At 39.8% G+C, this 209,629-nt stretch overlaps 3 protein-coding genes across 3 annotated transcripts; all 3 read left to right on the top strand.

Moving 5' to 3' along the window:
- Positions 1 to 52,244: 52,244 nt before the first annotated feature.
- Positions 52,245 to 55,323, top strand: LOC135717616 (uncharacterized). The gene is made up of 2 exons (XM_065239742.1): positions 52,245 to 55,120; positions 55,254 to 55,323. The coding sequence occupies exons 1-2, from the start codon at positions 52,245 to 52,247 to the stop codon at positions 55,321 to 55,323; spliced, it is 2,946 nt and encodes a 981-aa protein (XP_065095814.1).
- Positions 55,324 to 55,437: 114 nt separating this feature from the next.
- LOC135717615 (uncharacterized) lies at positions 55,438 to 57,714 on the top strand. The gene has a single exon (XM_065239741.1). It carries the CDS (start codon positions 55,438 to 55,440, stop codon positions 57,712 to 57,714), a length of 2,277 nt encoding a protein of 758 aa, XP_065095813.1.
- Positions 57,715 to 80,447: 22,733 nt separating this feature from the next.
- Elovl7 (ELOVL fatty acid elongase 7) lies at positions 80,448 to 209,353 on the top strand. The gene is made up of 8 exons (XM_065216400.1): positions 80,448 to 80,878; positions 178,234 to 178,374; positions 200,062 to 200,169; positions 200,306 to 200,386; positions 200,464 to 200,626; positions 201,017 to 201,153; positions 201,224 to 201,379; positions 208,756 to 209,353. The coding sequence occupies exons 2-8, from the start codon at positions 178,234 to 178,236 to the stop codon at positions 208,963 to 208,965; spliced, it is 996 nt and encodes a 331-aa protein (XP_065072472.1). The 5' UTR covers positions 80,448 to 80,878; the 3' UTR covers positions 208,966 to 209,353.
- The last annotated feature ends 276 nt before the right edge of the window (positions 209,354 to 209,629 follow it).

Raw genomic sequence — 209,629 nt, 5'->3', positions numbered from 1 at the left:
TTACTCCAGGTTGGACTGTCTGGGAAAACAGTCTCCGCACTTACGTGTCAGGATCGGGGAGGAAATGTGAAAGGGAAAGTTCCTCCAGTGATGATAAATGTGAGTGGGGTTGTTGTGTTACGGTAGAACGACAGTTAGCATCAACTTTCGCTTAGTACCGTTTGTGAGGATCTCAATCCTTCATGCGTTTTCAGTCTGCTGAATCGCTCAAACTAAATTTCGGTTTCTTCCATTCATAAACCCGCCTGAGGTTGGGTTTCTTGCCGGGCAAATCAAACCTTGACGAGTGGTTCTCTCTTAAGCCACTCGTTTTAGAGACAGGAAGCGTATTCGGTGGTCGAGATCTCGCAGGCTGCGAGTCGTGCGTTACAAATGTTGAACGTTCGGTAAAAAAATTGTTTGATAAAAAATGCCGAACGGTTCGGTAATTTTTACCGAAAGATTCGGTGATTTTTAAGGAGCTTATCATTATTAACTTACGGAAAATTTCCTTGTTGCGTTCATCCTGGTCTTGACTTAGCTTCCATGATAAAAATTATACTTTTTAACTTGCACTGCTACAAGCCACGGTTGCACTTTTTCCAGGTTACGGTTATTTTGACGTAGAACTACGTCTTTGGCGACTATACTGGGGTGCAAATCAAAAAATATGTTTGGTGAAATAGTGTTAGGTTTTGAACGCTTGTAACTTTGTCATTTATAGATGAAAATAAAATCCAAATACGCCAATCGATAGGATATTACATTACAAATCTGCTAAAATAAATATTTTTTTCAATTTTCCACAACAAAAATTGGAAAAAATTATAAATGACAATTTTATCTCTGTTTTCATGATATACACGATTTTCCCTAACCCAGTTTTCATAATCGAGTACCATTTGGTTGTACATCGTTCTGCTTGAATCTGAAAAGATATTAAACAGCGCTGCTGTCATGTCTCTGCTCATTACCGCTTCGGACGGCGTGGCACTTGGTCCTGCAGCAAGCACGAGCAAGTCAGTGGATGAAGGTGGATCATGGCGTGACCACCTACCACAATGCGGAAAAGAAGAACTTGGAAATTTTTTTAATGCAAAACACCAAAACATTGAAAAAAAATTAAGATAAAGTATAATAGTCAAAAATGCATGACATACATCAATTTTGCGTGGTTCTACGTCATACTGCGGTCGTGTATAGGGCACAACCCTTTATTTTTTTTATTAATTTATTTGATAAGGCTCATTCGAATTAATTCGATATTCTTGTTCACTATACAACACATCGTAAAACCACAGACAAACAGACATAACACTCGTAAGTTGTTCATCGAACAAGCATTTAACGAACAATTTAAAAGTATCGTAGTTGGTAGTACCGCCACCTGTGTCGCGCATAGTCAATTCCCTTGCGTTTGACGTTTACACACTACCGCCATCTGTTCAACGTAGTGCCCACCACTGTGTACTCAATAGATGGCGGTAATGTTTTAGTGACGATGTTTTACAGTGAGAAATATTCAATGTGTTATGTCTGTTTGTCTGTGGTAAAACCATAATCAAAAGGTACATTAATTTAAACACTTTATCTGCCGCTATCCAATAAGCCTCCTTCACCAGAACGGGAGCCGCTTCCAGTGGTTTCATTGTATGGCAGTATCGCCAACAGGGGGCAAGGCGCTTCCATTGCAGCAATGGACGCAAAACGTGGTTATCACTCACACACTCATCACGAAACGGTTGACTTTCAAAGTCGACGATGGATCGACCGAAAGAATTGCTGATAAAGAACAATGAGGGGGCCACACAATGGTTGCTGCCGAGTAAACAGACGATCGCGTGACACACATCGAGAGTGGCCTGATTCGGTCGACAGCCGAGTGAACACTGAGGCAGTGATGCCACATTTTTCGAATTTAGATCTGTATTTTCATCGCAAAAAATCTTTTTAATCTGTATCTTGCTGACAAAAACCTGTAAAAAAAAATCTGTATAATTTCCGTTTTATGGTCTCAGTGCGGATTTACGTAAATCTCCATTGAGCAAATTCATAGTTCAAAATAGCTCAGTTTGTTCTAAGTTTAGAATCATAAAAAATTACTAAAGTTTCATTGGCGTAGCTAATGAGGGTGACAAGGGGGCTAGGCCTCTTCAGAAATATCTTGCCCCCCTGAGAATGTTTGGTGTTATTTTTGACACACCGGTATTTTGTCAAGTTCAATGTTACTATTTAACAGCGATTAATAAAATTGGACCATAAACACCGATTTTTTTAAAGTCCTTTATGTTGACCAGTTTTCTTACATTCTGGACTAGAAGAAACCATTTTGAGAAACTATATTATATCGATGGTAAAATAAAACGTCTTCAAGCTCTACAAATTGGCCATGACTCCAGGAATTTTTCTTTAACTTCGTAAAACTTCAAGGACTTCTAAAAAGTTCAGGTAACATTGTAGACATTGAGGAAATTTAGTAATAATTATGGGAACATCATAGATCTTCAGAAAAAATCGTTGAAAGAAGGAACTTGGAAAAGTTCTGAAAACTGCGTAGAAGTGGAAAATTCGTAGAAGTTAAAGGAACATTATTTTATTTCAGGGAAGCTCATTATTGATCAGGAATCTCTTATAATTTCAGGGAACTTTTTTGAAGGCTAGTGGACTTGGAATAGTTGTGGAAGTTACGTACAAATTCAAGAAATTTCGTTCGTGAAACGTACAAGTGCGGCAAACTTTATAGAAGTTTTGTGAATTTTGTAGCATTTTAATGAAGTTTGCTTTCTAAAGAATTTGTCTATTTTAAAAATCTTGAAATCCTACAATCTTGATGTGTTTTGTATCTCTTCTACAGTCTGAAAATACAAAACATCAAGTACCAGTTATGAGAGACAAACCTGTTTTCGGCTGAAAATTTCCGTAATGAATTAACCAAGGGAAATGTCGGCTTCGGCAATACCTTAACGTATTATCGTCAGCACTCAAATTTGGCCAATATATGCTCTAAAACACAATGTATCCACATGCCAAAATTAAGCTCTCAAGGACCTGACGAGGTTAACGTATTATTAAAGCAAACATTTCCCCTATCAAAAATCCCTAGAATTTGATTTTTTTTTGTCTGAGATTACGAAAACCTTTATCTGGACATTGGACATAACACAGAACTTTTACTGGAAGTTTAGTCGAATGGAATGCAATAATCTTTATTTCTATAAGTATGCTTTTCAAATATAGAAATATCAAGTTGACTCTTCGACTCACAAACTTTAATCAACCCCTCTGATGGTTTTCTAAAATGGCTTGTTTATCGATTTGACGAAAAATATATTTAATTAACCTTCATATCTGTAACCATGTGATATGATTAATTAAACAATTAGAAAGGGAAACTAAAATCCCTTATAACGAGAAATCAGAGCATCTGAACATCAGAAGTCCATTCGAAAGATTCCAAGGCAATTCGCAGCTAAAATAATAATATTCATTTAGTGAAAAATCGATTTGGATTTGATGATCAGATTGAATTCAAGTTGCTTAGAAGGGAAAAAATGGTTATTTATCGTAAATAATAAATATAAAAAAATATATGCAATTAGTTTATGCATTTATTTGAAAAATCTGAAAAATCTGTATATTTTTCAAAAATCTGTAATCTGCATATACAGATATCTGTATCAAAATATTGAAAAAAAATCTGTATCATTACAGATAAATCTGTATATGTGGCATCACTGCACTGAGGCTACGGTTACGATTTAACTATCTTTTTGAACTGAAGTTCGATAAACTGATTTTCGATTTACAGTGTACTCGGTTTAAAAACTTTTTACCGAATTCGGCGTAAGCCACATTTTACACTTTGTATTGTAATTTTTTTATAGTTTTCGGCAATTAAATATTCAGATTACCGAATCATCGTTTAAACTTTGCCGAATATTAGTAAAAATAATGCTAAAAATACCTAAAAATCTGTTATATTCTCCTTATACAGAGTTGTTGCGGTAAAAAATACCGAACACGCAAATCATCGCTGAGTGTGCTTCAAGTGATCTTCGCAAGCGCCACATTTCATTCAGGCTCTTTGGAACTACATATGGTGAAATTTAAAACGCACATTTAAAAGTGAAATGCACATAACAATGACCAGTGTCATCACAATAGGGCGCGACTCCGGCACAGTGGTTAGCATCCATACCGATGAAATCTACCTCAACCAACCTGGCAGAACGCGACCCTGCATCAAAGAGCAGGGTTTTTTAAAATAGTTCCAGTGTACCAAAATATCAGAAATGTTTGATTTCGGTTTGAAGTATTGCATGTAAACAAGAACTATAGGGCTTTTTGAATGGTAATCTTCTTTCTCTATCTAGCACACGGTGATGAATGAATTCGTTGTTTTCCCACTAATAGCTTTCTCTCTTGCTCCCACTTCTTCGCTTTAGATGGTGCAGTAGTGTGCGTCGCTTAAGGTTAGCTTGATACATGACAGATACCTGTATTATAGTTAGGGCATAACCCAACTAGTGTACACTCATCTAAAAAGCACCTCAACGTGCGAAATATAGGTGTAATTACAGACCGCTTTCAAATCTGTGAAAGAACCTGTGGATTACCGATTGAGAATAGCTTAAAAGGGGACGCATATTCACTACGATAAAAGCTATTAGGAATTTGTGTTGCCTTTTTACAAACCTTAGCTGTCGAAAGTAGAAACGCAAACGTAAATCCCACGAGCAGGTGGTGTCGGTCAAAAGTTCACATACCGTCGTTGAGGGCTTCTTTGGACACTTTTCTGGTGTAAGCGAACTTGAACAAGTATATAATGCAGTAGTTAATAGTAGGATGGTATGTATATCGAATAGGGATAATGGGAACGTAAAAAGGAGTCAGAATCAAGCTGTCACGATATGTTATTGGGAGCCAAGCAGTTTGATGTTTTTGAACAAGACTACACAAGGTGGTATTGGAATCTTACGTAATGAAATTTATGACAAGCAGTCGTTTCCAGCTATCTTATTCAATGTGACATCGTTTTTTGAATTCGTTGTTTTAAATATACTCAAATCAATATTGAGAGATACCATAAACCAAGGTTTTTGGCAAAATATTAAGTGGCATAATAAAATACACTTACTGTACACTGGACAATCTCATACAATAACTACACGCTCAAAGCAAAACAGGTTATTTTGCTACGCCTATTTTGATTAGATTTCAATGGTACACATTTTCATGACAAGAAGAATAAGCTATACAATAAATTCCGTGTGTGCTATCTGCTTCTCCCTCCCAGTGGGGATGCATTTATTGTTTGTAATGGGAAGTATATAAACGACCAAGATCAATGTTTTTATTAATTTCAACAATATTTTTTTAGCGGCGCCGGTGGTGTAGTGGTAAGCGTGATTACCTCTCACCCCAGCAGGCCTGGGTTCAATCCCAGTCGGCGCCGCCGGGATGTTCTGAGGCATAACATCTCTGATCACGCCTTCCTTCGGAAGGGAAGTAAAGCCGTTGGTCCCGGTTCATGAGTTGATGGGTCGATAGGTAGGGTCCAGGTGTGGGAGCTGCCTTCCTGGCGTCGGTAGCATTGGTGCTCAGCACGGAAAACAAGATCGACGAAAAACAAATCAAGGAAAAAAAAAATAAACAATGATTTTGAATAACTTTTTGGGAAGGTACACTTTTTATAGAACTCGTTGGTAACCTTTTCTGCTTAATTCTGGGAAGTGCTAATGATATTTATGTTACGCGATCGAGTAGATTGTAGTCCCGGTAACATTTTGTGGATAAACATATAATTTATTCTTTAAATCTATTTCTTTTGATTCAACAAGTTTGATAGTGCCCAAAGTAGCCCGGCACGACGGTAACGATTTTCCTTTTAACGAGCAATACGTACCTGTTTCTCCGGAATGGACAATTTAACCCGGTAATCCCCAATCATCGCTCTTTGCTTAAGAATTTCAGTTACTTTCTAACAATAGCGATGGTGTGGTACATGAAGAAAAAGGTTTTTTTTTTATTAAGGATGGGGCTGGAGTCAATTGATCATTTATCACAACAAAACCTGAATATATTTTGCAGTAATATGTTTGGTACACCAATACTGAGCGATAAACCAGAAATTACAAATTGCCTGAAATCGGACCAGTGTAGTTCGATGCTGAGATCAGTTCAGAAAGACAAAATCTGAAATTCATCCGTGCACGGACGATGACACCAACTCAAAATTGAGTTTAAGTCGACTTAATTTTGTTAAAAGTGGATTTTCTGATAAAGTAACATTTTCCGAACGTTTCCTCACTTTGTTAGCTACCTAATCCACTTTTTGACAAAATTGAGTCTAATTCAACTCAATTTTGAGTCGGTCTCATCGTCCGTATAATAAATAACTACTAAATCACCACACGCATTTGGCCACCGTCGATAGACAACTAGAAGTTTTGCCTATCTATAGTGTAAAATGGAAAAGCTATTTTCAAGTGCCTATTTACAAAAGTGGCAAAACATCTGACATACATAATTACCGAGGAATTGCTATTACATATTTCCTGTATCCCAAAGCTTTTCGAAACGATCTTCAATGAATAAATAATCTATCAGATTCAAAACAGAATCAGTAACATGCAACATGGTTTCTTCAAAGGACGATCAACTAATACAAATTTACTTGAATTCTTCATCTTGCAATGGATAATGGAAACCATGTAGAAGCACTCTACACCGATTTTAGCAAAGCATTTGATCGTATTGATATACCGATTGTAGCCTGAACTTCATGTTGTAAATATTAAATTAGCCACAAATAAAATACGCCAAAAACTATGCCAGTAGCGAAAAGACACTGGCCGATTTACTGTAAAAATAGAATGCCTCGCCAGTAACGCCACTCGAACTTGTGCAATTTCTCCCAAGGCCGAGTCCAGGGAAATCTTCGGGAAAGTTGGAAAAAGAGAGAGTTGTGGCTACATCCGACTTTGAACGAAGGCCAGCGATTAGAATAATCTCTCGCATTGCCGATCTAGTTCGAAGAACTAAATTGCTAAAACTAAGTAATAAAGTATTTAAGAAAAAATAGTTTGAAGTACGCGGGAAAACCGAACTTCCGTTGAGTTCGGCCGAGGTCACCTTTCCTAATCTGAGATGATGCAGCAAATCGGTTGCTACAGAGCAACCAATTCTCGGTGCTCGAAGTAGAAAATGGCGGCGGTAACCCCGCTGAAATTGTCAAAAAAGAGCGGATTCCCCCGCTGTTTACCCCGATGAAGGACGTCGCCCAGCTTAAGGATGAGCTGGCAAAACGTTAATTGTTCCCGCGATTCAAGATCTGTAGCGTCGGAACAAATATCATGTGCTCCAGCCTACAGCAGTACAAGTCGGTTGGTGACCTGCTGAAGAACAGCACAGTGCAGTTTTACACCCACGATTTGCCTTCGATGAAACTATTGAAGGTTGTTTTTTTTTATTTATTTATGTCGTCAATCAATCGTAGACCAATTACAATGAATGCTTATTAACTATGTCTTAAATATTATTGCCTGGCTAACCTTGAAAAGAATGCTTTTTTTAGTGTTATTTTATTCATTGTTACATCAATTGATTGGGAATATGCGTTATAGCAGGTCATAATTCTATTCAAAGGCCCATTTTTAGCATAGTTTGTTCTTTGATTGTTAATGTAAAACAAATTCCTAATCCTCAGAGAGCGAGTGGGAGCATAAAAATTTATATTTTCTAAAATTTCCGGAACATTAACTCGTTGAGCAATAACATCGTTTATAAATGTTACCATGGCAAAGTCTCTTCGTTTTTTCAGTCCATCTAAACTTATTAACAAACATCGCGATTCATAAGATGGAAGTGGTAATCTCGTCCAACCTAATTTTCGAAGGGCAAACCACAAAAACTGTTTTTGAACAGACTCAATGCGGTTTATATATGTATCCTGATACGGAGCCCACACTACGCTACAGTATTCAAGAAGAGGTCTCACATAGGCCACATACAATGTTTTAATAGTGTAAGGATCATTGAAGTGCAGACTAAATCTTTTGATAAACCCTAGCATGTTACTTGCTTTATATATAATGTTATTGTAGTGATCAACAAATGACAACTTAGAGTCGAGAATAATGCCTAAGTCCCTTACTTGATTACACCTTTCAACTGTTTTCTCACCAAGGGAAATTGTGTCATTTACTATGGCATGCTTTCTTGTAAACGATATAGAATTACATTTACTAACGTTAATCTCTAACAAATTCTTCTTGCTGAAATAGCTGCATATCAGATGCTTTAGACATTTCCATGAAAAGTTTCATGTCGTCTGCATATATTGAAACATGAAGCAGCTTCAAAATGTATTCTATATCATTGACAAATAAGATGAATAGTAGTGGACCAAGATGCGAACCTTGTGGCACACCAGATGTTACATGAACGACAGACGACAATTTTCCTTCAAGTCTTATTCTTTGCGTTCTCCTTGACAAGTATGACTCGATCCATTGCAGTAGCCTGGTATTAAAACCTAACTTGGACAACTTGAAAATCAACAGTGGTATATCCACTCTATCGAATGCTTTACTAAAATCAGTATATAATGTTTCTACGTACTTTCCCTTATCCATTACATTTAAAGCATATGTTACAAAATGTATCAAATTAGTGGATGTAGATCGACCTTTAACAAATCCATGTTGTTTACTAGTAATGAGAGATTTAACTTGGGAAAATATGTTGGCATTAATGATGGACTCGAAAAGTTTAGGAATAGTAGATAATATAGCAATCCCGCGATAGTTTGTGATATCCGATTTTTTCCCGTTTTTAAAAATAGGGTTTAAAAAAGATTCCTTCCAAATTGGAGGCAGCATACTGGCGTTTAACGATGAATTAAACAACCAAAATAAAGGCTTTACTAATTCATTTGAAAGTGTTTTTAGAAGAATAGGTGGTAAACCATCTGGACCAGCGCCTTTTGACGTATCCAAGGACTCAAGAGCATGCAAGATTTCTTTGGGGGATAAATTGTTAACTGTAATATCCGTCATTGGCTCCGGAAGGTATGAAAAATATTCATAATCGTCATGAGTTGTGTAAATGTTCTGAAAAAAGTCCGCAAATAAATTACTGATCTCACCAGATGTGTTCTCGGTTCTGTTATCTAACTGCATTTTAGAAGGAAAGTTCTTCGATTTTTGTCTCTCTTTAACATAGTTAAAAAATGATTTTGGATCTGTTTTAATATTATTTTCTACCTTGGTATTATGTTCTTCATATGCATTTTTCATTTCTTTATTCAGTTGATCGCAGACTTCTAGATAAAATGTAAGATTTTCTTCACTATGATTTCTTTTATAAATCTTATGTGCTTTCTGTTTCCTATTTTTAAGATTGATAACCTTTTTATTGTACCAAACTGGTGTCTTGGACTTTGTGGGTTTCCTCTGCTTCAAGGGTACCGTCTGTTGCAGAATTTTATAAATAATTTGATAAAATGTGTCCACTGCCTGTTCTATGTCAAGATTACGTATTGTAGTTTGCCAGTCAATACAGGCTAATTTTTCTTTGAGAAGTACATAGTTTGCTTTATGAAAGTCGAAGTATGTTTCAGATAAATTGTTATCCAACGTTACCGTTTTTTCATGTATGAATATAGAGTATTCAATAGCAGTGTGGAACACTTCGTTTTTCCAAAGAGGGGTGGGTGACTCTGATACCCAGAAATCATCAGTCATATTAGTGAATAACAAATCTAAGTAGCAGTTATTTTGATTTTTTATGTGATTTATTTGGTTGAGTCCAATTTCTGCACTTTTGTCGAACAGAGTACGAAGTGTTTCATTTTCTCCTATAATCGGTATCAACAAAGATTCGTTGTCGTCATCAACAATAAAATTCACTGAGCGTTGGTTAAAATCTCCGTATATGTGAACATTTGCTTCCGCCTCACATTTCGAAATAATATTTTCAGCTAGTTTAAAATTTTTTTCGTATGAATCTTGCTTTGCATATTCTGGAGGAAAATATACTGTCGCAAAAATATGAACTTGATCTCCAATGAAACATTTGACCCAAATGTGATCAAACTCCTTACACTTACAAGATGATATTTGTTCAGATTCATAGTCAACACTAACTGCTACTATGACACCACCACCACTTTTTTTGTTGGATAACTTTTTATCACGATCATCCCTAAAAACATTGAATCGATCACCGAAAACTTCTTCGTTCTTTACTCCAGCATTCCAGCTGGTTTCCGTTGCTAGAATTGCATGAAAATTGCATGCTGATACTTGTTTATAAATTTCGTTCACTTTGAAAGCACTTTTCATTCTGTTTCATTCTGTCTGGATTCCAAAATAGCGTCTGGAATGTATATATGACCTTTACACGTCGTACCTTTTCGGAAATTCCCACATTGTAGGATGTTTGACAGTTTTTCTTAAAACCGATTACCGCCATCTTGGATTCCAAAATGGCGTCTGACATCGATTTCCGGTTCCTGTTCTCACATTGCATAGCAACATCTTATATGGACAAGTTTTTGAGTCATAACATATTAAGGAAGTTCATGTGCACACTAGCGCCACGTAGTGTGAGGGTTCTGAACTAATATGACCATCATCTGAAAGGACTTAGTGACCTGAACAACTTTTCTCAAGACAGTAACCTTCTATATGGCCAGGTTCTCGAGATACAGCTTATACAGGAAATTTACTTGCACACGAGCGCCGCGTAGTGAGCGTGTTCTGAACTAATATGAACATCATCCGAAAGGACTTGCTCACCTGCACAACTTTGCTGAAAACAGCAACTTTCTATATGGCCAGGCTCTCGAGATACAGTTTATATAGGAATTGCACATGCACACTAGCGCTGCGTAGTGAGAGAGTTCTGAACTAATATGGCCACCATCCGAAAGGACTTGGTCACCTGAACAACTTTGCTCAAGACAGTAACTTTCTATATGGTCAGGATCACGAAATATTCTATGTTGGAAATATGATCCATATATTATAGCGCCCGTCATAAGTAACATAAAAGTGTAGCGCCTCTAGCGGAGTAGTTCCCAATTTAACCTGAATCCAATGGCACAGGCTTGTTGGTCTAACCCAGTACAGCAACTTTGTCCAAGACAGTATAGCTTTATGTATTGAAACAAATGAGATAATCCACTACAGCCCCCATTAGTGAAAATCCCATAAGCTGTGGGTATCCTTATTCGCGGTTCCTTATTCACGCCCCCGTTACCCCGGCAATAAGGATTCCTGACTGTAGTATGATTACGGGGATTGCCGTCGTACGAAGCGGCTGCCGTAAAAGATGAACTGGTGAGGCTCGGATTAAAACCAGAGGCAGTACACCCAATGAATCGACGACTTATGACCAATGCCAACTATCGTGACCAACTGTTTCTGGTCCTTGCTGCGTTGAAGAGCAACATACGTGACCTGTTTCAGGTCATTATCGACTGGCCCACTCGACAGCGACCTGTGTTCAAGCTGATGACACCGAGCCAAAGTGCGTGAATTGCGGCGGTACTCACCGTGCCACTTCTCTGGACTGCCCCAAGCGAACGGAATTCATCAACATCAGGAAGAAGGTGGCAACTAGCGACCAGCCATGCCGACATCGAAACAAACGAACACCACCAGCCATCACGGATGAACAATACCCGGCAATCCAGCCTCGTCGCCTGGTCCCAAATCTCCCACCGCTACCCATCAACAATCAACGAACCGCTCCCTCAGCTCAGCATCGCCTCACTGCCGCAGCGGCCCTGTCAGATCATGTTTCTGCCTCGGCGCCCAGACTATCGTATGTCCATGTTGCCTCAAGCGATTCAGTTTTCGAATCTCCTTTCACATCGGAAGAACTCGTAAAGCTGGTTGCAGAGGTGATCGTCATCCTGCGAAGCTGCAAGACTCGATCTGAACAGCTTCATTCCCGACTTCCGGCTCGTCAGACTTGACCGCACATGCTCTGGGGGTGGGGGAGTGGCCATCGCTGCAAGACGGAACATCAGTTGCCGGCTACTGCCAAGCTTCCATCTGAAAACAATTGAAGCCATAGGAGTGGAGGTGAGCACATCACTTGGCCCAATTACCATTATCGTAGCCTACTGCCCCAAGCAAACCAACATCAGGGACGAGTCGTCAGTGGCCCTCCGGAAAGACATCATCAAACTCACCCGGAGGAGCAAGGAATCAAAAATATCTCCAAATGACAAAATAACAAGCGATCAACGAACCGAATAATAACGCTATGTCAGAAGTGGAAAACAATAGTGATATAATCTTCACCGTTCTTTTTCAAGACAAGCAGCTCGTGTGACCCAACTCATTCGGGGCGGTAGAAGGAAACGAGCAAATTGTTGGCAAGCTGCTTCACGAAGTAAAGCCGAAGATGATACACGTGTGTTAATGGGAATTTTTTTGTTATGTCTTTTCCCGATTCATATCAATCTATGTCCTCATCCGTGTATATTGCAACAAAGCAGGCAAGCAATATATCATTATCCTTCTACCACTCGGATCGAGCTTTGTTACAGAGCGAGTTTGTCATGGTAGTCGTAGCAACCGTTTTGTCTGTATCGTTGGTTGCTTTATGTGTTTGGATTCGCTGCGGAGGAGCGAAAACTTCATCATCGCTGCCGACTTAAACGCAAAACACCTAGCTTGGGGCAACGGTCGGAGCAATCGAAACGGCACCATCCTGAATGAAGACCTGCAAGAGGGCCACTATACCATCTTGGCCCCGGATACTCCCACCCGGTTGAGTCGGTCTGGGTTCATTTATTTAATTAAATCTTCAACATAATGTTGTACAGATATTTTCTAGGCGAATTCTATGTCTGTAAGTAGACTTACTAATGTTAAAATCATATATGTACATCAATCGTTTCATTAAACACACGACAGCACAAAGTCCACGGTTCGTTGAATCCATAGTTGGTCCGATGGGTAGGTTGCCACAGAAGCGTGTAACTGCGTAGAACTCTTTGATGCGACCATCGACATCTTCGTAAGCAACATGGGACACAACATCTCGCAACCTGTGACATTCCAGGAGCTGAGCTCGGACCACTACCCGGTGGTAGCCGAAGTAGGCTTCTTGGCTTATAGATTTAAATCATCCCGGTGAAACTACCATCGTGTTGAATGGAATCGGTTCCAAACCTGTGTCGACACCACCGTCGACTACGAAGTACATCCGGACGCCCCCGAAGACGTTGACCGATGCGAACTTGTGAACTTTAGGCAAACTTCAGGATTTTTAAAGTGGTTCCAAAAGCTTCAGGGAACTGCAGGAACTTTTAAGGTAATTTGAGAAATTCAGGGATATCCAGAGAACGTTAGGGAAGTCAGAATGATTTCAAAGATGTGGAGATAGCTTTAGGAAAAAGAACTTCCAAGTACCTCAAAGAAGTTAAACTAGAGAGCTTTAGGGAATTTCAGAGATATTAACGGCACTTCCAGTAACTTCATAACTTCGAGAAATTCAAGAAATTCTAGACTTTCAGGGAAGTTCGAAGATGTGTATGCGTAAGCTCCGATAAATTACGACCAATTCAAAAAAATCAGAAAAACTTCGAGAATTTTATTGAAAGTTCTATTTAGTTCATGGTAGTACCAAGAACTTCAAGAGCATTGAGAGTACTTCAGGAATGGAAAAAATAAATAAATAAATAAATGAATAAATAAACTTATTTCATGGAAATTGAAGAATGTTTAAGAAGTAACAAGAAACTCAGGGAATTTCCGAAATTTCATCAAAGGACCAAGACCTTTATTTAAATTTCATGAGCATAAGGAAAATGTGAGATCATTTTAAGGAAGTTCCATGGTATTCAATGCTGTTTAAAGAACTCAAAAAAAACTGCAGGAACTTCAGTGACGATCAGATTATGTGCAAGAAAATCGCGACATCTTTTAATATGTTCTGAAATCTTCAAGAACGTCTAGAAGACGTTCAGAGAAGTATATAGATTTTCTGGTAGTTTCATTATATTTTGGGAAGTTCCCGGAACTTCGTTGAGGATTAGAGATCTTCATATCAGTTCTAGGGGAAGTACAACTTGATCTGAAGTAAAATTTGGTATACAATTTGCTCAAAATGGTAATTATTATAATTTTAGTATAACAATTAATGATATTAACTGTCAAGCGGACAGCTTCAAAGTAAAAAAAACAGTGTAACTTTAACGCATACACTCAATGACGTTTCACCGTTGTTGTTTATGTTTACTGCAGCTTTAATTTTTGCCTAGATTTTCGTTTTCGATAGCTCTGATCGATTTCGACTTCGACTTTTCATGATAAAAACGGTTCTGGACGTTCCCCCAGCAGCAAATTTTGCCAGTTGCAGGCTCATGGCAAATCGAGTGTAATACGACCACGGAACCATCACTCTGGGACTCCGTTTACAGGGGAGGCGTAATAAGTCGATTCCCGTTCCATCGGAGGACAGCACATTGGTTCGGAGACGATGAAAAATTCGTGGAAATTAATGACTATTTTCTGGGACAGAAGTGCGTCCGATTATGTGCACTGAGATCAACTAACAAATAATGCCGAATTTTTTATAACAAGGAGCGGATTTTGGTGGCGGTGGCCAGAAAGATCACCAAAAAATGAATTGCCTCTGGTGTGAAATCCATTTTTTATTAAACGAATGTCAAATGTACACTTCAAACCAAATATAGTCAAAAACAAAAAAAAAATATCACACATATTAAAATATTTAATATTTCCACCACTGTCTTTCCATCGATATTGATGCTGATACTTGGACCTGTCCTTCCCCTAGTATCAGTTTCATTTATTTAAGGAAAATTGCAGGATATTTTAAAGAATTCAAAGGAATTATTCAAAGGATATTTCAATAATTTCATGAATTTTGCGATGCTTCAGAAACAATGCGAAGTCTTCAGAAAATTTTATAAATATGATTTAAATTTCCGGAACAGTAGAATAATTAATGAACTTCAGGAAAGATTCAAAATCTCAGCGAAGTCCAAATAAAACTAGGATTTTTACGCGAATTGACTACTACCGTATGCGTGATAATGTTTGCACCATTGAGCAAAGTCCAAATTAAAAAAAAAATCTCAAAAATTTCGTTTTCGAGTTGTTTTTATTTACTCAAAGCCTTAAACCATGTTAATCATCGATCGAGTTTCCACTTGCTGCAATTACGGCCTCCACACGATTCCGGAATGCACGGCAGGTTCTAATAATGTAGTCTGGATCCATTTCGCTCCAGGTACGGGTCAATGTTTGGCTGAGGCTTACTGTACTCGGGTGGCGTTTAGAACAGGCCTTGGCATTCATGACGCGCCATATTGAGTAATCCAGCGGATTAAGATCGGGGCTGGATGGCGGCCACATATCCTTCGCCCAGAACGGAAGATGTTCCTGCAACCACTTCTGAGTGCGGTTCGAGGTGTGGCACGGAGCCCCATCTTGTTGAAATACAACATTTGGCTTCGGACCGTACTGTACTTTGATCCACGGAAGAACATACTTAAAATCCTGATGTAGACCTCCGTGTTGACCTTGTCCCCTTCTGGAATGAACACCGGGTCTATTTTTGCCATCAGAAGCCACCAATACAAACACCATAACGCTAGCAGAATGGTTGGTCAGATACACGTTCTTGTGCTCGTCGGCCACGTCTTTTACCGGAAGAGAACTAATATACCGGTCGGTTCTGGAATTTAAAACGGGATCGACGGTAAACATGCTCTCGTCGGTGAACAGGATTACCGGATTTTTTCGCTTAAGAAAATTCAAGATTTTCTTGCATCGTTCGACTCGTAGCTCCCGGATGCGGTTGGTAATCATGTGCCATTTTCCCTATTGAACGCACTGGATTCACCCGAATCTTCCTTTTGATAGCAGCGATAACCCTCGGAACCCGAGCTGACCTCGGACAACCTGTGGCCACGGATAGTTGTCCTTTCTTTTCTCGGTCTAAAACCCTTTTGACGGTCCACTGAGACACTCCCACGGCGATTGAAATGTCTTTTTGCGACATTTGCGCGTGGGCAAATCACGAATACGCTGCCACTTCGTCATGGTGCTACTGTCAAACTAAGTAAATCATTTTGTTTTATACACAGCCTACTACGGTATGAGCTATAGGTTACGTGCATGCAAAGAAAACCAAGGCATTATATGCACAGGTGAAACGGGAACTTTATTTGTACGATGGTGCAAACATTATCACGCATACGGTATTGTGGATATTCAAAATCTTCCACAGAACCACTCCGCTACCTGATTGCATATGCTAGTTCTAGATCCTAATTCATACATGTTCAGATTACGCATGGACCGGGTTGTGGCCAGCAGAGTTCGCAAGCTCTAGCATCTTTTCTACGAATTGGCCCCCTTTACGGATGTTCCGGATCTTTTGAAGGACCGTTTTATGGCCACCAGAGTGCACATACTGGTTTCAAATCCAAATTCATTCATGCAGCATAACAACAAGTTGATTAAAAAAAATTCTAGATCCTTTTATACTAATTTTCCACATTTACGGATGTTCCGGGTCTTCCAGAGGAATGCTTTGTTGTCTCTTGGGTCCACATTTTTGTCCTAAATCCAAATTTATTCATTTATCACAATGTTCAAATAAAAAACAAAACATATCATAGATAACAACGCTTGGGTCGGTTGCTATCGCGCTGCTATATTTGTCAACTCGCTGTTCACCGAGAGACAGATTGTTATTTCCAGCACTTGAATAGCAACCCCCAGTGCGGTTACTGCGTTATGGTGGAGGTTGCTGAAATAGCTTTACCAACGCATTGGTGCGGGTGCTCTTATAAAGTTGTCTTCTACGAAATCTGTTATTAAAGTTTACACCATCACAGAATAATTTTTAAAAGTCTCTAATTAATTTCCATTTTTCCAAGATAAATTTATTAAAACTCTTTTTTTTTTGTAATTGGAAAGACGCAAATCTGTTAAGTTACCCCCTCCCCATGGACATGGAGGTTGACGGTACTGAAGCAAAGGGTTATGTTTAATTTCTTTACATTTGCAACGATGATGATTTCCTATAGTGACACATATCACCTTCTTAATGCTTCAGTATACCTCAAACGATTAATTCTTGGTTGTTAATAGAACTTCCTTGATGAAATCGGCTGCTTCATGCAGACTGAGCAATTCTGATTATAGTATCAGATTTGTTCTGTATATAGAGGAACTGGGAGGCCTTATTAGAAACTTCTCACCAATAAAGTAATGATCTTCTAGTAAATTTTGCATATCATTTTATTAAAATTTTATTTTATTTTAGCATATTATTTTTGTTACAGCCAATTGGCATTAGTATACGATACAAAAGATTTAATATTACTTGCTCGTTTTTGCGTAAAATAATCAATATTTATTTTACTTGTAATTACCTATGAAAGTTTTTTTCAAGTTTTTTTTTGTGATCTGAAAATTTACCCAGTTTGGTTAGAAGTTTCGAAGCTAACGCATGTCCACAGGCCTAATAGAAAGATAGGCAGAAAAAGTGTATCATGAAGAATGGTTGCATGCAGGGTTGCTTCCACTCACTTGCTATAGATGAGTGATTTTCGGAGTTTTGAATTCGTTAGATGTTGTAATGGAGATTTGTGCTGTTGGATGCGGGAGAAGATTGGAGGGCGGGTGTTTGACGCATAGAGCCTGTCAATTTCGCTTTCAGATTGTCGCAGTCAGCGGTTTTATGATTCGTGAGCGCTTACGATTCGTAGAATCGTTGATTGTGACTGCAAGTGGATTTTACGGGTTTTGTGTGTCGGACGCTTGCTTTTTGGCCTCTTCTTGTGTCTAACATGTGCAGAGTATCATTATAACGTCTAATGGTTTTGAGATTCCTGGTGGCGTGAAATATATTTGTGAGAATATCTTTTTGAGATTTTTAGCAAACACGTTTTGTTTGTAGTTTATATTTTATTTATTTCATTTAATTATCGTAAATATTAGTTATTCAATAATAGATAGTTCATGCATATATTCGTACTTCGACGCGAAGCGCTGTGGATTATAAGATGCTCGATGACCCTCGAGGGATCGATTTTGCTTACTGAGCAGAAAATCATGGATTTAACCCCAAGCTCTTCCACAGCACAATAAATCGTCCACCATTTGTATATTTGATATTGAACATTAACCTCGGAAACTATTTGCATATCAAGCGAAAACGTAGTCCAGTATTGTCGCGAAGCGTTATGGTTCTGAGATGCTCGATGACCCTGGAGGGATCGGTTTTGCTTACTGAGCAGAAAATCATGGGTTTAATCCCAAGCTCTCCGTCATGACTCTTAAAATTCATTATCACTAAACAAAATTAATATGTTCTTTCGATAGCCGGCTATCGAGAGATTAAATAAACAACAAATAAACAATACATACTTTTGGTTGCATCGCCAACTTGAGGTGAATCCTAACCGAATACCCTACCCAACCCTCCAACTCCGTAGCACTTATGAGGGTGTCGCTAAGTCGGTGGCCTCTCGTTAAGTAAGTACTACATCAACATTTCCTTCCCTATCCCTAGTTATGGTAAAGATGGGCGTGGCCGGGAATAGCGACAGTCATGCTTCTGTTACTCTTGTTTAGATTGGAACCAATGTTTACTCCTCAGCATTATTCCTGAAAGTAGTCTAACTGAGAATTTCAGAAGAGACGTGAGTGTCGCTAGTATCCAATCTACGGAGTATATCATAACAACGCTAACGCTAACGCTAACGCTAACGCTAACGCTAGACGCAAATCTGTTAAGTTACCTATTTTGCGCGGAACTGCTCTCTTGGATTTCATTTTTTGTGACGTAAATACCGAACCCTATCGAGCAAAAAAAATCGTCATCAATCTAACTTCTGACAGCGTCGGGTCCTTTTGTGGGAGCATTAATGACCCATTTAGAGGAGTATTTGTGGAAATATGTTCTCATCATTGGGTATGATAATCATCATTACCACAAAGCTTCAAGTGATGCTTGTTTGTGCGTACTTGTGGTTGTAAATTCCGGTTCGAGTACACTCCATACTCACATCATCGGATCATCATAATACGACGCTCAAAGCTTACCAAGGTAATCTTGTTCGTTCCAGGGATGTCAGTAATTCAATTAAATAAAAACAGCATATCACAAACTACCAGAAACCGAAAATTTCAAACTGAACGTTGATCAACAGAGGAGCATGATTTCATTTAGGCAGTTTTTGTTGCAAGTCAGAAAGCCTAGGAACAAGATTACAAACAACCATCAAACTTCATCCAGTTGGCTGGTATGCCGGCATATGAAACGAAAATTACTCTTTCATCTTTCAAATGAGATATCTTAATAGTAACATGGATCTATCATGTCAAAAGTAGCCGACTTAGCAGTACTTGCCTTTGCGAAAGAAAATTTAAAAGAATCTAGCCAATGCAATCAGGCACCATGATAAGGCAACAAGAATCGATTTAGCAGGTCCAAACAATCAAATCCGATGACCGAATAAATAAAACCACACACACGCGAGAAAAACGCGTGTGTGCAATTTGAGTTATTCTTATGGCTTGAGCCCAAAGCGAAATTGATTCTTGACCGCCTCAACAAAAATTACTCCATGCATTATTGTTTGAATCACGTACTACTTCGATTTATCGATTGAGCTTCGGCGAATTGCGGAAAACAGTGCGCGAGGTGATCTACCTTTACCGTAGACCAGTTTTGTGCCTGTGAGAACCCTGTTGAAATTATACCTTAAATTTCCGCAAAAACAATAATACTATTGAATATCGAAGCAAGCGCGTCGTCGCACTATTCAGAGCAAGTGTCAGGAGGTAATTTGCTGATCACACCAAGCGACGAACCCCACGTTTGCTTACTTTGCATACAGGCCGATCGAAGCGGGCGTGTGTGTTGAATTGTAGGAATAATAATTACTCTTTGGGTCGATATTTGTGTTTGCACTTTCATTTGGTATGGTATTGCTTCTCTAGAATACTGCCGCTGGAGGGGAAGAGAGACGCGGCAGATTGGAATAAGTTCCACAATGCGTGTTGCTACTGCTTGATCGGAGGAGGTAACCGGTAATTATGATTTACAGAGGTGCGTTTCGGTCGAGTGTAGTCAGCAACGCCATTGCACTCTTTGTTTTTGTTATTGCGTTTCCATGATGGCTTATATGAAGGATGATGAGAGATATCTGATAGACCAGAATTATGTGCTTAAGGCTAACTTATGTACATCTCTGTATTTACAAGAATTCATGATTTTGGTGCCTTGAAGCATTTGGAAAAATCGCCTCAATGGTCTTTTCCGTCTATTGAAAACGCAGAATTTAAATGTAGAATCCAGCCCCAGGTAAAGCATAATTTACAAAGTATCGCTTCAGATTGCCAAGAAGATTGCTTATAGGCGTAATTATTTTCAGCATGAGTTTTAAAAAAGGTCCAAGGCAATTCATAAAACATAAGCATTTTCAACTGTACTGCCTCATAGCAGAGGAGAACAAGGCAATTAAGTGTAGAGAAAAATGTTACCAATGAGTATCAATTCAAACAATATAAACAAAGCATTGATAAGAATGCCATGAAACTTCAGTTTGTGGAATGGCGTTAGGGAATGCAGATCGAAAATAACAGAAGAACGAACAATTAAACGCTGAACACAATGGTGCAAACAATAAAGTATCCAAATTGTATCTGGAATCGGATGAGAGCGGAAAATGACCATCTTTCAAGGATTGATCTTCTAGTAAGACGATGTATGCCTTGAACAGCAAGTCCATTGCGATCCTTTGTACGGGGCAACATGGCTCATGTGTGAGGGTATGGATGCTGCCCAATACAATCCTTCGTGTGTGATTTCTTGATTCCTTCATGAGGTGTTGGGTGCCTTGAATTACAGGTCTGCTACGATTCCTTTCAAAAGACATCGTGAATCCATATGACTCTATGGATGCCTTTTGCGACAGATCAATGACTAGTTCTCTCTTTAGTTCTGACAATTCTGTCAAAATTTTATTTCATTTTGATGCGAACTCATGAGAATAACTATGATAAAAGTGAACTTTTTGTTCACATCGTTCTAGCCCTTCGCTGTAATGATCTAAGGAAAAGATTGCAATATTTGCTTATGGAGAGTTTTATCAGCTACGACTTCTCTCAAGACCACATTTTGATTAGACTTTAAGGTAGTTAGTTATTTATTGATTTAAAAGCCACTAACTTTCTATATGATTAATCGACTGCTTTCAGGGCAACACTTCATCTCGCACTTTTGACAAAGCAGACTGGATTTTTTTTTATTATTCTTCGCGCAAAATACACAAATGTTGCCAATTGAGCAGTTGATGGAGCATGTCAGAAGAATATCAGCTTCTTATTAATTATTTGGATTTCAGCGCAACACCCACTCAAATTCATTGCATTCTGCCGAGGAACGGACGAGAAGTTTGTGACAATCCTTCCTCAACAGCTTCCGAGCTACGCATTTACTATCAGAATGCACGAGGACTTCGGACAAAGATAGATTCTTTCTTCTTGGCTACAACTGACTCGGAATATGATGTTATCGTGCTAACTGAGACTTGCCTGAACGATGGAATCTTGTCTACTCAATTATTCAACGACTCTTACACTGTGTTCAGGACAGATCGTAGCTCTTTGAACAGTCGAAAAACTCGTGGTGGAGGTGTATTGATAGCCGTCTTTTCTAAATTGTGTTGCTGTATTGATCCAGCTCCGATAAGTAATGCTCTCGAGCAGCTTTGGATCAAAATCAAACTGCAGAACTATGATGTCAGCATTGGAGTGCTTTATCTACCACCTGATTGCAGAGACGACCTGTCGCTCATACAGCAGCATAGTGACTCCATTGATTCAATCCTTTCCAGCTTGAGGCCTCATGACCTTGTTTTCCAGTTTGGAGACTATAATCATCCTGAAATGCACTGGGTACCATCAGAGGATGGTGGCCTCACAATAGATTCCCATACATCGAGATTAACGAATGTTAGTTGGGCATTGTACGATGCCTTCTGTTTCCAGGGTCTGACACAAATCAATACTGTGAAGAACTCTAGTTCACGGATTCTCGATTTAGTACTCGTGAATGACTCAGCGTTATCAAGCTGTTGCGTATCCGAAGCGGCTGAATCGCTCGTAGAAATCGATACTCCACATCCTGCTATTGACGTCACCGTTTCTATTTCGGTACCAGAGTCATTTGAACCATCTCTAGACGACTGCTGGTTCGATTTTCGTCGGGCTGATTATAGTTCGATGAATGATGCGCTATTATCAATCGATTGGCAATTTTTGGATTCTGTTCAGGATCTGGACGATATTGTATGTATTTTCAACACGGAGATACGTCAAGTCATCGAGGCTCACGTGCCTCTTCAGCGCCCTCCACTGAAGCCTCCTTGGACGAACAGGAGCCTCCGCCAGTTGAAGCGCCAGGCGATCTGCACTTTCGAACGTATAGTCGGAGTCGTTCGCAGCACTCCAAACATCGCTTTGTAATGGCCAGTAACAAGTACACATGGTATAACCGTCTATTGTATGCTCGATACGTTGATCGTACGCAGAGAAATTTACGGCTACATCCCAAACAGTTCTGGTCTTTTGTTCGTACTAAACGCAAGGAAGATGGATTACCAACGTCCATGTATCTCGGCGACCAATTTGCTAGCACAGCCTCTAGTAAATGTGAGATCTTTGCTGAACACTTCAAGAATGTCTTCTCAAATACGCCTGCTACGCCATCGCAGATAGAGGCTGCTGTTCGTGATACGCCGCTAGACAGCATCGACTTTGGAATTTTCCAGATCAGCGAGGAGCATGTCGAAAATGCATTACGTAAGCTCAAACATTCCGTGTCACCCGGTCCTGATGGGATTCCTTCATCTGTGTTGAAAAACTGCTCGAGTTCTCTGATGACACCGTTAGTAAAACTGTTCAATCTCTCGTTCCAACAGCAAAAATTTCCTGCTGGATGAAAAACTTCGTTTCTGTCACCGATTCACAAAAAGGGTGTCAAATGTAACGTCGTCAACTACCGTGGAATAACGTCCTTTAGCGCTTGCTCTGAGGTTTTTGAAATAATTGTTAACAATGCTCAGATCATTGAACATTTGATTGAAGCAGAGAGAAAGACAATAAGGCATAAGTATGATTTATTTTTTTCGCACAGACCGTCTATAGTTCACTGTCATGATAAAGAGTTAGATTCGTCTGAGTCGAAGGATGCTTTAAGCGGTCGATAAGACCTGATCAAGTGTGAAATTAGAAATACCGTGGATTTCCGGTAATCGAACCGCTTTTAATCTTAACACTTTTTAATTGAAGCCCCGTGCGAACTAAAAATTGTTCAATCTCTTGGGATGAGGTTCCAGTGAAATGAAAGGCCAAGAGTTTTATGTAAAACAGTAAATTAGATTTATTTTCTTTAACGATGCGCTTACAACGAGTACACTTTCTTGATTGAATAAAATGGCGCATCTCGCTCAGTGGCTGGTAGACTAGACTGGTACACATATTACACTGGTACGTTATTAGAACGATCTTAAAGGTGCAACGATCGTCCTAATAACGTACCAGTGTAATATGTGTACCAGTCTAGTCTACCAGCCACCTCAACGAACATGTTCTGCTCACGATGATAGACCTAGCATTCCAACCAGCTTGTGATGCTTGATGGTACCCAATGGCTTAGTCAAAATATCAGCCACCATATTTTCCGTTGAACAGTACTCTAGATCCAGCACCTTGTCTTCGAACGCTGCTTTACGTAGTATTGCCTTGTTTCGATATGCTTGGATCGACGAGTAGACCTTTCTGCACTGACAAACTTGATACAACTTCCCATTTTCATGTCCAATCTCCAGACCCAGGAAATAATTCACTTCACCAAGGTTGGTAATCGCGAACTGTTTCTTCAGTGCTTTGTACACTAACTCAATCTGGAATTCATCTTCGCAGCCAACCATTATGTCATCTACATACACTAGCAGATACACCCATTTGCCGTTCACTACTTTTGTGTATAAGCAGGGATCAGCTGCACTTGGACGAAAGCCCATTTCCTGTAGAACACCATCCAGTCGTTGATTCCAGCATCTGGCCGACTGCTTGAGGCCATAAATGCTTTTCTTCAACAGACACACCTTGTGCTCCTTTCCCGCCACCTCGTATCCAGGCGGCTGCTTCATGAACAACTTCTGATCTTAAGCGGTTTTAACGTCAAAATGTTTCAATGTCAATTTCCCACTACTCGCCAAAGCTAGAAGAGCTCGCAGAGTCGTGTACTGGTTACTGGAGCAAATACTTCATCAAAATCTTCACCGTACTTTTGGGAGTATCCCTGAGCCACAAGACGAGCCTTGTATTTCGTCACTTCACCAGCTGCATTTTTCTTCGCTTTGAAGACCCAACGGGATCCTACCGCTTTCCGATCGGGTGGCAAATCAACAAGTTCCCACGTATCGTTGTCCGAATGTGACTTCAATTCGTGCAAAATAGCTGCTCTCCATTCCTTCTTCTGTCCACAGGTAAGGGCTTCGTGCAAGTTCCTGGGTTCGGACTCCTTCTCAAGAACGGTTTCAGCAACGAAAATTTCCTCTATCAACCTACATGGTGGTTTTCCCTTCGTATACCGCATCGAACGCCGCGCTACTTCATCCAAAGGAAAACCGTGGAATGAACGATCACCTTCAGAAGCACAATCGTACCGAGAATCATTGACGTCATCAGGCTCCGCATCAGACTCAAATTCCTGACTCGGTGCTTCAACCAGCTGCTCCTCCTCTTTCGAGGGCAACGCTAACGGAACTTTAACCACTCCTGTTACTGTAACTACAGGTTCCCAATGGACAGCCTCCTTCACGGTACACAGCTCAAGAAACTTTGCGTCTCTGCTGATTGTGACATAGTTCGTCTCGAGATTTAGGAATCGGTACGCCTTCCGTCCTTCTTCATAGCCAACAAACACCAGCTTTTCGGCCTTCATGTCAAGCTTACGCCGCTTTTCCTTCGGAACGTGAACATACGCTTCTGAACCAAAAATCCTGAGATGCGCATACGATGGTTTCTTCCCGCACCACAATTCATACGGGGTTCGATCGATCGAAGACGACGGTAAACGATTCTGCAAATAATTTGCAGTGCAAATCGCTTCACCCCAGAACCGCTTATCAAGTTCCGCTTCCGATAACATACATCGCATCATCTCTACAAGGTATCTGTTCTTGCGCTCTACCACATCGTTCTGTTGTGGTGAATACGGTGCCGTTCGCTGTACCGCGATCCCTTTCTCGGCGAGAAACTTCATCAACGAAGCCCCAGAAAATTCGCCACCCCCATCAGAACGAATACATTTTGGGTATCACCCAAACTGATTTTCTAATAATGCGCAATACTCACGGATTTTCTCCTCAGCATCGGACTTCCTCTGGAGCGGGTATACGATGGAGTATCGGCTGTAGTCATCCACCAATGCAATGTAAAAACGATTGCCTCTTGGTGTTGCTACTTCCATTGGACCTCCCAGGTCGACATGAATCAGGTCTCCAACAGCAGTCGAACTTGTCGTAGACGCCTTCGGAAAAGAACCTCTCGACATCTTCCCCTCACAGCAGCAACCACAAATCGATTGCTCTTCACAAGAGCCTATCTTCAACCCATGTCCCAGGTCCTCACACACTATCTTCAGCACCGCTTGTGCATCTCTGTGTCCGAACCTACGATGCCACAAGTGCTGGCACAGTTCACCGTGCTTTGGGTCTGCCAAGAACGCCCGTTCTGACAATTGCTTCAGATGGTACAGACCACCTTTCCGTTGACCCACCAAAACAGCTTCTTCTCCATTCAACACTTTGCACTCCGACTTGTCAAACAACACTCGAAACCCTAAGTCGGTTATTCTGCTCACCGATAGCAGATTTCCCGCAAGCGACGGTACGTGGAACACATTCTCCAGCTTCACGTTTATTCGACCGCCTTTTCCATTCACAGAAACAAGCCGCCCAGAACCAACACCAACCGACATGATTGATTTACCATCGGCCAGACTAATGGTCGTCGCTTTCGAATCATCCAGCTCTTCCAGAATGTCAGAGTTGTTCGTCATGTGGGAAGTGGCACCTGAGTCAAGGTACCACACACCAGCTTCTCCAGCTACTCCAGCAGCAAGACACAACTCTCCTCCAGACTCCGATTTAACAGCGATATTTGCTTGCTGAGAATTCTCCTTCTGCGCACGATCCTGTGCCATCTTTCGACAATCACGCCGGAAGTGCCCCTCCTTCTTGCAATAATGGCATACTTTCTCTTTCTTCACCAATTGCTTCTCCGCAGGTTTCTTCTTCCAGGAAATGGTCGCTAGCGCTTTCTCACTAAGTGAAGCGTTCTCCACACGACGTCTACCTTCGTCCAGCAACTTTCCCTTCACAAAATCGACCGTCAGATCCGCATCTGGTCGACTTTTGAGCGCCATTATCAATCCGTCGTATGATTCCGGGAGACTGGACAGCATCAAAGCCACGAACCAGTGGTCCTTCACTTCCTCTCAAAGCGCAGACAAACGAATGCGCAACACGGTCATCTGCTTGAGGTGTTCCGCCATTTCACCGTTATCTGGCATCCGCATCGTAATTAGCTGACGCACAACATGAATTCTAGACTAACATTTGAAAATGGCGGAACTCCAAAATAACCATATCGAGAAAATCGCTTCCGAATTTTGATGACCTAAAAATTAATCCTATTTCACGACTTTCCATTTTCTGGATGATTTTATAAGCTTGACATATAGTTAATAGTGTAATCTATCATCATGCATCACTTAAAACCCAAAAAAAGGTTTCTTTGTCGTGAAATTGAGAAGAAAACATCATACGCCCTGATAATTTCTTACATGTTGTTACCCCCCAGATCTTCCATCCTTTGAACTGCCAACACTGGTGATACGCCGTGGAAGTACACCATCGGGATTTTTTGTTTGTTGTTCCACCTTGGTTTTTCGTTCGCAAATTTTGTGAGAGTGGAATTACGCCCGGAGATTTTTTTGGTCTTCTTTTTGTTCGTTGTTTACACGTGAAATATCAATCGGATGCGTTTCAATGAATCGGGCGTGACTAGATACTACAGAATCAATACGTTTGGCATATTAAAACAATATAATTCGTTGTTCTGGTGCAAGGCGTAACAACCAGTTGCATCATCGAGTTGAAAGTTGGAAATACGCCATGTAAAAAGAAACGTTTTTGATGATATGAAGTGATATTTTCTTCTACTTTTTCGTGTTTATCGAGTAGTTTGTGAACTGTTCTCTCTATATGTGCCAAAATATGGTTTGTTTACATTTTGGCTCTTCCGCCCCTTTCAAATGTTAGTCTAGAATTATGCTCGAAAGGGAGGAACGCTCGTGGTATTCCTTAAGCACATCCCACATCCCTTTCGCGGTCGTCTTCTGCATCACGTGAATCAGCTGACTGTCTTCCAGTGCCAAACCGATCAACGCCTGCGCCTTACCATCTTTAATGACTCAGGCCGCATCAGCGTTTTCTGGTTTCGGTTTTGTCACAACATCCAACACACTTTCACGCGTCAACAGAAGCCGCATCTTGAACTTCCATATTGCGTAGTTCTGGTCGTTCACCTTGTCCATCGGTACTTTCGTGTCCGCCATCTTGTCTTTCCAACACAATTTCACACGATTACCGAACTAAAAAAAAAATCTCAAAACTCACGCACTTTCTGCGAAAACTGGGCCCATAACCTCTTGGGATGAGGTTCCAGTGAAATGAAAGGCCAAGAATTTTATGTAAAACAGTAAATTAGATTTATTCTCTTTAACGATGCGCTTACAACGAGTACACTTTCTTGATTGAATAAAATGGCGCATCTCGCTCAGTGGCTGGTAGACTAGACTCTCGGCGCCTAAAACATAGGTGCCACAGTCGGCAGAAGTGTTAGTTTGTTTACTAAAATGAACCATGCCCATTTTGTTATGGCATGTTTGCTATAAGAAATGCGCCTCGTGTTTATTAGCGAATTTCACATCAAAGATTGATTAATTGAGTAGGAAATCAGTTTGGCACGGCATTTGTGACCAGCATACACCTTTCGGTAGTATGAAACATGTCAAAAACTGTTCAAATCCGCAGATACAAATTTTTGTTTTGAATTTTGCACCGTCGGGGTTAACCTCAATCTGATGACAGTTTAGTGGTACTGTTTACGTGGACTTAGTTGATTTTTTCTTGGGTGGATTTTCTCGATAATTTTTCAGACTGCAGTGAGATGTAAACCACATTTCTGCAATGTTCACGAGCAAAATCCTTGCAACGCGACAATTTTCAAGTTAAAATTCGGAAATTTTAGAATTTTTTTTTTCGAAAAAACGACTAAGTGCTTGTAAACAGTACCACTGAACTGTCAAAAAGGTTCAGCCGATTAACACTGAGTTCATTCGTGACGTCACGCTGCAGAACCTAATAGCAAAATAGTGAACTTTTCGTGAACATTAACGGCAAAGAACTCACCAACACTGGGAGACCTGAGTTCCTGTCCAAATGTCATAAAACCGTCTTGGACTAGACTGGTACACATATTACACTGGTACGTTATTAGGTCGATCGTTGCACCTTTAACACAATCGTCATTGAGCACATGGAATGGAGTAAAGAGAAACGGAACGGCGCAAAACGAAACGCAGAATCAAATCAATAGAGATCTCCAAGCGCAATCTCACGAACACTAAAATCCAACATCCATACGTAAAAACGAAGAAGAAGAAGAAACAAAAAGGTATCGCGATATCACAACTACTTAAAAAGGTAGCGCGCGGTCTCACGCACACTTTTGTGCATCTGGAGAACTCTATACAAAACAGCTAATAACTAATAACAGAGTCCATCAGATCAGTAATTATCTGATTTACAAACAATTCGACACCATGAAAAAATTTACATTATTAATTATTCATGAACATTTAGTGTTCATGATTAGTAAACATTGCCCGCAGCTTGTGTAACTTTTTCTCGCGTGAGCGAACTCAAATCCATCGGTGTACTTGTCCATGGGGAGCTGCACCATCGAATTAACCACACTTTTTTTTACTTCTAGTGATAGATTTTGAAAAAAAAATGTTTTTTTTTCCAAATGTTTTTTTTTAACTTGAATTCACTTGAATCGACTAACAGGCAATGGTAAACAAACCACCAGTGGATGTCAAGTTGATGAACGCGGGTTTATCGCACCAACCACTACCAGAAAAAAGGAGGTTTACCCGACGATGCAGCTTCCTATGTCATGTTTCGTCGGGAAGCACGCTATTTCAAAACTACCCAAATTTGGGTAGGATCCACTCAGATCGACATGAACCCGATCGACTTTGTTCATTTGTCAACTTGTCCTCCCTACACAGTTTACCCATTTTTGAGTAGGTTCAGTTTTGTCCGATTTGGGTGGATTCTACCTAAATTTGGGTTTCAAAAAATGTTTACGCAGGGGAAAGACATCATAAATCGATTTCTTACATTTTCTGCATGTTTTCTAACAACAAGTACATTTGGGGAAACAAACTTTGTTAGAAAATATAACTAACATAAAAATATCAAAATAATTTTAAAAACCTCCCGACGACCACATTTCAGAATCTGTTCATTCGGTGAAACACAACAAAGTCTGCATAATTTTTATGCAAATCTGCAGTAGAGTCTTTGATTTCCCGGTTGGGTGTGGGCTGGGGTTGGGGCTGATCCAAACTAAGTCCAACGAACTAGTTTGACCTCTTTCTGCTCATCTTTGATTTTCTTCGGGCACTGAACGTTGTGAAAATCTCGGGATCACATGATTTCAAACCGGTAGGGTAAATTATTTCCACTCAACCGGTTTCTACTCTGCTACTTTGTTTGCCCATCTGCAAACTGCAAAAAAACCAGATTGTTTTAAAAATACTTTCGCATCGAGTTGAAGAAACATCTTTCAGAGTTGGTTGGAAATGCTATAGTAGCATGCATACTATTCTAAGAAACATGTTTCCAAAGCAAAACGACACACCCCTCTTCAGGTACCGTAAAACGGGGTATCTTTGATAATGCGGGTAATTTTGATAGTAGAATATAATGACTATATTTACTCTCTGCGCTTTTTCCGAATCGGAAACATTGGTTCCATATTGTAGCTTAGGGTATTTCCGCTGATACCGTATATAGTTTTAATATAGTATGTATTACATATTTTACAAATATATTAACCGTTATGTGATCAACAGGGTACCCGGGTACCTTTTTAGATTTCAAGTTAAGAAATTATAAAGTTATTTTCACGACAGGAAACCATATTTAGAACTCATGTAGAGACAACTTTTCATGAAGAAAGATTTCATATTGCAGCAAGGGGCTTCAAAAGGGGGGGAGCTCGACAAGACTACCCGGATACCCACAAAATTGAAATGCTTGCTACTGCGGATTTTGAATCGTTTGGCACCATTGGATTCAGAAACTTATCCTCTTTCTGGACATTGCCGACAATGTCCATCCGGAATCGTCTGGTTCCCGGAAATCTGGATTTCCTGTATAATGTTCCAGAACTAAGCATTTTCATGCCACTGCGAGGACAATCCATCAAATGGCCACATAATTATGATAGACAGTCTCCTGCTGGTATCATGAATTTTGATACCCATATTGTAGGGGTTTGTTCCCAAACACTTCTATGGCCACTAGAGGCCCTGCAAGAACCTGCTCCGGAATGTCCGTTCAGGCGAAAATGTTGTCGTCAAAATTCATGAATTTTGATACCTATATTGTAGGAGTCTCTACCCAAACACTTCTATGGCCTCAAGAGGTCCTACGGGAGCCTGCTCCGGAATGACCGTTTCGGGAACAATCCATCGGATGATCACAAAATTATGATAAACTGTCTCCTGTCTTCATGAATTTAGATACCCCTTTTGTAGGAGATTCTTCCCAAACTTTTCTATGGCCACTAGAGGTCCTACGGGAACCTGCTCCGGAATGGCCATTCTGGGGATAAACCTTACAATTGTTCTCAAGAGAGATGAAATTGTTTCTTGAAGTAGATTCTGATATTCTGATATCCATTCCTACAAAATTCGAGCGGCGAGCTGGCAAGAAAATGCTTAATTCTGGAACATTACACCGGAAACCCATGTTTCCGGGAACCAGACGATGCTTGGGACTAGCAATCATCCTCAATGGGTAAAAACTGGAGATCTCAAACTAGGCAACACCAGCGCCGGCCGCGCCGGAACGCAGGTTAAGAAAGGAATGGGTAGGAATGTGTTGACGTTACACTCGCTTTGATGGAAGCCGAGAACACCACTGCACTTCCACGAGGAATCACTGGGATATTGGGTAAGAGGGTTGGAATTGCAGCAGAGTTCGTTTTGGTAAACGATAAGCTGAATTGATGTCCTAACGATCATATAACGCGATGGATCTTAGGATTGAACCCACGATATTCGAGCTCCTATTACAACACATAACACGATTTGTTGTTATTCCAATGTATTCACATTAACAAATAAAGTGATTAACGAATCTTGCATGTGCAGGGGCTTGAGATTAAACCATTGATGTTCTTCTCAGTAAGCAAAAATGGTCGCTCTAAGGCCACCAAGCCCCTCATATCACATCATACAAGCTACGATCGCGTTGTTATTGCATCCATTCAAAACCGGCCCAGGCGGTAACGCTGATAACGATGTTAAGTTTCACAAAACACACGATAATCAAGCAATGTTACTCTCTCTATTATGATAGGACCTGGAATTTATTCAAACTCAAACACGACGGATAAGCCTCTACGACGGATGATCTTTTAAACATGGAGACAAAAAAGCTACGAAAAAGCACTCATGCCTTCATTAAATTCTACTTTTACGTGACGTTCGTTGTTTCGATTTGGTCCTTACGTAAGACGGGAACAGAATCCATAAAACTTTTACATTTTTTTAAGCTACCGTGCCTCTTACTTGACAAAGAAAACTACGACTGACGCGATGATTTTTCCAGCGTACAAATATTGCACATATTTTAAGCTATCTCGATCGAACTCTATTATATTGCACCGGACCGCCTCGATTATGCGTCAAACTACCGCATCAAAACCACCAAGCCCCACAATCAAACACGACCCGCCTTGACTACCATTAGTCTTCATCCAAGGCCCTCATGATCATGTTAAGGACACACCTAAAAACACATCAAATAAATAATCGGTCATGTGCCAAGCTTACATGTTGGATCGCGACATTTATTTTCTTAACGAATCAGGCTTTAACATGAATAAAAAATCATAATGCATTAATCGTAGGCACCTAACCGTGAAAACCGTGGAACATGCATCACGCGATCGAGGTCATCTCTCTGGCCCTCTGGGAAACGATGAAAATAAATCTGGATTACTCCCTCGAAGGGAAGCATCCAGCAAACAATGCATCCGATCCCATCCAGCGCAACCGGCATCCCGCCCACGCATGCCAACACCCCCATCAGATAGGGAAAAGTTTCCTCTACCTGATAGCCCGTTGGCAAGCCACCAGCCACACCAAACCGACCATCAAACGCACTGCCCACAAAAGCAGACACGTCCCCTCGAAAATGCAATCGAGAAATGTATAAGAACAACCTTCAACTGGAACGTACTCACCAAATCAATATATCCGGGAGTGCATTCCCGATGCTGCCACGCATATTTTCCTCTATTCATTTTTAAACAATTCCTCCTCGAGCGATTGCAACCCGGGGTACTTCCACTCACTTGCTATAAAAAGATGTTTTTTTTTCGGAATTATGAAATCGTGAAATAGTATAATCATAGAGGTAACTCTAAGACCACTGGGTCCCGAAGAAAATCATTATTATTTTTGGCTCACTCAGTACCAGAACAACGGTCCCAAGCAGTCCCAAGCTATTTCACTCACCCCTGCATGTTCTGCATGAATCCACACACCCCTGATGTTATCTGTCAAACTTTCATAGCGAATCAAAACAAACATAGTGTAGTAATAGAATTTCAACTAGAATAGGGTACGTTAATCGTTTGCTTGGGACCAATAGGCTACTAAAGTGGTGAGCCAATTTAAAATCGTTAGTTTCGTATTGATTGTTGGTATAATGCTAATAAGTACTTGTAAGTTACAAGAAGAGGTCATGAAGTATATGTTTGACACATAAAATCTGTCAATATTGCTTTCAGTGCGTCACAATAAGCGATTTTACGACTCGTGAGCACTCTCTCAGAGTGAACGCTCACGAATCATAAGATCGCTGATTGTGACGCTCTGAAAGCGAAATTGACAGGTTTTATGAGTCAAACACATATTTACACCCTCTTCCTGTTACTTTAAAGTAGAACATACCATTATAACATCTAATGATTGCATAATTCCGAAAAATATTTTTTTTTATAGCAAGTGAGTGGAAGCAACCCTGATTGCAACCACACAATAACTAATAATCACTTTTCTTTTCCAAATTACTCTGAGCATAAAAAAAATGCACATCGCAAAAACCTAACAATAGATCAGCGCGATCGAGTCACACCGGCAACAAAGGGAAACGAGAGCACACTGAGCACCTAAGTAACAGGGGGAAGACATCAGCACAAACCCTTCCAAATTATCGCACCCCGGGTACAAAACTAATCAAATGCGAATGAGGAAAAACTCCACACCAGCACAAAGACAGCCCGTACTCAAAGAAATAAAATAAAATAAAAGCCCGTTGCGGAGAAAAAACACACAACCGTTCTCGAACGATTCTCAAAGCTAACTCCCTAACAACGTTACCCCGTTTTACGGTACACAAAATGGGATCCACATCTACTCGCCACGGCACGGCACGGCACATGGAAAGCTAATCTGCAAGTCATTGTGCATTCATCCGCATTCGGTATCCTTTATAGCCCCACTCAACCACAATGGCAGACAGGACAAAAATAAACATCGCCGGGTGGACAATTAAGACTAGCACCCCGAACCATTTAGGTCAAGTTCGACCAGCTGTCAATGCTCGAGGAAAATGCAGTAAGTTTCATCTCTCCCATCGTCAACATCATCATTCGTCATGATTACTAAATGTCAAGTGTATGACACTCTCTGACCCTTATCATCATCATCATTGAGGGAGGCTGGGGTGAAAAGCTTTTGTTCGTGTACATATGGCTAGCATAGATTACGCGTGTCAATTTAGTTGTATTATAATGGCTCGAAATTCAAGTTGACAATTCCGGACCCTTTTAAAAGTTGGTTATTACTGCCTACACAATCACCGACTTCGGTAATTCATGTACGGAATTCTCAACATCAGAACGGTTGGTAATGTTTTCGGTAATCGAGAACATAACCGAAAAATCTGTAAACTGGATCCGCAAAATTAGCTGTCAAATTTACCGAACGATCGGTAACGTTCATCGATTGGCTTTGCTTGATTTGTAGTCGACTTAACCGGAGACCTGTAATTTTGAGGACGATAAATCGAAAATTACCGAGAGATCTTTGATTTTTTAAAAAGGTTACCGACTCAACTGTAATTTGCTTTATTATTGTTTCAAGGTGGCGGTCACTGCAACCTATGCAAAAAATTGGCTGCAGTCGTGATCAATGTGTTAGTGTTGCAAATTGCTCCACCAATGAACAAAAACAAGTTTTTGTCGGAAGGATTCGGCGCTACAGCATTGGATGAAGATTCCAAATGCTATTTTCAGATCGTCGTCAACGGGAATGGAACTTGGACCGACAGAAGAAAAAAAAAACAAGCAACAACATCGGCCATCTGTAATTGGTATTTATTTAGATAACGAAATTAATTTACTCACGGAAAATATCTACGATTCGCTCATCTTGGAGTTCCATACCAGCCTTCATAATTTCACCTATTTATTTTTCACAAACACAAACGTTTTTAAAGTCGATCGAAAATCACAATATGGTAGATTTGACGTTTGCCGAGACCGTTACCGAACTCAGTAATGGAACGCTTTGTTTACCGAAACTGCAGTAAAATATTTCACCGAAGTCAGTGATGAAGCTGATTGAAAAATGTTTACCGTTTTCGTTAAATTAAAATGAAATTACCGGAATTCGGTCATTTCATTTACAGTTTTCAGCAATAAAGCAAGAAAATATCGAATCGAACAGCGATGAAATAAGGAATATTATTCAGTTTGCATGCAACGGAAAATCAGCAGGATCAGATCAAGTTTTTATGGAGTATATCAAAGGCGCGGACGAGGACTCACTAGAAACACTGGTAAAGATAATGCAAAAGATCTACATAGATAATGAGATGCCTCAAGAATGGTACAGGACAACACAAATCCCTATACCAACGGAGGCAGGAGCAACGGAGGCAGATCATTTCAGAAGAATATCGTTGTGTAATGTTGCATATAAAATTTATGCAAAATGGATTGCAAAGCAGCTCATAAAATTTGCTGGAGAGCCAGGAATGCATCAAGCTGCCTTCACAACGAAAATATCAACTGATGATCACATTTTTGTGGCGAGAAGAGTAATGGAAGAGCATTGGAATAGTGGTAATGACCTGATAGTGTTAGCACTAGATATAAGAAAGGCTTTCGATACAGTTAAGGTTCAGACTCTTAAGGATATTCTTCTATGCTTAGATGTTCCTTCAAGATTAGTGGATAGAATTCTGATGTGCGTTAAATATGAAATGACTAGGGTATTTTGGGAATTTCAATACTCAGAAGAAGTTAAACGTGGTAAAGGCATTAAGCAAGGTTGCCCTCTTTCACCATTGTTATTTAATTATTTGATGCAGGAAGTTTTGAACAATGTCTCGAAATAAATTCCAGAATTAAAACTTTAAGACTTTGACTGTTTAGTACTTCCTCTAATTCTGGCGTTTGCTGATGACTTATTGATCATTGCAAGGAGCATGAGAGAGATGGAGAAAGTAGTGAAAATCCTCACACAAGAGTTGGAGAAAGTAGGCTTAAGTATACATTATGATAAAAGCCAGATTATGTTTAGATATCCCAACAATAAAGCAAAACAACCAGAAGAGATTAATTTAAATGGAAAAATATTTAAGGTTAGTGATCGCATTTAATACTTGGGAGTATGTCTAACAGCAGCACTGAATAGAAAATTAACCAACAGAGAAAGGTGTAGGAATTATTTGAAAACTAGCAGAATGATAGTAGATTTTTGTAAACAGTTTCATCCAAGTTGGGAATTAGGTAAGACTAAATATAAAACAGTATTAGCTCCAGCACTTATCTATGGCACTAAAGTAGCCGTTCTTACGAAAAAGAGCAGGATTTCTATAGCTAATTATGAAAAGCTAATTTTACGTAATATTACAGTCAATGTAAGCGAAATGGAAAATCGAAATTTAACGCTAAGAAATTGCTCGACGGTAAAACTATCAACAGAAGAGTTAGGGTAGGTAGGATCAGTTATTACGGTCACAATTTGAGGAGAGAACATAATCATCCCATCAGACTAGCATTCAATATGAATTTCAAAAGGAAAAAGGAAGGACGTCCTAGCTTAACTTGGAAAAATTCTCTAGATCAGGACTTTAGTAGATATTCATGTACAGTATGACCCATAAAAAAATGCGACATTGATTAGAGCTTATTTTTGGGTTTATTTTAAAACTGTTTTTACCACTATTTTATATGCGTGTATTCGTTAGAATCTCTACTGTCAAGTGATGTAAACAAAACAGTGATTTTCGTTTTAAAAGTTTGCAAAAATGTACGCAAAAGAAATTGTTACCAGTTTGCTTCTCGCCCAAAAGTCAGTGAAAGAGATAACAAAGATCGTAGGATGCCACCGGTCCACTGTTCATCGAATTAAACGTTCTCTCCTTGCTGGACCACATCCACGGAAGCCAGGAAGGGGACGTCCGCGATCGGCACGCACTCCAGGGGTCATCAGATCGGTCAAAAGAAAAATAACGGTGAATCCGGTAAGATCGATCCGGAAATTGGCAAAACAAGCCAATATCTCCAACACCTCGATGCAACGGTTGGTCAAAGATGACTTGAAGGCTTCGTCTAGGGCTAGAGTGAAGCGCCACCTGATAACGAACCGGATTAAGGGACTGCGGCTTGAGAGATCTAAGCGGCTTCTCTCCATCTTGAAGAAGAAAAAACCAATAATCGTGTTCTCTGACGAAAAACTTTTCAACATCGATCCGGTGTCCAACACGCGCACTGACCGGTTTATTTCGCCGAAGAAGATCGAGGAGGTTCCTGAGAACATAAAATTTAAGTTTACCACCAAGCATCCTGCAGGAGTTATGGTTTTCGGAGCAGTCGCGTCCAACGGCTTGAAAATGCCTCCGGTATTCATCAAAGAGGGTCTAAAAGTGAATACGGAGGTCTACATCGGCATTTTGAAGGACCATCTGATGCCATGGATTAAGGTCAACTTTGGAGAAGACCAATTAGTCGTTTTCCAGCAGGATGTAGCGCCCTGCCATACTTCTAACAGGACCCAAGCTTGGCTCACCGAGAACCTGAATTTTTGGTCGAAGGAGCTTTGGCCCCCCAGCAGCCCGGACTTGAATCCATTGGATTATTCAATATGGGCCTATGTTCAGGCTAAGGCCTGTGAAACCCCCCATCCCAGTGTGGATTCGCTCAAGTCATCCATTCGCAAGGCATGGAACTCGATGCCAGCGTCATATATTACGACCGTGTGTTCCAGATTTCGACCCCGCCTGGAGCAGGTGATCGAGAACCAGGGAGGACACATTGAATAAATGTATTCAAAACATGTCAAATAAACATGGGAAAGCAAAAATATATTTGTTTCAATCAGCAGTTTAGAAGGAATCACATTTAATTGGAAAAAATGTCCCATGTCGCATTTTTTTATGGGTCATACTGTATAAATCTTAATGAATGGGTACTAGACTGATGCAAAATTTGACTTTTTCGCTCCACAGTACTTAAATGGTTTCAAATCGGGTCCTGATTAGCCTCCCAAAGTTACAACTCATTTGGTTAGAAACAGACTTCGCACAAGCCATTTGAAGTTTACATGTAAATTACTATGGGAAATCTCAACTTTTTGTTCATTGCCTTCTAGTCTTTTTCCATATTGAGCTACGAAACAGTTCGATAGCCATTAACAATTTTCTCAGCTACAACTTTGCTGAAGATCGTTTCTATGTAAAACGAGACAGGAAAAAGTTATTAATTATTTAAGAGATTGATAAATTATGACATGATCAAGCAGCTGCTCTGTAGGCAACACTGTATTTTGCTGTGTGACATAGTAGCCATGATTTTTGTGTCCTATTCAACGCCCCAGAAACACCAATGTTGCCTGCTGAGCAGTTGATTGAGCATGATCATAAAACATCAGCGCATTGAACCATTGATAACATTCGATCCTTGTATTTAATCAAAATGTGGTCATCAGCAAAGTTGTAGCTGGGAAAATTTCCTACAAGTACAGTTGAAATTTGTTGAAGCAGACTAAAATGGTGAATTATTAGATAGACATGAACAAAAATCTTGGTTTTACCATAGTAATTCCCATACAAACTTCAAATGGTTTGTGCCATCTCAGTTTCTCACCAAATGGGTTCAAATTTTGAGAGGTTAGTTAGGATCCGATTTGGAATCGTTTAAGTATTGTGGAGTGAAAATTTCAAAATTTGCATCACTCTAATGGGTACCATTGGCGCAAGACAGGGAAAAAATAAAAGTTCAAGCTGAAGCGATTTATAAAGAAGAGAATAGTGAAATTTCAGATGGGGAATCTACAGAGGACGAAGGCAAGAGTGATAGAAAATATAGACACTGGAAATGAAAAAAAGTATTTACTCAAGGATGCAGTAGGGATCACTTATCGGTTTTCAATACATTGTGCAATAAGCTTCATCTTCAAAAATTAAAAAAAGAAGGCAATAAAAACTTGAGGAACTGTCGAAAGGGATAGTAATGCAGATTTTTCTACATTTTTTGTGTTTAAATCTGCGTTGCAGTATTTATCAAAAAGTTTGTTTGAGAGGGCATTTCAAAAATGATTCCATGTATGTAACAAATATACAAGAAGAGAGAAAAAGAAAAGAAAATAAAATAAAATAAATATGGTTATTACATAGGTAAGTTACTTCATCATCAAGGGTAAGTCTCCTTATATACTTTTCCAAAATTATAACATTTGCATAAAAATATTCTATTTTTAAATGAATCAATAAATGCTGGGAAGGCAAGGGACCACCAGGGCACCCAATTGAAACGAAATGGATGGGGAGAGTGGGAATGCCAACTCCCTGTCGTTAACATTTCGTGAATAAAGGGCGGGCTCTTATCCCCACTCATTTGGGTATCCTCGTGTTGGATGCCTTGCTTTTTGACCGGTTGTATGATTCTGCTGTTGGAAGGAGATTCTCATTCATCCCGTAGATGCACGTGGATCTACCCTATCTGTTTTTGGCCCTTCAGACAATGGCAGATTGAGTACAATTAGAGGTTATTAAGCTTGATCAAGTTGAACAACGAGGACAATCCACAGCTACTGACAGGCGTCTTGCTACAATGAGTGGTAGTTACATATCATCATCATCATCATCATCATCATCATCATAAAGCAAGAAAATATCGAAACATCTGTAATGTTTAGCATTAACGATCTAAGACGGTAATTTTTTTTACCGAACTCATGGTCTCTGTTTAAGTGTGTACTATGCTCAAAATAGCATGTGGGTCATTCCGCGCCAAGTGGTCACAAATAATTGCAAAAGTGAAATTGACCTCTTCCGGATTGGAAAAAATTTGGAGGGCATGTTCATTTAAGTTCAAATTCTAAAAATCCAAAGTTTTATGCTGATCGGAGCACCCCTCGATCAAGGTGTGCATTTTTCATTTTTCGTTATATTTTAGAAAGCACTACTTTCCTTCGGTCATATCTCCGGAACAAATGAAGCTACAAATTGCATTAGGTATTGTTTTAATAAATAAATTAGACAAGAAATATAAATCTGTAACTTTGTGTGACAAACATGTTTTATTTACGATTGAAAACTTTAAATGCAGTTTTCTTATAATACATACATGTATTTCAATTTTCAATTTTAGGACACCGTTTCGTTGCCACAAATCTTAAACCTGAACCAGTTGTGGCACTAGAAACTGTTTTCATAATAATGGTATCAATACCAGATGGAGTAGCTGCATGCATTGAACGAATACCAGGATTAGATGCAGCTGATTCAAAACGGTGTGACAGTCTTTGTTTTTCTTCGGAATACATCTCAGATGACCCAAATATAACGTTTAAAGGGTGTCCCACACCAAATTTCATCACGAAAAAAAATCTTCAAAAAATATCGTCAAGCCTATTTTGCATGCGCACTAGCACCATCTATCATCCACATTCCCAAGCATTGTTTTTCAACCGGCGCATCCCTCGTTCATGCAATTTTTTTCACTAGTTGCTTTTCCCTCGTTCTGTCAACGCGTCAGCTGTGTTGAATAAAAACAAAACAGATGGAAGTCAGTGATGTCGGTTTTACGAAATTTTCCGTAGATCTAAAGAATTGATTGAATTCTGCAGAAATACGGAGCCGTTGAAAAAAAATTCACAGAAGCTAAGACTTTTTTTAGGGATTTGTTTTGTTTGTTTATTGTGCTTTTTCTTTTGCTGGAAACAAGTTTTAAACGAGGTAATGCATCACTTATTAGTGAACTTTCTACCACCGCTCATCAAAAAAAATGTAATATATATATATCAATCAATTATATTCATGGTGAAGTATTGAACATCAATAACTGGTAAAAGTTGATAGAATATTATAGTCATCAACATGATTTGTTCTCGAATTCTGTGTACATAGTACAATGTAATATTAGGAACGGAATGCCTAATGTGCAGCAGTTTTGATGTAATTTTCAATAACTTTTTTTTTGTATTCATCAGATGTGGTATGTGTCTCCATTTTCAAGAGCTGACATCCACTAACTAGACGTGAAAGATAACTGGCATCACTGATAAGTTCGAAATTTGGTGGCTTGCTCAATGCTTCAGTGGCGCCACCATGACAAATGCAAGCACATTCCAAACTAAAACATTATTTGCGATTAATGTGATTGTGAGTGTTATGTCTGTTTGTATGTGGTTTAATCGTAACGTGATTAAACGTTACTACGAAACTCTGATCATCGAACGAAAGGAGAAATGCGGTTAGAATGGATGTTCTATTAGTGATCAGGATCACAAGCGTGCCGTGAAAGCGTTTAAGCGGAATCCCAATGCCTCGGTCAGGAATGTGGCTAAAAAGTTGAATCTGTCCAAGTCTTTCGTTCAGACAGCCAAGGACCGGGAGGGACTGCATACGTACAAAGTGCAGAAGGCTTCATATCATGACGAACGGTAAAATACTTTTGGAAAGTCACGGACTCGGGAACTATACACTCAGATGCTGCCTTCCCTAATAAAAAATAACCATAAACGAACGACAACCCAAATCATTGAACTATTCCACAAATGGTTTGGATGATACCCAGAACACGTCGTTAAGCAAATTAACCATACAATTTTTATTAGGGTTACGTCAAGGCGGACTTTCCGCAGCTTCCGGGGCTACTCTTCTTTACCGCCCAGCATAATTTTGATGTTCCGGAGGAAGTAAGGAAGCAGAAACTTTCAGAGTTTGCCAACACATACATGATTTGGCAAGCGATCTGTTCATGTGGCAAACGAAGTGCGCCGTTCGTGACTACCGGGACTGTAAACGGGGAGATCTACCTCAAGGAGTGTATACAGAAGCGTCTGCTTTCTCTGTTGAAGCAGCACGAGGGCCCTCCGATCTTCTGGCCGGATCTAGCTTCGTGCCACTATTCAAATGTTGTCATGGAGTGGTGCGATGCCAACGGGGTCACTTTCGTACCCAAGGACCCATGAACACCCCCAACGCACCGGAACTAATGCCCATCGAAAAATATTGGGCTATTATGAAGTCAAAGTAGTGTCACTCAGCGGGCACCCCTAAATCGCTTTCGTGGAAAACCAGGTTTATAATAATAAATCGGTTTTATATTGTGATACCGCACCATCAGAGAAGTACGAGATTTTGGATAACTGTGCTACCTCGGATTAGAGATCGATTTTAAATTGGCTCACTACTTGACTAGCCTATTGGTCCCAAGCAAACGATTAATGTACCACATTCTAGTCAAAATTCTAGTACTACACAATGTTTGTTTTGATTTGCTATGAAAGTTTGACAGATAAAATGAGGGGTTCGTGGATTTTCCTATGTTTCGAGGGGTGCATCGATTAGCTTGGGACCGAAGACAGTACCAGAGCTGAGCCAAAAAGTTGAGCACGTTTCTTCGGGACCTACTAGTCTTAGAGTTACCTCTATGATAGTACCATAGAGGTAACTCTAAGACTAGTAGGTCCCGAAGAAACGTGCTCAACTTTTTGGCTCAGCTCTGGTACTATCTTCGGTCCCAAGCTAATCGATGCACCCCTCAAAACATAGGAAAATTCACTAACCCCTCATTTTATCTGTCAAACTTTCATAGCGAATCAAAACCAACATTGTATAGCACTAGAATTTCGACTAGAATGGGGTACATTAATCGTTTGCTTGGGACCAATAGGCTAGTCAAGTAGTGAGCTAATTTAAAATCGATAGTTTCGTATTGATTGTTGATAGTACTGCTTCCACCTCTCAATCACCTCACACTCGTTTGTGAGAAGGTTACCACGTAGGCACGTAGCCTTTGCGCGAACTATTTAGCTTCTCGTAGAACTTCCGTGTGTCGTTTACGCGGTACAGATTTTCCATCGCCTCGCGATCTCGGTCTTCCTGCTGACACTTCTTCCTTTGGAAAACTGAGCTTTGTCTGTTCCGCGCTTTTCTGTATCGCTCCACATTCAGCCTCGTGCGGTGTTGCAGAATTCTCGCCCGTGCTGCATTCTTCTCCTCTACTAACAGTTTGCATTCGCCGTCAAATCAGTCATTTCTTCAGTTCGGGATCGCAGCATCTAGTGCCGCTGCAGCAGTACTACCTTTTTTTTTTTTTTTTTATACAGGGGGGAATGTACTCACAGACACCTGAGAAGGAACTCAGGGTGTGGGGATGGGAGAATTTCACTCCCGACCCACTAAACCTTACCCTGTGCGCTTGGCCCTTGGCCTCCCCGGAACCGCCCGAAGGCATTACTTCGTGGGAGGGGCCGCTGTAGCGCTATGGCGCCTCTCTAGCAATACTCTAACGATCTGGTCGGGCAGTAGGTAACTGCTGCTCGGCTCGCCACTGTCGTTGTAATACCGAAACTATGTGGGTGACCGCAGTCACCACCGCGCTCCAGTTCTCGGTGGTACCACACATCCTATGAACGATGTTGTCCGGACTGGTATCCGCTCCGCATATCGCTAGCATAGCGCTCGATACTGGCTCGAAACGTGGACAGGCAAACACGACGTGTTCGGCGGTCTCCTCGACACCAGCACATGTGGGGCAGGTGGGAGTACTTGCATGTCCGAACCTATGCAGGTAGCTCCTAAAGCAGCCATGGCCTGACAGGAACTGTGTCAGGTGGAAGTTTACTTCCCCATGGCGCCTGTTGACCCAGCTTGATACGGAAGGTATCAAGCGGTAAGTCCACCTCCCCTTTGTGGAGTTTTCCCACTCCAATTGCCATCTCGCGGTCGACACAACTCGCGCGTTGTTGCGCACCCCTCGAACGGTCCTCGCGTCATAACACGCCACATCCTCCTTAATGATAAGGCTGATTGGCATCATCCCTGCTATGACACAGACGGCCTCTCTCGAGATAGTGCGGTATACACTGGCCACCCTTAAGCACATTAGCCTGTGTGTACTCTCTAATTTCTGCCTGTGGCAGTCAATATGCAGTACCGCAGCCCACGCGGGGCCGCCGTATCTGAGGATAGATACTACGACCCCAGCGAGGAGCCTGCGCTTACTGGCATTCACTACCGAGCTGTTTGACATCATACGGGATAATGCCCCCACAGCCATAGACGCTCTCTTGCAGGCGTACTCGACGTGGCAGCCGAAGCTGAGCTTATCGTCGAGCATGACCCCCAAGAGTTTTAGAGAGCGCACAGACCTAATTGTGCTTCCGCCGACTGTCAACGTTGCATGCTGTACTGACATGCGATTGTTGACTACGACCACTTCCGTCTTGTGATGGGCGAGCTCCAGTTTCCTGGTTCTCATCCATTCCTCCACAAGCCTGACGCAGTGGGCCGCTGTCAGCTCTACCTCCTCGAGGGATTCCCCGCAGACTACCAGCGTGACATCGTCGGCAAAACCTACAATTTTCACGCCTACCGGGAATTTTATCCTCAACAGTCCATCGTACATGACGTTCCATAACACCGGGCCCAGGATGGAGCCTTGTGGCACACCTGCGGTGACTCTAACGCATTTTTCGCCATCTTCTGTGTCGTACGTCAACACACGATTCTGGAAGTAGCTTTCCAGAATCTTATACAGCCCTCCGGGAATTTGGAGCTGGTGTAGCGAGCGGGCTATCGCCCCCCAGCACACGCTGTTGAACGCGTTCTTCACGTCTAAGGTTAGCACCGCGCAGTAGCGAATGCCCCTTCGTTTCCGATGGACCACCTCTGCCGTCTGGATGACGTCGCGGATGGCGTCCACCGTGGATCTGCCCTTTCGGAACCCGTACTGGCTGCTTGACAGGCCGTCTACACCTTCGGTGTAGGCCGACAGCCTGTTGAGGATGACCCTCTCAAGCAGTTTCCCAGTGGTGTCCAGCAAACAGATGGGTCTGTATGCTGACGGGTCCCCAGGGGGTTTTCCTGGCTTCGGAAGCAGCACCAGCTTCTGCCGCTTCCACGCGTCTGGGAAGACGCCTACGTCCAGACAAGTCTGAAAAACAGAACGGAACATGTCTGGATTTTCCGCAACGGCCGCCCTCAGAGCCACAACCGGGATCCCATCTGGGCCCGGGGCCTTGCCCACCACCAGCGACCTGGCAATACCGCCAAGTTCACTGTTCGTCACTCTAGACACTTCTCCCTGATCCGCGCCTGGGATCCGCGGCCAGGAGTCTACGTCCCTACGCGGGAACAGGAACCCAACGATCGGAGCCAGTACCGCTGGTGATCTCTCCGGGGGTGCCGTCACGCCGCGGGTCTTTGCCATGACCACTTTGTAAGCATCCCCCCATGGGTTCGTGTTGGCGCTTTGGCATAGGCTGTCAAAGCACACGCGCTTGCGTCTGGCGATCTCTTTATTGAGGGCTGCCTTAGCCGCTCGGAGAGCGACGCGGCGTTCCTCGCGAGATTCAGTCGTACGAGCTCGTTGCATCCTCCTTCTCGCCTGGAGGCAAGACGCCCTGAGGATAGCAATCGACTCGCTCCACCAGTACACCGGTCTGTGGCCATGCCTGGGATAGGCTCTCCTAGGCATGGTTGTATCGCACGCCCTTGTCAGTGCTGCTACCAGTTCTTCCCCCGTCAGATCCGGGGTTATTCGCTCCCGCCTCAGTGCTTCGCCGAAGACCTCCTCCTCGAAGAACGACGTCCGCCAGCCTCGAGCGCAGGAAGAATTTCCTCCTGCCACTCGCCTCTCACCTGGCCCCACACTGTACCGAATCGCCTGATGGTCACTATGGGTGTAACCCTCATCGACCCTCCAGTGTAGGTTGCCCTCCAAACTCGGGCTGCAGTATGTCACGTCGATGACGGATTCTGCACCATTCCTTCTGTAGGTACTGACCGAGCCGGTGTTGGATAGTACAACGTCCAGCTTGGCCATTGCCTCCAGTAGAATGCATCCTCTCTGGTTGGTGTGGTGGCTACCCCACTCTACCGCCCATGCGTTAAAGTCGCCCGCAATGACCACCGGTCTTAGGCCGACAAGTACCGCAGTCAGTCTGTCCACCATCTGCGAGAATTGCTCGATAGACCACCTGGGCGGAGCATAGCAGCTACTTAAGTATACTCCGTTAACCCTGGCGATCACGAATCCCTCGCTCGAGTTGGACACGACTACCTCCTGAATGGGGAAGCTCCCCATCGTGCATATCGCCGCCATCCCCGACGCGTCCGTGACCCAATTCCCGTTGCCGGTTGGGACGCGGTACGGGTCAGAGATGATTGCGACATCCGCTCCCCATTCCACTGCCGATTGCCACAGCAGTTGCTGGGCAGCCGAACAGTGGTTCAGGTTCAACTGCGCTACCTCGAACATGGCTGAGCATTGCTCTTTGCCTTAGCAGCATTGCTCTTGGACCCCGGGCAGCGGGGGCCACCTGCCATGTGGTTGGTAGGGGTATTCCCCTTCTCCGCGCATATAGTGCACCTCAGCGGCTTTTGGCAACCTCGCGCCTTATGGCCCTCCAAGCCGCACCACCTGCAAAGCTTGCTCCTGTCGGTGTTCTTACAGTCACGGGCCACATGGCCCTGACCGAAGCACCTAAAGCAAGCCGTCACCGGTCGGGGAATACTGACGGGGCAGACCGACCAGCCCACTCGCACCCTCCCTGCGGCTACCGCCTTTCTGGCCTCAGCTGCAGAGAGCCTGATGGTAGCCACTTGGGTGAAGAACAGTCCCTTCCTCAAGGTAATCGCTGATTGCGGTACCTCGACTTGGCACTGTTCCCGGAGCGCCGTGACTATCTCTGTCGCCTCCGTCACTTCGTCCAGGTCCTTGACCTGGATGGTGATAGTCGAGCCTAGCGACTTCACCTGCACCCCAGAACCAACAACCTCCTTTGCCAGTTTCTGGTAGGTTGGTCCCTGGTCCTTAGCACCACGTTTGAGCACCAGGAGCATCTCGCCTGTACGAGTGCGCCTGATGCTCCTCACGTTACTGCCCATCTCCACAAGGCGCTCGTCCGTTCTCATTTTCTTCAAGACTTCCGCGTATTTCGACGCGTCCGTCTTGAAGATGAGAGCTTTGCCCTTGTTCCTGGTCCGGGCAGCACTGCTCTTGGGGGCAGTTTTGTCCGGGGGTTTCGGGGGGGTACCCTTCTTACCGCCCTGCTTCCCGCCCTTGGAGCCGCTAGGTTTCTCAGTATTTCTATTGGCTATTCCAGCCCTCTTCTTCGGTACGTCCACTGAAGCATTGGACTGATGGGCAACCGCCGCACTCTCCACCTGCACAGAGACTTTCCGTCTCTTAGGGCGTGCTGCGCCCTTTACTGGCGAAGGTGAGGGCCGATTTCGCTTCTGTCCCTGCGTAACGGCAAAGTGGAGGGCCTCGCTGGACATCGTATTGTTGCCCGCGAAGTTGAAGGCGTCCGTCTGGGTAGACTTCGGTTCCTTCTGTTCCGCCCTCTCTGCGACCTCTAGTCGCTTCCTGAGCCGCTCGTGGTCGTCCTGGGCCTCGTTCACGGTTGCACGGAGCTGTCGCAAGGCCTGCTTTAGGTCCTTCGCGATGTTGCTCTTCGTACTCGTGAACTCTATTATGGCGTCGAGTTGACCCGCGATTGCCAGCAGCCTAGGGACCCAAAGCTATTCATAGTTCTGATTAGCCCGGGCCAGTCCTTCGGCTGCTCTTCCGGCTGTCCACCGATCCCGGCCGTTGTCTCTGCATCGCGCGGAGATTTCGACCGTTTGTTCGGCTCTCTGTGTTCAGGAGATCTGGGTAGACCTCCCTTCGCGAACGGGTTCGCGGTCGCCTCCTCGGCGACTTGTTCAACTGGGGTTTGGGGTTTTTGGTTTTGTTGATGATTGTTTGAAATCATCCCGACTGTTGGGTCCCCCTTAGACCGCTATCCTACCGTGCAAATGGAATAGTCGCTGATTGATCCCCATGGGTGCCTATGCGAGCAGTGAGGTCCATGGCGAGGGTTGACATAGGCCTTCATGCGGGAATAACTCAACCGAACCTATTCCCACCGCAGCCCCAACTGGGTGGCACGGGAGGAACGTATTCTAAGGCCTGCCAGGGTTTTATGGGACGGAGACAAACAAGGCATTAGCTCAAACGTCGTTTCGGCCGGTTCCACCCGACTCTACTAAGAGAATGAAATACCTTGAGTGCCAGCCCGTAGCGTGGTTTATGGTAAGTTTCCACTCAGTGTCCTACATAATGCCAGTGTGTCAGTATACATACTTGCGATCTTACTGACATCGATCGCAAGGCACCTTCCGGCGCTTCCCCTCGTTTGTTGTTCGATTAGCCGACTGGATCAGTACCGCAGCACTGGTGGTCCATCGTTTCCAGGGTGCACCACGGGGAGGCGAACAACTTCACACCCCAGCAGTACTACCTATGGCGGAACGGATGTCCCTCCAGCCACCTTCAAGAGAAGCTGTGCCAAGCTGCTCTTCCGTAGGTAGTGCAACTTCCAGCTGCTGCGCGTAGTCCTGAGCAACTCCGGCGTCCCGTAATTACTAAATGTTGGGTCGCGGCGTTCGACTTCGACGGGTGTTATGCACCGTCGAGAGTTTTGAGCGCATGCATACTGCAACTAGGTAGTGGTCCGAATCTATGTTCGCACTGCGGTACGTGCGGACGTTGATAATGTCGGAGAAGAATTTCCCGTCGATTAGAACGTGATCGATTTGGTTTTCTGTGTGTTGGTCAGGTGATCTCCAGGTGGATTTGTAGATATCCTTGCGAGGGAAAAAGGTACTTCGAACTACCATACCCTGAGAGGCTGTAAAGTTCACGCATCGTTGGCCGTTGTCGTTCGATGCGGCATGCAGGCTGTTTGGCCCAATTGCCTACCTATGCATTGCCTCCCGTCCTACCTGTGCATTCATTTAAACCGTTGCGAACAGCCGTCGTACACCTGCTCCATCTGCGCATAGAACGCTTCTTTATCGTCGTCGAGTCTTCCTTCGTGTGGGCAGTGCACGTTGATGATGCGGTAGTTGAAGAAACTCGCGTTGATCGGCTGCCAACCAGTCACGCGTTGGTGCATCTTACCCAGCACTACAAAGCCGGTTCCCAGCTCGTTGGTGGTGCCACAGCTCTGGTAGAAAGTAGCCACTCGATGCCCGCTTTTCCATACCTTTTGTCCCGCCATCAGAGTTCCTGCAGTGCTACGACTTCGAAGTTGCGTGGTTGTAGTTCGTCATAGATTAACCTATCGCAGCCCGGGAAGCCGAGCGATTTGCAGTTCCATGTTCCGAGTTTCCAAGCGTAGTCCTTATTTCGTCGCGTAGGTCTGTACCGATTGTTCCGATCCGTATTTCTTTCTTCAGTAATTGTAACTTTGTTTTTTTTTCAGGGCGGCTTATTGGGCCTACCCCAACCCCCTGTCTCGCCGGGGGACCATCGTGCACAGCTCTGTTTAGAGTCCCACGCTGGCACTAGGACGGTGCGGTTAAAGCTGTAAAAATTGCATGCCTTTTATTAGTTAAATGCGCTTCCTCTAATTCATTTAAATTAACGCAGTAACGTGTAAAATTAAATTTGGATGTAAAAATAATGGAGGTCGCCTGAAGTACTATAGCTCACGCAAAATTAAATTGAGCTATAATTGTACATGCTTAAATTTTCAAGTCATATTAATTTAAAAACTGAAGTAATTTTAAAGTAACTCGCATGCTCTTTTTATGAGCATAAAAATTAATACATTGGCAAAAATCCCCATCTTAGCGCCCCTCGGTGGGACTTTGTATGGGAGCGAGCAGTCAATTCGTTAGTTTAGTGTCACACAGTAAAGTTAATATTTTTCTTGAAATCCTAATATAAAAATCGAAATCAAAGGTTCGAAAAAAATATCGCTGTGCTCATAAAATGAAGCTATTTCAGATGATTTTTTTTTTTTTTTTCTTGGATTTGTTTTCCGTCGATCTTGTTTTCCGTGCTGCGCACCAATGCTACCGACGCCAGGAAGGCAGCTCCCACACCTGGACCCTACCTATCGACCCATCAACTCATGAACCGGGGACCAACGGCTTTACTTCCCTTCCGAAGGAAGGCGTGATCAGAGATGTTATGCCTCAGAACATCCCGGCGGCGCCGACTGGGATTGAACCCAGGCCTGCTGGGGTGAGAGGTAATCACGCAGATGATGTACACCGATTTTTTTTGTTTTCAATCTCAAAGCACCAAATTGGTAGCATCACGTCACTTGTGTCCACTCTGGGCGCACGCTACAGCTTATCACACACGATCACATGCTTCAAGAGGCATGCTCTCCCACTTGTTACTCATTGTTGATTTCGAACAAAAAAAGGGGAAAAACTAGTGTCGGATGTGGATGTGAAGTCACAAGAGAGGGAAAACCTTGATCATCATCAACGCAACTGCATTCACCGGACATAATGGCTAAGATCAAGGTCACACAGTAAAACTTACAAGTATTGACAATAATATTGATGATGTGAATACATAAAAATTACCAATATCGATGTATTCACGTCAATATAGAATGAATTGACAATACGATTATTGTCAATAAATATTGTCGTGTGGGATGCACTTAACAATCGACGTCAATGCTTGTCTGTATGCATCTGACGGCGGTTTATCCGCTCGCAATGATAAATATTCGCAAAAAAACAAAAAACTGATGAAGAGCATTAATCATGCTTATGTCACGATGACAAGGCAATATTATTATATTTTTTAAAAACTCAATTCGTTTGCTTTCTTAAGCAGTCATAATTTGAAGTCCACCAACCGTTGTAGGTTAGCGTTAGCGTTGTTATGATTGGATACTAGCGACATTCACAACTCTTTTGGAATTCTCAGTCCGACTACTTTGATTCTAATCTAAATTTGGATATCAGAAGCATGTCTGTCACTATTCCCGGCTACGTCCATCTTTACCATAACTAGGGATAGGGAAGGAGATGTTGATGTAGTACTTACTTAACGAGAGGCCACCGACTTAGCGACACGCTCATAAGTGCTACGGATTTAGAGGGTTGGGTAGGGTATTCGGTTAGAATTCGCCGCAAGTTGGCGATTCAACCAAAAGCATATATTGCTTATGTGTTGCTCATTTAATCTCTCGATAGGCGACTATCGAAATAAAATATTCATTTTGTTTAGTGATCATGCATTTTAAGAGTCATGATGGAGAGCTTGGTTAATCTTAAATATACAAATTACGATGGCGATTTACTGTGCTGTGGAAGAGCTTGGGGTTAAATCCATGATTTTCTGCTCAGTAAGCAAAAACAATCCCTCTGGGGTCATCGGGCATCTCACAATCCACAGCGCTTCGCGTCAAAGTACGATTAAGTTCTTGTTGGCACAAAATAAGATGTTGGTCACCCTACACTAAATTGTTATACAGCTACACACTATCTCTGTTATCACCACTCTTATCACACACTTCACACAGCAATAGGCACTCACTCTCTATTTCGCACATCCCATGTACACGATCGCAAGCAACATATAGGAGAAGATTACCGATCAGTATTCAGTAGTTATAATCATCCACGCGCGCAGGAACACTCTGTCCGTCAATCGATCGAAAGGCAAACAAATAAACAGTGTCCGAACAGTTGGGTATTTATTTGACCACAATAAAGGTGTTTTTATATTTATAATCGTCTCGTGTGCATTCCATAAAAGTACCGAAATCCGTCCGGTGATACAGTCCACCCCAGTGTCGAACATTTTTGGTCCTTCGAACCGGATTTCGGGGACTTTTGGACTGAAAAAGTGACCAGTGATATGGACAATAAGACTCCCTGTGAAAAGACTCAGTGAAAAGTAGCCATCGAAGCGGCTTAGTGCAGTGACCTGTAGCCATCGTTCGCCGACCTCGATCACCACCATCGCTGGAGGCAGACAGCTGATTTGTTCCAGTCCAGCCATCTCTAAATCAGCTGATCGTAGCAGCAGCAAAGGAACAGCGGAAAGGACCGGGGAAGTAATTGCATGTGTGAAAGGTTTGTTGGTGAACTCTTTGCATGTGAGTCAAATGGAATTGGTGAATCAGTGCAGTAAAAATTTGATGGTGCAAACTGAATAAATTGAATTTCTAAATGCATGCGAGTATTTTTCATCCCATACGGGAATTGTAGATATCCATTTAGCCTCTGTGTTTTCTATTACGGTTGGTCATAAAATTCTGCTGGTTTCTTTTCTCTGGTCTGTTTGGTTGGATCTTTGCTGTTGATGGTTTTGCTTTGCTCCCCCTGTCTCTGTCAACCGCGGGGTCGCGTGGGACGTCGAGTCGATAATTCGATTACGGGTACGGGTGCGCAGTGGAGTGAATTACAGTGCAGTGTTAAATATTTCTGTGTGTGAACAGTTTGAACTTTTTGTGACATTGTAAGTGAACATTAACTATCAGTGGAAATGGCTAATGAATTGCGTGACTTGGTGAAACAAGAACGAAACATCTTGAAGACGTTTGATTCAGTGAAATTGTTTGTTGAAGGATTCGATGTTGAAGTGCATAGTGTGCAAGTGGATATTCGGTTGGAGCGACTGGAAATTGCCTTCAAGGAATTCCACAACGTCCGTAGGAAGATCGAACTACTGACGGATGATGTTGACGACGATGAAGAAGATGTTGCAATGGATCCCAAGAAAGATGCAGAAAATGCGAGGATTATCATGGATGCTGAAGACAAGTACTGTACCCTCAAGGCCATTCTGATGAGTCTTCGACCGAAGCTGGTAGATCCTACGGCTAACACTCAACCAGTCGCGCACGGTGCCGGTGCAGGATTATCACGTGTTAAGCTTCCCGAGATTCGCTTGCCAACCTTTAGTGGACCGCTCAAGGAATGGGTAACGTTCCGAGATACATTCCGTAGCTTGATCCATAATAATCCACAGCTAACGGATATGGACAAGTTTACGTACCTTCGATCGTCGTTGAATGGAGAAGCGTTACAGGAAATCAACTCGGTGGAAATGTCTGACGTAAATTACGCAATTGCCTGGGAAACGCTGGAGAAACGGTACGAAAACAAAAAGCTGATCGTCAAGGCCCATCTCGATGCACTTTTTGCTGTGGAGCCAACCAGGAGGGAGAGTTACGAGTCGCTTAATCGTCTTATCAGCGAATTCGACAAAAACCTGCTGATGTTGGAGAAGGTAGGAGAAAAGACCAATGACTGGAGCACCATTCTGGTTCACATGGTGTGTTCTCGTTTGGACTCAGCAACGCTTCGGAACTGGGAAGCACATCATAATTCGAAGGAGGTGCCGAAGTATGAAAACCTCATCCACTTCCTACGAGATCATTGCTCCATGTTGCAGTCAGTCGCTCCTGCCAAATCTACGCCGATACCAGAGAAACGATCGAAGCCGTCCGTCAGCAACTCAGCAGTCAAGTCATCGAACAAGTGTCCGTTTTGTGGGGACGGATTTCATTCCGCTTTTCGCTGCGTGAAATTTTTGAAGCTGAAGGTACATGAACGCAGTGATGCTGTGAAAAGAGGCAGACTCTGCTTGAACTGTCTATCGCCAGGACATCAGGCACGATTTTGCAGCAAGGGCGTGTGCCACCACTGTAATCAGAAGCATCACTCCCTGTTGCACCCAGAATCACAGCAGTCAAGCGCTATTAGAAATACATCCTCCGTCCCACAAGAGCAAAGTAGACCTCCAGCTGGTAATCAGCAACAACCACAGACACAAATACCAAACCAGAACCAACAAACACACGCTCACAGCGCTCACCAGTCTACAAGTTCTCTTCCCGTATTACACTCGCATAACACTGTACCACTGTCCACCACAAACCAACCATGCACAACCCAGAACACTATCGCGCTTCCAACCAATACACTATCCACACAAGATATTCTACTGTCCACCGCCATTGTGTGTGTTAAGGATAGTTACGGTAACTCACGACTAGCTCGAGCGTTACTAGATTCGTGCTCCCAATTCTGCTTCATGACGACAAACTTCTCCAGTAAACTGAAGCTTCGAGCTTCACCTGAACACCTATCAGTCCAAGGAATCGGTGGTTCAGTCGTCGTAGCGCGGAAGGTAGTTAAGGCAGCTGTTCTACCTCGCTCTCAGGAAATATCATCGTACCGTGAGGAGATGAATTTCTACGTTTTGCCGGAGTTAACGGCAACCTTGCCTGCACGAAGAATCAACGTGAACCACTGGACGCTCCCGACTAACATCAGCTTCGCGGATCCCCAGTTCCACGAACCTGGTTGCATCGATCTGATAATCGGAGCAGAACACTACTTCAATCTGCTCTCTGACGGTCGTGAGAAGGTTGGAGATGAAGGCCCTACACTGCAAAATACAGTCTTTGGATGGGTGGTTTCCGGTCGAGCAGCCGATCAACCAGGCACGATGCATCGCACATTGTCGTATTCGTGCACACTTGCAAACCTGCAAGAACAGTTGACGAAGTTCTGGGAGATAGAAACCTGTCGTTCCAGTAGTAGTCAATCGGTAGAGGAGACGGCGTGTGAAGTATTCTTCGATCAAACAACCACTCGTGATGATGCAGGCAGATTTATCGTCGCACTTCCTAAGCGTGAATTCATCATCAATCAGCTCGGCGAGTCCAGAAACATAGCGACAAGGAGATTTTTGGGCTTGGAGAGGCGGTTCCAGTTGAAGGCAGCGTACGCAGATTTCATCCACGAGTACGAGCGACTTGGTCACATGGTGCAAGTTCCGGACGTCGAAGATCAGTTTCCCGTGTACTATCTTCCCCACCATGCAGTTTTCAAACTGGATAGTACAACAACGAAGCTACGTGTCGTTTTCGACGCGTCCTGTAAGTCCAGCAGCGGTGTATCGCTCAACGATGCGCTAATGGTTGGACCTGTAGTTCAGGAGGATTTGATCGCCATCACACTCCGATTCCGTTTGTTCCGCATTGCCATTGTAGCGGATGTGGAAAAAATGTATCGGATGATACACATCTATCTACTCGACCGATGCCTACAGCGGATCGTCTACCGAGATTCCCCTGACGAACCGATCCGAACGTACGAGTTAGCAACTGTCACTTACGGGACTGCATCTGCACCATACTTGGCGACAAAGTGCTTACAGCGACTGGCAGAAGAAGGAGCTCTCGCTTATCCTCGCGCAGCTAAGGTGTTGAAGGAAGATTTTTACGTCGATGACATGCTGACTGGAGCGGACAACGTCGACGAAGCGAAGCAGCTGGCAAAGGAAATGATCACGCTAACTTCATCAGGTGGATTCAACCTGCGAAAGTGGAACTCCAACTGCAAGGAATTGTTAGCCGAATTGCCATCCGATCTCCTCGATAATCGTGCCACTTTAGAGCTTGATTCCTCAACTTCACCAGTGAAAACTTTGGGGTTACTGTGGGAGCCGCATTCAGACAATTTCCGATACCATTCTCCTAAGTGGGAAAACGAAGCAGTGCTCACAAAACGCGTCGTTCTCGCAGAAGCAGCTCGCCTGTTTGACCCGTTAGGCTTGATCCCAACAAACAATTTTAGCTGCAGATTAGCTTATACTGCCAAAATTTGCCTTATGCAGCTAATTTTTGCCTGTATAAGCTGAGTTGCAGTTAAAATTGTTAGTTGGGATGGGTCCAGTTGTCGTCATTGCCAAGATATTTCTCCAAGAATTGTGGAAGCAGCAGTGCGGTTGGGATGATCCACTACCCGAAGCGATGCAGAACTTTTGGCAGGAGTATAGGATGAATTTGACAGCCCTCTCGTCGTTTTCAATTCCTCGGTGGATAGGATACACATCTGATGCAATTTCGGTCGAGTTGCACGGTTTCTGTGACGCATCAGACAAGGCATACGGTGCATGCCTCTACATGCGTTGTACGCTGTCGGTTGGCTCAGTAGAAGTTCGCCTGCTGATTTCCAAATCGAGAGTAGCACCACTGGAGGATCTCAAGCGCAACAAGAAGAAGTTAACCACCCCTCGCCTCGAGTTGTCATCCGCACTGCTCTTCAGTCATCTGTACGAGAAGGTCAAGCACAGTATTCGTATTCCGCACACCGCAAGCTTCTGGACAGACTCGACAATCGTAATGCATTGGTTATCTTCGCTGCTATCGAGGTGGCAGATGTTCGTAGCGAATCGCGTGTCCGAGATTCAGCACATTACGAAGGGTTTCGATTGGAATCATGTCGCTGGCTTGGAGAACCCAGCTGACATCGTGTCACGAGGGATGATACCGGCTCAGCTTCAGTACAGCACGATTTGGTTTGAAGGTCCACCATGGCTGCGTCGAGACCGCAGCACCTGGCCGGTGGGAAGTCCTGAGGAAGATTTCGAGCAATCACTGCTAGAAGAACGAAGTGCAGTCGCAATTCCAGCACAGTCCAAGCCACACAGCGACATCTTTTCACTTCATTCCTCTCTATCTACGCTGATCCGTAAAGTTGCATGGATTCGTCGCTTCATCCACAACTGTCACCATCGCGAAGAAAGACGCAATGGGTATCTCAGTCACGCTGAATTCCAAGAAGCTATGCTATCACTAATCCGTTTGTCTCAGAGGGAATCGTTTCCGGAGGAGATTTCTGCACTCCAGAGCGGAAATCAAGTCAAGCCGTCGCCATCGATCAACAGACTCACACCAATTCTCGTTGATGGGGTACTGTACGTAGGTGGTCGACTATCTAAGGCACCTATTCCAGCGAGTCGCAAGCATCCAGCGATTCTCAGCTATCATCATCCCCTGAGCAAACTAGTAGTCATACACTACCACCAGAAATTGTTCCACGCTGGGCAACAGCTTCTCATAAGTAGAGTACGGAAGAAGTACTGGCCCACGCAGATCAGAAGATTAGCCAACACCGTAATCAACGAATGCGTGCCGTGCTTCCGATGCAGACCGAAAGTGTTGGATCAGCTGATGGCAGATTTGCCGTCGGAACGAGTTACACCCGCGCCACCGTTCCTGAAAGTTGGTGTCGATTACTGTGGACCTTTTCTGGTTGCCTATCCCAATCGTCGTACAACTCCGCGTAAATATTTCGTCGCAATCTTCGTCTGCTTGGTCACGAAGGCTGTTCATCTGGAGCTGGTGGGAGATTTAACAAGCGAAGCCTTCCTCGCAGCATTCAAGCGTTTCGTCGCACGAAGAGGCAAACCAACCCTGGTAATGTGTGACAACGCTCTCAACTTCGTCGGAGCAAGGCGCAAACTCGACGAACTACACGAACTATTCCGTAACCAGCAGTTCCAGCAGTCGATCGTAAATGAAGCTGAAGAAGACGAGATAGAATTTCGATTCATCCCAGCACGTTCGCCCAATTTCGGTGGCCTTTGGGAAGCTGCCGTAAAATCCTTCAAAAGCCACTTCAAACGCACCATCGGATCCAGAACGTTATTGCACGATGAAATGCAAACGGTGATAGTTCAAGTGGAAGCGATCCTCAACTCCCGTCCGTTGACGCCGATCAGCAATGACCCAACGGATTTCGAAGCATTGACGCCTGGTCATTTTCTGGTTCAGCGACCGCTAACAGCTGTTCCAGAACCGGACCTCAGTTATATCCCGGAGAATCGTCTTTCACTGTGGCAAAAATCGCAAGACTTCGTGCAGCAGATATGGAAGAAATGGTCCTCGCAATACCTGTCCGATCTCCATAACCGAACCAAGTGGACTCGTCGACGCAATAACATCTCCGTTGATACAATGGTTCTCGTGAAAGAGGACAATCTTCCACCGATGAAATGGAAGTTGGGACGAGTAGTAGAGGTTCACGCGGGTTCCGATGGGAATATCCGTGTAGTGACCGTGAGAACGAAGGACGGTCTTTTCCGGAGAGCTATCTCGAAGATTTGCGTCCTTCCCATTCGGGACAATCAAGCTGTGTCCACTTCTGAGGAGAATTGAAACTCCTTCGCTTCAGCGCTTCGGCGCGCTTCCGTTCACTATTCGAACAACTCGGGATCCACAAACCAGTTCAACCAGTCCAGTTATCAGTAATGTCGTCCAGTCAGTCAAGCATGTTAAACGTCCATAATGATGTCCTGTCCAGTCCTGAAATAAATATCAGTATTGTCCTGTAAAGCCTGGCACAACCGTGTCAGCATCTGTCAGTATGTCAAAACCAGTTACTGTCCAAAATCATTCTGTCGTCGTAGAAGTAGAGAATCGGTGTGTACAACCAATCCAACAAAGGGAGCAATCCATGGCACTCTCCTTCTCAGCGCAACATCCAATACCATCAACGGGTTTGGCCAATCCGTACCGGTGGTTCTTCAACGCTGAAGTTGATGTCGTCACACCATTCTGCTAACCATTCTAATGGCATAGAGTATCACGATGATCAAAGAGGATCGTCGTCACCGGCGCTGTAGGCCTCGGTTATCGTGCCAGTGTTCGCGCCGCACCTCCTCAATTGATATTGCCGCATTGATAGCATTGCCCAGGCTACGCCACCGTCGCCACCCAGCTGTGTCCATGTTACAGTCGTTTGTAATCATATGACTCGTGGAGGCGTGAGGTAGGGACTTGTGAGGACCGAGCTAGGTACCACGCTCCTTTCAGGTTGTCAACTCATCATTTTGTAGTACGGAAACTAAGCCCGATAGCATTGTTTTTTAATAACCTCTGATTGTCTTCAACATGTCGCTGCATGAAGGGCCAAAAACGGATTGGGTGGATCAATAGGCAAAGTCGCTTATACGCAGCATTACTTGTAATTAATTTAATTTGTTCGATAAGGCTCAAACGAATTAACTTTACAGAGCCGAGGATTCTTGGTCACTATACAAGACATCTTAAAAATATAGTCAAAAGGTACAACACAATAAACACTTTATCTTCCGCTATCCAAAAAGCCTCGTCCATCAGAACTGGAGTCGCTTCCAGTGGTTTCATTGTATGGCAGTTACGCCATCGAGGGGCAGCGCGCTTCCATTGCAGCAATGGATGCAAAACGTGGTCAGCACTCACACACTCATCACGAAACGGTTGCTTTCCAAAGTCGACGACGCATCGACCGAAAGAACTGTTGATGAAGAACAATGAGGAGGATCACACAATGGTTGCTGCCGAGAAAACAGACGATCGCGTGGCACACATCGAGAGTGGTCTGCTTTTGTTGACAGCCGTGTGAACATTACTTGTGTTTTGTACAGTTAGTATGCTCTGTCATATCGTATCTTCGTAATCTACTGCAAAATTCTTTGTTACTTTCTTTAAAGTCATCGGTTAAGGATTTCCCTGGAAGGAAGTCCAAAAAAATGTGTTCTTGTTAGTGTCTAGTGTGGAAACAATGCCGGTGTTTAATTGTTTCTGCTAATGCGTTCTGGTGATTACCCTGCGATTCCGTCGAAAAACAGCAATTCACTGACTCGGCTAATCGATGAAAGTGTTTATTGTTTGGGATCCGGTGTGGTGGTGGGAATCTGTTAATTTATGAAGCGGGTCGCGTTATTACTAACTCCTCCCCCTTTAAGCATCTTTGTCCCCAAAGTTACATATGGAGGGTGTTCGCGAGCCATTCCTACCCCTCGATTGAGAGTGCTGAACCCCAGTTTCAAGAAAGTTTTTTGAAATGCACGACTTCCGCTGTGCGAGCGAGCATCGAGAGTAAAGAAGAACATAAAATCCATTCAGTACACGTGTAACCGTCAACCAGTAAAGAATAAAATTACAGTCCGCTTGCTATACAAATTCGATTCCATTATTTTCAGTCCGGATTTCGATCTCCCGTCTCCGCCAGTGTTTAATTTCCCTTCGTTTGTCCTCTGTGCGTACAGAGGGTTTTTAGTGGCGCGGGTATATCAACAAATGCTTGTAGTTTCGTTTCCCCTTCTTTTGATAGTTCTTTTGGATTGCTACTAAGCGACTTTCTTTCTGTTGATATTGATAATGCCTGCAGCTCCTTTAGCGTGATGGTTTCTGGTTCCTTGTTGAATTTGACTGTTATGGTAGACTTCGATTTTGTCTGAAAAAGTACCAAAAGATTACTATTGAGCTAGTGTTCATAATTACCGTTGAGAGTTCAAAGGTTCTGTCCGAAGATTCGGGATCCAGAAACGCTGACGGAGTTCATTAACCACAGTCTCCGCATTCGCGTGCGCCGCTTGCTGGTGATGGTATTCCAACAGAGATTGCTGTTCGTTTCGGGCTAGATAAAGCGAAGCAGTCGAAGTACCCTTTGGATGTTGGGTACTGGAAGCAGAACAGCGAGGCATTGCCTGACAATGAACAATACCTCCTGTATGTGTCAACAAATACAACACCTGACACATCTCGGTGGTGGTGTCAATTTTAAGCAGGAAGAGTAGCTGTCCCACTCAGATGGATTGGGTTGAACTGAAGAGGGTGGTACGGTACTTAATCGGAACGGAGGACTACGAACTGAGACTGAATGGTGGAAAAGCTAAAGAATAGACACTCAGCGGATTCAGCGACGCGGATTGGGCGGGAGATTCGCGATATAGGAAGTCTACCAGCGGGTTCATGTTTCAAGTCGGTCATGCGACGGTTAGTTGGGCGAGCCGCAAACAGAATTGCGTGGCGACATCTACGATGGAAGCTGAGTACATCGCCCTTTCCGAAGCGGCGTCGGAAGCGGTTTGGTTACGCAGGTTGCTGGATGCACTCGGTGAGAAACAGCAGGCAGCTACAGTTATCTATGAGGATAATCGAAACTGCATCGACTTTGTTTCATTGGAGCGGCAGAACAAGCGCGGTAAGCACATTGACATTAAGTTACATCCTGCTAAGGATCTGTGTGCTAGATAAGTTATTCAGCTGAAACACTGCCCCACTGAAAACATCGTTGCCAACATTTTCACGAAGCCTTTGGGTCCAATGAAGATTGGTCAGTTCACGAAGAGTCTCGGGTTCATCAGAAAGCAGTAAGAGCAGGTAGTTCAGTGTTCAGCGAGGAGAAGTGTTGGTGGCTGTTACGTCAGAGGCGCTAGCACACTGAACATAAGCAAAGAGAGAAATTATCAACACCTTGAAATGTATTAACTTTGCTTTCTTGTTTACCTAGTTCCTTAGCGGCGCCTGTGGTGTAGTGGTAAGCGTGATTGCCTCTCACCCCAGCAGACCTGGGTTCAATCCCAGTTGGTGCCACCAGGATGTTTTGAGGCATAACATCTCTGATCACGCCTTCCTTCGGAAGGGAAGTAAAGCCGTTGGTCCCCGGTTCATGAGTTGATGGGTTGATAAGTAGGGTCCAGGTGTAGGAGCTGCCTCCCTGGCGTCGGTAGCAATGGTGCTCAGCACGAAAAACAAGATCGACGGAAAACAAATCAAGGAAAATACTTAGTTCCTTATTCGCTACTACGTAATAATAAACACGTTTTGTAAATCAAACGCGGTCGAAAGTCCCCTGCAGTCATTTCTCTGCTTTGGCCATTCCTTAACCAACACATACTTGCACTTCAAACAATTCAAACAGCTTCCTGAGTAGGAGTTTCATACGGCAACCGGATGGGGCAAGCATAGGAAACGGTCGAAGTTCTCTAAGAAATATATGGTTTGGCAGGCTATCTGTACCTGTGGTGGCTTGAAAAGCGACATTTTCATTGCAACCGAAACCGTCAACTAGGAAAGTTACGTGAACGAGTGTCTGCAAAAACGTCTGCTGCCTTTCCTGAAGCAACACGATTGTTCCGTGTTGTTTTGGTTGGATTTGGCATCCTGTCATTACGGAAAAAAGGCCATGGAGTGGTATGCTGCCAACAACGTGCAGGTGGTACCCAAGGGCAGGAACCCTCACAACCGCCCAATCGAAAAATATATATGGGTCATCGTCAATCGTCATCGCACCTGAAGAAGACCCAAAAAACTGTTGGAAGCGGGATCAGTTTAAGGCAAACTGGCACAGCATGGCATTGCATGAATTAAACGGCAATTCGGATTCGGTCAACCGGAAGCTTAGCTGAATATTTTTCTATATTTTATAGTAATTGAACTTAAAAAGAAAAATAACTTAAAACAGCAAAAGGGTTTATCTTCCATTTAATTCCACTTAATTAATTTTGGTATCCATGACAGATACGCGTATTTCGTCTACAATGTGCAGACTTCTTCAGTGTCTTGCACTAATACTCGACTACTAGTCTAAGACGTGTATTAGTATAAGACACTGAAGAAGTCTGCACATTGTAGACGAAATATGCGTATCTGTCAAGGATAAGCAAATAAGGTAGTGGCATTAATTGGAAATGACTAATCCTTCTCTCTCTCATTATACGGGTATTCCACTAAGACGCCCACATTCATCAGGATTCCTTGCTTACTAATTTTCACGCCGATCGGTTGGGCAGTTTCCGAGTCTATAAGGGTCAGACAGACAGACAGACAGAAATTCATATAGATTTAACACATGCATACCACACATCTTGTTATATTTCTAACATGTACATTTTTTTAACAGTAAATAGTAAGATGGGTTAATAGTAAAATTGGTGTCCTCCCTGCCTTGATCGCTTGTCTTCCATGTCTTGGTTTGGATCCGGCTTGGCTATACAGGTTAAGATCAGTTCTGTAGGCCGTAGGCCCAAAAATCTAGGTAAATATAAGCCTAATGATATTTTCTCCCATTCTGCCTTTATCGAGATGAACTCAAAGATAAGAATCGATGTTTGTGATGATGTGGTGGTGCTTGAACTCGTAATCCTTGCTCGTAATCAAACTATATTTAATTCTGTGCTCGTGTTTCTCAGTTCCTTCATGACACACTCGTTTGGCATCATTGAACCAAGCGGAATGAATGAACTCACCACACGCGTGTTATTTATGCTCGTTTTACTTTCAACATGACACTTGTATACCATAATTAATATGAACCATCCATGAGATCTTGAAGTTGTAAACAAACAATCTCAAAAGTCATACCTGCAGGGTTGCCAAACTCATGGTATACTAAGACTAACACCTTGACTACGGCATTTCGGCACGTTCGGCACAACGCTTGGCACAGATTAAGTACTCGGCACAGATTAATATGTGCAGAGTTGAATACCCCTTGTTTATTTTAATAAAAAATTTAATCAATGTACATGCAGTTTTGTTTGACAAATTTTGATAGTAACACCCTTTATTTGAATAAATAAGCACTTAATGTCGATAATTGATCAATTCATCCCGTATGCTAGTTTTATCCCTACTTCCCCTAATATTAAAATTTCAGTGAAGGGCGAAAAGTTTGAGAATTTGTGTTTAAAAACCTGAAAAATTAAGTGAAATCTACTGGCTGACAAAATCGGGAATAAACTTTATATTAATTTAGACTTATTGCTCCGCGCATACCTACAGGCGCGTGTATGAGGTTGTAGGTACATTTGAAATGCTTAGTTTAAAATGAAAGATCAAAATAACAAAGTTGTTTTGTAATGTAGTCTCAATCCTTAAGTCCGAGATCGTGAAATTTAAGCAAAATTTGGATTTTTCGTAAGTAAAAGAATAAGATCGTTCCGTTTCCCATACATTTGCCAAACAAAATTTAAAAATTTCCCGCAATTCCAGACTATAACGGGTTTTGAGGACCTCAATTCGAATTTAAAGAGCAGTTGGAAACACATTTGACCCTCCTTAATATACATATCGCCCACAAAACGCACGATGATTGTCATTTAATCGTTTTTCTGAGGTATGGCCAAAATAGGAAACCATGACTAAAACAGGTGCACTTACCCTAGGTATGAAAGCAGCCCCAAAGCAATGAAGCTTCGCCAAAAGCTACGGCAGCCATTGGAAAATGATAACGAAACAGACGAGACGCACTTCGCGAGATAAGTCTAATTTATCAATGTTTCTGCAGCTCAAACCTCAAAGTGGTCGACTTCCTGACTTTAAATCTACGCATTGTATTGCATAAACAAACCTATACAATACAATGCGTGTTGTATTGTGGCGTGTGGCGTGATGATGTGTGGATATCTACTCTTTAAAAGCAACTGAAGCAATTCGAAGATCACGGTCAGCTTGATTTGAACGTTTCGGCTTTATTGTTTTCTGAGGGTGCGTTCCGCCAGCAGCTCTATTATCACTTTCGTTGAGGTCTCCATAAAGGCCACCTTACAACCTTGGGTGAGGTGGTACATTCGGTTCCAGGTTAATGCACCGCAAAAGGTGTTAACAAAATAATATTGTGCTATAAAGGTTAAGTGTCCTTTTAATTAGGTTGTCTCAATGTTATATTTATAACAATTCAGATAAATTGGTGTCATAAAAGGTGGTTTAGTTTAGTTTTTTATCATTTTTCATAGCCATAACATTGTTCTTAAATCCGGGAAGAAACAGCATCGAGTTAGTGACATGACATAAAATGTTTGGTTGATGTTGATGTGGTTGGGATTGGAGATTCTGGATAAAGGAATGGTTGACGCAGAATCCATTTTACACTAAAGATCAAATTCACCTATCATTCAAGAGGATGCAAGCATAGATTTTTACATTGGGGTTTATTGCATATATTTGAGTAATGTTCATCAGCTTTGTTTCAAAAACAGAGGATTGTTTTTAAATTGAAGATTTTATCTACAGAAAATACCAGGAATATAAGAAGTGGTTGGTTGGTTGGTTGTCTTTATTGAGGAGATTTTCAGTCAGACATCAAGCAGTTTTTTTTATAGCATTCTAGTGGACACTTTATGTAAATGAGGTTACAAATTACAGCCTTTTTAGGGAGATATAAGTAAAATCCCATTTTTTCGAGTTTCTAGAAGCACAAATTTAGAAATTTCGATCCACATTAAAGTTCGAGTGGCAGAAAACTGTAATTTTAAACTGCTTGGATGATGTTATCTGGTAATGAATGTACGCACCAAAATCTGGTTGAAAACATCAATCTCCCGCATGTTTTTCCCTAGCGAAAAAAAAACTTTCATGTTAGCTTAGACTGACTGCACATATCAATGGTTGCTACTACGTGATTGATCAGAATCAGTGACATTGCTCAATGAATCAACTAAATGGGACTGTGAGTGACCGTCCATAATTAAGGTGAAAGTGGATCGGTTCAGAATAACTCACTTCATCGATTAAAAAAAAAACGTAACGCTCAATCGAAAAAACTCTTCCGTGTAAAATTAAAGAACTTAAATTGCTATCTCTTGCAACTTTTACAACATTGATTTATTGTTTAAATTTTCTGAAAACCATTTTCTAAATTTAATTTTAGGACCACAATCATAGTCGTCGCTAAGAAGATCGAAGTAGGCTGCGCTGAAGAAGTGACGTGTTTGAATTTTGCTCCCGTGTTTAACAAATTGTGAAGTTTCTTGCGAACATGTTTTTTTGCGTATTGGAATGTTTGAATCTGAGAGTGGAACAGTTGGAGCTGATCGGAACGGGGATCGTGAGCCAACATTTGGAGGATCATCGACAATGCTGCAATGACGGATCAAGGAGATGGAGCTCCATTTGCTAGAATAATTGATCTTAAGAATCACTAATTACAGATCATTCGGGTGAGATCCTTCCTTTTTATTTCATTTGTTTGCATTATAATTCTATTAGTATTCATAAAAACATAACCAAATTATGTCACAGGGTTTAAATTGAGGAGCTTGGCTAGCTTGGTGACTGCCGTTTTTGCTTACGGAGTAGAAGATGCAATATCCTTGCTTTCCTCGTAACGGAGAAGATAGGGCTGGCTGGCCGTTATATTTCAAATAAAAAATATTGTTTATGTTCATAGATTTCACATAATCCTTTCCCTTTGTACTTCTCCTTTTCCTTTCCCTCTTCTCTTTTCAGAAAGCGAGTAATGGCGTTATAGCCATAAGTCATAAAAGGCTAGGACAAGAGTTAGTGCTCATGCCCCAACCGTCAGAAGAAAATAGAGCATCACTTAATTTTTCTAGCTTTGATGCTTCCAACGACCAACCAATCATATAATTACCGAAATCGGAACGTACGGTACGAGATGTCCACGTTTCATCCATTTATTGGATTCTTATGCATCGTGTTTAAATCTTCGATTTAAACGGCCTGTAGGTGTCTTCTGTTTTTTTCTGTTAATGTTTTCTGAATCATCTTGCCCCTTAAATGCTGCACAGTAGGCCTGGCCTAGACAATAATAGTGGTCGCTAACTTTGCTCATCAATTACAAAATATTGTTAGGAACACATTTCCTCTGAAGACAATATACCTTTTTTTCCTTTATTTAACGTCGGTCTCTGTTCCACAATCTAGTGCCAATCACCGACGGACATCGATTGCCATCCATTGACGGCAATCGAATGTGCAGGAAGGCAGCTTCCACACCTGCGTAGGACATCGCACCCATTCAACACACATGGGCCGGGACCAACAGCTTTACTTCCCTTCCGAAAAAAGGCGTGCTCAGAGATTGTATGCCTAAGAAAATACCAACGGCGCGGACTGGGATTGAACCCCGGCCCTTTGGAGTAAGTGACAATTACACTTACTACTACACCATCGGTGCCACTACAGCCGGTTATTTGTCAGTACTGTTCATCACTTCATGTCTCTGATTCTATATCCGCAATGTGACGTACTGTTGCAATTGATGTACCTACGTCAATTGAAAAGGAGCGGAATATCTATATGTACGAGAAGTTTACATAGGGGAATTTACGTATTCTCGGCAACCTAAGCAGCGACCTTCTTTCTATAGCCTTTTTCTCTATGGAACGCACACATATGCAGTATTGGTTTGTTTACAATCTTTTGCTGCCAGCTGCTCTAACAATTTCAGTCGAAAGAATTGTTAAAAACTGTTTTGAAACGCTTTTACAAAGCTCCAATTTTCTCTAGTGAGAGCGAGTATTGTCGGCAACCAGTTTTTCTTCGGCAACCGTTTCATTTGAACTGCATGTAAATCTGCTGTTCTATTATCGGCAACTCGAAATCAGCTACAATTTGTAGTGCGTGTGTTTCATTTCAAGAAAACCCTGCTAGATTGCTTTTTCTCAGTGGTAAAAATATAGTCAAATTGAAGCTGAAAGCATAAAGAATCGTTTGCATGCATTCAGCGAAGTGTTTTTGTAAGAAAATCCAGTGAAAATAGTGTTTCAATTTGGGTTGCCGAAAATAGTCTGTCATGCCGAAGCCGTCATTTCCCCTACATATGAAGAGTAATTATAACTTAGAATGTCCGTCATCTAATTTGTTTATACAACACAGATAGCGCTTAGGATTTGGTCCTTTCGATACAGTCAAGTGTGTTGAAGCCAATGAGGAGTACTTTCCTTCTGGGAGTACTCGTAAGCAACGAATTCCGTAAACGTATGTATCCCCACGGCCATGTAAAGGCATTCCCAGGCAGGCATGGAAAATCATTTGCATTCATTTCGAGCATTCAGTAGTAGAACTATTCCACAAATGGTTTGGATGATAGACCACGTCGTTAAGAAAAATAACCATAACAATTATATTAGGGAAACACAACAAGAAACGGTTATTTTTTTCCTTGGTTTGTTTTCCGTGCTGAGCACCAATGCTACCGTTGCCAGGGAGGCAGCTCCCACACCTGGACCCTACCCAAGTAACCAAAAGTTCCGTATTCAACGATTAAAATCATTTCCATGTTCCGTAAAGTTCAAATAAAGGTCCAACCAAACCTTCAAGTTCCATAAAGTTCAAATAAAGTTCCGACAGAACTTTCAAGCCACATGAAGCAATCCGCACAAGTCTTTTTTAGTAACAAAATGTACGTAAATATGAAATGATCAGTGGCCCGAATAAATCATAGTTCTTATATTTATGCAGTGCATCAACATTCTATCCAAACATAAAAAAATAATTAAAAAGTAATTTCCTGGATTCGAACCCGTGTATTCGGCATGCGATCAACAAACGCTAACCACTGCTCCACAAATGTGTTGGAATACCATGCGGGCAAACACCAATTTAAAATTCATTAAGGTGTTGTGTTTCGTATTCAAGTCAGTCAGCTGGCACTGAAAACTCCAACAGTAGGCGGGACTATAACTCACTTTAATATATCTCAGATGACGTAGCGGTTCGTGCTGGGCCTCTCACGCAGAAGGACTGGGTTTAATTCTTTAAACAGCTCCAATTCTACTACTAATGCTGATAAATCAATACACATTAATACCTGTCTTTAGATATAACTTTTATAAAAGTGCGAACTTAAATATAGAATTGGTGTAGAGGACAAAAACCTTTTTTAATTTATTTTATAAAAGTTCCGCTCAAGTTCCGCCAGAAGCTGCATAGAATGCTCTTCAATTGTGATACCGGAACTTTCAAGCTCTTATAACGACTTAAAAATGAGGCTGCTTAGAATTCTATGGACCACACCCAACCAAGCTGATTAAGCCACAAATAGCCTTCTATCAGAACTTTTGATTACTTGGGTACCTAACGACCCTACAACTCATGAACCGGGGACCAACGCCTCCTTTACTTCCCTTCCGAAGGAAGGCGTGATCAGAGATGTTATGCGTCAGAACATCCCGGCGACGCCGACTGGGATTGAACCCGATTATGTGCTCAAGTTACTAACGAAAGAGAAAGTCGATGTTTCGGATTGGGAGAGAAACGCGTCCCGATAGCAGGTTGGACGCAGCTTCAAAGGATTTCGTGTTCTCCTCTAATCTAACCCGAAACTATTTTCCGATTCTTATTTTAGACAAAACGTCACCCAGTGCAAAGCTGAAGTAATTACCACCAAGTCTTTTTGCTCTTACTGGATCGTAAATTTATCTGATTAGCCTGATTAGTATAATTGAGCGTTACTTTAAAGAAATTAACTTTAATTTTCCTTGTGTTTATTCGTTTTTCCACGGTTGTGCTTCTTTTGTGTTAAACGTTTTTTATGCTGCCTGTGACCAGGGGTTGAAACTGTTGACGGTTTTTACGACACTCGCTTCGTTGTCATGCGCGACAGTCTGTTTTTATCCGTACTCTCATGCTCTACCGTCGTCTCTCTCACACAACACAACCGGTAGAATAACATTCGAGCAAAAAGAAAATTATCAAATAACTATCAAATGAAATGAGTGATTTCGTTCAAATTCCTCAGTTTGATGTACATTAAACCATTTCTGATCAGAAATGTTATTCCTAGGACACCATTGCTTGCTATTTCCAGAATTCACACAAGCACAACATCAGCAGCTCTTATTATGAGAAAAACTAAAATACATACATTCGTGACGGTCTTCGGCGACAGTGTCGTACGACAGAGCCTGTCAAATGACATTTTAATTTGGTACTGTACTATGATAGCTTGTTTTGCAAGTGTCGGAGGCAAAGGCAGTCGATTATCACAGAAAATGTGTCGACTACTGTGACCGCTTACAAGACTGCCTGTGACGTTTGAGAACCACGTCAGCCGTTCTCTTCCTGACGTTTTCGCAGACATGTCTTGGGTGATACGGAACTCACCCAGCTACCAAACGAGACTGCCCTGTGGTTCCTTTACAGTCGACGAAGAGAATCGATCAATGTTACTTAGGACCTAATGCAATGTTCAGCTTGATATAGGTTCCTGCTTCGGTATGTCAACCGGTGAAAACTAATGATTTTAAATTGGCTCACTGCTTGACTAGCCTATTGGTCAAAAGCAAATCGATTAACGTATCCTATTCTAGTCAAAATTCTAGTACTACACTATGTTTGTTTTGAGTTGCTATGAAAGTTTGACAGATAAAATGGGGGGTTCGTGGATTTTCCTATGTTTTGAGGGGTGCATCGATTAGCTTGGGACCGAAGATAGTACCAGAGCTGAGCCAAAAAGTTGAGCACGTTTCTTCGGGACCTGCTGGTCTTAGAGTTACCTCTATGGTTTGATCCTCTCTTGGTGCTTACCGAATCGAGGATTTCCAAAATCCGGATTAAATCGCGTATTATCCTCGATGGAGCTTACCACCATAAGTGGAAGAACTATGTGATTTCGAACGATCGCAAAAAACAGAGAAGCGAAAAAAAAAACCACGTGACGCACGTGGGCGTATTTGATAAATCTAGCTGGCCAAAACTATGTTTACGTTGTAACTATTTCAGATGTCATTTTAATACCTCTATAACGGTACTATGACCATATACATGGAATATGTTCAGACTTAAAACATAAAGGTAACTCTAATGGCGGTAAGCTCCAACTCGGATTAACTTTTAATACCGTCCCTGTTTGTATGATCTGAAAAATGTTTGCTCAGAATTATGTTGATTAACTCTGATGTCGACATCAAACCAGCCGGACATTCTTGATCGGGATTTAATCCGAGGATAATACCGGTTGGAGCTTACCACCATAAGACTAGTAGGTCCCGAAGAAACGAGCTCTACTTTTTGGCTCAGCTCTGGTACTATCTTCGGTCCCAAGCTAATCGGTTCACCCCTCGAAACATAGGAAATTCCACTAACCCATCATTTTATCTGTCAAACTTTCATAGCGAATCAAAACAAACATTGTGTAGTACTAGAATTTTGACTGGAATGGGGTACGTTAATCGATGTGCTTGGGACCAATATGCTAATCAAGTAGTGAGCCAATTTCAAATCGATAGTTTCGTATTGATTGTTGCTAAAAACTAATTACCTTTACAGTACATGGGTGTAACTTTAGATAATGAGCGTAACTTTCCACCACTTTTTTTCACCTTTTTGTTACACCGGAAAATAGTTCTAAAACTGCTACAAGAGATGTTTTATCGCTTCTAAAACGGTGCTATGACCATACGCATGATTTATTTTAAGATTTAAATCAGTTAACAGGACCGTAAATGGGTGTTACTTTGGTTTACTAGGGTAACTGTCCATCACTTTTCCCCTTTTTTATACACTAAAAAATAATGTTAAAACTGCTACCAAACATGTTTTAACCTTCATAATGGTACCAAGACCATGGCATATTTTCATTCAAAAAACCAAATACCAGTACTGTACATGGGTGTAACTTTGGATATTTAGGGTAACTTTTCACAACTTTTTACTCCTTTTTGTTGCACCTGAAAAAAAAAGTCCTAAAACTGCTACTAATTATATTATGCCACCTATAGTACTATGACCACATGTTTGATATATTTTCAGACTCAAAACGAAATACCAGTACCATACATTGGTTTATTTTTGGTATACGAAGGTAATTTCCACACCTTATACTCGCGATTAAAAGTAACTGGCAAGCAACGTGTTCCTCAAACTAATAATAATAAGAAAAACTTTTAGGCCAAGAGTAACCAGCATATACAATAATCCCAAACTATAAACAAGCACAACCAAACTATGAACAGATAATCTAATCTGAACATGATGAATACCACGGTTCTCTTTCAGATAAAGTTTCCGTGCTATCCGACAATTTATCTGAATTAGAGACCAAAACTCGAGGCTCTGCAGGTAACAACATTTTCAAAGACTCTTCTAGGAATGTGATTCCTAGTGAAAAACGGAAATTTACATGATTATCATACTATTACAACTCGTAGAAAGCAGCATACCTGAAAGTAGAAGATCCGAGTTAAGAGCCTATTGAGCACGTTTCTGTTTCACGATTCTCTAGAAAATTTCCTGGCAAAATTCTCACGGTATGATCGAATGTGATTATTCCTGGCCTCTACTGCTTCTTCTGAAGGCTGCCCTATGGGAAGCAGTGCTTTTCTAATAACATTCCCATCGTGTATCAATATTTTATGAATCGTGAACGTCATCGGGTGCCATGAATATAGTTCCACTTACAGTTTAGCGGTGTCTTTTGTAAAAATAGAAAATTTGATAATGTCAATTTTATGGCCGCTCTTGGTTATCAATCCCAGTTATATCGACTGAAATAGCGAAAAACCGTCGACTGGTATTACCATCATTCGTATTTCCACATCATGGCCTGGGTACCTCCAGAAGAAGGCCTAGTTTTTGTTTAAATTCATCTTGTATTCTAATTTTGCTTTGCTTCACAGTATCTTTATCTTGCAACTGCAGCCTCAATTTTTATAAAGGTAGTTTATACGAAAGATGCAACATACTTTCAATGATGCGGATCCTTGCATGTCACACCGAGAAACCAAAGTTTAATGCAGCTGGATTAATTTCTTTTATAATTTCTAGATTATTAAAATCTTTAGATGTTATTCTTCTTACTCTTTCATTAAAATTTAACCTGATGATTTAGTGACCTTCAATGTGCCAAGAATTGAAAACCATTTGCGTGACCCCTAAATTTTCATCAATCTTTACCATTTCTTGTTTGCACAAGCCCATAGTTATCAATTGAACTGGAAGATGGAAGCCATGTGTGCAAATATTTAAGCACCCGAGGGCTCAATCTGTACAACCTATAGTTGAAGCCGGTCTCAAATGTCTATTTTAAAACTTGCTCATGGGGTCAATTACTATCCGCCTTCCGACTTATTATCTGTACCAAACAATGTTCCTTACCGCAATAGGCGTTGTCAAACGAGCTTTATTGCAAAACTATATTTAGATAGATTCATCGATTCTTCCTAAGCAACCGCTTATTTTAGACATCGAATTTAAACTGGATAGTGAGGTACAACTTGACATGTTGCTCGTCAAATTATCTAGCCACGCAATAATGAGAAGCACGATGTTTATCTAAGTATGTGAAGCAAGGAAGTGGCAAGAAGGATTGCTTCAGCTCGTCATCAGACTCGTTTTATAGAATCCGTGGAAAAGAAGATTTCGATTCCATTACCGAGTTGCGGGCTGTCGACGAGCTTATTCATAACCTTCCGGAGGAGATTGATGAATTAACTATCATTCACAATATGCGCCAGTGTGGAAAGGTTATAGCACAGACAAGCAGACCTAACACTGGAAATTTGTTCACGGAACACGCATTTAACGGTCAATTTAAATGTGTTTAGTTGGTAGCCCGAGTGAAGTCTAAGATCAAGTTGAAATCTAAATTTGATGTTGTGATTTCGCTGATAACGATAACACAGGTTGCTGTCGTTTTGGTCGTTTTAACGGTTAAAATATCGAAATGGAGAGCAAACAAATCTTCCTGCGACATCACATTGAAAACTAATTCTGCTATCAGTGAGAGCAAACTGAAAACTGAATTTGATATCAATTTTTCCTGTTGATAACAAAACAAGTATTCAATTTGATGTTATGCTAAGGCAATGAAAACAATCCCGCAACAACATATTTTTGAAGAGCAAATGTACAGCAAAATGAACACAAAATTTGGTATCAAATTTGTCAATTGCGTAAACTGAAATCAAACTATGATTTCAGTTTGATGTTGACATTAAAACTTGATTTAAATTTGCTGACATTTTGATGCTGGACTTTGCTCGGCAGTACCGCCACCTGTTACGCGCATAGTCAATAACCCTTGCGTTTGACGTTTACACACTACCGCCATCAGTTCAGCGTACTACCAACAGTATACTCAACAGATGGTGGTAGTGTTTTACCGACGATGTTTTATATTGAAAAATATTCAATGTGTTATGTCTGTTTGTCTGTGGTTATAGTGCTTAGAACGGGGGTATAGAAAGGTTATTTTCTTGGATTCAGCATTGGAATACGCATTGTTAGAATAACTCATGCGGCTTCACCAGCGAAGCCGAAGCTAAGGGGAAATGGTGTAAAATGCCCCGGTAATACGCGTTATATTTTGATCATTTTTTTTTATTATTTTAACAGGGTTTTAGTTCACTTCTCAATTAACAGTTGACCATTTTAACTCCCATAAAAACTATAAAAATTAAAAATTTATTTCAGTGCTTTTCGATGTAAGAGTTGTTCGATGCTTTGATAGAGTTGTCAAAGGCAAAAATAAAAGCATTCACAACTCATCAATGTGAATCAACTTACCAGCTTCTTGATCTATGAAAAAAAAAAACAGAATATTTTTCGATCATAAGTAAGCGATTTTGCATGTTGGTGGGGCAATGTGCGCCATGTGACATCAAATTGAAATCTAAATTTGATGGTGTGATTTCGCTGATAATAATTGTTATCGTTTTGGTCATTTTAAAAGTTAAAATATCACAACTGAGAGCAAACAAATCTTCCTGTGACATAACATTGAAAACTATTTCTGCTATCAGTGAGAGCAAACTGAAAACTAAATTTGATATTCATTTTTCCTTTTGATAACAAAACAAGTATTCAATTTGATGTTATGCTAAGGCAATGAAAACAAACCCGCAACAACATATTTCTGAAGAGCAAATGTACAGTAAAATGAAAACAATATTAGGTATCAAATTTGTCAATTGCGTAAACTGAAATCAAATTATGATATCAAAACTTGATTTCAATTTGCTGTCATTTTGATGCTGGACTTTGCTTGGGTTGGTAGTTGGTACTTTTTTTTTCAATTTTCTATCTCTGTGGTAAACTTAGAAGAAAAATGTATAAACGATTTTTTTCTTTGAACTTTTCTAATTTTTTGGAGCCAATTGCAGCAAGCTTGGATTAAATTTGGTTTCGTAGGAGGAAAAATGCGACCGTGTTACCGGAGTTAGGTGCACACATTTTGAAGGTCAGAGAGATAAGCAGCAAAATTGTGCAACAAGTTTCTCGGTTTTTACATTAAGGGTCGTGTTATTTAAAAAAAAACGCGTTATTTCAAAATTCGACGTAAAAAACTGAGCAGTATGCTTGAAAGTGTTATCTGTACTTCTCACCTGTCTCACTGTGTCTGTCTCACATAGAAAATTTTCGTTCGTTTGACCCAAAATTAGCACTATTTCCTAGGCCAACAGCTCGAAGTTGGGCAAAATTGGGCAAACCAGGCTAATTACATTTGAAGGTATATTTAAAATGCTACCCAATGTATACCAAATCATTAGTCTTCTTATGTGTTCTCTGTCGATCTGCTTATTACCAAACTATAGCAAACCGTGTACAGATAATCGTTTTCTTGCATTTATACATAGAGCAGCTCCTTCATCCGTCACTTTCTCTTGGTGTTGAACGAAGAAAATTCGAATTCGGTTAAATCAAAGTAGGCAGAGTAAGCGTTGCAAAGCAGTGTGCGGTAAAATTTTTGATTAAAAATTTATAAATTGTAGTGACCGGTTGACTGGAAAAAATGGATGATAGATAAACTCGGGTTTTATCCCATGATCTTCTACGTATTAAGCATAAACGGTTGCTCTATAGCCACCGTGCCCCTTACATTACCACAATCTACGACCGACTTAACAAAAAGCTGTTCAAATGAAGCGACCTCACCAGCAACCGTCCGTCCAGTCTTGGGCGTATCCAGCGAGGCATCCTTCAGCTTGCTCACAATCTCCGACATGGCGAGAGACCAGCAGACGAGCACTTTTGCAAGCCGTAAACTTACTAATTTACGGCAACGTCGGCCACCGAAACAACCCCAAAACTCGCGACGGACACATAATTAGCACTTTCCCCGGCTAATTTACCAACCGGACCGTGTTCAAACTCGCACACGGTGACGTGACTCTCGATAGAACTACACGCCGAAAGCGCGACATCCGAACACGGTGAAGCGGTCTCCTGAGAGGTAATGAAAATCACAACCACACTTACACACCGCTGGTTACAAAAAAACAAACCCGTCGTTGTCGAACGGCAAAAAAAAGGAACTCGGTGAGCAATTTTGTGATACGGAATTTCCACTGAAAATCAACCGGAAATGCATGAATTTCATCACACCCAACTGCGAAACACGTCAATTGATATCAAACGTGCGATATCAAGTTCGGTCGAAAACACTTAATTTTTTGCAAAAATAGTTGCGAGCGAACCAAAATCAACATCGACCGTGCCGAGCTCTTTCACATACCTTCACTGCTGCTACTTATTTAACCGGTGTTAAAAACAGCACTCCCGGCATCATCAAAATCAACTGCTGAAACCGAAAAACGACAAGACACGAGAAAATTCTATGCAACAATTTTTAAATAACGCTTATTTTCGATAATCTGTATTACGTAATTTGCACCAAGGCAGACTCCTGTGCTAAAAGTAATCCCTCAGAATTTTGATTAGCTCAGTCCAATAAATAGTAATATTTGCCATTTCAATGTAAGAAAGTGCTACATTTCACAATAGCCCAACGAGTGAAATCCGACTGTTCCTGTGGTCTGAGACGAAACTCGTGGAGACAGTTTTCGTTTTTCCTGTTTTTCGTTTTTGACGTAGGACTACTTCTGTGTTTTCTATATGGGGGAAGCTCTAATGGCAGTTTAATATTTCAAATTAAAGCTTTATTTTGAAATTTTAAAACTTTCCAACTGTAAATAATTCAAACAACATCACCTCACTAACAACTGTACGGACAAGTGGATATTAAATGTTTACACTAAAACAATTTTCGATTAAAAAACTGCATATAGTAAGCCTACAAATTCTCAAAATCAATTGAACATTTTTGATGGAAATGAGAAAAGCAGCTATCCGCTATCAAAGGGGACCTCCTTCGAATGGGTGATATCAGTTGCTTAGTCATTTGTCGAAGGCATGGATCATTCTCATTTGAGAAACGCTTGATATCATTCAATTGAGTGTAACCCACACTTAAACGGAGCTCTGGTCGATATTACGGCGAAAAAGCTAAGCCAACCCGACATCAACCTGACTTCTACCAAACCCCAACCCGATGTTGACCCGATATTGACCCGAAATAAACCCAGAATTGACCCGATAACAACACGACATTGGATCGACATCGACCCGAAATTTACCTTGCGTTGATCCGACATCGGGTCGACTTGTCTATTCGGGGCCATCTTGCTGGGTTTCTTCCATACTCCACTGTCGTATATCAAATGATAGCGGGTGACTCAAATGACAGTGATGATGAGCTTCGAATGAGAAAGGGGCTCTTCAAATTATGGTCATGTGAGAATTCGTTTTCGCAGAATTGATTCAATGGTTGCATTGGTTCATCTTTAATCGAATGATATGAAAATTTACAGCACTGCCTCCCTCTCTATCTACGCTTATGAGATTGAGCAACTGTATTTGTATAGTTCATCTGAACATATCAAATCGATAAAATAAGAAACTCCGAAGTTGTATCAGTTTGTAATCTGACTTCCATTGGTACACCGGCAGTGTTGGCAGAAAAAGTGATTTATGGCATTTAATTCAAACCATAAATATTTGAATAGTTATAACTTTTTTTTAGAAATATTCTAGCACTGTACTTTCTTTGGCAAAGTTGTTATTTGGACATGGTTAGATGCATTTAAACAAAATTGTGGTCTCTGAAGGCGAAGAAAGCTCCCGGCCCGGATGCAGTTCCCAACGTGGCGTTGAAGGCGGCGATCCAGACGTTCCCGGACATGTTCAGGATGGTGTTGCAGAAAAGTCTGGAAGAGGGTCAGTTCCCTGATAGGTAGAAGGTACAAAAGCTTGTGCTGCTGCCGAAGCCCGGAAAACCGCTGGGGGATGCATCGTATAGGTCAATATGCTTGCTGGATACTATCGGAAAGCTCTTGGAGAGGATCATCCTGAACAGGCTGACGAAATGAACGGAGAGTGAACACGGGTTGTCGGAGAGGCAGTTCGGATTCCGGTAAGGGACATCAACGGTGGATGCTATTCGAAAAGTGATTGACAGAGCTTAGAAAGCTTCCAAACAGAAGCGGAGAGAAGATCGATACTGCGCCGTGATTACGATTGATGTGAAGAATGCATTCAATAGCGCTAGCTGGGTGCTCCTTAGAATGAGGGTTCCAGACTACCTAAACAGGATTCTAAGTAGTTACTTCCAGAACCGAGTCCTGGTCTACGAGACAGACACGGGGCAGAAATTGCTTAGGATCACGGCGGGAGTTCCACAAGGCTCCATTCTAGGTCCAACGCTGTGGAACGGAATGTACAATGGTGTACTGACGCCTAAGCTGATAGCTCACTACAAAACAGAACTGATGTTGGTCAGTAACTGTAAAGCAGTGCAGCGGGCAGAAATCACCGTTGGAGAGCACGCAACAGCCACATCGAATATGCGTGCGAGAAGGCGGCGAAGGCCATCAATGCAATAGCCAAAATATTTCTGGTCCAAGCAGCAGCTGTCATCATCGATACTAAGGTACGGAGGTCCAGTCTGGAATGAAGCACTGAAAACGAAGCAAAACCAAAGGAAATTGAGCAGTACATTCCGGCCCATGGCCATGCGAGTCGTGAGTGCGTACAGAACCATTTCGACGGAGGCAGTATGCGTTATGGCCGGTATGATCGCAATCGGCATCACCTTGGCGGAGGACTTCGAGTGCTATATGAGGAGAGAAACCAGAGGAGTACAAAAAATGGTGAGAACGGTGTCGATGGATGATTGGCAGCATGAGTGGGATGCAGCCGATGCAGCAGAGAACGGTAGATGGACACACAGGCTAATACCGGTTCTTTCGACCTGGGTGAACAGGCAGCATGGAGAAGTCAACTTCCACTTGACGCAGTTCTTGTCTGGTCATAACTGCTTCAAGAAGTACCTGCATCGGTTCGGACACACAACGTCACGTCACGTCTGTGTGGAGTCTGGGAATGTGGAAGAATCACCAGAGCACGTGGTCTTCGAATGTCCTCGATGTGATGCTGTGCGAGAGGAGATGCTCGCCCTTAGCGCGGAGAATGTCGTCAAATAAATCTACGATTATGATGAAACTTTGCACAGTTGTTTGTTATTGCCCAACATGCCATTTACAGATATGGTTCCCTAGTTTTGCACACGACTAACACTTGAAAAGGGCTTATGCAAAAATGATACGCATCAATAAAAAAATATATATCTCGTGAAAGATTTGTTTGATCGAGATGGTGTCTTGGGCGAAGTTGCGGACGAATATTGTGCCTTCCTAGAAAAAATATACACTGTAAAAAATAATATTTTTTTTAACAAAAAAAAATCAAAATTATAAAAAAAAAAATTAAAATTACTCAAATTGCATATTTTTTTTTAAATTATTTTTTTTTATATTTATTTTGAAATGGAACTGCTGAGCTAGAAAGTAGTAATGTGCTCACACAAGTGCGAAGTGAAAGACGAAGCCGGGAGAACTCTCCGTCGGAGTAGGCTGAATCCACCGCCAGGGGTTAGCCGAGTAGAACGCGACTACGCTGGGACCTAAATGGCTCACAAATTGGAGAGACGATCAGCGAACTGGAAGCGCCAGTTACCTGAGGTAAAGTGAGGTGCGTAATGTATAGCCCACTCCGAAGTAATACCATAGAGGTAACTCTAAGACTCAAGACGTGCTCAATTTTTTGGCTCACCTCTAGTACTCTCTTCGATCCCAAGCTAATCGATGCACCCCTCGAAACATAGGAAAATCCACGAACCCCTCATTTTACCTGTCATGCACTTTGATTTCTAAACTTGTATTGCCATGTTCCGAATGTTGGATGAACATGTTTACTAATCCTTCTCTCTCTCATTATATGTTTGGAATTTAATTTTGAATAATAAAGGAACTGATTTACTAATTGCAAAAATTGAATTTTAGGATTTATTCAACAACCACCTAACTTAAAAAAAATAAATGTTTTTTTTTTTTTTAATTTTGGAGGTAAATATGTGTACCATTTACTTTGTTATTAATGAATAATATTTTTATATCGAATCTATAACAAAAGGTTGAGATTTAAAGAGCACAAAAGGTCAATTTAAAAACATTCCTTTGTCTGACAAGAAATTGGATGCACCAACATGTATGGCTTCACGTCGTAGCTTTATCTTTACTGGATGAGCTATGTAACGCCCCCACCAGAGCATCTAGACAAACATAAGCGAGATTTGAAAGTTTCATTCTCATCACCTGAAAACGGTGGATGTTCAATGATGGAGAACAAGTTTGACATTTACTTCGACAACATTGTTTTAAAATATATAATTTTGACTTGTCGGTCAAATACTCGGAGATTTAGAACAACGCTAAAATAAGCCAAAATAAATCATAGTTTGAACTCTTCTCCATTATTATTGTGTTTAGGCATAAATTGAAATAATGACATTCATTTAATATTTGATTCATTGCAGCTCGTTTAACGTTCGGTGACAGGAAGAATTATGAATTGAAATGTAGTGAAAGGAAACGCACTTTAATGAATTGAAGTCACATGGAAATTTATAATCGCTAACGCACAAAACAGGTATGCGCCATCCCTATAGCAGTTTAAATACAAATACAAATACTTGCAGCAGCTCGATCAAGATCATGCTGCAGCATCAACAACCACCCAACCGACGGCGGCGACAACAACAACGCCGACGATACATCCTACATACCGGACCGGCACAAAACAACCCTCCCCGAACGTGTTTCGCCGGTTGTCGTGCAACATTTCCGTGTAGCACTCGCCAGTTGCTGCGGAAGCCGACGCGTCGCGTCACTACACCCACCGACCGACTGACTGGGGGCATCATATGGCGATATAAAACTACCGCGCGACAACGGGCCCAAATTCACTTCTCGTTTATCGTTCGGCCTAGTCGTGTCTCGGTGTGGTCTACTAGGACCTCCTTCTCCCACCCCCATAATTTAGTAGCAAGAGTGTTTATATGTATCTCAGTAATTAGTGGTGCCCCCTAAACAGACGGCATCAGGATTGTTGGTGCAGTAACGCAGTCTACCACGCGGCAAGGATTCTGCAAAAAAAAAACTTTTTTTTTTGAGAATTCTGGTTTTTTGAAAAAAAATTAGAAGGGGAAAAACCGAAGTGCTCGCAGCGGTTGCAGTTGCATTAGCGGATAAGAACGAATTGTTTTCATTGTGAGTGTACAAGCTTTACCGATCTACTCCTCTCAGAACAGAACGGGAATAATCGTATTTCACTGGAACGAAGGAGGAAAGTTCGAAGACAGAAGAAGTTTGAAGATTCACAAACAGCTGCGGTAGGATTAGACGTTTGTGGGTTTCCCAGATCTATATGGTGGCTTAGTTAAAAACTCTGAATCGATTTCGCTGAAAAAAAAACACGTATTGCTTCGAACGGATCCCCACACAAGTCAGACAGTGTGGTAAAAGTGTCAGAGTGTGCTGAGTGGAAACCAGTTTTTTCGGCTGTTTTTCAAAAAAGTGCCAATCGTGACTCGGAAAAAGCTGCACGGTGTGATTAGTGTGATCTACATTTTAGCAGTTTCAGCGAGACGTTCTGCAAACGAGTCGGAGCAAAAGCTTTGTAAAATTTCCGAAAGGTGAGTCGTCGTTCGCTGAATTGGTCCTCCTAGGAGTTACAACATCGATTGTTGATTGTTTTGTGCTTTTAGGGATAATGTTTGGCCGTTGGTGGTAAAAAAAACGGGTTTCTTATTTCAGCGCGAGTATTTTTTATTTTGGGGTTCGGTGATGAAATTTTATCGATGTAACACTGCTGACGACGATGATGATGGTGAATGGGGATTGTCAATGATTGCTACGGTTTACTGAATGGTGACGGGAATTGTGCCGTAAACCTGTCGGTGATAAAAATTTGGCATCCTACGCAGACTGCAAAATATTCGATGGCGACCTTGAAAACATGTTTCATTTTTCCTCCAAAATAAATTATGTCATATTGTGAATTTAATCGAGTGATGCATCGGTTAAGCGGGTTGAAATTGAATATGGAATTGTGGAATTTTTTACGTTCTAAATTTGCCTGAGCTATCAAAATCTTAGATGAATTATGATTTTAATACGGTAGATGTACTAATTTTCGATCTAAAGAGGGTAAACAAAATCTTTTTTCATGCAATTAACACACAATTCTCTATTAAAATAGGCCCTATATTCATTTGACAATAAAAAATTCTTGAATCGCTTTCTACCGCGGGTATAATAAATGGACATAGGTCCTATTAAAAAAAAAAAAAAAACCGTCAATTTCTTCTAATTTGAATGCATCTAAAGTTTTGATAAAGAAAAATCGCTTTTTGCGTAAATCTCGAAGTTTTAATTTTTAAATGTGTATGGAAGGATCTAAAACTAGTTCGATCAATTGTGGTACCGATCATGTTTTCAGCCGGAATCCTTTTAGGAACGGAACTATAACCTCATTTTGAGTCCTTCATAAATGGGAAGCGTATTTTTATACGTATTGATTTTTATAAAAAATATTGGAAAATATATCGAAAATTTAACTCTAAGGTAAATTTTCCAGTAAACAAATTTTTTTTCGATGTCATCATGGCAAAAATTTTGACTTAAAAACCCGTAAAAGTTTACTTTTCAGTTTTGTTTTGAGTCCAGTTTCATGCTGAGGCAGAAAACATGTACATGTATAATGAGAGAGAGAGAAGGATTAGTAATTTCCATTTAAATCCACTACCTTATTTGCTTATCCTTGACAGATACGCGTATTTCGTCTACTATGTGCAGAATTCTTCAGTGTCTTGTACTAATACTCGAGTATCTGTCAAGGATAAGCAAATAAGGTAGTGGAATTAAATGGAAATTACTAATCCTTCTCTCTCTCATTATACAGGTATTCCACTAAGATGACCACATTCATCAGGAAGTACATTCTGTTTTTTTTTTTCAATAATCTACGATTTTCCTAGAATACTTTTAGAAAAATCAAAACGTGCTAGTAAAAACATAATTTTTTTTTTGGCGGTAAGCTTCACGCTTAGAGAGTATGAGGCAACAAATTACGTTCTGCAGCGTGATGTCACGAATGAGTTCAGTGTTAATCGGCTGAACCTTTTTGACAGTTCAGTGGTACTTCTTCAAAAAAAAAAAATATTCTAAAATTTTCGAATTTTAACTTGAAAATTGTCGAGGAACAGCGCGGTGAAAGGATGTTGCTCGTGGACAATGCAGAAGTGTGGTTTACATCTCACTGCAGTCTGAAAAATTATCGAGAAAATCTACTCAAGAGAAAATCGACTAAGTCCACGTAAACATTGCCACTGAACTGTCATTCGATTGAAGTTAACCCCGACGGTGCAAAACCTAATTGAAAAATAGAGCGACAGGGAAAGAGCAAAGTGCGATAAGTGTTGGTGGATGGGTTCAGAGCACTTTTTTGTTGTGGATGGAAACATGCGCAGTCATTGCAATACAATGTTTTAAAAAAAAAAAATCAAGACACAACATTAAGGATCTACAGCACACGTTTAACGCAAGGTAAACAAAAAGTTATCACTGTGCAAGCACGCTTTTCTAAGTACCGTTGAAAAAAGATGCTTGCCCGCCACATGTGTACGTGCTAGTGTTATTACAACTTGAGCATGTAGACTAACGGTAGGTGATTGGTTTTGAAAATGCAAAATATGTCAAGCTCTGCATGTCATAGAATTAATGTTTGTCGATATGCACGGTAAGTAAAAAGTACCCAAATTTAAGTTCGTTTCACTCATCACGTGGCTTCCGTGGGGCTAGGTAAAATTAAGTTAAAGAAGAAAACTCAATTTTGAGTAATCCTGATCATGAATCCACGTTGACCAAGTTGACAAAAAAAATAATAAAACGAAGCAGATTGGAACCGAACCGTGGACGTTGAGATTATGCGGCCCGTGTGTTGACCACTCGTCTATCAACGCTTGTGAAAAAGAAATGGTTAAAGGCGCATAACAGCAACCTCAATGAAAATAAACTTATATTTGAGTTCATTTATTATTACTCAATAGTAGAGTAAATTTTAACCAACGCCGCTTTTCTGATTCACTCAACGGCGGACCTCAAATGATAGAACCCAACGTTGAGTTTTTTTTTACTTAATTTTGAGTATATTTTCTTACCGTGTGTATTATAGTACACGGTAAGAAGAAAGTACGCAACAGTCAGCTATTTTTGACTAGTTTGTCTCCTTTTCTCCTTCTAATGTTGTCAAAAACGGAGGAGCCAAACCACCCAACAGGGGTAGTAAAGTGTGGGAACTCAACATTGAATATAATCCTTTACCTACTTTTGGGTTCCTGCACTATAGTGCCGAGATGAGTGAAAATAACATACTTTTGAGTACTTTTTTCTTACCGTGTAGGGTGCCAATGAATGTATGGGAATAAATGATCATCGATTTTCCCAAACCGACCATATACAAAAATTTTATTCCCTCGAGAAAAAAAAAACGTTGCGCAAAATATATGCTCAATCGTAAATAATTTAGTGGTGCAACAAACCTGCCAAGCTTTGAATTTTATTACACCCAACCGGGGGATGTAAGGTTTGCTTACAATTATGTGGGATTCATCATCGCAGGATGTTAGTGGAGACCGCATGAACAGAGCTGCGGTCCAATGTAAAAATATTGGAGAACGTAAAATGTGGAGTGTATTATTAAGAGAAGTTGATTATGACGAAAAATATAAAAAATTAACGTCGACTGGACTCGAACCACGAACGTTGCAATTATCAGACCTGCGCTTTATCTCCTGCTCTCTCCATGCTTAGGAAGATGGATAGGCTAAAAACGAATAAGAAGCGCTCATAGTACGATAATTTGACTTCGCATGATTTTTCTGCTGAACGGAAATTAACCACTTCATTCGAGCAGTTAAAATGACGTTAAAATACCATTCAAACTTTGAAATAAAACATTATTTTGAGATTTTTTCTTCTAGAACCACGAGAAAAGTAGCCAACATTTGCGCGTTTCATTAAAAAAAATAGAAATTAGTTGGTCCAGTTTTGTGAAATCGCTGGTAGAAAGTCACGCCAAAACTGCTTGACAAAGTGGTCAATTAGCTGAAAATCAAGGCAACCTTGAAAGATAAACCAACTACCTGCATGAATTTGAATTTTGGCAAAATTCTCTTGATCAAGGCAACCGCTGAGTTTCGAACAGGATGGCCAGATTATTTTTTTCATTATAGGTAGCTTCTCGAAACTTTTATCGGTAGTTATCGGTAGGCCGTCTTAAGAAGGCTTCACGAAACTTAAAACCTTTGTGAGCGGGGCAAGGATGAAAACAAATCACGCGCAATTTTGAACTTTCGAACCGAGCCATCAGTCCTTTAACCTCACACATTGGATTGTCTAATCTAGAGTCGGTGTATAATGAATCACGCCAAGAGTGAAGTCAAGTCTACCTATTGAACTGTCAAACCGGCTACCTATCGTGCAAAGTAAACAAACATTACGATGCTATGATAGGAAACACAGCAAAAAATTTATGTTCATATCACATCAAAGTGGATGCACTTCAATCGTGTCAAAAATATGGTGTAATATTACTTGCCAGAAGGACAAAATTATCATTAATACAGTGCATGAACTGACATTACGCTGCTTTTACTGCATTTGTTTATTCTATGTGGCCATAAAAATTACATGAGATTTTCGACATGATTGAAGTGCATGTAATGTAATGATGTAATACTAAAATTTATGTTTTGCTGTGAAGGTATTGCAATAAAATATAAAATATTATCTATGAAATGATCATAAACACGCAGTGAGCATTATATTGTCATGGCATACGTTTGGTTATGATCAGTAATGAGAATTTCTACTATTTTTTGTTAAGATAATTTGACAAAATCCAAGGGGTAAGTCACTCAGCACATTGTGCCAAAATTAGATTCGGCACAGCTTGGGCAAAATCTCGTAGGCATTAGATTGTTGTAAATAAAATGGAAGCACTGCTGGACAACTGTCATTGAAGTTGTTATGTTGTGAACGTGATGTTTGACTGCATATTCAGGAACATTCTCTATTTGAATATACTAGAGAAACTTAGACCAGCGGTTCACTTATAGATCTAAATACGAAATGTAGGTTCTAGAGTGAGCTCAAGAGGAAGAGACAGTTAATCAGACCCCATTAGTAGTCTTAATTCAAATAATGCTGCAACTCACACAAAACAAACTACAGAAGTCTATTCATCATCCTCTATAGACGGTCTCCAACAATGTTCCCCACTTGTTCCGGCCGCTGATAGACCGTTACTTTCACATCACAAAAGGCTAGGTTTCTGGTCTACCTTTGAGGACATTATAATACCCTAAAACACAGGACTTTTATTATCCTATGAACACAACACAAACAAATTTCGCACACCCGCCACTTCCCGCGTCATCCTCAATCCGATTTATCCTTGCGATTTCAAACCAAAACTCCAGGTATCATGACCGGCACAATTGGCACACCTGCGGCAAACTGTCAAAAAATATGACCCAAGATTGGTTTGCGCAGTGACCTACCTCTTGACAAAATCATTGATATAATGATATACTACAACCACTATTTTTTTTTCTCGCTGGAAGTCATTTGAAGTTGATGTAGAAGTCCTCTGTTGCCAAGTGAAAAGAAAGGGAATCTTTCGAAAACCGTGATACGAGTTCAACTTTTTTTTCTCTTGGCGTGACTCATTATACACCGACTCTAGTCTAATCATAACAAGTAAGTGTGAGTAGGACGAACGGAATACGGAACCAAAAAAGGGAGTAACAAAAAATAGCATCTCCGCTAGGAGACAGACAAAGAAAGTTGATTAAACGTTAAAAAAAAAACTCATCCGTTTGGATTGAAGTTGCAAAACGCATCGCGTTCGATCAAATTGGCTACATGGAAAACAAAACATAGGTATTAATTTTTTTTCAAGATTACTTAAAATCTGTGATTCTCGGTAGGAAAAGTGAAAAATCGGTAGTTTTGAACCTTTCGTCTGTGAATCGGTAGGCATCCCGAAAATCGGTAGGTACCCAAGTAACAATTTTGGTTTTATGAGGGTTCTGTATACCATGATTCAGACTTATAGAATGCTATAAAATCTCGATAAAACCTGTAATGTTACTTGGCTATGGCCACCCTGGTTTCTAACTCAACATTTCAAGCTGAACATTGCATTAGGTCCTCAGTAACATTGGCAGGTTCTCTTCGTCGATTTTCTTTTTATATCCCCACGGCCATGTAAACACATTCCCGGGTATTTTCAGCAAACAGATCGATAAAAGAAGCTTTTACACATCTAATTCGTCAGTAAAAATTGAACCATTATACGAATCACATCCAGTGTTCACTCGGCTGTCGACAAAAGCAGGCCACTCTCGATGTGTGCTACGCGATCGTCTGTTTTCTCGGCAGCAACCATTGTGTGGTCCTCCTCATTGTTCTTCATCAGCAGTTCTTTCGGTCGATGCGTCGTCGACTTTGGAAAGCAACCGTTTCGTGATGAGTGTGTGAGTGCTGACCACGTTTTGCGTCCATTGCTGCAATGGACGCGCTCTGACCCTCGTTGGCGTACAACAATTTGCCATACAATGAAACTATTGGAAGCGGCTCCAGTTCTGATGGAGGAGGTTTTTTGGATAGCGGAAGATAAAGTGTTTATTGTGTTGTACCTTTTGACTATAGTTTTAAGATGCATTGTATAGTGACCAAGAATCCTCGGCTCTGTAAAGTTAATTCGGTTGAGCCTTATCAAATAAATAAATTAATAAACATCTAATTCGACAAACACGATATGAAACAGTTCTGTTAACTTAGTAAGCGTAAACATTTCCCACCCTGCTTACATTTGGGCCCACATAATTTATCCAAAGGTCACCTAGCTTTATTCCAGGGGGCGGTCAGATTCGAATTTCGGTCTTGCCGAGGATCTTCTGGGATGGAAATTTTCATATTTTCCCCAGCGTTTTTTCTCGGATATTCTTGCCAGCCATGAGTCTCAATTGGTATGGCCTTCATTGGGATATTCACAGAACTTTATAGGGATTGTCATCTGTGTGGAGCTGAGTGTATTGTGCGGAAATTTCATGAATTCTATACAGACCTACAGGCACCGGATAAAGCACTTCCGCTGAAATCTGTCGTGGCCGTAAATACTATTTTTGAAGCATGACAGATCTTAAAGAGGAGATGTTTGATAGTTTTCTTCGGTGGTACATTGCGGTGTGTAATTAGGAGGTGGTAGAAGGTATCATAATCAGCGATACAATAGTCTTGGGTGATATCTTTGAGGACACGCAGAGTCGATCAGGTGATTTAAAACTGGTTCGACGATGTTGCTGCTCACCTGTCCGAATCTTGGGTTTACTTTAGTCAAAGGGATTTAATAGGCAGGCATATCATTCATCATCGATCAGGTTTCTCCTTTGCTTCTGTACACCTGTAAGAAATCAACAGTTCAAAGGGACATCGAGACCGAATCTTGTCATCACCATGGATGGGATGAATTTGCTTGAACACCGTATAGGATTTATGGCTTCCAGTTCCTCTTCCATCTTCCGGCCCGGTGACTTTATAATGATGATCAGACTTTTTTTTAAATTATAGTCACTTTAACGCTCTTGGGTCATTCGTGACTTGTTCGGAGTGAGATTTGAACTCGTGACTTTGGTGTGAGTGCTATGGATGCTAACCACTACGCCGGGGTCGCTCCTGCTCAGAATTATTTCTAGACCAACAATTGAAATAGGCGGACCAACCAAACGTAAACAATGGCTTTTAAGGCAAATTCCTCGAGAATCAAAGCACATCCAAGCAATCTAACACCATCATCTGATAGAGCAAACTTCCTTTATCGAATGGCATTGTTAGTTTGCGTAAGAGTGTTTCGATTCTCGAGAATTTTGTGTTTAAAGCCATTGTTTACGTTTGGTTCTTCCATCTATTTCAATTGATTTGCACAGTGTCAGGCATTTGGAATGGGTGGAGTAAAATTACTTCCAATTTCGTTGAAATCGCATCTTTTGGTAGATACTCTTATTTTATCTACTGCATGTAGACTTCCGCTCGGTCCCAAGCTAATTGGGTACTTTAATTTTAATATGAATAATATGAAAGAGCTTCGTTTTTTGAGCACAACGATATTTTTTTCGACCCCATTTACATCCATGTCGTTTTTTAAATCAAGATTTAAACCAAAATAATCGCTTCACTGTTTGACACAAACCTAACAAAATGACAGCTAGCTCCCATACAAAGTACTACCAACCGGTGGTAACTAACGATTTGACTAGCCTATTGGTCCCAAGCAAATTGATTAACGTATCCCATTCTAGTCAAAATTCTAGTACTACACAATGTTTGTTTTGATTCGCTATGAAAGTTTGACAGATAAAATGAGGGGTTCGTGGATTTTCCTATGTTTTGAGGGGTGTATCGATTAGCTTGGGACCGAAGAGAGTACCAGAGCTGAGCCAAAAAGTTGAACATGTTATTTCGGGACCTTCTAGGGGGCTAAGGTAGTGATTTTTCCTACTGTAATCACACTTATTTAAAATAGCTTGAATTTTGAATTTTCCACTTGTACAGCAGATTACGAAAATGCAATAACCTCAATACTACCAAAGAACCCAATTGAAGCATCCCCAAAACTAAGGAACATCTACGAACCCCTAGTTAAACTCTGTCAAATTTATAAGGCGAACCAAAACAAACACACATTTTGACATATTCTAGTACGACTATGGGGTACGCTTACAGATCTAAAAGGAAGAGAAGACAATACGGGGGCGAAAACGAACCTCTTTTCTGTCAAACGCGAACCAGCTCGTGATTGGCCGATTTGAAGTGCGTAAAATAGATCTAGATATAGATATGGATAGAGATAGAGATTTAAGAGTAAGAAGCCAGTTGTCTCCTCTTCCTCTTAGTTACAGATGGACGAGTGCAATTTGAGTAGGATTGGGCAATCTTGGATCGATCTTTTTCATCCCGATTTTCGATTTTTCGGATCGATTCTTTGTTCATGAAAAGATCGAAAAAATGTCAATGTCTTCTACGATCACTTCGATCTCTAAAAAAATTATGTGTTATTTTTTTTAAATGTATTTACATCGAAAAAACGATTTACTCTCACCCCAGACTGCGTGGTAAATTTAACGAACATAACGTCAACCTCAGCATCGCTCCCTAAAATGACATCACTATTTGCGTTTATGATATTTACGAATACAGCAACATTTGAAGGTTTGCACTACATCTCTCCTGTGCTCATTGCTCCTAACCGTCCCGACAACATTTAATTGAATATTATAAAAGAAAGAAATTCTTGGGGTACCAACGTAAACAAGCGATTCTTTCGTACCGATTTAATCAGTGGATCGATTCTAGAGACAAATATAAGATCGAACCGTCAAGATCGATATTTCTCTGAAGATTGCCAAATCATAAATGTGAGTTCATGCACTGACGAAAATTTGACAGGAGAGCGGGGCAATGTTTACTAAAAATGAACACTAAATGTTCATTATTAATGAACATTGCCCCGCTCTCATGTCAAATTTCCACCAGTGCATGAACTCAAATTTATCGAAGCAGTCGTCTATGGGCTAGTTTCGTATTGATTGTTGCTATAGACCTTTTTGACGTTTAATCATCTTTCTCTATCTAGCACACATGGATGAATGGACGGTTTGTTTTCCCACTAATCTGTTTCCCTCTTGTTCGCACTCTTGCGCTTTAAATCAACGGGTGGAAACTAACGATTTTAAATTGGCTCACTACTTGACTAGCCTATTGGTCCCAAGTAAATCGATTAACGCACCCCATTTTAGTCAAAATTCTAGTACTGCACAATGTTTGTTTTGATTCGCTATGAAAATTTGACAGATAAAATGAGGGATAAGTGGATTTTCCTATGTTCCGAAGGGTGAATCGATTAGCTTGGGACCGAAGATAGTACCAGAGCTAAGCCAAAAAGTTGAGCACGTTTCTTCGGGACCTACTAGTCTTAGAGTTACCTCTATGTTTAAATGGTACAGTAGTGTGCGCCGATTAAACGGCAAAAAGCTCTATGGGTTTGGATTTGCAATCCACTGCGACATGTGAAATTTGATATAGATTATCACGGCATGATTTTATTACATTGCATTGAAGATCTGACTTCACTTAGTTCATTCAATGGCTCAGGAATGTTCTCTTGGTCAACCAATAGGGGATGAAATAGGATTGTATAAAAAAAAACCTTCTCAACGAAAAAGCAGTTTGTTTTCTTAACCTGATCGTGATTTCAAATGCTCATCTGCAGGAACATTACGGAGCCATTACAAAAATTATTTAAAGCAACGCCCAGTAGAAGTTGTTTACTCGATGTTAGAAGGATAAAGTAGATTGCTTATGAACTAATCTTATCTTTCAGAAAAACGTTACTTTAAGAAGTATTTCGGTGGGTTAAATTTGTATAGTGGATCACAACCCCCTGCTCCCCACAGCTCTTTCGAACTTAACTGACGTCTCACGTGTGCAAAATTTTAACGATCGGGATTTGCAGGAGAACTTAATAGTTTGTATAGTTTTAGTCGAAACAAATTGCTATCGTTAACAAAGTAGCTTTGCATAGTTAATCCAATCAAAGTCTCTCATTCATTTTTCCATACAAACTTAAAAGTGGGGACCTTAACATCGATCAATAAAGTAATGGGAAGCACGATGTTGTTAATGTTACCCACTCCAATGCTCATGCTCATGTTGAAGTTATTTGTAATTTTTATAAGGTTGTATGGGCTTGATAAAGCAAAGATTCTCCCATACAAACACGTTGATAACTCGAGATCTATTTATAAGATCCATTATCATCGTGTATACCATATCAACAGCCTTCCCTAATAAAAATTGTATGGTTAATTTGCTTAACGACGTGTTCTGGGTATCATCCAAACCATTTGTGGAATAGTTCAAGGATTTGGGTTATCGTTCGTTTATGGTTATTTTTATTAGGGTTTCTCAGATGTTCATTTAAAAAAAACCTAAGAATTAAAACGCAAAGATTGGACAACCGTTTGGATATAGTGAAAAAGCGGTATTTTGTCGCATAAATATATCATAATATTTATAATTACCGTTTAATTTTAAGTATATCCACTGCTTTTGAAGTCAGTCATTAGTTACAAACATGTTATTTTCTATTGAGTGACAGTTTTTTTTAACTTGGTCTGAATCCTAGGTTAATTAAAAGGCGAGCTTCAGCTACAGTATGATACCCAAGTAACAATTTTGGTTTTATGAGGGTTCTAGAGACCATGATTTAGACTTCTAGCATGTTTTAAAACCTCGATAAAACTTGCAATGTTACTTGGGTATGCCCCACATCCAAAGAATAGGTAAAGGCTGAAAATTCTCCAGGCTTCCAAAACAATAAGTTCTCAGAATGCTCAAAGATCTTGGCAAGGTAGTTTGAAATATTAATAGCTACAAACACGATAAATGCAAATGTTAATCTGGACTCCATAAAACACATAACTGAAAGTAATTGCAACTCTACATTAGTTTTTTTGTTTAATTTTAAAAAGCCACGTTTTGCATTTAAATTAATCCTAGTTTAAAAAAATAAAAACCTTGTGCACTGGCACTTGCCAACCAAAACTTGCAAGGAGGGCAGTCAAATTACATCCATTTAAAAATTGGAAAGATCGTTGATTGGTCTTTTCAAAGTTAAAAGTCAAATGATTTAGTTTACAATTATTAAAACAGTTGTGTACTAAGATGTGACCCTCCATGGTCAATCAAAAAACGTCAAAATAACCATCAAATGGCATTGAAAACATCAAAAGGGCTTTAAAAACGATGAATTACTATAGATATAAACAAAATCGTTAAAACTTCGTTAACAATACCAACTGGGGTTCAAAAAGGCTGAATGCTAAAATGGCAACGCCAAAATGGCCTTAAATTGCCAGAACGCAAAATCATGAACAAAATTAATACACCTTTTTCTTCTTATTATTATTTGCCTTCGTTACGTAATTACTGGAGTTGTAGGAAAAAAGGTCGAAGGGTAAAAGGTCGACGGAAAAAAGATCGAAAGACAAAAGGTCAATTACAAAAGGTTGAAGATATAAAAGGTCAAATTGAACTTAGAGGGACAAAAGGTCGAAATGGACCAAAGGTCAAATAGACAAACGACCTAAGTGGACAAAAGATCGAAATGGAAAAAGGATGAAAAAGACAAAAGGTCTAATGGAAAAATGGTCGAAACGAACAAATGGTCGAAATTGATAAACTGGTCAAATTGTTGGGGATAGAATAGGTGGCTAATCCTCAAAAATGTTTCCTTCTTTAAATCATGAGCAGTTCTTTGGAAAATTATGATAAAAAGTAGTTACTGTGTGTGTCACGGCAATTTATGAGAAAAAAAAACTGCCTTTCCCTAGAAGCTATTCCCTCATTAAAATTAAAAGCATAGTATTTGCACAGACAAACAGACATATCACTCGCAAGTTCTTCATCGAACAAGCATTTAACGGTCAATTTAAAAGTATCGTAGTTGGTAGTACCGCCACCAGTGGCGCGCATAGTCAATTCCCTTGCGTTTGACGTTTACACACTACCGCCATCTGTTCAGCATACTACCCACCACAGTGTACTCAACAGATGGCGGTAATGTTTTAGCGACGATGTTTGACAGTGGGAAATATTCAATGTGTTATGTCTGTTTGTCTGTGGTATTTGCATGGTATTTTTTTTTAAAGTTCGTTTAAACTCTGAGCGAAAATGTTCTAAACAATATTGGAACCTTAGTCTATTTCGACATTTTGTCCTTTTCGACCTTTTGTCGATTCGACCATTAATCCCTCTGAATTAAATTTATCTATTCGTCCTTTTGTCCCTTTAAGTTTAATTCTGTCTTTTGTCCATTCATCCTTATGTCATGTCCCTTCCACTTGTTGTCCCGCTAAATTAAACTCAACCATTTGTAAATTCGACCATTTGTCCATTCAAACTATTTTTTTCATTCGACCTCTTCTCGGTTCGACCTCTTGACCTTCTAAGTTCAATACGACCTTTTGTCCATTAGACTTTTTATCCCTTCGACCTTAAGTCCCTCTAGGTTCAATTTGGCCTTTTGTACATTTAACCTTTTGTCCCTTTAAGTTTAATTTGACCTTTTGTCCATTGTGCTGCACTACTACTGGCTGAACTAAGGGAAGCCCCTAAATATGCCACCATAGGCTCCAAAACGCAGAATGCAAGGATAATTTTTCAAGAGGACGTATCTTACGTGATCTTAAACACAACCAATTCACCTTAAATATTGTTGACAAGGCATTACAATTAATAAAGACGATCTAAAACACCAAAATGACCTGGGTGTTAAAACTTCAAAATAGCCTTTAAATTTTGATTTGATTTAAAATTACTTTAAATCGCCATAACCGTCTTTAGAAGTTAAAATTACCATAAAAGGTCAAACTGGCATTGAAACGTAAAACTTGGTTGAGAAAAATGCCAAGATCCCGCATACATCACAACCATATGATAACCACATTGAAAATGGTTTATCTTTCTCTGAAAACCATAATGAGAATGGTTCAGTCAACTTTAATCGAACCATACCTAGTTAAAGTTTTAACCATATTGATTAAGGTTTTCGAAGACCCAACCATGCGATCAATGGGTGGTTAAGAATGTTCACTAGACTGATGCAAAATTTGACTTTTTCGCTCCACAGTTTGATAGCGAAACAGTTTGATAGCCATTCTTATAGAAAATATTCTCAGCTACAACTTTGCTGAAGATTGTTTCTATGTAAAACGAGACAGGAAAAAGTTATTAATTTTTTAAGAGATTGGTAAACTTATGACATGATCAAGCAGTTGCTCTGTAGGCAACACTGTATTTTGCAGTGTGACATAGTAGTCATGATTTGTGTGTCCTATTCAACGCCGCAGAAACGCCAATGTTGCCTGCTGAGCAGTTGATTGAGCATGATCATAAGACAGCAGCGCATTGAACCATTGATAACTTTCGATCCTTGCATTTAATCAAAAAAAGTGGTCTCGAGCAAAGTTATAGCTGGGAAAATTTCCTACAAGTACAGTTGAAAACTTTTGAAGCAGATCAATATGGTTAATTATTAGATAGACATGAACAAAAATCTTGTTTTTATCATAGTAATTCACATACAAACTTCAAATGGTTTGTGCCATCTCAGTTTCTCACCAAATGGGTTCAAATTTTGAGAGGCTGGTCAGGATCCGATTTGGAATCGTTTAAGTATTGTGGAGCGAAAATTTCAAATTTTGCATCACTCTAATGTTCACCATACGAAATCCAACTTTTTCACATACATTTTTTGCAAAGGAAAAGGTTCTAGTTGGATATGTTAAACCTATTTCCATTAACGTTTGAATAACGTAGTACGGCTTAGAACCAGCCATTGTTATTAACTTTATGATATACTAAGAACTGGTATAAATTACCATCCCTTTTGAAGTTATAATACTGTCGTAGCTTATGCGGAATACCGCAGAAATGGGTTGTTTTTTTATTTTAATGTGACGATCTTAATATAAAAGGAATTTATAAATGAAAGCACCCGGCTAAAAAACTTCCATTCGATTTCTGGAAGATAAAAATACCTCGCAAAATGAACCTGTTTCGATTTCTTTTTTGGTTGATATCAGCTAGCAGAATCGAAATCTCCGTCACATGTAGACCGCTGTTAGTCATGATGGCTGGGATTGTCAAAGGCCCCCACAATATTTGTGTAAAAAATGCATGCGAAAATGCAAAGCGTTTTCTTCTGTTTGTACCAATTGTAAAAACATAAAGCAACCATAATCGAACGTTTTGTAACAGTTCAGTATAGTTGATCAACCGTAGCAGCTAATTTTGACATTGATCTACCCTGGCCTCTCATTTGTAAATAGCGCTTCCCAAATGGATGTTCTCCAACCTAGGAAAAAATCTGAGTACGACGGCTATGACTGGAATATATGTTGGTACCTAGACGACGGAAAGCCTATCTCCATAATCACATCACCGCATCACATCTTACAATACCGCACCAACGCACCACGAGAGATTGCTCGTTTGAGATTTTTTCGTGGTCATATATCGTCCATCAGTAAACAGCAAAATGGGCACAAAAAATGTAGCGTTTTCGATCGCCGCAAATATAGTAATCCGTTAGATAAAAATTGATTCACATAAATTAAACCTACTAACCTTTGCCCATTCGTTGATGTCTCAACAACTTTTGCCACACCGTTTAAAAATTCCGTATTGTTTACCGCGTAACCTTGAAGATTCAGCATCAATGCACACAATCCACTAGCTGCCACAACGCACCAATTCGCCGGCTGTGTCTCGTTTAATTTTTGTCATCCGGATCGCACCAACCATCCACTGAATGACTGGGTGGTGCTGCTGTGCTTGAGTCTTGGATGTTCAAAACGATTCCTCGCCGTCGGATGATGTCTCTTTGGACAGAATTAGATAATCGAAAGATTTATTCACCCTGAACTGGGCATTGCTTGAATGGTTGTGTGTATTTCAATTTTGCATCACGAAGAAAAAAACACACACACAAAATATACAGATCGTGTGAGATCTTCCCATTCCCCCCAATTTACCTTGTTTTCGAACAGTCTACCATATCACCCCTTGTTGCCGTGGTCGTCCCTGACTCGTGTTGGTCGCTCGCCATCATAGTAGCCAATTTTAACGATCTCGCGACCCAAAATCGTACCAGTGGGTTGTTCATCGCAGCAGGCTAGAGGATTGTACTGCTTTTTTTGTTATTGTTTTTTTTTTATTGTGCTATGCTGTAATAGTCAAATTTCCTGGCTAACTACCAACACTCCTGAGAAGCTGGCAAAAACGAGTTAAATCCACAGTTTATTTGAACTCGGCGGGTTAACCGCTAAATTGCACCGTCGTATCCACACAAATAACATAGGGGTGCGATGTTGTTTACCTTTTTTTTATCGTTACTCGCCAATTAATCAAACATTATTTAGGCATCCGATTTTACGATCGTTTGGTGGGATTCGATTTAGATGATGCTGCATTGTGTAAACGAAGAGAGTGCTTGCTTTTCTACCACAACGACCCATCTCGGACCGTCATGAAACACTACTCGCCATCAACAATTGGGCAATGCACTTTTATTGTGGCATGTTTCTTCATCCCATCATTGCCATCGTCATGGCTCTTGACAGCCGAGGAGAGCAAGAAGCTGACTGCCCCTTTCTGTTAAATGTTAAGTAGGTTTCTAATGTGTGGAATTTTTCCAATTTGGCGCTAGCCAAGTTCCTTCGAACGTGTATCGATCAGGCGTGGCAGCAGTTGCAAGGTGACTGAGAGTGAAATGATGCGTATATACGTATGCTTGAAAATGTGGGGGAAGCGAAAGAAACGGTTAATCGGTTTTAAATAACCCGTTTCGGTTCGTGTAAAATGCGACACGGCCTTGAACGTTAGCTTCGACCGGATTTTGTCAACATAATGTTTACAAAACAGTCAATTGGACATATGAATCCGCGAGATGATACCATTAATGACTAAAAACGTATAGATATTTTCTGTAGCCTGCCTGAAGACCTTTGTCAGACGTGTTTACTTCTTATTTACGCAACACCGATGCCAGAATTCGTATAGTGCCTGGTAATGGCCACGATACTCTATGCCCAGGGAAGTCGAGAGAATTTCCAACGCGAAAGATTTTCTAGATCGAACGGGGAATTGATTTTACCACTATCTGAGGCCCACGTGACACATCCTTTATTTTAAAGATGACATCTGCTACGTGTAAAATTAGTTATTGCAAAGTGTGCAAGCAGAAAGAACTTTGAAATTAAAGTTCATGCTTGCGTTGATCACAACACCAGTGGCAAAAGCGAAAATTTCGATAGCCTGTTCCGCGATGCTCTCATTTTGAGGTACGATGGTCAAATTCCACTCCGGCCAACTGTGACCACCACACCACCACCACCGCTAACTGGCGACGATGTCAATGACAGCAATTTTGAACGCGACAGCGTAATTAGCAAACTGTAAAATGTAAACAGAAAAACTGCTGTCCACCGGCGATGTGTGACCGATAAATAAAGATATTTAGCAAAACTGCATGATACAAAAATCCACCTCTATTGGCAGAACACCGCAAATGATGGGCACAGCAGTTCCTAGAAAGCTGAGACCTCGATGGCTCATCAAAAATCGTCATCAATTGACACACATATGATTTTTTTTTTGTTTTTGTTTATTTATCGACAGATCATGCTTGAATTCCCATCAGACGCTTGTTTCCATGAACTTTGATGTTACCATCAGCGTTGCCAGCTTGTTCTCAAGCTTATCGATATGCAAGGTTTAAAAAAATCGGTATCTTACTATTTCAACCGATTTAATTTTTTTGAATTGAAGGTAACAAAAGAACTTGACGAGAAAAGCATCTTTACTTGGAGACCATCATTGAAATTCGTGATAAAACAACGTTCTACAAAACTTTTCAAATTTTCAGAATCTTATTTAATGATGGTGACGACTGGGACTTGAGGGAAATTGCTTGGTTTCTCGGCTTTCTCAGACTTGTTAATCGTATCAGCTCAGAAAACAAACATTTCTACATTTTTGGCACACAACATATGTGGAACTCGTTCATAAAAAGTCGATTCCATCTCAGTGATTTCAAGCGGTATAGAAAGACATCGATCTGTCAAATTGATTATACCAGCTGTAAATAAGAAAGGGATTCAAGGGGGTAGTAAATTTTACTAAAATAATTTTATCGTGGTTTATAATTCTATGTCTTCTAAGCACTTCTGAACTTATGTTTTTGTTTATCCTTAACTATATAGCTGGATTTAACAAATTCATCACCTTGCTTCACACAGCAAAAAATATATTAATTTTTATTTAAATTAATTTTTTAATTTTTTATTTAAAAAGTAGATATTTTTCGTAATTTTTTTATGCAATGATCTGCCACTCAACGATTAATTCTGAAATGTCATTATAAGCTACCATATGTTAACTATTTAAGACCAATTTTGAAAGTGATATGTACTGTTTTTACGCGAATACTTCAAGCATAACTTTTCAAAAGGACGTATGTAACATTGGATAGGAAATTAGAAACATTGGATAGCAATGTCTATATGAGATTATTAAATGCTATTTAAAAGTTAATGCTATTTTTTTTAATCTGTTTGTGCTATTAGTTGCATAAAGGGATTTCGTTTAAGAGAATTGAGAAAAATGTCGAGTTTTGCAAACACGGACAAGACTTCTGATAAAACAAAATCATACACCTTTTACTTGTGTACTACTCACATACACCCTGATTGATTCGTCGGTATAGCATCTTGATTGTTACATACACCCTGCATGATTCGTCTATTTGACAGAAGGGTTTTCACATACGTCAAATCAGATACACCGGTTTTTGTTTTGCAGTGAAGATACGTCGGCAGCTCGAAAAACATTGAGGAATTGTCGGTTGGTTGGTTTATTCACCCAGAGTTGTGAAATAATCGATGTTAAAAGCAGAGATGAGAGGGTCACCGAATTATCTGCCGTCAGATGTTATACGTTTTGTGTTTTTCGTATTCAGAAAGCGCTGGTCAGATTGGTATGTGAAGTTCAATATTACAGTCAAGATTAAAGTGCAATTTCATTAGAATACTTTTGAAATAATAAACATCTTGCTCCTGGAAATACAAAAACAAACATACAAACTTGACGCATTTGCAGATTGATAGTGGTTGCTTTGTTTTTTCACATACGACGCTTCACTGTGAGTGTATCTGCAGTTTTTGTGTTATCATCAAATTTTAACAGTTAAGTCATGTTGACAATAAAAGGGTGTATCAAAACCATTTTAAAAACAATTAAAGAACGTTACATAGGGCGTTTATTAAATATATTTTCCATAATGTATTACAATTTCAAACCTTGTTTTTCATTAACTCGTAGGAAAAGCATGTATTTTATATTAGGTTAGATGCAAAATATAGATTTGTTTATTTTTGCGACTTACGTCCTTTTGAAAAGTTATGCTTGACTTGTCTAATTCTTCCAACTCTAAATTTGAGTGGTTATATTTTTTAAAATTTTCTTTCAGTAAACTTAGAAGGAAATGTATGTTCAATTTTTTTCGTTAAACCTTTTCTTATTATATGGAACCAATTGCATCAACCTTTGATTGCATTTGGATTCGCTGGAGGAAAAATACGGCCGCGCAAATTAGGAGTTTACTCCATACATTTTGAAGTACGACGACATTTTGCTACTGATCATAGGGAAGACCCTGAAGGCCATGAGGATAAAGCTCCAAGCTGCGGTCTCCGCTGTTGGCCGATGGGTCGCTAGGACCGGCTTTGAGATATCTGTTGAAAAGAGCTCAATCTCCCACGTCTGCCGCCTTGGCCACCGACCACTTCCGACACCAATTAAAATTTACAGCCACACTATCCCTAGAAAGAAGACGGTTCGGCACTCACCTTAATGATGTCAGGACTAATTGTCGAACACGATTGAATATTCTCCGCTCCCTCTCCGGGCAGCATAAAACGAGAAACAGGGCCATCGTACTCAATACCGCCAGAGTCATTGTTCATAGCCGACTAACCTACGAAATTGAGCTCCTCTGTGCGTCCAGCGATTCGGTCGTCACCCGACTAGCACCGATATATAACCAGGCAACACGAATTGCGGCTGGACTTCTGCCCTCAACACCAGCCGATACCGCCTGTATTGAAATCGGAGTGCTCCCTTTCCGATATTACATTGCGGAAACAATCTGTACCAGAGCCGTGGGCCTCGACGAAAAATTAAGCGGAGACGGAGAATTCTATCTGCTCACAGAAGGGAAACGAATCCTTCAGGAAATCGCTCACCAGGAGCTCCCCCCGGTGGCCCAGCTCCACTGGAACGGAGCCAGAGAGTGGGATTCTTCCCCCATCCAAGTGGACAAATCCATGGCCAAGCAGTTCCGAGCAGGAGACAACTCTACGGCAATGAGATCCTGCCTCACCGAATTATTACAAACACGGTACCACAACTACGAACTCCGTTTCACCGACGGCTCCAAGGCAGGAGGCAGGGTCGGCTTTGGAGTAACTGATGGACAGACCTCACACTTCTGGAGACTCCCCGATCAATGCTCGGTCTTCTCGGCCGAGACTGCAGCCCTCCATTACGCAGCTTCCCTACCATCCTCCTCTCCGCTATGTGTGCTAACCGACTCTGCTAGCGCCCTCGCGGCACTGGAATCCGCCACCGCCCGCCACCCCTGGATTCAGGCCATACAAAACCACAACCCCCCCTCCTGGCACCACTTTCATGTGGATACCGGGACACTGCGGAATTGCCGGAAACATAGAAGCAGACCTCCTCGCAGCCATTGGACGAAATGGCCGACTCGCCAACACTTCGGTCCCCAGACAGGACCTGGAAATTTGGATCAAGTCAACCCTCAGGACGGCATGGGACCGTGAATGGTTCGCCAGGAGAGACCTCTTGATCCGGAAGACCAAAGGGGTAACCCTTCCCCGGACGGATGTCCCAAGGTTTAACGACCAGAGATTCCTGTCCCGGTTAAGAACCAGCAGGAAAGTATCGTTTGTGCAGAATATGTAAAAAAGGAGGGACTTCGAGAGATTGAACTCGTGAGAGCTAATTTTCTCACAAATTTGATTTTATTGGCTTTCTGGGGACTGAATATACACCCAAAGCGAATTATTCCCACTTCCCTCAAATTCTATATGGATTTTTAAAACTTCCTACCAGCGTGTTCTGGAAAATGGTCGGACGATGATTAATCTCACCAATACATTCGGGCCTACAATTCCACACCTTATATAGAGATCAGGTTGAGCCTTGATAGCTAGCTGCTTGCGGGAACTGATGACCTTGACAAATGTCCAAATAATACTCTTAACAAATTTATGGTGGTCCTGAAAAGGACCATTTTGTAGTGATGGTTGAGTAATTCTGAGCTGGGTGTTCAACACGGATAAGGCTGTCGAGCTGTATGTCGTTTGGAGCGAGGGTGACACGCTTGGCATAGATGACCGACCCGCAGCGACTCACGAAGAGCTACTGATTCCGATCCATAGCATAGCGGTGCAGCTTCTTCCTCCTTTGATGGTTGCCTATGTGGGCTCTGCAGCTCGCTGCTTGCAGGCAGCCTTTCGTTGTTACTGGAGAACAATTTTCAACGCCGCACGCCGAAAGCACTGCTACTGCTGCTACTAATTTCGACGACCGAACACCACCGTTGTGTGGTCATTGGGAGCGTGTGGTTCTGAGAATGGCGATGAGTGTGCAAAATATCACGCAATTCCATCCTCCCTATTCGCACGCGCCCGAGGATCGGAGGCGAATGCCACTTCGACTAGTTTCGTCTACTTACTACTCTCTGACGACTGTGCTGGGGAAGCAGCATATGCATGTAGGTAATTGGTGGATTTGTTAGTTAATTCGACGCTTTTGGACAATGCTGGACATTTACCAGTTTTTCAATAGTTTCTTGTTGAAAATCAACATTCGAAAACATTGTTATCGATGCTAGCCATATTTTTGATCGATTGGTGAAAAAATTATTGAAATTGGACCAGGGGCAGCTGAGTTATTAACGTTCAAAATCTTTCTTAATTTGTTACATGTTCCATTTTCGGTTTTCACAAAGTGTACCCCCATATATAAATCAAAGACGTAGTCCTACACAAAAAAAAAAAAATAAGTCAAGGGAGAAGCAGCAAAATGTTGCAAAAAGTACGCCGGTTTATGCGGAAACTATGCAGTGTTTTGAGCTAACCATCGTTCTATTCAAAATCTAGTGCTTCGATACCTATAATTAATTGTTTGTTTATTTGGGTTTAGTCCTAATGATGGATTAAGCAATACTAGGAAATACAATATATTCAAGAAGTAACAAGCTGCAAAGGTCGTGAAGTCCAACTTAATTCCTAATTCTTAAAAATATATCACGGAATCTCTGATGCAGCGTCTCGCGTGCCAAGTGAAAATCAAATAAGGATTGAAACACGATTGAAAACCCTTTGTAGCCCATTGATTGCACTATACGAATTATAGTTTGTACGACGAAAAGGTATCCTCAATATTGCGTTGATACGGAGTGCTCGTGGTTGAACGATAACGTCGATTTGTTGTAGAATAGAAGGACAATCGATTCTGCCCTGCAGAATGTCTGCCACAAACATGGCCCTTGTCGTATCTCTTCGACTCCACAAAGGATCCAGGTGAATTAACTGGCACCGACTTTCGTAGCTTGGAAGGCGATGAGGATCCCTCCAAGGCAATTGTCGAAGGGCACACCAGATGAATCGTCGTTGAATAGACTCTGGGACGAGGGAGCAGTAAAGCGACTTCAAACAGTAGATGTCCGTGAATCTTTTAGCTATCCTGAAAATGCAGCCGAGCGTACGAGATATGCTGGCTGTATGTGAGTTGACAATCTAAGATGACTCCCAGATCCTTAATGTGATTCACACGATGTACGTCAACGCCTTCTAGGATGAATGTAATTGGATGTTTCTTCCGTGAGAACGTGATTATTGAACATTTTGTTGGATTTACAACCATGCGGTTGAGTTGGCACCAATTAGCAAAAGCGTTGAGTTGGAGTTGGAGAAGGTGGCAGTCACTAATGGCTTGGATTCGGAGGACGAGGACGAAATTGACGTCGTTGAAATACACAAGAAATATCAACGGGCCGAGGTGGCTACCTTGCAGAATACCCGAAGTGGCAGGGAACGAAGGAGATCGGCAGTCGTCGATTGCAACTTCCAACTGACGATCAGATAAATAGGATGCGAACCATCATAGGAGACTTTACAATCGCTATTGGAAAATCAAAGTTGGCGCTCGTGGAGAATAGAAGAACTATAAAAGTGATCATGGTTTCAAAATTTTCCACGGGGAAGTATACGAGTGCAATCTTAAAATGCTTTTATTTTGCAAATGGAACATTTTATTTAAATCTGGTTGCTGCTACAGTGGTAGAAAAGCTCAAATCTATGTGTACACCTAAAAATCTGAAAAGAAATGAATTTTTCTATATTATTTGTCTATTGAGTAGTCCTTAAGTTTTCTACTAACATAGCACCAACCAGATTTAAATAAAATGTTCCATTTGCAAAATAAAAGCATTTTAAGATTGCACTCGTATACTTCCCCGTGGAAAATTTTGAAACCATCATCACTTTTATAGTTCTTCTATTCTCCACGAGTACCAACTTTGATTTGCCAATAGGATGGTTCAACTTGTCGAAGGTGGCTGATAGGTCAGTGTAGATGACATCTGTTTGCATATGGTCTGTCATACCCTCCGTAATGTACGAGGTGAGACACAATCGCATAATTGATTTGTTAACTCTGAAATCATGGATTTATTTGAAGTTTTCTGCTCGATAGGATCAAAATGAGCGATTAGGTTGAAGTAGTTCTCTACCCTATGTGTTTATATATTCCCTGAGTGTTTAAACAATATCCGACTGAAAATGAATTTTTGGTGATCATTTTTGTCTGTTGCATTTTTTTTTTCGAGTACAATCTTTATGTTATGTGCAAATACGGAGTGCAAAATATGTCATAGGTATTTTCCGAAAATAGGTTTTAAGTACCTCGGATTCCCTTTTATGCTAAGCAAATTGCTGTAGAGTTCTGATAAACCAAAACTTGTTGATTCATTTTCACCACATCTAAAGACTAAAGCATTCAAGCCTGACCTGTTGGTCCTGTTAGCAGAATATTATTCAAGGAGAACGGGAGAGCGTTGCTCTAAATTGAATTTTTTAATTTATTTATTGGAATCAAAAATTGTTATTAATTGATTTTATACAATACCAAAAATAAATATTCTGAGCATTTTTTATTGGTATATCGCTAACGAACTTTGAAAGCGGTATGAGTTCCCAGAAAAATCGGTACATCTGGTTACCTTGACTAATTTGTCTAACGACGACGTGGCTACCGAAGCGAGGCCTGCTTTAGTGAAGCATCCTCCGATGACCGACGAGCGACGAAACATGAAGGTCGTCGCAGTCCCTTATTTTACCGTTGCTTCTATTGCCACTTGAAATCAATCTGATAGCAGCTCTTGACATCGTCGTGTAAACCACTGGGTAATTATTGTTATTGCCTATTATTTATTACGACAGCCTTAAGTACTGCGGCGCGCGGTGGTGCATTGCGTCGTTGACTTTTGATGCGATTTAGCGAACCATCAACCACAGGGATGGGAAGCGATGCTTTTGCCGTCGCCGCGATTGAAATCGAATCGTTAGGTTTCTCATCAGCTTGACAGTTTCGTGAGTCTTCTCCGGTATTGCGAAACCTGACGGACGACGACTGTGTGGATCCGATGGCAATGAAATTGCGTGGAAACGATCCGTTTGACAGAGTGACATCACGGTTCAACATTTTGATCGTTCACACCGTAGATATCATCCAATCCAATTCATACGTGTTAATTAATAACTTGACAATACATACATATACCTAGATAGCCGTTGGGCGAAAGCAACATAGCAATCGCGGCCTGACGAGTAATTGGACGGCATGTGTTCATCGAATTTTAACGTGCACGACCCTGGCTTGCTTTGAAATCACGTGCCCGACGCGGGGCACGTTCTTGAGCGAGGTCCATGATGTATAAAACAACTTTCCAAACATCGGCTCGGGTCATCGTAATTTTCTGTGAATCAATCAAAGTCGAACAAAAAAAAAATGCCAAAAAATTTGGCTTCCATTCCGAAGGACGTAAAATTTTCCAACTCGATACGCCTCAGACAGTTCGAGAAAAAAAAAATAGCAGTAAGATCAAGTCGAATTGAATTTTCCGCGCCTCGTCAAATGACGGGCGCATGATCTTCACGGTGTTTTATGACGCAGTATTGTGGATTTCGCACCAACAAGATTTGGTTTTTGGATTCTCCAGAAACCGATTAATTGGTTTCGTGCTTTTATTCAACTTGAAATGTTCAGAGCAGCGTCGTGGTGAGGGTTGCTGCCGGCATGGAAAATCCAAGGGCAAGTATTGAAAATGACGCACATTTTCTACACTCTAACATAACACCAGATTCTTTTTTTTTGCACGGTTACATTTCCTCGATTTTCATGGTCTATGGTGCAGTTTGAAACTTTTAATTTGTTCCACATTTGTATTTGAGTGGATTCTGATCTTTTAGGATCAGTTGCATTGAATTTTGGTGTCATTTGACGACAGTAGGAGTACAGTATTTTTTTCTAAGTGTCAAATTTGAGCGCGAATTCACCAAATGGAACACAGCTTTAGTGTACTCCAGCTTTCTTGATTCCCTAGTCTTTATTTTAGTTTATTCAGCAACGAGATTTAAATTTAATAATCACAGTTTTGGTGTAGCTTGCTTAAAAGTTACACTGTCTAGAAGCCTTTGCTCTGATGCAACTTCGAATTGTCTGGAATATAAATATTAGACTGGCCCACATTTGGCGATAGAGTGTAGGAGTGTCATGTATTTTATCCAAAATCCCCATACAAAATTCAAACTAAAAACGCCAGCTCATCTTATTTAGAACCAAATGAGCTGAAACTTTTGGATAATGGTTTTCTCACCTAAAGGTAAAAATCTAAGGGTTGGCCCATGGAAAATTAGAAAATTTTGTGGACCAGTCTAATAAATATCAACTACCAGAAATCATACTAGAAAATGGTGTTTTACAATACTAAAACGATTAAATGCTCCTAAAACCTTGGAAAATACTATTCAACTGCGAAGCTACTCAGATTTACGGTCCTGTCTGTGTTTTTTTTTTAATCAGAAGAGCGATACTGGGTATTACTTCCTTTTCCTTTACATTTTGTGTGGATAGCTGTCGTAACGACTTTTTAATAATTTTTGAAGCACTGCAACTACTATTGTGTTCGCCACGATGGTGATTTTAATAATTGTAGAAGAAAAAATTAGTAGCCTACCAAAGTTTGAGCCTCTCGTGCGTATTACGAATACAGAGAACTGAATTTAACATTTGATAATCAAAACAAAATCGAACATTGAAGCTTATTTGGAAGATGTCTTGAATTAGTAGTATGATTTCTGGCTGAATATCGTGGGTTAGTGATCATACCTGATGTTGCTGAAAATTCCGATTGCATCAGATTACAATCTCAGATTTTATGGATCTCAAACTTAGGAAAATTCTCATTTTAGATTATTCTCAGAGTTAGATAATTCCATGAATTATGTACCGAGATTTTTTTAGACCTTCACCATCAATTAAATCTCAGACATAGGTACCAACATTAAACTCTAGTACTTTGAATTTATAATTTTCAAAATTTCTGACTTTAAAATATCACAATTGGCACATAGAATAAATTTCATACATTTAGGACTTTGGAAAATATTCAAAATAATTGTCAATGAACAATTCCTAAAATTCTGAATAATAAAATAAAAATAGTTTTGAGATCCCAAGCCTATATGTTTTCAAGATGTTGTAGCTCTGATACACATTGTTAGTATAAATTCTTCGAATACAAATGTAAATAAAAAAATGTGAAATTTGATCAATTATCATAATTTTAAGGCTAAGATAAAATTGCAGACCCTTCCTAGACTGTAATTGTAGTACATGAATTTTAATAATTATACTATGTGTCACCTATTCAAACATTCAAGTTTCATAAAAACTCCAGAAAATAAATATGCCTGAAAATATATGATCATTTTTTTAAGATTGAAAAATATCATATAACCAACCAAATCGCCCGGACTCCAACATAAAATCGTTATTAATTATTATTGGAAGCTTTGCTAGATTCTGAAATTTACATCACTTTTCTAGAAAAAAAAAATTCTTCGAGATAATGACTATAAAATAAAAATTTTAAAACTACGAAAAATCAGGAATTGCATTCATAGAAAAATTCTTTAGATTTTCAAGACATCTAGCGGATTTTGCAATTCCAGATTCTAATAATTGATGAAAGAAGATAATTATAAAGCATTTATCCAGATTTTTTTTACGAGTAAAACACACGGTGTTAGGAGACTTCACATTCAATTTCGAAAGAGACAGTAAGCTGGTTTAATATTTAAGAGCAGCACGCAGTGTATAAACTGGTGGAATAACCAGCTTACTATACTGAGGCAAAATTTCATATAAGAATAGCTATAGAACGTTTTAACAGTGCAATCAGTCCGTTGCTCGAAAGCAAATGACAAAGAAAACGATTTGGCAAACGTTTTTATTGTCGCTGCTTTTCTCCTCCCTTCCTTTGGTGAAATGGTGGGCGATCAACCGAGCATTGAGCTCGCTCATGTGAGCATGCGCAATGTGTCGTTTGTTCGATTTACGCTCTATCGTTGTGTCCGTGTTTGGGATTTTTCGTTACATGTCTGAATTTGGACTTTTTTTTAATGTGACCCCCAGTAAAGAAATTAAAGACGTAGTCCTACGTCAAAACAATGAACAAAAAGTTTGATTTCCCATAATAATTTCCAGTAATGGTTTGTACCAAGTCACTTTCTTACCAAATGAGTTCGAATTTTGTGAAGCTAATCACGACCCGGGTTGGAACAGTTTGAACACTTTGGATCGTACATTTAAAATTTAGTATCATTGATCCTTGATCGCGTGATTTTAAAATATTCCATCGGAAAAAATTAAATCATTTTTACAGGAAGTCATTTCCTAATATTTGTATGGAAAATGATGATAAAACAAAATAATTAAAATTTTCCTCATTAGAATATTTTAAAACCGATCGATTTAAGAATGTTTGCACCCATACTAACATTTTGTGATGAAAAAACGAAAAAAGAGTTGATTAATGCGCCACTTCGGATAGGGTAGAGCGCTACTTCGTCGTAATCGCTCATTTCCGTTCTAGTCATTACAGGTGAAATTGTGTCAAACAACCTTTACTTTAATAATTGACAACCTTTATCTACAGTGACGCCGGTGATGTAGTGGTAAGCGTGATTACCTCTCACCCCAGTAGGCCTGGGTTCAATCGCAGTAGACGCCTCCGGGATATTCTGAGGCATGACATCTCTGATCACGCCGTCCTTCGGAAGGGAAGTAAAGCCATTGGTCCCCGGTTCATGAGTTTGATGGGTCGATAGGTAGGGTCCAGGTGTGGGAGCGGCCTCCCTGGCGTCGGTAGCATTGGTGCTCAGCGCGGAAAACAAGATCGACGGAAAACAAATCAAAGGAAAAAAAACCTTTATCTTAAAACCTGATGCCGTTCTGTATGCAAAACCACAGTTTGACAGCTTTAAAACCGTCCCAACTTTCTAATGGCATTCGGTAGATGGAATGAAGTTCTCTGATATTTTAGTTACCGCAAGGACCTAAACTAGCTACATCACAAGAAATAAATGAGCATTACACATCGACCTTATAAAAAGACCACATTAGTGGAAAGACCTAATTTGGTATTTTGCCACACTATACCACTCCATACAGCCACCGCAATATAATTTACATGAGTGTTTATATTATGCGCCCAGCCTATCGTTCGTAGTCATTCCTGTAAATCTCTAAACCACGTCTCCCCCGATTGAAAAATGCTACTTCCGTCCACACGTAGTGCACTACTCGATGTGCTATGCGCGAGTCCACGCTACCGAGACACGCTACCGTATTCGAAAGGAGCACAAGTATGATTTGCCCCACCCTGAGTTTCTAGCCCATCCCTGTACAAAATTCCCTTAAGCTTTACAAAATTTCCTCCACTTTTACAGAGTTTTCTTAATTTTTTCCAAATTCCATAATTTTTTAATTAATCTCTTAATTCTACGCAGATCTCTGGACATCTTTGAACTTCTGGAAGGACCCCCATCATCTACAAATATACTTGAACATCTGCAAAGTTCCTTGAAATTTAATGAAGTTCCCAAAACTTCCAAGAAGTGCATTGAGCTTTTTTGAAGAAAGATCTCTGACAAACTGCAACGAAGCTCCCTAAACTGCACAGCAAAAAAATAATTTTGATATCACGTCAAAGTGGATGCACTACAATCATGTCGAAAATATGGTGTAATATTACTTGCTAAAAAGGACACAATTATCATTAATACAATGCATGAACTGACATTACGCTGCTTTTACTGCATTTGTTTATTTATGTGGTCATAAAAATTACATGAAATTTTCGACATGATTGTAGTGCATCCACTTTGATGTGATATCAAAATTATTTTTTTGCTGTGTGAAGCAAGGATCCCTGAAGTTCTTAGATGTTTAATGAACCATTTTTAGATCTTCTACAAAATTCTGTGCACATATATGAAGTTTTATGTAGCTCCTCAAAATAGCATAGCATAGCATAGCATAAACCAGGTTCCATCTTTTCCACGAAACATTTGAAAAAATGTTTTCCTCCAGTTTGAGGTAATCAAGTAAAGAGATGATTTCCATTTTCACGTCCATATACACATTTCGTAAGCCGATGTTCATGTCGAGACCCAACTCCGCAGGGAATTTTTTCTGGACGACACGCTTAAATTTTCTCCGTACAGCTTTCCCCCGAAGAACGCGTTACCCACTGAGTTGCACCCACCGCTTTGTCTCGGTGGGTTTTCAACCAAGCGCTCTGATTTTCTACGAGTGACTAGTTCTCCATTGACCCTACTCACATGCAAAAAATTAGACCGACACGTTGAAACCCCACCGGGAAAAAGCGGTGGGTGCAACTCAGTGGGTAAAACGTTCTTCGGGGGATAGCAGTATTTCCCAGGTGGCAAATCGTATGCATAGCATAGCATAAACCAGGTTGCACAATGTCGTAGATGGTACGAGCTCCAAACTGTTGTTAAGAAGGAGACCCACCTTCATCCGTTGCTGTTAGATAGTAATTTGTGGTTGACCACTACCTCTTAGACACAGGATGAGTCTCCCGAAAACAGACTAGAGCTGGTCCTGGCCATGTCCTTGCATCTGGTGGGGATGGGAGAGGAATGTTAGTCCGACACTTACTTAAGAGAGATGCAGAGAACTCTACGACCCCTCATAAGTGTCACGGGCAATTATATAAAGTATTTAATATATAAAATCTGTAAATCATTTGTCCGTTTACCGTTGTTGTTTTATGTAGATCCTCAAAATGCTACGAAATTCGCAAAGCTTCTACAACGTTTTCTGCACTTCTACGTTTCTCGTTGATTTTCCGCGAAAGTTCCACGTATGAAATTTCTTGAACTTGAACGTAATTCCCTAAACTCTTCCACGCTCATGAGACTTCAAAAAGTGTATGAAGAACAATAATGAGGTTTCCTGAAATTAAATAATGTTTAACTTCTACGAAGATCAAAAGCTTAATTAGAGATCCCACTCCTTCCCAGTATTCTGAACTTTGCCATAGCTCCCTAAGTTTTTACGAATTTTCCTGAAGCTCTGTGAAGTTCCCAGAATTTCTACAAAGTTTCATAATTAAAAAAAATCCCGAAATCGTGGTCAATTTGTAGAACCTGAAGACGTCTTATTAGGCTATCGATTAAATGTCGATATATCAAGCTGAACATTGCATTAGGTCCTAAGTAATATTGACAGATTCTTTTCGTCGACTTTCTCTTTGTATACTCACGGCCATGTATTGACATTCCCAGGTATTTTCGGCACACAGATCGATAAAAAAGCTTTTTTCTAGCATCTAATATGACAAACACAACAATAAACGGTTATGTACTCAAGTTATTAACGAAAGAGAAAGTCGACGAAGAGAATCGATCAATGTAACTTAGGACCTAATGCAATGTTCAGCTTGATATTATAAATTCTCGCGCAACACGAGAAAAGCAAGGGGGGAGGTGGCTGTCAAATACGAACAATCGTCGCCTACCTCGCATGACTGGTTCCAAACGTAAACAAGCCATAAGAAACCTACAGCGTTTATTTACGTTTGGAACCAGTTTCATACAAGAATGATCAGTAGGCAGATTTGACAGCACGTCCCCCCCCCAGGAGAAAAGGGCCTATCATTGTTGATCGATTCTCTTCATCGATTTTCTCCTTCGCGAATAACCCGACTGCATATGAATTTTCCATTTAGTGTGTTGGTTTAGGCTCAAGCTAACATCATCTTCTGTCGAACGGTGCTGCGAACTTTGCGAGAAATTCGTTTATTTAGCCGTAGTAAACCAAAGAGAAAGTCGATGAAGATAATCGATCAACGAGGATAGGCCCTTTTCAAATGTTACGGGAGAATTCTCGACATTATTTCTTCTAGACTTCTAAACATTAAGAAAAGTCGACATTCATAAAAATCAATAAAAATAAAAAATAACCTCGCAGCTTCTTAACAAAATACCGGTGTTTAAAAAAAACATCTAAAATTCCTTGAGGGGAGAGGGCTAGATAATTCTGGAGGGTGCCTGGCCTTCTCGGCCGATCAACAACAGAGGGATTTTCGAACATCTGAATTTATTTTCGAAGTGTCAAATTTAAGTGAAAAATTTCCAAATGGAACACAGCCTTAATTATCTTAAAGATAAAGCGCCCAGCTCAAACCATTGTAGGGGTAACCAGTGGGACCATCATCATCATAAAAAGAGGACAGATTTTTTAGTAACACCCATAGTCAATTCCAAAAAAAATACTTTACATCGAGAACGTCAAGAGACAGAAAAAATATTTCTTGAGCTTGAAATTAACGCAGCTACAACTCAGCTACAAAATAAGAAAGTTACACACTGAATTCAGACCACCGAATTCGGTAAAATTTTGCCGAGTTTTCGAACAGCTGAAAAAGTCGATAAAATTTAAAAGATATCAATTAAATTGACAAATTTTATTTTTCATCAAGAAATGGATTTAACTCAACGGATCGCAGTAGGCCGCGCTTGAAAGCTGCCGTGTTTTTCTTTTGCTGCGTATTTTTCGTCAGCTAATTATACATTTTTTGCTTTAAATGTGTTAGTTTGTGTGCTGAAATTTAGTTTCAAGTTTCAAAGTTATCATTTAGTGATATATCGTATTTTGCCTGTGTTTGCCTTAAGTGACTCGGTTGAACTTGAATCTAACCTCCAAAATATACGGTGCAGCTTCAGTTCCATTGTTCGGTGTCGATTTTCATTGCCTCCCGGGAGCCTGGTTCTCCGAGTTCGGATGCTACACTTTCGGCGTGTAGTTCTATTGAGAGATCGGCCCGGTTGGTGAATAAGCCCGGGAACGTGTTGTCGCGGGGGTGATTCGGTGGTCGACGTTGTCACGAACCAGCAAGTTTTCCGCTTGCAAAAGTGCTCGGCTGCTGGTCTCTCACCGGTGTCGGAGATTGCGAGCAATATGAAAGATGCTTTGCTGGATACGCCCAAGACTGGTCGGGTGGCAGTTGGTGGCCGCGAACTGTTCCTGGGGAAAGCACCAGACACGAACCTCCTCCCAGATGACCATGGCAATGCGAGAAAATTTGTGTTCGTTGAAAGAAGTATTTCGACAAAGGTGCATCACGAAATGAGACGCAAAGCTTAGAGAAAATCAAAATTACGGAACCCATGAATTGGAGGAACATATTAACATGGTGAGACCAGCCCAAATACATTTTACGCGTGTATGTAATACCAATATCCATTTCATAACGGTGATGCATACATGCGGGGCTTATTGTGAGTGAAAGTAACCTCGGAATGGGCGTGACTCTCCAGACATTCTGAAATGGATTGCTGGATCTGCAATAGAGCTATCACCGTCTAACTCCCGGACTAAAGCTGTCTACAATTACCATAAATGCGACATTGTAGAGAGAGTTCTTGCATAATAACACTGCCGGTCAGTGAGGGTTAGAGGGAATACACTGAGTGGTGCGAAGACGGACCTCAAAATCGAACCACTTTCGAGCTGTCAAATCGAACCACTTTTTTATCATTGTGGTTCGTTGAAATAGATAGAAGTATTGTTATCGTCCAAAATAAAAATAAATATTTTTCAGTAATGTTTTTGATCTTTTTAAAAACGTGATTCGAAACGACTCAAACAATTAAAAATAACAGTATTATTGCGTATTTTGGACCAAAGTAGACTCCTGCGCTGAAAAAAACCCCTCCGATTTTTTTCGCTCAGGAACGACTGTGACTTCGGAGAACGTTCTAATGAGATTTGTGATGATAGTACAAAAGTTCCAGGAAATTTCAACAGATTTTTCCCGCGACAGAAGAGGTTTCAGTGGATATTTTAGTTGCTGCCAGCGAGGTTCTACGGGGGTTCTATAGAGTTTTCATGTTCGAGTTTCACACGATTTGGAGGGAAGTCAAATCGTTGCCATTGGAGGTCCCAGGGAATTTCGACAGCACTTCCATAGATATCGTCGACCACATTAAATTTGCATCTGATTTGCAACAATTTATACAAATAAAAATTACTATGTTTGATTGCAAGTCAGGTAGAGGATGTGTCAGGGTTTTATTCTTTCTTGACTTCCCTGAAATGAAAAGTATATTTTGCAGACAGAAGCAAAACAGGGATGAGATTAAATGAGGATGCATTATACAGACTTTTCTGTGGATATTTATTTAAACATCTTAAAAATCAAACATTATACATTGTTCCACTATTGAATCTTCGTTTTTTTGTTCTTTTTACGTGAGCACACTTGATTCTATACATCACAAATCGTTTCAAAATTTTTCCTTGTAAATTATGACAATTTTCTCCTGTGTATGGGTTATTCACTAGGAGGCTGAGCAAGTGCTTATTTAAACTGATGTTTTGATTTTCGTCGTGTCCATCTTTATAATTGCAAAAGTGAGCAAAACACTTCATTCTGAATTTTATTCCACTTCGTAAAAACTCCAGCTATGAACAATGTCAACAAACAATCACAAAGTCACGAATCGGCTCTGCACAAAAAGCCGTTTGACACTTCTCTCTACCAACCGACGGTGATGAAACGTTTATTTCAACACTACCAACATGAAGAAAATTTCACTTCGCACCACTCAGGGAATACATACATCGAGAAATGGATTTAACTCAACAAAGTCTATACCAGTTTGTAATAACCGGAATTACCGAACAGCGGAGGCCTGGCTTTAGTGTGTAGTTTTTGAAAATCAATCAATCTGAGAAACACCCTATTGTTTACGAACGCTAAAAGAAGAGAGTATTAAATCACAAATACTTCACTGAAGACATCAAACGTCTAATACGCATATCTTTTTATAAAGAAGTTATACCCAATTATATTAAAATAAATCAATAAAGTCAAATTGATTTTATATGCGTTTAAAAATAATATATCTCTAGTTATTTTGTAGCATGTGCATTATGTTGTGCCCTTTCAAATGCTGATTTGATTTTGTTTGTGCATTTGCCCCTTTCTTACTTTATAAATCAGGCTAGGGTCTTGATGTCCTTTGATGTCCGAATAAGTCGTCTCCGTGCATTTACCTCATGATTAGTAGTTATCATTTGAAAGAGCGTATTTTATAAAGAACATTGTTAATATCGCGTGATATTTTAGATATATCGAAGTATTTTAATCGTATTTTCAAGTATTTTAATAAAATTATAAATTTTAACAAGTTCTAAAACTTACTTCTAGATGACTTTCACGAGAATTACCTAACAATAAGAACGTTAAGAGATAGATTACATGTTTCTTCAACAAAGTTGCTTTAAATTAATGTGATTCTTTGTAGAGTCCACAAATGGCCACCACGTAGGCCATACATGCACTTCCACTTCGAATGTTCAATTACACAAATCTCAGAAAGCTGTGCCCAATTTCACCTGAATTTGCTACTTCATGTATGCTGCAGTACAGCAAACGTGGAGTAACAATTTGAATGTTGCACGTGTCGTAGAAGCTGATATGTGTGCACTTAAAGTTTCGAAGTGGTTCCGAGAATAAGGATATCACAGCAATTCACCTTAACTCAGCTAATACTTTGCTGAAGATCATGTCGTTATTTTCAAATCTACTAAAATTAGTTTTCGGCTATCACTTAATTTGGGTTTCACCGTAATGCTTACAACTACCAAACAGAAGGAATATTTTAAGCACAAAACTTCACCACAAAACACCAAACGTCTAAATATTAAAATAAACATTCTAGGACTGCTTTCCTGTTAAATTCCCATCCTGGATCACAGTGCAGTGTGCCTTAAATAAATGTCATGAATCATAATGAAGCTGAGGTGAAGAGACGGTTTGTTAGGGATTCTACGGAGGGCGCCTTGATATTTTCTTGGGTTTGAGTTCAGTTACATATCTTTTCCGGCGTAGAACCTTGAAATAATCAACTTGATCAAACTCTTAAATATGCTTTAAATTTATTGTGATACTACGCAATGATGAGATCTTCTTTGCAATCAAAATTCTTCACAATTTGAAGCCGCACTTATGCGGGAACTCTTGCGCAGACTTTGATGGCATGTTAACAGATTGGGTAAACAAGACGGATTGATACGCAGAGAAAGTAACCACGGTACATACAGAAGCGACATTGTTGATATAGTTTATAGACTCTGCATTTCTATTTAATGTTTGATGACTCACTGATCGGCTTTTGACAAGCACTGTTGATCATAATGCTATGCATAAAAGTAAAAACAAATTCAAGTTCATTGGTCTTAGCCAAACTAGGAATAACCTTTAGCTCGAACCGACATTATGCGGTTTTCTATATTGACACTCGAAGCGTTGATAAACAAAACAATTCTTCGATGCAAGTAGTGTAAATATTTTCATTATATGACAAATCCCAGGAAATCTGGACGTTTAATTATTGAAAACAAAATCAATGAAGAAAAGAGACCTACTACTGCCATGATCACCTGGGTTTTGTCAAATAAAGTAAATATTATATAACCGTGCACCGAAGAATACAGAGCTTTGCCAGGGGCTGATCATGTTTGCCGTCGTTAAACACATGCGGCGCGAACCAGAAATTAGGAACCGTTTCTTCCGGTAAAAAGCTTTTATCTTGTGCCTATTTCGGTGCTTCCTTGTTTACATAAGGATGGCAGAAGAGACAACACCGGAGATGGAAATGCGACCATGTGAAATTCGCGCAATGTTTCCGCTCATTCGCAGTCGCAACGCAACTATCACGAATACCGAGATGTGTGACCTTGCGCAATGCCGCGTGTGTCGTTCGTCGTTACTTAAATACTTGCTTTGATCGAAAATGGTGCCAGTGCGGCGCGGCGATCATAGGAAGCCTTGCCTTGATATAGTTTTCGGTTCATATTTTAGTTTCGTATTCGAATATTGTTCTGTTTATCTGATTATCGTTGACCGCGTTAAAAATTCGGGAACTTTTGATAGTATTCGGGCACGCTTGTGTACGCGTGTGTTCTACTATAAATATTCATTTTATGGCGCCCATTAGTCTTTTAATCACAATTACGTGCATGTGGTTTATTTTATGGTACACCTCACGAACCGTTTGTCCATGCATCGATGCATCGGCGAAAAGGTGCGAAAACAAAGGTGCAATAACAATGATAATAAACAGCCGAAAATCAACATTTTTACTCGCCTGGTTGAGCTTGGATGTACGATGAATGTTTCGATTTAGATTGAGTTGAGTATCCTGCAAATGTAAACAAACCAAAATAATTTAAGTAGAGGAAATGGCTCTAATGTTTGGATAATGTAATGGCCTATGGATCTAAGATAGGGCTCATGGCTAAAAATCTGCTATTTATCAATTTGATCTAGCTGAACGCGTCATTGGGACAGTTCTAATGGATATTTTTGGTCGCTATTGAACCTTTAGTCGATTGCTGAATTTATGTATGGGCCCAAATTAGAGGCATTTAGGCCGACATTACATCCATTTCCCCTATATATAACTCATTAAGCATTGTCGGAAGCATAATTGGAAACACAGCCGTCATATCAATAGTTATAAAAACTTTTCAAAATATGATTATAAGTATTCGGCAAGGCAATGATACCTTAATCTACGACCATTGTGTCGTCATTTGTTAACAACTTTTGAATTTGGGGAAGTCATTGAATTGATATGCTTTTCTGCTATTCCCTGTCTAGACTGTGACAAACTTTTTCATACAAGTGTTCATTTCGATTTCCACAATGAAGCCCCAGATGTGATGATTTCACATCGATAAACCCGCGTACAAACATTCTCTGTGCCAGTTTGATGGACTATGTACTCGATAAATGACGAGTTCTCTAATTCACACTTCTCACGGTGTTTCTGAAATAAAACCTTATATAAAGCTTTCGTTTAATATCAACAATACTTTTTTGTTAGACGAATCTTATTCTACCAGAAACACCGTGTTCTATATAAATAAACATCTAATAGCAGGTGGGAAATGCCTTTGACGTCATTTGTTAGCGTATAGCATATTTGATTCACAGCAGTCTGGAATTTGAATGTGCGAAAGATTGCAGTTTCAATGTGTGTCGGATCAGCATTTATGGTAAAATAACGGTTAGAAATCACTTTCATTTTAATTGTACATAGCTCATCAACGATTTGTCGTTTGAAAAATTTGAGTGAGCTCAATTCTAGTTCTGTATGGGGCCTCAGATAGCCTAATCTGTAAAGGCACGGTATTACCATAGAGATAACTCTAAGACCACTGGGTCCCGAAGAAAATCATTATTATTTTTGGCTCACTCAGTACCAGAACAACGGTCCCAAGCAGTCCCAAGCTATTTCACTCACCCCTGCATGTTCTGCATGAATCCACACACCCCTGATGTTATCTGTCAAACTTTCATATCGAATCAAAACAAACATAGTGTAGTAATAGAATTTCAACTAGAATAGGGTACGTTAATCGTTTGCTTGGGACCAATAGGCTACTAAAGTGGTGAGCCAATTTAAAATCGTTAGTTTCGTATTGATTGTTGGTATTACCATAGAGGTAACTCTAAGACTAGAAGGTCCCGAAGAAACGTGCTCAACTTTTTGGCTCAGATCTGGTACTCTCTTCGGTCCCAAGCTAATCGATGCACCCCTTGAAACTTAAAAAAATCCACGAACCCCTCATTTTATCTGTCAAACTTTCATAGTGAATCAAAACAAACATAGTGTAGTACTAGAATTGCGACAAAAATGGGGTACGATTTGTTTGGGACCAATAGGCTAGTCAAGTAGTGAGCCAATTTAAAACTGTTAGTTTCCAACCAGTGGTATTACCAAACCAGAGGTGGCAGGTTCGATTACCGGACCGGTCGAGGAAATCTTTCGAGTTGGAAATTTTCTCGACTTCCCTGAGCATAGAAAATCATCAAAGAAGAATGCTAAAATGGAACAGTTCTCGTTAATCCATTAATCAATTCTAGATAGAGCTGGAATTAGGGCGTAACAGCCTTTGTAAACAATGACTTCTCTCGATGATTTCTACGAATTCAAGGCACGCCTACATAAAGCAACATATCCATCGAGTAGGGGAAGTCTTCCCCTACTCGATGGGGATGTCGATTTGTCAGGGCGAGCAATGACTTTCGAGAAATCATCGAGTGGAGTCATTGTTTACAAAAGCTGCTTCGCCCTAATTCCAGCTCTATCTAGAATTATTCGAATGAAAATCTGACACCACTACACGGCGAATGAGAAAGAAACCAAATTTGAGTTTAGTTCACTCATAATCGCCAAAATTACAGGAGCTCAGTGATGAGTAAATTTGCTCATGTTTTCCCAGATTTTTCCAGGAAAAAAATCCCGAATATGAGAAAAGTAAAGATTTGATTCACTTGGTACTACTTCTAGACTGAATAAAATTTTCGTCAATTTCCTCATTTTCCGGCAGATTTTGAGGTTTTCCACAGGAAACCATGAGGTAAATTTACTCATCGCTGAGTTCCTGCACTTTTGACGGTTATGAGTATGAGTATGAGTAAACAATGACTTCTCTCGATGTTTTCTAAAAAGTCATGGCTAGCTCATGCAAACCATCATGTTCATCGGATAGGGGAAGACTTACCCTACCCGATGGTTTTGTTGGTGTGCGTGGGCGTGCCTTTAATTAATAGAAATCATCGCGAGAAGTAATTGTTTACAAAAGCTGTTACGCCCTAATTCCAGCTCTATCTAGAATTTCAATGTGACCGGGGCTTATCACAAATGACGTCCTCACGGGTAAATGAAAACAAAACAAAAGTGCTGAATTACCAACAGAAACATTGCTCGGAAAATTTCAATGATTTATAAAATTAGCTAGGATTTTTTTTTTTCAAAAAATATGTCAATCACCGGTCAGAGGTAACTCTAAGACCAGAAGATCCCGAAGAAAAGGAATCAACTTGTTGGCTCTCTTCGGTCCGAGCTAATCGATGCACCCCTCGAAACATATGAAAATCCAATAACCCCTCATTTTATCTGTCAAACTTTCATAGCGAATCAAAGAAACATAGTGCAGTAGTAGAATTTTGACTAGAATGAGGTACGTTCATCGATGTAGTTGGGCCCAATAAGCTAGTGAGCCAATTTAAAATCGTTAGTTTCCACCGGTTGGTATGACCTCGATCGCACTTGACTTCTTAAAGCTTGCCGATGGATTTCGTGACCCTCTGTGCCTGAAGTCACTGAACTGTACATTGATCCGATCCATTTTGGAATCTACTGTAGTTTGTCCATGCAATAGAGTTTGGATGAACTATATTGAAGAGACGTACCAGCCAGATGCTGAAAGTCTCTATAATAAAGCTAAACTAACTAACTGGACCGTATTGAAGCGGTCTAGAAAATTCAGACGCTTAGCTCTCAGGCATCGACCGACGAGCCGTTGGTTTAGCGAGAAAAAGGTCATGGGTTCCCAGGCCCGCTAATAAGAAAATTTGTAGTTTTTATAAGTTTATCCTATGACTCTTACCCACCCTACTAACGATGATTCAGTGTCCCTCCCGTGACACTTATGAGGGGTCGTAGAGTTCTCTGCATCTATATTAAGTCCAATGACATTTATATAAGGTCTGGGCCAACAGGCAGCTTGCTGGTGTTAGAAGCAAAAATGTTGTAAACATTGCTGAACATCTGCGAACAGATAGAAATACGTCACTGCCAACATACTGAGAACAGATAGAAATACGTCACTGCCAACAGCTGTTTCGTGTAAAAAGATAAACATTGCAATAAAATACGCACACCACTAAACATTTGCACATTTCACTAACACCAATAAGCCCTTTGGCCCAGACCTTGTATAAACGTCATTGTATTAAGTCCTCCTTCCTATACCCTACAGTTGCAAGAACGTGGCAAGGACTATTATCGATCGTTGGAGGATGTATCGCTTACATCTAAAAGGTAGTGATTAATCCCAAATTGCTGGCTATGAGGTAACGCGGATAGATGCCTACATTACATCACTCGTAAAATTATGTAGAACATGCGTGTATTGAGTTTTTGCAAAATGGTTAATGCGAATGCGAATGCTTTGCTCTCGGGCTTTACGTTTCACACCTTCCATCAGATTTTGTACCGCTGGCTGTTGTATCAACCTTATTTGATACTGAACGTCAATTTGCTTTGAACTGTTTTTCCTTGGGTTGTTTTCCGTCGATCTTGTTTTCCGTGCTGAGCATAACGCTACACAGTAGGCCTGGCCGCTTTATTGTTTGTTTCACATCCTTGATGTGCAGCAGGCATTAATAAAGACAAGAAAAATGATAAATGTATTTTTATCATTTTCCAGGATTCTTTCAAGTACTGGCTGTGTATGTGTAGACTAGACTAGACTAGACTAGATCTTGTTTTCCGTGCTGAGCACCAATGCTACCGACGCCAAGGAGCCAGCTCCCACACCTGGACCCTACCTATTGACCCATCAACTCAAGAACCGAGGACCAACGGCTTTAATTCCCTTCCGAAGGAAAGCGTGATCAGAGATGTTATGCCTCAGGACATCCCGGCGGCGCTGACTGGGATTGAACCCAGGCCTGCTGGGGTGATTGAACTGTTTTTACTTTCCAACAGTTTTCTGAGTTTTCTTGAGGTTCCGCTTAACGATTGTCCAATATTTTTCAATTGGGTGCAGCTCCGACGAGTTTGGAGGGTTTTTGACTTGCACGTTGTTGGCGGTATACCGTTCCTGAGCCATTTTCCCGTAGTGACAGGAAGCGAGGTCTGGCCAAAACAGCACGGAACAACTGTGTATCTTCAAACATCTTTTCATAAAAATTCCAGGATTGTAGCCCAGAGGGAATCAAGCACTTAAGAGCAAATTCCAAAAAGACTGTTTCTTAGAACAGTTTGGTTGATATCGGTGAGCTGGAATGACCCAAATTTCTGAACGATACTTCGATGCGATCAGTTCCTGCTTGGGACACTTTCTGCTTTACGAAGTTGGAATCTCACTTGATAATCACTTTCCTTATAAATCGATCGAAGCCCTCCAAAATGCCTTTTATGATCCAACGCCTGGCATCGTTCCGTTCTAGAGCTTGAACGTTGTTTTTCCAGCTATCAAGCTGTCCCAGCGTTCCATAGCTGTGACTTGATACTTTCATGTTTATGGAACTCCCTCCAGCATGTTTCCATTATATTTACCTTCCTGGTCCATTCAGATTGCTAACGGTTTTCGTCCAAACTATATAAAGATGGTAGGTGAAAGGTGAGCCCTTCTCCTTAATCAGTTATTGCAGCGTGTCCCTTTTCTAGCCCGGTGTTACTGGAAAAAATTAGGAACTACTTTGAAACTTAAGCCATTTACAGCTAAATGCAGTTTATTAACACTCCGAATACGGTGGGTAAAAAGCTTTACGACGACTACGAAGCCTCCGAAAAACGTGTAACGGCAAGTTTTCAATGACATAATATCCGTAAAAATGGTCGATCCACGAACCTGATCCTAGAGCTCTGTGGTTTTTGTTTCGAAAACATTAGGAACTGTGATATAAGAAAGAATTTGGCGTTGTGACATAAAAATGGACCTAGATGGCCATGGGACTGTCTTCCGGAAGATCCGGAACATCCGTAAAAAGGGTCAATCTATGAAACTGATCGAAAAACACCGAGGGGGGTGACACATCTAAATCTCAATTCTAGATGCTCAAAAAATCTCACACTAGCGAATCAATCTTCGAAAAATCTTCTTTCATTTCTCGCATCTACTTGCATCGTGCTTCATCTTTTTGCAGGAAATCTTCAAAATCGACATAAATCTTCCTTCTATCTACTCAGCGTGCGTGCAGCTAGCCACAGCAAAACACAATCTTTTCTGCATTACGATAGAGTCGTCCCCCTCGAAAAACACAAAGAACTGTGATGATATAATTATTTTGGGGTCGTGACATAAACATGCATGGACCCTGTTGGCCATTGAACCGTCCTCCGGAAGATCCGGAACATCAGTAAAAGCAGACATTCATCAGACAAAGTGATCCTAGAGCACCGCTTTTTTTTTTAACATTAGGAACTGTGATATAAGAAAGAATTTGGGGTCGTGACATTAACATGGACCCAGATGGCCATGGAACCGTCCTCCGAAACATCTGGAACATCCGTAAAAGTAGTCTATCCATGAAACTGATCCTAGAGCTTCGCGGTTTTTCGAAAATTGGAACTATTACATAATAATTAATTGGGGATCGTAACATAAACATGTACCTAGAAGGCCATGGGACTGTCCTCCGGAAGATCTGGAACATCCTTAAAGCTGGTCAATCCACGATACTGATCCTTGCATTTGGAACTGTGATATAAGAAAAAAATTGGGTTCATGACATAAACATGGACCCGGATGGCTATGGGCCATCCGCTGGTAGGTCCAGAACATCCTTAAAAGAGGTCAATCAATTAAACTGATCGTAGAGTTCCGCAGTTCTTTTTTTTTCAAAAACATTAGAAACTGTGGTATAAGAATGAATTTGGTGTCGAGACATAAATATGTATCTGGATGGCCATGGGACGGTCGTCTGGAAGATCTGGAACATCCGTAAAATGGTCAATCCATAAAACTGATCCAAGAGTGCCACGGTTTTTTTTTCCAAAATCACGTGGAACTGTGATAAAAGAAATAATTTGAGGTCGTAGCCAAAACATGGACCCGAATGACCATGGGACAGTCCTGCAAAAGATTCGTCAAAGTGGTCCATCCATGATACTGATTCTAGAGGTCGAAAACACTTCAAATTTAGATATATGAAAGAATTTGGGGCCGTGACATAAACGTGGACCTGGATGGCCATTGGAACATTGGAAGATCCGTAAAAGTGGTTCATACATGAAACTGTTTTTTTTTTCGAAAACTCTTGGAACTGTGATATAAGATATAATTTAGGGTCGTGACATAAACATGAATCCAGATGGCCATGGGACGGAACATTCGTAAATTGGTAAATCTGTTAATCTTAACCGAGAGTGCCACAGTTCTTTTTTAAACACTTGGAACTGTGATATAAGAAAGAATTTTGGGTCGTGACGTAAAAATGGCTCCAGATGGCAATGCAACCGTCTCCTGGAGGATCCTGAGCATCCGTGAAAGTGGTGAATTCATGTTAGAATGTTAGAAAAAATATTAGGAGCTCGAGGATTGGTTTCATGGATTGAACATTTTACGGATGTTCTGGAAATTCCCGAGGACGGTCCCTTGACCATCCGGGTTCATGTTTATGTCACTACCTTAAATTATATCTTATATCACAGTTCCAAGTGTTTTCGAAAAAAAAACACGGAGCTCTAGGATCAGTTTCATGAATCAACCACTTTTACGGATGTTTCGGATTTTCCGGACGACGGTTCCATAGCTATCCGAGTCCATGTTTATGTCACTACCTAAAATCTTTCTTATATCACGTTCCGCGGGTTTTTGCGAAAAAACTGTGGAGCTGTAGGATCAGTTTCATGGATGGACCACTTTTACTGATGTTCTGGAACATCCGGAGCATGCTCCTATGGCCATATAGGTCCATTTTTATGTCATGACCCCAAATTCTTTCTTATATCACAGTTCCACGTGTTTTTGAAAAAAAAAACTGTGGAGCTCTAGAATCAGTTTTATGGATGGACCACTTTTATGGATGTTTCGGATTTTTCGGAGGACGGTCCCATGGTCATCCGGGACCATTTTTATGTCACGACTCCATATTATTTCTTATAATAGTTCCAAGTGTTTTCGAAATTACCGCGGAGCTCTAGGATCAGTTTCATGGATTGACCTCTTTTAAGGATGTTCCGGATCTTCCCGAGAACGGTCTCATGGCCATCCAGATCCGTGCTTATGTCATGACCCCAAATTATATCTCATATCACACAATCTTAATGTTTAAAAAAAAAAACAAAAAACACTGAGCTCTAGGATCATTTTTAAATATATTAACCACTTTTACGGATGTTCTGGATCTTCCCGAAGACGGTGTCATGGCCATCCGGGTCCGTGTTTACGTCATGAACCCAAATTCTATCTCATATCATACATCTTAATGTTAAAAAACACCGAGCTCTAGAATCATTTTATATACTGACCACTTTCGGGATGTTCCGGATCCTCCGGAGGATCGTCCCGTTGTCTCCAGGATCCAAATAAAGGAACCATGACTGTATTCTGGAAAATTATGAACATTTGTGCCCATTAATCTAAATAATAAATCTTAAGCCACTTGCAAAATCCATAAACATACTTTTAAAATAAACGTGTGACGACTCTTTTCGCTTTTAAAAAAGTAGACGACCCTGTTTTCAATCTTTCCCAGATCAAAATAATCTACAGACCTTAGGAATTCTAGAAGGACCACAATTTTTGGAATTCATCAAGAAATGGCTAAGCCATGCCATTACCTTGCCGTTACACGCTTTTCCGAGGCATCGTATTCGGAGTGTTAAGACCAGTGTCTGTTTTTACCATCATACGCAAGGAGTATCGCTTCAACCCAGTGTAGATGGATTGCGTTTGTTTTGAAAATCTTCGCTGTTACGTACGAGCGAAATGAACAAATGAGTTCATTATAGGGGAATTTACGTATTCTCGTCAATCTAAGCAGCGTCTGCACTTCGACTAGCATTTTCTCAGCGTCACGCACATATATGATGTGTCTGTTTGTTTACATTCATCTGCTGCTTGCTTCTCTATCCATTCCAATCGACAGAATTTTTCAAAACGTTTTGAAAGCGTTTTTACAACGCTCCAAACTTCTCAGGTGAGTGTGACTATTGTCGGCAGTCTCTTTTTCTTCGGCAACCTTCCCATTAGAACTGCGTGTTAACCAGCTGTTCTATTATCGGCAACTCGAAATCAACCTCATTTTGTAGTGCGTATGCTTTATTTGAAGAAAAATGTAGCATTACTGGATTGCTCGATCGTTCAAATATAATCAGATTGAAGCTGAAAGGCTAAACAATCGTTTGGACACATTCAGGGAAGTGCGTTGATGGGAAAACATAGTGAAATTAACGTTTAAATTTTGGTTGCCGAAAACAGTCAATGGGTGCCGAAGCCAACATTTACCCTACATCAACGAGTACACGTTTGTTGATATTCTCCAGTGCTTGAATATCCAAAACAAAATTGTCAAAATCAGAAATGATCCTCAAAAGCAAAATAATCAAATTCAGTTTGGGCAAAATGATTATTTTTAATATTATCGACTCCAGAGCCGGGATTTTATCATCAGTTCAGCTTGAAGCAATAATTAACCATCGGTTTGTGTGTAAAAAGTTAACACGACACGTCCTTCAGCGCTATATTTGAGTAAAATGAAAATAATCATTTTGCAGTTGATCCTCAAAATCATCCCCACCAAGATGAACACGAATATTAATATTGACAACAACGCAGGCGAAAATGAACATCCAGCCACGAATGAAGAAAAACAAATGTTGACTATAGTATACGATACTCAGAGGTTGCTTTGATCAAGATAATGTTGTTATGTCAAAATTCAGATTCATGCAGGTAGTTGGTCTATCTGTTAAGGTTGTCTTCATTTTCACTTATGTTGAGTGTAGAAGGAATAATTTTATCAGCACTGGAGAAACGTAAGACTCTATTACAGATTTGCATTAAAATTCTGTATACTTTGTAATGTTTCACTGCATGAACAGATACCGTAATGTGGGCGTCGGAAGGCTTCTTAAATAATTTAGCAATTTCGTTGTTTGCTAATTTTTCGAACAAAGCTTATTTCCCCAAACGCACTGCGGCCGAACTGACATTACATTTGTTGTAAGAAAACATGCAGAGGATTTAAGAGATTCACCCTTACATTTGATGTTCATGCCAGTTGTTTTGCGTCTAGTGCCTGCTTTGTAAACAAAATATCAACAAACTGACGATGGAGGTCAGTTACCTTTTACACCTTTTCAACGTACTTTTTTTATTGCAATAATCTACCAACTTACTTCCTGTTCCTGGTCCAACGACGTTAAGCCTTAACCTGCTGTATTTAACTACCTATTTAAGTGATGCAATTTATGACCTAGCTTGTGCGTCTTCATGACACTGCTACCTTTTTTTTCATTACTAATGTCAAACCGACGACCGGGATTCACCTCCTCTAGATCAAGCGAGATCCACTTATGTTTAAATCACCTAGAATACTCTATGTACTTTATGCGAATCATGTTACAATTGCTAATGGACAGAGCGTTTTAAGACACTAAATCCAAAGGCATGAAAAATGTTCCTATTTTATGTATTGTGCGATGATGTTCCAAGTTGCTAAAATTTCTTTTTGTTATTGTCGTTATATTTTTTAGATTAACTAATCGAACTGTTACGGTTTATTCCTGTTAAATTTAATTCCTATTTAAACACCAATAAACTACGCGACCTCCCTTAGCTCAGTCGGTAAAGGCTTAGCTATAATGCAACACCATGCTGGAGGCGGCCGGGGTACGATTCCCGATCCAGTCGGGTTGAAAAAAAATCAAGCTTAACAATGCATTTAGATCCCTAAGTAACATTGGCAGATTCTCTTCATCGACTTTCTCTTTGCTTGCATCCTCACGGCCATGTTTAGACATTTCCAGCAAATGTTAGCACACAGATCGATGCAACTAGCATTTTATACGACAAACACGGCAAGAAACGGTTCAGTACCCAAGTTATTAACGAAAGAGAAAGTCGATGAAGAGAATCGATCAATGTTACTGAATTATACTAAAGCAAAAATGGCACAGGCGTCGAAAGCTCTCAATTAACAACTGTGAAAGTGCTCAAAGAACACTAAGTTGAGGACCGGCGTAAACTCTAAAACCACTAAACTAGTTTGCACCGTCAAGCAATCCTTCCAATGAAACCCAGAGGTAGGCATCGTTGCTCGCTCACCTTGACAGTCCGTTTGGCGTGAAATCCATAAGTTCACTCCTCCGGCCCCAGATGTGACCCCCAAAAAAATTAAAACGATTTGCAAAGCATGCTCCGGTTAAGAGCCAAACCGGTGCATGTGCGCCACCTGCTGAGATTTGAGACGAATCCAACCACCGAATCGTTTGAGCGCACAATAGAAGGTACTAAAATTCAGGTTTCGGTAGCGGTGTTTTGCTTTGGTTACTTAACACCTTGGCTATTTTTAGCATCCACTGAGAATTAGTCATTAGAGTTGACTAAAAACGATCCCATGCAAATCTCAGCTGACACACATATTCAAATCTGATCGATCCGATCGGATAAGTGATTTTTTTTTTTGAAAAGCTGTCGTCTTCTTCGGTTTATTTTTATTACCTACTTTTCGCAACAAGGTAGACGACAGCGAGGGACAGGGGTCGATCGACTATTGCGCAGCTCTCAAGGCATCGTGCGCAAATTACGAACTGCATGAAGGAGGAGGGGGTCAAACTTGCGTTTCTTATTGTTACATACACTCTAACATTATAGTACCCATTAATGAGTACAATTTCACCCAATTTGAAGTAAAGTAGGATAAACCATTAAATGAGTAAAAAATACCCATAGTTACGTTCACATACTAATGGGTAACAATTACTCATTTATGGGTATTAGATACTCATTAATATGTATTGGGTATTTTTTACCCATTAAATGGGTTAACCTACTTTACTTCAAATCTGGTGAAATTGTACTCATTAATGGGTACTTTCCAGTTACAGCGTAGAGGGTATTGAGAAATGTTACGGAACAGATTGACCAAATACTGGTTAAAAAATCCACGCGACCCTTGTATCTAGAACATAAGGCGAGGTCGAGTGAGCTAGCGTTTCGTAATTTTAGGGGGTAATCATGTGTAGCGTTGCTTATTGTTACAAAGGAGGGGGGGGGGAGGTGCAAAATCCGAATTGTGTGCGTTACGTAATTTGTGTACCGCGCTCAATTGATGTTGTGGTGCGACGCGACGGCCAGATCTCCTTCAGGCCCGGTTGTATGAGGAGAGAAATTTCTTCCCAAGTCGGTTCGGACGTCAGGTGTCTGAGTTCAACCCTGGTGTGATTTTGCATGTCTCGCGTCTTGAAACTGTTACCCTAGGTCATCGCGAGCATCATCGTCATCGTCATCGACGATCGGCGCGAATGCAAGCCGCCGACGCCGATCGCCTGCATTCCAATTATAAGCCTGTCGTGGCCGTCGTCATCGTCATCATCGTCGTAGTTGTAACTGGTTCTTCTTGTCCTTCTCCTCCTCGATCATGGGGACTGCCTGAGAGCATTGGAAGGTCATCACAGAGCAGGAAAGTTACGCAACAGTTTTTCTGTGCCGTTTTCTTTATGCGAGGAGAATACCAACCGTGCCGTGAACTGGCCTTAGGAGAAAAAGGGTTGCATTTATTGATGCTCGGCATAGATTAGTGGTGCATCGGCGGCGTGTACCGGCCTTCTTATGGGATCGAGAACTGGAAGAGGTGTTTTCACACCATCTTAGCTTCAATGACCTGCTATGAATTGACCTACTTCGCGGTGGTTTTCAGCGATCTTACGATGGTTGTACACGGTCCACAGGCCAGGTTGTAAAACATTAATTGATTGCTATGGGGTTCATAAAGGACGTATGATCATCGTGCAATTAGGAGGTGTTATCAAAAGCTGTGATTATGGTAAACGGGCATGTGACTGAAATAAATTTGAAAAGGCTTGATTGAGGTCACAACACTAAAAGAGCTTAATGTTTTGGTAGGAGCTCTATTCATTAAAATTAATATCAGGGCTACTTGGGAGAGGGTGATGCGTTTCACTGTAATTGTTATTGAAGGGAACTTGCTTTGTAACATATAAACTAGTTTAAATCATTGAAAATTTAATTAATTATTCTTTCTCTTTTTTCCGCCATTTCAGGTACGTATAACGGAAAAACAAATGGTTGATGCATTGCTGCAGCTTTAGGCCAGATATAGCTCGTAAACAAGTTCTCCTCCGTATGGTTGCTGCGATGCGTTCTGTTTCCTGACACTTGTGGAAGCTATTCGCGCTCGCCAACTACGCTACCGATAAGTGCAAACCCTCAGGTGGAAACCTATCACACTCCCGGAGAGCAGGTTCTTCAAATTAGATTCCATGCTAGATAAGACTGGCTTTTTCTCTACAAAGTACAGTTGACCACGCGATAAAAAAGAAACATTCACACGTCACCAGCACCGTTGCCGATCGTCGCACATGTCAAATCGCACAAGGAAATATACAGAAGCTATATACAATAATCGGGCAGATATTGCAAAGTCAAACCACAACAACAGTGCGCTCCTAGATCTCCGTTTGGAATGTAAATCGATTGATTTTGGCGTTATTGTTTTGTTATTGGGTGGCCCCGCCTTCACCGGTTAGCTCCCCTCTGATGCCAAACAACCGGACCGAGCTCTGCGAAGAAGGAGTGTGTGTAACAAAAATAATGTGAGATTTATGGGTGCTACCGCATTTGGCATGCTAATTGTCCAATTACCCTTGGTTAGATTTTCGCAAAACTGCAGCGTGCCTGGTAAAATGCCACACGCGCGTTTATGTTAGGTTATGCACTCGCCGGAATTTATGATTCAGTTGTTTGTCGGGTAGGATAGCACTGGAAGTGAAGAACAATGAAAGCGAAGCAAATCGAAAGTGTAGATAAACAAAAACAAACTGCGCTGAAAGAGGCGAACCAGCTGAAAACTTCTATAATAAACAAATACAAAGAAAAAACCACGCTTGATGAAGTCGAGAAAAGGGGAGGTGCGATGGCGTTAGATCAATGAGCTAGATTACCCCGTGTACCTCATTGGCGTTAGATCTCTCGCGGAAGCTAGTGGACTAGGAATTGATGATCGTTTCGAGACTGATTAATGCAAACTTTGGTTGAAATTTGACATTGAAAAGGATCGTGCCGAAAATTTTACATTCTTCAAAAATAAAGATGTACGACTTGCGACGAACGTTGTTACTTTTCCAACTGGTTTCAAACCATAGATTGTGGCATTTTACAACATGTGCGAGGTGTTAATTGTGGAATTAGGCTGCAATAAAGCCATCAGTTTTATAGAAGCGACCGACCCTATCATTTCACCAGGAAGTGGCTTTCGTGTGAATTGCTTCGGAGTAAGGTATTGTCTATCAAAAAATTCCACCAACCCCGAATTTTTGATTAAAATGTACTGGATAAAGGTCAAAGGAGATTAAATGAAATAACCTTTCGCTATTTTTTACCGAAGTGAGGCAAGCTTCAAATCCGTCATACAAATTGGCTTTATATAATAAAACTTTTCAGTTTCGATAGTCATGACCAATACTATTTCAATTCAACAAGTGTGGGGCAGTACCCTGTAAAATTCATATGAAACTTTGTCTGGTCAAGCAAATTTGCAGACCCCGGCCCAGCGTAGTGGTTTGGGTGTAGGGCTATTAGTCTTAATGCTATTTTGCCGAACTCCACTAGAACAAATGCCACTAGGCAGCATGCCACTAGGCAGAATGCCACTAGGCAGAATGACACTAGGCCGAATGGGTCAATAGAACGAATTTTGAAAAGTGACTGATTTAAACTCAGAGTATTTTTTGGAACAATTGTGATCGCGCATGGGCAGAACTTCTCTACGTTGTGTGATTATTATATTATTGAATTTATTTACAATCTTACAATAGAAAAGTAGGCATGATAACACTACGCTAGCGGCACTTGTGTGTTGATATGAGTATTTGGGTACGGTAGTTGCACACGTTTTGTACAAATAAATTGTTAACACTATTGGACTTTGAAAGTATTCCAAGATCTCTGTCTGAGGAGGAATGTTGAATAAATTATAAAATCTTGAAATAACAAATCAAAATATCAGTGTTCACTCGGCTGTCGACAGAAGCATTCTCGATGTGTGTCACGCAATCGTCTGTTTACTCGGCAGCAATCATTGTTCTTCATCAGCAGTTCTTTCGGTCGATGCGTCGTCGACTTTGGAAAGCAACCGTTTCGTGATGAATGTGTGAGTGCTGACCACGTTTTGCGTCCATGGCTGCAATGGAAGCGCTCTGACCCCCGTTGGCGATTCTGCCATACAATTGAACCACTGGAAGCGGCTCCCGTTCTGGTGGAGGAGGGTTATTGGATAGCAGAAGATAAAATGTTTATTGTGTTGAACCTTTTGACTACAGTTTTAAGATGTATTGTATAGTGAACAAGAATCCTTGGCTCTGTAAAGTTAATTCGATTTAGCCTTATCCCGTGGCGTCGCGTAACTTCACTTTTTACCTGTGCACCAACTTTCAAAAACAGATTTAATGCCAAATTCATTCTCGAATCGGTTGAAAAATACACTTAATCTTCTAGTTAACTCGATATCTATCCATTGCAAGCAATATTTTGATAATTGTTTATGTTTTGAGAGTTGGTGCACAGGTAGATTGAGGTTAAGGCGACGTCACTGGCCTTATCAAATAAATAAATTAATAAACAAACAAATCAAAATAATAATTTTCAAGATCTTATTATCACAAAATTATACTAATTCCTAATTTGAAGATCGTCAAGTAAGAAAGTTCTTCAAGACTCCGGAAATTAGATAAGAATGAAGATCATCGGTGTATCACCCCAAAGGGCCTGGGCTCAATCCCAGTCGGCGCCGTCGGGATTTTCTGAGGCATAACATTTCTGATCACGCCTTCCTTCGGAAGGGAAGTAAAGCCACCAGTCCCGGTCTATGAATTGGTGGGTTGATAGGTAGGGTTCAGGTGTGGGAGCTGCCTCCCTGGCGTCGCAGTACGGAAAACAAGGTGTCAAAAATGAACAAAGACTTTGAAAAGTTTTCAATATCTCGCATATAGGAACATTTCCGGCTGAGGAATTTTCGGTCTATGATTTTATATATCAGATTTATCCTTCTTTCAAACATGAGTAGTTCTTTAGAGTTTCCTAATTTGACATGTTTAGCACTAGATTATTCATAAGGATCATCCACAAATTATGATAGGGAATATGGATGGAGCAGGGGTGTAAAAATTTCGTACAGTTTCTCACAGTGGGGGGTCGACGTTTTCTTTCTTATGATTTAATAGTAGAATGAGCATATGAAAAAGTGATCAATTTATATAAAAAATAATCTCAACTCGATTAAAATAATTTTCTCAAAATTTTGAAAATAACAACTTTTTCATGATTGCATTAAAAAATCCTCTAAGATTCCATTGCAACTTTACGGGCATGAAGGCTTTGCCTGCTTAAGCAGCTTTACATACTTGTTGAGATCGCAGTAAGCTGCGCTTGAAATCTGACATGCTGCATTTGGACTGTTTTGCTTTAAACATCATTTGTTTGTGCTGTAATTGAGCTATAAGTGTGCATGAAATTATGCTATAGTGAATTGCCTCCCGGGAGCCGGGTTCTCCGAGTTCGATCGAGAGTCTCGTCACCATGGGCGAGTTTGAACCCGGTATGGTTGGCGAATTAGTCCGGGAAAGTGCTGATAATGTGTCCGTCGCGAGTTTTGGGGATGATTCGGTGGCCGACGGTGCCGCGACCAGTTAGTTTTCAGCTTGCAAAAGTGCTCGGCTGCTGGTTTCTCGCCGGTGTCCGAGATTGCGAGCGATCTGAAGGATGCCTCACTCGATACGCCCAAGACTGGACGGGCGGTAGCTGGTGGCCGCGAACGGTTCCTGGAGAAAGCACTTGACGCAAACCTCCTCCCAGATGACCATGACAATGCAAGAACATTTATTTTCGTTAAAGGAAGTATTACGAAAAAGGTAATTGCTATTAGATATTTTTGCAAACAGTGTCAGCTAGCGGACATGAAGATCCTGTGGAGGTGCCGGGCAAAGAGATGTATCTCTGTTGTTCATTACATACCAAGCGAAAACTTAAGCATGTGGAGTGTTGTGCTTTTTAGAAGCTCGATGACCCTGGAGGGATCGTTTTTGCTTAATGAGCAGAATATCATGGATTTAATCCCAAGCTCTCCCACAACAGAATAAACCACCATCGTTTGGATCCGAGAGCATAAAGCGCAGTTAATAACCAAAAGTAGAATTGTTTGAACCATGAATTTCGGAAAGCGTGTATGCGTGATCCAGTTTGGAAGACATTGTTATTAGCTTTCGGGGACTTCATTTGAATAGCTTTTTGTTAAGTCGGTCGTAGATTGTGGTAATGTAAAGGGCATGGTGGCTATAGAGCAACCTGTTTTGCTTATTGAGCAAAAGATCATGGGTTAAAACCCAAGCTTCGTTACATTACTGAGTTGATCTATCCAGGTCTGTATTGTAGAAAATCGTTAATAATAGAAATCGGTGGAACGATTCGGAAAAGTAGTACGTGAGGCCTGTACTCGAAAAAAAAAAATGCACCCGACAATAGTGTTCGCCAAAAATTTATTTGAAGTGGATTTTCTTGAAATTTCAGGGAATGAACTAATACATATGGATTTTGTTTCGGCATAATTACTTTATTCAATTTCCTTTCCATCGCTGAAAGCCCGCACCTTTCCCTTAAGACCCCTCATTACATTTTGTGCAATGGTGGAACCGACCTTTTTGGTCACTTTCATACATTATTTCTTCAACTCCAGCTCGTTCTTAAACACCTTGGACGATTTTCGAACTTTGGCCTTCAGTATGGCCCAAAATCTTTCCACCGGACGAATCTCTGATGAATTTGGGGGGTTGGCGGTTTTTGGTACAAAAACAACGTTATTGTCTCTGTACCAATCCAACGTCGATCGCGCGTAATGGCATGATGCCAGGTCCGGCCAAAATAATGTCTCGCCTCCGTGGGACCGCAGGAAGGGCAACATACGCTTCTGGAGGCACTCGGTGCGTTAACCACTCTCGATACAGCTTCCTTGCGCGGGCTTTGGCCGCCGTGTTTTGTTGATCACGCCGGTTCGGTGCCTTCCGGACCTTGAATACACGAAGCCCAGCTCGTTTCATGGTTTGCTGAACGAACCAGGCGGAACACTTTGCCTTCAGAGCCGCGTCGCGAATCGAAAGGTTTGGATTACGCTTGAAATAATCCAACACCTTCCGGGCCTTCACAGGGTCAGCTGTCTTCGACTTTCTTCCACTTTCAGCCCGCCGCTCGGTCGTCTGGGACACTTTAAACGATTTTACCACCCGAGACACAGTTGTATGGGTGATTCCCAGTTGTCTTCCGATCCATCTCATGGTCGCAGTCAGATTTTCTATGACGGCGCGCATAAATCTCCGGCGATTTTCTTCTTGTTTCGATGACATCTCAATAACCACTGAACCACAATTCACTCCAAACTAGTTACACCCAGATTTTCATCAATTTTTACCCACGGATAAAAAAAACTACACACGGATAAAAATGGTGCATTTTTTTCGAGTACAAGCCTTATATTTAGAATAATGTGACGTACGCCTGATCCGGTTCGGAAGACATTTTTAACTATTTTCGGGGATTTCATTTCATTGTAATACCTTCTTGTAAGCGCTAATGAACGTTTGTCGGTCGTAGCTTGTTGTGATGTAAGGGGCACGGTAGTTTTAGAACGATCATTTTTGCTTACTGAGCAGAAGATCGTGGGTTAGAACCCAAGCCCCTTACACTAGAAGTAATATTTGAGTTTTAGGAAAGAGGTGTTGTTTGGAAATCCATATCAAATTCTTCTCAAGAGCAATTGTTGTCGTCGTCACCGGGATCGAAACAAAGTAACAACAAATTGACCGGAAACATGATCGTAATTGTTTTGTAATATAAGGAGCTCGATGGCCTAGTGGTAACCGATTTTGCTAACTGAGCAGAAGACCGTGGGTTCAAACCCAAGCTCATTTGCGCTATGGAATCGTTAGGACATCAATTCAGCATATCGTTCACCAAAACGAATCCTGCTGCAATCCCAACCCAGTTGTTAAGAGAATTTTTTGTGTTGAGTACGCTTAAATGGAGGGATTTCGGGTGTGAATCTAAATGCATATATAGAGGTACTTCAAGCAACAGTCAATACGAAATTAACGATTTTAAATTGGTTCACTACTTGACTAGCCTATTGGTCCCAAGCAAATCGATTAACGTGTCCCTTTCTAGTATAAATTCCAGTACTGCACTATGTTTGTTTTGATTCGCTATGAAAGTTTTACAGATAAAATGAGGGGTTAGTGGATTTTACTATGTTTTGATGGGTGAATCGATTAGCTTAGGACCGAAGATAGTTCCAGAGCTGAGCCAAGAAGTTGAGCTCGTTTCTTCGGGACCTTCTGGTGTTGGAGTTACCTCTATGCTTCAAGTGTCTGGTACTCGAATTTTTAATCTGTTTAAGGAATTGCCTGGTTCGTTGACTTCACTGCTCTCTGTTAACTAAAAACGGGGTAATTTCATCTGATGGCCAATAAGCGCAGAAATCATTTCCATTGATAATGAATCCATCGGGTCGACCCACCTCATCAATTTTTCTTAATCTCGTAAATGATGGAATATGGTAATCAATCATCTTTTAAAGTACTTTTTGCTCACACGCCAATCAGCATACAACAAGAATCGAGGTAGGCCGTGCATTGAAACTGACGTGTTTTGAATTTGCTGCTGCTTTATTTTCCAAGCTATGTTTGTTGAATGTTTAGTGCAATAATTCCTTTAGCTTGTGTATTTTGGACACCTGAAAACTTTTTCAATAATTTTGCATGTGTTTATTAGTGCTGTGCTTGGTTATTTAAAAAAAATAGGATCGAAAGAGTTTTCAAGATTACCGCGAGTGAACAAACCGGGTTTTTTCTTCCTTCGCCGCCGCCGTGAAACGTTGCGAAAAAGCAGATCTCCGCTGAATTTTCCAATGTACGCTGTTGAATCGTGTCCGTTTGGGTTTAGTTATAAGTGCATAATGATCCGGAAGCCGGAAGTTACAAAATAAGTCCAGGAGGCAAATTTTCTCCTGCAAAGTGCTGCTGCCTGTAAGCCAAAATGGGCGCGTATCTATCGGAACCACTCACAACGAAGGATTCGAGCGAGGAGGCAATTGATTTGCTTGCTTGCGGTTCCAGCTCGATGCAAGGCTGGTGGATCAGCCAGGAGTAGTAGTTTCTAGTGAAAGAAATAATCTCCATCACATCACCGAACATAACCACGAGCAATGACGAGGAACTGCATCCCAAACTCCATGATAAACAAGGAGCGGATGCATCCAACGAAACTTTTAAGCGCAAAAGAACCATTACAAACATAGGAAAAAAATTCGGTAAGATGCTTCCATTGCATTATATTGTACAAATATTTACACATTACACACAACTACACATAGTCACTCGGAGCGTTTGGTACGGTGTGTCCACGCATTCTTCCACCCCTGTAGATTCAAGAAATGTTCCCATTCATTTCCAAGAATCATCTTTGCGGTAAATACAACGCAGTAGGCCTGGCCGTATTGATGTTTATATCATATCTCAGATATGCTGCAAACATCAATTAGACAAGAAAAATGATTAGACCTCATCTAACCTAATCATTTTCCAGGATGCTTTCTCGTACTTGCTGCGTTTGTATTAGATTAAATTAGATTAGATTAGATTAGATTAGACACACCAATCAGCATACAGCAAGCATTCTGACGATCAGCGATGCAGAACAATGCTTTATGTGCGTAGATACTATGTGACCAACAAGCCCGCTAATTGCCCTTTTTTTAATTGAATGCTGATGTACGACCTATATTAAGTTTAGCAATTTTACATTAACCTTATTTTGCAAAATTGCTATGTGCGGCCAATAAGCGGTATTGTTGAATTTGGGATCTCTGTAAACAGGTGTAGCGTCGAATAAAGCTGAGATTTAATTAGGCTTTAGCCTTGACCAACACAACAGCTTTCGTTGAATATTAGCTTAGACGTAATATTAACACCCATATCGCCAAGGATACACACTCTAGACTCTAGAGGCAGCGATCGAACTGGTGGACGGTGGCGCACCTACGAGAGAGCGACATCACCTTGCATGTTCCTATATTGACAATCATGCCGTTCTGGTGGAACCACAGCTTCAATAATATCATCTTGTAGGGCTAGGCAGTCCAATGCGATAGCGATGACTCTGTTCATCTTCATATCGTCATAAAAAAACACATGGACACAAATCGGTCACGAAAAGAACACAGATCATTAGGCCAAGCACACTTCCTTACGGCACTCCTGAAGTCATTATGAAGTCTGTCGAGCGTGTGGAATTGATCGAAACGAAAGACTGTTGATCTGGTAAATAAGAAAGAATCCACTCAACTAACCAAGATGGAATTCCAATGGCTTTTAGTTTCATGGTTGTGTACAAGCAGGGTCGTAGTGACGATGTGGCGAAATTGAACCCTGCCAATGGCCACAAGTCAAAGGGGTGAATTCATCGAGTTTATACTTAGCAACTTTTCCATGTAATAATGCATTCCATTAACATTTAAATCATTTTTGAGAAATGATTTGACCTTTTTTTTCATAATAATAAAAAAAAATCAAGGATTTTCTTCAAGGGTTGTTTTCAGTTTTGCAGTCCTTAAGCTATATTTAAAACCGAAAAATCTCCTTAAGAATAGTCACCAGTTGAAAGCAATACCGAAATTGTGATAAAAATTTATGATCATAACTTATACTTCTACATTTTATCCGCGGGATCGAACACCTCGTCTAATTTTACGTTTAGCGTATTATATTAAATTAGACGAGGTAGACGATCCCGCGGATACAACGTAATTTTGTTATGAGTCAGGTAACACAGTAGGCTAGCGAATAATAAAAAGTTTTATTAGGGAATTCCAGAGAGAAAAAAAAAGAATACCATGAACTTTACAAGGTGAATTTTTCTGGGTAGAATTCTGAGGAGAAATTCATAGAGATTGTAAGAGGAGTCCAGGAGAACTTCAAAAACAATTTTGAGAAGAATTTAAAAGGAACTCTAAGCAGAATTGATTGTAAATTCAGAGGACAATTCCATAGAAATTGTAATGAAAATTCTAAGAGAGCTCTAACCGCAATTTTTAGAAAATTCCGGAATGAAATATAAACATAATTTTAAAGAGATTATAGTTTTCCGACAGCATACTTAAATTCACTACTCTGGAATCCTGGAGCGAATTCGAGTAGTAGGATATTTTTGACTGAATTTCTAAGAAAATTTCTCTGAAAATTCTTTCAATACATCAAAAGCATCCTGACAGGAATTCCCAAGTGAATACTTATGTCAATTCAAAGGTAACTTTGATTTGACAGTTACAAAGGAATTATAAGGTGAACACTATTTCGGAAAATTTCGGAAAATATTTTCAAGGGAATTACAAGGAACATTCCAAAGGTATTTAATTAAGAAGAATACCAAAGAACTTCAGGGAGTAGTCCAAGGGAATTTCGCGAGACTACTTAAAGAATGTCGAAGAGAATTGAAATTAATATCTGGGAGCATTGCAAGGATCTTTTATGAAGAATTCCAATTGAATTTGAAAGAATATTCACGGAATGCTGAGAAGTGCTCCCAGAGAATTAACAGGAGAATTTTATGATATATCTGACCTAATTTCAAGGCAATTCTGTGGAGATTTCCATGCTTATTATGGAGGGTATACAAAGGGAATTCAGAGGAATATTCTAAAGAACTAGAATATTAGAGAATTATGATGCAAATTTCAAGGGAGAACGATTCGGTATTGTAAAAGAATTGAATAGTGAATTCCATGGGGGCAACATAGATTTCCCATGGTTCAAATTCAATTTCTGAATGATATGTGTCTACATTTTCATGCGATGCATTTTGGACCCCCCCCCCAGCTTTTCAGGGAGTGCTCGAAAGTACTACTGTTTGTATTTTTATTTTAAAATCAAATCTTCAAATATGGTTTAAAGTGAGTGGGTGTGAAAGATAAAGATGTCACTATCGAGGCGATTACGGAAATTACAGAAATGCGGTAATTTCGGTAATCGGATCGATAATGTAGTTCGTGAGCTCCCGAATTCGAAGTAAAACAGATCCAATTAGAATAGCTCACTTTAACTATCATTCCCACCTTCCTTATGATACATATAAAGTGTGTGGGTCATGGCTTTGGCTTCCCCAAGGGTACCCAAAACATATCCTGGTGTGACCAATGGGAACCTGGGAGCTTAATACTAACACTAAAGGATCGTATTGTTTAATTTTCATGTGAATAAATGTGCCGTATGATGGATTTTCGTCCATATAAGAAACTGTAAATTACCCACGTTGCAGTCGGAACATGTACGAATAACGCCAATAAGGTGTTGAACACTCGAACACTGAGCACTACCGTTCAACATGTGTTTGAATTTTCATGTAATTTGATGTGATGAATTTCGGTCAAAGTCAGTAACTGGAGCATGTCTGGATATGGCAAATATGTTTCTAGGCACTCGATATGACAACTATTGAACTTGTTTTTGAACTTCTCAAGTGATTTGATGTGTGTGATGGGGCCCATGTCAGTAACTGGTTTCTTCTTCGGTGAGACTGAACAAACGCGAATGTGACCAATATGGTGCCATTGAACTAGTTTTTGAATTCTCGTGTGATTTGAGGTGTCGCATGACGGGTTTTAGTTCAAGTCAGAAACTTGCCCGGGGGGACCCGGAAGATGTTCGGATGTGGGTACTTGATACTAATCCCATTGATCACGTGACGACCTAGTTGAATGAGACACAAAATTAAGGTTTTTGGAAAGTGTAGGTAGAGGGTTGGTGTCTTGCGCAAAGTCGCAGTGAACAATAATAAAAATAACTCTTCTCAAGAAACCAGTCCTTTATTCATTCACACAATAAAGCTGCGAACTTAACTATAACTATAAAATTTTACATGTAATTTTTATGTGCGTGTCATGTTGTGATTAGTTGCTGGATGTCCTTGACTGCCTCGCCGATTCGTCTAAGTCAACATGGACCGCGTTACGAAAAATGGTCAGGTTTTGACCACTTATAACTCTGTCAATAGCGGATGGATATTAATTCTAAACAAGTCAATCGATTGGAACGTCATCTACGAATCTGCGAAAATGAACACTTTATCAATTTTCAAAAGGTATCTATTGAAAATTGCGCGAATGTGCAACTGTTTCATATAATGAAAATTATCACCGATTGACTGCGAAAAGCTCTTTCTCTAACACAGATTTAACAATCGAATTTCCTCCGGTCTCACCGAACGGTGTTTATTCAATCACCGCGTGTGGTGAGTGATGCTGTCCAGTGGTCATCATCATCAACAGCAGCAGTGCTTTCGGCACGTGGCGTTTTAGATTGTTCTCCAGTACACGACGAAAGGCTGCTCGCGAGCGTGAGCTGCAGCCCACTGAGCGGTCCATTCGCCGAAGAAGGAGGAAGAAGCTGCACCGCTACTGATCGGATTTCAGTTGCTCGTCGTGAGCCGCTGTTGGCCATCATACAGCTCTCGCCAGCCTTATCTGTATAAAATACCTTAATAGCTCAGCATTACTCAACCATCACAACAAAACGGTCCTTTTCAGGACCACCATAAATTTTTTAAATAGTATTTTCTAGACACTTGTCAATGTCATCAATCGGATGTCAGTTCCCATAAGTTTAGATCTAACATACCATGTATTTTTAAGGCAACTTTGGGGGTGCAATTTTAAAAATCAATCGATAGGAAATTTTTCTACGAATCTGTTAAAATTAAGACTATCAATTTTCAAAGGGTCTCTATTGAAAATTACACGAATGTGCAACTGTCGCTATGATAAATAAAATTATCACCGATTGCTGACAGAGCACATCAAAAGCAGAACTCTCAAACTGCTTCCGAATTTCAACCAATCAAACTTTTTCACTGATAACGAGTTAAGAAATCAATTTAATATTTACTATACTTTTGCTGTGACATCAAAAGTACCTTTCGTAAGCCTACGTCAAATCTACGGTCGTGTCTTGGATACAACCTCTTACTTTTTCGATTGGTCGAAATTCCGGGCAATTCGGAGGATTCATTAGTTTGGGGGACAAAATCGATCTTGTTTACAGAATACCACTCCAGAACCACCTTGGAGTTGTGGCAGCTGGCCAAATCGGGCCAAAAGATGTGTTACCCCTATGCTTGCGGATGAATGGCACACATGCTTCTTCGGGGATTATTCGATGTAAACTTGGGATGTCATTGTCGAGGATGTGACGAACGGTTCCGTTTTCAGGCCACAACTGCAAATCGTTTGCCAAATCATGGCCTTCTTCGCAAACTTGTCGGCAAACACAAACTTGAATCTTCCCGGCACATCCCCACGTCCAGTCGCGATGTAAAACTTTTGACCGGGAACCTGCTTAAAATCGAGTTTGACGTATGTTGCGTCATAGATCAAAGTGCATCCCTTGTGTTTCGTCAAAACACGGTCGTACAAGAGCCTTGCACGCTTTTTGGCCACGGGATTCTGCTTCATGTGCCGGTTCGGATGTTTACTGGCTTTGTACGAGTTGTATCCTTCCCTGGCAGGGATGTTCCACACCGTTTGAAAGTTGGCATTGTACATTCTGGCCACATCTCGGATCGAAAGACCGGGGTTGGCTTTAACGCACCTCAACACCTTGCTGCGCAGCTGACGATTTTCGTAGGTCCGCTGATTCCTTTACACACTCAGGATTTCCTTGTAGGTTTTGAGCACTCGACAAACAGTTGTGCACTTTAGCCAGCTTGGAACCGGACCACTCTGGTATTTGTGCACAATATTTTTTCACCTATTGAGTTCCATTTGACGTTATTTCTGAACGCAATCAACTGCATTGATCAAACTTGCACCAGTTGTTCTCTAAAGAAGTGTAAACAAACCACTGTCAAAGATTTTCGATTTCCATCACTAGAGGCGTGCTAGCGGCGCGCGAGGGGCGTACCAATTTACTTTTAGTCAGCCTTTACAAAGAATAACGGGTGCTTATCTTCTAAAAAATGTGTATTTTAACAAGATAAACAACTTGTTAGAGCATGAGAAACACGTAAAATTTGTGAAGAAAAAGTTATAGTTAAAAAACAGATTTTTAGGGATTATCCGTAAAAACGTTTCATTTATAGATAGAGGATTGGTGTCTTGAGAAGAGTTATTTGTATTGTCATTTACTGGAACTTAATCCAAGACATGAACCCTCTATCTCCACTTTTCAAAAAAACTTAATTTTGTTTCTCACTTTTAGAGGGATTAATTGACTAATGGGTACCATCGAAACGTAGGGCTATGCAAGCCCAGAAACTTCTGGGAAGACAAAATATGTATATCTAAAATGAATGATTTTGGAGTAATTCCACGCGATCACGTTTTACACCGTTTGGACCACTGTACAAAGTAGTCCTAGGTACTACTTATATATGATCACAATAAACTTTTTATCGAGTTCTCATGTATGTTGAGGTTTCTGGTCATTTCACTCCCCAACCTGTTTCGGAACCAGTTGACCGATTTTAATATCATTAAATAGCGTTCAATGGGACCATCATATTTTTCATTTGACACTTGTTGCATCCAATTTGGTTCGGTGGTTGCACAAACACACATAGACATGTTCCGATCTTGAGACGATTGATATATAACACTTGGCCCTCGGGCCTCCGATCAAAGGTTGGTGTTCCAAGCGGTTAGAAGTGTAAAAATTGATATCCTAAGCTAAGATAAATTTTAAAATCTCAGACGAGACGACGAGAAACTGGGGATTTGACGGACACCCTAAGGATTGTTATTGTTTTATCATCAATAAATAAAGGATTTTGCTGGTCATGGTTAAAGAAACTACGTATACCAATTTATGCTAAATTTTAATAAATAACACTGTTTGTGCAAACGTCCTCTACCCAGTGGCGTGCGCAAGGGGGGGCCAGGGGGGGCCATGGCCTCCCCAAATGATTTGTGTTTCATACCTTATGCGCCCTCCTGATGCTCCTCATGCTAGACCTTTACTGTTAACGCCCTCCTATTGTTTTCATACACATTATAAAAAAATCAGAAGTCCATAAACATAACACACACCTTTCTTGTGATGTATCAGCAAGGTGAACAAAAAAAAAAATCTAAGTTCTCTGAGACAGCCGCCGTAGGCAATCATGAAGTGTTTAACAAAATTGTAAGATTAGTTTAAATGCCTCCACACAAAACGATCTTTAAAAACTTGATTTATTTTCTAATTGTTAAGCAAAAGCAAATTCGGCGGAGGAATTAAAAAAGATGATTTTATTTTTAAATTACAACAAGCAACAGGGGGCGCTAGGAGTATCTAATTTAAATTTAATTTGTTTTTACTTCGATGATACTCATGTCATAAAACAGCAAGGCGTTTGGAAAATAAGGAATTTGAAAGTGTGATTCAACAGGAGGGCACCAGGGGTATTTGATTAAATTTTATATATTTTTTTACTTTGATGATATTCATGCTTCTGGATGCTGTTAGAATGTTTAATAAATTAGAATAGTTTGTTTGCGCTAGGGGTCTTTAGTTGAGTTTGATTTAATTTTTTAATTTTTGTTTCCTGAAATTGGAATTGTTGGTTTGTATCAGGGGCGGTAGGGGTCTTTAATTGAATTGGATTGTTTGTGTTTATTTTGATGATGAGCATGCTCGTGGAGGGTGTTTGAAAAATCGGGAAATTGGATGTGTGATTTCAAATATCTCTGCTGTTACAGAGGGCGCTAGGGGTTTTTAATTGAATTTGATTTTAAATATTTTTTTCTTCTATATTTTTTTCTGGAAGGCGTTTTGATTTTTTCATTAAATATAAATGGTTTGCATTATGGGACGCTAAGAGTATTTATTTTTATTTCTTTTTAATGATACTAATGCAAATTGAAGACGTTTGTGATGTTTGAGAAAATTTGAATTTTTGCTTTTAATTTCCTTGAAGCAACCTTAATTTGTTTAGGAGACGTGTGTTAGTCTGAAATATAATTGTTATTTTAAAATAAGGCAACTTTAACAATTCAGCTGATTTATTATGCATCCAAAATTTTAGTAATTATTTTGCGAGGAATGCAACCGCCCTTCTTGTGCGTTTGCTTGCTTGTTTAGAAGGCGTTTGCAAGTCTGAAATATAATTGTTATTTTAAAATAGGGGAATTTTTAAAAAAATCAGTGGATTTATTATGCATCCAAAATTTTAGTAATATTTTGCAATCAATGCAACCGCCCTCCTAGTGCGCGAGCTCACTTGCCCATTACACATTCCTTGCGAGTTTAGGTGTAGAAAGATGTTTTATGTTTTAATATCTCCGTACAGCGGCGCCGGTGGTGTAGTGGTAAGCGTGATTACCTATCACCCCAGCAGGCCTGGGTTCAATCCCAGTCGGCACCGTCGGGATGTTCTGAGGCATAACATCTCTGATCACGCCTTCCTTCGGAAGGGAAATAAAGCCGTTGGTCCCTGGTACATGAGGTGATGGGTCGATAAGGAAAGGGCCCAGGTGTGGGAGCTGCCTCCCTGACGGCGTCGGTAGCATTGGTGCTCAGCACGGAAAACTAGATCGACGTAAAAAAATCCAAGGAAAAAAAAAATACATACGTACATAGAAACATTTTAAAATTTCTGAAATATGTAATATTTTTATGATTCAAAATGAAAATAATAATATTCGAAAGGATTATTTATGAAATTAAATATAAAATAAAAAGCTTAATAAGCTTAAAAGCTAAGCTTAAAATAAATCAGCTTTCTGATGCATCAATTTTTTTTAATTTTTGTTGCATTGGAAGTTTCAAAGCTGCATCTAATATCTCTTGTACTTGGACGTGAAGTTCAAAACATAATTCAGTGGATGAATTATTTTGCAGATATCTTCGTCTCAGTGTTAAATTATTTACTTTATAAACTAAATTTTTAATAAGATATGTGTCTAACAAACAACAGTTTTTAAAAGTTTTCGTTAAACCTCGAAATTTTTCAAAGAAAATCGTGAAAATCTGGAAAGCTCAAGGAAAATGTAAGTAAGTAAACATTAACTCTTCTAAATTATTGGCGCCCTCAAAGCTATGAAGCGCCCCATTTGGTAGGCGGGCCCCCCCAAATGAAGAGGGCTGCGCACGCCTGTGCCTCTACCTGTGTTCCTACCCTACCAGCTGTGTGTTGTATTGTATCCCTATACACTATCAATAAATAGAGTAGTATCTCGAATACCTCTGCCATGGCAGGACGGTCAAGCAAACTGTGTCTTTTATTCATACATCCGTAAACACAACGTAGGAAAATTTCTGTCCGTGCGCGATCAAACACTTTTTTCTTAATCAAAAAGTCACAACTGGGGTAAGACAAAGATTCTAGAAAATGTAATGTTTCTATATTTTAAAAACAATTTGTGATGTGTGATTATAGTAAGTCAGCATGTGAATCCAGGAACGCATTGGCCACGTCTGAATATAACCCGGATACCTCAGGAGGAGGAAGACAACAGAGCCAGATCCAAAACTCACCAGGTTTCACATAAAGACACATGAGCATTAAAAAACTAGATCCTTAGCGGTGATGGTGGATCTATTTTGCACATGAATATTCAAGGCATCCACAATATTAAGTAAATTCAAACATTGCAAACGGTTTCATATTAATTATTGGCATTTTCCGTCTAACCCTTGTGAAAAAGCCTCGAAAACGTGCATTTTGTTCGAAAATTACGCTGACATAAAAATTACAGGATTATATAAAAAAAAACCTTCCGATGACCACATTACAGAATCTGTTTATGTGGCAAACATTGAAAGTTCTGCATACTTTTCATGCAAATCTATAATAGAATCTTACATACCCAGAAAGGGTGTACAATATATGGCATGTTTGATTACGTTCCATGATTTACGTCACGTGTAGAAATAGTGATTTCTAATTGTGTTGCTCAGATTGTATCTGACCTTCTCTAGATGTTCTCTGAACTTGTATTTTTCTTCCTTGATATTTTCTGAACATTATATTAACTTCTCTCGATGAACTTTTCGACCCTGATTTTTCCTGGATATCCTCTGATTTTTTCAGCTATTCGCCGAACAAAGCTTAAGATAAAGTGGTGCCGTTTTCCAGCACTTTACTGTTCGAAATTCGTGAATTTAACGAGTAGCATTGTATGCCAACTACAATTTCTGCATATACATTCCCATAAAGAAGAACGAAAAAACTATGAAAACACAAGTGGGGCCATTTTACCCCAAGGGGGGCGTTTTATACCATTCTACCCTGAATGTATTCAATGTGCACAGAAGCTAACAGAGATGTTTGGTTTGGTCTTTGCACGGCAAGGCCAATTGCTGTACTTCAGTTATAAGGTTCAAATCAACCTAACGGCACAGCTGGCACACGTTTGACATAAAAGTGGTTCAGCATTTTCTCCGTTCAATTTACAGATCAAGTAGGCGATTCAAATATGACGTCCACTTTTAAGGGGGAGAGGGGGTCTCAGAATTTGTGACAGTATGTGTAATAAGTATGGAAAAATGTGCGACACAAGGAGTGTAAATCAATCGAAAAACTTCAAATTTCCCCCCAGAAAATGATTTTTTTTCGTCGACCTTGTTTTCCGTGCTGAGTACCAATGCTACCGACGTCAGGGAGGCAGCTCCCACACCTGGACCCTACCGATCGACCCATCAACTCATAGACCGGGGACCAACTTACCTTCCGAAGGAAGGCGTGTTCATGGTGTTCAGAAAATTCTGGCGGTGCCGGACAGGGAAGGAACCCAGGCCCTTTGGGGTGAGATGCAATCTCGCTTACCACTATACCACCGGCGCCGCTAGTCTGAAAATGATTCATTCATGGATTGCCGTATAATTTGTACACGATTAATGTAATTATTTTTTCCCGAACCCCAAGTGAATGAAGTACTCTTTTATAATTGAAATGTAGGAGTTTCATTGTTTGACTAAATGAATCATGTTTCGGATGATGCACCGGAAAATTCACATTTCAGTGCCAACATTTCAGAGGGGCGTAATTGCTTTTGTAAACAATGGCTTTAGACGTCGATTTCTCGCAAATGAAAACCCACACCTCCAAATTACAAATGCTAGCTGATACAGGAAACATTCCTCTGCGTGCTGGTGTCATTCATTTTCATAAGTGAGCTTTCATTCGTGAGATATCGACGACTAAAGCCATTGTTTACAAATGCAATTACGCCCCTTTGAAATGTTGGCACTGATTTGTCAATACTGGAAAATAACATCATAATCTCCCCAGTCTGCTGTGTTCAAAGTACATTTTTCAGAACAGAGCTGATCAATACCCCGTCAATAAACGATCATAATAAGAAATGTGTATTCTTCTTAATATCGGTTGTAAACATCTAGTAACCACATCGGCAATCAACAGCACTTACACCGGGTACACCAGCGCCTACTAATCAAGTGAGTTTCATTTTACCCACTGCACAACACGACAACAGAATCACAACACGCACGCTTCTCATGAATCATATCAACCGTGGTAGACCACCACCGGCACTCATCGATTTGAATAGGTTATTTACGAGTGCCCGGCATTACTGACTGCATTTATATGAAGATACTTGTGGAACACTTGAAGCGATGACACTCCCGTGTCAATACTCGGGCAGTCCATCAGTCGCAGCCGTGGAAAAATTACGGGGCGGAAAAATCACGCAATTTGTATGCGACATCGCGCATCTTTCTAATGCAACCCCAAACAAACGGCAACAATAGAAGAAAAAACTAGCTAATGCTGACTGTTGTGCACGCTATTCAAGGTCTCAGCTGCTTCTTGAAGCGGTGATTTTTGCAGCTTGTATTAATAAATATAAGAAGGTACGCCCGCCCCGTCGGTAAGGGCAAGGTTAGGGCGCTGAAAACCCCGCTACCAGGTTTTAGGTTAGAGGATGAAATGGCAAAAAAGTTCATCTTTCTCGCCAAACGTAATGCACCTACACAATCCCCCTTATTCTGCGAGTCACGTGACTCTCTCTCACCGGTGAGGTGACAATTGTCACCTCGTGTGAGGTGACTCTCCATGCAAATCAAATGGAGAGTCACCTCATACGAGGTGACTATTGTCACCTCACCGGTGAGAGAGAGTCACGTGACTCGCAGAATAGGGGGGAATGTAGCAATTAGGCGGTTATTTACATTTTGCTCGGGGTGCGACGGCGACATCCCCTTGTGTCTGCACGACGACGGTTGGGGGTAGAAACGGTTCGTCGGTAGAAGCTGCACTATTAGCATATTGTGTTTTGCAAGCCACAATTTTGGCCTAGTTTGCAAACATTGCAAATCACTGAGAAGATCGTAGTGCAACGCGCAGCCGCCAGTCCTCAGGCCGGTTTAAGATTTAAACCACTGCATATTTCCACAGCCCCTGACTTGAAAAAACTGCTTTTGCTTATTTTTTAAAGTTCATGATCTGTTGAAATCCATATAACGAAAAGGCACGAACAAACAGAGAAAACTGGTGTTTCTTCTTCGCCAACCGATCGATTCCGATTCCCCTAGTGGGGTGCGAGAAAAATCTGGGTTCCAAACGCCTTTCTGACATCAACTACAAGCTGACAGACAGTAGCGTTGCAAGACCGGTTTCGGATTAGCTCGGCGTACAAATCCTAAGGTTGGACTTTAACAGAAACCGTACCGAGTGACAACGGAACATTTCTTTCGGCTGATTTGCGTGAGTGAGTTTTGTTTCGTAAAAAATCGATAGTCGATTGCACCGTTTCATGGTCAATGCTTACAATCTCTAGGGACAGTGGAAATTCGCGGCAAAAAATCCAAATGTGAAAAAGTTGAAATTTCGCAGCTATAGGTATTTGACCTCACAAAAATCTGAATAATTGTACATTTTTCTTCATTTAAACATTCATTTACCAAGTAAGACCACAATTTAACCGAAATCACGCGATATGCCTAATTAGGTTGTCTCAAATGATGTTTTTATTTGAAAGTAGTAGTGAATGATTTTTAAGCTGATTGAATTAAGTGATCGGTTATTACCTATGTATATAAGCTACTTATGACCAACACTTGTCTCATTCTACATAAAAAAATCTCAATATGATATTGTATTTCAAAGTACGTATGGCACTAAATGTACTTTTAAACGGCAACTACACGGAAAAAAAAGTAGTTGAATATTACATCCAAACTGCTGCAACCAGGTCAATCCATCGGTTGTGTAATATAACTTTGTGCGATGTACATCGATTTTGCGAACAAAATTACATCCATTGATGTAATATTGTATCTGCTTTTTGCTATTACATCATTATTTCATTCATCAGCTTGAATTACATTGATCGATATTACATTTTTTTTGCTGTGTATGAAAACGTAATAATAGCATAGAGGTAATTCTAAGACAAGTAGGTCCCAAAGAAACGTGCTCAACTTTTTGGTTCACCTCTGGTACTATCTTCGGTCCCAAGCTTGTCGAATCACCCCTCGAAACATAGGAAAAACCAATAACCCCTCATTTTATCTGTCAAACTTTCATAGCGAATCAAAACAAACATTGCGTAGTACTAGAATTTCGACTAGAATAGGGTACGTTAATCGTTTGCTTGGGACCAATAGGCTACTAAAGTGGTGAGCCAATTTAAAATCGTTAGTTTCGTATTGATTGTTGATAATAGTATTGGTAGTATGCAACCAATCTGGCCTGTTGCCTGTCACGCTACAGGTTTGGTTTGTCTCCTGATAAATCAACATAGAATGTCATAATTAATTAAACTTCGTGATAACAACAAACTGTTTCACAAACATTCCCACAACCATAAAAATAAACTAAAAGTAAAAACATAACACTTAAAATAATGACCTACCAAGTTTTCATTAATCCGGACCCTCCGGAAGGCCTCTAGAAAAAGGCTCAAATGAATTCACCTCCGAGATGATCGAATCTTCCGAAACTTCCGAAACGGTTGTATCCAGCTGGTGTAGCCAGTTGCCGCAAGGTTCGATCTAACGCTACGGATGCGGTTGATTTTCTGCTCAATAAAAATAAAATATAACCATTACTCAAAGATAGTCAAAAACATGAACACAATTATTCACAAGCTTAAATTAAAATAAATAAAAACCTGAAAGCATAACACATAAAACAATAAGCTACAATAATTTCACTAATATGCACCCTCCGGAAGGAACGCCTCTAGAAAAAGGATCCAGCCCAAGTAACAATTTTGGTTTTATGAGGGTTATGTAGACCTGGGTGCCTTCCGTTCATTTTGACTAAAAAAACGTTTTAAGAAATAGACCATGATTTAGACTTGTAGAATGCTATGAAACCACTTTAAAGCTTGCAATGTTACTTGGAAGTGAAACACAAACCTAGCTAGAGACAGCTAGATCTTCCGATACGCTGGTGCAGCTGGTATGATCGTTTGCCTCTCGTGCTGGATGGAACGCTGCTGGTGCGATTTGTCTCCTATTAAACGTACACGCAAACCAAAAATCTATTACAATGAATGTTAGTTCCAGTTCCTATCATCCTCTGTTCATGAACATCGCAACGACTGTTAGCAATTGACCATGCAGGCGATGTAATGGTTTTTTGTCTTTTTTTATTTCGTGTTCCATCTACGCTTTCGACTATACCAGTAAGCTTGTAGAACGACGCACATTGTAGAACATTGTAGAACGACGCACACACTTGTCTCGAATCTCTCCAGCAGAAAAAGCATACGAAGTCGAGCATTTTTATTTCGTCTTCCATCTACGCTTTCGACTATACCAGTAAGCTTGTAGAACAACGACGCACATTGTAGAACATTGTAGAATGACGCACACACTTGTCTCGAATCTCTCCAGCAGAAAAAGCATACGAAGTCGAGCACTTTTATTTCGTGTTGCATCTACGCTTTTGGTCTATACAAGGTACCAGTAAGCTTGTAGAACGACGCACATTGTAGAACATTGTAGAACGACGCACACACTTAACTCGAATCTCTCCAGCAGAAAAAGCATACGAAGTCGAGCATGCGAGAAAATGAGCGCTTCATCTTTGCTTTTAGGCTGACCATATTCAGAAGCATGGAGAGAGCAGTGGAGAAAGCACAGGTCTGCTAGTCGCAACGTCCGTGGTTCGAGTCCACTCGGCAACCTCTTTTCTATTTTTTTCGACATCATTAATTTCACTCACTAATACAACTCCACATTTTTCGGTCTCCAATTTTCTTACATCGGACCGCAGCTAGGTATATCGCATCCTCGGTTCATGCGGTCTCCACTTACATCCTCTGATGATGAATCCCACATAATTGTAAGCGAATCTTACATCCACCGGTTGGGTGTACTAAAAAAATTCATAATTAGTCAAATTTAGTTCATTAGTACAACAAATTGCTGCACAAACACTCCCAAGCTAACGTTAAAATAAACACAAGCGGTACAAGCACATATCGTCGATAATAGACGATTGTTGTGTAGAACGCTTGCGCAGAAAGACTAGGGTGGGAAACGGATTCGAAACTCAAATGTCATTAGCCAAATACATCCATAGACCATATAGGTCCACCGTTGTATAATTCGCAATGCTCCCGTGTACTGAATGGGAATTGTCGGTTCGAATCCCACGGGTGCCCTTACATTTTTAAGCAAATTTTCTCACACACACGTCTCTTACCGATGATATGTGCTAACCTCTCAGTATGTTTAATCTTTCTTACAAACAATTAAATTGACTGCAAGTAGCTAAACCGTAAATCAAAAAGTAAAAATAAAGAAAATGTTGAAAACATTTCAAACCAAACATTCGCTAATCCTGACCTTTTGATTCGAACATTGCCGGACGCTTCGCCAGCGATTCTCGGTTGTGTGCCACCGGTGCCTTTGCCTTCTCGGTGATTCGCTAATGGTGCAGCTCGTGTACTTCCAAAACGATTGAATGCTGCTGGTGTGGCCGGTTGCCTGTGGTACCAAATGGAACACTGCGGGTGCAATATGTCTCCTGTCAAATAAAAATAAAATTACATAATTAATCAAATTGAAGTGCACGATGACAGCAAACTGCTACACAAACATTCTCAAGTTTACAAAAAAATAACAAAAACTGAAAACATATAGAACAATTACTTACAAAGCTTCACTAATGCGGACCTAACAGGAATTCTTCTAGAAAAGGGCTTCAACCAAATCGTCTTTTAGAGATAGCCGGATCTTTCAAAATCTATGACGCTGCTTTCCAATCGCGGCTGGTTCGGTTGATTTCCTTTCATTTATCGCAATTCACCTGAATCGTGCTTGGTTGTTTACTTTACAACACAAATAATTGCCTTCATCTGAATGAATAAAAACAAAACTGATATAGTATCTTTAAATATTTCTAAAAACAAGCACCAGCACAACGTACCTGCTTCGAAGTTGAACTGATTATGATGGCTGACTAATTTTTGGTCGTGGTTCTGTCAAACTAACAAATTTCAGAAGTGTTATCTGAATAGGCGAATGCAGAAATTCAAATGTTTAAATGTTCAAATTAATGTATTGTCACGCATACAACAATACGGAATACGTGACGTCCAACGTCAAAAATTAACATTATCGATAAAGAGATTAGTGACGTGCGTACGTCAAACACTAGCGGGTGCATCGCCGTGTAAAATTGTTTATTATGTTCCTCCCTAATAAAAGAAAAAGAAAGAGCTTCAAGACGTGTTCGGGGTATCATCCAAACCATTTGTGGGATAGTTATACGATCCGGGTTACCGTTCGTTTGTGGTATTTGTTTATAAGGGCTCTGACAAACCTAAAATGTATGACATTAGATCCTTCAAAATGAGTTTGACAGCGATTTGTTCTGTATTTTCCTAGGATAGCGCGCACCAATACAACCGGAAGTGAAAATCTCTATAGGAAGTCCAGTGATGCCAGTGAAAAATGTTGTTTTGAATTTCAGTCGTATGAACAATACATAAGGCTCGAATATCAATCAGTCAAGCGTTTACTTGTATTTGTTTTCCACTTTGATGGGATCTCGTTTTAAACGAAGCTATGACCACGGAGCTCCCCGCTGAGTTCGTCAACGGAGTGATCGTGCTTGAACGAAAGAGAGGAACTGTAAACACGGATACCGACCGATCAGCCTTCTAAACGCAGACTACAAAATCCTCAGCCGTATACTCAAATCTCGTTTGGAGATTGTGTTGAGGTCGTACCCGGTTTTGAGCGATGCGCAGAAGTGCTCTAACGAAGGACACTCAATTTTTCAAGCAACTCTTTCTCTGAAGGTTCGCATTGCAGAGCTGATAGCGAGGAAGCGGAGAGGGAAACTAATAAGCTACGATCTCGATCACGCTTTCGATCGAGTGTCCCACTCATTTCTCTATGGAACGATGCGGCAGTTGGGGATAAACCCAGCCTTCGTTGGTTTACTGGCTCGTATTGCCGGACAATCTTCGTCTCGCCTGCTGGTCAACGGGCATCTCTCGCAGAGCTTCGCCATCGAACGTTCGGTTCGCCAGGGGGACCCTTTGTCTATGATACTGTTCGTAATCTACCTCCATCCGTTTCTGCAACAACTGGAGCGACTCGTCGGCCCCGATCTCGTGGTGGCTTACGCAGATGATGTGTCTGTTATAGTTACCAATACACGCGTGATTGAGCGCATCAATGACCTGTTCGGACATTTTGAACGTGCCGCCGGCGCAAAGCTCAATAGATTGAAAACTGTTGCATTCAACGTCGGGCTCATTGATGGAGATCCACTGAATGTGCCATGGTTGCAAACAGTAGAAACGGTGAAGATTCTTGGCATTTATTTCACTAAGTCAATCCGCGCAATGACTAAGATTAATTGGGATGCTCAAGTTACCAAATTTGCTCAACATTTGTGGCTGCACTCAATGAGGGGACTTAACCTTCAACAGAAGGTTATTTTGCTAAATACCTATATCACGGCAAGGATTTGGTACGTGGCATCAATCCTTCCACCATATTGTGTCCACACAGCGAAAATCACAGCAACCATGGGTTCCTTCTTGTGGCGCGGCCAACCGGCGCGGGTTCCTATGGAACAATTGGCACGAGACAAAGCATCTGGCGGACTAAAGTTGCAGCTACCGGCACTCAAATGCAAAGCGTGAACCGTCACTTACAGGATAGTGGCTCCCTTCCCTACTATCAGTCCCTTCTGAACCAAGCAATTCCTCCTCCCGCAGATCTTCCTTGCCTTAAACTATTAGCCCAACAAATTTCACTTCTCCCCCCACTTATCCGAGAACACCCCTCCAGCGACCAAATTCATCGTGTTCTTCTGGAGCGGACAGATACACCACGGGTCGAGAGAAAATATCCTGGATCAAACTGGAGACATATATGGACGAATATCGGGTCGAAGCTGCTTGCACTGCAACGCTACAGTTGAAACATTGCAGCACAAGTTCAGTGCCTGCCCTCGCGTGGCGCACGCATGGACTTCCATACAGCAGAGGACTACGACGATACTCGGCGGCTGGCAAAGGCTGTCCATCGAGGATCTGCTTCGACCAGAACTTCTGAACATAGGGCTAAGAAAACGAAACGAAATTTTGAAAATCTTTGTATTGTACATCGACTGTGTTAATTCTGTTAACGATAGAATAGATGTTAGTGCCCTAAATTTTTACATCGATTGTGAATATTATAATACGTGTTAATTATATATATTATAATACGTGTTAATTAATGTTTTAACACAGAAATAAACAATACATTTACAAAAAAAAAAAAAAAAAACGATGTTATCAAGATTTTCATAAATCATGACGAACTAATACAGCTACATCTCGCATTTTTTTTTTTAAATATTGATTGGCGGGTAGTATTGAAATTATGTTTCATAGAAAAACTAATTTCAATATTTGAATTCTGCTTTCCAAGCAAGATTATCAGTTCTTTAATCAATTGGCCATATGAATAAAAAGAACACATATGTTATTCATATGACCTAATCACACAAGTAGATCATCCTAATAAGACGTTTCCGTTTCCATTCTATTCGGATTCTTTAAAATGTCCGTTAGGATTATATGATTTTTTTCTTGGGATTATTTATAATCAATAAAGCATAAACATTAACCACAAAAAGCGCCTTGCATCCCAACTCTATGCGGTATGGTAGCACCATCTGTAATATCGTTTGTGTATGGCTTAGTGAGATTTTCCGATTTGCTGTTATTTTCTTGATTTGTTCATTGATGCTCCAGAAATACTTTGGGAATTCGCTTGAATCCTTCTTAGAGTACATCGGAAATTTAAATGCTAAAATTTTCTTCTATTTCTGTATGGATTTCCAAAATTAAAGTTAATCTTTACTTCTCGTGGAATTCATCGGGATTCATTGTAATGTTCAGTGTTGGCAAAATATCAAAAAATCAAATCTCACCAAAGCCCAAGATCATGCTTGATTTTCGTAGACAAAAATCAACAAGCACACAACTGCGGTTGATATTGCAAGCTGTGATGTCGCAGCTCGGAATATCCCCAAGTAACAAATCTAGAGCTGCTTGGCTATATTCCAAATTTATAAAGGTTTTATTGCAGCTGCAACCATTACCTACAGCTTTATGACGGTCATATACAATGCAAGTCATGAAACATTCTTATAGCTATCTACAAAACCCCTATAAAGCTAATTAAAAAAACCAACTGATGCTTATGCTATTTTCACTTATGAAAGGTTTTATGATTGCTTTGAAGTATACAAAAAAGTAATATAAATTGCCCTTATAAAACCAAAAAATTAATCCTTTCGTTGCTTTATAAATAAGCGCAATAAAACTAGTTGGCCATGAAACAGTTATTTTAAAACAATTATAAGCATTCAGTTGCGACTTGTCAGAAATGTAAATAGGTGGTTTATTTTTACAACATAGAAAAGAATCAAAACTTTCCGGTACTTCCAAGCGGAGCGCAAAGAAAATCAACAAAATTGTTAGCATGAGCATGAAAACATTTCGTGTATACGTCTCGCTCGCATATACATGGGGTGACACGGTCGAATCTTGGTCGAAATGGTGACAGTCCTAGGGCAAAAAGGTTGAAATCACGCATAACTTTTCATGAAGGTTAATGTACCATTCAAAACTTTTCTAAATATTTGTAAAATGCATCGGTTGCACCCGTAGAATAGGAATATACATTTGCCCTCAAATAAAAAAAATGAATTCAAGCTGAACATTGCATTAGGTCCTAAATTATATTTACAGATTCGCTTCGTCAACTTTCTCTTTGCATCCCCACGGTCATGTAAAGACATTCCCAGGTATTTTCAGCACATAAATCGATAAAAGAAGCTTTTATCTAGCATCCAATACGACAAACACATCAAGAAACGGTTCTGTGAATAAGTTATCAACGAAAGAGAAAGTCGACGAAGAGAATCGATCAATGTTACTTAGGACCTAATGCAAAGTTCAGCTTGAATTGCTCTTGTAAAAAGAAAATAGTTCTCGTAATAAAATCATGCATTATGCTTTTCTGTTCTGCTTTCATCCTATGCACACTGGGCCAGGAATGCAACCTAGCGGATCAAAATTAATAACTCCGAAACGAAGCATTTCCGCGGCTTGGTGTCTTGGGCAAAATTTCTCGTCACAATAAGGACCATCTATTGACATAAACAAATAGTTCAAAACTCTTCCGCAAAGATGGTGTTACAATCTAACTTCTTTCTCTGACGTTTTGGAAGCTTGATGTCTTCGGCAAAGTTGTTTATCTTGGGACCTGTTCATAAACTACGTAGACAGTTTGTTTAGGATTATTGACCCCCCCTCCCCCTGCGTAGACAATTATCCTTATAAAAAAATTAAAATTTGTATGGGCCGTGGATAATTGTCAACCCCCCCCCCCCTAAACTGTCTACGTAGTTTATGGACAGCCCCTTGACAAAATGAACAGCTCTTTCAAAGACGTAAAATTTCCACAGTCTACTGGTTCCAAGTTATATGGAGTTAAAGAAAAAAATGTCGAAAATATGTTTTTTTTTCTGTTTCAATTTTTTTGCTTACAGTTTTATAATGTTATATTTTTCTCTTATGCAAATACATTAAATAAATAGCTTTTGTGAAGAAACATACTGGATTAAGCTTCAAATTTCAAAGATATTGTTGAAAAAACGAGAAAAAAAAACACAATTTTTGAACATTAATATCTCCTAAAGCGCAGAAAATCGCAACCTGACATGTTCAGCAAAAAATAAGCAATACTCGATAAACAAAATATCAAAATTTGAGAGAGGTATATTTTGGTAAACATCAAAAATTTTTCATTTTAATGGAACATTATTTTTAACTATAACTTTTTCAATGCATTGAAATGGCGTTTTGAAGACTTGACGACTTTGGCAAAATTGTTTATCTTGATAAAATAAACAACTCTTCTTAAGACGTTAAAACTTCACAGCCTACTGTTTTCGAGGTATATTCATTTAAACAATATATTTAAAATTAAAACACTTATTTTCACATTTTTTCTGTAATTTCACATAACTCGAAAACAGTAGGCTGTGAGGTTTTAACGTATTAGGAAAAGTTGTTTATTTTATCAAAATAACCAACTTTGACAAAGCCGTGAAGTCTTCAAAACACAAATTCAATGCATTAAAAAAAGTTATAGAAAAAAATCATGTTCCACTAAAATGAAGAAATCTAAAAAAAAACACCTCTCTCAAATTTTGATATTTTGTTTATTGAGTATTGCTTAATTTTTGCTGAAAATGTCAAAATTGTGTTTTTTTTTCTCGTTTTTTCAACAATGTCTTTGAAATTTGAAGCTTAACCCAGTATGTTTCTTCACAAAAGCTATTTATTTAATGTGTTTGCATAAGAGAAAAATATAACATTATAAAGCTGTAAGCAAAAAAACCGAAGCAGAAAAAAAAACCATATTTTCGAAATTTTTTTCTTTAACTCCATATAACTTGGAACCAGTAGACAGTGGAAATTTAACGTCTTTGAAAGAGCTGTTCATTTTGACAAGATAAACAACTTTGCCCAAGACATCAAGTCTCCAAAACGTCAGAGAAAGAAGTTAGATTGTGGCACCATCTTTGCGGAAGAGTTTTGAACTATTTGTTTATGTCAATAGATGGTCCTTATTATAGTGAGAAATTTTGCCCAAGACACCAAGTCGCGGAAATGCTTCGTTTTGGAGTTATTAATTTTGCTCCGCTAGGTTGCATTCCTGACCCAGTGTGCAATGTAAGCATTAGACATTTTGAGAAATTGCGCTTGGTGTTTTTCTTGCCTGCTGTCCTCTGTCGCCATATTGTCATTATGAAAATGCCATTAGCCTTGGAATAAAATCCAAGAAATTTCAATAAAATAATGGCTAAATAAGAGATCCGAAATGATTTCCAGTGTGCATTGGTATGAATTTATGAATTGAGATCTATTTTCTGTAAAATTAAGGTGATTCCATCAAATTCATTTGATTTCTGAAACAATTTTTTTTGTGAACTTGAATTATTTTGGAGGCGCATTTATTTAACGCTCATATTATCTCAATATACACGATAACATTTCAAGCGCATATGTTTTGGAACCTTTAAAAAGTAATATATTTTCTTTAAGATTTTCACTAATGTCGCCATGAAACAAAATTGATTGCATGGTGATCTTGACACCAACACTCAAACCTATTTTTACCGCTAAAGATTTCCATTTGGAAAAAAAAAGTTTCAGCAGAACAGAACAACAACAAGCTAATTTATGGCGGTTGCTTTGAAGCCAATACAAATTAAATTGGCTTTATAACTGATTTTCACCAAAGCGTAATAAAACTGCTTGGATACAATATTACTCTTATAGAGGCTATGAGAACCTTTTGTAGAGTATGAGGCTTCCTGACAAAAGGTTTTAAGACAGCTTTATTGTGATTCTCAAACATGCTTTATAAACCTTTTCAAGAGTGGTCCACTTAGCTGTATGACGATCTTATAGCGGTTATCAAAAGGTTGTGCTGGAGCTATTAACTTTATTGGCGGTTTTATGAAATTGATCTCAATAACCACTAATAGAGTGCAATAAAACAAGAAATGCTACTTGGGTCAAGCTAACAAAACTCACCAGCTGCGTGTTATTGAAAGCGTATAAGAGCGGAATGCTAATGATCATGCCATCACTGGTAATGTTCTTCATCTCCTGTTAGCATTCAATGGATTTTCAATTGGGATTCTTTAGAATCTTCCTTGGAATCATTTGAAGTTCCTGTTTGACTGAGAATTAAACTTGGAATATTCAAGAATTCCATTTGATTTGCAACAGAATCGCACTCGAGGTTCTTGGTAATCCCTCTTGGAATTATCTAGAATTCCCCTTCAGTTCTTCAGACTAACTCTGGTTGGTTGGTTGGTTATGGTTAGTGATATTTGGCAATCCCAAAGTTTCCAAAGAGTCATAATGGAGATTCCGCTCTTATACGCTCCAATATCACGCGTGTTATTGAGAGCGTATAAGAGCGGAATGCTAATGATCATGCCATCACTGGTAATGTTCTTCATCTCCTGTTAGCATTCAATGGATTTTCAATTGGGATTCTTTAGAATCTTCCTTGGAATCATTTGAAGTTCCTGTTTGACTGAGAATTAAACTTGGAATATTCAAGAATTCCATTTGATTTGCAACAGAATCGCACTTGAGGTTCCTGGTAATCCCTCTTGGAATTATCTAGAATTCCCCTTCAGTTCTTCAGACTAACTCTGCTTGGTTGGTTGGTTGGTTGGTTGTGGTTAGTGATATTTGGCAATCCCAAAGTTTCCAAAGAGTCATAATGGAGATTAATTTCTAGAGTTATTCTTGAAATTCACCGGAGTCCATCGAGCTTTACGCCATTAAGTATATTTTTTGGAATATACTAGAATGCCTCCTGGGTTTCTCCAAAACTACTATTTGCATAATACGGAACCCAACTTGGAATTCTTCTGTAGGATTATATGGATTATATGGATTTTCGATTGTGAAATATTGCTTTACCAAATGGTGCTGGTGATTTGCGTGGATGAAAAAGATGAAAAATCTGCATTTAAAATCGTTGCTGTTTGGCCTAATTCTCAAGTTGATCAAGAACTGTTAAATCTTTTATCTAGAAATTTAAACCTTAAATGAAACTTTTTTTATGTTTGTGTAGCCTCGCAACTTCAACATGTAATCATGACGATCATCCAGTTCCGCAAACGTTTAACTTACTTTCATCTGCCCATTCCGAAGAACTTCCTGTTTCGGTTCTGGGGATGGCCTTTCTACTACACACTTAGAAATACCTAATCTTACACGTGACACAATCCATCTTTGACATAAAGGATGAGATATAAACAAACATGCCATGTAAAATTAAGTGCCCCGAGACTGAAAAGTTCGAAAGTACGTTTGATTGAGCTGAATTTCGCGTCTATTATGACCCAATTCATGTCAAAATTGATGCTCGTATATGTCAGAGCACCTAAATTTACATGATTTTTTCGAAGTGTGTAATATAAGTCTATTCTATTTCATACTGTTCTCCGTTTTTATTGCTATCCGACGATTTTTTTGAAGCCGCTAGATGATGATTTCCTATGTTTTGATTTCATAACAAACGCACAGAAAAAAAACAGTTGGTTTGAAATGACAGATCACGTCATCAAATCGGCATTTCAAAAAGCTTGCAAGTTGTAATAGTTTTCTGGCTTCTAAGCCTCAAGACTGGCATTATATGTTAATGTAATTATAATAGCACTAGATAAGTTTAATGCTTGGTGGCATTTGTTATGCAGCCGCATGACTTGTAAACCAAATAGTTGCAGGTCTGCAATTTCCGAGAATTATGCATGCTGGGTTACAGTTGATATACAGATTATATTTAATGCTTATGGTTACTTGGGTAAGATCAAACTGCAATTTTTATGAGAAAGTTTTCCTCCTCTAAACTTTCCTTGTCTTCCCAATCTCGCTTCCAATACAATGCCTGGCACAAAGCGCATTCATTTTATTTATTTTCAACGTTTTCTGCATGTTTAACCTGTCTGTCAATCTATCTTGTTGATCCGTCTATCATCGGCTAATCTCCTCTTTGTGTCGTAAAAAACTGTAATTTATTTATTTCGTTCTAAACGTGTTTCAATCTTTGTATGTTGATCTAACCTGGTGTATTAAACTGCGGTCGTTTAATTATTTTAACTTCCCAAAAACACGCACCGAAATTTCACTTTTTTTCCAACAAAACACGCTCTAAATCTCAATCGACAAAGAAACTAAACTTCAGCCTTTATTTTCAATTTGTTTACTTCTCCTCTGCACGACTTCTGTCAGATCAACTTCTAACTATCTTTTCTCTCTCTTTCTCACCCATCACTTCTACTTCACCTGTCACCTTGTCACGCCTCATCAGCCAAACCGCTTCTCGCATCTCGCCTCATCGGCCGAACGCAATTTCTTGCGTTTCAAGTTTCAAAAACCGTCAGAACTGAATTTAAAACGCTGTCCAGACTGGAGAGTTATAACATGTTATAACGGTTGTCAACTAATTACAACACAGAAACCACCATCAAGATAGCGCTATAACATGTTATAACCAACAATCAATACGAAACTAACGATTTTAAATTGGCTCACCACTTTAGTAGCCTATTGGTCCCAAGCAAACGATTAACGTACCCTATTCTAGTTGAAATTCTATTACTACACTATGTTTGTTTTGATTCGCTATGAAAGTTTGACAGATAACATGTGGATTCATGCAGAACATGCAGGGGTGAGTGAAATAGCTTGGGACTGCTTGGGACCGTTGTTCTGGTACTGAGTGAGCCAAAAATAATAATGATTTTCTTCGGGACCCAGTGGTCTTAGAGTTACCTCTATGTTATAACTCTGTAGTCTGAACGTACTATAATGCCTTGTTCAGACTGGAGAGTTATAACATGTTATAGTGCTATCTTGAGGATGGTTTTTGTGTTGCAATTATTTGACAACCGTTATAACATGTTATACATAACTCTCCAGTCTGGACAGCGTTTAAGATGATATTAAAAAAAAAATGATATACAACAATTTCACTACATTTCAAAGAGTTCTTCATGGTATTTGAATTGTCACTGTTACTATGCCCATAACAGTATCACTAAATGATTGAACATAAAAACTGATGAATTTGAATTGCCATTTCATTAGAAGAACCTCCATAAATCGGTTTCAACTCGTTTGGTTTAATTTCATTTCAAAACGAAAATCATAAATTCGTTCTTTTCATATGGCATTCTTAACTGTCGTTTGGCATCCACACATGATTAAACAAAAGGGTGGTTTCCCATAGCGAAATACGGTTGTTTACGTTGTGTGGCGACATCTACTATTTGCAAGTGGGTACATGAAACTACGGTTATCTGTCACCCTTGAGAATGAGCGTAAAAAAGTATCTTCTTTCTTTAGCAGAGTAGAAGCTTATTCTAGATGGGGGAAATGGATGTAATGTCGGCCTTAATGCCCCTAATTTTTGCCCATACATAAATTCAGTAATCGACTAAATTTTCAATAGCGACCAAAAATATCCATAAATAGTGTCCCAATGACGCGTTCATCTAGATAAAATTGATAAATAGCTGATTTTTAGCGATGGGCCCAATCTTAGATCCATAGGCGAACATCAGAACCATTTCCCCTGTATAGCTTTTTAGTTTAGTTTAGTTTAGTTTAGTTTTCTTTATTAACATATAGTTTTTCCTTTAGGCCCAATATAATTTATAATCATTAAAAAAAAACATTGCCTCGCATTTTGTTACAAAACAAAGTTTTTGATTGTCTTTCGTCATTTTGAACAAACTTCGCGACATTTCACAGAATTTAAGAAATTTCGCGAAAATCGTGACTTCTGCGAAAATGTGAATATCCACTATCCCTAACAATCACGTATAAACCCTTTGATTTTGCGTGTCGCGATCTTACACCTCGGGAGATCCGAGAAATGCAAATTTCAGTTGTTTATTTCCGCCTTTATGGTGATTTTGATCCGCACTTCTGGAAGAAGCAAACATTTTTTTTTTGCTGTGACATTGGATTGCTCTCTGCGGTTGGAATAATTGACGGAAGTCCCCCAATCGACGCTTCTAGAAAGGGAAATCTTCATTTGATGGGTACACATTGATTCATGTGCGGGAGACGTCGGCGTTTTCAGATCGAGCCGCATGGTCTTCCATGTGAGTGGTATGCAAATATAATTGTGGAACGAATGGTAAACTAAAACTGTATGGGCCAGTTGCTAATAGGCAACCATAAATACTTTTTAAAAAATGAGCGAAAACTGACGTCAAGAATCACGAGAGTGGCCGCTATTAAGCAATTACGGATGACAACTGCACACGTAGAAGAAAAAAATGTTATACGAGTCAAAACATTGCTTGGCGTTAATAAATAATGACACGTAAAATTGCTGGTTCCGGACAACAGCACAAGCTCGCACTGCAAAACAAATCATGTTAATAGATTACCGTATGCTGTCAGTTTTGATTTCACAACTACTCATACAACTATTAAAGGTTGAACACGAAAAAACCCGGACACATTAAAAACGCTTCCATTAAGGCATTGTATGAGTATTTTTTTTTTCAAAATTTCACTGAATCAAACTAAGAGTGTATAGAATCACAGTAGGCATTGGTAAAGCCATACAGGTAACTCTAAGACCAGAAGGTCCCGAAGAAACGAGCTCAACTTTTGACGTAGGGCTACGTCTGTGATTTCTATATGGGGGTACACTTTATGAAAACCGAAAATGGAACATGTAACAAAATTTTGAAAGATTTTGAACGTTAATAACTCAGCTGCCCCTGAACCAATTTCAATCATTTTATCACCAATCGATCAGAAATATTTCTACGCATCTGTAAAGTTTAAGACTTTATCATTTTTCAAAATGTTACTATTGAAATTTGCACGAATGTGCAACTGTTGCTATGCTAATTAAAATTATCACCGATTGCCTGAGACAAGCGAGTTCCCTGACACAGATTTCAAAGTTGAATTCCATCCGGTCTCACCAAACGGTGTTTATTCAATCACCGCGTGGTGAGTGGTGGTGTTCTCCAGTACACAGCGAAAGGCTGCCTGCTAGCAGTGAGCTGCAGCCCACATGACCATCCATAGAAGGAGGAAGAAGCCGCACAGCTATTAATCGGAATCAGTAGCTCTTCGTGAGTCGCGGTGGGCCATCTATGTCAAGAGCGTCATACTTAAGAGTATAAACAGGGAGAGCCCCGCTCAAATTCCTAATCCTACACAAAACACAAGCTCCTGCTGCAGTTAACAAATAAGAGTTATTATATAAGACCACGCAGTCCTACGTCACCATTGCGTACAACCCCATAGGGCTGTCCCTTGTAGTTTTTGGCTCAGCTCTGGTATTATCTTCGGTTCCAAGCTAATCGATGCACGCGTCGAAACATATAAAAACCCACGAACCCCTAATTTTATCTGTCAAACGATCATCGCGAATCAAAACTACAAAGTGTAGTACTGGAATTTATACTAGAATATTGTACGTTATTAGATTTGCTTGGGACCAATAGGCTAGTCAAGTAGTGAGCCAATTTAAAGTCGTTAGTTTTGTATTGATTATTGGTATAGCCCTACAGTAAAAGCAACCGGTGGAAACTAACGTTTTTAAATTGGCTCACTACTTGACTAACCTATTGGTCCCAAACAAATCGTACCCCATTTTTGTCGCAATTCTAGTACAACACTATGTTTGTTTCGATTCGCTATGAAAGTTTGACAGATAAAATGAGGGGTTCGTGGATTTTCCTATGTTTCGAGGGGTGCATCGATTCGCTTGGGACCGAAGATAGTACCAGAGCTGAGCCAAAAAGTTGAACACTTTTCATCGGGACCTTCTTGGTCTATGGTAAAAGTATGGACGTCTGTCAAAAGTTGTTCCAATCGAACCGTCAAAATGCATCACTTTGCTCGATTGGAACAGCTGTTTTACAGTTTTGTGGTGACAGTCGTCCATACTCGTCCATAGCAAGCACGTACAAGAATATTATTAAAACAAAACAAAATCTCTTTATCTATGATCTAATGACACGCTGTGAATTGAATGGAGATTTCCATTGGCATCGCCAACTGAAACCTCTCTCATTTGACGATTGACAAGTGTTTACTTCAAATCAACTCATCACCCAGGGAAACAAGAATCGATAAGCTCCAAGATATAATTATTGTTTACACCCCTGTTAGATAATCCACTTGTATCGATACTTTTGAAAACGATTATCAAACCATTTACAGGGGCTCGTTGACTGGTTTGTTTCTAAACACTTAGCTACCGAGATCGTACCGTCCTCCTATGAAGCAGCTAGTTGTTCTCTTTGTGTGACGCAACACAGCTTCCATAGCAAAGCAGGCCGGTACTATTTAGATGAGAAACCGACGCAAATTCTACGTAGCCTTTGCCACCTTTGATCCCTATTCTATTACAAAATAGTCAGCGCTGGTTCTGCGACCCTGTCTGTAGCTTGAATGGGCTGCAGTCTAGGCACTCCCGATCATCATCACCTAACGCGCAAAAGCTAACTTTAGCTGTAGGTACCTACCTACACTTTTTAGCAATAAAGAATAAAGCCACAATTCCGGAGTGATTCGATATTCGGGCAAAACTGTTTTAGTAAACAATGACTTCAATCATCGATTTTTCTCGATTGTAAATAATATTGATACGTGTGGCTCGCGCTACCATTGACAATATTTTTGTCAGTACTGTTACACTAATATGATACTCAATAATTCCCCTTTGCATCAATATATTGATGCGTGTGGGATCTAACAGTTGGTATAATTTTTTTTTATGAAATCGAGCTTTTATTCGCTAGAAATCGGTGATTATAGCCAATGGTTTACAAATGCAGTTACGCTTAAATCTCGGATCACTCCGGAGTTTAAGTGCACCGCTTGACAACAACAACAACATGCGACCGGGTTCAATTACCGTTAGTAAATACTATCGGCGAGCTTTATCCAGCCTCAACCCCCCGCCGCCCCCCCCCCCCCTCCATGAGCACGGGTTTTCTCGGCATTACATTGCACATCTTTCCCACAGAAGTTATCTCCTAGTTACAGAACGGTCGCAAAAGTGGCAATTACGATCCTATAGCTTGTCTCGCGAGCACACATTCTATTTGATAATGAACTTGTCTGTAGTGGTTCTCGCTCAAGTGGACGGTAAACGGCGAGGCACGGGACCGGTTCGGTTGTGCATCACGTTTCAAACAAAAACACACTACAGAAGCCGGATACAATTCGAAATTTGACATTCACACAGAAGTATTTTTTCTAATTAATTTGAAATTACTCCTTTGAAATTTGTCAAAGATTTCCTCAAGAGTATCAGAGTGATGAATGGTGTTGTGACCGCCGAAGGTCCTGACCTTTCTTTGCAAGGCAACCACCATAGACCGCTGCTAAAACCCATTAATATACGATTTACGTTTTCAAACCCCCTAATCATTCTATGCTGTGACAATCGAGCAAAGTGCCGCGCGCCGTTGCTCCAGCGGCAATGACAAATGTTGCAATGATGCTTAATACGAATGAGTTTCTAACTGAACATTCTTGAGCGCATGAAGCACTGAAAATAAGGAGGAATCGATCAATTCCAAATCAATCAAATTCAAAACATTGCGGCACATCATACATACACACAGCAGAGACCGACAGAGGTTCGTCGCTTTATGTAGCGTCGCAATCTCGCAGCTTGTTTTGTTGCGATAGCACAGATACCACTCGTGTATGACGGCAAATAACGTTGCTATGCAACGGTTGTGTTAGGAATAGGTTATTGTTGCAAAGGCGCCTGTCGGTTATTACCAGCGGTATGCTGTGGCCGTCAAATCTATAATGCATATGCCTCACATTGATGTTGGTACTTTGCATTTTGATACCCACTTTTTGATTGGTTCACCCTAAAACTGATGGGCTCAGTGAGATAGTTTTGGAATTTCGATGCTTTTTTTCGATACTTTTTCAAGGCAATGAGGAACAATGAACTGAATAATTGGAAGATTAATCAATAATTTTACTGGTGCTTTACAATAATCGAAAAAAAAAACATTGGACGCCATATTGATTCTATGATGCATAGGCAAAATAATGTCCTTCGCATCTCCCTGATTATTACATGGCACGTTGGGTTGGGCTAGGATGTTTTTTTTTCCAGCCGAAATTTTAAATTTTCCCAGTTCCACAATCTTTCTTTGAAGATGCCTGATAAAATCCACCACAGCATGCTTATGGTGCTGCCTGTCAAAACTTCACCATCATTATAGATCTAAATATTCTTTAAAATTTTCTCCTTAGTTTTCTTTTTCGAATCTAAAATATGAAACCAGCCTCCTACATTCAATTGAAGCACACATTAGCTTCCACATTTATCTGTTAAGCACCTAACCCTTAGGCATTAACAATTTATCGTTCACATTTATCTTAATGAAAACTTCTCGCGATCGACCGGTGCTAGTACCAGATACCGCATCACACCGTGGACCGATGATTGATTTATAAACAAACAACTGTTGGCGGACAGTTTTACGCGCGACGCAATCAAGAATGTTCTTAGCTTGTTTTCTTACGTCAAAGTAGACGCGCGAATGTTAAGATTTAAATTCCGCAAAACCGGGTCTGGTTGATCAAAGCTGCAGTAGACAGTAGGACACTCACATGCACACTCATTTCGCAGTCAGCCACTTGTTTGAGCCGGGTGAATTCTGATTACCGGGTACGGATTTGGTGTCGTGTGTCAGTGCACTTGTACAACGCGGTTGAGGCGATCTGAATTTCTATTTTGCAGAGAAGGGCGTATCGGAAAATACACAAATAGACTTGCTCAAGATAGGATTACCTTTTGAGCGTCTCAGATCTTCCGTATACGGTTTCACGGACAATTTAAAGCTAGTACTGTGGCAGTTGAATTAAATGATGTAAATTAGATTCACTACCGCATTACACCGCGTGTGGTTATTTTCCACTGATCCGTGTAAATATCTACCCACATCTACATAGATGGGAAGCCTATACGCTACCGTTAATCAGGTACCCTTGAAAGTGACAACTTTTGCATAATTCTACTTACGCCAACTTCCAACACGCATAATAAGGAATTGTCAGTACGAACCTTATGTTTAGCCTATATTATTCTTCTGTACAGGTCTGACTTTAGTTAGGCGCTACATCAAAAGTAGGAACCAAAGTGCATTGCCCCTCGTATGTTGACACCTATGACCTCTAGATTAATTTATACATGCATTCTTTACCTGTCTGAGTATCTTCTCCGTTTGAAAAATTCACGCGAGCTTATGCTACACATATTTACACCCCTATTCTGTATTTCGTTTCGAACGAAATTCTCATACAAAAAAATATTTTTTTGTATGAGAATTTCGTTCGAAACGAAATACAGAATAGGGGTGTTAATGCAGTGCTTATTTGATGAAATTTAAGCGAACAATTGCTTAATGCAGAAATATCGTACACAGAGAAAATTCTGAATTTAAATGGTAATGTAAAGATTCATGCATGTAAACTTACTTTTTACGTAAAGTGGCGTGCACCAACTCTCAAAACATAAACAATTGGGTTCTTTATGGGTATTGAGGTAAATGCATATTCGTAATCTGCATTAAAAATAGAACCCAAATCCAAAATTTCATGAATTTTGGTACACTGGAACTATTTTAAATAAGTACGATAACATTTGCAAAAATTGCCCCTCGGTGGCACTTTGCATGGGAGCGAGCTATTAGTCTGTTAGCACAAACGAAGTGACAGACGGAGCGGCTCGAAAACTTTGGTGACTAACCTGCTATTTCAATTTTTCAGTGTACCACATGGCAACACCACTACTACTGGATTGTACATGGCAACACTACTACTGGATTGTACTAGCATTTTCACCAAATGTATTAGAATGTTTTGGTTCTATCTCTTTCACTCTACTCAAAACTGAAATGCATAAAAATATGACAAAATGATACACTCTTTGCACACTGTCAAAGAATCATTGTACACAAAATCAACGTTGTTCAAATCAAAACAAAAAAACTAACCCATCTGGTGGATGATGGCACAAGCTTCCAAGAAAATTCTATTACAGTGAACCACATTATTTTAATGGATTTCTTCGCCAGTTAGTCGTCTGTCACTTCGTTTGTGCTGTTAGTTTAGTGTCAAACAGTGAAGTTATTATTTTGCTTTAAATATTGATTTAAAAATCGAGATGAAAGTGTATGTTTTCGAAAAAAAATATCGCTGTACTCAGAAAACGAAGCTCTTTCAGATGATGATGAAAAACCGATACATTTTTAAAAATTAAAGAACCCAATTATCAAAATGCAATGGATAGATATAGAGTTAACTAGAAGGTTAAGTGTGTTTTTCAACCGATTCGAGTATGAATATGGCATTTAATCTGGTTTTGAAAGTTGGTGCACAAGTAAAAAGTAAGGTTACGTGACGCCACTGCGTAAACTATCCGGTTGGGTATATCGAATTTAGCACGGGGGCGACAATCAAACATTTTATCGTAGCTCACATCAATGTGATGAATATAGGGGTAAGGATGACTGCAACTGATTCTTTCTAGTATTCAGCACTGCGCTGCAAGTGTGAAAAAGTAAGCTGTTCTGTTCTGTCATACCTCCGTTGGCTTTACCGCTGTCAGTTTGCCCAAAAAATGTCAAAATCATGTGAACTATTATGAATCTATAGGTGGTTGACAGGGATAGAGTCCCCCTGTAATTTTGCTCAAACAAGACGATTTCAATCCATATTTTTTCTTCCTATGTATCATCCACTGTCAGGGAGGTATACTGCCCATAATCGCATATCAGTCCCATGTATAAGATGGGACTGATATGCGATTAAGGGTAGTATACCTCCTGATTATTTGCCTTGACGACAGTGCCGAAGTGATGTTTCTTCACACAAATTTTGACAGCTCCTTATAATATGTTGTAGTGGAGTGAAAGAATAAGAAAAAGTCTGCCATGTATCACACATTACACAGCAAAAAATTAATTTGAATATCACATCACGGATGTACTTCAATCATAGAGCTCAACTTTTTGGCTCAGCTCTAGTACTCTCTTCGGTCACAAGCTAATCGATGCACCCCTCGAAACATAGGAAAATCCACAAACCCCTCATTTTATCTGTCAAACTTTCATAGCGGATCAAAACAAACATAGTGTAGTACTGGAATTTATACTAGAATAGGGAACGTTAATCGATGTGCTTGGGGCCAATAGGCTAGTCAAGTAGTTTAAAATCGTTAGTTTTGTATTGATTGTTGCTTCAATCGTGTCGAAAATATACGGTGTAATATAACTTGCCAAAAGGGAAACAATTATCATTAATACAGTGTATGAACTGGCATTACGCTGCGTTTACTGCATTTGTTTATTTGTGTGGCTATGAAAATTACATGAGATTTTCGACATGATTGAAGTGCATCCTTTTAATTGTAATATTAAAATTTATTTTTTGCTGTGTACATATGCAATTTCCCCATAAGAGTAAAGCGCTATAGAGCTCTCATCAACGCCAATTATATAACATGGGAATTTCATTCATCCAAACAGTCAGATCAGAACCTATATCTAGCTAAAGCAATAAAACATATCATCACCAGACGCTTCAATTAACGCTGCAAATGAGATAACAGCCCAGTCACGGATTGTTGCGGATTGCTGAATGCCTGATTCATTTGCTCACACCATAAGTAAATAGAATACCTAAGCAAGCCGGTAGGAACATGTCGTGTGTCTTCATTTGAAGATTCTTTTCAGATGGCATAGTTACAGGATAGCTGGAGTAGAGGCAAATTGTTATACCCTAGGTGAATGTAGAGGTTTTTTTTTCTAAAACATTATTATTTAAACGTCATCGGTTGGTAAGTAACGAAAGCTACCATGGGGCTGTTCAGGAACCACTTGTACAGTTTCTGAGTGAACACTCGACAACCCCCTCCCACTCAAACCGTACCACGTGGACAGCTCCCAAACTGTTTTATGCATAAAACCGAATCTTGACTCATCGATTGTTTGTTTACTTTTGTGATTTCTTGGAAGTAGGGAAAGTTGGGGATCACGGGGGCAACAATCAAGCATTTCGTCGTTGCTCACATAAATGCGATGAATAGGTAGGGGTTAAGATGACTGCAACAGACTCTCGAACAGACTACTCTTTCTAGCATTCAGCAATGCGATGCAAGCAACCGGTGGAAACTAACGATTTTAAATTGGCTCACTACTTGACTAGCCTATTGGTCCCAAGAACATCTATAAGCGTACCCAATTCTAGTCTAAATTCTTGTACTGCTCTATTCACTTCATTGCTCTTTCCAGACCTGGAAAGAACAATGAATTGAATAGAGCAGTGCTTTCACACTCAGCCTAAGCAGTCTATAATTTTACAATCTGATCTGATTTCCTTCTTGCTGAAACTCATAAAAGTTTTAATTTAAGCTGATGATATGAATTTATTTTTTAGAAATAACGAACAACGCTCTAGGAGATCAGCCAGTTGAAAAATGTGCAAGAATAAGGGATTCAGGAGTTATCTTACGATCCAAACTAATAATCTAGTTCTTTAATTTTTGAAAATTTATCGATTTTAATACTTCACTTGAAAGAGCTTTGTTTTCTGACCACAACAATATTTTTTTCGAACCCTTAGACTTACATCTCGATTTTTAAATCAAGATTTAAAGCAAAACAATAACTTCACTGTTTGACATTAAACTTACAAATTGCTAGCTTGCGAAAGATCGAAGTGTGCCCTGCTTCTAAACGGACGGATTTTTCGTCTATGGTTTTTCCGAGGTTTTTTCGTCGCGATTTTTGGTTGAAGGCGCTTGATAAGATTTTTCTAGAAAGTGCGTGAGTATAAAAATTGAAGGCTATTTCCATAAGTATATTTAACAGAATTCCGGTCGTGTGAGCTGTGATTAGGGCTTTCCGTTATTTTCGGTTCCGTCGTGAGATTTGTATTTAGTGCGCGGTTCAAGAGTAAAATTTACGGGTTGCGAAGTGTAGTGGTGCTTTTACGATTTGGTTACCTCTGATATTTCGGAGCAGCTGAATGCTGAAGATTCGGAAACCAGCAGCAGTTCCGGTATATTTATGTTTCCGAGCTGAAAAAGAAGGAGGACGAAGACGGCCAGCGGCACATGTATCGCTAGAGGCGTTACTGTTCTTCTGTTTCTGCTGCTTACAAAACGAAAACTCTGCGATTTGGACCATGTCATTTTTGTGAGATCGGTGAGATCATTCCATATTTTATATTATTTTGCGGACAATTTCAATTTATATACGGCAACATGTGGGTTCTAGACATTGCTGATGTTAATGAAAATCGATCGATAATGCATACTTGATTTTTTCCTTATTTTCACTGTTGAACTCTGGTCAGCTGGCGTGAAGACACAAACTCACACACACACAGATATCCAGTTAAAGGGAAGTTCACGGCTCCGAAAAAATAATTACGTTTTTATTTTTGTAAAGGTATTGGAGCGAGATAACAGAAATCTAAAGACATCACATTTTTTCTGATTTTTTAAGGAGGATTCATGTGCAAAAACATGTTCTAGTCATCATGGCATAAAGGTTACTAAAACACGAAACAGCGACCTTTCGGTTTTGCCGAGTGTCAAGTTTTTTCATGTGAATTTTTCCAGGAATCTGAGAAGGGAACTGATTTCCTTGGATTTTTTTTAATGTTTTTTCCCGGTTTTTTTTTTTGGGAAAATAAAAACGTTCCGAAAAAGAAATTTAATTTTCGGTTTCGGTGAACTTTCTCTTAAAGATGCCCACAAAACCAGCATCTTTTCCCTTTTCTTTTTTTTAAATCCTTCACTTCTTTTCAGAAAGCGAGTAAAGGCGCTATAACCATAGGCCATATAGGGCTAGGACAAGAGTTAGTACTCATGTCCGGACCACTAAAGGAAAATGGAGCATCCCTTAAATTTTAAGACTAGATGCTCCCAACGGACAATCATTTATAAATAACAATACAACCGAACGTACGGTACGAGATGTCCACATTTTATCCATTTATTGGATTCTGAAGCAATGTGTTTAAATCTTTGGCTTAAACAGGCCCGATGTTTCTAAATCATCTTGCCCCTTAAATGCTGCACAGTAGGTCTGGCCGTTTTGATGTATTTTGCGCATCTTTGCAACATATACCAAATAGACAAGAAAAATGATGGAGGTATATTTATCATTTTCCAGGATGCTTTCATGAACTGGCTGTGTTGGTGTTAGATAAGATTAGATTAGAAACTTGCAAGTTGCTAGATTGCTCCCATACAAAGTCCCATCTAGGGGCGCTAAGATTTTGATTTTTGCTAATGTAATCGCAATTATTTAAAATAGTTCCAGTGCACCAAAAAAGATAAAACATTTAGGTTTAGGATCTATTTTTAGTGCAGATAACGAATATGCATTAACCTCAACACAAGAAAGGTAAGTGCATATTCGTAATTTGCATTAAAAATGGAATCGAAACCCAAAATTTAATCAATCCAAAACACTGGAACTATTTTAAATAAGCACGATTACATTTGCAAAAATCACCTTATTAGCGCCCCTCGGTGTCACTTTGTATGGGAGCGAGATGTCAGTTTGTCAGTTTAGTTATTATTTTGCTTTAAATCTTGATTTAAAAATCGAGATGTAAGTGGGTTGGTTACGAAAAAAATATCGCTCTGCTCAGAAAACGAAGCTCTTTCAGATTATATATAAAAACCGATATAGTTTTTAAAATTAACCGACCTCAGCCTACTCCGAATCTTTTCACATCTAAATCTCAATTCTTGATGCTCGAAACAATTCATACTAGCAAATCAATATACAAAAAATCTTCATTCCTTTCTCGCATCAACTTGCATCGCACATTATCTTTTTGCTATAAATCTCCAGAACCATGCCAAATCAAAATCTTTCCGGCATCGCAGATCGAGTCGTCCTCCTCGATCTCATAGAAATTAACCATACTTTTTCGTAACACATTATTAAATATAAGCTCACCGCAAGAAATCAACGTGGGGCTCAGAGAAGAAAGCTCAAAAACCAGCACAGTTTTCATGACTCTGCTGTGTGTTACAATTCCAATCAAACATAAACTCTGGCGAAACAAGAATGCAAACAAACTTTATTAATAGCGAATTCGTTTATTATCGGTGTTGAAACCAGTTCCAACCCAGTTCGAAACCGAAATTTTGTCAGTTCAAACCTCAAGCTGAGCTAGGTTTTAAAAACAAACGAGCAAATAAACGAATTCGCTATAAGAATCATGGAGGCTCGAGCACTCTTCGATCAGAGTTTTTGGCAGGACTCAACTGGAGAAAAGCAAAACAATTTGAAAATTGTTTCGCTTAGCTGTAGCAATACAAAGATAATATCGATGAAGAGAATCGAGCATCGCGTATACGCCCTTATGCATGCTCACTGTCGACTTGCCAAAATTATCTAGTAGTTTTCCATTCACTAGCAAAATAAAATCGATTGAGCCATGAGTAGCATCATCGACGCTTGCTTGTGTAATTTGACAGGAAATTGGTCTCAACATTGAACATGAACTGGCACCACCCAGGCCCAGGAGCATACTATTGCTTACAACTTTTTCTCAGACGTAATTTTTATCAAATATATAAAAATCAGTTTGGAAAAAATACACTTTTCTATGGAATGCACTGGATTAGAATTAAATATATTTGAAACCGTTAAAATGTTCCGCCAGTGCATTTAAAATACCTCGGAAACCACATCCGTAGTAATAAATAAGCTTGAATCCATATCGTTACTGTATACAAGCCGCCGCTTTCAAAAGCCATGTTTATTTTCACGCTGCCGTTGCTATGCCAATGCAGCGCATTTTTGCAATCTTCTAGCATCACGGCCAAAATTTCAACAATTACTAACATCATCAACGCTTGCTTGTGTAATGTTTAGCCAATGAGTAATCGCTCTCCGTTGAACAGCGAATTGGTCTCAATATTGAACATGAGCTGGCACCACGCTGGACCATACTATAACCTACAACGTCAGACGTCATGTTGATCAAATATACCGTGGAACTGCTCAAAAATTAAAGGTAATGATAATCATAAGATCCAATACGCTTTAGAGGTCTTTAAGGCTTTCCCTTCTTTGGGATTGTTCTAAATTCTTTAGACGTTCCTTATGTTTTTAATCAATTTATTTGTATATGATAGGGTGGATCGAAATATCGATTTGGCTCTACCTCACTCAACCGATTCCAACAAAACAGGTCCTGATCATTCTTCCAAAATTTGAGCTCATTTGGCTGCGATCTCATACTGCAATTGCCCTTTTAGGTTTGTGTGGTTTCTGTCGACCTAAATGCCCCTTATTTGGGCCCATACATACAAAATATCCATTAGTACCGTCCCAATGACGCGTTCATCTGAATAAAATTGATAAATAGCAGATTTTTAGCGATGGGCCCAATCTTAGGTCCATAGGCCAACCCATTTCCCCTACCACGCTTTCCCCCCTTGATTTGTTTTCTGTCGATCTTGTCGATCAACTCACGCACCGGTGAATAAAGGCTTTACTTCCCTTCCGAAGGCGTGATCAGAGAAGTTATGACTCAGAAAATCCCGGGGGCGCCGACTGGGATTGAACTCAGGCCCATTTGAGTGAGAGGCAACCACGCTAACCACTACACCATCGGCGCCGCTGAATATCACGCTTTATAATCTTATTGTTCCTAAAATACTCTGGATGCATGAATTCCAGAAGCTTCCGAGGCCACAGTTTGCCATAGCAGATTTTAATCAACATCCGCAATGATCTTCTTCAAGATACCTTTCTATGTAAACCTGAAACCACGTCGCATGTATGCAATACCTACCCGTCCACCACCTGGGCGAATAAATTTCAGTTTGGCGGCAAACAATCTAACGGCTAATTTGATTAATGAAAGATTTTCCACAATGGAAAAAGGGATCTTTTCAATTTATTCAATATCATGCAAAACTGGTTGCTTCATCATCATTCGTACGTTGACACACGTTCGAGATTCACGTGTCAAACCAGTTTACAAAAAAGATTCCATTCTACAACAGCTCACGATTTGGCTTCAAACCGAAATTTTCGATTTAACAAGTTTCAGTCCATTCGGTTATGGTAATATCACAAACCGTGGGCGATCGAAATCTATACACCTTAGAAATGAATTATAGTTCGTAAAGTTCATACAAAACGCCTACTTTTCGTATAGGGTGCACGAATTTCAGTCCCTCAAAAGTTGAAGCTTTTCTTGGGCTTTGAAGTGTTATACATAGACATCAATCTGTCAAAGTGTAATAGTTTCCAAACGACTCAAAGAATCGAGGGGATAGTCAAACTTTTTTTTTTTTTTTTTTTTTTATTATGAAATGCTCTTGTATTATTACTTTTCACAACAATCTGTTATTAACGGTACAGTTGAAAACCGGAAAACACCGCACGCAAACATCTATTTTACTCTTGTTCTGTACGTTAAACATAATGTCGGACATAGTGCGCTGTATTCGCACAATGATGCGCTATTATGCGCACCAGGTCCGACTAGAACTGAGTCAAAAAGTAGAGCACGTTTCTTCGGGAGCTTCTGGTCTTAGAGTTACCTCTTACTGAATGTATCTTTGACGCAGTGTTTTTCACGTTACAACTTCAAATTAACGGCACCTTTCTTTATGTTAACAGTAAGTATATAACGTCGAATTTTATTTCTCTATAAAAATTCAAAGCATTGGAATCATAGAGGGAACTCTAAGACTAGTAGGACCCGAAGAAACGTGCTCAAGTTTTTGGTTCAGCTAATCGATGCACCCCTCGAAACATAGGAAAATCCACGAGCACCTCATTTTATCTATCAAACATTCATAGCGAATCAAAACAAACATAGTGTAGTACTAGAATTTAGACCTGAATGTGGTAGGTTAATCGATTTGCTTGGGACCAATAGGCTAGTCAAGTAGTGAGCCAATTTAAAATCGTTAGTTTCCACCGGCTGGTATTAATGTACATGGGTCAAACGAACTCAAATTATACATACTATGCGTAATATGAATTGATCCATAATTTTATATAATCCATCGACATATCTTCCAATACCTAACAGTTCAATAAGTAGCATTATTTGAATATCCTTTGGAATTCACATTCCAGTGATCAGTCCCAAGTGGGTCAAGGAGGTCAAGTAGCGACCAATTTGATTCAAAACATCGCCAACAACAAGTGAACAGCGCGCGTTCGCAAATTGTTGAAAGAAACGAAACCAATCCGTCATGGTCATTAGATCCCCTTGCGCTCCCCGCCGTCTGTTTCTAGGCGACCTGTTCACTTCGCCGGGTTAGGTTAGTTTGGCATAACGCTTGCTGCATGGATTTAAATTCAGGCATCATGACAAAGCATAAACCGAATTTGGAAACATTGTATGCTGGAAGAATGCGGGGTAAAGGTTGAGTACCCGCTCGCAAAAAAATAATAATAAATAACGTATGTATGAATAGAAAACACCCAAGAAAATTTCGATGACCGCATTCATCAGTCATTAGAGGGCATGACGCTACTGGCGAAATTTGAGCTAACGGAAGCGTTTGCCACAAATCGGATTAGTGACGATGATGCTTAATCGTGGTTAAGTTGACGCCATTTGAAGTCACTTCACACGCTTCTCTTTTCGGCCTTTTGGTGTTTGAAGTTCAAGTAGTTTTTGCACTGAGAGTGATTATTAATTTTTTTAATTTCGTTTGTGATTTCCTTCCAGATGGATCTAATAAACAACGTATACGGAGGATGGCGATACCTGATGGATGAACTGTCAGATCCTCGAACAAACGATTGGCCCCTGATGAGTTCACCCTTTCCCACCATCGCTATTAGTTTGCTTTATGCTTATTTCGTAAAGGTAAGTACTTTGGTTTATGTATGTGATCGTTCTGTTTCATCTTATATCAGACAGAGAGCGGAACACCATGGCTAAATATATCAAAATACTTTCACATATAACAAAAGTATGCGCATAACAAACATTGTTCAGCACAAAAAGCTCTATCTTTTCAATGTATTAGTTTTTAAAAATACTTACATATTTTGGATGATGATATTTTCATATATATCCGGAATAATTTGAGATTTGGGCGTAATTGCATTTGTAAACAAACACGTCAATCACCGATTTCACGCGAATAAAAGCTCAATCTCAAAAACTAATATCACTGTGAGGTAGAGGAATGATTCCTCTATAATTTGGTATAGTTTGTTTATGAGATTAAGCTTTATCTCAAGAGAAATTGGCAATTGACGTCTTTGTTTACAAAAGCAATTACGCCCAAATCTCATATCACTCAGGATATCTAAGTTGTAAACACAAGACTCAGAAATGAGTGGAAAAAAAATCAATCAGGAAGTCTATTATACCCTTCGGAACCTTGATTTTCATCACCTGATTCCACAAGGTTTCCTTTGTTGTTGAGACGACTCAAGTCCATTGACATCCTATCTACCTACGACGAAGGGCCACCCCTGCGGGAAACCTTGTACGGGGTTGTAATCTCAGCAACCCTTGTTCGAATTTTACACCACAATCCGTTGATTCGTTCGTTCACTCAGTCGTAAACTGCCACCGCCATCGTCCACTATCCAAGTAGGCAAGGTCAAGTGAAAGGAACGGTTGGTTGCATTCCACTATCATCTGAAGCACAATCAAGCATCCATGTCTGACTGCGAGTTCAAGCAACCGAGTTCAATGTTAAACACCGCCGTTTATAAGTTCTTATTGAATTCGAAACTCGAATGGATGGTGTGCACAGCGACCATGGTTTGTTGGATTCGTTTTTTGGGGAAGTAAAATAACAGCATCCATTCTCGGGTGATGCCTGGGGTAAACTAGCACCTCACAGCTTCCTTATTGAAAATCGAGCCAATGTTGTTCCTTTGTGCAATTGTAATCAGTTGCGTGGGACATTGTGGTAATTCAACAGTTTTACGGTGAGATTTTTCAAGAACAACCATAGTTCATTCCCACCACTGAAAACTACTCGCATCTCGTTCTTCGCTTTAATCAGTGCCTTATTTAATTCATTGGTGAAGAATATACTTCCTTTCTATAAAAAAAACCAACCTTGTAGCTTAACTTTCAACAGACAGACGACCACTTTCTGCTTCCGAGATTCCCTACCACATACCTTGAAAGTGGACACACAATGACCTTAATTTAAATATATGTCCAACAGCTGCATAGGGTCGGGCGTCTGCGCCGCTTCATACTTAATCACTAATTAGATTATTCGCCTGTGAGACGCCGTTTTAGATTGCTGGAGCACAATGTATCTTGAACTTAACCTTGAAAATGTTCACCGATGAACTGATTTCATTGTTGGGAAAATTTATGCTACTGTGTGTTGCATGCATTTGATGGCAGACAATGTTTGCAAAACAACAGATTCATAGACATAATTAATTTAAATAGTAGTTATTCATCCATCAGGGCTGGAGTCAGGGTCAAAAAAAAAACGTACCGACTCGGACTATAATGAAGCATAATTTTAAACTAGATCGTCCACATATTTTGGCTCATGATCAATTTGATTTAATTTAAATGCCTATCATGAAAACTAGCATCATTCATCTAAACACTGATTTGCTGTTGATTTAGATCTAACAAAACTCCTCATATTGTAAGATCAAAATTATATGCTTTTGAAGTTTTTTGTGCGTTTATTATTTTTTTGAGTATCCAATAAATGGCTTAATATTTCGGAAGCTGTTTAATGGATTTGTTGATTATTGCAATAGATGTCACAGGTGTACAGGAAACCGAAAAAAATGTTCATTTTCACAATTTTTGAAAAATTTGTGGCAAGCAAAAATCATGCTTGAGATTCTCATGCATATTCACGCACTCACACTCACAATGCCGAAAAATCATTCCAGATTTAAACTCAAAAAAACCACTCAAACGACAATTGATCGCATGCTTATGCATGTTGTATTAGTTTTCCAACCCCTGCTGCACAAACAAGAGTAATAACAATTAATAACGCCGACATAAAAAGAAATGAATTTTTGAACCTGAAAACTCAGCAGGCAGGCAAAACTCATAGACCAGTGTTCACTCGGCTGTCGACACTCTCGATGTGTGTCATGCGATCGTCTGCTTACTCGGCAGCAACCATTGTGTGGTCCTCCTCATTGTTCTTCATCAGCAATTATTTCAGTCGATGCGACGTCGACTTTAGAAAGCAACCGTTTCGTGATGAGTGTGTGAGTGATGACCACAATTTGCGTCCATTGCATTGGCAATTGAAGCGCTCTGCCCCTCGTTGACGATACTGCCATTCAATGAAACCACTGGAAGCGGATCCCGTTCTGATGGAGGAGGCTCATTGGACAGCGGAAGATGCAGTATTTATTGTGTTGTACCTTTTGACTATAGTTTTACACTATAGTGAATAAGAATCCTCGACTCTGTAATTTGAGTTTTTGAGTTTTTCCGAACACTGGACGTTATACATATTACTATCTATTAAAAATTTGAGATGAGAAGTGACCATCAGGCAACCGGCAATTGAAGCTATTTGGTCGGCGAGAGCGAAAATGTCATCCCCCTATTGCTGAAAGTTTCGTGGATAAAAGGCAAGCTCTGCTCCCCATTCATTGGGGCATCTTCCTGTTGGATGGGTCGTTTTCTGACCAATTTGCTGATCAAGTTGTTCCCAAGGAAATTATAGGCGAATTGCCTATCAATCCATCCATTCGTGTTTGGCCCTTCATACAGCGATTTACTGATGACAATCAGAGGTTATTGAACTTGATCAAGTTCAGCAATGAGGAGAGCCAACAGCTATCGGAGAAGTTTCCGTGCTACAATGAGTGGTAGACTACTATCAATTTTTGTTTAACATTTTGGCCAATTTATTTCAAATAATATTATGATTTTATTTAAAAGCTGTTACAAGCTTATTCAAAATTGTGATCATTTTCTCTAAAAGCGGTCCGTGGTTCGTTTCCGTTAGACCTTACCAGGGCCCCACAAAGTCACTTTCAATCGAAAATCGTCGATGAAGCTGTCAACCATCACTTTCAATTGAAAGTCATTCTGTCTTCTCTTCGAGCAGATTCCCGTCAACATCAAAAGAACCACTTTCGATCAGTTTTCATGCTGTTTGTTTTGGCTTGACTCGTGTTCATTTCTTCTTTCATTGTCAAATGAACTTACTTTTGCATGCATTGAAGCGAAGCTGTTCGATCCGAATTCGTGCAGTTTTTATGACTTTTGTGAGATCTGTGCACGTGGATGTCAAATTAATCATTGTCGGGTGGTTTTTTTACCCATCAATTTTGAAATCCAAGATGGCGGCTTACAGTTTAAGAAAAAGTGGGAATTGCTGTCAAATACTTATCAATAAAGGTATTTTGGGAACCGGGATGATGTCTAGAGGATGAAAATCGATATCCGACGGCATTTTGAAATCTAAGATGGCGGCTTCCTATTTACGAAAAAGTGGAAATACAGTCAAATACACATCAATATTAGTATTTTTGTAATCGGTATGTAGTCTACAGATCGAAAATTGATATGCGACGCCATTTCGAAATCCATGATGGTGGCTTCCGATTTTAGATTAAGTGGGAAATACTGTCAAATACCCATCAATATAGGTATTTTTTGAATCGGGATGGCGTCAAGAGGCCGGAAATCGATATCCGACGCCATTTTTAAATCCAATACGGCTTCCTATTTCAGAAAAATGTGAAATACTGATTCCATCCCATCAATATGGGTATTTTTGGAGTCGGGGTGACGTCTGGAGATTGGAAATCAATATCCGACACCATTTTGAAATCCATTATGGCGGCTTCCGGTTTGAGAAAAAGTTGTAAATTCTATCAAATACCCATACAAACGGTTTTTTTAGAATCAGGGTAACGTCTAGAAGCCGGAAATCGATATCCGACGCCATCTTGTAATCCAAGACAGCGGCTTCCGATTTGCGGAAAAGTGCCAAATAACAACATGAAGCTTTAGTGTGATGATTTATTAGCTAGAGAATGATCTTTAGAAGAGGGTAGGTGGATAGTTCCGTTAGAGTACGGCAGTATGAAAATTGAATAGAAGTTGAAAATGATCGAAGGGCCATTAATGCGTCAGTTTTTCAATATAGACGCACATTTTTGCCTAACCCGTACGATGTACGCGGGGACTTGAAGTATGTCTCCAAGTCCACAGGCAAAAATGTGCGTCCCTCTTTTTGCTCATAAACTGACTGCGGCTGTGGAATAGTTCTAGCGACGTTTTCATCACTACCTAAAGCCCCACGTACTGCCGTACTCTAACGGAACTATCCACCTACCCTCTTCTAAAGATCATTCTCTAGCTAATAAATCATCACACTAAAGCTTCATGTTAGCATTTCCAACCAACTCTGAAATCGTTAACTTCGCGTATGAAGTAACATAAAAAACACTTTGAATGTGTCAAATATCCTAAAATATGGTTATTTTCATAATGGGGATGAGACGTAGATGCCGAAAAATGATGTCACACCGTCTTTAAATCCAAGATGGCGGATTTGGTACAGAAAAACTGTGAAATACTGTCAAATACCGATCAATGTAGATTTTTTGGAATTGGGCTGACATCTAGAAGAAAGAAATCGATGTCCGACGCCATCTTGAAATTCAAAATGGTGGCTTCCGATTTCAGAAGAAGTGTCAAATAGCCTACAAATGGCATCCAATATCGATTTTCAGCATCTACGCGTCGTCCTCGTTCCGAAACACCCAGATCTTAGGGTATTTGACACTTTTTGTGAAACCCGATGGTCGCCATATTGGAGTCCAACATAGCATCGGATATCGATTTTCGGCAGCCACGCGTTGTCTCCGTTCCGAAAATACCCATATTGTAGGGTATTTGACACATTTTATGAACCAACAATGGATTCCAAAATGGCGTCGAATATCGATTGTCGGCATCCCCGTTCCGAAAATACCCATATTGTAGAATAGTTGAAACTTTCTGAATCCTGAAGGTCGCCATACAGGATTCCAACACAGCATCGGATATCGATTTTTGGCATCTAACACCAATGGCCACTATCTTGAATTCCAAAATGGCGTCGGATATCGATTTTCAGCATCTAAGCGGCATCCCCGTTCCGAAAATACCCAATTGTAGGGTATTTGACACTTTTTCTGAAACTCGATGGCCGCCATTTTGGATTCCAAAATAACGTCGAATATCGATTTTCGGCACCTTCGCGTCGTCCCCGTTCCGAAAATACCCGTATTGTAGGGTATTTGAGACTTTCTCTGACCCCGATGGCTGCCATCTTGGACTCCAGAATGGCCTCGTTAATTTAATTTTTCGTTTAATATAAAATAATATATTATTACTACATATAATCCAGATGCCATCCCTATCGGCAACCGATATTGTGTGGATATTATCCGGATACTATATTTTGGTGCCTGCATCGTCAGGTCGTGACAAGTCGAATAAGCTCCGATTTGAAGTGAAAGTGGAAAAAACGAAGGAAGCAGTTTTCGAGTCATTCTTTGCGTCAATTGAAACAAGTCTTTGCTTCAAATGAAATGAACTTAAGCACTTGACGAATGAAACAAGTGATAGTCCAGTCATGTTTGAAAAGAGGAATGTTCATCGTGACTCGATCACAAGAAACACGATGACTTACACAAAAATCATATTGCTCGAAATGAAGCGATTCTGCGGAGAGTTCATTTTCTTTTCTTTGTTTCGAAAATGCATAACCCTGGACCTTACGCCCATTTTTTGTTAAAAATTGTGACCTTTTTTCATTAAAAGTAACAGAAATATCAGTTTAAATGTCAGTCCATTTTTTATAACTATTATAATTTAACTCTCTTGTGCTATTCGTGATTTATCCGGGATGAAATTTGAGCTTGTGCATTCTATTACATTCATTTGCCCCTAAAATTTTAATCAACAGAATTCCTCAACTTTTGTAAGTTTTGCTATTACCTACAACTTTTGTAAACAACTTAAATCCGTATCTCTTAAGCATGACGAACCAGAGCGAACAGAAGCCGCAAGTTCTGCCCGCCCTAATTCAAAAAAAGCTAGAGGCAAATGAATGTAAATGAATGCATGAAATGAATGTAATTGATTTTCCATGCCTGGTTATGACTATTATCGTTAGAAAATAAAACGTTTTTTAATTAAAATTACGATCAGTCGTTTTATAAAGATCATTGGCGCTAATTTATTGTCAGACATCCAAACAATTTAAAAGCATTTTTAGCAGTATTGTCCAAATGTCGCATGACGTTCCAGAATATGCCAAATAAATTTCTAGAATGCTTACTCTTGGAACTTTCACCTGACATATATTTGTATAATCAGCAAACATGGATCGCATTGCATTGTTGGAAGGAAATGCTATACTAATATCAACAAAAAGCTTCAGCGCGATAATTTATTAGCAAGAGAAGGTTTTGAAGAGGATAGATTGATAGTTCCGTTAGAGTAGGGCAGTGTGAAAATTGAACAGAAGTTGAAATGTAGCGAAGGACCATCAATACGACAATTCTAATCAGATGCGCACTGCTCTACCAAACTCACTTGGTGGATGAGGGGTTTTAAGGTATTTCTTCAAATAAACCGGCAAAAGAGTGCGCGTTTTACTTGCTCTCAATATCAACTTCTGTTAAATTTTCACACTGTCGTACTATAACGGACCGATAAATCATATCCTCTTCAGAACTTTCTCTAGCTTATACATTATCGCAAAAAGCTTCATGTTGATAATAGTATAACATTTCGTCCCAACTCTGAAAATCGTAAATTTTACGTTTACATTATAAAAAAAAGTCGAATTTATTGTTCATAGCATTTAAATTTTAGATAATTTCTGCTCATGATTTAGCAAAATACGTAGCATGATTCACTGTATTTATATTCAATTAGTTATTAAAATTATTTCCATACAGCAAATATTTACCAAGTAACAATTTAGGTTTTATGAGAGTTCTATAGACCATGATTCAGACTTGTAGAATGCTATGAAATCGCGATAAAACTTGCATTGTTGCTTGGGTTGAATTAATGAACAAGGATCCCTTTGAAAAATATCTGAATTATCTTCAACAAATCAATCAAAGTTGGTTGGAAATGTTATCTAACATGAAGCTTTAGTGTGATAATGTCGATGATGTGTTATAATGAAATGCTTCTTTACCCAACTATTGTGTTGCTCCTCTCGTCATGACCAACTTAGTCATCTCAGAAAGAAACCAGTAGGGTGGTAGGTCCAATGGAAATGCTTTCGGCAACGTGGGGCTTTAGGTAGTGGTGAAACGTCGCTAGAACTATTTCACAGCCGCAGCAAGTGAAACGCGCACTTTTTTGCTATAGATTTGAAGAAATAGCTTGAAAATAATATATTTGATCAAAATGACATCTGACCCTTAGCTCAGGCGGTAACGGCGCAGCTACAAAGCAAGACCATGCTAGAGCTAGCTGGGTCGATTCCCGGTCCAGGCTAGGAACTTTTAGGGTTGGTAAATGTCTTGACTTTCCTGGGAATAGAGTATGATTGACTTGTCACACAATTATACTAATGCAAAAGTGGTACAGGTTTAAAACAATCTGAATTAATAAGTGTGGAAGTGCATCTAGAACACTAAGTTTAGAGCCCGCAATAATCTAATATGCGATAAGCAATAAACTTGAAATGCTACAACGGAAAATAAGAAGTAGGGGAAATGACGGCTTCGGCATGACAGACTATTTTCGGCAACCCAAATTGAAACACTATTTTCACTGGATTTTCTTACGAAAACACTTCGTTGAATGCATGCAAACGATTCTTTATGCTTTCAGCTTCAATTTGACTATATTTTTACCACTGAGAAAAAGCAATCTAGCAGGGTTTTCTTGAAATGAAACACACGCACTACAAATTGTAGCTGATTTCGAGTTGCCGATAATAGAACAGCAGATTTACATGCAGTTCAAATGGAACGGTTGCCGAAGAAAAACTGGTTGCCGACAATACTCGCTCTCACTAGAGAAGATTGGAGCTTTGTAAAAGCGTTTCAAAACAGTTTTTGACAATTCTTTCGACTGAAATTGTTAGAGCAGCTGGCAGCAAAAGATTGTAAACAAACCAATACTGCATATGTGTGCGTTCCATAGAGAAAAAGGCTACAGAAAGAAGGTCGCTGCTTAGGTTGCCGAGAATACGTAAATTCCCCTATATAACATTTGTTTGAGTTCATGATTTTGCAACTGTTTGATGTGTTAAAGACATTTGAGTTATTTTATGCTTGAAATTAATCAGTTCAGCTTTTCGATTATTCGAGTCCCAGAGTCTTGATGAACTGAGATATTAAAATCACTTCTTAAAATGAGAATTCTATGAAATCTTAAAATACCTATTTCCCAAATCTACAACTTGTTTTTTTTTTCCTGTGTCTAGGATCTTGAAATTTTGATTATATCTTAATTATCTAGAAACCCACACCGGACTTTTATTTATTAAATCATGTTATATTAGTATTTCCGCAAAGGCTATCTTGGTACTTTCTCAGTCATTCAAGGAATTCTCTCCAAACTCTTGAAATTCTACTGTAAATTCTTTTGGAATTTTCGTCAGTTTTTTATAATTTCCTTCCCAAAACTTCAATGAAATTTTTCTATGAATTAGCAATTAATCTACTCAGAAATTCTTTGAAATGTTCCACAGAATTCTCATTTGAATTCCATTGATTATCCACTAGAATTGCGTAAAAATACTCAACTGAATTCATTTAAAGCTCTGCTTTTAATTACCTGTGAAATTATTCATAGCAATTCTTTATAATACATCTTAGAATTATTTTGGAATTATCGTTAACGTTTATATCGAGTTTTCTTCAGAATTATCCTGAAATTATGATCAGACCTTTCTTGGAGTTCTCCTTAGAACCTACTTGGAGATCTTTTATTTCGTTCTAGTCTGAACTCCCTTGGAGTTCTCATCAGAATTAGTTAGAAATTTTCCTAAAAACTCCTAAAAAATTCTCCTTACAATTCCCATAAAACTTTTCTAAACATTTCTCAAATGTTTTTTTTTTCAACTACCGCGGAATTCCTTCTGAGAATGCCCTTGGAACGCTCCTAGAATTCTATTCAGGATTCGGAAATGAACCAGCGTCTGGCTTAAAATCTCCAACAATCAACCAGCCAACGTATTTCCTTAGAATTATTCTAAGATTTCATCAGGTATCAAGAGGTTCTCACAACTATCTTGGAAGCAACCTTTAGATTTTTTTTGAAGCTCTTCTCATAACTACATTTGAAAACTCTTCAGAGTTCCCATAGAATTCCCATTATGTGCGTCTATTCATTCTTTTGTTAATCTCATCCAAATACTTCTGATATCTAGAGCCATAAATTAATGTTCTTTCTGAAAATAAAAAAAAAAACATGATAATTTTCCAAAACATTTTATGTTTGTTTTTAAATCTGTAATCGCAGATAATTTTTCGAATCCGTCATCTGAATGATCGTTTCAAAAACTTGACAATTTTTCCAAGCTTTGAGCCGTTTTTAATGTATTGCAACTGGATATTTATTTTTCTGTGTTTGAAAGTTTAAGAATGTGGAAAAACTAAACCACATAAGTTTTATTTGAATCCCACAGTCTTGTAGATTCATCTTAGTCTGAAATCTATTCGTGATCTTAGGGTAACCAACTGATTTTGGACCCCTAGAGGAAGTGAGATCACATTTATGTCAAAATAATATTATTTGTTTATTATTATTATGCAATTTACATGCGGTTGTGTTCTAAAGCTACTCATCTTGGATGTAAAATGTCACTAGATGTTTTATTTATTGATATATACTCGAAAAATAATTCTTTTCACATCATGATATTCACATATTTTGGACCCTTCCACTTGATTTTGGACAGGGTCCATAATATATTTTGGACACACTGAATGGGAACGAATATATTTTGGACATGCTGAAGTTCTTTCAACCTATGAGCCTAAAATTAATTACGACGGTCACTTCTTCCTATCTCGCATTTGTTAGGTCCGTCTAGGTGGGAAAATTTTCAAAGAAAGTGCCGTAAAACGGGGTGAAATTGATCAGCGGGGTAATTTGATCGCTGAGTATACCCAATATTGTACTTATGCATAATATTTTTACAATGTATACAAAGATACATTCGTACGCTTAGTAACGAAAAACATGTTACACATGAAAAAATATCACGAGAAATTTCAGCGATCAATTTTGCCTCGCTGATCAATTACACCCCGTTTTACGGTAGGCATAAAAGTTAACCCCCCGTTACTCGCGCTGTTGTACTTTGTACAACACATATGAGTTTTCCATTGCCATTTTGTTGCTGCCAATCGATCTGAAACCAACTTGTATTCCTCAAAAAACTTGTTTTGAACTAAAAAAGCTAAACTTTGATTACAATTAACCCCCAAAAAGCGGATAATAGAGAAAATGTAAATGGAAACCGCGTAAACGGTGTCCATACTACGTGGGATTGACTTAATTGGTTACAACATGGAATATCTCGAGATCCTGACCAGATAGAAAGTTACTGTCTTGGGCAAAGTTGTTCAGAAGGTCAAAGCCCATTTCTTAGTGTACAATAGTTCAGAATTATCTCACTTCGTGGTGCTAGTATACATGTGAAATTCTCGTGTATAAAATATCTCTAGATCCTGACCAGATAGAAAGTAAATGCCTTCAGCAAAGTTGTTCAGGAAGTCAAGCTCTTTTCGTTGGTGGAGTAGTTCAGAAATTTCACACTACGAGACGCTAGTATAAACGTGTAATTCTCGCATATACAATAGCTCGAGTTCTTGACCAGCTAGAAAGTTACTGTATTGGGAAAACTTGTTCAGGGGGTCAAGACTTTTCGACTAGTAGACAGTAGTTCAGAATTTTCTCACCACGTGGCGTTTGTATACATATACACTTCTCGCATATGCTATATCTCGAGATCCTGTCCAAATAGAAAGTTACTGTCTTTGAAAAAGTTGTTCAGGAGGTCAAAGCCTATTGCTTGGTGTAGAATAGTTCAGAATTTTCTCACTATGTAGTTCTAGTATACACGTTAAATTCTCTCATATAAAATATCTAGAGAGCATGACAAGATAGAATGTTACTGTCTTGGGCAAAGTTGTTCAGGGGATCAAGGCCTTTTGGCTAGTGGACGGTAGTTCAGAATATTTCACTTCATGGTACTAGTATATACGTGCAATTCTCGCATATGATATATCTCAAGACCTGCTAAAAATGTACAGTAATCGGCAAAGTTGTCCAGGAGATCAAACCCTATCGTTGGTGGAAAGTACATAATTTTCTCACTAGGTGACGTTGAAAGACACGTGAAATCCTTGCATATAAAATATCTCTGAATGACCCGCATACTAGTGCCACGTAAAGGGAAAATTCTGAATTACTGTACACCAACGAAAAGATCCTAACATTTTGAACAACTTTGCCGAAGACAGTAACTTTCTGTCTGGTCAGGATCTAGAGATATTTTAAATGCGAGAATTCCTCATGTATACTAGCGTTGCAAAGTGAGAAAACTCTGAACTTAAGTCCACCAGCAAAAAGGCCTTGACTTCCTGAACAACTTTGCAAGTTTTTTGAGGAATACTCGTTGATTTCAGATCGATTGGTAGCTCGGCTGCAAAATGGAAATGGAAAACTCACACTGTTGTACAAAGTACAACGGGTGAGTACTCGTGTTACAAAAGTTGGCGCGAGTAACGGAGGAAATATAATATAACATAAGGAAACAACTGATCATACCATAAAAAAATCATTCAGAAGTAAACCTTAATACGGAGACCTGACTCTATCCTTACAGTCCATATTATTTTTTGCATGGGCTGTTCATAAACTACGTAGACGGTTTTTGAGAGATTTCAACCCCCCCCCCCCTTCCATAGAAGACAGTCTCAAACACAAAATTAAAAAAATGTATGGACCGTAGACATCTGCCAAGCGCTCCACCCCCCTAAAGCGTCTACGTAGTTTATGAACAACCCCTTAGTTAAATGCGTTTGGGAGATAGGAAAACTTTTGTGGAAAACTAGGAACTAGGAAAACTAGGAAAACTCAGAGTGGACCACTCTACGTGTTTTGCCGTTTTTCCCATTTTGAATCGCCTGATAAACAAGAAATATATTTAATAACAATGAATTCATATAATTTTGATTGATTTACTTACCAATTTAATCAGAAATCTGAGATAATAGCACGATCGACCAACCGGAATTTTTTTTGTCGCTCTTTTGATGATTCTCATTTGATAAGTGTCCAAAATAAGTTGGTAACATTTTTTTATGATCTTTTTTGGACACTTTTTATTTTATACTTTTTAAGTAAAATCTTAAGATGAAATCTTTATAAACACGTGAAATACATCTTCCAAAGTCAGATAAACTGATTTGATAAAAAAATCATTGAATTGTATATTTTAGACCAAATTTAAAACAAGTGCACTAACGCCGATTCCTCTTGACAAACGTCGAAACATGAAACTTTTTCGATAACATTTTCTAAAACTGCATAAATTGAGCAATTGTAAGCAATTTGAGGTGAACTAATGATCTTGAGACATAGCAAGTAATTGAAAGAATGTAATTACAACATCAACCCAGATGAATTTGAAGCAACTAGACAGTAAGCGAGGAAAATATATGAAAAGGGTCCAAAATATGTAGGGGTCCAATTCAAGTTGGTTACCCTATTTAATTTTTGGTCAAATATTATTAAATAATTGCACTTTTAATTTTATGCTGTCTGAAATTCGGTCAAATGACCCATTTAGGTCTATATCATTCATCAGGTCTAAACAAATTCTTTCTTTCTGAAGTTATGTAAATTAAAATTTTTGGAGATCTTTTGAGCTTTTGAGATCTACGAATAATTTGCTGAGATCTTACGGGCTGTCCATAAACTACGTAAACAAGTTTTGAGAGATTTCGAACCTTCCCCTGCGTAGACTTCGGTTATATCATGCTTAATCTGACTAGGCTATGTGAGGAATCAATAGGAAAAAATGTATAATATCAATATCAGTACCTACAAAATGCTGGATTTCGCTAGCCACTAAGTCAGTATCAGTTCACACAGTTAGAATATCAATATCATTCACTTCCATATCAGTGCGCAAATGACATTGGCATTGTATAGGTACCACTGCTATTCTAAGTTCTACTGCATTTTTTTTCTAATATAGGTCAGCTAATTGAGTACGAGATCTTTAGAAAACTCATCAGTAATACTAACAAATGCAACGGCTATTCAAACAAGTTGATTTAGTGAGATAAAAGTAAGATTTTCAATTCAAAGCCGTTCCACCTGATATCATGCTTCCTACGAATATCAGTATCGGAAGTGAAATTCAGAGCTAGACCAATATCTTACGTCAATTGACATTGTTGACAGCACGCAGCACTGATTACATCACACATCACGTGTAGATGAGGTAGGGTAAAACGCCCCGGAAGATCACCATTTAATCCACAACCATCCTGTTTTTACTAGAAGAAATTGTCTTCATATGGGAAATTTACCGGTTCATCGATCCAAGTTCACATTGAACCCAACATTGAATTCCACTCAATCAGCCAGACACTCGACGAGCGCATAATTTTGGTAGTAATGGAAAAATCGATTACCCAAATGGCCTACTGACTTCAATCGAAAAACCGAAAAGCAGCTAATGTTGAATAACGCCGGAGCTGACCGCGTGGTTTGTATCTACCATGTAATGTTCACGGTCAGGTGTGGGCGGGCAACGGAACAATAATTGAAGAAGACACTTCTCTCTGTGCAATTTACTTCGGTAAATTTTCTTAACATTCATACTCAGTTGTTTTCAATGCATTATTTCAGATTGTAACATGCAATCATCATTGCATTTATTTTGCCGTTTACGAAATATGACGACAGTGTTTTGCAATCTGATTCCGCGCACCTAAAGCGAGAGTAAAGTCTTTCTCCTCACTCTACGGAGACTTGGGATAGAGCATGACCATAGCCGACATTTTATGAATCCCGGGATTCGGGAATACAACATTAGGCTTTCCCGAGAATTCCCGTTTAAAGTATTATAAACTAAAAAAAATATCTTTTAAATTTCTAGAACCTCTTAACGGAATCCCTTTATTAAGAGCAATGAGTGTGTTGGTTTATTCCCTTTTAACTCCGTTGAAGCCAAATGAAGGCCATGGTTGTAGCAAGTTTGATGCAAGTAATCTGTTAGAGAACCAAATTTGGACATCACCTTCGCACCATCTGTGGTTGACCCAATGACATCTGCGCTGGTCAAATTGAATTCTGCCAATTTCTTCTGAATCAAATCAACCATATGTTCAGCAGTACAAGACCCCTCTATTCGAGCCAATCCAAGATTGAAAGTCGTTCCATCTGCACAATGTAAGTTAACATTCAGATATCTCCTGTTTTTGAGACTATTCCACTCGTCTAGAATTAGACTTTACTCATCAGCATGGCGAGTTTGAATCTGCTCGATAATCTGTTTTCAAATTAAAACAAACATGTTGATTTTGGTATTTATCTAAAACAATGTTACATTTGGCCTGCTTTTTGGCATCTTCATAGAAGTTCCGAATCAGATTCGCCACGTTTGTCCTACCAGTGGGCGAAGAAAATCCTCTGCTCTGAAGCAATTGGGTTCTTTAATTTTGAAAAATATATCGGTTTTTATATATCATCTGAAAGAGCTTCGTTTTCTGAGCACAGTGATATTTTTTTCGAACCCACACACTTTCATCTCGATTTTTAAATCAAGATTTAAAGCAAAATAACTTCACTGTTTGACAATTGACAAACTGACAGCTCGCTCCCATACAAAGTGACACCAAGGGGCGCTAATAAGGTGATTTTGCAAATGTAATTGTTCTTATTTAATGAATTGAATAATATTGTGCAACGCTCTGTAGAATATGCCCTTCATTGTGGTATATTTGGTTTTACACAGAGTTGTCCAAAATTGAGCCTTCAAATACTTCGATTGAATAGCGATACTATTCATTTTACCGTGAGACGGTTACGACAGTTGCTCAAATTAAAAGTCACTCGAAGTAAACACAAAATTGCGGGTTGCCAAACCTTGGACAAAAATAAATTAGTTGGCCGTGCAACCAGATTTACTTTTATTCTCTCCGCGCGTCTCTTATATAACATCGTCTCTGTCTTACGATTACTTCGGATTTTATCGATCCTCTTTTCGAAAATATGCTTTGTTAGCAAGTTGAAGGATCTCCCTAACACGCAAATAACTTCGAGTATTGATTAAGTTTTGAACTGAAATATTCCCAGCGACAAAGAATACATCAACAAACGATAATGACAGAGCTTACAGTAGAACATATCTAATGTGAATCAATATTTAAAGTAGAGTCTGTTTAATCCGATTATCAAACAATATAATCATCCAACAATATCAAATTATAACCGCCCACATAGAAAATAATCATGAGGTGTACCTAACAACCTATTTGGGTTGTCGTCCCAACAATATGTGGTATTGTAGAACGATTGTTATTGTGGTATTGTTTATGTATGGTGCTCGTTTATTAGGGCGATAACTTGAATTTCCCGGGAAATGTTTGGAAATCCCGGGAATCGGGAATAGTGAAATTGGTTGATTTCCCGGGAATCATCCTCTACTTGGAAAGCAAAGAAAAGTTACCATCTAACGTTCCATTTAATATGTTTGTTATAATATTTTCATTAAAAAAAATGAAAAAATCTGTTCCATATTTTCAGAATTTGCCATTAACATTTTTGTGACACAATTCCGCGCACTGATTTGAGAAATGTATTTATTTCCATTAAATAATGCGCAGGTTTATTGATAACCCTATGCTGGTATTCAATAGGCGAAGCCAATAGAACCTAAGATAGATGAGGGTTGAAATTTTCAGTGGAAGCATAGGAAGAGGAAAATATTTTCACCTCTCCTGATTAATTTATCCACCGCAGGTGCTTGAAATCGTCACCCAAGTGGAATATTTTACTTTCATCATCAATTTTGCAGTGATCCGGCTGGTGCTGCCAAATTGTTTGATGAGAAAAATGAAGATTTATGAAATTGTCCCAGAGGTTATGATTTTTCGGATTTTTAATGTGTGTTTATTTGAATTGTAAATCAGTTCAGATCTGTAGATAATACTAAAATAAAACCACTCCTGATGAAAATTTGCTAGTGTGCAATATAGTATACGTTATTTAGAGTTTTGAAATTCGTCATTATGATGTAAACAAACGGTTTGAATTAAAGCCCTACAGTAAAAGTATGGACGTCTGTCAAAAGATATTCCAATCGAACCGTCAAAATGCACCGCTTTGCTCGATTGGAACAGCTTTTTTCAGTTTTGTGGTGACAGTCGTCCATACTTTTACTGTAAGGCTTTAGTTTGAATGACACTTCTTCTCAAAATCGCCTAGCGCACTCTAAATTGATGGTGCATGACAAGAGTATATTCGCTTAAAAGTCTTGAAACTCTATTTGTCATTTAAATGTTCTGAAAATGACCGATGCCAAAGGGTAAATCGCCAATAATTTAATAATTTTAATGAACCAGTCAATCACAGAATGAAAACATGCAGCAGCTATTTTATATGGAATGCTGCATAATTTTGGGTGTTACCACCAAAGACAATAGTTCAGGACGATGAATTGAAATATGATCAAATTATTGAGCATCGGTACTTGTTTCAAGGGTATCCTTACTGCCTTGTGTAATGACCCTAATAAAAATTGTATGGTTAATTTGCTTAACGACGTGTTCTGGGTATCATCCAAACCATTTGTGGAATAGTTCAATGATTTAGGTTATCGTTCGTTTATGGTTATTTTTTATTAGAGGAACAACCTTTCCTTACCATTTACAGATCATCCGTAATGCTTTCTACATGGACATAGTTCTTTTGCATGCGAGCGTATATAGGGGAAATGGATGTAATGTCGGCCTCAAAGCCCCTAATTTGGGCCTATACATACATTCAGCAATCGACTATATTTTCAATAGCGACCAAAAATATCCATTAGTACCGTCCCAATGGCGCGTTCATCTATCAATTAATTTTTGTTTTGTCTTTTATAACCTACAAAGGGCTGTAAGTTTTTGATAGTAGCACGAACAATATCAAATTGATTGTCAAGGACGCGGAATAACCCACCGTCATGGTAGATCGGACTCCCCAGCAAGCAGCTGGGGTTCGTTTTCAACTTGTCAAGGCTATACAAATCTATTTAAAGAAAAATCAAAGCAGAATAGCTTGCATTTTCATCGCATTAATATTCATAGACGAACCTAAAATGAAACCAATCTGTTCAACATTAGTTGGTACGATTCCATTCGTTTCAGTGGCTGCACCACTGCATCTTTCAAGTTTAACGATTATCCATGGGTGAGTCAAAGCCAATCCGAAACGAAGCTAGCGTGTTTTACATTGAACTAAAATTATATTGAAGAAGGAAAAAAGCACTAAAGCGGACACGACATAAACAAGCATAATTGTCAATACTCAAAAGCAAAACTAAAATATTTACACAGAATCGAAAAGTCTGTTTTGAATATTTCTTCCAGGACTTAAATTTTACTAAGCAATTGTTATTATTGATATTATATAATACAATAATTACTAAGGTTATTTTCAAATCAGTGTCCGTTAATGTTCTACTGTGTCTGGAAGTACGCGTATATTCATCTACCGTGGTCCAGGACCCAGTGGTCTTAGAGTTACCTCTATGGTAGTATGCACTAGTAATCCTATATATAGAGATTCGCAGAAGCGGCCATTTTGAGCCAATCGAGCAGCGAGAACTGTCAAAATGTGAGCCAAACGAGCATGTTTACCCAACAAACATTGAAAGCTGAATAAGAGCTTATTAAGGCAAAAATGTGCTTCTTCAGCTAAAAAATAGCTTATTTAACTATTAATCAACTCAAATTGTTTGTTGGGTATCGTTTGCCTGAATGCTTCAGTTGAAAAGTATTGTTCAAACAGAAAATAAAAATAGAAGTAAAAAGAGTTTTTGATATTGTTGGTCAAAAGCATTGCGATGTCAAATCACGGAATGGTTTCCGCACAACATGCATTTGGTGCTGATGAACCGGGATCGCTCCAGGCAGCTTCAGAAGTTTCCTACCTTCTTTAACTAAATACAATTGCGTGTGCTCGAAGCAGTGTATTTTAACTAGATACCTCCAAATAATTATCATTGTACCATACACTGCACAAACGCATAGAATCCACTTGAGGAAAATCCGACGGTAGTCCGCAAAACCCCAGCCATTTTCGAAGTTCAGCGTTTTTCGGAAACCGGAAAATTCTCACTTTGTTAAACTTCGTTGCACTTCCACGACCGCGATTTGGGCAAAACATGTCAATGCATTTTATATTCCATAAATGTTATTTGAAATTTAAGTAAACAAAACAAATCACGTTGCCAATTCGTCTGTTTATATTTCCGCTTCTCTCTGTATATTGGATTACTAGAATGCACAATAGGGTGCTTCATTCTGAAAAAAGTGATGAATTTCTGATGGGCCACCCTCCAGTTCGATTCATAGCCCCAAAATATGAACCTGTGCAAAAATTGGTAAAGATTGATGAAGGTTTAGAGGTCGCGCCAATGATTTGAAATTTGTATGGGAATTACTATGGAAGAATTTAAAAAATCGCTTATATCGCTATAACTTTGCTTCTACTTGTCCAAATGTCGAAAAAATTTAGTATGTTATTGCTATGGCAATAAACAAAAAGCCTACAGTTGCTACGCTCAGTTTTGCAGCGTATCAAGAATTATAAAAATGTGAAAAAATGGCAAAATAGGGTAAATTGACAGATGAATATGTACAAGGCAACAACGCCAATTTCATCGCAACAACAACAGGCTTGTTGATCATTGTCATGACAACCACATATTTTTTTTTTTTCAACGTTTGGACAACTACAACCAAAGTTAGAGCAATGTAAACGAAAATCAATAATTTCCCATACTAATTCACCAAAATCTCCATACAAAATCCAAATCATTGGCGCGACCTCTAAACCTTCATCAATCTTTACCATTTTTTGCACAGGTTCATATTTTGGGGCTATGAATCGAACTGGAGGGTGGCCTATCAAAAATTCATCACTTTTTTCAAAATGAAACACCCTAATGCACAATACATAATCGGTTTATAGAACTTTTTTATTTAGTGTAGCGTATGTATTTTAGCAGTACAGAGCCAACAGCTTAAACATATGATTTGTGGAACAAAATTATATGATTGTCATCGAATTTACTGGAACAAATAAGAATTGATCAAGGATATTGCTACTATCGTCGATGATGAACAAAGTAGAAGAGTACAACCATAGAGGTAACTCTAAGACCAGATAGTCCCTAAGAAACGTGCTCAACTTTTTGGCTCAGCTCTGGTACTATCTTCGGTCCCAAGCTAATCGATGCACCCCTCGAAACATAGGAACATACACGAACCCCTCATTTTATCTATCAAACCTTCATAGCGAATCAAAACAAACATTGTGTAGTACTGGAATTTTGACTAGAATGGGTTACGTTAATCGATTTGCTTGGGACCAATAGGCTAGTCAAGAAGTGAGCCAATTTAAAATCGTTAGTTTCTACCGGTCGATATAAATCCGCACACAAACTTCATTTATCTACGATATTCATTCCGAACTTTCAATAGTTTTATTGATGTTTTGTGATGCTTTTCGCGTTGTTATGAGAACATAGCCTTCTGCTAATAGTTTTTGTTCAGTACTTCAAAGTTTCATTGGCATTGACTGTCAGTGACGATTGTCAAATCTGACGCCAAATACTAATTTTTCTCTGAATTGACCACTTTGTCAAGCAGTTTTAACGTGACTTTCTACCAGCAATTTCACAAAACTGGACCAACTAATTTATATTTTTTTATGAATCGAACAAATGTTGGCTACTTTTCTCGTGATTCCAGAAGAAAAAAATCTCAAAATAATGTTTTAGTTCAAAGCTCGAATGGCCAAAAATCTTTGGCCGCTCGACTTGTTTTAAGTGAAAGATGTTCGATTCCTGCTGTCAAATTTCAATATGAGTTCATCAAGTTTATCGTTAATATAACTATTCTTAAATTTTAGAATTGTTTGATTTTGCTTGCTATTAACAGTACGGTCAACAATTAATTAACTAATTTATCTTTATTAGGGAGCAGGGTGCCTTCCATTCATTTTGACTAAAACAATGTTTTATGAAATTATGGAATAATAAGATATTATGATGATATTTTGTATATGTAAGTATTAAGAAAAGATTGTAAAGTTTGTGTTTCACCCATCAAACCTGCAAATTTAGCTTTGACAGAGTCACAATGAGCGTTTTTCTGAGCGCCTCTTCGCGAAGAGTGAAGAGCGAAGAGTGGGTGAGATAAATTACAAAATCGCTTATTGCGTCTCTCATGTAGCAAAAGTGGCAGGTATTATGTGTCAAACACAAACTTAACAATCTTTTCATGTTGTTTACATAATCAAAATATTTTCATAATATCTTATTATTCCATAATTTCTTAAAACATTTTTTTAGTCAAAATGAATGGAAGGCACCCTGTTAGGGAGGCTTTCAGCCTTGGGCTGGTTCGCCTCCAAAAAACGGTCAACAATCAATACGAAGCTAACGATTTAAAATTGGCTCACTACTTGACTAGCCTATTGGTCCCAAGCAAATCGATTAACGGACCCCATTTTAGTCGAAATTCTACTACTATACAATGTTTGTTTTGATTCGTTCAGCTCTGGTACTCTCTTCGGTCCCAAGCTAATCGATTTACCCCTCGAAAATCCACTAACCCCTCATTTTATCTGTCAAACTTTCAATTGAGGGGTTAGTGGATTTTCGAGGGGTGAATCGATTAGCTTGGGACCGAAGAGAGTACCAGAGCTGAACCAAAAAATTGAGCACGTTATTTCGGGACCTTCTAGTCTTAAGCAAACCCCACACGTATCAATATATTGACGCGAAAGGGAATTATTGACATTATTATTGATGATGTGAATACAGAAGTATTGTCAATACCGATGTATTGACGTCAATATGGAATGTATTGACAATACGATTATTGTCAATAAAAGCAAACGTGTACGGTCCACATTAGAGTTACCTCTGTGCTACTAGTCTTAGAGTTCCTCTATAACCAAAATAATCTGACTCAGGATGCTTTTTTTTGCTCTGCACTGACGGCAATCTTTTCAGTTGTCCATGCTTTAATAACTGATTGGCCTTGAGCTATCCATCTCATCCTCCATACCATCTTTTCATGAAATCATCAGTGACAACGCCTGCCATAGGGTGCAGAAGAAAAATAATGCAGAAAGAAGACAATTAATCAGAAATCTTACCAAAAGGTGCTCCTTCATGTGAAGCATTATACCGCAAAAAAATGAACGTTGTAAGCTTTTGTTTACCCCATGTCTCGGTCTCGGTGGGACCAAAGCCGTTCTCCACCCTAATTACCTTTCTTTTTTTCCTTTATTCATCCAACTCAAAAACAGGTCCTTGGTCCCCGGTTTATGGAAAACCGAAAGCCATTCGAGCTGCGCAAAGTGCTGATCGTCTACAATGCAATCCAGGTCGTCTTTAGCATCTGGCTCTGCTATGAGGTAGGTTATGGTTGTGCGTGCCTGTCGCTATTTTCGCTGGCGCCCTTGGCTCATGGACACCACCAACCGGTTTCTGTGCATTTTCAACAATCAACATGGTGATCTTATCATCTTACTTCCCCCTCTTTATTTACAGGCATTGGCAGCAGGTTGGCTAGCCGGATATAGTCTCCGCTGTCAACCGGTCGACTACTCCCGATCTACGAATGGACTGCGGGTTAGTACCTGTCTAGCTTGATTTCTGCTTCCTATAGCATTGATAAAATCTAATTTGATTTCCGTTTTAATTTGTAGATGGCAAATGGCTGCTGGTGGTACTTCTTCTCGAAATTTACGGAATTCTTCGATACGTTCTTCTTCGTGATGCGTAAGCGCTACGATCAGGTTTCGACGCTGCATGTTATTCACCACGGTATCATGCCGGTTTCCGTCTGGTGGGGAGTTAAATTCACCCCAGGTAAGCTGCAACTTTTCTTGTATGCAATCTTGAATGTCACATACATATGTGATGGATGATGGTGATAATCATCGTCATCATCAGAAAGATCATCAAGTCGCAAGCCGAGTGGGAGTGATTTGGGTTGGGTGTGGAAGTTAGCTGCCTACACTTGCTTGACCCTCTCTTCAGATGGGTCATAAATTATCGCGACTCAATCGGCTGTGTAGGTCATCACGTCGTATTAAAATGTGACATTAGGCATTAGGTTATGCAAATATACGACATGTAGCAACAAGCTAGCTCTGTACGATCGAGGTCAAAATCTTTGCAAAATTGATCTCAACCATTGCATGTTGGATTGATTAGCCTGGGTCTTAATTTTTCTTTCCGACTTGTCTACTTAAACAGGTGGCCACAGTTCGTTCTTCGGTTTGCTGAACACGTTCGTACACATCGCCATGTACGCTTACTACATGCTGGCTGCCATGGGACCAAAGGTTCAGAAGTACCTCTGGTGGAAGAAGTACCTGACCGTTCTCCAAATGGTGAGTGGTTTGATCGAATCTGTGATGGTTGAAATCGATCGTTGATGTAATGATATTGTTATTCTTTCAGATCCAATTCGTTCTGGTGATGCTGCACGCCTTCCAGCTGCTGGTCTGGAACCCATGCAACTACCCAATCGCCTTCGCTTACTTCATTGGCGCCCACGCTCTGATGTTCTACTTCCTGTTCTCCAGCTTCTACAAGCGGGCCTACGCACAGCGAAAGGTAGGTTGTTTAAACGGGGGATTTTTGGAACATCAACTGAACTTCTGTTGGACATGCTATGGATTTTTTAAACCTGGTTAATTCCAGTTGAAAGAAAATCATAAACTTTTTAAGGTAATTAAGTAAAATCATGAAGGGAATTTAGTAACTTCTTGACCGAAATTTGGGAGATTTCAGAAGGGAATTGCGAGCATCCTGTAGAAAATTTGGAGATTTCTCCAATTTTGGGAAATTCCTAAAGTAATTCCGATTCTTGTGAAAAATCGAGAGAGGAATTACTAACTCACTCTTTTTGCAATTTTGAATCGACTTAGAATTTTGAGTTACTCTCATCGGCCGTGTGAAAGATTGGGATAATACCTGGAACGAATATATAAAACTCCTACAGAGCTTTATATAAAATATTTATGGTGATTTGTGGGCAGATTCCTGATGAAAATTTGGAAAATTTCTGACGGGAATTTGGAAAATTCTTGACGGGAATTTGGAAAATTCTTGACGGGAATTTGAAAAATTCCTGAAGGGAATTTGGAAAATTCCTGGCCGGAGTTTTGAAATTCCTGACGGGAACTTTAAAAATGCCTGACGAGAATTTTGAAAATTCCTGACGGAAATTTGGAAAACTCCTGACAGGAATTTGGAAAAATTCCTGATGGGAATTTAGGAAATTCCTGACGATAAAATGGAAAATTCCTGACCGGAATTTGGAAAATTCCTGACTTGAGTTTGGAAAATTCTTGATGGAAATTTGGAAAATTCCTGACGGGATTTAGGAAATTGCCTGACGGGCATTTGGCATCTTCAAGATGAGAATTTGGAAAATTCCTGACGGGAATTTGGAAAATTGCTGACGGGAATTTGGGGAATTCCTGTCGGAAATTTGGGAAATTCCTGACGGGAATTTGGAAAATTCCTGACGGGAATTTGGAAAATTCCTGACGGGGAAACATTCCTGACTTGAATTTGGAAAACTTATGACTTGAATTTGGAAAATTCCTGACGGGATTTTGGAAAAAATCTGACGAGAATTTCGCAACTTACTGACGGGAATTTGAAAAATTCCAGACGGGAATTCGGAAAATTCCTGACGGGAATTTAAAAAATTCCTTATAGGGGTTTGGAAATTTCCTGGTGGGAAATTGGAAATTTCCTGACGGGGATTTGAAAATTTCCTGACGGGAATTTGGAAAATTCCTGACGGGAATTTCGAAAATTCCTGACGGGAATTTCGAAAATTCCTGACGGGAATTTTGAAAATTTCTGGCGGGAATTTGGAAATCTCCAGACGGAAATTTGGAAAATTGCTGACGGGAATTTGGAAAATTCCTGAAGGGAATTTGGAAAATTCCTGACGGGAATTTGGAAAATTCCTGACGGGAATTTGGAAAATTCCTGACTTGAATTTGGAAAATTCCTGACGGGAATTTGGAAAATTCCTGACGGGAATTTGGAAAATTCCTGACGGAAAAATGCACAATTCCTGACGGAAAAATGCACAATTCCTGACGAGAATTTGGAAAATTCCTGACTAGAATTTGGAAAATTCCTGAATAGAATATGGGAAATTCCTGACGGAAATTTGGAAAATTCCTGACGGGAATTTGGAAAATTCCTGACGGGCATTTGGAAAATTCCTGACGGGAATTTGGAAAATTCCTGACTCGAATTTGGAATTTTCCTGACGGAAAAATGCACAATTCCTGACGGAAAAATGCACAATTCCTGACGAGAATTTGGAAAATTCCTGACGGGAATTTGGGAAATTCCTGACGGGAATTTGGAAAATCCCTGACGGGAATTTGAAAAATTCTTGGCGGGTATTAGAAAAATTCCTGACGGGAATTTGGAAAAAAATTGACGGGAATTTGGAAAATTCCTGAAGGTAATTTGGAAAATTCCTCACGGGAATTTGGGAAATTCCTTACGGGAATTTGGAAAATTCCTTACGGGAATTTGGAAAATTCCTGACTCGGATTTGGAATTTTCCTGACGGAAAAATGCACAATTCCTGACGGAAAAATGCACAATTCCTGACGAGAATTTGGAAAATTCCTGACTAGAATTTGGAAAATTCCTGAATAGAATATGGGAAATTCCTGACGGAAATTTGGAAAATTCCTGACGGGAATTTGGAAAATTTCTGACGGGAATTTGGAAAATTTCTGACGGGAATTTGGAAAATTCCTGACATGAATTTGGAAAATTCCTGACGGGAATTTGGAAAATTTCTGACGGGAATTTGGAAAATTCCTGACGGGAATTTGGAAAATTCCTGACGGGAATTTGGAAAATTCCTGACGGGAATTTGGAAAATTCCTGACGGGACTTTGAAAAATTCCTGACGGGAATTTGGAAAATTCCTTACGGAAATTTGGAAAATTTCTGACGGCAGTTTGGAAAATTCATGACAGGAATTTAGAAAATTTCTGACCGGAATTTTGAAAATGCCTGACTGGAATTTGGAAGATTCCTGACGGGAATTTGGAAAATTCCTAACGAGAATTTAGAAAATTCCTAACGGGAATTTGGAAAATTTCTGACGGGAATTTGGAAAATTCCTGACATGAATTTGGAAAATTCCTGACGGGAATTTTGAAAATTTCTGGCGGGAATTTGGAAATCTCCAGACGGAAATTTGGAAAATTGCTGACGGGAATTTGGAAAATTCCTGAAGGGAATTTGGAAAATTCCTGACGGGAATTTGGAAAATTCCTGACGGGAATTTGGAAAATTCCTGACTTGAATTTGGAAAATTCCTGACGGGAATTTGGAAAATTCCTGACGGGAATTTGGAAAATTCCTGACGGAAAAATGCACAATTCCTGACGGAAAAATGCACAATTCCTGACGAGAATTTGGAAAATTCCTGACTAGAATTTGGAAAATTCCTGAATAGAATATGGGAAATTCCTGACGGAAATTTGGAAAATTCCTGACGGGAATTTGGAAAATTCCTGACGGGCATTTGGAAAATTCCTGACGGGAATTTGGAAAATTCCTGACTCGAATTTGGAATTTTCCTGACGGAAAAATGCACAATTCCTGACGGAAAAATGCACAATTCCTGACAAGAATTTGGAAAATTCCTGACGGGAATTTGGGAAATTCCTGACGGGAATTTGGAAAATCCCTGACGGGAATTTGAAAAATTCTTGGCGGGTATTAGAAAAATTCCTGACGGGAATTTGGAAAAAAATTGACGGGAATTTGGAAAATTCCTGAAGGTAATTTGGAAAATTCCTCACGGGAATTTGGGAAATTCCTTACGGGAATTTGGAAAATTCCTTACGGGAATTTGGAAAATTCCTGACTCGGATTTGGAATTTTCCTGACGGAAAAATGCACAATTCCTGACGGAAAAATGCACAATTCCTGACGAGAATTTGGAAAATTCCTGACTAGAATTTGGAAAATTCCTGAATAGAATATGGGAAATTCCTGACGGAAATTTGGAAAATTCCTGACGGGAATTTGGAAAATTTCTGACGGGAATTTGGAAAATTTCTGACGGGAATTTGGAAAATTCCTGACATGAATTTGGAAAATTACTGACGGGAATTTGGAAAATTTCTGACGGGAATTTGGAAAATTCCTGACGGGAATTTGGAAAATTCCTGACGGGAATTTGGAAAATTCCTGACGGGAATTTGGAAAATTCCTGACGGGACTTTGAAAAATTCCTGACGGGAATTTGGAAAATTCCTTACGGAAATTTGGAAAATTTCTGACGGCAGTTTGGAAAATTCATGACAGGAATTTAGAAAATTTCTGACCGGAATTTTGAAAATGCCTGACTGGAATTTGGAAGATTCCTGACGGGAATTTGGAAAATTCCTAACGAGAATTTAGAAAATTCCTAACGGGAATTTGGAAAATTTCTGACGGGAATTTGGAAAATTTCTGACGGGAATTTGGAAAATTCGTGATGGGAATTTGGAAAATTCCTGACGGGAATTTGGAACATTCCTGACGGGAATTTGGAAAATTCCTGACGGGAGTTTGGAAAATTCCTGACGGGAATTTGGAAAATTCCTGACGGAAATTTGGAAAATTCCTGACGGGAATTTGGAAAATTCCTGACAGAAAATTGGAAATTTCCTGACGGGAATTTGGTAACTTCCTGACGGAAATTTGGAAAATTCCTGATGGGAAGTTGGAAAATTCCTGATGAGAAGTTGGAAAATTCCTGGCTGAAATTTGTAAAGTTCTTGACGGGAGTTAAAAAAAAATTCTGACGGAAATTTGAAAAATTCCTGACTTGACTTGGGAAAATGCCTGACTTGAATTGTGAAAATTCCTGACGGGAATATGAAAATTGCTGCCGGGAATTTGGAAAATTTCTGACGGGAATTTGGAAAATTACTGACGGGATTTTAGAAAATTCCTAACGGGAATTTAGAAAATTCCTGACGGGAATTTTGAAAATTTCTAACGGGAATATGAAAAATTCCTGACGAAAATTTGGAAAAATTTTGACGGGAATTTGGAAAATTCCAGACGGGAATTTGGAAAATTCCTGACGAGAATTTAGGAAATTCCTGAAGGGAATTTGAAAAACTCCTGACGGAAAAATGGAAAATTACTGACCGGAAGTTGGAAAATTCCTGACTTAAATTTGGAAAACTCCTGACGGGAATTTGAAAAATTCCTGATGGGAATTTGGAAAATTCCTGACTAGAATTTGGAAAATTCCTGACGGGAATTTGGAAAAATTCTGACGGGAATTCGCAACTTACTGACGGGAATTTGAAAAATTCCTAAAGGGAATTTGGAAAATTCCAGACGGGAATTCGAAAATTCCTGACGGGAATTTGGATAATTCCTTACGGAGATTTGGAAATTTCCTGACGGGAATTTAAAAAATTTCTGACGGGAATTTGAAAAATTTCTGACGGGAATTTGGAAAATTCCTGGCGGGAATTAAGAAAATTCTTGACGGGAATTTGGAAAATTCCTGACGGGAATTAGGAAAATTCCTGACGGGAATTTTTCGCAGTTCGAATTTTGGGAAGATGATCAGAAACCGATTTAAAATACCTAATTTTCAGCTCCACAATTACAGAAGTGATGATGTTTTAAAACAAAATGCAATGTTTTTTGACGGATAAATAGCAATACGACATTGATTTCTGAATGGAAACCTACTAGAGTAGATTTAGTTTGTAGTAGAACAATAGATCTTAATTAAAATTTGGAATATTCCTGAAGGGAAAGGTAAATATATAATGAAAATTTTGAGCACTTCTGAAGAAAATTAAGAAAGTTCTGGACAAAAATTTAAGAAATTGCCAAACAGTTAAGTGTTTTAAACGTCCGGACTGTTCCGAAAAACTCTTAACGAGACATCAATAATATTTACTTTTTTGACAAAACTCAGGATATCATGACAGCTAGGTGGCGGGCATTTTTTTAATTGCCCGCTTCATCAAAGCAAGCTTTGAACAGCAGTTTGACTACATCTGACATAAACAAATTCAATTTCAACTTTTGTCAATTTCATTATTGCCAAGATTTCGTTCAAATTCTTCTTCCACTTCAGGCTCGTTCGAAGATTGCTGTAGCTCAATAGATTATCGTCTCTTTTTCGCAGTAACCTCAACTAACAATCAAAAAAGCATCAACAATTATGTTGCTTTTAGGGAAGGCATTCATATTTGAGAAAGTTCGTGTTAGACCGGTTTGGAGCATTGCTGTATGTCGGTATTACTGACAAGGGTTTTGATAGGCAAAGCCTAGTCTTAAGACCCAAACGCAATGTGGACGGAAGCGGAACGGAAACGAAAAGTTTGACAGTTGTCACAAATGACATCAAGAAGCCTAACCGATGTCTACATGGTTCTAACTAGTTTTCAATCCGACAAGTAGGCTTACTCAGATCGGTCTTTTCCGCTGCCGCTGCCGTTCCGCTTCCGCTGTCATTGCGCTTGGGCCTTTATTAATGATATAAGAAAGAAGAGGTTATTTGCTATGAGGGCATGTGATTCGATACTTACTGTAATTTCGCTCATACTGTAAATCTGGAAACAATTAGGGTATCCAGTCCGGATTTCTCTCATCAATCAAAAGAGCAGGTTTACTTTTATTTATAAAGCATACATTAGTAAGAGTGGCAAAGTATAGATCATGAATTAATTTTTGTTACAAGGGAACATTCATAAATGACGTAGCATTTTTGGACCAAATCTAGACAATTTGTTCCTACTCGTAGCGTATTTTTCTGTACTTAATACATGGCCGGACACAAGTTCTGCAGAACCGACCCCCTAAAATGCCACATAATTTATCAATCATACACACTTAGAAAAATTGATGTAAATTTAGGTGCTCTGAGACTGACATATACGAGCGTCAATTTTGGCATAAATTTGAGTCATAATAGACGTGAAATTAAGCTCAATCAAACGTACTTTTCGTCGAGCAACTAACTTTTCAATCTCGGAGCTCTTAATATTACATGACATGTTTGTTTACGTCTCAAATTTTATGTCATAAATAGTATCCGTCACGTGTAAAATTAGGTTTTACCTTGTACCGACATACCGAGTAGTACCATTGTACTCCTTAATATTGTACCTCAATTGAAGTACTAGATTAAAGGAGTCCAATGGAACTACGCCATATGCCTGTCATAAGGATAAGTCTTGTGTTGAGAATATTTGTCAAAATTACATGGATCATATCACCATCGGTACATACCAGTCACAAAATGCCGACAACATACAAATTTATTCTTGACGCCATTTTCAAGGTCGGCAACATCCTTTAAGGCTTAAACCCATTTCAAAACCCTACACAGAGATTTCTCCAGTAAACTGCCATCTGTCTTGGGGAATTGGAATAGCTGCACATAATCAAATCTGGCTAATCCACATTTTGTAACACAACAACGCCGAGTATCTCTACTGCAATATCTGAAAAATTAAAAATTAAATCTCAACATATATTTTGAACTTTACCACTTGCGCATAGCCATTTGTTTTTCTAATTACAGCTGTCAAAATTATGTTCCAAGCTTGCTTTGATGAAGCGGGCAGTTAAAAAAAAATGCCCGCCACCTAGCTGTCATGATTACCTGGGTTTTGTCAAAAAAGTAAATATTATTGATGTGTGTACCGAAGAATTTAAAATTTAGTCTGAATGTTGTCCATCTTGTTTTTAAATAATTTTATAAATTTCCAGCAAGAAGTTTGTAAATTTCCAAATGGATGATGGATGATTCTATGAATTCCAACAGGATTTTTTCTGTGTGGCATTTTTCCTGCAAGGAAAAAATAATAATTAAAAGGGAGTGCATGAGAAGCTGTTCCAAAACCAATCCAACTAAATTTCCCTAAAAAATGAACAATGTCTAACAAAACGTCCATCCTTATTTTCAGCCCAAGAAGGAAAAGGACGAAAAGCTGGCTTTGGCCAACGGAAACCTCGAGTCGGAACCGAACAAGAACATCGACACCTCGTCAGTCACCTCCAGCTTCCAGACGTCCAATGGCAAGAGCTCCAGCTTCTACCAGGCCGTCGGCAAAACCGTCGATGACAGCTACTCGGCCACGCGGCATCGGGTCTACGTGGGATCGGTGAACAACTGAAGCGACACAGGGTGGAATATGTTTCCGTAAGGATACAGCTCATCATCATCATGTGACTCGTCAACTCATGTATACCAAAAGCAATACGCTCACTCATACACGCAAATGAATTTCAATGCAGCGCTTACAATATGATTTTTATACTTAAATGCTACGTAATCAATAGACATTACCGATATAGGGTCAATTCTGGCAAAATGATAGCTCATTATGATTTGTCAACTTCCGTTCATTTTTACTCATTTTACAAGACGACAGACGCACGCGTTTAAGCAATAATTGATGATAGAAGAAAATTAGATTGTTAATCAGCTTTCGTAAATTGCCACCAGGTGGCAGAATTTTTGTTTCTGCCTCGGACCATCTACAAATAAGAGACCATTATAAACATAGAGAAGCACATGAACTTACGAGGAGCTCTGAAAAGTGTTGATTAGCTTTAAAGAATATCAAACATAGACAAGATGTCATCGATGCATCGATATCGATAAAGAAGACCAGAGAGACAAAAAAAACATCCAATCGCTTTTCTCTATCAGATGGCTGCAGTAGCGATCATCGGAGTCAGAAGCCGAAGGAAACGTCCGAGACTCTTTCCGTGTTGCACTTGCTTGATGATTTTTTTTGCAAAAACTTTTTCCATCTAAGTAAATCATATATCTTC

Source organism: Ochlerotatus camptorhynchus, unplaced genomic scaffold (genome assembly GCF_037179485.1).
Source record: "Ochlerotatus camptorhynchus isolate MF236.1 unplaced genomic scaffold, CSIRO-AGI_Acam_v1.1 ptg000062l, whole genome shotgun sequence".
Classification (NCBI taxonomy): domain Eukaryota; kingdom Metazoa; phylum Arthropoda; class Insecta; order Diptera; family Culicidae; genus Ochlerotatus; species Ochlerotatus camptorhynchus.
This window is presented reverse-complemented; position numbering and strand designations above follow the sequence as displayed.

Bases quoted from the DNA above. Each gene is read 5' to 3' on its own strand.
- LOC135717615 (XM_065239741.1), top strand. From the start codon at position 55,438: ATGGGTCCAGTTGTCGTCATTGCCAAGATATTTCTCCAAGAATTGTGG.
- LOC135717616 (XM_065239742.1), top strand. From the start codon at position 52,245: ATGGCTAATGAATTGCGTGACTTGGTGAAACAAGAACGAAACATCTTG. The intron at 55,121-55,253 runs GTTAGCCGAATT...CATTCTCCTAAG, and splicing joins AACTCCAACTGCAAGGAATT to TGGGAAAACGAAGCAGTGCT.
- Elovl7 (XM_065216400.1), top strand. From the start codon at position 178,234: ATGGATCTAATAAACAACGTATACGGAGGATGGCGATACCTGATGGAT. The intron at 200,170-200,305 runs GTAGGTTATGGT...CTTTATTTACAG, and splicing joins GCATCTGGCTCTGCTATGAG to GCATTGGCAGCAGGTTGGCT. The intron at 201,154-201,223 runs GTGAGTGGTTTG...TTATTCTTTCAG, and splicing joins ACCTGACCGTTCTCCAAATG to ATCCAATTCGTTCTGGTGAT.